The sequence below is a fragment of the Rattus norvegicus genome, chromosome 2, assembly GCF_021556685.1.
Source record: "Rattus norvegicus strain SHRSP/BbbUtx chromosome 2, alternate assembly SHRSP_T2T, whole genome shotgun sequence".
NCBI lineage: Eukaryota > Metazoa > Chordata > Mammalia > Rodentia > Muridae > Rattus > Rattus norvegicus.
In genome coordinates, this window is record NC_141535.1 from 16,289,308 (window position 1) to 16,577,665 (window position 288,358).

Here is a 288,358-nt window from a genome sequence, read left to right on the forward strand (position 1 = left end):
CTTATTTTTGCTTTTTTGATAATGATAGTTATGAAATATGATACTTAGGTATAAATTTTTATTTAGTCTAATGTAAAATACTTTGTTCTATGTTCCTGATGGGCATTTGAAAATCTTCCTTTAAAATTATATAGATAAGGACCAGTCAGAGATGGTGCAGTCAGTAAAATTCATGCCAGTTTGAGCCTGTGGTAGAGTGTGTTATCCCATTCTGGCTAGGATAAGAACAGATAAGAAAAGACAGCACCCTGAACACTGTTTACATTGAGAACCAAATCTTCAATGTATGTGCCTTTGAAGGAAAGGAGATGCATTTCATGCCCAAACCATAATTGTCACTTTTAAACTAATATAAAAATTGTATTTATGAGGTTTTCATTCATTTGAAGAAAAAAATAGAATAGACACAGAAAGAGAAAAATAGGATGATTCCTGTCCTTGCTAGTGCTCATGTCAGTTTGACACAGCTTGAATCATTTGGAAAGAGATGACTACAATTGATTTATTATGGGAATGCCTGTCTTGATCAATGATTGATGTGGGAGTGTAGGGGATAGGTCTGATGCTAAGGTCCTGTTGCACAATTGTTTCTTGTTTATCAGTAAAGATACCAGGGGCCAATTGCTGGTTGGAAGGAAAGAGATGGGACTTCTGAATCCCTGAAGGCAAGCCAGCAGATACAGGGGAGAAAGGAGAATCGTCGCCACACTTTGGAGGGACAGAAGGTGACCAGCCATGTGAGATTTCAGGTGGAATGTTCATAGGCCGCTTCTTCAGGCAAGAGTTCAGAAAGTCGAGCTGGGACTAAAGGTAAGTGAGCAAATGACACTGAGAGCAGTTTGAGAGGGGCTGAGCTAAGAGTATTGGGAAGGGCACACTGGCCAAGGAAGGCTTAGAAGAGCCCAGCAATGAAGACAATAAGGCAGGTAAAATTGAACAATGTGTGTGTGTGTGTGTGTGTGTGTGTGTGTGTGTGTGTGTGTGTGTTTTCCATCTGCAGATCCAGTATTCTCTGGGAGGTGGCTGGTAGCGTGGTCTGCCTGGAGCTTAGTGAGGTCGCAAAAGCTACACGGTACATGGGAGGGTCTAGATCATTGTGAGCAATTTCATCACTGGGCAAGGTGTCCTAAGTATATAAAGAGAACTGAAAATACCATGAGAGCAATCCAGTAACCAGTATTCCTCCATGATTTCTGCTGTAGTTCTTGATACCAGGGTCCTGTCTTGAGATCCTTCCCCGATTTCCTTCAATGATATCATTGCAAGTGTAAGCCAAATAAACCCTTTTCTCTTTAAGCTATGCTTGTGGCCATGTTATTTTATCAGAGCAATGAAGACCCTAAGACAGCAATATAGGCAAATACAATAACATTTAAATGGAAAGTAGGTAAAAGTATGGATGTTTGAACAGATGAATAGACAAGGAACCCTAGAGCCATACAGATGTGAGCAGTTCAGTAGCAATCTGGGAAGAGACATGCTAATAGAAAGGGGCTAATTTTTACACTTTCCTTCCTACCTGGTTCAATGAATCCCATTTCATGATGAGTGTAAGTGTTAACATGGGTAGTTTATAGTTGACAAACACTGGTACAGACACTAAGACGACTCTAAGTTACAGTTATGTGCAAGCTCTGGGCCTGCAGTTTTTGTTTTTTTCTTGAAGTTTCAAATAGGGCCTGAATAATTGTGTAAAGAAGAGAAGAAAAATGAATCAAAGAGATGTGAAACAAGAAATGGGAGATACTGAGGAATTCGAAGCTGTCAAACTTACCCAGCGAAATAAACCAGGGAAGAGTTAGGATGATTTTTTTTCTTTCTTGTCCAAGTTAGTCACAAGCACAGCACCTCTTTCTATTCATCTCCCATCTGTACAAACTTCTCCACATACCATTTTATAGTTATGGAATTCATTTCCTTGCCCACTGGGTCAATCCTTTATCATTTTACCTGTTTCTTTTGTAATCACTTCTTATGCTCCATGCCAGTGTATGTCTATCCTCAGAATAAGAGTGACAAAAGAAAGAGAAAGTGGGCAGGAAGCAGGGACAATACACAACCCAGGCCTGATTGTTTCATTTCCCCAGTGAGTATTATTATGCATTTCCCCTTAAGCAGAGGCCATGTTATTGTCTGTTTAGCTTTCACCCAGTACATAGCTCCCCTCACTGAAAAATGTAGCACTAAATTCTAGCCCTGTTCTTTGCAATCACACAACTGATATTTTGTGCATTTAATTTCAAAAATCCTCTTCAATGTGGTTAGCATAGTTATAGCCTATATAAAATTCTACAGTGGTACTGGCATCTTGATTTTTCTTGGAAACTAATTCAGCACAACTTTAATTGAAAACCTTAAGCTTCACAGGTGAGTAGATGTGGGACATGGTATGAGCACTGTAAGAAAAATCAGCAATTACAAGGTATTTGTGAGATTCCTCAAGGGCTGGGTCTGGATCAGAAACCTGGACTCAGGCTCTGTACCTGACACATGGCCTCTCACACTCAAGTCAGTCAGCACCTTTGATCATTGGCTTTGCTTTGGATGTTGTGGTGAGCTACACTTTTCTATTCAGAGATGCCTTTTTATCAGGGTCTACCACAGCCCCCTCATTGGCTATTAGGAAGAAAAGTCATTTCCCAAGTAAGAAGTTGCCAGAAACTCATAACACTTATATGAATTTGCTACTATATAACACCATAGATAAGGCAAATCTTTAACTATTCAGAAGAGGTAGTAAGCAAGTACAGCAAAGGCTGCTGGTCTTATTCCATAGCTATAAAATATAAGGCTGCAGACAGTAGAAGTTAAACATAGGCACAAGACCAACCTCCTTACTGAGAGCTACTCTCTCCAGTCTCCCAGTCAGCTGCTGAATACAATATTGTCATGTATTGTATTAGAGGTCCCAGAATAAGTAAAACTGGTGAAATTCCTACCTTCTTGGGGAAAAAAATCACATTTGGATACATGTTCTACTTTCAAAACATAAGTAATATGCTCAGTTATTCCTGCAGTAGTTTGAATTATTTTAGATGAAAAATCTATTTTCTTGGCTCTTATAGAAGGCTATCAGTTAGTAAGAGCTTAATTGTATTGTGTATGATAAAAGGGCAGAGCAGAAGACACGGGAAGAATGGCAAAAAAAAAAAATTGAGACAACGGGTGATCTGAAGCTGTAGAATGTGACACCATAGAGGCATCTTATAATTACATTAGGATTATGGATGTCTCCAGACAAGTGGCTAGAAGGGGAGCTGCATCGGTGGCAATGTCTTGGGCTAGGAATTTGTAACCTGAGAAGCCTTATTAGAGAATCTAGATTTTTATTAACTTTAGCAATACCTGTGATGCATCCCGGTGAGCTTTTCTGACTTATAGTATTCCCGGCCCTGGAAAGATACAAAGAGTTTTCTGTGTCTCTATATATAGTCTGTATCAAGAGCCAAATAACTGATATTCTATATAAGTTTAGAAGATTCCTGTTAACATTAATGTAAAAGTACACCAACACTTAGGAAAAGAGTGAGGTGCAAAAAATTCTGTCAGCAAACTGATACCAGTGCTGGCAGAGACAGGACTGTTTGACTCAAGACACTAAATCCGGTTCTTGTTTGATGTTGGTTTGTTAAGTACTGGGGATTGAAGAGAGACACTCATCCACATTAAGCAAGTACTTTACCCCTGCACACCAGATCTTCAAGTCAGCAAGTTAGAAATGGTTTCACAATCTTGGCTGTTTCTTTTTGGAATTTGACAGTTTTTCAACATTATTCAACCACGAATTGTATTGCATGGAAACAATGATTTAGATTACATGTTACTCAAACTAACCTGTGAAAAATAAATATCATGACCACTATGTGGGCCTCAGTCTGTGCCCCTGAGCACTCATTTGCATGTATCTAATGAGTTCACTTAGGAAGGAGGCAAAGTGCAAAGGTTGCAGTTGTCTGAGTGATTGCAGGGTCATGAATTAATCAAATTTAGAGCTTTTTCATTTGTTTGTGGAAGATGCCTTTCATTGTCAAAGTTCCTGAATCTACATGTAACTGTGAGGAGTGCTCATCAGATAGCAAAAGCAGGGGAAATATATGGGGCCAGCATTCCAAATAAAACATAAGTGAATGTACTGTTTACATTTGGGGTAAGATACTATGGGCAATGTCTCCCTGCTAGCCAGTTCCTTTATGAGTCATAAATAGATTGTTGTGATATAAACTCCCTTTCTACAATTAAAGTGGGTCCCAAACAAATTGACTAAGTTTAAGATAAAAGAGACCATTGGATCTGCCTTACCCTACAGTTGTCTAAGATCTTTTATTATAGTAACATTTATTGAATATGAAGTAGACACCATTTAAGGCTCTGAATTTGTAAGAATGAAGACAGACTAGGTCATAGTGGCAGGTAAAATACCAAACCACAAAGATATCAGTAGTGGTTTGAATGAGAAATGTCCCTCATAGTCTTGGGCATTTAAACACTTGCTCCCCAGTTGGTGGCGCTGTTACTCAAACTAACCTGTGAAAAATAGATATCATGACCATTGTGTGGGTCTCCTTCTGTGCCCTTGAGCACTCATTTGCATGTTCAGGTGAGGCAGCTTCGCTGGCAAAATTAAACCACTAGGTGGGTGGGCTTAGACCAAAACCAACCAACCAACCAACAACAAGACTCATTCCATTTCCAGCTCACTCTCTTTGCTTGGAGCTCACGTTGAATGGTGTGATCTCCCAGTATTTTCCTCTGGCTGCCCCCTGCCTAATGCTTGCAGTCACACTTTCCTGTTATGTTGCACCAAAAGGTCTACCTATGACCATAAACCCAAATAAAGTCTTCCATCTGTACGTTGTTTTGGTTATGGTGTTTATCACAGCAAGAGAAAAGTAACTTCTGTAAATCCCAAGCCCTATTAATACAGAATCTAAGAATGGATTACCTTACATGGCAAAGGGAGCTTCGCAGAAGCCAGGGGACAACTCTCAGGTTGAGGAGATTATCCATACCTCGGTAGGCCTAATCTAATTGCAAAGGTCCTTAAAATGTCGAAGTTCTCCAGGATGGTGTAATCATGAGGCAACAGAAGAACAGACTCAAACTGGCAGAGGAATTCTACTACTTAGTGCTAGTTTTTTTTTAAAGATTTATTTATTTTATGTATATGAGTACACTGTAGCTGTCTTCAGACACACCAGAAGAGGGCATCAGATTCCATTACATATGGTTGTGAGCTACCATGTGGTTGCTAGAGTTTGAACTCAGAACCTCTGGAAGAGCAGTCAACGCTCTTAACCACTGAGCCATCTCTCCAGCCCTTATTGCTAGTTTTGAAAAGAGAGAGAAAGAGGCCAAGCATCATTCCTTCCAACTCCTTGATTTTAGTATAGTGAGAAGCGGATCAGATTGCTGACCTATAAGAGAGTTTTGTTCTACATTAAGCTACTTAGTGTGTAGAAATTCACCACAGAAGCAAAAGAAAATAATATTCCTTCGCTTTTTGTACTTTCACTATAAAAAATAATCATTAATATGGAAATATACACATATTTCAGACCATGCACATGTCCAAATAGGGCTATCGAGCAAATTAATAAAGTGTTCATTGGTTTGGGTGTTAGGAAAAGGCTGGCTGTCCTTAGGAGGCATTAGTCTGTCTCCTTTGCTGTAGATGAGGTATTGATTTGGATTCCAGGAGGGAGGGACAAACGCAGCCAAGTTGAAACCAAATGACAGTAGTGCAAAGGGAAGGGAAATGGCTGCTTTTATTCTCCCTTTTTTTCTTCATCTTCCTCTTTTGTTGTTTTTCCTCTCTTCTGTTCTTCAGTAGGAGCATGGCCGACAGGGCACCAAAAAGGACAGATTTATCCTTGGGATCCAGCTTCCTTAGATCAGCTCTGTCAAATAGTTTTGCTTCCTCCTTGAGAATGAGCTTGTTTCTCTAGAAGTCACCCACGCCGTGATGAAATAAGTCTCAGCACTTGAGAAGCAGGCCGGAGGACTGCAAAGTGAAGAGAGCCTCTATACACTGAGGCCCTTCTTTGGTGTCCTCCACCAAAATATACTCCTGCTCTGCTAAACGAAGTCATCTTTTTTCAAAATAAAGATCCACATGGAAACGAATGTAATTTAAGGCAGTGGCTTTGTGCATTGTGTCTAAGGGCTCTCTCAGAGAGCAGTCTTGAGCTAGGTCAGAACAAAAAAAAAAAAAAAGGTCAAGGAGCAGATGGTAGTAACATCACGAAGCTCACAGACTTCAGTACAAAGGCTACTGCACTGAAGAGGGGCACATCCAGGGACAGTGGAAGGAAGACCCTTGCCTTCGTGCAATCTACCTGGCATGTGAGGCATGATGGATCACATAATTTCTGGTACCAGTATGTATTAAAGAAAAGAAAAGAAAAAAGAAATGAAAAGAGAGTTGTAGGTGTCAAGAGCAGCTCCTTCAAAGAAATGATGTCACACTGAGACACTTTAAAGAAAGTCCCTCATGGTCATTATTAGAATGCTTTGCTCAAGGGAGTGAATGTCATCAGAGTTCTTCAAACAACAGCAGGCATTACATAGCCATCATGTTCAAGGCCAGGGATCCTAGAACAATCCAGCTGAAGGTAAAAATGCCCCCAGGGTTACAGGTTGTTAAATGATAGTTTTGATCCTCATTTTTATAATGTCCTCCACCCTAATATTGCCAACATATAAAAAACATTTTACAGAGATAGTTTCTTACATTATGAAGGTTTTTTTCACACTTGCAAATTAGCTTGACCTTTGTCTAGGACAGATGCTCTTTGAAAAGTTCTTAAACTATAATAAAGAAGACAATGGTGGCTGTTTATCACTGGCTCTTCTGGGTGGCTGATACACTGGGCTGTCAAAATGGCATGAAGCCAGGAAGAAGCCTCCACTTCATGCCACTGCCCTCCAGCGTAAGTCACCTGCAGGCAGAGACTGCTGATTTCACATAAACATAGGAGATAAATAATCAACGGAAGGCTATGAACTGCTTTCAGGGTCAATGGAGTTACTGGCAAATAAATACTTTTTATTCTCCAGAGGAAAGACCCACTCTCTAAGACTGTTTAATTGGCTTACAGACTTGAGTTAAAAGTAGTATGGAAAAAAATAGTTCTTCTTTTAGATAAATCTTTACAAAAGATTGGGGAAATAGGGCTTGGGTGCTTATTCTATTGTTGTTAAATTTTTATCATCCAGAGCTATTTTCATGTATTGATGTAGTGCACTTTGAGTACATTTTCCCAGACCCTGTTACCCTTCAAGCCCTTCGCTCTCCATTTATCCCTTGGTGTTTCTTCTACTTTTATGTTATCTATACATATATAATTTTATATCTATCATATAGAGGGAGCACACATGAGGAACAAAGTGTGATATTCGTCTTTCTGAGACTGGATGTCTGACCTTTGAACTTTTTTCAAGCCATGAGAAGACGGAAAGTGTGATGGGCCAGTACTACTGTGACTAAAGGGTGATCAATGGTATCAAAAGTGAAGGGATTTTACAAATATTAAATATTTTTATTGTTATTCTAGATTATTATTAGAGATTAGTCTACTGTAGCTATGACAAAAATACCTGGAATAGACAGCTGAAAGGAAAGATGATTTATTTTTTTTTTACAGTTCCTCAGGGCTTGGCTGTGGTTGCTTGGTTCTACTCATTTACAAAGAACATCATAGAACATCACAGAGTGGCCTGTAAGTCAAAGCAGATACTCTTTGGTTATTCTCATAAGCTTTCTTCTGCTACTGCACTCGCATATCTTGCAGGCAGGACACCATTGTAGATCGAAGAATTTGTAGCTGAGTTTGTGTTTATGTTTCTTTTTGATGGCGTGCAGAGTACATTCCTATGACGAAGACACATGCATGTAAGAGTTAAGACTCTGTGTAAGCACCAGCTCCATTGTTCCATGCACAGTGTAAGGGTTGTTTTCAGTACTGTGAATTTACTATCAGTCTGTGGAGAGCAAGACACTTGTTGGTAACAGCCTAAGTTGTTTGGGAGTTCCCATAAGTTGATCCCTTTGACCAACAAATCAATTGGATGTAACACAACCCCAATAATGGAAGTTTCATTTGGTGACCAGAGCTATTCAGCTGGGGCTCTGTCACTGCAATTATTTGGCTATTTTATTTAAATCCCCTTCATAGTTGTATGTATTTTAGGGCATTCCTACTGTATTAGCTTTCCATACCATCCCTTAAATGGCCCTTAATTTTAGCTGTTTCTCCTCATATTTCCTCCCTCATCCCTCTTCTCTCCCCCTTCCCACTTGATCCTCCAGTTCCAGTGCCCCATCCACCCATAACCATCTACTCTATTTCTCTTTCCTAACTAGCTCTATGTGCATCTCCAGTACCTTACTACAAAACTATCCTCTCGTTCTGCAAATTATAGCTTGATTATTGTTGACTTCACAGCTAATACCCACATATAATCGATGTATAAATATCACCTATTTATAAATCTAGTTGTCTGGTCTCACAATGTTTTTCTCTAGTTCCATCCCTTTACCTGCAAATTTCAAGATGCTGTTTTTAAAATGACTGAGTGATACTTGATTGTATAAATACAGCTCATTTTCTTTATCCACCTTCTATTGAGTGATATCTTAAGTTGTTTCCAATTTCTGGATATTATCAGAAATAAACATGGTTGAACAAGTTTCTTTGAGGCAGGATGGATAATCTTTTACGTATATGCTCAAGAGTCGTGTAGCTGGATCTTTAGATAGATTGATTCCTTGATGATAAAGTGTGTATCTTCAATGTGGCAAAAGAATAGAGCCCGTTTTTGCATCCATCCTGCTATGTGTGTCTTGTTATTGAGGAATTGAAACCATTCATATTTAGAGAAATCAAGGAGCAGTGTTTGTTGATTTCTGGGTTTTTTTTTGTTATATAGTAATAGTATTAGTACTCATAGTAGTAGTAATAATACAAGTAGGCTACTAATTGTAGTAGGTTTTGATGGTGGTAGTAGTAGTAGTTGTGTGTGTGTCTGTATATGCACAGATTTCCCTTTTTATTGGTTTGTGGCCTGGGATCTTTGAGTTCTTCTGGGTTTTGTGTGCGTGTGTGTGTGTGTGTGTGTGTGTGTGTGTGTGTGTGTGTATGACTAACCTGTTTAAGTGGGAGTTTCCCTTGTAGTGCTTTCTATAGGAATGGATTTGTAGATAGATACTGCTTCAATTTGGTTTTATTATGGAATGTCTTATTTTGTCAATCTATTGTAATTCAAAGTTTCTTTGGTATAGTAGTCTTTGCTGCCATTTATGGTCACTTAGAGTCTATAGAACATCTATCCTACAGGCCTTTCTGGTTTTTATGGTTTACATTGAGAAATCAGAGAGGCCAGCCTTTATATTTTACTGTCTTTTTCCTATGTAGCTTTTGACATTCTTTTTCACTCTGTATATTTAATGTTTTCATTATTATGTGCCAAGAAGTCTTTGGTTTTTGGTCTAGTCTATTAAGTGTTCTATAAGCTTCTTTTACCCTTATAGGCATCTCCTTTAAGGTAGGGAAATTTTCTGTGATTTTGTTGAAAATATTTTCTGAGCCTTTGACCTGGATTTCTTTTCCTTCCTTTATTCCTAATAGTCTTAGATTCATTCTTTTCATACAGTGCCCCAGATTTTCCAGATGTTTTGTAACAGGAGGGTTTTTTTTTGATTTATCATTTTCTTTCATTTAAGGTATTTGTGTCTTCCTTCCAGTCTTCAAGAACTTCAGAATCTCTCTCGCATCTCTTGTACTCTGTCAGTGAGCCTTGCCCAGGAACTTCCTAAATTTTTCATTTTCAGATTTCCTTTAGTTTTGGTTTTTTGACCAAATTAATTCCAATTAATTCCATTTTTGACTTTCAGGTTTTGAACAGTTTTATTCTTTCTTTTCTACTGTTTGTCTTGGTGTTTGTAAATTTCTTTAAAGGAGCTACTTATTTCTTCTTTAAGAACCTATATCGTATTCATAATGGTCATTCATCTTCTTTGCTTTGTCCTTCTGCTATGTTGCAATTCTCAGGTCTACTGAGGTAGGGTTGCTGGGCTGTAGTGAAGTCACATTATTCTGCCTGGTATTGATTTGTTTTTATTTTGGCTTCTAGGAATATGGGTTTGCACATATTAAAATTCTAAGCGTTTATATTTGTTTTTGTCTTTGTTGAGTTTGTTTTTTGTTCCTTGGTCTCTGTTGCCTTCTCTGGTCCTTAGGAGAGTGTGGTGGTTGTATGTTGCCTGGTGGGAAATTCTGGCATCTTGATAGGTGTGGCCTCTGAGGGGCAAGGTCTAGAGATAATATTTTTATAGGTATTGGGAGCTGATACTAAGAATGAGGGTGGGCTGTGGAGATTAGAGGTGGTCCACAGGTGGAGGAAAGCAGGCTGGACCAGCAGTGCCTTCTTAGTCACCTGAAAATGGAGCACAGAGTGAAGAGAGTACACAACAGTTAGCCTGATACAGAGTTGGGGTGAGACACAGGCATTTAACATGGAGGGAGGGTGACGATATGAAGTTCACCTACCTGCTTTGCTGGCCTAATTGCTTGTCTGTCACGCTTGGTTGGTAGGTTCCCAAGGAATGTCTTCCCGGGTAAGAGGCCTGGATAACAGAGTAAGTAGTGGATAAGTTTAGAGAAAAAAATCTGTGTGAGCCTCTGAAGATAGTGGCAGAGAAGTGGAGTCTGTAGACGGTAGTTCGTTATAGAGTTACGTGAGACTGAAGGATTGAATTTAGAGAAGAGAGGGAGGGGGAAATCTGTACTTCTCCCATTTGCTTCTCTGGCTCGAGAGGCCTAAGGGCTCCAAGGGAATGCCTGATAGATTTGGGGACTTGGATTAAGCAATAAGTGGGAAGACGAATTTCAGAGGGGAATATCAGTGTGGTCTATTAGAACCCAGAGTAGAGAGAAGGGGAGGTTCCAGCAGGTGGCCTGTTACAGAGCTGGGCATAAGACTGGGGGAATGGATTTGGAGAGAGGAGAAGAAAGTGAATATGCCCTTAGACTACCTGCTTCCTTGGCCAGGGTGCTTCTTTTCACCTTCAGAATCCCCTTTCCAAGTCTCATGACCTATACACACACACACACACACACACAGAAACACACTCACAGACACACACACTCATACACACTCACACATACTCACACACAAAGACTCACACACACTCACAGAAACACATTGACAGACACACACAGTCACACATCCACACACTTTCACATACAAACATTCACACACACTCACACACAAACACACACACTCACAACAAACACACACACAAATACACACACTCATTCACACACACTCACACACACAAATACATACCACAAACACTCACAGACACACACTCAGACACACACATTCATATATCCACACTCTCACACTTACACAGACACACACAGAAACACATTCACAGACACACACTCACAGACACACTCACACATATCCACACACTCACACAGACACACACAAGCATACTCACATATACACTCACACACATATACACAGAGAAAACTATATTTATGAATTTTATATCTAGATTCTAGACATAAAACAAAATATGCAGTATTTAATTTTAACTCCCCCAGTTACCTTTGCATTTCGTTATTTCATTTTTCTCTATGGCTGCATAAATACTCCACTGTTCATCTACACCACATTTTTTATGCCTCTGCTGACTGACATTTAGACTAGTTTCATTTATTAGCTATTTTGAATAGTGCAGCAGCAATAAACACAGGTGTGCAAGTATTTCTGTTATGTTGACTTAAGAACGTGTGTGTGTCTGTGATGTGTGTGTGTGAGTGGGTTTGTGTGTTTGGTGTGTCTTGTGTGTGTGTGGTATGTGTGTGTGGTATGTGTGTGTGTGTGTGTGTGTGGTGTGTGTGGTGGTGGTGGTGTGTATGTTTGGTGAGTGTATGTGTGTGTTATGTGTGGTGTGTGTATGTATGTATGTACAAGTACAATGTATGTATACACCCAAGAGTATATAACCAAGAAAAATACAGCTGGGTCAAATTCTAGTTCTGTTCTGGGTTTGATGAGAAGACTGCCTACTGACCTCCATAGTGTCTAGACACATTCACCTCCCAACAGTGGTGAACAAAGTCTCCTCTTCCCTCCTACTTGTCAACACTTGTCTCCTGTTTCTCCTTTAACAAGTACTGGCGGGGGAACCAGATACACATCTGTCAAGCACTGCAACTAGATTCTTCTCTCATAAAGCAAGTCAACTCAAAATAGATCAAAGACCTTAAAGTAAGACCTAAAACTTGAAAAGTACTAGAGGAAGAAATGTCCAAGTCTAGGCATATGCAATGAATTGCTGAATAATACTCCTCTAGCTAAGGAAACAGCAGTATGAAATGACAAGTGAAATTCCTCAAACACAAATAATTCTGTGTGGAAAGGAAAGCCACAAGGAGAGTTCTGTATAAAGAATTGGAGGAAACATAGGTCAGCTCCTGACCTAAGACTAGACTATTTAGAATACATACCTGGGGTGAGCTGTGTATAAATTCTCAGTTAAGAAAAATAATACATAGAGAACTTGAACAATGAAACACTAACATATAACCCAGTCAGCACATGGGCAACTGACTGAACAGTTCTTAAAGAGGTATAAACATGTTGCATGTAATTTTAAGAAGCACACTTTTCCTTGCCTGGTCTCCTTGCCCAGTGCTGCGTCCCCTCACAACATAGCTCCTAGATCACACCACTGCTGGCTCCATTTAGGGAAGCCACACATGGTCCAGCTAGCCCTTGGGACCAGCAGCCACCATATTGCTGGCCTTTGCTCTCTGACGACCACACTTCTGGCTGGCCCTGCCTGGCTGCTCAGTGATGTCGCTCCTGCAAATGCCCAGAGCCACTGCTCATGCTTCACCAACCAGCCACCCCCGCAGCTACCCTGTTGACCACCAACCACACTCAGGTCCTATGCTAGTTCTCCTGGTCGCAGCTTGCAGCTTGCCTGGTGCCACAATGGCCACCCCATTTCACCCAGTTCCCTTTAGCCCCATGAAAGGAAAACACTAGAGACTTTTATATTTCAAAACTGACCAGAAAATTCAAAGGCTGGACGAAGAATACCCTGCCCCATCCTCCTTGGCCTCCTCAGTGGCTGCAAAGGCCACAAACTATCGGTGCCCCAGGAACCTACAAGTCTGTAGCTCCTTGCTGCCTGCGAATCCTCTCCTTCTTCCTGTTCTGTCCGGAAATCTCGCCTTCTCTTTAGCCCAGAGATTACACCCAATAAAGGCATAAAAAATATTTAGCATTTCAGTCATCAGGAAAATGCATATCAAGCTACATTGATGTAGATTGTGTGCGTCGATGTAAAGTCCAAGGCCTAAGTGTTCAGCACCATAAAAATAAACAAAGCTACATTGAGAGTCCATCTCTGTCTACTCAGAAGATGATCAGCAGAATAAACACACACAAATCATGGTGGAGATGCAGGTTTAGGGAGCCCTACATGCAGTGGAAATATAAGTTAATTCAATAAGTTTAATCACTATGATGATTGCTATAAAGATTCCTCAACAAACTATTGTCTTGCATATACTATTCCTTAGTATCTCAAGGATCAAAGTTACAACACTGTAGAGATGCATGCACGCCCACATTCATAATGGCATTGTTCACAGCAGCAAAGTCTTTAAGTCGACTGTGTTCATTAACATATGAATGGGTAAATTAAAATAACATATATGTGCATAATATATATATGCACACACAATAGAGTATTATTGAACAAAACTGTATCGATCACTGAAAAATAATATGGAGTCTAGACTAAGAAATAGTTGAGAAAAGAAAAGCGACTTGCTTGGGAAGAAGAAAGGGACCAGCAGGAGGGTGAACAGAAGCAGACAATGGGGAATGAACGTGATCATTGTACATTATTCACCCATGAAACTACATACTAAAAGGAAAGAAATGATGAGTGATGAGAAGAATAAAATTATGAGTGACAATTTTCATTAACAAATAAACTCTGTGAAGAACTGTAGATGTTGCTGACTAAATTAACTCATGCATGAGTGTCCAGAAAAAGAATATGCTAAACTAAAATTAGTGATTCTGATTATATTTATGAAGAAAAGAGAAAGAAATCTTCCATGGCTACATGGAACAGCCATGTTTATTCTCTTACCGCCAACATACATGGCACATGGGTAATGTTTCCTGTCATGATTACATACACACTAAACTGGAGTTTAGGTTTAGAGAGAATGAAGGTATAGCAAGATTGCATATGTACCCTAGAGAAGGAAGGAAGTGATCTAGATATTCAACATATCTTTCAAGTCAACACGAGCAATTTCATAATTTATGTGTAAACCATACCTCAGACTGCCACATGAAAGAAGAAAAAGAGCCCATGCAAGGAGATTGACAAGAAACATGAAGGCAAAGTTCAAAGGTTCAGCTAAATGACAGACGTCAATCAGGGGAAAAGACTGAAATAGGGAGAACCATGGAAAGGGGTCTGCCATGTTCTGCAGCATTCTACAAGGTAATTCAGCAATCATGCTTTGTAAACAATGCATATATTACCTTGATGTACAATGCAAAAGTCCCAACTGAGATGATTAAAACAATGACATAGTCTGATATATTTCTCACACTAAGGATGTATTGACTATTTAAATCCTTATATACATTCATTATAATCGTTTTGTTTTTGCGATTTAAGATCAGGTTCATCTGAGGTAAAATATCCAGTAAGCATTTTCTTTCACAGTCTTTTCCTTTAAAAGTGAAGGATGTAGACCAAAGTTGTTGCAACTACCGAAAATACTTTTGGAGCTGTCTTTAGAATTTCAAAGCCTGTGGCAAATTTCTTTAAATAACTTCAAAGGTGTCAATTCATGGATTTAATATTTAAAAGAACCAGAAATTGTTTGGAAACACATCCTATTTGAGCAGTCACAAGCTAGATAAAACTATTTCAGGTGAAAATCAAGGTATGACTAATACAGCTGATTTTTTGGATGGTTTATGAATTAGCTGCTAAGCAGACTTTACAAAGGAACAGGATTCCAAAATCATGTTATCTTTGATGCAAAATTATCACAATATGTGTGTGAAGAGGCCAGTCCCACAGAAACATCAAGGATATTCTATATAAAGCATGCAAACAATACTTATACTAGGTAACTGCAGGAGTGCTGTTAAGGAAAAAACATGCCATAGGAAACAACATAGACTGTGCATGATAATATTGCCTGTGAAGTTCCTCTCTGTTCTAAATCCAAGTAGGATTGACCCTCTAGAGTGGGAACAGATCTTCCCTCAGTGTTAATGACACACCAAGTAAGCTTTGATTTGGACCTGCTTTGATTGGCCCTGCTACTAGTCGAGTGATCTAAAATGGTTGAGGACATCTTTTTTCATCAAAACTCTAACATTCCATGGCTGCAGCGATGGCTCGATGGTTTATAGCCCTTGCTGCTCTTACAAAGCACCAGAGTTAGGTTACTAGCACTCAGTTCAGATGATTCACAATCTACTTGTAACTCAAACTCAAGGGTACAGTAGATGTCCACACTTCACTTCTTAGGAGAGAGAGAGAGAGAGAGAGAGAGAGAGAGAGAGAGAGAGAGAGAGAGAGAGAGAGAGACGACAGATACATTAGACAGTGGACAATGATTGGAAGGAATATGTACATTTCTCTTGTTTGGCAAACATTTCACTAAGCACTTTGCCACTGCAAGCTAAATACAGAGTCTGAAGATCAAGGGTGGAGGAACCAGTAGCTGACTGTCTATAGCACCACTATACACAAAAAAAATGTACTTTACAAACTATTTCAAAACTGCATTTGTTTATGTAGTATAATCTGCAAGAACTAATTCACTGGAGTTTTCAGCTCAAATATATAGCTGATAAATAGAGATACACAGAATTATTGATAGATGATAGAGATAGATGGATGAATGGATAAATAGATGATAAAAGATAGATGATAGATTGACAGATATAGATGGATGATAGAAAGATGATAGGTACTGATTGATTAGATAGATAGATAGATAGATAGATAGATAGATAGATAGACAGACAGACAGACAGACAGGCAGAGATAATAGATACTTTGAATCTTTGACCTTTGCATGAAAACCTCATTTCTTCTCTTCTCAAGCTGACTTCAGTATCTTAGAACTCATGAGGCATATACGACCTGTCTTTACCCTCTTAAAGGCAACTACAGATTTTTACCCAGCAACACTTTCTTTATTCTTTCTATGGAAAGTTGCAGGCCTGACAGATGAGAAAACAAATGAATATTGTGAGTATTTCTCATGATTCAAACATCGAGGCAAGGCTTAGTATTGAGATAAGCATAGAGTTTCATAAAAAAAAAACAAGAAATTAAACTATTATATTATCCATCTATCTCACTACTCTGTATGTATCCAGCAGAAATGATACCAGTGGTTTGAGGTGCTTTTCCCACTCTCATATTTATCACAATATTGTTCATAATCACTAAGGTATGAAATTGACCTTGTCTTTTAAAGATGAGTAGTTACAGAAAATATGCAGTTATATGAATAAATACATTCTTTACATTTATTAATACATAATTAATGTATATTAGAAATTTATATATAAATAAAATATTTTATATCACATATATTGTGACATTTGGTCATTAAAAGGTATGAAATTCTGCCACTAAAAGTAATGAGAATAGAACTGACAGATGTGCTAACTTGGGCATAGGAAGATGAATATTACAGAAGCTACTAAGTTAATCTCAAAGCAATAGAGAATACAGTAGTTGTTTCCAGATGCCTTTGGAAAGAGGATGGTGGGTGGGCATATTGTCCAGATGGATGGGAGGAATTAGCATCTAATATTCTATTCAGTACAATGAGACAACCAGGCTAAACAATAGTTAAATGAGTTAGAAAAAAACAAGCAGAGGAAAGTTTGAAGGTTCCTAGTACAAAGAAACCATAAATGCCTAAGGTGAAAAATATGCCTGCTGCCTTGACCTGGCCACACATAAGATATATACATAAACATGTCTCACTGTACCATATAAATATAAGTGATCACTTTACATTAGTTAAAAGTAAAACTATTGATAAGTAACTCAGAAAATGAGATTTGTCCCTTTTAGTATTTTTCTCCTGTACTTTAATCTAACACGAAAGTGTGTATCCTTGTCAAAATTACATTATCTCCCAGGTACATATTAGGCAGTAGTATATTAGCCTAAAATAATTGATTATGGAGTTTTCAGAAAAATTTCAAAGCATTTTTAAAGTATAACCATTACTAGACTTAAATTAAACTTAGCATTAGGGCCAGAGAGATAGCTCAGCTACTGAAGTGCTTGCCTTACAAGCGTAAGAACTTAACCCTGTGAATAAATGAAAAGGAAGCCTGGTGAGGAGGCACACACTTGTAACCCCAGTGCTGGGGAAGTGAAGTCAGGAGTATGCTTGCATTCACTGGCCAGGCAACCTAGTCGCAGGCTGATGAGAAGCCTAAACTGAAATAAGTTGAGGTCAGCAACTGAATAGAGGTGCTTGCTGCCAAGCATGGGGACCTAAGATCAATACTCAGTAACCACATAGTGGAAGGAAAGAACCAACTCCTATAAATTATCCTCGAACCTCCACATATGCATACCATGCCATGTGCATGTGTGCATGACTGTGCATACAAGAGCATAGAATAAAATTAATTATACTAAAAGCAAGGGTAAACAAACAGGGAGCACATGCCTGTAATCCCAGCTTCTAGGAGGCTGAGGTAGGAGGACTGGGAGTTTGAAGACAGTCTGGACTCCAGACTCTTTCAGAACAAAACCAAAACCAATTAATGTTAAATACTCAGAATTACTTTGGAGCCCATTGCAGATGCACCCCTTGTGGTGCGAGTCTTATGTGGACAAGAACAATGGACTGCGGCACACCCTGGTTCAGGTTCATGGTGTTCTTAGTAGCTTGAAAGAAATCTGTTTTCTGCTACTTTGTTTGTTTTGTTCTTTTAGATCCTGTTTCCTGTTATCAAACATTTGCTAACATACTAGTAGTGGTAAAGGAAAAAATGATCAATGAGTAGAATTTCTATATTTCAGAAATGAAGGAGCCCTTCTTTTTTATTGGTTATTTTATTTATTTACATTTCAAATGTTAGCCCCCCTTCCCAGTTTCCCCTCCAAAAACCTCCCTTCCCCTGCTTCTATGATGGAGCTCCCCTCACCCACCTACCCACTCCCAACTTAGCACCCTGGCATTCCCCTACACTGGAGCATCAAGCCTCCACAGGACCAAGGGGCTCCCCTCCCATTGATGCCAGATAAGGTCATCCTCTGCTACATATGCAGCTGGAACCATAGGTCTCTTCATATGTACTCTTTGAGTAGTGGTTTAGTTCTTGGGAGTTATGGGGGGATCTGGTTGTTGATATTGTTGTTGTTCTTATAGTGTTCCAAATTCCTTCCACTGAAGGAGCCTTTCTTACTTAAGCTATGCAAAACAGGTTGGTGCATTTATTTTAGTTTCTGTTATTGTAACTCTGCCAACTGGTGAATTATTTCAAAATTATTTAGAATTTTTCTAATGAAATGTGAACCATTTAGTGCATTGCTCTTTAAGTAGTAAAAATATAATCCCAAGAAGGTTTGCCTGGAATGTAATTAATATAAAAGAAGTGTAAAGTGCTGATTATTTTTAAGAGAAAGTGTATTAGCAGAGAGGATTAGGTGGAGGTAGCCAAGCAGGAAAGGCTTGGTACTGAGATCTTGAAGTCAGAGATTAGCATACATAGAAGAAAAGGGGCATTAACGACAAACTGCTTTTGCTTTGTAAAACAGCAGAGTTTTGTGAATTAGAGACAGCACAGGAAAGGGAAAGAAGAGAATATGGAGAAGCTGTGAACAGTAGGAACATCAAGATTCAATGAGAGGTAATCAGTGCTACTCAGTCCTCAGGCTTCCTGGCCCAAAGTAACGAGTCATAAATGAGTCCTATTCCTTTAAAAAAATGCATGTTCCACGGCTGGAGAGATGACTTAGTGGTGAAAGAGGATCAACGTTAAGTAAACACATGGCAATTCACAAATGTTTGTAAATGCGGCTCCAAGGAGCTGGCATCCTTATACAGACATACATGTAAAATAAAAATGAATCAATAATTTTTAAAAAGAATCCATGCTTCTTTTATATATGATGTTTTGAATGTGGGCATTATCTTTAAATTTACAAAATAATCCTTTGTATCCAGTTTTCTCACAGGTATCTTGTACCAGGCTAACATATCCATCACAATTAAGAGCAAATGGTGATACAGTATTATTAACCCAACTCTGGGCCCCACTGAGATTTCTTTAGTTACCTAATGTCATCTTCTCTGTTTAGGCTTCAATCCAGGACATTTCTGTTCATTCTGGAGTTTCCTTAGGCCCTAGACTGTGACAGTGTCCAGACTTTCCTCCTTTTCAATAGCATTGGAGCTTTGTGGAGTTACTAGTATTTTGTAGAAGTAGTCCATCCTCTGCTACTATAAAGTTGGGAAAGCAACACAAGCAAAGCGCCATTGCATATCCTTTATAAGACAGAGTGTAGGCCACAGTTAAGAAGAGTGGGACTTGCATCTCTTAGAGGAAAGTATAGGTCAATTAACTTGAATTCTTACATACAGGACATATAGATATGTAGCCATTTTACGTTGTTATAGATTCATGTTTGCCAATTTGGGACACTTTTGATTAACTGCTTTGTCCTTTTGATGTGTCCACAATGGTGTGTTTTGATATGGGTTATTTGAGCATGTCTTACTTTCTGGATGTTCTGGGGGTCACTGTCACCTTGGGATTTTCCTGCCGTAATCCCAGAGTTGGTCATTTCTCTACGTAGTTCTTTCTCCTCTATTTGGAAACTGATATTAAAAGATCTGGACACCAGGAGTGCTAGTCACAGCTGGAGTGTCCGACTTCAGATTTAGTTTTCATTTACTTTTTCTAACATTTCTTCTTAGTCATTTGTGTTTTCTCTTTTTAAAGATTCTCTCTTTAGTTCCATATGTTTCATTTCAGACCCTGGGACAAGGGACTGAGGTGCACATTTTATATATTAAAGCAGGTTCTCCCAGCACCCCTCAGTCCTACTTGGCATACCCTGCCCCCCACATCCCTGAACTTTCCAGCCCATGGACTAGGATTCTCTCTGTGTGTCTGTCTCTGTCTGTCTCTGTCCCTCTATCTCTGTCTCTCTCTGTGTGTCTCTCTCTCCCTTCTCTCTCTCTCTCTCCCCTCTCCCTCCCTCTGTCCTCTCTTTCTCCCCTTCCTCTCTTTCCATGTGTTTCTAGCCAGCCTCTTCCTCTCTCTCTCTCTCTCTCTCTCTCTCTCTCTCTCTCTCTCTCTCTCTCTGTGCCCTTCTCTGACCCTTCTCTTTGATGCTCTCCTTTATTGCAAAAAAAAGTTTCCATGGTGAGGAATACTTATTTATTTATGAGTATAAAGATACATATTTGCAATGTAGTTAGGGATTGTGCTGGTTTAATATAGTGGTGGTTGTCAATTCTTCTCCTATCCATGACTCCTCATCCTTGGAGTTAGCTTGATTTCCAGTTCCAGGCATGAAACTACCTGTTGTTGAAAGATCTTAAACCCACTGGGGTTTTTGTCTTCCATTTTTTTCTTACGTTTGTTCCTGCCTTAGAAATGTTAAATAGATGAAATTATATAATACATATCCCTTTTAGAATGTCTCCTTCCAGTTAATGATATGCACTTACATGCTATCCTTGTATTTTCATGACTTGGTAGCTCATTCATGTCTGCTGGTAATTAGTATTTTGTTTTGCAGATATATAACAGTTTGTTCATTATTTATCAGAGAGACTTTTGATAATACTAGGTATCAAACCGAGGGCAAGCATTCTACCTTTGAGATATATTCACCATCTTCATTTTTAACTTAAAAAACAAAACAAAACAACAACAGCAACAACAAAAATTAGAATAGCTGTAGAGATAGATCAACATTTAAGAGTCTGAAGAACTCGAGTTGGCGCCCACATGTTGGCTCAAAATCAACTGTGACTCTAGCTCCAAGACATCTAATGTCCACTTCTGGCCTCTGACCATACCCACATTCATAAATAAAAATTAAAATAAATAAAAGATGTTCCATCCATTTACATGTAAATGTTATTATTGTACTTTGTTTCCAGCTGAAGAGATTTGCAAGAAAATGGTATCTTGAGTAAGGTAACCTAGACCAAGAAAGACAAACATTGCATATCCTCATTCATATGTAGATCTTAGATTTAAATCTTTAGACTTGTGTGTTTAATTTGGAGTACCTGTAGAATCCAGGAAATAGAAAGGTTCTATTCATAGAGAGAGGGGAAAAAGTCTTAAAGGAAGTAGATAGTAGGTCAGGAGATATATGGTGGGGGAAAAGGAAAGTAATATGAATGAAGACTTAAGTTAGGAGAAGGATAGCAGAGTGGGGCAGAGGAGAGAATTGCAGGAGGAGATTTGAAAAAGCCAGGTGAAAACTTAAGAGTGTGTGTGTGTGTGTATGTGTGTGTGTGTGTGTAATTATATATACATATATGCACATGTAGATATACATTATGAATATATAAATTTAATTGGAGTCATCCTACTCATACGATTTATGTTATCTTCCCTTAACTTGTCTGATGTGTCCCAGATACTCCCAAAACAGTGCAGGCTATTACCATTGTTGTCAGTTGCCCATCAAAATCTAATGGTAAGAATAAATTGTTGAATACACCACAACATTGGTCACAGGACATGGAGATTAAGTATTTACTAAGCTTGCTACATATTGGCAGGTCCTCAAAGTGCTGGAACATTGTATACAAGCTGCTAGAGAGCGACCAGGCATCAAGACTCTCACCAAACTCTGAGACTGTGAACTGCAATAAGAACCAGCATGGCTCGATGTGCCCATAGGTTCAATGGTAGGATGAATGTTAGGGTGGGAACAACCAACTGCTTTGTTATTGGACTTAAGGCTGGCTATACAGGCCTCCTAGTATACAGAGGAAGCTCATGCCTTGTGCTGTAAATCTGGCTGAGAACCTATGAATAGCAGCACACAGACCCCAGGAATGAACCTACTGTATTATTTTATTAAATAATGTCTTAGAGTTTGTAGTGCTGTGATAAAAACACAATAATCAAAATAAATGTAGGGAGGGAAGAGTTTACTTCATCTTACTGCTTGGAGTCTATCGTCCAGAGATGTCAGAACAGGAACTGAAGGCACAAAACTAGAGACAGGAACTCTTGTTGTCTTCAGGCAATCTGCTCTCATTTTCTCACTTGGGGCTCCCCCTTTTCAAACACTTGTATCAAGTTCACATAAAACTTGCTAGCATGTGCTATATTATTATGCTACCCTCAGAATTTGCACTTCCCTACCTGTAGATTCTAACAGCTCACAGACTTAATCAGGTGTTTCCTGTGTAATAGATGACAGTAAAAGCCGAAACTCACAACCAGTAAATAATTCTAGAGTTTAATTATAGTGGCTGCGAAGTTCTCGGCCACAAATGGAACATGTACATCATGCCCCTTCTTCAGTGCTCAGGTCTATTATAAAAGGAAGAGGACTGATTGGAAGAGCCAGAGATTTTGAAGGACTCCAACTGAAAAGTGTCTTCTGGTCTTGACAGGACTGTTACACTAATGAGCTCACTTCAGCTGTGGCTATCTGCACAAAACTCATACAAGATTAAGCCATTCTAACATAGAAATATTAATGAAGCCTGTCTCAGTTTTGGTTACTATTCCTGTGAAGAAACACCATCACCAAAAGCATGATGGGAAGGAAAGGGTTTATTTGGCTTACATATAGCAAAAGTTCATCATCAAAGGTAGTGAGGACAAGAGCAGTGTAGGAACCTGGACGCAGGAACTGGTGTAGAGGTTATGAAGGATAATGCGTGCTCAGCCTGCTTTCTCCTAGAGCCACCATCCCAAGCATTGCACCATTCAGAATGTGCTACACTCCCATCCCCTATAAATCACTAATTAAGAAAATGCCCTAGAGCCACATCTCATGGAGGCATTTTCTCAGTTGGAGTTCCCTCTTTTCAGATAGTTTGTGGGTCAAATTGACAAAGAAGTACCCAGCACAACCCCACCCAACCAGTTGAAGAGCTATAGATATTTGATGGCTTCTGAGGAAGGGAAAGGACATTTTCTTGAAGGGTTGTGACTTCTGGTTGGTTCAGTGGATGTAATTATATAAAGAGTATATGGACAGCGCAATGTGCTAGTAAATGTGTGTGTGTGTGTGTGTGTGTGTGTGTGTGTGTGAGAGAGAGAGAGAGAGAGAGAGAGAGAGGGAGGAGGAGGAAGAAGAAGGAGAAAGTTGAACGTTGGGTGGGGTAGGGAGGTGCAGTAGATATGAAAGAAGGTGAGGGTGGATATGGTCAAAATACATTGTAAAAATTTTTCAATGAATTAAAAAATATTTACTTAGCTTAACAATCAAATAAGGAAAATCATGTGTAATTTTTTCTAAAATTTGGGTGTGTGCTCTTTAAATTTTGTTTTGTCTTTGAGGTTATAATAAAACTGCATCATTTCCTCACTCTTTTGTGCCCTCTAGTCCCTCTTGTATAATCCCATCTTTGCCCTTGTTTTGTGGCCTCTTTTTCTTTAGTTGTTGTTACATATTTAATTGTTGTTGTATACAACATGCATAGTCTATATTATGTTACTCATATTTGTTGATATTGAAAAAACAATTAGTGTTCTCTTCCCTAGGGAAGACTATTTCTTTGTAGTCAGCATTCTTTAGTTGTGTGTAGTTCCTTGGATAAGCCTGAGGTCTTTTAAACTGTGTATATTGGTTCATCCTTGTTTGGAAACAATATTAGTGACACTTCCTGGTTGGACCCTCTCTATCATTTCTGGGAGACCCAAACTGATTGAAAACATCCTGCTCTGGTAGCTTATAAAATCTTTCTACTTTCCTGTTCAACAATGATCTCTGAGCCTTAGATGTAGGAGTTGTGGTATAGATAAATTAGTTGGATAATAGAATTAACCAAATTGTTAATTCTGGTCAATTGTGATATTTTGTATCAGTCTCCATCTGATGCAAAGAGAATTTCCTTTGATGAAAGCTAAGAACTATACTTATCTGTGAGTATAAAGATAACAGCCTAGAATGTAATTAGAGGTTATGCTGGTTTAGTAAAGTGGTTATAGAACAATTCTCCTCCAAGATCTATTACTTCCCTAGCCCTGGGGAGTTGGCTAGGTTTCCAGTACCAGGCATGATCTTCCTCTTGTTCAGTGGAGCAAAGTCCATTTAAAGCTGTTGGTTACCAAAAGTATGAGTGCCACTATTGTACCCTTAGGATTATCAAACCATGCTTGTCATTGTGATTTAATGTTACCAGAGGTAGGTAGGACTGGTGTTTGCTTCCCGCCCTTGGAAGCTTGCATGGTACCTTCTGGTACCATGAAAGCTAGTCTTTAGGAAGAGTCTTCTGTATCAAATACAGGTCGTCTTGGTCCTGTCTCTGAAGTGCAAAGTGGCTTCAGTAGTAGGGGCTTACTTTCAACTTCTGCAGGGCAACCATGGACAGTAGCCTATAATGTTTTGGAAGTCTCTTGTACAATTGTTACCAACAACTCAAAGAAGGACTTCTCGAACTTTGTGTTGGGGTTTGTTTATTTTGTTGTTGTTGTTGTTGTTTGTTTGTTTGTTTGCTTGCTTTTGATAGTCTATGACTTAGGGCAATAGCCACTAGAAAATTTTCACTTAAACTATGTATGTGCATGTATAGCAGATTTACATACATTATATGTATTTTCAAGTACAAAGTTAATAGTGTGATTCTTCTAACTTTTTCAGACATCCTTTCTGTTGTTATCTCACCATCTGAATTTAGCTTCTCCCTTCCTAATTACAGCCCACACCTTTCCATTTATCCTTCAGATCACTGGAACCTCAACATCACACATTCTCTTTCATGTGAGATGCCTATCTCCAAATCTTTAAATGTGAGAGTATAACCTTGAATAAGTGTACATTTCTTTTTAGCACGGTCTTTTCATAGGAAGGGCAAAATGTGTCAGCTGGATTCTTTTTTATCCATTTCTTTCATAGTTATAGTCATATAGCTATGTCCTATTATATATTGTTGGCTATTTTCATAATCCTTCAATACTCTGTCTCATCTTTACACATACTACTATAGACTGCTTCCAAGGGCCTAGTTCCCTTAACTGTACATTTTTATTAATTTAAATATAAGGTAATCTCATTCTTACATTGTTAATGTGAGAAATAAAATAGCAACTTCATTGTTGCTTCATGAGAATCCATACAGAGGTAGAATTTCTTCCTTTTCTTTCTTTAAAAACATTATTCTATTTAACTTTAGCTATACTTCCAATATTTTAGAGCTGCTTGACCTATTTCCTAGTTACCCTGATATTTTCTTTTAAGGTTTTGTTTAGAGAATTGATTCCCAAACTTTGCTGTATATCAGAATCTCAGACAAAGAATATACTGGCCCGGTTTCATTAAATTAGGATAGGACCTGGGTCTTTGTATTTTTATCAAGATCCCCAGTATTTTTGATTGCACTAAAATTTGAGAAACACTGGGTTGGTATTTGGAGAAAAGGTGAGAGTGAGGCAGTCCTCTCCAGCTGAGGGCCACTTTAACCTTGAATAGGGAACACATCAGTCTGTCTAGACACTGACAATAGCTTCAGAGGCCAGGGCTGCTCTTACTAAGTTCCCAACCCAATACTTTCCTGGGGTTTGTGTGTAAGATTTTTGTCTAGAGCTGAAGTTGAACATCAGTAGAATATTTTTACGGCACAAGATACTATTTTTTTAAATGGCTTATTCTACAGAGCTCACCAAATGAACATTTTTAAGCCATCTGAACTCATTGAATCAGGTTAAATTAAAACTGCTAAAAGATGTGCCTCGGAATTTGCATTTTAAAAAGGACACTATAACATATAGAGCAGACAATCCATACATCTTTTCTGATTGCTGGTTCACCACTTTTCTATACAATAAAAATCAAATGGCAGTTATTTATTTATTTGTACAACAAAGCACCAACCTAAGTTGAGAAGAGCGCTTTCCGCGGTACTAATGCTTTCTGTAACAAGAAAGCCAACCCCAAGTGTTCGTATGCTTTGTGTTCTAAACTATGGCCAATATTCAATATAGCTCAAGAAGGCACTGCATCCCTCCAAAGAGAAACTTCTTTACATCAAAACATTATTTGCATATTCATAAGATTCCATCTTCAGGCACAGAGATGAGCTCTTTTTCTTGCAAACTCTTGCATCAATAGAAATCTACAAATATGCATCAAGAAAAATAAGTAAGGATATTAAGTGGAAAAGGGTTCTCTCACTGGTGTACAGTTTTGTATCAGGTAAAGAGTATGCTTGCTTGATTACAAAGTAAAATCTGAAATGGAAATAATTGCATTCATAGTTCATATAAATACTTAATAAATGTTATTACCAATAATTTCTAATAGAAATGAGAGAACTTAGAGTAACTGTTGGAATTTTTGGAAAAATAGGATAGTGTAGCTTTTTAAAAAAATCCTTAAATTTTATCAGAGGGCTTTTTTTTAAATAAAATTATCACATGAAAACACAGTTCAAAGCACTTTACTTTTTCAAATGTCTCTCTAAACTCAATTGTAATCCAGAAATTTTCCAGTGAAAATAAAAATATGAAATGTTTGAGCCTTCTTCACCAGAAACCACTTATGATATTCATTTCACCAGTCACAAATGGGCATTGGAGGAAAGAGTTCCTTAAATTTTTGCTTTGAGGATAACTTTGTATCACCATGAGGCAAATCATTTTTTAAGAAAAATTTAAATTCAACCTCTTAATTTCATTTTCTCCATATTTGGATGTAACTATCTCTTTTTTGCTGGGTCTTTGTATGGTTTAGGTATAAGTGTATTTGTGGCTTCATAGAAGGAATTAGGTAGTGTTCCTTCTGTTTCTATTTTTTGGAATAGTTTGGAGAGTATTGGTATTAAGTTCTATGAAGGTCTGATAGAATTCTGCACTAAACCCATCTTGTCCTGGGCTTTTTTTGGTTGGGAGACTTTTAATGACTGCTCCTATTTCTTCAGGAGTTATGGACCTGTTAAATGGTTTATCTGATCCTGATTTATCTTTGGTACCTGGGATCTATCTAGAAAATTGTCCGTTATATCCAGTCTTTCCAGTTTTGTTGAGTATTGTTGAGATTACTTTTTAAGTTGCAAAATTAAAAAGACATTAAAACTCTATTAATTAAATTCAATAGGATATTACATTAATATGTAATATTATATACTTAGAAAATAGAAGAAAACATGCATTTGAGAGGGGTACCTGGAGGGAAATCAGAGAGAATCTGGAAGGGTCAGTGAAGGATGGATATGGTAATAATACATTGTACCCTTCTATGAAATTCTCAAAGAATAAAAAATACACAAAACCTGCAAAGGCATTTCAATGGGGGAAATGTGTTGCAAACATTTCACAGGGGGCAGTAGGTAAGCCACTCTGAGTTTTTCTCCAGGTTTATAGGCTTTCATAACAAAGGGTATGGAGACTACACTGAGAACTTCATCAGTTAGAGCCCTCTCATGTGTCTGTGCTGGGAAAGGGTAGGTGTCTCACAGAAAATTTTGACATTTCTCATGATGATAACAACTTCCATGGTGAATATTAGCTGAGAGCATACTTCAAAATACTTTGAAACATCATCCTTGGGAGCAATCATGGAGATTTGTTTGTTAAACGAATTTGTGCCCACAAAGTCAGAACCTCAAGGACATGTGGCCATTCAGGACATTTATATACTTTAATACAACCCCTCAATAAAAGTTTTCCTTGTGATTGCTTTAAGCCTGGTGGTATATAATCTTTTCATATGACAGTGCACTTTTCTGAGCTGGAAGTAAACATTGAAAATGTTCTCAGAGTTAATTTGAGTTCTGCCCAAGTTTTCACTCAGAAAGTTCTTGTGAGCATGATCAGGGGTCCATGGGAAGAAAAATGTCATAGTCTACTTTAAGATTGAACAAATCTAAATCTGTAGAACAGTTCATCTTAGAAGACCATGTGCCTTTTAGTCAGAGCTAGGAATTGAAATGCCCTAAAAGATCAGGACAATTTGACTGTTCTCCTTTCTTTTTCTTCTCCCCCTCCCTCCTCCTCTTTTAGATGTGAGACAAAATGGTAAACCTATTGTTGAGAAGAAGCAAAAGAAACTTGTTCTAAGTGGTGTTATTTCATTTTCAGATTCAGTTTAATCACAGGGAGAAACTAAATTCAAGGTTTAGGCTCCAGGGGTGCAGAAGCCTTCCCTATAGCTCAACAGCTTCTGTTCCAAACAGTTTTCTGAGTCCAGACATCTCAACTTCTCCATCTTGCTGGCAGGGTAAACAAGTTCATGTTTCCAGGCCTAGGAACAAACACCTACCCTACTTTTCCAAATGTTTTCTTAATTGTCTATTAACTGAAAAATAATATAGAATTGCTGTTACATAAACAAAGGTGCATAAATTATTAAAAATATATATAACTAATTGTCTGCTATCTCCTAATTAACTATATGCAGTTGACCCACTTCTTTGTCCCCTTATCACTCTAAGCTCCAGACCTAATGTCTAGAAGAATGAATTTAGGAAGCCAGGTTCCCTGGATAGAGCCTAGTCTCTGGTATTCCCTTGCTTAAACCATAATATCAAAATACAATTGGATAACACTGCGTCTCCTCCTAGCTCCCCAATTGCTTTGTGTTCCCGTCCTTTAAAAATATTGTCCAATCTCCCTTTGGGGATGTGAGTAAGATTCTGAACTGGCCACCTTCCTGAATGCTCAGCAAATAAAGCTTGCGTATGTATTTCAGCTTCCATATCCGAAGTGAGTTTTCTTGGCTTCCACCCTGAATCCAACAGTATAGGTAAGTGTCTTCTCAGTTCAAAATAACTTTTTACAAGAGATTAATATGCTTCATGAAATATATGATATACATTTAAAAGTTGTGTGTATGAGTGTTTGGCCTGCATGTATGTTTGTGCACCATGTCTATTCAGTGCTCTTGGAGGCCAGAAATGAGGATTAGGCTCCCTAGAACTGGAGTTACAGTCAGCTGTGAGCTACCACTGCGATGCTAGGAATTCAACCCAGGTCGTGTGGAAGAGCAGCAAGTTCTCTCAGCCACTGTGTCACCTCTCCTGCCTGGCGCATGTCTTCGTCACTCCTTCACGTTGTCTGAATTTTCACACTGGCTGTCCTTGTGACTAATACACATCAACTTTCACCTCTTCACGGCTTGAGAGGTCATTTCTTTATAGCTCTGGATTATTGCCTGTGGTTTATACAGTTTGTACATTCACCTACTGAAGTAAATCCAAATTTTGGCAATTTTTAATAAACCTGCTGTAAACATCCATGCAGAGGTTATGTGTCAACGTAAGTTTCCTTCCTTCTGAGGAAATACCTTAGTCATAAGAGCAGTTTCAGTTATGTGACACTGCTACCTGCTTTGCAGTGTTCAGCATTTCATCTTGTCACCGTAAGGTAGGTGAGTGTGTGTGTGTGTGTGTGTGTGTGTGTGTGTGTGTGTGTGTACAAATATATGCTACTTGTACATACGTGCTAGCAAAGGCGAGAAAAGGGCTTTAGATCACTTGGAGTTATAAACAGTTGTCATACTTGGAAAGAACATGGGTCCACTGGAATTCTAGTGACATCAGAATTCTGGTATTTGGGTGCTCTGATAGATGCCATGCACTTCATTCTGGCTCTACTTTGCATTTTCCTGATGCTGCTCTGCGGTATGGAGTATCTTTTCATTTCCTTATATAGCCCATACATGCATTCCATACATGCATTCTATACATGCATTCTATACATACATTCCACACACACATTCCATATATATCCCTTGTTGGTAAGTTGACTAATAAGATCTTCTATCTGTTTAAAATTAGATTGCTTTTTATTTTCAGAATGTATTAATTGGACCAAGTAATGTATCTCACTGTGGCATTTCCATGCTCGTGCATAGTAATGTACTATAATCATGTCTAGTCCTTACAGTGACCTCTCGTGTTCTTTCTAACACTCTCAGTCCCCTCCATATCCTCAATAGGTCCAGTCTTATTTTCATGTCATTAGGTCATTCTTTTTTCTTTTTAAATTCCATATTAGAGAAAAGACATGCTACTTGTCTGAGTCTGGTTGATTTGGTGAATGTGATGATCTCCAATTCTATGTTTCTGTTAAAAAGATATACATTTATTCTTCATGACTGAGTAAAATTCCATGTGTATATTTGCCGCATTTGTCTTACTCTTTCACATATTGATGAGCACATGGACTGGTTCCAGCACATGGTTCCAGCACATGTGACTTTTGCCGCAGTAACTACAGATATCTAAATCTCTGGAGAAGTTGACTAATGCTTTGGGGGAAAATGACCAGAAGTGGAGCAGCTGGACCACGTGGACATTTTGGTTTTATTTTTTTAAGACAGCTTTCTATATCTGCTGGGCATCACATGAAGGCAAATTTTTCCCCTCCTCCCTAATAAATCACCATCAGAACCTGTTTCTTTTCTTTTCTATCTTTATTTTTCTTTTCTTTCTTTCTTTCTTTCTTTCTTTCTTTCTTTCTTTCTTTCGGGGGAGATAGGGTGGGGTGGGGATTGTTTTGTTTTGTTTCTTGAGACAGTGTTTCTTGGTGTAGCCTTCAGCTGTCCAAGAACTCACTCTGTAGGCCCGGTTGAACTCAAACTCACAGAGATCCACTTGCCTCTGCCTCCATAGTGCTGGGATTGAAGGCATGGATATATTTACTTAATGAGAGCCACCACGAGTAAAGCTAGAATCTCTGTTTAGTTTTGGCTTTTATTTCCCAGATGGCTAAAGCAGTTGAACCTTTTTTTTAATGTAGTTATTTGGCACTTGAACTTCTTTGGGGAAGTTTATTTCTTCACTTAATACTAGGTTATTTGTTATTTTATTAGTTTTTGACCTTTTGCAGTATTCTGAATATTAATATTTGGTCAAAAGTCAGAGGTGGCAAAGACTTTTTCTATTTTGGAGGCTTTTCTGTGAGAAAATTTTCTTAAGTAGATACATCCAATTTACTAATTTAAAAGAGACTATTTTATTTTAATTTATGTGTCTGCTTGTGTTTCTGTGTATGCGTGTGAGTGTCTTTGGAGGACAGTAAAGCAGGCTGGGTCTCTAATGTACCTACAGGTAGTCGTGAGCTGCCTGATATGGATGCTAGGAACCTAAGCTCCAGGACTTTTCAAGAGAAGCGTGCACTGCTGAGCCATTTCTCCAGCCTCCTGTTGATCAGTTCTTGCAGTTGAAGGCCTTTTAAGAAAGTTATTGCATATGCTCAGTATGTAAAATGTTCCCTCTGTCTTTATCCAGCCATTTTCATAGTTTCAGGTTATACTTTAGGGCCTTGGGTCTAATTTGAGCTAATCTCTGTACAAGGTAAGACTCGAGAATCTAGTTTCTGTCTTCTTCAAGATATCCTGCTTCTTTTTCAGAAGCACTTATTAAAGCGTTCCCTCACCATCCACTATGCATTTTTGGGCACTTTATCAAGAATCAGATAGCTCTAGTTGCATGAGTTTGGAGATTATTTTTGTTTTTATATTTTTATTTTTTTTGTAATTTTGGTGTGTATGTGTGTGTGTGTGTGTGTGTGAGAGAGAGAGAGAGAGAGAGAGAGAGAATATATGCTACATGTACATACATGCTAGCAAAGGGCAGAAAAAAACTTTGAATACCTTGGAGTTATAAACAGTTGTCATACTTGGAAAGAATGTGGGTCCACTGGAAAATCAGGAAATACTCTCAGCTGTTTAGCCATCTGTCCAGCTTACATGCTCTCTTTTACTGTCCATATATATATGACCTTGTGGCAATACCAAACCAATTTTGTTACAATGGCTCTATAGTATAGTTGGAGATAGAAATTGTGATACCAGCACTGCTCCTATGATTCAGGACTTCAGGATTTTGCCTGCAGGAAGAACATTTAGTGTTCCATATGAAATTTAGGGTTTTTGTTTGTTTTTTTGCTAAAAATAAAATCCATTGTAATTTTGATGAGTCTGTAAATGGCCTTTGGTTTTCCTTTCTTTTCTTCTTTCATCTATTCCTCCCTCTTTCCTTCCTCTCTCCTCCCTTTCTCCCTTCCTCCCTTCTCCTTCTTTCCTCCCTCTCTCCCTTCCTTCCTTCCTCCCTTCCTTCCTTCCTTCCTTCCTTCCTTTCTTCCTTTCTTTTTTGTTTGCCTGCTTTCTTGACTAGGTTTGTATTCTGGGTTTGGTTTTTAAGCAAGTTTGTTATTTGTATACTGAAAGGCTAAATTGTATGCTGAATTTGTGTACTGCTACTTTATTGGAAGTAGCAGGTTATCAGCTCTAAGAACTATCTGGTGAATTTTAACTGTTGCTTTGTTTTGCTTTTACCCAAGTCTAAGGCCATATCATCTGCAATTAGGGATAATTTCATTTCATTTTCTATTTGAAATCCTTTTATTTCTTTTTCATATCATATTATTCTTGCTCGGCTTCTAAACACTGCATTATATTTGAAGAGAGAAGGTGAATATTCTTATTTCATTTCTAATTTTAGAGGAATTTTCTCAATGGTTTCACATTAAGTATAGAGGCCTTTTAAAATACTAAGTTATGGTCTTTTGTTCCTAGTTTCCTTCCTGTCTACCTTCCTTCTTCCCTCCTTTTCTCCATCTGTCCTTTCCTTCCTCTCTTTCTTTCCTTTTTCTTGTGACTGAATTTCAGATTGAACCTAGAGATGCTGCATGCTCAATGCTCTATCACTGAGCCTCAACCACAGCCTTGTTCTAGTCTCTTCTAGCTTTACCATGAAAAGACGTTGAATATTGTCAAAGGATTTTCTACACCTACTGTCTTGTGAGCTTGATGTTGACTCCATTTATGTACATGCATTGATTTAAGTTGGATATATTACTAAGTTTCATATACTGATTTGTATACATTTATTCTAGAAATTTTAGAATCTTACCTTCATTGTTTTAGTGACCTGCTTATCATGCAAAAACTTATTGTTTAAGCCCCAGGAGCTCTCAAAGTTTCTATACTATATTTTATGGTCTGATAAAATGTAAGATATATATTTAAAATTTTTAAGAACTAAAATTTTGTATATTTTGAAGAAAATTCTATGAGCTTCTGGAAAAAAACCATTTGTTTTATGCAATACAACGTAATCAGTTGTTGAATGTGGCAGTCTTTAGATTTGTTATTTCCTCTATGATGTGTTTTTACTCTGATTGGCCCTGGGTGACTAGAATTGAAGTTGGGGTTTTGAAATCCCACACTATTATTGTGTCCTAATCTATTTATCTTTTTATCTTTTGTCTTTAATGGTAAGTATTCCTATCTCAGGCTGTCCTGGAACTCATTATGTAGCCTGGTCTTGAGTTTACAATCCATCTATCCTGGCCTCCAAAATCTCTGGCTCTCCTGGTTGTCCTTTTATCTTAAGTAATTCTTGTCTTACTAAACTGATGAACTAGTGAGCAATGGATATGTACTTAGAATTGTTTATCGTCAAGATAGATTTCTTCCATTTATTAGTATATTGTGGTCTTCTTAATCTCTTTTTCTTCTTTTGGCTTTGTGGTGTAGGAGGTAATGTTGACATTTAAAATAATTTTTATGAGCAGTGGTGTTAACTTATTATTAAAGAATTGAATTTTTAAAAAGTCAGTTATAGTGATAAATACATGTTATCCCAGCACTTGGAAAAGATAAGCAGGGGGATCATGCATTTGAAGTTAGCCTGAGATGAACAATAAGATCCTGCCTGAAAATAAACCAAATAAAAAGTAACATCAGTACATGTAGTGTGGTCTAAATGCATAGTACTTATAGAGAGTGTACTAGCCTATAGCCATATTCTAGGTTTTCTGTGTTCACGTACTCATCAAAATCAGAAACTTCAATCCTGAAACTTCCATTTATACTACATACCTGATGCAATTGTACTATAATTTATTTTTACACCACAAAAAAAAGTGCTAGCACTTTTGCAGTTGCCTCTGGATATCAGCACATAAGGGTTTCTGGCCTGGAGCAGTAAGCTATTCTGTTCAGCTCCATGTGTGTTCAAAGAACAATTAAATGGTCTAAACCCACGTATCTCCATTATTAAGCAGCACATGATTATAGATGCATGTATTCCTTTGATTAAATTTTGAGTTAATGATAGTATGTTGGAGAAGGTAGTTGTTTTTCTGAACTAAGAGTGTTTTCATGGATTGTGGAGTAAAGCTTGCAAAAGTGTAAGACAAAGCGCCAACAAAGAGCCACGGTGACTCTGTTGACATATGCTTCATAGGAGTGGAACCAGCTGTCTTGTGATAGAGTGGGCTGGAGTCAAAACATTGCCAGAGCCAAGAAGATCTATAGAGAGGAAGTGCAGTGGTACTGAGACACTTGTGAATAGTGTCTTAGAGCTCAGAAAGCACAAGTTTGAATTTTCCACCAAGCCACAAAGCATCAAGGTAGATCCTACATGAAAGGGATTGCATATCAGAAAGTCAAAGATATTTAGGTAAGGATGTTAGTAATTGAAATGGACTGGGGAGGATAGACAAAACTCGAGACAGAACCAGAGTACCCTGAGGATAACAAGTAAACAAAAGTGGACTTGAAGCAGAGATGTTCTGATTCAGGCTGAAAACTCTTCATGAACATAGGAACCAATCTCTTGCATGTATTATCTATATGGACATTTTTTGCTAAGGCTAGGCTGGCTTCTCAACTAGAGTGGGAAAAAGATAGCTGCATTTCTTATGCAGTATAAATCACATTCCGCTGATGTATGTCATAAAGGTTCAGTAAAATGACACAGTTAACATTTTATGTGTTTGATAAATTGAATCTGGTATTCTTTTTCTTTCCAGAAGTGTATAAGCCACTATTTTGAGCCAGAGGCAGAGGGGAACTATTTTTCTGCTGGAATATTTTTCTAGAACTGATGGCTTCTACAGCAATAATCAAGATTGCTTTCCCACATAGTTTTATAAGGTACATAGGAGAGTGAGAGTGCTTACTGGCAGACCTCTGTCTAATCAAAATTGTTCCCTTCTGGTCTCAAATGTCATGTCTATGCAGTAGGACTGAAATATCTTCATGTGACCTCTCCTCTTCACCTCTTCTCCTTTTCATTCTGTCATGGATGTTCCTGGTCATAATTTGTTCCTCAAATTGTAGAACACTTATCTAAAACCTACAGCTCAATTGTAGAACACTTATCTAAAACCTACAGCTCAATTGTAGAACACTTATCTAAAACCTACAGCTCAATTGTAGAACATTTATCTAACTGACCTTCTCAATGAGGTTCTGGATTGGATCCTGGAGCCACTAAAGCATACAAAAGGGGAAAATAGAATTATTCTTAAATAAGTTTATTTTTACACTGCTACTTGAATAATTAAGTAGTAGTGATTTTTTTTCTTTTATTTATTAAACTTTAATTGAACCTATGGATCTCTTAGAAGTCCATTGGCAACCAAAATTATAAGGCAAAGAGAATTTAGAGCCTGCCCTCTGAAACTTCAGTTTGAGTGAAAATTTGAGGCAAGAGCATAGACTTACTCCTCAGTGTGATTAGTCTTCTGACCAGGATAGCCACAGGCATTAGAGTCTCTCTGTAGAGAATCTAGCCCTATTTTAGGTATGTTGGAGGGAATAATGACATTAGGGGAAGCTCTGGTCCCATCATAGGGCTGACAATTGGAAAGCCTGTTGGATAATGATATTGAAAAAGGAAAATAAATCTGTAATTGATCAAAGAGAAATTTTATTCACAAGAGTTTCGTTTGTTTTTGTTTTTTGAAATTTTCGAATGATACTATAGTAAGATGTAAACAACCCAACTATATAAGTTTGGAAATATCCGAAAGGTCATACAGAAAGTAGGAGTGAGGGAGTGACTGGAAGTAGTTGGATTTGGGAGACTGAAATTAGCTCATGCCATGAGTATATGACTAATCTTCTGTTTATCAGGGAAGGATGTGAATTACAGAGCATTGTGAGTTCAACATCCAAAGGTTGGGTAAAATTCAAAGGGCTCCAGGAATTGAGACAAGTGTGGTTAAAATTTGATAGTGTTCTGCAGTTTGCCTATATTGGTCAATAGGCACAAAGATTCAGTTAAATATGTATTATAAAAACAAAACTGTAAATTGCAGCATGCATCTGATCATGTTATAAGGAACTAGAGGAAGTCTCAACGAGTCTTATCTAAGTCCTAAGCAATGGTTCTTGGCAATAAACCTTTTTCAGAAATGCAAAATGATGCTGGGCTAGGTAGGAAATTATTAATTGTAGTTATTTTCCTGGTGCTCAGAGATCGGAGGAAGTTTAATCTTATCAACATCTAAAATGAAGCTATTAAAGAAATAAAGGGGTATTTGAGACAAGAAAACAGCCATAAAGTAGAATAAACATGGCGAATTCAAGAAGCATGAGAAATTGACACAATTGATCCTAGGAGTAGTAAGCTGTCAGAGGCTAATGCAAAAGTTTAGAAAGCAACATTCACTTGGATCAAGATGAAGTTGTCAAATACAAAGGTAAGTGTTGCCTGGTAAGATGTAGCAATATTATTTTAAAGGAAAATCTAGGCAATGTGGAAAATCTATCAATCTACCAAAGAGGGTGACTAGAGGAAAAAAAGGACCTGTGCTGAGGAAACAGTTAAAGCAATGCTCAGGTAAGAGAGGGACACATGGTTTGCCTTGAGAGAAGACATCATCGTATTTATATCCAGAAAGTCAAAGGGCAGAATTACGTAAATGGTTCTAAATCAGAGAGGTTGCTATATGGCCACTTAATACTTGGTCACAATGTTTATAGTCATTCTGACAACCGATTATGCTAAGTATATCTGCTGCTAATCCAGAGTCTTAGTTGATTGCTCATTTTGGAATTAAAAATCACTCCAGCAAGTTCTTCTTAGAGGAAAACCTCTAAATTTTCTCAAACGTATACCTCCATTCTAATCTCTCAACCCAGACTCCACAATGGCCTGCCTGCCTGCTGCCTGCAAGAAGTGACCGTCTCAGCTGGTAATATGGCTCAGTAGTATAGAGCGTGTGGAGAACACACAAGGCCCTGGATTTGGTTCCCAGCATTGAAAAATAAAGCGATTACTAAAAACCAAAACCAATATCACATTTCTTCCAAACAAGCATTAATAATTTGGATTGATAGATGTTTAGCATAATGCTGACAATTATAAATATAAAGCCCGTAGAATCTTTATGTTTGTATTGGTGAAAATAGCTAGGAAATGCCCATATAACTAACAGTCAGATATAATTTGCAGATGGCATAGCAAGGAATGAAAAGATAAAAGAATGGATTATTATATCTCCTTCTAGACTAAGTCTCAAATATTTCACATTAGTATGGGTTATTGTATATTGATAGAAATTTAAGTTTGGTATAACATATTGTTTCAACTCTTGTTTATGACACATGTACATGTACCTTGAATGCAAATCATTTAAATATTTGGTATAAAGTTCTAGTCCTTGAAATCTGTTGATGTAGAATGATTGAAATAATTAAGGAAAGCAAGGTAGTAGCTAGTCATCCATAAATAATCTCACTTGTATTTATGTTAGGTACTAGTTTAGTTAATTACAGGGGGGAAAGCCTTATCTAACATCCTGTAGATGTTTTCACAGTTAAACTAAATAGCTAGAAATGAGCAATGTTTGTCTATTTAGATATAGTTTAGATAGACAGGTGGTCCTCAAACACTTCAGAGATCTGAAGAATATGGCATTTAAGATGTGTTAAAAATAAAAGGCTTTTGTGATAGAGAGACCTATGAATTCCTGGCAGTACCACTAATGTACTTGAAAGAAAGATGATGGGTCCTAAAGAAACTCTGTTTGTTGGAAACTGGGCAAAAAACTGACGTTACCTCATCTGCTGACAGTATGCTGTCCAAATTCTGGACAAGTGGGGCACTTGAAAGTCAGCTGACCAACTTTTCTGAGATAAGAAAGGCCAATCCTTCAAAATTCCTGCTTCACAGAAAGGTCTATCAGATATTTTGGGCCTGTTGGCTAAAGATTGGATGCCCTTCCAACAGAGGAATCTTGGGTAACGGTCCAGGTAGCTAGTAATTTCTGTAATTTCTATAATTTTGGAACTGGTGGCTCTGTACTTCTTGTTTACTCAGGCAATATTTATGACAATTGTCTTTATGACAATTCCTAGAACATTTGTCTGGGTTCAGAAAGATTTGAACAAAAACTTTCTTCACCCACACACATTCTATATCCTAGAATATCCACTTCAGTCTATTATATGTGTCTAGTTAGGATAGCCCTTACCTTATTTTAAGTTAATGTAGTTAGAACTAAGAAACATAAACATATTCATGTCTATTTTACAATTTCATCCTAGTAATCATAGAGCCTTGAATCACTACTTGATAGACAAAGAAGCCGAAGGTTCAGAGAAGATACATTGCTCTGGGCCAGGCAGGACTTCTAACTCCTTCACTGCTCTTCCTCAACACTGTCTCCTACTTTTGTTTTCTGATTCTTCATGGAAATAGACTACACAGTCTATTCTTATGACGCGGTAGCAAAATTTCATTACATTCCATAAATCTGTTAGCTAAAGAATGTAATTCCTGTTTAACTTGAGAGCCTGTATGTCTTAAGGCAGACTTGTGCTACAATAATTCCTCTAATTTGTGAGCACATTTTCACATATATTATGCACTTGAAATAAACTAGACACTAACTCCTACTCTGGCATAAATGGAGAAAAAAAGTATCTCTCTAGAGCATTATTCAACATAAAGCTCATGAAATAATTCGCAGAGGCCCAAGGTTCATCCTGCCTAAGCAAATTAAACAATTTTGTTAGCCCTGATGTCTTTTGTTAGAAGTGAAATGTATAACTGTATCGGCTCTGCACTACACAGCATCCAGAAGCCTTTGTTTGCACTCAGCTAGGGCTATTTATACCGCAGGATATTGATATTCTCCTACTTAATAAAAAATATTACAAGTGAAAATAAACATAAGACCCACGTTCTTTTTGTATGCAAAGCCAAAACAAATACAACAGTGATAGAGAATTGCTTATCAACATTTTGGATGTAGCCCTCATTCTTTTTCCATTCTCCTCATGTCTTTAATTTTTGACCAATTACAGTCAGAACATGTCAGAAGATACATAATTCAACACAACCCTTATTATATTACATGCATTTGTCCAAGTTCATGAAAAGCAAAATTGAATAATATTGACGTGGAAATGAAGAGGTAATAAATATACTTTATCCTGCATGGAAGTGTGGTAGAAGCCTCGTCAATGTGGAATGCCATGGAGTTCATATAACAATACCATAATTGCTGTTAAAGGAAGGATGAAGAAATCACCTAGGAATAAATTTAGAAATTCATGCTTTAGATGATATTATGGAAAACTCATTTCTGGAATGCTACTCTAAAGAAAACCTCAGTTGCCCGAAGATTCTGATTAGACCTAAGACAACAGACTTCATTTATATACATAAAATTAAATACACCTCAAAAGGTGGACTTTCTATTTAAGAGCTATTTAAGGTTTATAGAAACATGCCCATGTTTCTTCCTCCTGCCTGTTTTCCTATGGTTAACATCTTGCATTGGGATGGTAAATACATTATAACTGAAGAAGTGACTTTGATATATCACTGAGAATGTTTTTTTTTGGTTCTTTTTTTCGGAGCTGGGGACCGAACCCAGGGCCTTGCGCTTCCTAGGTAAGCGCTCTACCACTGAGCTAAATCCCCAGCCCCCGAGAATGTTTTTTAAAGAAAAGTTTCAGAGTTGTGTAATTTGAAAGAGAGCTGTCCTGGAACTCACTATGTAGCCCAGGCTGGTCTCAAACCCAGAGATCCACATGCCAGAGGCTGTGCCACCATGGCCTGGTTATAGGGAAAAATATTAACAAATATATTTCCACAGGTTTTAAAGATGACTTCCTAAGACTATCTGTTTTTCTTCTACCTCTTTCCCTCCCTCACTCTCTCCCTCCCTCCCTCTCTCCCCTCCTCCCTCCATCCCTCCCTCTTTCCATCCCTCCCTCCACTTCTTCCTGTCTTCCGTTCCTTTGTTTTCCTAGCCCTCTTCTATCATTCTTTTTTTTTTCTTCTTTTTCTGTCTTGTTTAGCACAGGCTGCTGAGGCCTTGATCTTATCCCCAAACTGGTGGCATTGCATGTGTGTGCCATGATATTTGACTCTAGCTGTCTCTTCTCACTCTCCTTTGGTAGGACCACCGGTGTCATTTAGATGAAGAAGAAGATGATGATGGTGATGATGATGATGATGATGATGTAGACTACAAAGAACAGAGATCAAGAAAATAAAATCAACTTTATTTCAATATCTTCAAGTCAGTGAAGCATTCCATTCCTTGAAGTTTTCCTTATATTAGTTGGAAATCTATTGAACCTGTAAGTCCTCTTTGTTACTTTAGCTGCCTCAGTTGGGGTTCCATTGCTCATAAGATAAGTGTTTTGATACCAGTTTCAAAATCCCTATGACATTTTGTTGTTATGGAAGGACATTAAAGTTAACTGCTACAATAACAATTTTGTAAATCTGGAGTTGGGGAGACAACTCAGCGGTTAAGAGTACTGTCTGCCCATGTCGATTCCTAGCACCCACATGTCAACTCAGTACTAACTACATCTCCACTACTAGTTTATCCTGTGCTTTTTTTCTCACCCCCACCATCACCAGATTGTACAGACAAACATAGAGATGAAATACCATGCACATGAAATTTATTTTTAAAAAAAGATTGGGTAAACCATTGGCATTTTCAACAAATTTCTTATTTACTGTCTTCATTTTTCTCTGGGTGTCATATTGACATTATGTTGCAAGTGGTTGTTGATTTTAGAGTGAAATAACCATTCGTGAAGAAATAGTGTCAGTACAGCTAGAAACTTGCAAATTTTGACTGCATTAGTCATTTCTCAAAAAGGCACAACAAAGGAGAGTATAAGAGTTAGAGAAGATGTATAATACAATACTCTTATATAAAGTTAAAAACATAATTAAAGGATCCTTTCATATTCATAGTTGCATGAGACTATCTTAATAAGAAAGCAAGCAAGTCATGAAAGGTTCATGTGTTTGGAACCTTTAAGTTAGTTATAGATTTACGTAATGATACTAACTTCTGCTTTATCTGGTGCTTTTGGAGAAGCTCATTACATTGTATTAAAGCCAACACCAATACAAAAATATTTTTATACAAAAATGTATGTAAAATACATTAATATTTTAGTTTCCCTTTGGAATTAGACATTAGAAAAAGTAACTTAAGTAGGTCACTTAGTTAACAGAATATCTATCTTCTGATTTCCATCTGCACACTGAGCTGTCCCTGTGCTACAGCTCTCTGTGCCTGGATGCTGTTGGGAAAGAGCTGGTCTCCCAGGAGTGCTGACACACCTGAGAGCACAGATAAAACTACCACTTGTGTTCTGACGGACCCACTTGGAGTCCTCAGGACCCAGGAGCTGAAGAGCAGTCTGGGACTGAATCCTTCCAGTTTCCATCTGCATCTGGAGCTGACCCTGTGCCACAGCTCTTGGTACCCAGATCCCACAGGGAGAGAGATGGTCTTCCAGGAGTGCTGAAACACAGAGAGGAGGGTCAAGCTACTGTCAGAGACAGCAAGACCAACTAACTACAGAGATAACCAGATGGTGAGAGGCAAGTACAAGAACCTAAGCAACAGAAACCAAGCCGACTTGGTACATTTAGAACTCAGTTCTCCCACCACAACAAGTCCTGGATACCCCAACACAATGGAAAAGCATGATTCTGATTTAGATCACATCTCTTAATGATGTTAGAGGACTTTATGTAGGACATAAATAGCTCCCTTAAAAAACACAGGACAACACAGGTAAACAGGTAGAAGCCCTTAAAGTGGAAACAAACAAACAAAAATTCCCTTAAAGAATTATAGAAAAACACAACCGAACAGATGAAGAAATTAAACAAAACCAACCATAATCTAAAAATGGAAATAGAAACAATAAAGAAAGCACAAAGGGAGACAACCCTAGAAATAGAAAGCCAAGGAAATAGATTAGGAGTCATAGTCACAAGCATCAAAAACAGGATACAAGAGATAGAAGGGAAAATCTCAGAGGCAGAAGTTACCACAGAAAACATTGACACAACACTCAAAGAAAACAAAAAAACACAAAAAGATCCTAATGCAAAACACTCATGAAATCCAGGACACAATGAGGAGATCAAACTTAAGGATAATAGGTATAGAAGAGAGCAAAGATTCCTAACTTAAAGGGTCAGTAAATATCTTCAACAAAATTATAGAAGAAAACTACCCTAACCTAAAGAAAGAGATGTCCATAAACATACGAGAAGCCTACAGAACTCCAAACATATTGGACCAGAAAAGAAATTTTTCCATAACATAATAGTCAAAAGACCAAATGTACTAAAAAAAAAAAAAGAAAGAATATTAAAAGCAGTAAGGGGAAAAGGTCAAGTAACATATAAAGGCAGACCCATCAGAATTGCACCAAACTTCTCAACAGTAACTATGAAGCTAGAAAATCCTGGACTAATGTCATACAGGCCCTAAGAGAACAGAAATTGTATATTTATGGGCATCTTTTTCTTTAACTTAGGAAATTTTTCTTCTATAATTTGTGGAAGATATCTACTGGCCTTTTAAGTTGGGAATCTTTGCTCTCTTCTATACCTATTATCCTTAGGTTTGATCTTCTCATTGTGTTCTGGATTTCATGGATGTTTTAGGCATGTAGCTTTTTGCTTTTTGCATTTTCTTTGACTGTTGTGTCAACGTTTTCTATGGTATCTTCTGCACCTGAGATTCCCTCTTCAATCTCTTGTATTCTGTTGGTGATGCTTGCATCTATAATTCCTGACCTCTTTCCTAGGTTTTCTATCTCCAAAATTGTCATCTTTTGTGATTTCTTTATTGTTTCTATTTCAATTTTTAGATCCTGTATGGTTTTGTTCAATTCCTTTACCTGTTTGGTTGCGCTATCCTGCATTTCTTTAAAGGAGTGATTCATGTCCTTCTTAAAGCCTTTATCATCACCATCAGATATGATTTTAACCCCAAATCTTGCTTTTCTGGTATGATGGGGTATCCAGGACTTGCTGTAGTGGGATAACTGGGTTCTGATGCTTCCAAGTAGCCTTGGTTTCTGTTGCTTATGTTCTTGTGCTTGCCTCTTACCATCTGGTTATCTTCACTGCCTACTGCCCTAGCTGTCTCTCTCTGGATCCTGTGATCCTGACCTGTCAGAACTCCTCAGAGTCCAGGTGTTTTTGTAATCCTGGGATCCTGGGATCCTGAGTATGTCAGGGCTGCCTCTGAGATACTGAATTCCTGGTGTGACCAAGCTCCTGAAGTCCTGTTCTGTCAGAGCTCCTAGGAATCAAGCTTTCTCTGGATGTTGCAGGAGTGGGTCGGGGGAAGCCAGAGCCCTAAGCTTGCTCCAAACAGAGATAAAAGCTGGAAGGATCCCTGTACTCAAATCCCTTGAGCATGGGAGCTAAACCTTTGGAGGGGAAGACAAATCTGGGAAGCCAGAAGAGACTACACTCTGCCCACATTTCTGACTCCAGAGGAAAACACCTAATGCCATCTGGGACCTCTGTGCACAGGGACCCAGAAAAAGGCATGACAGGCCTTTCTGGTTGACACCCTCACGGAGAGCTCAAAAGCAGCCCCCCCAGGAGCAACTTCAGCCCCGGGACCACAGGTAAGACCAACTTTTCTGCTCCAAGTGACCTGCCTGGTGGACTCAGGACCCACGACCACAGGAACAGCTGAAGACCAGTAGACAGGAAAGACTACATGCCCAAAAGCAGAACAGTCTGTCCCCGTAACTGGCTAAAAGAAAACAGGAAAAGAGGTCTACAGCACTGACCCACAGGCCTATTGGACAGTCTAGCCACTATCAGAAATAGCAGAACAAGGTAACACGAGAGACAAGCAAGAGGCAAGCACAGGAACCCAAGCAACAGAAACCAAGACTACATGGCATCATCAGAGCCCAGTTCTCCCACCAAAGCAAACACTGAGTATTCAAACACACCAGAAAAGCAAGATCTTGATTTTAAATCACATTTGATCATGATGACGGAGGACTTCAAGAAAGACATAAAAAACTCCCTTAGAGAAATGCAAGAAAACAAATAAACAAGTAGAAGCCTATAGAGAGGAATCACAAAAATCTCTGAAAGAATTCTAGAAAAAAACAAACAGGTGAAGGAATTAAAAATGGAAATAGAAGCAATAAAGAAAGCACAAAGGGAGACAACCATGGATATAGAAAACCAAAGGAAGAGACAAGGAGCCGTAGATGCAAGCGTCACCAACAGAATACAAGAGATAGAAGACAGAATTTCAGGAGCAGAAGATCCCATAGAAATCATCGACACAACTGTCAAAGATAATGTAAAACAGAAAAAACTACTGGTCCAAAACATACAGGAAATCCAGGACTCAATGAGAAGATCAAACCTAAGGATAATAGGTATACAAGAAAGTGAAGACTCCCAGCTCAAAGGACCAGTAAGTATCTTCCACAAAATCACAGAAGAAAACTTCCCTAACCTAAAGAACCCATAAATGTACAAGAAACCTACAGAACTCCAAATGGATTGGACCAGAAAAGAAATTCCTCCTGTCACATAATAGTCAAAACACCAAATGAACAAAACAAAGAAAGAATATTAAAAACAATAAGGGAAAAGGGTCAAGTAACATATAAAGGAAGACCGATCAGAATTACACCAGACTTCTCACCAGAGACAATAAAAGTCAGAAGATCCTGGACAGATGTCATACAGACCCTAAGAGAACACAAATGCCAGCCCAGGTTACTGTATCCAGCAAACCTATCAACATAGATGGAGAAACCAAGATATTTCATGACAAAACCAAATTTACATAGTATCTTCCTACAAAACCAGTCCTACAAAAGATAATAAATGGTAAAGCCCAACATAAGGAGGCAAGCTACACTGTAGAAAAAGCAAGAAACTAATTGTCTTGGCAACAAAACAAAGAGAAGAACACACAAACATAATCTCACATCCAAAGATGAATACAACAGGAAGCAACAATCACTATTCCTTAATATCTCTCAACATCAATGGACTCAATTTCCCATTAAAACTACACAGATTAATAAACTGGATATGCAATGAGGACTCTGCATTGTGCTGCCTACAGGAAACACACCTCAGAAACAAAGACAGACACTATCTCAGAGTGAAAGGCTGGAAAACAAGTTTCCAAGCAAATGGTCTGAAGAAGGAAGCTATAGTAGCCATTCTAATATCGAATAAAATCGATTTTCAACCAAAAGTCATGAAAAAGGATAAGGAAGGACACTTCATATTCATCAAAGGAAAAATCCACCAAGATGAACTCTCAATCCTAAATATATATGCTCTAAATACAAGGGCAACTACATACATAAAAGAAACCTTCCTAAAGCTCAAAGCACACATTGCACTTCACACAATAATAGTAGGAGATTTTAACATCCCACTCTCATCAATAGACAGATCATGAAAAGAGAAATTAAAAAGAGACATAGACAGATTAAGAGAAGTCATGAACCAAATGGACTTAACAGATATTTATAGAACATTCTATCCGAAAACAAAAGAATATACATTCTCCTCACCACCTCATGGTACTTTCTCCAAAATTGACCATATAATTGGTCATAGAACAGGCCTCAATAGATACAGAAAGATTGAAATAATCCCAAGCGTCCTATCACACCACCACGGGCTAAAGCTGATCTTCAATAACAATAAGGGAAGAATACCCACATATACATGGAAGTTGAACAATGTTCTACTCAGTGATAACCTGGTCAAGGAGAATATTAAAGACTTCTTAGAATTTAATGAAAATGAAGGTACAACATACCCAAACTTATGGGACACAATGAATGCTGTGCTAAGAGGAAAACTCATACCTCTGAGTGCCTGCAGAAAGAAACACGAGAGAGCATATATCAGCAACTTCACAGGACACCTAAAACCTCTGGAACAAAAAGAAGCAAATACACCGAGGAGGAGTAGAAGGCAGGAAATAATCAAACTCAGAGCTGAAATCAACCAAGTAGAAACAAAAAGGACCGTAAAAAGAATCAACAGAACCAAAAGTTGGTTCTTTGAGAAAATCAACAAGATAGATAAACCCTTAGCCAGACTAACGAGACGACACAGAGTATGTACAAATTAACAAAATCAGAAATGAAAAGGGAGACATAACTACAAAATCAGAGGAAAATCAAAAAATCATCAGGTACTACTACAAAAGCCTATATTCAACAAAACTTGAAAATCTGGAGGAAATTGACAATTTCCTAGACAGATACCAGGTACCAAAGTTAAATCAGGAACAGATAAAGCATTTAAACAACCCCATAACTCCTAAAGAAATAGAAGCTGTCATTAAAGGTCTTCCAACCAAAAAGACACCAGGTACAGATGGTTTCAGTGCAGAATTCTATCAGACCTTCATAGAAGACCTCATACCAATAATATCCAAAATATTCCACAAAATTGAAATGGATGGAAGGCTACCGAATTCCTTCTATGAAGTCACAATTACTCTTATACCTAAACCACACAAAGACCCAACAAAGAAAGAGAACTTCAGACCAATTTCCCTTATGAATATCGACGCAAAAATACTCAATAAAATTCTGGCAAACCGAATTCAAGAGCACATCAAAACAATCATCCACCATGATCAAGTAGGCTTCATCCTAGGCATGCAGGGATGGTTTAATATACGGAAAACCATCAACGTGATCCATTATATAAACAAAGTGAAAGAACAAAACCACATGATCATTTCATTAGATGCTGAGAAAGCATTTGACAAAATTCAACACCCCTTCATGATAAAAGTCCTGGAAAGAATAGGAATTCAAGGCCCATACCTAAACATAGTAAAAGCCATATACAGCAAACCAGTTGCTAACATTAAACTAAATGGAGAGAAACTTGAAGCAATCCCACTAAAATCACGGAGTAGACAAGGCTGCCCACTCTCTACCTACTTATTCAATATAGTTCTTGAAGTTCTAGCCAGAGCAATAAGACAACAAAAGGAGGGCAAAGGGATACAGATCGGAAAAGAAGAAGTCAAAATATCACGATATGCAGATGATATGATAATATATTTAAGTGATCCCAAAAGTTACACCAGAGAACTACTAACGCTGATAAACAACTTCAGCAAAGTGGCTGGGTATAAAATTAACTCAAATAAATCAGTAGCCTTCCTCTATACAAAAGAGAAACAAACCGAGAAAGAAATTAGGGAAACGACACCCTTCATAATAGACCCAAATAATATAAAGTACCTCGGTGTGACTTTAACCAAGCAAGTAAAAGATCTGTACAATAAGAACTTCAAGACACTGAGGAAAGAAATTGAAGAAGACCTCAGAAGATGGAAAGATCTCCCATGCTCATGGATTGGCAGGATTAATATAGTAAAAATTGCCATTTTACCAAAAGCAATCTACAGATTCAATGCAATCCCCATGAAAATACCAATCCAATTCTTCAGAGAGTTAGACAGAACAATTTGCAAATTCATCTGGAATAACAAAAAACCCAGGATAGCTAAAACTATCCTCAACAATAAAAGGACTTCAGGGGGAATCACTATCCCTGAACTCAAGCAGGATTACAGAGCAAGAGTGATAAAAACTGCGTGGTATTGGTACAGAGACAGACAGATAGACCAATGGAACAGAATTGAAGACCCAGAAATGAACCCACACACCTATGGTCACTTGGTTTTTTTTTGAAGTTCGTCTCTATATCGACTTTGCTTTATTACTGTCCTTGAGAATCGCCCTCCAAGGTAATGTGTTTTCCTGTGGATTAGTATCTTCCTTCCTTTGATTCCTAACATCATTGAAACATTTCTCACACATTTCCCAGGTGTTAAGTTCTTTTTTTTCTTTTAATCAATTTTTATTACATTCATATCTGTACACACTCATATACACATGTATATATATATAATTTATGTTTGTATATAATATACAAATATAACTTGCTCAATCTGTACAATGCTACTCATGTCTATTCAGGAACTTTGGGAAGAATCCTCACATGATTGGATGAACTGCTACTACGAATTTATTCATTTAAAAACGTGCAATTACTGGGGCTGTAAACAATAATTATCAAAAATAATATCCTATATTTGCCAAAACATTAATTCTTTTTTTTTATTAACTTAAGTATTTCTTATATACATTTCGAGTGTTATTCCCTTGCCCGGTTTCCGGGCAAACATCCCCCTCCCCCTCTCCTTCCTTATGGGTGTTCCCCTCCCAACCCTCCCCCCATTGCCGCCCTCCCCCCAACAGTCTAGTTCACTGGGGGTTCAGTCTTAGCAGGACCCAGGGCTTCCCCTTCCACTGGTGCTCTTACTAGGATATTCATTGCTACCTATGAGGTCAGAGTCCAGGGTCAGTCCATGTATAGTCTTTTAGGTAGTGGCTTAGTCCCTGGAAGCTCTGGTTGCTTGGCATTGTTGTACTTTTGGGGTCTCGAGCCCCTTCAAGCTCTTCCAGTTCTTTCTCTGATTCCTTTAACGGGGGTCCTATTCTCAGTTCAGTTGTTTGCTGCTGGCATTCGCCTCTGTATTTGCTGTATTCTGGCTGTGTCTCTCAGGAGCGACCTACATCCGGCTCCTGTTGGTCTGCACTTCTTTGCTTCGTCCATCTTGTCTAATTGGGTGGCTGTATATGGATGGGCCACATGTGGGGCAGGCTCTGAATGGGTGTTCCTTCAGTCTCTGTTTTAATCTTTGCCTCTCTCTTCCCTGCCAAGGGTATTCTTGTTCCCCTTTTAGAGAAGGAGTGAAGCATTCACATTTTGATCATCCGTCTTGAGTTTCATTTGTTCTAGGCATCTAGGGTAATTCAAGCATTTGGGCTAATAGCCACTTATCAATGAGTGCATACCATGTATGTCTTTCTGTGATTGGGTTAGCTCACTCAGGATGATATTTTCCATTTCCAACCATTTGCCTACGAATTTCATAAAGTCGTTGTTTTTGATAGCTGAGTAATATTCCATAGTGTAGATGTACCACATTTTCTGTATCCATTCCTCTGTTGAAGGGCATCTGGGTTCTTTCCAGCTTCTGGCTATTATAAATAAGTCTGGCAGCAGCTCTCTGCTCCCAGACCCGGTGAGAGAGAGACCCAACCGCCTGGTCAGGTGGGCACTCCTGAGGCTGCAGAGCGGAAGAGACCACCAACACTGCTCACCCCTGCCCACATCCCTGGCCCAAGAGGAAACTGAATAAGGCCTCTGGGCTCCCGTGGGGGAGGGCCCAGGAGCGGCAGGACACCTGCCTGAGACACCGCCGGAACCTGAAAGAAACAGACCTGATAAACAGTTCTCTGCACCCAAATCCCGTGGGAGGGAGAGCTAAACCTTCAGAGAGGCAGACAAGCCTGGGAAACCAGAAGAGACTGCTCCCTGCACACACATCTCGGACGCCAGAGGAAAAAGCCAAAGACCATCTGGAACCCTGGTGCACTGAAGCTCCGGGAAGGGGCGGCACAGGTCTTCCTGGTTGCTGCCGCTGCAGAGAGCCCCTGGGCAGCACCCCACGAGCGAACCTGAGCCTCGGGACCACAGGTAAGACCAAATTTTCTGCTGCAAGAAAGCTGCCTGGTGAACTCAAGACACAGGCCCACAGGAACAGCTGAAGACCTGTAGAGAGGAAAAACTACACGCCCGAAAGCAGAACACTCTGTCCCCATAACTGACTGAAAGAGAGGAAAACAGGTCTACAGCACTCCTGACACACAGGCTTATAGGACAGTCTAGCCACTGTCAGAAATAGCAGAACAAAGTAACACTAGAGATAATCTGATGGCGAGAGGCAAGCACAGGAACCCAAGCAACAGAAACCAAGACTACATGCCATCAGCGGAGCCCAATTCTCCCACCAAAACAAACATGGAATATCCAAACACACCAGAAAAGCAAGATCTAGTTTCAAAATCATATTTGATCATGATGCTGGAGGACTTCAAGAAAGACATGAACACACTTAGGGAAGCACAGGAAAACATTAATAAACAAGTAGAAGCCTATAGAGAGGAATCGCAAAAATCCCTGAAAGAATTCCAGGAAAACACAATCAAACAGTTGAAGGAATTAAAAATGGAAATAGAAGCAATCAAGAAAGAACACATGGAAACAACCCTGGATATAGAAAACCAAAAGAAGAGACAAGGAGCTGTAGATACAAGCTTCACCAACAGAATACAAGAGATTGAAGAGAGAATCTCAGGAGCAGAAGATTCCATAGAAATCATTGACTCAACTGTCAAAGATAATGTAAAGCGGAAAAAGCTACTGGTCTAAAACATACAGGAAATCCAGGACTCAATGAGAAGATCAAACCTAAGGATAATAGGTATAGAAGAGAGTGAAGACTCCCAGCTCAAAGGACCAGTAAATATCTTCAACAAAATCATAGAAGAAAACTTCCCTAACCTAAAAAAGAGATACCCATAGACATACAAGAAGCCTACAGAACTCCAAATGGATTGGACCAGAAAAGAAACACCTCCCGTCACATAATTGTCAAAACACGAAACACACAAAATAAAGAAAGAATATTAAAAGCAGTAAGGGAAAAAGGTCAAGTAACATATAAAGGGAGAACTATCAGAATCACACCAACTTCTCGTCAGAAACTATGAAGGCCAGAAGATCCTGGACTGATGTTATACAGACCCTAAGAGAACACAAATGCCAGCCCAGGTTACTGTATCCAGCAAAACTCTCAATTAATATTGATGGAGAAACCAAGATATTCCATGACAAAACCAAATTTGCACAATATCTTTCTACAAATCCAGCACTACAAAGGATAATAAATGGTAAAGCCCAACATAAGGAGGCAAGCTATACCCTAGAAGAAGCAAGAAACTAATCGTCTTGGCAACAAAACAAAGAGAATGAAAGCACACAAACATAACCTCACATCCAAATATGAATATAACGGGAAGCAATAATCACTATTCCTTAATATCTCTCAATATCAATGGCCTCAACTCCCCAATAAAAAGACATAGATTAACAAACTGGATACGCAACGAGGACCCTGCATTCTGCTGCCTACAGGAAACACACCTCAGAGACAAAGACAGACACTACCTCAGAGTGAAAGGCTGGAAAACAACTTTCCAAGCAAATGGTCAGAAGAAGCAAGCTGGAGTAGCCATTCTAATATCAAATAAAATCAATTTCCAACTAAAAGTCATCAAAAAAGATAAGGAAGGACACTTCATATTCATCAAAGGAAAAATCCACCAAGATGAACTCTCAATCCTAAATATCTATGCCCCAAATACAAGGGCACCTACATACGTAAAAGAAACCTTACTAAAGCTCAAAGCACACATTGCACCTCACACAATAATAGTGGGAGATTTCAACACCCCACTCTCATCAATGGACAGATCATGGAAACAGAAATTAAACAGTGATGTCGACAGGCTAAGAGAAGTCATGAGCCAAATGGACTTAACGGATATTTATAGAACATTCTATCCTAAAGCAAAAGGATATACCTTATTCTCAGCTCCTCATGGTACTTTCTCCAAAATTGACCATATAATTGGTCAAAAAACGGGCCTCAACAGGTACAGAAAGATAGAAATAATCCCATGCGTGCTATCGGACCACCACGGCCTAAAACTGGTCTTCAATAACAATAAGGGAAGAATGCCCACATATACGTGGAAATTGAACAATGCTCTACTCAATGATAACCTGGTCAAGGAAGAAATAAAGAAAGAAATTAAAAACTTTTTAGAATTTAATGAAAATGAAGATACAACATACTCAAACTTATGGGACACAATGAAAGCTGTGCTAAGAGGAAAACTCATAGCGCTGAGTGCCTGCAGAAAGAAACAGGAAAGAGCATATGTCAGCAGCTTGACAGCACACCTAAAAGCTCTAGAACAAAAAGAAGCAAATACACCCAGGAGGAGTAGAAGGCAGGAAATAATCAAACTCAGAGCTGAAATCAACCAAGTAGAAACAAAAAGGACCATAGAAAGAATCAACAGAATCAAAAGTTGGTTCTTTGAGAAAATCAACAAGATAGATAAACCCTTAGCCAGACTAATGAGAGGACACAGAGAGTGCGTCCAAATTAACAAAATCAGAAATGAAAAGGGAGACATAACAACAGATTCAGAGGAAATTCAAAAAATCATCAGATCTTACTATAAAAACCTATATTCAACAAAATTTGAAAATCTTCAGGAAATGGACAATTTCCTAGACAGATACCAGGTATCGAAGTTAAATCAGGAACAGATAAACCAGTTAAACAACCCCATAACTCCTAAGGAAATAGAAGCAGTCATTAAAGGTCTCCCAACCAAAAAGAGCCCAGGTCCAGACGGGTTTAGTGCAGAATTCTATCAAACCTTCATAGAAGACCTCATACCAATATTATCCATACTATTCCACAAAATTGAAACAGATGGAGCCTTACCGAATTCCTTCTACGAAGCCACAAGTACTCTTATACCTAAACCACACAAAGACCCAACAAAGAAAGAGAACTTCAGACCAATTTCCCTTATGAATATCGATGCAAAAATACTCAATAAAATTCTGGCAAACCGAATCCAAGAGCACATCAAAACAATCATCCACCATGATCAAGTAGGCTTCATCCCAGGCATGCAGGGATGGTTTAATATACGGAAAACCATCAACGTGATCCATTATATAAACAAACTGAAAGAACAGAACCACATGATCATTTCATTAGATGCTGAGAAAGCATTTGACAAAATTCAACACCCCTTCATGATAAAAGTCCTGGAAAGAATAGGATTTCAAGGCCCATACCTAAACATAGTAAAAGCCATATACAGCAAACCAGTTGCTAACATTAAACTAAATGGAGAGAAACTTGAAGCAATCCCACTAAAATCAGGGACTAGACAAGGCTGCCCACTCTCTCCCTACTTATTCAATATAGTTCTTGAAGTTCTAGCCAGAGCAATCAGACAACAAAAGTAGATCAAAGGGATACAGATCGGAAAAGAAGAGGTCAAAATATCACTATTTGCAGATGACATGATAGTATATTTAAGTGATCCCAAAAGTTCCACCAGAGAACTACTAAAGCTGATAAACAACTTCAGCACAGTGGCTGGGTATAAAATTAACTCAAATAAATCAGTTGCCTTCCTCTATACAAAAGAGAAACAAGCCAAGAAAGAAATTAGGGAAACGACACCCTTCATAATAGACCCAAATAATATAAATAAAGTACCTCGGTGTGACTTTAACCAAGCAAGTAAAAGATCTGTACAATAAGAACTTCAAGACACTGAGGAAAGAAATTGAAGAAGACCTTAGAAGATGGAAAGATCTTCCATGCTCATGGATTGGCAGGATTAATATAGTAAAAATGGCCATTTTACCAAAAGCAATCTACAGATTCAATGCAATCCCCATGAAAATACCAATCCAATTCTTCAAAGAGTTAGACAGAACAATTTGCAAATTCATCTGGAATAACAAAAAACCCAGGATAGCTAAAGCTATCCTCAACAATAAAAGGACTTCAGGGGGAATCACTATCCCTGAACTCAAGCAGTATTACAGAGCAATAGTGATAAAAACTGCATGGTATTGGTACAGAGACAGACAGATAGACCAATGGAATAGAATTGAAGACCCAGAAATGAACCCACACACCTATGGTCACTTGATTTTTGACAAAGGAGCCAAAACCATCCAATGGAAAAAAGATAGCATTTTCAGCAAATGGTGCTGGTTCAACTGGAGGGCAACATGTAGAAGAATGCAGATCGATCCATGCTTATCACCCTGTACAAAGCTTAAGTCCAAGTGGATCAAGGACCTCCACATCAAACCAGACACACTCAAACTAATAGAAGAAAAACTAGGGAAGCATCTGGAACACATGGGCACTGGAAAAAATTTCCTGAACAAAACACCAATGGCTTATGCTCTAAGATCAAGAATCGACAAATGGGATCTCATAAAACTGCAAAGCTTCCGTAAGGCAAAGGACACTGTGGTTAGGACAAAACGGCAACCAACAGATTGGGAAAAGATCTTTACCAATCCTACAACAGATAGAGGCCTTATATCCAAAATATACAAAGAACTCAAGAAGTTATTCCGCAGGGAAACAAATAACCCTATTAAAAAATGGGGTTAAGAGCTAAACAAAGAATTCACAGCTGAGGAATGCCGAATGGCTGAGAAACACCTAAAGAAATGTTCAACATCTTTAGTCATAAGGGAAATGCAAATCAAAACAACCCTGAGATTTCACCTCACACCAGTGCGATTGGCTAAGATCAAAAACTCAGGTGACAGCAGATGCTGGCGAGGATGTGGAGAAAGAGGAACACTCCTCCATTGTTGGTGGGATTGCAGACTGGTAAAACCATTCTGGAAATCAGTCTGGAGTTTCCTCAGAAAATTGGACATTGAACTGCCTGAGGATCCAGCTATACCACTTTTGGGCATATACCCAAAAGATGCCCCAACATATAAAAAAGACACGTGCTCCACTATGTTCATTGCAGCCTTATTTATTTTTTTTTGTTTTTTTTTTCTTTTTTCTTTTTTCTTTTTATTAACTGGAGTATTTCTTATATACATTTCGAGTGTTATTCCCTTTCCCGGTTTCCGGGCAAACATTCCCCCCCTCCCCTTCCTTATGGGTGTTCCCCTCCCAACCCTCCCCGGATTGCCGCCCTCCCCCCATAGACTAGTTCACTGGGGGTTCAGTCTTAGCAGGACCCAGGGCTTCCCCTTCCACTGGTGCTCTTACTAGGATATTCATTTCTACCTATGGGGTCAGAGTCCAGGGTCAGTCCATGTATAGTCTTTAGGTAGTGTCTTAGTCCCTGGAAGCTCTGGTTGCTTGGCATTGTTGTACTTTTGGGGTCTCGAGCCCCTTCAAGCTCTTCCAGTTCTTTCTCTGATTCCTTCAATAGGGGACCTGTTCTCAGTTCAGTGGTTTGCTGCTGGCATTCGCCTCTGTATTTGCTGTATTCTGGCTGTGTCTCTCAGGAGAGATCTACATCCGGCTCCTGTAGGTCTGCACTTCTTTGCTTCATCCATCTTGTCTAATTGGGTGGCTGTATATGTATGGGCCACATGTAGGACAGGCTCTGAATGGGTGTTCCTTCAGTCTCTGTTTTAATCTTTGCCTCTCCCTTCCCTGCCAAGGGTATTCTTTTTCCTCATTTAAAGAAGGAGTGAAGCATTCACATTTTGATCATCCGTCTTGAGTTTCGTTTGTTCTAGGGATCTAGGGTAATTCAAGCATTTGGGCTAATAGCCACTTATCAATGAATGCATACCATGTATGTCTTTCTGTGATTGGGTTAGCTCACTCAGGATGATATTTTCCAGTTCCAACCATTTGCCTACGAATTTCATAAAGTCATTGTTTTTGATAGCTGAGTAATATTCCATTGTGTAGATGTACCGAGGTACTTTATATTATTTGGGTCTATTATGAAGGGTGTCGTTTCCCTAATTTCTTTCTCGGCTTGTTTCTCTTTTGTATAGAGGAAGGCTACTGATTTATTTGAGTTAATTTTATACCCAGCCACTTTGCTGAAGTTGTTTATCAGCTTTAGTAGTTCTCTGGTGGAACTTTTGGGATCACTTAAATATACTATCATGTCATCTGCAAATCGTGATATTTTGACTTCTTCTTTTCCGATCTGTATTCCCTTGACCTCCTTTTGTTGTCTGATTGCTCTGGCTAGAACTTCAAGAACTATATTTAATAAGTAGGGAGAGAGTGGGCAGCCTTGTCTAGTCCCTGATTTTAGTGGGATTGCTTCAAGTTTCTCTCCATTTAGTTTAATGTTAGCAACTGGTTTGCTGTATTTGGCTTTTACTATGTTTAGGTATGGGCCTTGAATTTCTATTCTTTCCAGGACTTTTATCATGAAGGGGTGTTGAATTTTGTCAAATGCTTTCTCAGCATCTAATGAAATGATCATGTTGTTTTGTTCTTTCAATTTATATAATGGATCATGTTAATGGTTTTCTGTATGTTAAACCATCCCTGCATGCCTGGGATGAAGCCTACTTGATCATGGTGGATGATTGTTTTGATGTGCTCTTGGATTCGGTTTGCCAGAATTTTATTGAGTAGTTTTGCGTCGATATTCATAAGGGAAATTGGTCTGAAGAACTCTTTCTTTGTTGGGTCTTTGTGTGGTTTAGGTATAAGAGTAATTGTGGCTTCATAGAAGGAATTCGGTAGTGATCCATCTGTTTCAATTTTGTGGAATAGTTTGGATAATATTGGTATGAGGTCTTCTATGAAGGTCTGATAGAATTCTGCACTAAACCCGTCTGTACCTCGGCTCTTTTTGGTTGGGAGACCTTTAATGACTGCTTCTATTTCCTTAGGAGTTATGGGGTTGTTTAACTGGTTTATCTGTTCCTGATTTAACTTCGGTACCTGGTATCTGTCTAGGAAATTGTCAATTTCCTGCAGATTTTCAAGTTTTGTTGAATATAGGCTTTTATAGTAAGATCTGATGATTTTTTGAGTTTCCTCTGAATCTGTATTTATGTCTCCCTTTTCATTTCTGATTTTATTAATTTGGACACACTCTCTGTGTCCTCTCATTAGTCTGGCTAAGGGTTTATCTATCTTGTTGATTTTCTCAAAGAACCAACTTTTGGTTCTGTTGATTCTTTCTATGGTCCTTTTTGTTTCTACTTGGTTGATTTCAGCTCTGAGTTTGATTATTTCCTGCCTTCTATTCCTCCTGGGTGTATTTGCTTCTTTTTGTTCTAGAGCTTTTAGGTGTGCTCTCAAGCTGCTGACATATGCTCTTTCCTGTTTCTTTCTGCAGGCACTCAGCGCTATGAATTTTCCTCTTAGCACAGCTTTCATTGTGTCCCATAAGTTTGGGTATGTTGTACCTTCATTTTCATTAAATTCTAAAAAGTCTTTAATTTCTTTCTTTATTTCTTCCTTGACCAGGTTATCACTGAGTAGAGCATTGTTCAATTTCCACCTATATGTGGGCATTCTTCCCTTATTGTTACTGAAGACCAGTTTTAGGCCGTGGTGGTCCGATAGCACGCATGGGATTATTTCTATCTTTCTGTACCTGTTGAGGCCCGTTTTTTGACCAATTATATGGTCAATTTTGGAGAAAGTACCATGAAGAGCTGAGAAGAATGTATATCCTTTTGCTTTAGGATAGAATGTTCTATAAATATCCGTTAAGTCCATTTGGCTCATGACTTCTCTTAGTCTGTCTACGTCTCTGTTCAATTTCTGTTTCCATGATCTGTCCATTGATGAGAGTGGGGTGTTGAAATCTCCCACTATTATTGTATGAGGTGCAATGTGTGTTTTGAGCTTTAGTAAGGTTTCTTTTACGTATGTAGGTGCCCTTGTATTTGGGGCATAGATATTTAGGATTGAGAGTTCATCTTGGTGGATTTTTCCTTTGATGAATATGAAGTGTCCTTCCTTATCTTTTTTGATGACTTTTAGTTGAAAATTGATTTTATTTGATATTAGAATGGCAACTCCAGCTTGCTTCTTCAGACCATGTGCTTGGAAATTGTTTTCCAGCCTTTCACTCTGAGGTAGTGTCTGTCTTTGTCTCTGAGGTGTGTTTCCTGTAGGCAGCAAAATGCAGGGTCCTAGTTGCATATCCAGTTTGTTAATCTATGTCTCTTTATTGGGGAGTTGAGGCCATTGTTGTTGAGAGATATTAAGGAATAGTGATTATTGCTTCCTGTTATATTCATATTTGGATGTGAGGTTATGTTTGTGTGCTTTCATTCTCTTTGTTTTGTTGCCAAGATGATTAGTTTCTTGCTTCTTCTAGGGTATAGCTTGCCTCCTTATGTTGGGCTTTACCCTTTATTATCCTTTGTAGTGCTGGATTTGTAGAAAGATATTGTGTAAATTTGGTTTTGTCATGGAATATCTTGGTTTCTCCATCTATGTTAATTGAGAGTTTTGCAGGATACAGTAACCTGGGCTGGCATTTGTGTTCTCTTAAGGTCTGTATGACATCTGTCCAGGATCTTCTGGCCTTCATAGTTTCTGGCAAAAAGTCTGGTGTGATTCTGATAGGTCTGCCTTTATATGTTACTTGACCTTTTTCCCTTACTGCTTTTAAGATTCTTTCTTTATTTTGTGGGTTTAGTGTTTTGACTATTATGTGACGGGAGGTGTTTCTTTTCTGGTCCAATCCATTTGGAGTTCTGTAGGCTTCTTGTATGCCTATGGGTATCTCTTTTTTTATGTTAGGGAAGTTTTCTTCTATGATTTTGTTGAAGATATTTACTGGTCCTTTGAGCTGGGAGTCTTCACTCTCTTCTATACCTATTATCCTTAGGTTTGATCTTCTCATTGAGTCCTGGATTTCCTGTATGTTTTAGACCAGTAGCTTTTTCTGCTTTACATTATCTTTGACAGTTGAGTCAATGATTTCTATGGAATCTTCTGCTCCTGAGATTCTCTCTTCCATCTCTTGTGTTCTGTTGGTGAAGCTCGTATCTACAACTCCTTGTCTCTTCTTTTGGTTTTTCTATATCCAGGGTTATTTCCCTGTGTTCTTTCTTGATTGCTTCTATTTCCATTTTTAATTCCTTCAACTGTTTGATTGTGTTTTCCTGGAATTCTTTCAGGGATTTTTGTGACTCCTCTCTATGGGCTTCTGCTTGTTTATTTATGATTTCCTGGAATTCATTCAGGGATTTTTGTGACTCCTCTCTATGGGCTTCTACTTGTTTAATTATGTTTTCCTGGAATTCTTTCAGGCATTTTTGTGATTCCTCTCTGTAGGCTTCTACTTGTTCTCTAAGGGAGTTCTTCACGTCTTTCTTGAAGTCCTCCAGCATCATGATCAAATATGATTTTGAAACTAGATCTTGCTTTTCTGGTGTGTTTGGATATTCCATGTTTGTTTTGGTGGGAGAATTGGGCTCCGATGGTGCCATGTAGTCTTGGTTTCTGTTGCTTGGGTTCCTGCGCTTGCCTCTCGCCATCAGATTATCTCTAGTGTTACTTTGTTCTGCTATTTCTGACAGTGGGTAGACTGCCCTATAAGCCTGTGTGTCAGGAGTGCTGTAGACCTGTTTTCCTGTTTTCTTTCAGCCTGTTATGGCGACAGAGTGTTCTGCTTTCGGGCGTGTAGTTTTCCCTCTCTACAGGTCTTCAGCTGTTCCTGTGGGCCTGTGTCTTGAGTTCACCAGACAGGTCACTTGCAGCAGAAAAGTTGGTCTTACCTGTGGTCCCAAGGCTCAAGTTTGCTCGCGGGGTGCTGCCCACGAGCTCTCTGTGGCGGCAGCAACCAGGAAGATCTGTGCCGCCATTCCCGGGAGCTTCAGTGCACCAGGGTTCCAGATGGCGTTTGGTGTTTTCCTCTGGCGTCTGAGATGTGTATGCAGAGTGCAGTCTCTTCTGGTTTCCCAGGTGTGTCTGCCTCTCTGAGGGTTTGGTCACTTGATTTTTGACAAAGGAGCCAAAACCATCAAATGGAAAAAAGATAGCATTTTCAGCAAATGGTGCTGGTTCAACTGGAGGTCAACATGTAGAAGAATGCAGATCGATCCATGCTTATCACCCTGTACAAAGCTTAAGTCCAAGTGGATCAAGGACCTCCACATCAAACCAGATACACTCAAATTAATAGAAGAAAAAGTAGGGAAGCATCTCGAACACATGGACACTGGAGAAAATTTCCTGAACAAAACACCAATGGCTTATGCTCTAAGATCAAGAATAGACAAGTGGCATCTCATAAAACTGCAAAGCTTCTGTAAGGCAAAGGACACTGTTGTTATGACAAAACGAAAACCAACAGATTGGGAAAAGATCTTTACCAATCCTGCAACAGATAGAGGGCTTATATCCAAAATATACAAAGAACTCAAGAAGTTAGACTGCAGGGAAACAAATAACCCTATTAAAAATGCTATTCAGAGCTAAACAAAGAGGAATGACAAATGGCTGAGACACACCTAAAAAAATGTTCAACATCTTTAGTCATAAAGGAAATGCAAATCAAAACAACCCTGAGATTTCACCTCACATCAGTAAGAATGGCTGAGATAAAAAACTCAGGTGACAGCAAAAGCTGGGGAGGATGTGGAGAAAGAGAAACACTCCTCCGTTGTTGGTGGGATTGCAGACTGGTACAACCATTCTGGAGATCAGTCTGGACTTTCCTCAGAAAATTGGACATTGACCTGCCTGAGGATTCAGCTACACCTCTCTTGGGCATATACCCAAAAGATGCCCCAACATATAACAAAGACACTATGCTCCACTATGTTCATCGCAGCCTTATTTATAATAGCCAGAAGCTGGAAAGAACCCAGATGCCCTTCAACAGAGGAATGGATACAGAAAAATGTGGTACATCTGCACAATGGAATATTATTCAGCTATCAAAAAGAATGACTTTATGAAATTCGTAGGTAAATGGTTGGACCTGGAAAATATCATCCTGAGTGAGGTAACCCAAACACAGAAAAACACACATGGTATGCACTCATTGATAAGTGGACATTAGCCCAAATGCTCGAATTACCCTAGATGCACAGAACACATGCAACTCAAGAAGGATGACCAAAATGTGAATGTTTCACTCCTTCTTTAAAAGGGGAATAAGAATACCCTTGGGAGAGAATAGGGAGGCAAAGTTTAGAACAGAGGCAGAAGGAACACCCATTCAGAGCCTGCCCCACATGTGGCTCATACATATACAGCCAGCAAACTAGATAAGATCGATGAACCAGTGAAGTGCAGGCTGACAGGAACTAGATGTAGATCTTTCCTGAGAGACACAGCCAGAATATAGCAAATACATAGGCTTATGCCATCATGAAACCACTGAACTGAGAACGGGACCCCCGTTGAAGGAATCTTAGAAAGGACTGAAAGAGCTTGAAGGGGCTTGAGACTCCATATGAACAACAGTGCCAACCAACAAGAGCTTCCAGGGACTAAGCCACTACCCAAAGACTATACATGGACTGACCCTGGACTCCAACCTCATAGGTAGCAATGAATAGCCTAGTAAGAGCACCAATGGAAGGGGAAGCCCTTGGTCCTGCCAAGGCTGAACCCCCAGTGAACATGATTGTTGGGGGGAGGGCGGTAATGGGTGAGGATGGGGAGAGGAACACCCATAGAGAATGGGAGAGGGAGGGGTTAGGGTGATGTTGTCCAGGAAACCAGGAAAGGGAGTAACAATCGAAATGTAAATAAGAAATACCCAAGTTAGTAAAGATGAAAAAAAATAAATAAATAAATTCAGAGGAAAAAAAAGCTGGAAGGAACTCATGCCCCTGAATGAGCAGGGGTGTGTGTTTCCCTGGTTCCTATGTGGGTCCCAGTTATGATGGGTGTTGGGGAAGTTGTGGCCTCAACTGTGACTTTGAGTGTGTCAGAGCTCTAATTCTCCTGGATGTGTTTGATTTCCTGGGAGTCGAGCTTCCTTTGTGACCCCATGTTCCTGTAATCCTGGCCGTGTTAGAGCACCTGGGTGTTGTGGGAATGGGTTCAGGACCAGCACCAAAGGTCTGCTCAGGGCAGAGGTTCAGACTGGAAGGGCTATGTTTTCTGTTGCACAGACTGCTTTGGTCTCACATAGTTGCTTTCTACAGATTTATGAATGCAGAGAATTTTTTCTAGTTCACTCTTCTTATTGTCTGCCAAGTTGATCTTGAATGCATATTCATGCATTCATCCTAAATATCTGTGTCTTTCGATCTTCTCTCTTCATTTTCCCATAGTCAACCTGATAACCACTGCTTTGATCTCACTTGTGTATCTGCATATCTTACACTTTACTACATGTAAAGCAATTCTGTGAATATTTTTAGTCATACTGTCTGGATCCTTAATACCCTCCCAACTCACTCATTTTGTATCAAACAGAAAAAAAATCTAATTGTATGGAATGGCATCACATTTCAAAAGAATTATATTCTATTATTAATGAGATTCAGTTTTCTCTTTAAATTTTTTATTTTTTAAATGAAAATGTTGTCATATTTTGGTCATGTTCCTCCCCCACCCCAGTGTCTCCCAGGTCCTCTCTGTATCTTTACCTTTCAACTTCATGTTATCTTGTTCTCAAACAAAATAAAACACAAACAAATAAATAGCAATGAAAATTAAAACAAAAGGGAAGAGGGATGGCCAAACAAATCAAAACACAATTTAAAAACCTCACCTAAGAAACAAAACATGGAGTTTGTTTTGTATTGACCAACTACACTTGGGCATAGGACCTGCCAAGCCTAGAGTGTGTTTAATACAGCCAGTGACATTCCATTACAGAAAACATTTTTCCCCTGTGCTAGCAGGTATCTGCTGAATACAGCTTCTTGCTTCAGGATGGCGCCCCTCTCTATCTCTCTCAGTGTTGGAACCCTGTGATGACTTTCTTGGTTGTCAACTTGACGACATTTGGAATTAACTAAAAGTGAAAAATGGAGTGGTACATCTGTGAAGGATTTTTGTTTAATTTGAAGTGGGAAGATCAATCTCTAATCTGCAACTTTGAGATAGGAAGTGGTGGGTTGATGGGGGAGCACCTTCCCAGAGGCAGGGGTATGGGATGGGAGGAGGTTGTGGAGAGGAAACCAGGAAGGAGAACAACATTTGAAATGTAAGTAAATAAAATAACCAATAAAAAAAAGGAAAAATACTGACAATTTGGACACACTTTTGTATGGAATACAATGGCTTTTATGCAGAGACAGAGGCAGGAGATTGGACTAGATAGAATCAGTACTACTATCACAACAAAGCTATGCCTGAGAGCACAGCTGAAGAGAGATTGCTCACTACTAAAACATGCTATACCTCTGGGGTTTGTCTTTTGTTTGTTTCAATTACTCTTGTTCACATTAAATTGCCTGATAAACTTTAGTCTACTTTACAGTTAAAGCATCTTCTTTTGTGACCATTACCAAATCTAAATGAAAAGAACTTAGGAGGTGTTTTCAATTAACCTAGCAGATCTGACTTGCATGTGTCATCAAAGCTCTTGTGCCCTAGGACAGCAGTTCCTGAAGACAGCTGCTCCTCTTAGAGACTGATGCCTAAATAAATTCTATTCCTAATTTCAACATGTTTATATTGGTGTTGTCTTTTATTTTCTGCCTTTAGGGATACCTTGGCACCTGGAGGTCTTGCTTATAATGGGGTCAATTGTCTTCCCAGTGTTAGCTAATTCCTACCTAATTGGAAAAAGTAAACATCTCTTCACAATGCCGCTTTCATGTGGAAACCAAATAATTCTGAGTTCAAGCTCTAAGTGCCTACATTACCTAGCTCTGAGTCCGAGCCACTGATTACCTACTGGACACCTTTGATTAGATATAGTAACTTGAATATTCTTGAGTGCACTGAAGTTGTTCAAACTAACAAGTCCTGAGTTATCTTAGCTTGCTCTGCTCCTGTCTCCTGTTTCCATTAGAGCTGGATATAAATATCTTCTCCAAGAAGACTTCCCTATGGTCCTGTAAAGGCTCATTTCCCCAGTGTAGGGCAATTCCAAGGTGTTGAGGTGGGAGTGGGTGGGTGGAAAAGGGAGCATCCTCATGGAAGCAGAGGGGAGGGGAGATGGGAGGCAGGGGAACCTGGAAAGGGAATAACATTTGAAATGTAAATATATAAAATATCCAATTTAAAAAAAAGACTTCTCTAACACAAATACCAGACAACCTTACAACAAATCTTCCTTCTAATTCAAAACTCTGCTAAAGTCAATGTACTATGTCTATGGAAGTACTCATCTGGAAATGGTAACAGAGGAACTTCCCAAGTTGGTCAGGCTTGCCAATTACTGTCAGTCCTGGTTTACGTTTTTCAATTGAAACTTTGGCTTAGCACAACATTAGTAACTACATTCCGTAATAGTAGAAATAAATGCCAGCACTTCTGAAGCAGAAAGAGAGAGTAAGAAATTCAAGGCCATATCCAGCTAAACAGTAAGTTTTGGGCCAGCCAAACTTACAAACAGTACTAGCAAGGACAACAACAATAACAATAACAACAATAACAATAACAACAACAACACCTTCTAACTTGCTCCAAATCTATGGGGTTTTGATAAACTATAACTAAAGGATAGTGATAAAATCAATAGATGACAATGACTACACCATAGTCCTGTAGCAAGAGCATCATGAAGGTTCTGGGTCTGGTAGATGAGAGTTCAACACCCTCTTCTTACCTCAAGAAGTCACTGAGTAGTATAGACATAGTGAAATATAAGAGGACCCTGAGAGGTAGGGAGAAAATGGCAAACTAGACACTTGGGCCTGGGGAATCAGAGTTAACTTCCCTCAAGGTAGAGAGAGTTTGTCTCTTCTACCTTTCTGCCCAACTTGGAGCAAAATAAAAAAATTTGGAAATGCCTGTGTGATTTTTCTAAAATTCTCTCAACAAGTCATATTGTTTCTGATCAAAAGACATGCAGGCAGGACTCTGACGAAACTAAAAATTATGCATAGTAAGTATTCAATTCCTAGCAGAACAGCACACACACACAAACACACACACATACCACAACCACCACCACCACCAACAACAACAACAATAACAACAACAGCAAGAAAAGAAAACTGATGCTATGTGGCCCATACATATACAGCCATCCAATTAGATAAGATGGATGAAGCAAAGAAGTGCAGACCTACAGGAGCCGGATGTAGATCTCTCCTGAGAGACACAGCCAGAATACAGCAAATACAGAGGCGAATGCCAGCAGCAAACCACTGAACTGAGAACGAGACCCCCGTTGAAGGAATCAGAGAAAGAACTGGAAGAGCTTGAAGGGGCTGGAGACCCCATATGAACAACAATGCCAAGCAACCAGAGCTTCCAGGGACTAAGCCACTACCTAAAGACTATACATGGACTGACCCTGGACTCTGACCTCATAGGTAGCAATGAATATCCTAGTAAGAGCACCAGTGGAAGGGGAAGCCCTGGGTCCTGTTAAGACTGAACCCCCAGTGAACGTGATTGTTGGGGGGAGGGCGGCAATGGGGGGAGGATGGGGAGGGGAACACCCATAAAGGAGGGGAGGGAGAGGGATTAGGGGGATGTTTGCCCGGAAACCAGGAAAGGGAATAACACTCGAAATGTAAATAAGAAATACTCAAGTTAATAATAAAAAAAGAAAAAAGAAAACTGATGCTAATGCCCCTCTCTACCATGAAACTCCAAAGAGAGAGCATGGATTTCTAACCTTGTGTGTTATAACAGGGGCCCCTATGCACTCTGTGTGCATGGTACCAGAAAAGGAAGTCAGAGCTAACGTGTCCACACCTTCCCAGCAGCTTTCATGCCACTTGCTGGTAGTCACCATGGCGTCATAAAGTCAGTGGAGGATAGTAAGAGAGTAGGACTTCTATCCCTACCAGCCAGTAGTGAGATATGCCTTCCATTTCATGCTGGAGTTATATCCAAGAGTATATACTAGATAACCACACCTTGACCACCACCTAGGGGTAAGGAAGCCATCAATCAATGAAGGTCACATGGAGACCTAACATGCCCGCTCCTTCCCAGCCACACCCCACCTTTCACTCTCCCATTCTCAAATCCCAATGAATGCAGATCTGAGACCCTGGCTTTTTACCTCAATTTGACAATAATGAGGCAGAGCACTGCCAAGGAAAAACCAAGATAGTTAAAACAGAAAGTTTGGGTCTCGTAACAATATAGTAGTGTCTAATTTTCAATTAAGTATCACTCATACCAAAAACAAAAGAGGCCATAAATTGAATAAAAAAGAATAAACACTAAAAAAACAAGATAACATAAGTGTCAGAATTTTCTGGCAATGATTTTGTAAAAATTAAATAAATGAAGACTTCACATATATGGGATAAAGCTAATGCACTACTGGTGGGAGCAGGGGTATATAGCAGAAGCATATAGCCCAAAAGTGGAAACAAAACAAAACAAAACAACAAAACTGTTAAATCAATCGACAAAGCTCCCACTTCAACAGCCTAGAAAATGAGAGCAAAATCATCTCAGAGGAATCAAAAATAGGAATAAGTCTAAGAAGAGGCATTTAAAAATCAAAGAGAAAAGCAATAGAGAAAAATCAATAAAAACAATGTTTTAGCTCTAAGAAATTGTTTGTAAAGTTGACCAATGTCTGTCATGATGGCCCCTGCAGGCACAGACACAAACTAAAGGATACTATGAACATCTCTCTACTCATAAATATGACAACTCCTCAAAGAACACATACTAGCATAAATCACCCAAAGTTAATCAGGTGATATGCATACAACTCTCTAGAGAATTGAACTGATGAGTAAAGATCTACCCTAAATCATATATGCTGGGATTTCAGGCTTAATAAGGAAAAGAAAGAATGGGACACAAGGCAATAATCCTACCATTTGAAAGGTGGAGGCACAGATGAAAGGCCATCCAGAGGCTGCCCCACCTGGGGATCCAGCCCATACACACACAGCCACCAAACCTAGACAATATTCCTGATGCCAAGAAGTGCATGCTGACAGGAGCCTCATATAGCCACCTCCTGAGAGGTTCTGCCAGAGCATGACAAATACAGAGGCAGATGCTAACAGCAAACCATTGGATTGAAATGGGGTCTCCATTGGAGGAGTTAGAGAAAGCATTCATGGAGCTGAAGGGATTTGCAACCCCATAAGAACAACAACCAACCAGAGCTCTCAGGGACTAAACCACTACCCAAAGAGTACACATGGACAGACCCATGGCTCCAGATGCATATGTAGCAGAAGATGGCCTTGTTGGGCACCAATGAGAGGAGAAACCCTTGGTCCTGCTGAAGCCCGACCCCCCCCCCCAGCGTAAGAGAATATCAGGGTTGGGAGGCGGAAAGGGGTGGGTGTGAAAGATCCCACGCAGAGAGACCCTTACTCAAGTCTTGGGAAATCGCGGACCCCAGACACAGAGAGACCATTTTGGATGTAATAAGCAAAGGCGAGGTTTATTACGGAGACCTATTACAGAGATCTCCGGGCCGACACGTATCCCACGCAGGAGACAGAGGTGTCGGCCCCGAAACTCAAAAGTCAGAGGGTTATATAGAGAAGGCTAGGGGGTTTTGGCGTGGTTACATACAATTGGCTCATTTAAACATAGCAGTGAGAACAAAGCAGAAAGAGTACGTGTTAGAAGTCAGGGGCTTATCAGGGTCTGGAGGATGGCCCTGAGTGAGCTGGGGGGAGATGTCTTCCTGCCAGACGTCCCATGAATCAGTCCCATTAACTCAGGCTGGTTCCTGCATTCCTTTTCTTTATGGCTTGTCAGTCCTGCCTGAACAGTGTTTCCTGTGCTCCTTTATCTTTATGGCCTGCTAGTCTTGGCTGCAGGGCTTAGCCCTGGGTCTGTGGCCTTTTGGGGTTTATTCTTTTAATTTTTATATTTCTAATCCTGGAATTCGTATAATTTTCTTTTCATTCCCGTCTTCTCCTACTAAATAATTCTAATCTTAGAATTTTGATATCAAGTCTTATTTGGTCTCACCAGTTGTCTTAACTGACTGGTACTGTTGTCTCACAACCATCAACCGCACAGCACCCACTCAGTTTTTAACAAAAGCAATTAACCTGTTTGTCACTCAGGAGCCAAAAACTAAAACCAAGAAAATTATTAATAATGGCCCAGCTGTAGCAGAGAGTAGGGTAGTCATCCAGGGAGATCTACTAAACTAGCTCTCAAACCATCTCTTATGTGTTTTTCTGTCTGTCTTTGTCTAACCCTTTTTTAAGTTTATTTATGGAGTCCTTAATTACTCTTGAATAAGCAACATTTTTTCAGTGTAGCACACAGGCTCCTTCTTTAAGGAATATCAGGTCTAATCTTTTCTTATTTTGAAGGACTACCTCTGAGAGGGAGGTTAGGTATTCTTGGAGGTCAGCTAAAAAGTCTTTGGCATCAGGATTCTATCTGGACACTATCTAAACCTATACACCAAGGTCATGACTGTCTTTCAGAACTTCTAAACTTATATAGGTTGTGATCCCTGAGGCACAATCCCAAGAAGTGTTAGGAGTACTAACATATGTAATGTTACATCATTTGTAATAGAAATTAAGCCTATCTCCACACCTATCTCGATGGAACCCAGGACAAACATGACTGAATTTCCCTCTAGGTCCCAGCTCTCAGCCCTAACAGCTAGTATACGGCTGGTGAGGGCTGAGAATTGACGGCTGTCAGGGTGGTCAGCAGCACCAGGTACGGTCTTTTCCAGCGAGGCTCGAGTGTCTGGGCTCAGTGTAGCTGCTTCCGACCTGGAACTGATGGGATGTCTCAGGGGTCTCCGGGGCATAGGCTGTTGTCAGCTGTGAGCAGATTTCTTTCTGTATCACCTGTAGGTCTTTTAGCCTGGCACACAAATCATTATTACTATGGCACTATGACAAGTTGGTTCAGTAACATCATCTAATACAGTCAGGGGAGCTGAGGCCCCATATAAGATCTCAAAGGGGGTAAGGCTGAATCTGGAAGGGGTATTTCTTGCTCTGAAGAGAGCAAGAGGGAAGGAGTGTCACCCAGTCTGTGCCAGTCTCCATGGTCAATTTGTTTAGGGTCTCTTTTAGAGTTCTGTTTATTTACTCTACCTGTCTTGAACTTTGAGGTCTGTAAATATAATGTAATTTTTAATTGACCTCTAAATACTTGGCCACACCCTGGCTTACCTTGGCAACGAAAGTAGGGCCGTTGTCTGACCAGATTACCTTGGGCATTCCAGACCTGGGGAAGATTTCTTTCAGTATCTTCTTGATGATTGCAGAGGCCGTCTCTCGTTTGGTGAGGAAAGCTTCTGTCTATTTCTGAAAAAGTATCTACAAGCACTAGGAGATTATATTTTTTTGGTTTTATCTCAGTGAAGTTTACTTCGACTTTTCACTAAACTCTCTAGGTCTCTTTGTCCTGTTTGTTTGTTAAGCATTTATTTATTGACATATCTTATACTTTTTACTGTCTCTCTTGGCTAAAATCTTAAAGTCTATTATATATATTTTAACTATTTGGACAAACTTCTTATCTCTTAAATGAGTCCATTTCTTAATTTGGCAAAGTGAGTCTTTTGTTTGTTCTTTGGGGAGTATAGCTTCCCCTCAAGTGTGCCATTGTCCTTTATCTTTTAAGCAATTTGGGCCTTTTCTAAGTGAGGCCATCCCTTAGTCTAATCCTAGTTCTCAGTGGCTGTCTCTTGCAGGCCTGTAACCAGGATAGGCTCCTGTATAGCCATTTCCCGAGCCACTTTATCTGTTTTGTCACTGCCCCATGTCACTGAATCTCTTCCCTCCTGTTTTCCTGGGCAATGAATAGTACTCACAGTTGTTGGCTTCATCCGGGCATCCAAGAGATGGCAAAGGCATCTGTGGCGCTGATGTGCTGGGGGGGGTAGAGGTTCAGCCATTCTAGATGACATTGTGTTGTCCACCATGGCAGCACCCACTTGTCTCTGACCTTTATTCATGAAGAGAACTGTTCCCGTCTGTGGACAAGGTCCTCGGCTTTCAGCAGGGGTCAATCAGCCAGTCGCAGAGGTCTTTCCTCCACCCATGTGCTTCTGTCAGTGTTTGACACTCGTGCTGTGGTGGCTCCAGGTCCGGATTGGGCAGCAAGGTGACCAGATTGTCCCCAACCGGTGGAGAATCTAGTCCATGGCAGCTGACCAGTGGTCCCATCTTTGGACACTCTATCAGCCACTCTATCACAGTTTAAGTCCTGGATTGGGTGATAATTGTTAGTGCCCAGCTGGCAGGAGTGATGTGTTTCAGGCCGAAAAGCACTAAGCCACACATCTCCCAGCATCAGGTACTGGTGCACTGAGACAGGTCTTAAGCTCCACATTTATAGTCTGTAGATATGTATACACCTGGCCTCATCTAGCCATTTTAGCCCACGTAAGCCATTTTGGAGAACAGTTTTCTCATGAGCAAGGGATAGGGGCAGTCAGGGATGACCATGAATTAGTGGGTGGGTTACCCGGCCCACGCCAAGGTCCACTGTTCTTCGGGCAGTCTATAAGTATTGTTCGTTGTCAGTAGCTCTTTGTACTCAAGGTCTTTGGATATTGGCCCACTGGGGGGCATAGGAGCACAGAGCATTGGGTCCCTGTATCCACAAAACAACTGGGCGGGCTTCCCTTCTATCTCTGTGTATAGCCAGCACCAAGAGGCTCTCCAGTGTCCCCTCTTGTTCTTTTTGGGGCAGTCCCTGACCCAATGTCCTTTTTCTTCGTATTAGGCACACTGATCTTTAGCCAGGAATTCTCTTCTGTTGTCAGGTACTATCTTCCTAGGTTCTCTAACTACTGTGGCCAGTATGTGTTCTTCTCTTGTCTTTTATCTCTCTTTAGCTCTCTAACTTCTTTTTTTTTTTTTGTCTCTTTTCTTCTCTAGCTTTCTGTTCTTTTTACCTCTTTCTTTTTTAACCTTACTTTTTCTGTAACTTACACTAACTCTCAGCAACTTAACTTAACTCTTCAAATTTTTGTAACTTTTTCTTCATATCTTTTCTTTATCTTAGCCAGATTGGTGGGGCATTTTCTAGCCCCTCAGAGACCCACCCTTGGAGCCTGGCAGCAGACCTGGCACTCCCTACCTTTAGGCGTTTGAAGAGAGCAGGCAGAAGTGAGGGCCTTCCATCGTGTCTGGAACATTTTTTCTGGCCTCTAGTAGGATTTCGTCTTTCCTCGGTGGTAAAGAAGACCTGTAACAGTTACTAACAAGCATCTCAAATGGGATGGTGAGAAAACAAGGGAATCTTGAGAATAGAGGTCCACTGAAGAGGGCAAATAGCATTTAGTCACACAGCTAAGCCAGGAGGCTTTCTTGGGACAAAAAGACCTTGTGTCTGTGAAACAGAAAAGTGAGCAGAGGGGCAGTCTATCTGTTACCGGTTGTCTCTCTGGACTTAGATTTTCCCTTAAGGAGTACCTTCCTTTAGTGCCAGCTCAGTGGCTTTATCACTCAAGAGACCCATCCTCTAAATGGCACTAGGCTTTCAGTAACAACTAATAATAAAAGGATGGAGAGACGATAGAACCTGAGTGTTAGATACTAAGCAGCTGACAAAAGAATTGTAACCAGTTCACCTGGGGCTTCTTGTCTCTTATATCTAATAAAGAGATTGTTAATACTATAGTACCAACCTTTAATAAAAAAAAACTATAGCTCTCTCCATGTCTCTGAATATCAGGACTGTAGTAGTAGTCCTTTACCAAACTGTCTCAGTGGGCTAAGGGCCCATGGAAACGAAAACATTAATCCTGACCTCGGCCACAGCCAAAGCCTGAATTCTAAATTCAAACTGGCAAAACAAAACAAAGTTCTTTACAGTTTGTTGTAGATTCTTTGAAACTATTTTAGGGGCTTCTCTGCCCCCCAACCTGGGACATTTCTACCACAGGGGCAGGAACTGGCTGCTGTGGGGATAGGATCAAAGGCATTCTCCATGCTAATGATGACCAGTGAGAAAAGTAATTTAATGCTGGAGACTGGCTACTCTCTTGGAATAGGGCCAGCAGATAAGGCAGGCTCCTTAAAGAACTTCTCTTAATGAGCACCCTCTTTCTGTGAGCAAAAGAGTTGAAGGTCTGGTCACTAAAAGCAGAAATTCCTTTTTTGTTCTTGTTTTCCTTAGAGTCCTCCCCCACCTCACGCTCAGCCTTTTTAGATTATTCTTTATGTAGCATTTTTAACACAGCCTGTCCCTTTTTTATAGCCTGTTGACAGCATTTCTGATCTTTTAGGCAGCTATGCACTAAGTGTCATACCGGCTGAAACTCCACCTTTAAGATTCTTTGTTTCTAAGCAAAATTTAAATCCTTTTCCAGCTTATCTCAGCTGTCCACCATGAGATTCCCAGAGATGGCGAACCAAGGTGTAGTAATTTACTAAGAAATCTCTCTATAGTGTTTCTTTTTACCTTAAGCCTTTTACTTTTAAACAGCTCCTGAAGAGCCAGAAAAATTGGGTGAGACTTGAGAAGTCCCCATGCTCGCTGTAGCAGCTCCGCAGCTAATTTTACTCCCCCCTACTGTGTGCTGGGAGCACAAGCACAGATAAAACACTATGTTTTAAAAACTTAACGTTGGCTATCAACCAACACACCGCCACTAGAGCGGGGTCCATAAAATTAAGTTTCTTACTCACTATACTTGTTTCATACCGGAGGCCTAATCTGGGGAACTTTTTTATTTACGAGAGGTTTTGTCCTCAAGGTTTTTGTTAATGTCTGTTTACACAACTGTTAACAGCAGCTAGGCTGATCAAGGGGAGTAAAGGGAGGGGCCTCTCTCCTTGGGGAGGAGGCTCAAGAGAGAAAGACAAAACTCCCTGGCAGAAAACAATTTCTCTCAAGCAAATTATTTTTAACTTTTAACTTAAGCACCAAGAGGACCAAGCAAAACTCTTTGACGAACAAAGCAAACAGTTTCATGATTTCAAACACAGTCATCAGTCCAAGATTTTAAACACAGTCGTCAGTCCAAATTCGAACACAGTCGTCAGTCCAAAATTCAAAAACGAAACAAAAGCCAAAAAGACACTCGACAATACCACAGAAAACAAGCCAGACAAACAAGACCAAGACAAAGCATCTTATAACCAACTTTCACAGATGTCTGGTACCTTCAGTACGTGGCCCAAACTGCAGCTTAACCTTAGCTGCTTTTGGGATGAGATGGACCATCTGATTCCACCTCCCAACAGGATTCCAGAGTGTCCTCTTGTCTTAACGACCAAGCACACTTGTCCGTGCCTATATTTAAATAGGCAGCCGAACTCGACCTCTGACGGAGTGGGATTCCTCGTCCACTCCCGCCTAGGTAAAAGGAGCATTCCATCTCCTTTGTTCCAGAAAACCAAAGTCAGGTCCTCCTGACTGTCTATAGCCGGGCTCTCCCGACTGTTCTCCGCCCGTGGAACGTCTTCCAGGGGCTGCAGCCTTGCGGGCCCGGGGCGTCCCCCCTTCCGCAGCCAGGGGGTCCTCACGGACCACAAAGGCAGCTGCACTGAGTGGGGATACACATCCACTCTCCTAGAACAGGGCAGGAACACACATCCACCCTCCTAGCACAGGGCAGGAATACACATCCACCCTCTCAGCACAAGGCAGGAACACACATCTGCCCTCTTACCACAGGGCAGGAATACCCATCTGCCCTCTTACCACAGGGCAGGAATACCCATCTGCCCTCTTAACACTGACCAGTACTAAGACACACATATATACACACACGGCGGAACCAAAACAGAGACAGACACAGACTGACAATTGCGGCGCCGCTCACACAGAAACACTCAGACAAACATCCAACTCACCTCCAAGGGGTCTTCGGAGTCTGGGGTAGTCGCGCAGATCCCGGACGAGCCCCCATAAATATGAAAGATCCCACGCAGAGAGACCCTTACTCAAGTCTTGGGAAATCGCGGACCCCAGACACAGAGAGACCATTTTGGATGTAATAAGCAAAGGCGAGGTTTATTACGGAGACCTATTACAGAGATCTCCGGGCCGACACGTATCCCACGCAGGAGACAGAGGTGTCGGCCCCGAAACTCAAAAGTCAGAGGGTTATATAGAGAAGGCTAGGGGGTTTTGGCGTGGTTACATACAATTGGCTCATTTAAACATAGCAGTGAGAACAAAGCAGAAAGAGTACGTGTTAGAAGTCAGGGGCTTATCAGGGTCTGGAGGATGGCCCTGAGTGAGCTGGGGGGAGATGTCTTCCTGCCAGACGTCCCATGAATCAGTCCCATTAACTCAGGCTGGTTCCTGCATTCCTTTTCTTTATGGCTTGTCAGTCCTGCCTGAACAGTGTTTCCTGTGCTCCTTTATCTTTATGGCCTGCTAGTCTTGGCTGCAGGGCTTAGCCCTGGGTCTGTGGCCTTTTGGGGTTTATTCTTTTAATTTTTATATTTCTAATCCTGGAATTCGTATAATTTTCTTTTCAGGTGGAAGGGTGGAGGAACACCCTCATAGAAAAAGGGGAAGAGAGGATGGGATGGGGGTTTATGGACAAGAACCGGGAAAAGGGATAACATTTGAAATGTAAATTAAAAATATCCAATAAAAAAAGAAAGAAAGAAAGAAAGAAAGAAAGAAAGAAAGAAAGAAAGAGAGAGGGGGGAGGGAGGAAGGAAGGAAGGAAGAAAGAAAGAGAGAAAAGTGGAGGGCAAAGTGTAAAGGATCAACATTTGAGATTATTGTAGCATGTTTAAGGCAAACCTGGGGTAAATCCCATAAAAATGAGGAGAGAAAAAAATAGCACAAGGTCAGCCTTTATCTCTATAAAGATGCGAGGTGATTCGTGAAATTCTTCCTGCTCCTCTTACATAAACATACATGTGTCAATAATAATCATGAAGAGGTCAAGAGTCCGAGAGAAACAGGAGAAAGGACTCAAGGAGGTGGTGAAATAATGTTAATACAGTACTCATCTATGCAATTATCAAAATTTGTATAAAAAGAGTATTTTTGCTGCTTTAGTTACATCTTAGTTGCTGTGTTATTGCTGTAAAGAGACAACATGACTAAGGCAACTTATAAAAGATAGCATTTAACTGGGGCCTTGCTTCCTAGGGTTTCAGAGGGTAAGTCCATGAAGGAGAGTGTGGCAGTGGGCAGGAATGGTGTTGGGGTAGTCGCTGAGAACTCCCACATTACCCACAGGCACTAGCCTAAGGGAGTGAAGAGTGTTTTAAGTGACAAAGCTGGAAACAGTGGAAGTTGCAGAGTAGCAAACATAGAGCTGAGATACCAAACACAGAGCTGAGATACCAAACACAGAGCTGCAGAACTTGGAGTTTGACCTGCTGGATTTTGCTCTTGCTTTGGCCCCGTATTTCCTTTCTATGCCCCATTCCTCCTTTTCAGAATGGTAATGTATCTCTCTGCCATTGTATTTTGGAAGTGTCTGGTTTGATTTTGATTTTGCAGGGTGTGACATTCAGATTGCCTTGAGTCTTACATGGAACCTTTGGGCTTTTCAACAGTGTTGAGACTATGACGACTTTTGAAGTTAGATTAAATGTATTTTGCATTATGATAGGCTACAAGCCTAAGTGTAGCAGAGTGGAATGTAGTGGCTTGAATGACAATGAGCCCCCCATAGGGTCACATAGTTGAAAGCCTGCTCTGCAGTTCTAAGAACTGTCTAGGAAGGGTTAAGAGGTGTGGCCATGTTAGAGGGGGTGTTTTACTAGAGATAGGCTTTGAGATTCAGGCTCTCTCTCTGTGTGTGTCTCTCTCTCTCCCCCTTTCCCTCTTCCTCTCCTTTCCCCAATCCCCATTGTGGATCAGATATGACCTCTCAGCAACTGTTCCAACACCGTTCCTGCCTGCCTGCAGCCATGATTGGTCTCACCCCTGAGACTGTAAGCAAGCCTCTAATTAAATACTTTCATTTATAAATTGCCTTGGTTATCATATCTTTTCACAAAAATCAAACAGTAACTAAAGTAACTTGAACAGCAAAATATTCTCCTTTTATAAATATTTTCAGAATTTCATACATGAATACTGTGTTAACATCATTTTACCACCTCTTCTTCAACTTCTTCCATATCCCTCTCAAATTCATGATCCCTTCATAATTATAATACACACACACACACACACACACACACAGTGTTTTGGGCCCTGTGGTGTTTGAATATGCTTGGCTCACAGAGTGGAATGTTAGGTACTGTGGTTTCCTTGGAGTAAGGATGACCTTGTTAGAGGAAGTGTGTCACTTTGCATGTGGGTTTTGAGACAATTCTCGAAGCTCCCTGGGAGACAGACTTCTCCTATCTGCCCTCTCATAAAGATAGAGAACTCTGTTCCTCCAGTACCATGCCTGCCTTGATGTTACCATGCTTCCTTGATGATAATGAACTGAACTCTGAACCTGTAAGGCAGCCCCAATTAAATGTTTTCCTTAATAAGAGTTGCCATGGTCACTGTGTCTCTTCATAGCAATTGAAACCCTAAGTAAAACAAGTCCATTCATTTATTGCTTTTTTTGGAGGGGGGGTTGGTGTTTGTGTGTGTGCACATGCATGTGTGCTTGGGGCTAATCATTTGAAACTGGATAACCTATCAGGGGCTTATCCCTGGAGAAGACAGATTCTTCCTCTCTCTGAAGCCATTGCTTGCCTGTGTCCCTTGATCTTCACATAGAGTTTTGTGAGCTTCCTTCATTCTGCATCCACATTGACGTATCAACTGATGTTATTACTGTGCAAGTCTTATCTCAGAAACCACATTGTTGATATTTCATGGGCATTGTATCCCTATCAAGTCTGGAATAATATCTCACCACAGATGCTTTGGTCCTCTGGCTCTTAGAATCTTTCCATCTCTCTGTCATGATGTTCTTTGTACCTTATGTATAGAGTTCAACTGTAAGATCATTTATTATTTGCATTTTTGATCAGCTGTGGATTTTTGAAATAGCCACCATCTGCTGAAGAATAAATAGAGAAGGAGGAGGAAGAGGAGAAGTACAAGAAGAAGAAGAGGAAGAAGAAGAACAAGAACAAGGAGGAGGAGGATTCTTTGATGGTGGGTAAGAGCTACAAGAATACATATTTCAAAATAGACATTATATTAATTAGGAAAATGGCAACAGTAAGATTGTACTCTGGGGTATGCGACAGTTCCAGCCATAGTAGTTAGTTGCCTTGGTCTACAGAGTATGAATTCTCTATTGAGTTGGGTTTCAGCACACTTAGACAGCTGTTTGCTATCCCCAGTAATAGAAGTGCCGCTATTGTATCGCTGAGAATGTTTTGCTGCACTGGTCACTGTTGTGGTTTGTGTGCTTACATCTGTGTAGCACTACTGATTGTGTTTCTCCCTTGGAAGCTTGCATAAACTATTGAATACCATGAGAGCTGGTCCTTAGGGAAGAGGCTTTCAGGTCAGTTCCAGCTCCATTCTTTTAAGTCCTGACACCAAAATATTTGATATAATCAAAATAGATTCTTAATTTCAAGTTCAATTGCCTACAAAAGGCAATTGTAATAGCCTATATTATTTTGGAAGTCCTTTTGGTTCCTGTGATCAACACACAAACACACACACACACACACACACACACACACACACACACACACACACCACAAGCACTATGTATTCTTTATTTTTTATACTTCTTTGTTTTGATTAGAAGGATATGTTTAGAAAAATTGCTTTATACATTTTTGTACATGATTGTTAGATATTTTTGTTAACATTACTAAAAACTGTTTTTTTTTATTAACTTGAGTATTTCTTATATACATTTCGAGTGTTATTCCCTTTCCCGGTTTCCCGGCAAACATCCCCCACCCCCCTCCCTTTCCTTATGGGTGTTCCCCTCCCAAACCTCCCCCCATTGCCGCCCTCCCCCCATAGTCTAGTTCACTGGGGGTTCAGTCTTAGCAGGACCCAGGGCTTCCCCTTCCACTGGTGCTCTTACTAGGATATTCATTGCTACCTATAGGGTCAGAGTCCAGGGTCAGTCCATGTATAGTCTTTAGGTAGAGGCTTAGTCCCTGGAAGCTCTGGTTGCTTGACATTGTTGTACTTTTGGGGTCTCGAGCCCCTTCAAGCTCTTCCAGTTCTTTCTCTGATTCCTTCAACGGGGGCCTATTCTCAGTTCAGTGGTTTGCTGCTGGCATTCGCCTCTGTATTTGCTGTATTCTGGCTGTGTCTCACAGGAGCGATCTACATCCGGTTCCTGTAGGCCTGCACTTCTTTGCTTCGTCCATCTTCTCTAATTGGGTGGCTGTATATGTATGGGTCATATGTGGGGCAGGCTCTGAATGGGTGTTCCTTCAGTCTCTGTTTTAATCTTTGCCTCTTCCTTCCCTGCCAAGGGTATTCTTTTTCCTCATTTAAAGAAGGAGTGAAGCATTCACATTTTGATCATCCGTCTTGAGTTTCGTTTGTTCTAGGGATCTAGGGCAATTCAAGCATTTGGGCTAATAGCCACTTATCAATGAGTGCATACCATGTATGTCTTTCTGTGATTGGGTTAGCTCACTCAGGATGATATTTTCCAGTTCCAACCATTTGCCTACGAATCTCATAAACTCGCTGTTTTTGATAGCTGAGTAATATTCCATTGTGTAGATGTACCACATTTTCTGAATCCATTCCTCTGTTGAAGGGCATCTGGGTTCTTTCCAGTTTCTGGCTATTATAAATAAGGCTGCAATGAACATAGTGGAGCACGTGTCTTTTTTGTATGTTGAGGAATTTTTGGGTATATGCCCAAGAGAGGTATAGCTGGATCCTCAGGCAGTTCAATGTCCAATTTTCTGAGGAACCTCCAGACTGATTTCCAGAATGGTTGTACCAGTCTGTAATCCCACCAACAATGGAGGAGTGTTCCTCTTTCTCCACATCCTCGCCAGCATCTGCTGTCACCTGAGTTTTTGATCTTAGCCATCCTCACTGGTGTGAGGTGAAATCTCAGGGTTGTTTTGATTTGCAATTCCCTTATGACTAAACATGTTGAACATTTCTTTAGGTGTTTCTCAGCCATTTGGCATTCCTCAGCTGTGAATTCTTTGTTTAGCTCTTAACCCCATTTTTTAATAGGGTTATTTGTTTCCCTGCGGTCTAACTTCTTGAGTTCTTTGTATATTTTGGATATAAGGCCTCTATCTGTTGTAGGATTGCTAAAGATCTTTTCCCAATCTGTTGGTTGCCGTTTTGTCCTAACCACAGTGTCCTTTGCCTTACAGAAGCTTTGCAGTTTTATAAGATCCCATTTGTCGATTCTTGATCTTAGAGCGTAAGCCATTGGTGTTTTGTTCAGGAAATTTTTTCCAGTGCCCATGTGTTCCAGGTGCTTCCCTAGTTTTTCTTCTATTAGTTTGAGTGTGTCTGGTTTGATGTGGAGGTCCTTGATCCACTTGGACTTAAGCTTTGTACAGGGTGATAAGCATGGATCGATCTGCATTCTTCTACATGTTGCCCTCCAGTTGAACCAGCACCATTTGCTGAAAATGCTGTCTTTTTTCCATTGGATGGTTTTGGCTCCTTTGTCAAAAATCAAGTGACCATAGGTGTGTGCGTTCATTTCTGGGTCTTCAATTCTATTCCATTGGTCTATCTGTCTGTCTCTGTACCAATACCATGCAGTTTTTATCACTACTGCTCTGTAATACTGCTTGAGTTCAGGGAAAGTGATTCCCCCTGACGTCCTTTTATTGTTGAGGATAGCTTTAGCTATCCTGGGTTTTTTGTTATTCCAGATGAATTTGCAAATTGTTCTGTCTAACTCTTTGAAGAATTGGATTGGTATTTTGATGGGGATTGCATTGAATCTGTAGATTGCTTTTGGTAAAATGGCCATTTTTACTATATTAATCCTGCCAATCCATGAGCATGGGAGATCTTTCCATCTTCTGAGGTCTTCTTCAATTTCTTTCCTCAGTGTCTTGAAGTTCTTATTGTACAGATCTTTTACTTGCTTGGTTAAAGTCACACCGAGGTACTTTATATTATTTGGGTCTATTATGAAGGGTGTCGTTTCCCTAATTTCTTTCTCGGCTTGTTTCTCTTTTGTATAGAGGAAAGCAACTGATTTATTTGAGTTAATTTTATACTCAGCCACTTTGCTGAAGTTGTTTATCAGCTTGAGTAGTTCTCTGGTGGAACTTTTGGGATCACTTAAATATACTATCATGTCATCTGCAAATAGTGATATTTTGACCTCTTCTTTTCTGATCTGTATCCCCTTGATCTCCTTTTGTTCTCTGATTGCTCTGGCTAGAACTTCAAGAACTATATTGAATAAGTAGGGAGAGAGTGGGCAGCCTTGTCTAGTCCTGGATTTTAGTGGGATTGCTTCAAGTTTCTCTCCATTTAGTTTAATGTTAGCAACTGGTTTGCTGTATTTGGCTTTTACTATGTTTAGGTATGGGCCTTGAATTCCTATTCTTTCCAGGACTTTTATCATGAAGGGGTGTTAAATTCTGTCAAATGCTTTCTCAGCGTCTAATGAAATGATCATGTGGTTCTGTTCCTTCAGTTTCTTTATATAATGGATCACGTTGATGGTTTTCCGTATATTAAACCATCCCTGCATGCCTGGGATGAAGCCTACTTGATCATGGTGGATGATTGTTTTGATGTGCTCTTGGATTCGGTTTGCCAGAATTTTATTGAGTATTTTTGCGTCGATATTCATAAGGGAAATTGGTCTGAAGTTCTCTTTCTTTGTTGTGTCTTTGTGTGGTTTAGGTATAAGAGTAATTGTGGCTTCGTAGAAGGAATTCGGTAGTGCTCCATCTGTTTCAATTTTGTGGTATAGTTTGGATAATATTGGTATGAGGTCTTCTATGAAGGTTTGATAGAATTCTGCACTAAACCTGTCTGGACCTGGGCTCTTTTTGGTTGGGAGACCTTTAATGACTGCTTCTATTTCCTTAGGAGTTATGGGGTTGTTTAACTGGTTTATCTGTTCCTGATTTAACTTCGGTACCTGGTATCTGTCTAGGAAATTGTCCATTTCCTGAAGATTTTCAAGTTTTGTTGAATATAGGTTTTTATAGTAAGATCTGATGATTTTTTGAATTTCCTCTGAATCTGTTGTTATGTCTCCCTTTTCATTTCTGATTTTGTTAATTTGGACGCACTCTCTGTGTCCTCTCATTAGTCTGGCTAAGGGTTTATCTATCTTGTTGATTTTCTCAAAGAACCAACTTTTGGTTCTGTTGATTCTTTCTATGGTCCTTTTTGTTTCTACTTGGTAGATTTCAGCTCTGAGTTTGATTATTTCCTGCCTTCTACTCCTCCTGGGTGTATTTGCTTCTTTTTGTTCTAGAGCTTTTAGGTGTGCTGTCAAGCTGCTGACATATGCTCTTTCCTGTTTCTTTCTGCAGGCACTCAGCGCTATGAGTTTTCCTCTTAGCACAGCTTTCATTGTGTCCCATAAGTTTGGGTATGTTGTACCTTCATTTTCACTAAATTCTAAAAAGTTTTTAATTTCTTTCTTTATTTCTTCCTTGACCAGGTTATCATTGAGTAGAGCATTGTTCAATTTCCACGTATATGTGGGCATTCTTCCCTTATTGAAGACCAGTTTTAGGCCGTGGTGGTCGGATAGCACGCATGGGATTATTTCTATCTTTCTGTACCTGTTGAGGCCCGTTTTTTGACCAATTATATGGTCAATTTTGGAGAAAGTGCCATGAGGAGCTGAGAATAAGGTATATCCTTTTGCTTTAGGATAGAATGTTCTATAAATATCTGTTAAGTCCATTTGGCTCATGACTTCTCTTAGTCTGTCGACATCACTGTTTAATTTCTGTTTCCATGATCTTCATTGATGAGAGTGGGGTGTTGAAATCTCCCACTATTATTGTGTGAGGTGCAATGTGTGTTTTGAGCTTTAGTAAGGTTTCTTTTACGTATGTAGGTGCCCTTGTATTTGGGGCATAGATATTTAGGATTGAGAGTTCATCTTGGTGGATTTTTCCTTTGATGAATATGAAGTGTCCTTCCTTATCTTTTTTGATGACTTTTAGTTGAAAATTGATTTTATTTGATATTAGAATGGCTACTCCAGCTTGCTTCTTCTGACCATTTGCTTTGAAAATTGTATTCCAGCCTTTCACTCTGAGGTAGTGTCTGTCTTTGTCTCTGAGGTGTGTTTCCTGTAGGCAGCAGAATGCAGGGTCCTCGTTGCGTATCCAGTTTGTTAATCTATGTCTTTTTATTGGGGAGTTGAGGCCATTGATGTTGAGAGATATTAAGGAATAGTGATTATTGCTTCCCGTTATATTCATATTTGGATGTGAGGTTATGTTTGTGTGCTTTCATTCTCTTTGTTTTGTTGCCAAGACGATTAGTTTCTTGCTTCTTCTAGGGTATAGCTTGCCTCCTTATGTTGGGCTTTACCATTTATTATCCTTTGTAGTGCTGGATTTGTAGAAAGATATTGTGTAAATTTGGTTTTGTCATGGAATATCTTGGTTTCTCCATCAATGTTAATTGAGAGTTTTGCAGGATACAGTAACCTGGGCTGGCATTTGTGTTCTCTTAGGGTCTGTATGACATCAGTCCAGGATCTTCTGGCCTTCATACTTTCTGGCGAGAAGTCTGGTGTGATTCTGATAGGTCTGCCTTTATATGTTACTTGACCTTTTTCCCTTACTGCTTTTAATATTTTTTCTTTATTTTGTGCGTTTGGTGTTTTGACAATTATGTGACGGGAGGTGTTTCTTTTCTGGTCCAATCTATTTGGAGTTCTGTAGGCTTCTTGTATGTCTATGGGTATCTCTTTTTTTAGGTTAGGGAAGTTTTCTTCTATGATTTTGTTGAAGATATTTACTGGTCCTTTGAGCTGGGAGTCTTCACTCTCTTCTATACCTATTATCCTTAGGTTTGATCTTCTCATTGAGTCCTGGATTTCCTGTATGTTTTGGACCAGTAGCTTTTTCCGCTTTACATTATCCTTGACAGTTGAGTCAATGATCTCTATGGAATCTTCTGCTCCTGAGATTCTCTCTTCCATCTCTTGTATTCTGTTGGTGAATCTTGTATCTACAGCTCCTTGTCTCTTCTTTTGGTTTTCTATATCCAGGGCTGTGTCCCTGTGTTCTTTCTTGATTGCTTCTATTTCCATCCTCAATTCCTTCAACTGTTTGATTGTGTTTTCCTGGAATTCTTTCAGGGATTTTTGTGTCTCCTCTCTATGGGCTTCTGCTTGTTTATTTATGTTTTCCTTGAATTCTTTCAGGCATTTTTGCGATTCCTCTCTGTAGGCTTCTACTTGTTCTCTAAGGGAGTTCTTCACGTCTTTCTTGAAGTCCTCCAGCATCATGATCAAAAATGATTTTGAAACTAGATCTTGCTTTTCTGGTGTGTTTGGATATTCCATGTTTGTTTTGATGGGAGAATTGGGCTCCGATGGTGCCATGTAGTCTTGGTTTCTGTTGCTTGGGTTCCTGCGCTTGCCTCTCGCCATCAGATTATCTCTAGTGTTACTTTGTTCTGCTATTTCTGACCGTGGCTAGACTGTCCTACAAGCCTGTGTGTCAGGAGTGCTGTAGACCTGTTTTCCTCTCTTTCAGTCAGTTATGGGGACAGAGTGTTCTGCTTTCGGGCGTGTAGTTTTTCCTCTCTACAGGTCTTCAGCTGTTCCTGTGGGCCTGTGTCTTGAGTTTACAAGGCAGCTTTCTTGCTGCAGAAAATTTGGTCTTACCTGTGGTCCTGAGGCTCAAGTTCGCTCGTGGGGTGCTGCCCACGGGCTCTCTGCAGCTGCAGCAACCAGGAAGACCTGTGCCACCCCTTCCGGGAACTTCAGTGCACCAGGGTTCCAGATGGTCTTTGGCTTTTTCCTCTGGCATCCGAGATGTGTGTGCAGGGAGCAGTCTCTTCTGGTTTCCCAGGCTTGTCTGCCTCTCTGAAGGTTTAGCTCTCCCTCCCACGGGATTTGGGTGCAGAGAACTGTTTATCAGGTCTGTTTCCTTCTGGTTCTGGTGGTGTCTCAGGCAGGGGTCCTGCCGCTCCTGGGCCCTCCCCCACGGGAGCCCAGAGGCCTTATACAGTTTCCTCTTGGGCCAGGGATGTGGGCAGGGGTGAGCAGTGTTGGTGGTCTCTTCTGCTCTGCAGCCTCAGGAGTGCCCACCTGACCAGGCGGTTGGGTCTCTCTCTCACCGGGTCTGGGAGCAGAGAGCTGCTGCGGGCCGGGATCCGCGGGTGTCAGCACTATGTATTCTTAAGTTAAAAAAAAAAGACTACATTCCTTTGTGGCTTTTAGAAATATATTCTCAGTTTTATTTATCCCCCTCCTTCCTCTTTGTTTGTATCGACCTCCCTCCTTCTCTGCCATATAAAATAACTGACATTCCTTTGCTTCATAGCACCTTGTCCTCCTATCCTCCTCTCTATAGCTCCTTCTCTCCCCTGCCCAATCCCATGGTCTATTTTCTTCTTTCTCATTTCTTTGGGTCTTCCAGGTTCTGTTATCATATCAAAAGACTCAGTGATGAAATCCACAAATAAATGAGAACATGTTGCAATTTTCCTTCTGGGTCTGGTTTAACTCACCACATTTATGTTCCAGTTCCATTTATTTAACTGCAAAGTTCATGATTCTATTTTTCTTCAGGTATAGTCAAATAGAATTCCCCTGTGTATGTGTACTGCATTTTCATTATCCATTCATCAGTTGAAGGACATTTAGGCTTTTTCTTTTTCCTAAGTATTGTCAGAAGAGCAGCAATGAACATTGCATAGCAAACATCTACAGAGTCAGATATCTAGTCCTTTAGACATTTCCCAAGAAATGACATAACAGGACAAGATAGTAGAAATATTTTAAATTTTGGAGAATTCTTCACATGAATCCTCATAATGGTTGTGCCAGTCTTCTCCTTTCCCCATAACCTTGTTAGCATGGGTTGCCAGTTGTTTTCTTCAAAATTACTACTATGAAGCCATTATTACTCTAATACTCTAACTAAATAAACACATAGCAAAACAGTCACTATTCTTCATGAACCAAGATAAACAATCTTCAATAAAATACTTGCAAACTGAGTAGAGATATATATAAAAAAGACTACATAATTACATCTAGGAGATGAAAACATGGTTCAGCAGGATCCTTACAATGAAAACTTTAGACGTCTAAAGAAAGAGATAAAGACAGTAGAAAATGAAAAGACTTTCCATACTCATTGATTAATAGAATAAATTCTGTAAAAATGACAATTCTATCAAAAGTAATATACACGGTCAAAATTACACAGCAGGAGAACAAAATATTTAAAACCACATATTTAACAAAAGGTGTGTCCAGAACACGTAAAGAATCCTCAAAACTCATACACTGAGAAAAGAAAAGCAAAGAATCCAATTTGAACAGAAGACTGGAAATAATATGAAGAGACCTTTCACTAAAGAATATAGGCAGCAGATTAAAACATAAAAGGTTGGCCACCATCGTTGGCCTTTTGGGAAATGCAAATGAATAGAATAGGTTAAAAGAGCACAGAGACCCTAAGGATGCAATGCTCAGGGTTACAGCACTTGTCTGGTGTGTGAAAAGCCCTGGATTAAATTGTGTGAATTGAGGGGGACAAATCAGAAAAAAGAGGATGGAGAAGACAAATATTGAGAGACTGTCTTGGATCCCACCATAATTTAAATAAGACATGAAAACTTCTTTATAGTAAAAGCTTGGGTCTTTTGCTGGGGCAGTCCCTCAGCTAATTTTTAAGTTATCCCAACCATTTCTGGCATCTGGTTCCCCACCACCACCACCACAACTAGCCAGGTTCCCATCCATGTCCCTTTGAAATCTCTCACTTTTGCTTTCTTTCCCTACATGACTCTCTCTGCCAGAAAAATCCACCCTCTTCTGCTCCAGCTATTGGTCACCAGCAATTTATTACAACCAATCAGGAGGAAGGCACCTTCAGATACATCACCAGATTGCCTTTAGGCAAATGAGGAAGGACAAAGATGATAGGCTATAGAAATGGCAATACTGAAATCTTGCCAGCATTTAGTTCTCTGCACATTCAAAAATTGAAAATACAGAGACACATCTTCACACAATGTGTAGAAGGGTTATCCCAGTAGATTAAATGGAAAAATATAAGGGGAAGGAGAGGGAAGGAGGGAGGGAGGGAGAAGAATAATTTAGATCATTCAAACATTGTTGGTAAAATATAAAATGGTTCAGCCACTTTGAAGAATTGTTTCCTTAAAAACAAAATATGCAAACATTTTCTAGGTCCTAGCTTATGCTCTTGGTTATTTGTTATACAAAAATGTAGACATACACTCACTTAAAATCTTGCTCATGGATATTTATAGTATTTTAATTTATTCTGGTAGTTTTGAGAACACCCGCCCCCAACTCAGGCATGGCCACATGGAGTGGCACTATTGAAAGGATTAGGAATTGTGGCCTTGTTGGAGGAAGTGTGGCACTGGGGGTGAACTTTGAGGCTTCAAAAGCCCATGTCAAGTTTTGAGTCTCTCTCTCACTAACTATGCTTACAGATTAGGATTTCGCTCTCAGCTATTGCTTCAGCATCTGTCTGTGTGCCACCAAACTTTCTGCCATGATGATAATGGACTGAAACCTCTGAACCTGGAGGAAAGCCTTGGTTAAGTGCTTTCTTTTTATGAGTTGCTATGGTTATGATGTCTCTTCACAGCAATAGAACGCCGACAGAAGACATTTGTAATAGTTAAAAATACAAAATAGCCAGATAGCTTCCAAAACATCAATAATAAACCATACTGCTTCATATATATATATATATATATATATATATATATATATATATATATATATATACCAAACGAATCACTGATACATAAAACAACCCTACACCAAATATTATTACTGAGCAAAAGAGGCCAATACCCTGTAATCTAAGTGATGTTAAACAGCTATAACAAAGGATAATTTCATGTAGTTATTCATGTGAGTTAATTTTTTTAAAAATCAGTGGATTTTTCTCAAGGCACTTCTGCGGTCTTTCTATATTTAATATTACCAAATGACAACTCCATCGTTAAGCTGTACACAGTCTAATATGACATTGAAAACTAATCCTTACTGACTGCTCATGACTAGCGAGACCAATACCAGACATTTCTTAAACACCTTACACACAAACTGTGCATTGGTTAACTCAATACATGTCATTTATGTATATTAATATTGGTAACTTAATAAACTAGCATTTATTGGTTTCTTAACTCTATGGCCTTGATTCTATTAAGTTTATCAGCATATTGCAGGTTAGGTACAAAAAGAAATTTTATCTTTCTAACATGACATCTATGTAATTAAATATAAAGCCATAATGCAAGGCTAATGGATTTTAACTGTGGGTCTCATGCTTTTAATTACTGTAGTTTGTTGTTCACAAAACTGTGCAACATAAGAGTTCTCCAAAAACTTTATCTTAAGTATAAAAACTCAATTTCAGCCAGCAGTGCCTGTGGTTTATACAGACAAATGACTGAATTTGGCCTAAGACAATACACATCAACTTCAGGACCTTCATCGTCAACTCTCAAGTGGGAAGAGGGAAGCTCAATTGGGGAATTTCCTCCATCAAACTGTTATGTGGACATTTTTATAGGGGCATTTTCTTGATTGATAATTTATGTTGGAGGGCCCAGCCCACTATGAGTAGTGCCAATTCTAGGCAGAGCGATATGGGCTATAGAAAGAAAGGTAGATGAGTAAGTCATGGCAAGCAAGCCACTGAGCTGTGTTTTGCCACTGTCTGTGCTTCAGTTCCTGTCCCCAGGACTCCTGACTTGAACTCCCTTGATGATGGACTGTATATAAAATGAAAGATGAAATAAAACCTTTCCTCCATAAGTGGGTTTTGTTAATTGCTTTATCACAGAAATGGAAAACAAACTCATACAAAAATTGGTATAAGACAGTGGAACCTGACGCATGCGTGCATGAGTGCGTGCGTGCGTGCGTGTGCGTGTGTGTGTGTGCGTGTGTGTGTGTTAAGAATCATTGTAGTGTTTGGGACTGAAAAAGTCATGAAATATTCAAAGCTTAGTGAGTCATTGATAGAGTTTGGGAGATAAGGTGCTGTAAGAAATGCAGGCAGTAAAGGTCTTGTTAAGTTACAGAGAGAAGTTTGAGAGTCCCTCGAGGACTCTATCAAGACCGTTATGTGATATATTTGGATTAAGAATCTGTGGAACCCCCAGTGAACTAGATTGTTGGGGGGGAGGGCGGCAATGGGGGGAGGATGGGGAGGGGAACACCGATAGGAAAGGGGAGGGAGGAGGGGGATGTTTGCCCGGAAACCGGGAAAGGGAATAACACTCGAAATGTATATAAGAAATACTCAAGTTAATAAAAAAAAAAAAGAATCTGTGGAAGTGATACCTTTGCTTTAATGGGACAACTGATGTTAGTTGACGAGGACTGAAGAATCAGCTGTGATAAGAGACCAGCATCACCGAGATTAGATTTTCTGAGAAGTATTTCTTGGGGCCAGCACACAGAATGTGTAGTTCCCAAGAAGGCTAAGGCTGTATCTGAAGTTAGATATGAGTAAGAATCTTCTCTGTGGCACTGGTCTTGAAGGCATGAAGGGATCATAGAGAGCAACTAAAGACTGGCAATGAGAAAAGCCAAGAGAGGACCCTTTCTGAAAGTGCAGTCGCAATGCAGTAGAGACCCCAGAACTAATAGTATCAAAAAAGGAGCTGGCGTTTTTCACCAGGGGAAGCAAATTGGTGAAGGTATTGGCTCTATTGCATTGAACACTTCAGACTATTTAATACCCTAAAACTGTGGAAGGACTAACAAAGACACTACTATGTATGAAGTGGAGCCAGTGTGAGCCTAGTTGAAAAATTTTGTATGTGAATTGGAGAGCTAGAATAACCAAGGCATTGGATACCAAGAGATAATGAGTGAGTTCAGACGTCAAACATTTTGCTTCTGCTTTACTTGATTGCAACTGTGCTCTCTTTTTCCCCCTTGAAAATAAGAAAATATGTATGTTCTTTTAATAATACCCCACAGTTAAGGGACTTTGAATTTTTAAAGAGATATTGAACTTGTAATGAATTGAGCTTTTTAAAGACTGTGAGACTTGTAAGGTGGAATATATATTATGATCTTAGGGACAAAATAGTTTCTGTTTTGACAGTGGTGTATTTGTTTATCAAGTTGATAAAGGACAGACTGCGAGGAACAACTTCATAAGTCTGGGAAGAAGAAACATTTGAATAATAGCCTCCATTAGACTGGCCTGTGGGCATGTAGTTAGGTCATTTCTCTATGATAATTTCTGTAAGAGGGCTCCGATCACTATTGGTAAGACATCTAGGTAGATGGGGTTGAACAACATTATATATATGTGTGTGTGTGTGTGTGTGTGTGTGTGTGTGTGTGTGTGTGTGTGTGTGTGTGTGTGTATGTATGTATTTAGCTGGCAAACCAGAAAGGACAAGTCATTATTTCTGCCTCTGCTTCTAAGCTCCTACCATAACTTATCTCAACAATCTACTATCTTCCTTATATCCTATTTGAAATTCAATATACTTATTGTGTTTTTATTGTCATTTCTCTGTATCTGTCTTGCAGCACTATCGAAAGTCCTTTGTTTTGGGAGACAGGTTCTAAAGTAATCCAGGTTTACACCAAATCCCTATGTAGCCAAGACTAATGTTGGAATCCTGATCTTCCTGCCTCTACCTTCTTAATGCTGGTTATAAGAGTGTGCCAGCATCCCTGGAATTGAAGTTGTAAGTATTGTGCAGCTACTTGAAGGTTTTGAAGGCTTTTATATCCTCTTTCCTAGGTTTAAAGTCTCTTGAAGGTAAGATCTATGTGTATTGCTACCCATAACCACCTCTCCCTCACAGAGAATAGTCTATATCTAATATGCAAAAGCAATATGCCTTTAAATTTGAATTGAAACACTATTGTATTTTTCCAGGGTTAATAATATCTTGTGACAAAATTATTTCTGTACAAAGCTGACATGAAGACCAATCTTATTTGTAAATTTTCTGAGATCCATGTGTTTCTGTAGTAATCCAATACCCTATTTGGATTATCTCAATAATCACTCAATTCTATGCTGAGCCTTAACTCAGGGTGACATTGAATAAATCATGTGGAATTAACATAATGAATATATTCTCTTTGCCTGTTTCTTCATTAGCAAATTGCATATTCCTATTCTAGTCCACAAGAGAATTATGAGATTAAACAGGGTAGTCAACCACTTATTATACAGGTTATGACCATCCACAATTTCTTTTTTGCCCTCTCTAGATAGGCTGTCTAATTCTGTGTTATTTTTATTCATTAAGTCCCATTTTAAAGAGTGATACAAATGAAGAAAGAGGGCATGGTGCTTAAATTATTTAGCAGGGTGGGGAGAAATGTGTGTCAATAAAATGTTTGGCAGGATAGAAATTAAAGCCATCACTAAAATGAAGATAACCTGTCCTTCATTAACATTAATGATAAAGACTTATCTCAAAGCATTTGAATTCCATAGAGAAAGTCTTGTGGCTGTGTTTGCATATCTGAATGTGTGCTTTTATCATGGAAAGCCTTGAGTTCTTAAAGTGTATTATTTCATTGATTCAGGAACCTCATCATACCTTAAGTGGACACGTAGAATTGAAAACATCAACTTTACAAAAGCACTCACCATGTTTATGTGATCATTTCCTAGGTTGAAAATGAAATGGTGGATTGTGTGCCGTTTCCATTATGCTTGCACACACTTTGAAGTAAAATACTAAATCAATCAATAAAGCAAAAATAAGCGAATAAAAAGACTATGCTATAAAGACTGTGCTAAACTAATCTTTGGCAAAAGCTCAAAGAATATAGAATGGGAACTTGATAACTGCTTCAATAATCACTATTGGAAAAATTAAATATCTACATGGAAGGGGTTGAAGGAAGAGAGACAGAGGAGGGTGGTAATTAAATCCCTGTGTTAACCATACTCAAAATTCAACTCAAATGGATGTTTCCTTTCTTCTTTTTATTATTTTATTTATTAACAATCCAGCCATTTCACCTTCAGTCTCCCTCCCACAGCTCCTCATTTCATTCCTCCTGTCTCCAGGAAGATGTCCTTCCCTTGCTAGGCCTCTCTCCTCCCTGTCCCACTGAGACCAGACCAGGTGGTCCTCTGGTATGTATCTATGAGGGGACTCTGACCAGCTCCTGTATACTGCCTTGTTGGTGGCTCAGTTTCTGAGAGATCTCAGGAGTCTGGGTTAGTTGAGACTGCTGGTCTTCCTTCAGGTTGCCTTACTCTTCAGCTTCTATTGTTTCCATAATTCAACCATAGCGGTCCCGGACTTCAGTCCAACGGTTGGGTCTAAGTATCTGCATCTGTCTCAGTCAGTCTCTTTTCCATTTTTGTTCCTGCAGTTCTTTTGGACACGAACAATTCTGGCTCAGAAATTTTGGCTGTGTGTTGGCAACCACATTCCTCCACTTAAGGTCCTATCTACTGGAAGCTTCTTTGAGCTTCCTTTCCAACTATTGGGCATTTCATCTAAGGTCACGTGCAGTGAGTCCTAAAGTCTTACTCCTCCCAAGTCTCCAGTACTTTCTAGAGGGTCCCTGAACCTCCCACCCTCCGAGGGTGCATATATCCATTCATTCTGCTGGCCCTCTGTTGTAAGTCTTACAGAAGCTTTCCAGTTTCATGAGGTCCTATTTATCAATTGTTGATCTCAGACCACGAGTCATTGGTGTTCTATTTAAGAAATTCCCTCAGTGGCAATGAGTTCAAGACTCTTTCCCACTATCTCTTCTATTAGATTCAGTGTATCTGGTTGACTGTGGAGATTCTTGATCCACTTGGACTTGAGCTTTGTGTAAGGTGATAAATATGGATCTATTTTCATTTTTCTACATACAGACTACCACTTAGACCAGCACTGTATATTGCTGGTCTTTTCCCACTGTATATTTTTGACTTCTTTGTCAAAAATCAAGTGAACATAGGTGTGTGGGTTTATTTGTGGGTCTTCAGTTCTATTCCATTGATCATCCTGTCTGTCTCTGCACCAACACCATTGGTTTTTATCGCTATTGCTCTGTAGTACATTGTGAGGTCAGGGAAGTTGACTCAGAAGTTCTTTTATTGTTGGGAGTTATTTATGCCATCCTGAGTTTTTTGTTTTACTATATGGAATTAAGAAATACTTTATCTCTATAAAGAATTGCGTTGGAACTTTGATGGGGATTGCACTGAATCTCTAGACTGTTTTTGGTATAATGGCCAGCTTTACCATGTAATCCTACCAATCCATGAGCATGCGAGATCTTTCCATCTTTTTGAAGACTTCTTCAGTTTCTTTCTTAAAAGACTTGAAGTTTTTGTTATACAGATCTTTCACTTGTTTTGTTAGAGTAATACCTAAATATTTTATATTATTTGTGAGTGTTGTGAAGGGTGTTGTTTCCCTAATTTCTTTCTAAGCTTGTTTATCCTTTGTATAATGGAAGGCTACTGATTGATTTGAATTAATTTTATATCCATCTACTTTGCTGAAGTTGTTTATCACCTGTAGAAGTTCTCTGGTGGATTTTTTGGGGTCCTGTATGTATACTGTCATATCATCTGCAAACAGAGATAACATGATTTCTTTTTTCCCAATTTGTACCCCCTTGATCTACTTTTGTTGTCTTATTGCTCTAGCTAGAACTTCAAGTACTACACTGAAGAGATAGGGAGAGTGGGCAACCTTGTCTTGTCCCTGATTTTAGTGGGATTGCAGTATCTCTCCATTTAATTTGATATTGGCTGTTGGTTTGCTGTAGATTGCTTTGATTGTGTTTAGGTATAGGCCTTGAATTCCTGATATCTCAAATACTTTTAACATGAAGGGGTGTTATATTTTCTCAAATCCTTTTTTAAGCATCTAATAAGATGATCATGTGAGTTTTTCTTTGAGTTTGTTTATATAGTGGATTATGTTAATGGATTTTTGTATATTGAACCATCCCTGCATCCCTGGAATGAAGCCTACTTGATCATGGTGAATGATGGTTTTGGTAAATTCTTGTATTCGGTTTCCAAGAATTTTATTGAGTATTTTTGCATCAATATTAATAAGTGAAATTGGTTTGAAGTTCTCTTTCCTTGTTGAGTCTTTGTGTGTTTTAGGTATTAGAGTAACTGTATATTCATTGCATGAATTAGGTAACGTTGCTTCTGTTTCTATTGTATGAATAGTGTTGGTATTAGCTCTTCTTTGAAGCTCTTATAGAATTCTGCACTAAAGCCATCTGGTTCTGGGCTTTTTTTTTTCCAGGTTGGGAGGTTTTTAATGACTTCTGTTTGCCTAGGAGATACAGGGATGTCTAGTTTATCTGTTCTTGATTTAACTGTGGTACATGGTATCTGTTCAGAAAGTCTTCCATTTCATCTAGATTTTCCAGTTTTGTTGATAAAGGTTTTTGTAGTAAGGGCTGATGTTTGTTTGTTTGTTTGTTTGTTTTAATTTCCTCAGTTTCTGTTGTTATGCTGTCCTTTTCATTTCTGATTGTGTTACTTTGGACACTGTCTCTCTGTCCTTTAGTTAGTCTGGCTAAGTGTTTATCTATCTTGTTGATTTGCTCAAAGAACCAGCTCTTGATTTTGTTGATTCTTTGTATTCTTTGTTTCTAACTGGTTGATTTCAGCCCTGAGTTTACTGTTGCCTGCCTTCTGCTCCTGTGACTGTGTTTACTTCTTTCTGTTCTAGGCTTCAGGTTTGCTGCTAAGTTGCTTATATAAGATCTCTCCAATTTCTTTATGAAGGCACTTAGTGCTATAACTGTTCTTTTGAACACTGTTTTCATTGTGTACCATAAATTTGTGGTATGATGTGCCTTCATTTTCATTGAATTCTAGAAAGTCTTTGGTTTCTTTCTTTATTTCTTCCTTGACTAAGTTATCATTGAGTTGCTCAGTTTCCATGGGTGTGTGGGCTTTCTGTTGTTTTTGTTACTGATGTCTAGCCTTAGACCATAGTGATCTGATAGGGTGCATGGAATTATTTCCATCTTCTTGTACCTATTCAGGCACTTTTTGCAACTGATTATGTAGTCAGTTTTAGAGAAGGTACCATGAAGTGCTGGGAAGAAAGCATGTGTGTGTGTGTGTGTGTGTGTGTGTGTGTATGTGTGTGTATATATATGTATATATATATTTGTTTCGGGATGAAATGTTCTGTATATATTAAATGTATATGTTCTGTATATGTTAAATCTATTTGGTTCATAACATCTATTAACTTCACTTCATTTTTGTTAGTTTCTGTTTCCACAATCTGTCCACTGATACAAGTGGTGTTTTGAAGTCTCCCTTATTATTGTGTGAGGTTCAATGTGTGTTTTGAGCTTTAGAAACATTTCTGTGACAAATGTGGGTGCTCTTCTCTTGCATTTTGCTTATAGATGGTCAGAATTGAGACTTGGTATTAGTCAGGGTTCTCTAGAGTTACAGAAAATGGACTTATAGAATGTCTTTATATATTAAGGGAATGTATTGTGATGACTTACAGTCTCTAGTCCAACTCTGATGGTTTATATATGCTTGGCTCAGGAAGTGGCACTATTAGAAGGTATGGCCCTATTGGTGTAGGTGTGTCACTGTGGGTGTGGCTTATAAAACTCTCATCCTAACTGCTTGCAAGCACTGCTCTCATAGTGTCCCGTAAGTCTGTATATGCCGTACCCTTATTTTCATTGAATTCTAGAAAGTCTTTACTTTTTTCTTTATTTCTTCCCTGACCCAGTGATCATTGAATAGAGAGTTGTTCACTTTCCATACTCAGTACATAGGCTTTCTGTTGTTTCTGAAGTCCAACTTTACCCATGGTGATCTGATAAGATGTGTGGGGTTATTTCAGTCTTGTATCTGTTGAGGTTTGCTTTGTGATGATTATATGGTCAATTTTGGAGAAGGTTCTGTGATGTGTTGAGAGAAGGGTATTTTTTTATGTTTAGGTGATTTCTATATATCTCTATAGATAGATGTTTGTCCAGAGAGAGAGAGAGAGAGAGAGAGAGAGAGAGAGAGAGAGAAGAGAGAGATAACTGTTTGGATACATCTGTAGATATATATTGTTTCCATTTGATTCATAACCTGTTAGTTTCTATATTTCTCTGTTTAGTTTCTGTTTCAATGAACTATCCATTGGTGAGAGTGAGATGCCGAGGTCTCCTAGTGTTAATGTGTGGGGAATCTATGTGTGATTTAAACTTCAGTAGTGTTTCTTTTATGAATTGGTTGCCCTCATATTTGGGGCATAGATATTCAGAATTGAGATGTTCTCTTGGTGGATTTTTCCTTTAATAAGTGTGAAGTGTCCTTCTCTGTCTCTTTTGATTACCTTTGGTTGAAAATCAACTTTATTAGATATTAGAATGGCTACTCCAGCTTGTTTCTTGTCCATTTGCTTGGAAAACTTTTTTCTAGTACTTTATACTAAAATAACGACTATCTTTGTTTCTGAGATGTATTACTTGTGTACAGCAGAATGATGGATTCTATTTACATATCCATTGTTAATCTGTGTCTTTCTATTGGGGAATTGAGTCCATTGATGTTGAAAAACATTAATGACCAATCTATTACTTCCTGTTATTTCGATGGTGGTGGTTGATTGTGTGTGTGTGTGTGTGTGTGTGTGTGTGTGTGTGTGTGTGTGTGCACTTCTCTTCTATTGGCTTTAATAGTATGAAATTATTTCTTGTGTTTTCTTAAATATAGTTAGCCTTATTGGGTTGGAATTTTTTTTCTAGTCTCCTCTGTAGAGCTAGGTAAGTGGAGAGATTTTGCTTGAATTTCGTTTTGTCTTGGAATATTTTTGTTTCTCCATCTATGGTAATTGAAAGTTTTCCTGAGTATAGTATTCTAGACTGACATCTGTGGTCTCTTAGGGTCTACAAGACCTCTACCCAGGCTCGTCTAGCTTTTAGAGTCTTAGATGATATATAAGTCTGAGAGGGAATTCTGATAAGTCTGCCTTTATATGTTACTTGGCCTTTTTCCCTTGCTGCTTTTAAAATTCTTTCTTTGTTCTGTATATTTAGTGTTTTGATTATTATGTGGAAAAGGGGTTTTCTTTTCTCATTTAATTTGTTTTGTGTTCTGTTAGCTTCTCGTACCTTAATAGGAATATCTTTCTCTAGGTTAGGGAAAATTTCTTTTATAATTTTGTTGAAGATATTTTCTGGGCCTTTGTGCTGAGAAACTTTTCCTATTCCTATTATTCTTAGGTGTGGTCTTTTCATAGGGTCGCAAATTTCCTGGATGTTTTGTGTCATGAACTTTTTAGTTCTTCCATTTTCTTTGACTGATTTATTGATTTCATCTATTGTAACTTCTACACCTGACATTCTCTCTTCCATGTCTTGTATTCTGTTGGCGATGCTTTTGTAGTTCCTGTTATCTTTCTTGGGGTTTCCATCTCCATCATTGCCTCAGTTTGTGAGTTTCTTTATTTCAGATCTTAGACAGTTTTGCTCATAGCCTTCACTTGTTTAATTGTATTTTTCTATATTTCTCTATACCTATTTACTTGCTTTTTTAAGGCATTAACCTGTATGGACTTTTTTTTCCTGTATTTCTTTTTTTTTTTTTTTGGTTCTTTTTTTTTTCTTCCCCCCCCCCCCCCCGGAGCTGGGGACCGAACCCAGGGCCTTGCGCTTCCTAGGCAAGCGCTCTACAACTGAGCTTCATCCCCAACCACTTTCCTGTATTTCTTAAGGAATGTATTCATGTCCTCATTAAAGCTCTCTATTATCTTTATAAGATTGAGGTTCCTCTTCTTGTACTTCTGTTTCATTAGACTGTCCAGCGTTTATTGTAGCAAGATAGCTGGGCTCTGGTGGTTCCATATTACCCTGGGTCTTATTGATTTTGTTCTTAGACTATCCTAAAGGCATCTGTTTTTCGCTGGTGTTGACTAAATGGTCCTGAAGTCAGCAAGACTACTCAGGAAGGCAGGAGGAGCAGTGGGTCATACAAAGGACATCAGGTTACCCTACACTGTTTGCTGTGCCTCAGACAAGACAGCTTGAAAATATTTAAAACATACAAACAATATATTTAATGTTAAATGTCTGATATGACAATGTAGTTAATACTTGTTTAATAAAGCTATCAGTTTTTTTACTCTCTGTAAGCACAAAGAAAATAAAAATACAACTACTTCAAATATGTCATTTAGTTATCACTAATCCAGTAAACACAGGAATTCAACACTGAGCTCTATCACTTATTTGTGTTGTTTTGGTTTAGTTTAGAAGAGACTCTGCGAGAGAGCCCGTGGGCAGCACCCCACGAGCGAACTTGAGCCTCAGGACCACAGGTAAGACCAAATTTTCTGCTGCAAGAAAGCTGCCTGGTGAACTCAAGACACAGGCCCACAGGAACAGCTGAAGACCTGTAGAGAGGAAAAACTACACGCCCGAAAGCAGAACACTCTGTCCCCATAACTGACTGAAAGAGAGGAAAACAGGTCTACAGCACTCCTGACACACAGGATTATAGGACAGTCTAGCCACTGTCAGAAATAGCAGAACAAAGAAACACTAGAGATAATCTGATGGCGAGAGGCAAGCGCAGGAACCCAAGTAACAGAAACCAAGATTACATGGCATCATCGGAGCCCAATTCTCCCACCAAAACAAACATGGAATATCCAAATACACCAGAAAAGCAAGATCTAGTTTCAAAATCATATTTGATCATGATGCTGGAGGACTTCAAGAAAGACATGAAGAACTCCCTTAGGGAAACACAGGAAAACATTAATAAACAAGTAGAAGCCTACAGAGAGGAATCGCAAAAATCCCTGAAAGAATCGCAAAAATCCCTGAAAGAATTCCAGGAAAACACAATCAAACAGTTGAAGGAATTAAAAATGGAAATAGAAGCAATCAAGAAAGAACACATGGAAACAACCCTGGATATAGAAAACCAAAGGAAGAGACAAGGAGCTGTAGATACAAGCTTCACCAACAGAATACAAGAGATAGAAGAGAGAATCTCAGGAGCAGAAGATTCCATAGAAATCATTGACTCAACTGTCAAAGATAATGTAAAGCGGAAAAAGCTACTGGTCCAAAACATACAGGAAATCCAGCATTCAATGAGAAGATCAAACCTAAGGATAATAGGTATAGAAGAGAGTGAAGACTCCCAGCTCAAAGGACCAGTAAATATCTTCAACAAAATCATAGAAGAAAACTTCCCTAACCTAAAAAAAGAGATACTCATAGGCATACAAGAAGCCTACAGAACTCCAAATAGATTGGACCAGAAAAGAAACACCTCCCGTCACATAATAGTCAAAACACCAAACGCACAAAATAAAGAAAGAATCCTAAAAGCAGTAAGGGAAAAAGGTCAAGTAACATATAAAGGCAGACCTATCAGAATCACACCAGACTTCTCGCCAGAAAGTATGAAGGCCAGAAGATCCTGGACTGATGTCATACAGACCCTAAGAGAACACAAATGCCAGCCCAGGTTACTGTATCCTGCAAAACTCTCAATTAACATTGATGGAGAAACCAAGATATTCCATGACAAAACCAAATTTACACAATATCTTTCCACAAATCCAGCACTACAAAGGATAATAAATGGTAAAGCCCAACATAAGGAGGCAAGCTATACCCTAGAAGAAGCAAGAAACTAATCGTCTTGGCAACAAAACAAAGAGAATGAAAGCACACAAACATAACCTGACATCCAAATATGAATATAACGGGAAGCAATAATCACTATTCCTTAATATCTCTCAACATCAATGGCCTCAACTCCCCAATAAAAAGACATAGATTAACAAACTGGATACGCAACGAGGACCCTGCATTCTGCTGCCTACAGGAAACACACCTCAGAGACAAAGACAGACATTACCTCAGAGTGAAAGGCTGGAATACAATTTTCAAAGCAAATGGTCAGAAGAAGCAAGCTGGAGTAGCCATTCTAATATCAAATAAAATCAATTTTCAATTAAAAGTCATCAAAAAAGATAAGGAAGGACACTTCATATTCATCAAAGGAAAAATCCACCAAGATGAACTCTCAATCCTAAATATCTATGCCCCAAATACAAGGGCACCTACATATGAAAAAGAAACCTTACTGAAGCTCAAAACACACATTGCACCTCACACAATAATAGTGGGAGATTTCAACACCCCACTCTCATCAATGGACAGATCATGGAAACAGAAATTAAACAGAGATGTAGACAGACTAAGAGAAGTCATGAACCAAATGGACTTAACGGATATTTATAGAACATTCTATCCTAAAGCAAAAGGATATACCTTCTTCTCAGCTCCTCATGGTACTTTCTCCAAAATTGACCATATAATTGGTCAAAAAACGGGCCTCAAAAGGTACAGAAAGATAGAAATAATCCCATGCGTGCTATCAGACCACCACGGCCTAAAACTGGTCTTCAATAACAATAAGGGAAGAATGCCCACATATACTTGGAAATTGAACAATGCTCTACTCAATGATAACCTGGTCAAGGAAGAAATAAAGAAAGAAATTAAAAACTTTTTAGAATTTAATGAAAATGAAGGTACAACATACCCAAACTTATGGGACACAATGAAAGCTGTGCTAAGAGGAAAACTCATAGCGCTGAGTGCCTGCAGAAAGAAACAGGAAAGAGCACATGTCAGCAGCTTGACAGCACACCTAAAAGCTCTAGAACAAAAAGAAGCAAATACACCCAGGAGGAGTAGAAGGCAGGAAATAATCAAACTCAGAGCTGAAATCAACCAAGTAGAAACAAAAAGGACCATAGAAAGAATCAACAGAACCAAAAGTTGGTTCTTTGAGAAAATCAACAAGATAGATAAACCCTTAGCCAGACTAACGAGAGGACACAGAGAATGCGTCCAAATTAACAAAATCAGAAAAGAAAAGGGAGACATAACAACAGATTCAGAGGAAATTCAAAAAATCATCAGATCTTACTATAAAAACCTATATTCAACAAAACTTGAAAATCTTCAGGAAATGGACAATTTCCTAGACAGATACCAGGTACCGAAGTTAAATCAGGAACAGATAAAGCAGTTAAACAACCCCATAACTCCTAAGGAAATAGAAGCAGTCATTAAAGGTCTCCCAACCAAAAAGAGCCCAGGTCCAGACGGGTTTAGTGCAGAATTCTATCAAACCTTCATAGAAGACCTCATACCAATATTATCCAAACTATTCCACAAAATTGAAACAGATGGATCACTACCAAATACCTTCTACGAAGCCACAATTACTCTTATACCTAAACCACACAAAGACACAACAAAGAAAGAGAACTTCAGACCAATTTCCCTTATGAATATCGACGCAAAAATACTCAACAAAATTCTGGCAAACCGAATCCCAGAGCACATCAAAACAATCATCCACCATGACCAAGTAGGCTTCATCCCAGGCATGCAGGGATGGTTTAATATACGGAAAACCATCAACGTCATCCATTATATAAACAAACTGAAAGAACAAAACAACATGATCATTTCATTAGACGCTGAGAAAGCATTTGACAAAATTCAACACCCCTTCATGATAAAAGTCCTGGAAAGAATAGGAATTCAAGGCCCATACCTGAACATAGTAAAAGCCATATTGCTAACCAGTTGCTAACATTAAACTAAATGGAGAGAAACTTGAAGCAATCCCACTAAAATCAGGGACTAGACAAGGCTGCCCACTCTCTCCCTACTTATTCAATATAGTTCTTGAAGTTCTAGCCAGAGCAATCAGACAACAAAAGGAGGTCAAGGGGATACAGATCGGAAAAGAAGAAGTCAAAATATCACTATTTGCAGATGATATGATAGTATATTTAAGTGATCCCAAAAGTTCCACCAGAGAACTACTCAAGCTGATAAACAACTTCAGCAAAGTGGCTGGGTATAAAATTAACTCAAATAAATCAGTTGCCTTCCTCTATACAAAAGAGAAACAAGCCGAGAAAGAAATTAGGGAAACGACACCCTTCATAATAGACCCAAATAATATAAAGTACCTCGGTGTGACTTTAACAAAGCAAGTAAAAGATCTGTACAATAAGAACTTCAAGACACTGAAGAAGGAAATTGAAGAAGACCTCAGAAGATGGAAAGATCTCCCATGCTCATGGATTGGCAGGATTAATATAGTAAAAATGGCCATTTTACCAAAAGCAATCTACAGATTCAATGCAATCCCCATCAAAATACCAATCCAATTCTTCAAAGAGTTAGACAGAACAATTTGCAAATTCATCTGGAATAACAAAAAACCCAGGATAGCTAAAGCTATCCTCAACAATAAAAGGACTTCAGGGGGAATCACTATCCCTGAACTCAAGCAGTATTACAGAGCAATAGTGATAAAAACTGCATGGTATTGGTACAGAGACAGATAGATAGACCAATGGAATAGAATTGAAGACCCAGAAATGAACCCACACACCTATGGTCACTTGATTTTTGACAAAGGAGCCAAAACCATCCAATGGAAAAAAGATAGCATTTTCAGCAAATGGTGCTGGTTCAACTGGAGGGCAACATGTAGAAGAATGCAGATCGATCCATCCTTATCACCCTGTACAAAGCTTAAGTCCAAGTGGATCAAGGACCTCCACATCAAACCAGACACACTCAAACTAATAGAAGAAAAACTAGGGAAGCACCTGGAACACATGGGCACTGGAAAAAATTTCCTAAACAAAACACCAATGGCTTATGCTCCAAGATCAAGAATCGACAAATGGGATCTCATAAAACCACAAAGCTTCTGTAAGGCAAAGGACACTGTGGTTAGGATAACACGGCAACCAACAGATTGGGAAAAGATCTTTAGCAATCCTACAACAGATAGAGGCCTTATATCCAAAATATACAAAGAACTCAAGAAGTTAGACCGCAGGGAAACAAATATCCCTATTAAAAAATGGGGTTCAGAGCTAAACAAAGAATTCACAGCTGAGGAATGCCGAATGGCTGAGAAACACCTAAAGAAATGTTCAACATCTTTAGTCATAAGGGAAATGCAAATCAAAACAACCCTGAGATTTCACCTCACACCAGTGAGAATGGCTAAGATCAAAAACTCAGGGGACAACAGATGCTGGCGAGGATGTGGAGAAAGAGGAACACTCCTCCATTGTTGGTGGGATTGCAAACTGGTACAACCATTCTGGAAATCAGTCTGGAGGTTCCTCAGAAAATTGGACATTGAACTCCCTGAGGATCCAGCTATACCTCTTTTGGGCATATACCCAAAAGATGCCCCAACATATAAAAAAGACACGTGCTCCACTATGTTCATTGCAGCCTTATTTATAATAGCCAGAAGCTGGAAAGAACCCAGATGCCCTTCAACAGAGGAATGGATACAGAAAATGTGGTACATCTACACAATGGAATATTACTCAGCTATCAAAAACAACGACTTTATGAAATTCGTAGGCAAATGGTTGGAACTGGAAAACATCATCCTGAGTGAGCTAACCCAATCACAGAAAGACATACATGGTATGCACTCATTGATAAGTGGCTATTAGCCCAAATGCTTGAATTACCCTAGATCCCTAGAACAAATGAAACTCAAGACGGATGATCAAAATGTGAATGCTTCACTCCTTCTTTAAAAGGGGAACAAGAATACCCTTGGCAGGGAATAGAGAGGCAAAGATTAAAACAGAGACTGAAGGAACACCCATTCAGAGCCTGCCCCACATGTGGCCCATCCATATACAGCCACCCAATTAGACAAGATGGACGAAGCAAAGAAGTGCAGACCGACAGGAGCCGGATGTAGATCGCTCCTGAGAGACACAGCCAGAATACAGCAAATACAGAGGCGAATGCCAGCAGCAAACCACTGAACTGAGAATAGGACCCCCGTTGAAGGAATCAGAGAAAGAACTGGAAGAGCTTGAAGGGGCTCGAGACCCCATATGTACAACAATGCCAAGCAACCAGAGCTTCCAGGGACTAAGCCACTACCTAAAGACTATACATGGACTGACCCTGGACTCTGACCCCATAGGTAGCAATGAATATCCTTGTAAGAGCATCAATGGAAGGGGAAGCCCTGGGTCCTGCTAAGACTGAACCCCCAGTGAACTAGACTGGTGGGGGGAGGGCGGCAATGGGGGGAGGGTTGGGAGGGGAACACCCATAAAAAAGGGGAGGGGGGAGGGGGATGTTTGCCCGGAAACCGGGAAAGGGAATAACACTCAAAATGTATATAAGAAATACTCAAGTTAATAAAAAAAAAAAAAGAAGAGACTCTGCTTAAAATGAAAAAATTCTGTTTAATATTTGAAATCTTAATCCATGTAGTCAATTATACTTTAATGAAAACCTGATAGTTATTAATTAGGCTTCGTTGTTTTCCATTTACTTCCATTCTTGAAATACTCCTAATATAGCCTTATGCTCAGTTTTCTATAGATAGTGTACAACTTATAGCTTGCACTCAACTCAATTCAGCAATTGTTAAAGTATTTAGTACACTAAACAGAAATATGATACATGATGGCTTTTAAAGGGTATCATGCAATTTGCCTTCTACTTCCTGATGACTTCTATGACTTTATTTATGTATATTATAGGTGTATATGTTTTATATAAATACATTTGCACTGTAAAATAGTTCATGATTCTAATTCAACCACTTGAGAGGTAGGAAAGAAAGAATCAGGGCCTCTGGGTCATTCTCTGCACATAGTAAGCTCAAGGCCAGCCTAAGCTACAGGAGACTGTCACAAGATACCAAAAACAAGCTGGCATGGTGGCACATACCGTTAACATCAATACTTAGGAGGCAGAGGTAGGCTGAAACTTCATGGTGAGAACGTGTCTCAAAAAAAAAAGGGTGGGGGAGAAAACTCCTTTTAAAATGTAAAACATTAGTCACTTAGTAACTAAATAGATATGCATTCTATTATAGAAATGCTATGACAGACTGAGTAATTGTTATGCCTCTGATTATACCATGCTTCATTTACATGGCTCTCTCATTTTTTATATGAATCGTGTCTTACTAATCAGGGTTCACCCTAACTAAGAAGGGTTGGGAGTGAGGTTCTGAAACCAAAGGAATGGTAAAGAAGCCCAGTGACTGGCTCTGAAAGCAGGATTAATGTAACCGAACCCATTTCTCCTTGGCTTTATGGCTGCAATCATTTGAGATCATGTAAATATTCACATGTGCTAATGTGGTACCTTTTCCCTCATATGTCATGACTTCATAATTAGGTGTTCTCATAAAAGGAAACTGTTGCTGCTTTGTTCTCTGGAGTGTGTGAAAGAGTTGCCCTAATGAGAAGAAGCTGATTGCAAATCAATTCCTACTTGTAAGCCCTGGCCTTTGAAAATCCAGTGCACGTCTGGTTTGTTTAGTCTTGTTTTTCAGTTCATCTTGTTGCCTGCAGCACACCTCTCCTGGAGTACCTATGGGCAAAGAGCATGCAGTCTTCCCATTACTGCATTTTTTACTCTTTGGTTTCAATAAGAACATGGTACATGTAACCTTAGATGTGGTTGAAATTAGTTCTGAGCTTTTTATACAATCATAGATGGAATATGACTTATAAGTACTATAAACTTTCCACAACAGTGATACTGTGATAGAAGAAAATAAAATAAATAAATTTCATTCAACATAAATAAACATAAATCCTCTGCTATTAATTGAAAAGTAGAAATATAACTTATGTTACATTATTTTATTCAGTTTACATAATTTATTCCTCAGTGACTCTATAAAGAAGGCATTTTTTTTTTCCGGAGCTGGGGACCGAACCCAGGGCCTTGCGCTTCCTAGGCAAGCGCTCTACCACTGAGCTAAATCCCCAACCCCTAAGAAGGCATTTTTTTAATCTTTATTAACTTGAGTATTTCTTATTTACATTTCGATTGTTATTCCCCTTCCCAGTTTCTGGGCCAACATCCCCCAACCTCTCCCCCTCCCCTTCTATATGGGTGTTCCCCTCCCCATCCTCCCCCCATTACCGCCCTCCTCCCAACAATCACATTCACTGGGGGTTCAGTCTTGGCAGGACCAAGGGCTTCCCCTTCCACTGGTGCTTAAAGAAGGCATTCTTATTGTCTATATTTGTATAGGAATAGTGGAAACAGAAACTTGTAGAAGATAACAGTTTGCTCAGGGCCCCAAAATGAGCAATGATAGGAACTGGGTCTTTTACCAGCTTCTGGAATTTATCAGATTTTAGAGATTAGAAATCCAAGCATTGTATACCTGTCTACCCTGGATGTAGTGCAAAGCTAATTAGGGATGAAATCAAATCAAAACAAACCAAATCAAAGAACCCAAAGGAGATCAGCAGCCCTGTAATCCCAGCACTTTGGAGGCAGAGTCAAGGGGATCTCTGTAAATTCAAGCCCGGATCGAACTACATAGCAAGTTCCAGGCCAGCTAGGGCTACATAGTAAGAACTTTCCTTAAACAAAAGGTCCTTTCTTAAACAAGATGTTAAAGTCTTTAGCCCTTCCTACCTTTTTACATTTTTCTACTTCTCCTTTCTTTTTATTGCAAACCAACCATTGATAAACTCTCCAATTGATCTGTGATTTTGCTCTCAAGAGAAAGTTATCTGGACTGAATCTCACACATTAGTGTCTTATAGCTGTTGCTTTCTGACATCAGCTGGCAGCTGCCACAAGTTTCCAGGATTCCATTCAGTTAGATCCTGGAGTTCACTTGAATGCCTTTCCTGGACCATGTTGCAGGTTGCAATCTGAGCTCCTAGGACTTGTCCTACTCTCTGTCATCCATCTTTCCTTCCGTTCATCAGCTTCCTGCACACTCCTGAATTGTTTGCTCAAGTCGCATCTTAAGTCAATACAAAATCATGCTCTGTTTTATTCTGCTCACAATCTGGCAGGCTCTTGCATTTATTTGTAACTACACCACAGCTCACTAAACTAAAAATAGTCTTCAGAGAGAACGGATTCTTCTCTTTTTATTGTCTGTATCAGTTCAGTTTTATATAGGTTTTATCACTAGAGGAAAGAAAATAGAAATATTTTGAACTAAAAGTCTCATTTACAAAAGATATTCTAAAAAATAACTTCTGGTGTAGGCAAATTTATTTCAAATCAAATTTATTTAAAGACTAGACCATGTTATTTCTAAACTTTCACATGTATGAAACTTACTAATTGCTACTTTTCATCCATTCCAGCATTATAGTGGAATGAGTTATTTGTACATAGACAATTTGAGTTGTGACACGGTTACTAGTTTTTTTAAATATTTTAATTGATAAAACTTCAGGAAAAATAGTAGAAGGTGTTTATTAGTATCAGTATTTTCTATTTTAAATATCTATCTGCTTTAAAGAACTATCTGTGATTAAAGTCATCATACACAATCACTAAAAGTGTAGTAGTACTTCCTTCTAAAATGACAAAAAGGGGGCTTTTGGTCCACCCAGAGAAAGCTGACTTGGAAAAAAATGGTAGTTTGACACTGCAGAAGAAATAAAATTGTCATGAACAAAGGTGAGGAGGGATTGTATTTGTCAAGAGGAAACTCCTTCAGGATGAACTGTCTGGGCTGTGGCATGTCACATCTCGTCACAGAGAGTTAATGACTAGTAATGTTGGAGGAATAGGCCTTTTATCAGATCATTATACCTGTCCCAGTTACAACTGCCTCATGATGTAACGACTGGTTCAGATAAGGGCCAAAACATTTCAGGTGAAACGCGGCTCAAATCAGTCACATTTTCCCTGATGAGGAGAGGGAACAAAGTTGGTTTTACCTGGAAGGCACTGAAGGTGAAGCCCTAGGGCAAGAACATGGAGCTGCCTTTGCTACCCAGCGAACGAGAACTGAGGATTTGTGTGGCCTCTGATTCTGTGCAACTATTTAGCTAGGCTTTGTCTTGCTTTACTCCCCACTGAACAAAGTTAATTCTGAAATTTATTCTTCTTAAGTACCCTGGAAGAGGAGAGAGAGAGAGAGAGAGAGAGAGAGAGAGAGAGAGAGAGAGAGAGAGAGAGAGAAAATTGAGCTAGAAAATTAAATGGGGCTGAATGAGTGATATCACTGTTCCCAAGTTCAATGAAATCTTACCTTGCTCCTCAGAAAAAAGAATTGGATCTTTAAGTTCCTCCATAAAGCCAAAAGGGGGAAGGAAAGGTAAGCACTTACAAGAGTCTCAGAGGTCAGAGGTCAACATGTCTCACAGCACTGGGTGAACATTGAGATTCTTATTACTACATCCTTATTTTTGAAATAATAAGAAAAATTTTAGTGGGAAAAGAATGTCAGTCTTCTCCGTGGATAAACCCCTCTCAGGTCATCCAATCCCAAATGATCAACTCTCCGTACGAGTTTATACCAATAATGCTGGACGAACTCAGTAGGTTGTGGGCCTGTCTGCCTGTGTGCGTGTGTGTAATCATAACAATTGCAGAAGAAGAGAATTAGGTCTGAGGGAGAGTAAGTTCCATGGGAAGAGCTGCAGGAAGAGAGGGAGGTGTAGAACGGACGTAAATACAGTACTTGTATGTGAAATACTCAAAAAGAAAGAAAGAAAGAAGGAAAGGAAGAAAAGAAAAGAAAAAAAGAAAGCTAAAGAAAAATAAAATGCTTACTTCGAAAAGCCACTAATGAGAGTAATTAAAACAGAAAATTTTTTTCTGAAGGAATATATCAGTAATTTTTTAAAATAGTTTTTCTTCACTAAAGTACTTACATAAGTTTAAAATATTAATGCCTAGTTTTCTATTCAGCCCATGCTAAGTTTTTAGTATATTTATCTTACTTATTTTTCTTGTTGCTGTGATAAATACCCTGACAAAAGCCAGGTAGGGGAGAAAAGGCTTATTTTGACTCATAGTCTGAGGTAACTGAATGTCACGGAAAGTAAATCACAGCAGAATGCAGGAAGGTGGTCACACTGCATCCACCATGCAAAGCAGAGCCAGGATTGCTTGTTCTCAGCACACTTTCTCTTCCTTACTCAGTGCAGAACCCAGCACAAAGAACAGTGCCTTGCACAGCGGGTTGTTCCCTGCACCTCCATTAACAAGCAAGATTGTTTTCTGCAGCCCTGCTCAGAGGCCCCTCCTTTACTCTAGCTCCCTCTAAGCTAGCAGTTGAGATTAACCATCACAGGCCTTAACACGTTTCTACTCTCATTCAAAACCTTGCAGTTCTGTTTCCTATCGTGGAATACTAAAAGGGTGTTCTCTAAAAAATCTAACTTCACTGAACCCCAAATGATGTTAAAAAGCCCAAGCTAATCATATGGAGAAGCCACAAAGAGAATGGCACTCCTTACAAGTACCCTGATGTTCCATTAGAGGCCCTAGTCATGGCAGTGAGCAGTCCTTAGCTGGCCAGCTGGCATTTAATTGTAAGTCTATGAGAGCCCACAAGAGAGACCAATTTACAGGACCATGAAAATTAGTAATGACTTGTTTTCAAGCTGCATTTAGAGCAAGAAAAATAGATAACTAGAACCGAGTATAAATGACAATTTTAATAAGACATGGCTAGTTCTCTTATCAAACAAAATGAAGGGCAATGGGTTAAAGGGGAAGGAGATTTCTTCTAATCTAAGCAAAGAGTGGAGAGAGAGAGAAAAAGGCAGAGAAATCTCTCTAAAGGAAATGTCTGAGCTAAGTCTTAAAGTGTGATGAAAGAATAAGTCAAATAGGGGTATTGAAAAAATGAATTATAGGAAGAAAGAAAACCATAACCAGGGGCCAGAAGTGTGAAATACAAGGTGTTACAGATAAACTGATATACTGATGCATGTAATTCAGAATAACTGGCACATGAGGCCCAGATACATGAAACCAGTTTGGAGAAGTAATGTGGAATTGCCATTTGGATGTTTTGAATGTCAGGACAAGGAAATTGAACACTAATTCGTAGTCTCAATTTCATACTTTTCAATTTGAAGAGAGAATGGACCAATAGAACAAACACCACATATACTCTGAAGCAAGTCATTTATTGTAGCACTGTTTTTATATTTAAGCAAGCAAACACATCGAGGTGTAGAATGCGATGGTCTCTGAATTTTAAAGATAATTTACAAGATCCCAAAGTAGAAAGCAACACGCCTTATGGTAGCTCTGTTGTTGGAAAATCATACCTGCTTTCTTGTCTCTAGAGGGGTTTGACAAAGTAATGAGGAACTGCAAAAAACACACTAACATATTCCTGACTTTTGAATTCTGTCTTTGTGATGGGATCTTGCTATTGTAGCCTAGGTTGGCCTCAAATGCTTGATAAATCTTCTTCCTCTGATGCCCCAAATGTTGTAATTACAGGCATGCATCCCCAGACCTAATCTGGTTTTTGTTTTGTTTTGTTTTGTTTTTGTTGCATACTTGTCAGCCCCTGACTCAGAGCCTAAACCTGTGTCTTAGATTACTAATTCCTTTTCTTTATAAACTTTTTATTGATACTTTGTGTATTTCACATCATGCACCCCAAACCCATTTATCCCCAGGTTTCTTCATGTCTGTCTTCTGCCCTTACCACCTTCCCAATAAAAAGAAAGCAAAAAATTAAAATATAAAAAATAAAACAACAACAACAACAGAATAAAATAAAACAATCAAAAATGTCTTGACTGGGAAGCTGAGGTGAGTCATGGTGTCATATATTATTGTTGCCCCGTGTCATGAAGATCCTGTAGCTTTAGATCTACAGGGCTGGTCCCTTCATATACTTCAGCAATTAATTCATAGATGTAGTAGATGTTGGGGTGAGCCAAATGAGAGCCCTGGATGTGGGCCTGAATGGTAACTGAGTTGTTAAGCCCACCAGCTCTCCTATGCCCTTGCCACAGGGCCAGGTCTCCTGCTTTGCCCAGGAGAGGGGAGGGGCCAGTTCTCCAGTTCTCATGTCCTCTGGGCCAACTCTCAGGTGGCAGCGCAGTATACTCAGAACAGTATGTCCCCTGCAGTCAGGAAGCAGCCCACTGACATCCAGATGGACTTTATTGCCAATACAGGCCACAGGCATTAGCACAGTCCTGACTGCAGTGGAGTCACAGACTCAGACATAGCCCTTGGCAGCAGCCAAGGACCAGACACCACTATGATGTTAAGTGGCTGAACAGCCTCCTCATATCTGCCTGTGCCTCAATGCTATCTGGTCTCCAGTTCCATCTCTTGTCATAGTGCACTAATTGTTTGACTTCACTGTCTCCCCCATTTCTCCATCACACACTGAATCTTTCCCATCTCTCCATCACACATTTGCTCATCTTAGAGGCGCCCACAACAGTGCCTGGGGCTGGCACTTGGTTGTCTCTCTTCTCCAGTCTCCTCAGGGCTGTGAAGCCCAGAACAGGTGCTTGGGTCAGATTACTAATTTTTTGTCATGTGTTCATATTTACTTTATAACCCACTCTTTTACCCCAAGTAACAAAATTCTGCCTTCAGACTTACTGAAAACTGATCACACTACGGACTTCCATAACTAGAATTTTCATACATGATTGAAGTTTCTGGAGTCATGATAGCTACTTGGGATTTCTTAGTCCTATGTTTTAATATTTTTGCTGCACTCATTTGTTGTGGCTATATTCACAACAGCCAAGTTATGTAACAAACCTCTATGTCCATCAACGGATAAGGGATAAAGAAAATGTAGTATGTATAAGAAATAGAACTTCTTTGTTTTGTTTTGGGGGGCGTGTATGGCATGCATGTCTTTATAGGTTCACACAAGTGGGCAAATATATGAGGAGTCTAGAAGAGAACGTTGGGTGTCTTACTCCATCATTCTCTGTCTTATTCCCTTGAGACAGGGTCTCTCTGAACCTAGAGCCTCTGCTTCTGTTAGATTGACTGGACAGTAAACTCCCAGGATTCTTCTGGGATCCTCAGCCCTGGGGTTATAGAAGCAATACTCAGCTTTTATATGGACACAAGAGACCTAAACTCATATCTTCATGCTTGAGATGCAAAATCTGACCCACTAAGCCATGTCCCTAGGCCTCATAATAGAATTCTATTCAGGCATAAAGAAGAATGAAGTTGTTTTCAGGAAAATGGACATAGTCATGTAAAAAAAATAATCCAGATTCAGAAAGATATTTATATACAGAATCTCTTATATACAGAATCTATATTTTGAAAATCAAACATAGTGAGATAGCTATACATATCTATTTGTAGCTCTCTATATGTGAGCTACTTTGCAGAGACCCAAAAGGGAGAAATGGTGGGTAAGTAGGAGCCATGTACATGAAATACTAGTATGAAGATAATATAATTAAACCCATTATTTTCTATGCTAATTTAAAAGTAATTTTCAATATTTGTTTCTGTTCTTTTTGGGGCTAATCCTTATAGATGAAATGACTTCCCAGGCTCCATCTCCGATTTCCAAGCTTCCTCCCTAACAACTATTGAGTTTCTTGTATACCTTGTAAACCGGTTTCAGACTGCAAACCAGTTTCCTGTTGCAAAAACTTTTAATTTACAAATGCATCTGTAAATTTTAATTTACAGATAGAGTAAAATATAAACTGCCTCTTGTAGTTTCGTTTTAAAAACTGCTACATCATGAAGAAATTCAAGTAGAAAATATCTGAGATTCAAAGTTATTATGTTAAAAAATGATTCTGATTAATGATTTAAACATACCAGCAAGGTGAGGTCAAGATGATGAAGTGGTTTCATAAAATTATTTGTCTGGTAAAAACCTTATGCGTGTGGAAGGGACCTGAAGAGAAAAATATCTCGTGACTTTAAAAGAATAGCTCTTATATGCAAACCAAACTTTCTAAGCACTACTAGACAGTTAACTACGTGAGGTTGTATCTCCTTTGTCCCGTGTCTGCTTCCTATCCACCCTGCCTGCTTTCACCTTTGCAGAGGTCCCTAGTAACCCTAGCAGGAGATGGCATTCTAGAGCGACTAGCGTCTTAGAGGGACCGGCCCACAATTGAAGTTACCAATTATGCCCATTTCTCAGTTTGGAAGCTCTCTGGAGCAAATTTGAAATTCTGCTCAAGTAATTAGGCCACCTACCATGGGGCTAGGAGGGTTTAAGTCCCCACTGAACCATTTAAGATAGAAGTGAGGAGAAGTGATAGAAGACAGGAGAAGTGAGGAGATTTCTGTTGTGATTCACGTAACCATGGACATGTTAAGTCTCCATTACATTGGTACACATTTGTGGAGGCCTAGGCTTTGGTAAATAGAGGATAGTTTCTAAGACAGAAATGGGTAAAATCCAATCCTGTCTGGTAGTGTTCATGAAAATAAGGAACCTCTGACAACTTTAGTTTTCTTTTTCTTTTTTATGACACTAGCCATGTGTTAAAATTGTTATCTTCATGGCCTTTTGTAATTGTTTGTGTGTATGTAGATGTGTATGTGACTTTTGAACTATTCTGAGCAATTGGTCCTGGGCCTCTTTTAATTTAGCTAGCTAAAATACAAAGATTCAGATGTGATCTTAATTTGAATCAAGAAGGTATTGGTTTTGCTGGATTTTACTTCAGGAAGACTTGTCTAAAACATCAAATGAAATGTTGATTTAAGCTTTCTTCTTAATCATTTGGGTATGGTGCTTTCAAATATTAGTTTTAGAAACTGAGTTGAAGGAAAAAATTGATTACAGACTTTAGGACAGGTAACTTAAATACAGTTTAAAGTATTTTGTTAAATGCCATTTTAGACACTACATTCTTCTATTGCTGTGAAGAGACATGATGACCACAGCCGCACTTACAAAACTAAAACTAACTGGGGCTGGCTTACAGTCTCACAAACTAAAACACATTGAGCATTGAATCACACAGAAATACATGGCGCTGGCGAAATACCTAAGAGTTCTACATTCAGGTCCACAGGCAGAAGTAAGGGAAAGTCACGAGGCCTGACTTGGGCTTTTGAAACCTCAAAGCCTGCCCCACAATGATACACTTCCTCCAACAAGGCTACACACTTCCTAATCCATCTCAAATAGTGCTAGTTTCTGATGATTAAGCATTCAAATATATGAGCTTATAGGGGACATTCTTATTAGTCATATCACCAATAACGCTCAGAAATTTTTAGAATTTCTTTTGCTAAGCAAACCTGAAGTATAAAGCAAAAATACTAATTTTAGGATTGACCTGTATGTTGCAGTATTTTTGTCTTGGCCCACATGAAATGAACATACATTTTTGTCAGTGTTGAGATGGACTAATTTTTCTGCTTTGGAATAATTGCTAAGAGATAATACACGGTCTTATAAATATTTCATAAAATAATGTATTTTAATATATAAATATGTTGCTGGAAAATTAGGGTTCTCTTTTATGGGTTCATAGTCTTGATATGAGAATTTGGACACAGGACTCAAAAGACAGTTTTAGGAAAGAGTAAAGTAGGCAAACTTAGGAAGGGAGGTTTCCATGAAGCTATATTGAAGAATCAGGGGTCTGCAAAGATTGAATAAAAGTGTCCAGCATGAGGATTGGCTTGCTTGAAGTTTGGTAAATATAATGCACAATGGGAAAAGGAAAAGTTATGTGTGTAGGAAAAATATATAACAAAAGTAGCCAGCCTGTCAAGTGCCAATATTCCATCCCCTGGCTAAATGTTCTGTTACACAAAATCCTACCTGCATTTCAGAACTTGCCCTCCTGGAATGCCAGGCCTCTTTTCTTCATTTCCTTTGTACCAATTATTTGGAAACTGGTAAACGAAGAAAGACTGAAGCCAGACTCCAGCCAATGAGGAGTGTTAGAAGACCCCACCCAGAGTACTTGATAGCATTCTCGAAGTTCTGGCACACTCTTTTTGCGAACAGTAATTGCCTTGCTGAGCTAATTTCCCTCTTTGTGTTCCTTTGTGCCACACTATGATTTTTTTGTATTCTTTATTTATTTTAAGTATATATTTTATTGGATATATTTTTATTTATTTACATTTCAAATATTATCCCCTTTCCTGGTTTCCTGTCCATAAACCCTCTATTCCATCCACCTTCCCCCTTCTTCTATGAGGGTTTTCCCTCACATATCCAACCACCCTTTCCCTCCTGCCTACCCTGACATTCCCCTATACTGTGAAGGGTGGAGCCTTGGCAGGACCAAGAGCTTCTCGACCCATTGGTGTCTAACAAGGCCATCATCTGCTACATATGCAGCTGGACCCATGGGTGTGTCCATGTGTACTCTTTGCATGGTGGTTTAGTCCCTGGAAGCTCTGCTTGGTTGGTCTTATAGTTCTTATGGGGTTGTGAACCCCTTCAGTTCCTTCAATCCTTTCTAAAACCTCCAATGGGCACCCTGTTCTCAGGTCAATGGTTGGCTACGAGCATCCACCTCTGTATTTTTCAGGCTCTAGTAGAGCCTCTCAGGAAACAGCTATATCAAGCTCTTGTCAGTATATACTCCTGGGCATCAGCAATATTGTCTGGGTTTGGTGGCTGTATGTATATAGGCTGGATCCCCAGGTGATGCAGTCTCTGAATGGCCTTTCCTTCAGTCTCTGCTCCAAACTTTGTCTCCGTATCTCTTCATATGAATATTTTTGTTTCCCCTTCTAAGAAGGACTGAAGCATCCACACTTTGGTCATCCTTCTTGAGTTTCATGTGGTCTACCCATTGTATCTTGGGAAATTCGAGCTTTTGGTCTAATACCCACTTATCAGTGAATGCATACCATGTGTGTATTTTGTGATTGTGTTAACTTGCTAGGGATGATATTTTCTAGTTCCATCAATTTGCCTAAGAATTTCATGAAGTCATTGTTTTTAATAGCTGAGTAGTACTCTATTGTTTAAATGTACCACATTTTCTGTATCCATTCCTCTGTTGAAGGGCACCTGGGTTATTTCCAGCTTCTGGCTACTATAAATAGCTATGAACATAGTGGAGCATGTGTCCTTGTAATATGTTGGAGCATCTTTTGGGTATATGCCCAGGAATGATTTAGCTTCGTCCTCAGGTAGTACTATATCCAATTTTCTGAGGAAACTCCAGATGGAATTCCAGAGTGGTTGTACCAGCTTGCAATTCCACCAACAATGGAGGAGTGTTCCTTTCTCTCCTCATCCTCTCCAGCATCTGTTGTCACCTGAGGTTTTTGTCTTAGCTATTCTGACTAGTGTGAGGTAGAATATCAGGGTTGTTTTGATTTGCATTTCTCAGATGACTAATGATGTTGAACATTATTCTCAGCCATTCGATATTCCTCAGTTGAGAATTCTTTGTTTAGTTCTGTACTCCATTTTTAATAGGGTTTTTTGATTCTTTGGAGTCTTGCTTCTTGAGTTCCTTGTATATATTGGATATTTGCCCTCTATCAGACGTAGGATATAAAGATCTTTTCCCAATCCGTTGTTTACCATTTTGTCCTAAAGATAGTGTCCTTTGCCTTACAGAAGCTTTGCTATTTTATGAAGACCCATTTGTCAATTCTTGATCGTAGACCATAAGCCATTGGTGTTCTGTTCAGGAAAGTTTTCCCAGTGTCCATGTAGTTGAGACTCTGCCCCACATTTTCTTCTAATACTTTGAGTGTATCTGGTTTTATGTGGAGGTCCTTGATCCACATGTTGATTCAGGTGAACCAGCACCATTTGTTGAAAATGCTATCCTTTTTCCACTGGATGGTTTTAGCTCTTTTGTCAAAGATCAAGTGGCTATAGGTGTGTGGGTTCATTTTTGGATCTTCAATTCTATTCCATTGATCTATGAACCAATACCATACAGTTTTGATCACTATAGCTCTGTAATTTTGCTTGAGGTCAGGGATGGTAATTTCCCCCTTAGTTTTTATTGTTGAGGATAGTTTTCACTATCCAGGGTTTTTTATTATTCCAATTGCCGCGCCCAACCTCAACCAGCAAAGAAGACACGACCACAGGAGATCTTCTTCAAGCAGTTTTACTAAGGAACCTTGATACAACCTTCTGACTCTCTCTCTCTCTCTCTGGCTCTCTCTCTCTCCGGGGAACGCCCTGCACCATACTTAAATAGCTAGCACTGGCCAGTCCTAGCAAGCCACGTGGGTCATGTAGATAGGCTGTCACTATGCGGAAGCTAGCGGGCCAGGCAGACATAGCCAAATAAGGACTTGTTTACTGCAAGGAGCGCTCACTGTTGGGAGGGTGGAAGGCGGAAACCAGCGCCATCTTTGAGGTGCGGCACGTCGCAGCTCTCTACACCAAATGAATTTTCAAATTGCTCTTTCTTATTCTATGAAGAATTGAGTTGGAATTTTGATGGGGATTGCACTGAATCTGTAGATTGTAATTTTTACAATATTCCTGCCAATATGAGGATGGGAGATCCTTCCATCTTCTGAGATCTACTTCCATTTTTTTCTTCAGAGACTTGAAGTTCTTGTCACACAGACCTTTCAGTTGCTTGGTTAGAGTCACACCAAGGTATTTTATATTATTTGTGACTATTGTGAAGGGTGTCATTTCTCTAGTTTCTCCTCAGACTGTTTATTCTTTGAGTAGATGAAGGCTACTGATTTGTTTGAGTTCATTTTATATCCAGTTTCTTTGCTGAAGTTGTTTATCAGGTTTAGGAGTTCTCTGTTGGAATTTTTGGGGTCACTTAAGTATACTATGATATCATATGCAAATAGTAGTATTTTGACTTCTTCTTTTCCAATTCGTATTCCTTTGACCTCCTTTTGTTGTGTGATTGCTCTGGCTAGAGACTTCGAAATACTATATTGTATAGGTAAGGAGAGAGTGGACAGCTTGTCTAGTCCCTGGTTTTAGTGGATTGCTTCAAGTTTCTCTCCATTTAGCTTGATGTTGGCTAGTGATTTGCTGTATATTTCTTTTACTATGTTTAGGCATAGGCCTTTGAATTTCTGATATTTCCAAGACTTTTAACATGAAAGTGTGTTGAATTTTGTCAAATGCTTTCTCAGCATCTAATGAGATGATAATGTACTTTTTTTCTCCTTTGAGTTTGATTACATACTGGATTGTCAGACCCTCCTGGATTCCCTCAGTGTTTGCCTCCTTTGAGCCTTGCTGACACATGTGGAAACTTTTGTTTTTAAGAAAAGGCTGATGGGCGGTAACACCGTTGAGTCAGTTTCTGTTTTTAATCCTGAGAACCTAAACTTGTTTTTCCACCGTGCTTCCGGGGTTTTTCCACCCTGTGGATTTGGTGTATATATTCTGTGAACCTCAATAAAGCTTTGGCATTCTCATAGCACGAATGACCCAAGTCTCTGTCTTTTGTTAAGTCCCCCAGACCTATGCCTATTTCTTTGTCCCATGGTGGCATGGGTGCTGTCAAGTGGAGGTTCCACTGAGAAAAGGAAAGTGAGGAGCCTCTGACAGGATTGTTCTAGGAAGCTGGCCGGCAAAGTAAAAGGAATGTATTGGGTGAGTGGCACTGCAACGAATGGAAGGTACGTTTAGTTCGCAGTAAGTAAAAGCATCACGCCATGGGAACCTTGAGTTCCACATCACAGCTAACAGACCAGATAGTAGCTCTGCTCAAACAGCAGGGAACAGGGATAAAGTTAAAAACAGCTAAAGAATTTATTAAAACTTTAGAAAAGAGTAGTCCCTGGTTTGGTCATTCAGGAGGACTTAATATTCCTGATTGGGAACATGTTAAGACAGATTTGCAAAAAACGCAGCAGAGAGATGGCCCTGAGAGCATTCCTGTTGCCATGTTCTCTTTGTGGAGATTGACCAAGGATGCTCTCTTATGTACTAATGCTAAAATAAAAGAACAAATATCAGAGATAGAAAGCTTTAAAGAAGAGGGAGCTACTGCTCCTCCTGCTTATGAACCTTATCTTTCCTTGGAGTGGTGCTATGGAGAGAAAGCTCTAAGGATAGGGGTAATTTTTCCTGAGCCTTCCCCCCGACCCCCACAGACAGGGAGCAGTGTATCCTGTTTTGAGGTCTCGAACCCCAACAATGCAGGTCAATTTATTAGACAACATGTTCCTCTGAGTTTTAGGAGTTGCTCTGCTTATGGTCCCCTCGCTCCCTTTACTTACAATTATGTAGGACAGTGCTGTCTGGGAGAGATTGTCTCATATGCAGAGGAGAATGTTGGGAGCAGTATGCTCAGACAGCTTGGAGAAATGCTGCTGCAGGATCGGGGAGGGACATCTTACATGATATGGGAGCAGTGGTTACCACCCAACCCCAACTAGTGCAGAGGATGCTGCATGAACAGGGATTTGCCCTGGTAAGGGTTTGGGGAGGTAAGACAGGGAGACCCTCAACCTGTGTCTAATGGGGACCTGGCTGTTCGAGCCCATGCAGATGGGATGGGATTGGAAGGTTTGTCATGGGGGCCACTGCTAAGTTGCTTCCTGTGTGATCCTGTGTAAGTGGAGCAATGGCCACTTTTCTCTGGAGAATTGGAGACAGCGCATGGACTTGTGTGGGAGCGGTTGCAGGGGGACACATTGTTCTCTCCACTTCCCCCTGGAATGTTTCTTTGTGGTCCTTTTACATGCCTGGATGCTGCTCCTCTGATGTTAAGACAGGAGGAAGCTTTTAATTCTACTGCCTTTTGGAATATGTCTATCGCCTTTGAAGCTTCCCTTATATTTGAAAATAGTAGATTTAGTAAAAATTTTAATATCTCTTCCTTCACCTGTGTAATTCCTCCATTTTTCTTTGTGGTTTAGAATGATACTAATGCTAAATATAGTCATGACTATTCTTCGCAGGGATGCCATCTATGTGAAGATGCTGGGGACCAGAGAACTCTGTCCTGGTTGTGCGAATTGCAGGCATGGTTCCATTTCTTGTCAATCATTTGGGAGGGGGTCAGCTGATCCTGAACCATCATGGGAAAGACCTTGGCATCATTGCTGCTATTATAACAGCCATTGCCACTGCAGCCACTGTGGCTGCAGTGTCTGAGATTACCCTATCCCAATCTGTTGTTAAGGCAAGCACAATGGATAAACTTAAAGGAGAAGTTGCTGACAATTGGGAATTCTAAATTTAAATCAACAGACAACACTTTTATAGGAACAGCTTGATCTCATATGGCTTTCTGTTCTCCTATTTTCATGCATGTTTGTGTGACTCTAGCTAGAGTTCAAAACCTTAGAGTAACCCTCAGTGTTATGGCCCTTGGTGCCACAGTAGTTGGCTGTTTACTTCTTTGTCACATGCGTAGACAGCATTCCCAGTTCCAGGCAGTGACTAAGCAAGTGTTGCTCTCCTTGGCAGGAGACAATCCCTCTGCCCAAATCTGACTCAGCCTTTAGGAGAAATAGTGAGCCTATGACTGGCAACCCTTTGGGATCACCACCCACCTAAGACAGGGACTCTGAGACTGGCAGACATTCCCAATGACAGATAAGGGTGTTGGTTTTCTGAGAGTGACCTAAGACAGTGTTTGCCCAGTGTTGAGCCTTGCTGACACATGTGGAGATTTTGTTTTTAAGAAAAGAATATCTTGGCCTTTGCTGTTTAGTCAATGGGCGGTAACATCATTGAGTCAGTTCCTGTTTTTATCCTGAGAATGTAAACTTGTTTTTGACTGTGCTTCCAGGATTTTTCCACCCTGTGGACTTGGTGTATATATTCTGTGAACCTCAGTAAAGCTTTGGAATTCTCGTAGCATGAATGACCCAAGTATCTGTCTTTTGTTAAATCCCCCAGACCTATACCCGGTTCTCGGTACCAGGGTGGTGCAGGTGTTGTTAGTGAATTATTTTGATGGATTTCCATATATTGAACTATCCCTGCATCTCTGGGATGAAGCCTATTTGATTATTATGGATGATCATTTTGATGTGTTCTTAGATTCAGTTTGTGAAAATTCCATTGAGTATTTTTGCATCAATATTAATAAGGGAAATTGATCCGAGGCGCTCTTTCTTTGTTGGGTCTTTGTGTGGTTTAGGTATAAGCATAATTGTGGCATCATAGAAGGAATTGGGTAGTGTTCATTCTTTTCTATTTTGTGGAATAATTTGAACAGTATTGAGTATTAGGTAGTCCTTTAATAACAACAAAAATGACAGAAAGCCCACATATACATGGAAGTTCACAATGTTCCACTGATGATAACTTGGTCAATGAAGAAATAAAAAAGAATTAAAGACTTTTTAGAATTTAATGAAATGAAGGTACAACATACCCAAACTTATGGGACAGAATGAAAACAGTGCTAAGAGGAAACTCATAGCTCTGAGTGCCTCCAAGAAGTAATGTGAGAGAGCATACCCTAGCAGTTTGGCAGTATACCTAAAAGCACTAGAATAAAGAGAATATACCGAAGAGGAGTAGGAGGCAGGAAATCAAAGTCAGGGCTAAAAGCAACCAAATAGAAACAAAAAAAATCTATACAAAGAATCAACAGCAGAGAGAGAGAGAGAGAGAGAGAGAGAGAGAGAGAGAGACAGAGACAGAGACAGAGACAGAGAGACAGAGACAGAGAGAGACAGAGAGAGAGAGACAGAGAGAGAGAGAGAGAGGGAGAGAGAGAGAGAGAGAGAGAGAGAGAGAGAGAGAGAGAGAGAGAGAGAGATTGATTTTCTCCCTTTTAAAATTATTTGACTTGTTGGTATCAGGGTAGTAAATGGCTTGAGTTCCTGTCAGATTCATTCTCATGTCCTTCTTGCTGCCTTAAGGGATGGAGCTGCCAGTTAAGCAGTCCTTTAGCAACCAATGGTTTTGCCTCTTAAACAGTATAACTATATCAAAAGGCAAAAAAAAAAATCTATATGGTCTGAATGGAAACCACTGTTTTTTTTTCAATGCAAAATCTACAAAATTTTAATGCCTTACATTTATTTGTATTTTAACAAACAATGTTAATTACACATAACAGCAACTAGTATAACTAGGTACCATAAACATCGCTGGGTTCTGCATTTAGGGTTCAAACAATCAAGAATTAAAATGAGTTGAGAAGTAAAGAATTACTTCCATAAAGAACACATACAAACTTTGACCTTCTCTTAACACTAAGATATTCTGCATAGCAATCACTTACATGGGATTTAAGTTGTGTGAAGTATTGTGGGAAATAAACATGGAAACCACTGTTTTAAATCCTTCACTAATACTACAGCTTCTAGAACTACTCCCCTGAAGCTACAACTCCCAACCCAAAGGCCTTTTGTCTCTAGATAATCTATATGGTACTTATAAGAAAACCTCCCAAGATGAGTTATAGTCAATGTTTCTATTGCTGTGGTGAAACATCAGATCAAAGCAATTTGGAGAGAAAAGGGCTTATTTGACTTATGTTTCCAAATCATTGTTCACCACTGAAGGAAGTTAAGACAGGACCTCAAACAGGGCAGGAACAACATAGAGGCCGCAGCTAATACAGAGGCCATGGAGAGATGATGCCTACTGACTTTTTCCTTATGGCCTACTTCCTTTTTCTTTTTTCTTTCTTTCCTTTTTTGAAACAGCACTGTGCAGTTTATTAACAATTCAAGTACAGTAGCATCTGGTGAGATTAGAACAGAATTGGGATCTCAAAGTGAACAGATATTCAGCATCAAATGGGTTGGAAGAAGCCACTACATACTTTTCACAAATGTCTTCTACAGTCAATACAGTACTAGCCATTAACCCATCAAGTGTGCCCGAGTGGAAAAGATGCAAGGAGAAAAAAAAAGCTACATTAGAAAGACCGACACTTCAAAAAAGAGCAAAACACTTTCAGTTTCTCCCCTTGAGCCCCTAAAACATCTCACGGTCTGGATCTACCTATGCAGTCCTACATCAGCTTCTAGAATTTTTGTCAGGAGGCAAAATGTAAATGACACTGGTCAGTACAGTATGGTCTTTGGATATTTATGAAGGGGTCGGGGAGAAAGTCAGTTCTTGGAACAACTTAGTCAGCCTCGGTCTCATCCTCAGGGTCTGTGGATTCTTTGTTCTTCCACACCTCTACAATGTGCTTGACTGTCTCTCACAAGTGTTCCAGCTTGACAGCTATTTGCGCCCCCCAGTTCTCTTTGCTAGCCTCCATTTTGTGGGTCAGTTTCTCCTCTGCCACTTTGCTGAAGTTGTTTTTCTTCTCATTGGCTTTCTGGAGCACTTCTTTTCCATGCTCCTGCTTCTCAGAAAGCTTGTATCTTACTTCTGCAGTTTCTTATTCCTTCTGAATTTCCTCCAGGGAAAAATTCTTCTTCTCTGGGGGGAAAGGGGGGACTCAGAGACAGATTCTTTAGACTGAATCAGCTCAAAAGCCTGACCAGTGCACGTTTCTCCAGCTCTTTCACCTGAATATCAGAAAACGCCATGTTGAACAGAAGACAAGAGAATAGCTGTATACGCTACACAGTCTACTGGCAAAAAAAGCCCTGCTTGGTCTGAGCTGCCTGGTCATACTCTGATGGCCTACTTAGAACCCAGGACCACCATACCAAGAGTATCACCATACACAATGGACTGTGTCCTCCCCCCATGGATCACTAATTAATAAAATGCCCTAAAGCCAGATTTATGTAGGCATCTTTTTACAAGTGGGGAGGGTCCCTTCTTTCAGATGACTCTGGATTGTACCAAATTGACATAAAACTAGCCAGCACACTAGACTCTGTCTTGTTTTTCAAGACAGTTGGGAGACATTCTCAGGATGAGAATGTGGTAAAAATAGCGCTTCTCAAAAATCATTTTCTCTCATCAAATTGTGACCTTGATCAGGGGTAGAGTGGGCTAAGCTGGTAAGGTGACATGGGGATGATGGTAGTAGTGGCAGTAGCAGCTGCTGTATGGCTGCAGTTATAACAGTAAAAAAGGGGGCATCTGTGGTAGAAGCAGCAGTAGCAAGGGGGCACCTGTAGAGTCCCAAAAAACAAGTGGGCCTACAGACAATGGGATGCAGAGGTGTTAGAGATGACAAAGGATGGAGGAATACAGAAGAAATGAAAGAAGGCAGAAAACTGAGAAGCAGAAGGAAGAAGGTTGTAAAGATATGAGGACAGTGAGCCCTGGTCTGTAGAGTAGTTCCAAAGATCTCTGAAGGGTTTAGGATGCTGATATGAGGCCAAAGAGAAGTGTGAGGAACCACTCAAAGAGTTGAAGTCCTACAGATTAGAGGTGTGCAGAGCTAGATGAATTCAACTGTCACACTAGCTGCTATTATGAGGGTTCTGACACCCAACACCCAAGACCTGTATTGCTAGCTATAAATGGCCTCTGTTACTGCTAGTTGCTATTAATGGAGGGCAACATTAGCTGCTGAGTGCCAGGCCACTGATACTAAGTCTCCACAGCAATAAGCATCTAACCTGAGGGTCTACTGTCATAAACCTCTAGTTTTTCAGACTTAGAGATATATCCCTCCAAGTGTATCAGCCCAGTTCACAAGCCTTTGGTACTCAAAGTTACAAAACTAGAACATTTGAAAAGCTTCTCCTTGCCAAATTGGACTTCTGAGTAATGTGGACAGATCCAGTCCTGTGCTTGATGACATCATCTAAAAAAAAAAAAAAGCTAATAACTCAGATAGTTAGGAAAGTGAAGTTTCTCTAAAAGCCTAGTCTTGACCAAGAAACGAAGGTGAGATTTTATCCAAGTGTCCCTTTCAGTATCTGTGCTGCTGAAGCAAGCACAGTGCGTGGCTCTCTTATTCTATGTTATTGCATTCTTTCGTTTATTATATATCTCAAGTAAGAAAATTTAAAATCCATTTCCTTTCCCTTTTTCTCCTCAGAGTCATTGCACATAACAAACATGTCTGTATGGCCAGAGATCCTCTCATAAGACGTAGTCTGTTCTTCAGACCTTTCCTTGCCAGACCATGTCTAATCTCAGATCACAACTTTTAGAAGCTAAAGTTAACTCTTGGTCTCAGATTTTCCAAAATTCACTTTCAAGAAGTTGATTTGATTGAGAACTTACAATTTAAATAGGAATTATTTGCTATCATCTTTTGAATTGCATTTTTAAGTGAATTTCTAATTGAATTTTAAAGTGGAACAAACTGGTAGAATGGTCCTTGGATTTTTAGTTTAGTTTCTTTTCCCTGTAACCTTTACTCTTCCTCATGACACATGAATCTTTTCCAGGAAAGATAATTCTGTTTTCAGTGACTACAAAGTATAGCTATCTGATCTGCCCTTAGTCCCAAGTAACTTTGATGTCTTTTTTTCCCAGAGACTTCTCCTCCTCAAAAAGCCAAGATCTGGCAAAAAGTTTTAAAAGCTTTTTTCTCTTTCACCCAAACTGAAAAGACGTAAGTGTCAAGGGCTGGATAATCTCTGTGTCTTTTGAAAGTACAAGGTTATTTTTCTTGATTGAGAGGGGAAAAAAGAGGAGGAGGAGATTGTAGCAGCAGCAGAAGAACCAATACTTTAACAGTCTACTACCTATTTCTTAAATCAGCAGCAGTGTGCTGTGGACAGGTCTGTAGAAAGGATAAGAATATAACGGACGGAATGCCAGCACTTAACACTCTTTAACAAGGATTAGATTCCTTACCAATGAATGAAACAATTCTACTGTTTAGTACAAAGCAAACTCCAGCTTCCTTCCATTTTAATGTTAGTATCTGAGTGTAGAAATTCGATAGTCCAAAGAGTCCAATAGCATTTTATATGATTTTAATAGGTTGCCATTATTGAGGCTTAGATCAAGATTAATGAGGGAGGCTTGAATTAAGTAACCTATCTGCAAAACTGCATAGAAAGTGAACTCAACTATTGCTTGTGACTATTAGTTTTAAAAAAGAATGTATAGAATTTTTTTTCACAATCTGATCAACAAGGGACCCCTAAAACAAATCTATGAAGCTACGATGTTCTGATATTCCTGAACTCCTGCTCCCTTAGATGTTTTACATAAGTAGAAAAATACCACACAAACATCAATGACATGATATGAACAGCAATATTCTTATATCTGAATCAACACTGAATATCTCAGAAAAGATATACTAGCCACTTCTATGTCTATTTGTTTTTTGACACACTTTCTTGTTTATATAAATACTTAAAATTCCATATTTATAAAAAAACAATAAAGTTATTCAAGGAATTTGTGATTATGACCTAAGGAATTATATGTCAAAATGACTGAGTGTATTATTAGTACTAATGAGTGTAATATTAATCATTACACTAATGAGTATAATATTTATACTAATGCAGCAACCATACACAGCATCTATTTTGTTAGAAATTATTTGAAGACTTCAATGTATATTACCTCATTGAAGAATTTTAAAATTCAACAAGGTAATTATTTTGAGTTCACAGAGAAAAACTTTATGGAACAATTCATTAAATCATCTTTAATATTACAGAGTTAAGAAGTGACAGAATTTGAACTTTGGTAGTCTGGCTCTGAAGAAACATTCTTTGTCACATGAGCTCATTAAATTAGACAATCAGGTTTTTTTTTTTCATGAAATATACATCATTTCCCCAGGACTGTGGTAGGCTCCAGGGAATATATAAGTGAATGACAGTAAATATGGTTTCTGTTCTCATAGTAGATAAGGGAACTATAGTATTAGTCAAATAATGTCACAAACAAATATAAAATTTCAATGTAACTGGTGTAGAAAGGAGAAATTGTAGATGTTATGTAAATCAAAAAGTGTTAGGCAAAATGGTAAGAATGTGATATATCCATTAAGTATGAAGAATGTTGATGCTAGCATAGAGGAAGAGGAAAAGGAAGGGATTTCAAAGCAGAGGAAGCAGCATATACCATAATTTTCGGTTGGCTTAGTATAGTGGCATGTGCCTGTAATTCCAACTACTCCAGAGGCTGCTGTAGGAATAGTGGCCGAGTATAGGATTTTTGAGTAGCCTAAGAAATATTGAGAGGCCATATCTCAAAAGGAAACAAATCCTCCTTGATGGTTAGAGAAAACAAGAATACTAATCATTGAAGGACGGTTAGTATGGGGCAGAATCACAAGAGCAAGATAAAGCTGAGTGGAGGACAATGCTAGAAGGGCTGGTAGGCTTGGGCCCAGCAGAGGTTATGTAGGACATGGTTTGTCTTTATAAATGTAGCTTAATGAGCTCTTCCAAGCATTTAAAGATTTTAAATGGGAGAAGGGCTGTGGTGGAATAATAGGTATGTGTTTTTAAAGGATCACTATAACTTTAATGGTTATGATGAGATGGGAAAGAGCTAATAGATATAAATTAATTAGAGTTTATTGTAATGGTCCAAATGAAAGATGATTATATTAGAGTGATGATGGTAATAAAGAAAAGTGGGTAGAATCAAAGTATTACAAGTAAAAAACCAGTATGAAACTCAAATGATAGGAAGACTATTTCATCTGATACAAGTATTTTGCTTTTTTAGATAAATAAAAGTAGTTTCCATCTAAGTGACAGGGATAGCTATAATGTTGCAAGCAAAACAAACTCTGTACAGACTGACATTGGTGGTGTTTCATTTTTACATTTGAGAATTTCCTACATGGGTACACTCTATTTCATCATTTCTATCCTTCCCTCTCCCTTCTCCAAATCCTCCCATGCTCACTTTCAAATTCAAGACTTTTATAATATATACCTATGCATTCTATTATTTCTGGTTAGTGTTGCTCATACATACATGATTTTGAGTTAATTATTTATTCTGGGGTAATATATCAGAGGGCTTTTGCCTGAAGAAAGAAGTGTCCTTCCTTTTGCAACCATCAACTACATATAGTTCTTTGACTAGGGGTGGACTTTGTGAACTTGCCACTATCCATGTTGGCCTATCAACTGTTGTGGTCGTGTGCAGGCAACAATACATTTGGGAGCTCCTGGATGAAACAGTCCTATAGTAAGCAGATGATAGCTTCTCACAATAGTCCTCCTAGTCCTCTGGCCCATATAATCTTTCCACCCCTTGTTCACAATGTTGCCTGAGCCTTAGTTGTAGTGGTTATGCTGTAGATTTAGTCCCCTCTCAGCTGTTAAAAAAATCCTGCTTGACAAAGGAAAACATTGTACTTAGATATGGATACAAGGGTAAATATATATATCTGGCAGTTGGAAACTATAGGTTCTACAACAGCTTGGTGCATAGGTTCTTGGTAGCATTTAAGCATTTTCTCCTATTTAGTGAACCTTAAGTCCAAACAAATAGGTGTTGGCTCCAGAAAACCATGGAATAGCTGTTACACTCATGAGGTCAGTGTAGCTGTAGGTATCTGTAATAAACCCTGCACATGTTCTGCCCCATTTCATGAAGGATGAGGGACAGGACCCTGAAGATCTATCCCTTCCTGAGGGACTACTGGGGAAAGGAAACATAGCCACTGATAGATATAAGGCCAATAAATAACTTCCCAAACATGCTAGGACAAGAAACTAATGAAACTTAGTGGGTCACACACATACAAAAGGAAGAAATGGAAGTCAAAGGGACAGTTGCTGGGAAGAAAGGATCAATGCTTAAGTATATTGATTATGGTGCTTGCTAGATTTTTATACTTTGCAAAAGTGGAATGTGGAAATAAATTGGTTATTCAATAACATTAAATTTACCAACAAAACCTTTTTCCTGACGTTCACTATGTTAAATGTTATGTTAAATGGAAATTTCTTAATTTAACATAATTAAATACCATAGCTTTCTCTGGCATATTTCTGTATTCGTTAGGGTTTCTTTTTTTTCTTTTCTTTTCTTTTTTTTTTTTTTTTGCTATGATGAAACTCCATGACCAAACTCAACTCTTACATTATTTTGACACATTTTGTATGTTTATTATATGCAGCTGTTTATGGATGAAAATAATTAGGATATAGAACTATTATATCATCCCACTCAAGAAAGTTCCTTATTTTTTGTTACATCTTCTTTCAGAATCTAATTTTGGGGACCACCGACTGGTCTGTCCCTTGTCACTATAATTTTGCTATTTCAAGAACGTTATGTATGTAAGTATATCTATATAGTCATACAAGGTATAAATGGGAGATTGCCTGTTTTTAGTCTGTGCAATGTCCTCAAACTGGGATAGGAATTAACTGTTTCTTTTTATTACTATCATCCTATGATGTGGACATACCCGTTTATTCATTCTGTCAATTGAGGACATTTGAGTTCTTTTCAGTTCTAGGACATTGAAAATAAAACTGCTATGTCAAGGCTTTTGTGTAAGCATAATTTGTTTGTATACCTAGTAGTTGGATTACTAGGTTATGTGAAAAATATATATTTATCTATATTGAATACCATCAAGGTGCTTTTCAGGACCATTGTAGCCTTTTATATTTCCAGTGGACTCTTGTCAGCACCTGGCTTCAGAAATTTTCATTTTATGCCTTTTAATGGGTATATAGTAATAACTTACTAAAGTATTGCTTTGTATTGTCTTAATGATCAATGAGGTTCAAGTAAAATGACATTTTACATTTAGATTATGTTTTGCACATTTAAAATATATTTGACACATTTATATTCATGCACACAAGTACAGTGGAATGTACATCAAGGGAAGAAGAGCTGATGTGACAGATTGGACTTGTAAGAGGTAGCCATAGACGTGTTCAGTTTCACCCAGAGAGGTGTAAAACAATGTAAACTGCATAGGAGACATGAAGCAAAATTTCAATGTTCCATGGTTTTCACAACTAAAACATGGTTTCATTTGTCATTTGTTCTAGAAACTAGAACAATTTTTTCCAGAAGTTTGTAAACACTCAAGATATTTGAATCTCTGTAGGATTTACCATCTTCTGGATAACTGAGTTTAAATCTTTAAATTGGCTGAGAATTGACTCATTTTTTTTTACTCTTTGCTTTTAGAAAATATTTCTTGAAAGTGAATGAAATAGACTATAAACAAGTGAATGGTGTTCAATGTTTTGACATTGGGTTTGCTATAGAGATCTTATCAATGAGTTAGTTGTGAACATCTGGTAGAAATGATCTCCTTTCTCATGGTAGGGACTCAGATATTTGAAAACAGTCACTCTGATTTCTCAAATATATTTTAAGCTAAACATTCCCATTTTTCCTTCAACCATTCCTAAAGAAGCTTCTTCACCACACTGTTTATTCTCATGCAAATCAGACCCTATGTTTATTATTAGACAAAATTATAAACAACATTTCTAGTAATATTATATATACACCTGCTGCAGAGTACAGTGAAATGTGTTTGCTTTTCATTGAGAATGTATTTCATGTCAATAAAATATTTGAAAGAGTCTAAAATCTTAAGCTGAAAATCTTATTCATAAACTTATTTTTCATGAGATGAATGTGCTGAATAGTTTGCAACATTAAAGATGATATATAATAAAACGCCATGAGCCCCTCTCCTCTAGTTGGACATTCTGTGACGTATTCTGTTTCTTTTTAAAAGAACATCGTTTTCTCACATGGGTCTACCATCACATTTTTGAAAATTCATATTAAATTACGTTGTGGTGGTTTTCATACACTTCTAACGTATTGCCTTATTTGTATATTTTAGATTAATTTTAGATTCACAGAAGAATACTGGTGCACCAGATAGTATTGTTTTGTATATAAGAGCTTTCAACAAAGCGACCACCTTTGTGGTTGTAAGTACTTCTGTGGTAAATGCTTCCAGCCTAGGAGATTCATAATGGTGTTCAATATGTAATGCTCGTCCACCCCAAATAATTGAATGTAGCTTTTTAAAAAGTTTACTAGGGGTTGGGGATTTAGCTCAGCGGTAGAGCACTTGCCTAGCAAACGCAAGGTCCTGGGTTCGGTCCCCAGCTCAAAAAAAAAAAAAAGTTTACTAAACATAATACCTTAGAATGTTATACTCTCCTTCTTTACAAGTCTATTTCCATTATAAGATCTAAATACAACTTTATTGTTCTAAAACCCAACATAGATATACATATGGAATATTCTATAAATTTATAGCATTTAAAGGAGTGACTAAGTGTGAAAATCCCTGCTGTTTTGTTGAATCGTTTATAATATTAAATGTTAGCTCTGACAGTTTTGGCAACTCTAATAAGGACCATTTAAAAATATATCCTCCCTGCCTTTGAATCAGGTATAATTTGGGTAAATGTGGGTTCTATGTCATCAATGAAATCCAAGGCTGCCCACGGGGAAAACGTAAGCCTATACTAATGCCCTCTGGGGAGAATAGCTGCTGCTCAAGACTTGCTGTCCTCTCTGCTGTCATTTTCTGACAGTACTATCATTTAGAATTTCCTCCCACCCTATGCCCCAGCTTACAAGTACACGATGAAGAATGCCAGAATTCTATTGATCCCAGGTAAATAAGTACTTTCTATTTCACTGTATTTTCTTTTTTTAAAAAGTTTTATTTATTTATTATATATAAGTACACTGTAGCTGTCTTCAGACACACCAGAAGAGGGCATCAGATCTCATTACAGATGGTTGTGAGCCACCATGTGGTTGCTGGGAATCGAACTCAGGACCTCTGGAAGAGCAGTCAGTGCTCTTAACCACTGAGCCATCTCTCCAGCCCTTCACTGTATTTTCTATTAGCCTTGTAACCTGTCATGAAGAAAATTGTGCTACAACCAATTACTACAGGTAATAATTGTATTAAATTGATTACTGTGTTCTATTATTATGCTGGCTGGTTAATGTCAACTTTGACACAGGCTGGAGTCATCAGAGAGGAGGTAATCTCAATTGAAAAAAATACCTTCATAAAATTGTCTGCTGTGGGCAAGTCTGTCGGGCATTTTCTTAATTGCCAACTGATGGAGGAGGGCCCCACAATTTGCAAGTGGTGACATCCCTGGGCTGGTGGTCCAGAATTCTATAAGAAAGTAGTCTGAGATCTCTCAGACACTGAGCCACCAACCAGTTAGTATACACTAGCTGGTTGGTCCAAGGCCCTCCCCTAACCCCACCCCAAACACACATACAGCAGAGGATTGCCTGGTCTGGCTTCAGTGAGAGAAGACAGTCTAACCTGTAGAGACCTGAGGTCCCAGGGAGTGGGGAGGCCTGGTGGGGGTAAGGCATGAGAAGAGGGTATGAGGGACATCCTCTTGGAAACAGGGGGAGGAGGAATGGGATGAGGAACTGTGGGAGGGCAGACTGGGGAGTGGGTGACTGTTCTGTTAAAAAACTAAGTAATTATTTTAAAAAGTAGTCTGAGCAAACTATGATGAGCAAGCTAGCGAACAGCAGCTACTTCATGGCGTCTGCATCAGCTCTCAAGGTGTCAACCCTGCTTGAGTTCCAGTTCCAACTTCCTTCAGTAATGAACCACAGTGTAGAAGTATTGACCATGTTGTTTCATCAGAGCAATAGCAAGTCTAAATAGGACAATTATACACATAAAAATTCTTGCAAAGGATCAACATTTGTAGTAAGTATTAGCTGAATGAATTAATTCTCAGTCAAAAATTAGAGGGCAGTTTCTATGTGATGTACTTTCCATTTTGTATTACTTTAAACACTTTGTTTAGAACTGTATATTTGAAGGTCGAAAATATTTTTAAGAGCACTTTACGTATAATTACTTTGAATATGATTGATTTAAATATATGCCTAACCACAGATTTACTCCCTCTACAGATCAAAGGAATAGTTGGAAACATTTGTTAATCAAACAGACTTTCTCTGATTACCTGACTCTGGGGAGTACTGTGTTTTGCTTTGCTAAACATCTTTCTGCTGCTGGCAATACGAATCCTATAGGTATCCTTAGAAACTTGGTAATCACCGCAGAGACTGAGTGAGCTGTAATTTAGTAACTACATTTTGGTCGCAATAATCACCTTGAGATATTTCTCAGACTTCTTCACCCCTTCCAAGCATTTCACTGTCTCTCATTCTGTCTAAACCAAATGGTGATAGCTAATTTTATGTTATCCAGATTGCACTAAAGAATACACAGATAGCTGATGAAATATTGGCGTGTTCATATTTCTGTAAGAAATTAGCCTTTATATCACTGAACTAAGGTTTTTCCTTCACCAATGCCAGCAGGTATCATGGCCCTGTCTAAACAGATTTCTAAACAAGGCTTTCTTTTGGGGTTACAACATACAATGTTCATTAGCCCGTTAGACACCAGGGCTGGTTCTGACCTCTGGGCTTAAGCCAGCACTCATAGCGTCATTCTTGTTCCTCGAAAGGGAGTGACATCACTCACTCTACTGGTTTTCAGGCATTCAGTCTTCAGCTGAATCATATCACTTGCTTTATTGGTTCTTCAGCTTGCTGACAAGAGATCTTGATCTGTAACCATAAGAGGTAACTACCATTATACCTGCCTATTACCTATCTTAAAAACATTAGCTAAAGCACAAATATGTGTGTGTGTGTGTGTGTGTGTGTGTGTGTGTGTGTGTAAACAGTTTATTTAGGCAGACATGGCTGTACATGACTTGAATCTCAGTACTCTAGAGGCAGAGGCAGGTGGATCTCTGTAAATTCAAGGCTAGCCAGGGCTACACCTTAAGATCCCGTCTCAAAAGCAAAAACCAAAGCAAAGAAAAATAGGTTTATTTGAACAAACCTTCCACTGGGGGACCAGAGGGGAAGCTTGTATAGGAGAAACACAGGTGTAGAGCAAAGCAAATAATTTAAAAGTTATGATTGCTTCATTTGGTTCACAACATTGGAAAACCTTGTTTTGTTTGCTGGCTACTTCTGGCTAAGCTTAAGGTCATTTTTGTCTGTAATTATATGCATTTATAAGAATTAGTTTTTTATTTTGCTTGTTTACAAATTAAGCAAGATTAATTCATGAAGCATGACTGGTTTTGTTTGCTCAGGTTCTCAAGCATAATTTCTATTTTAACTCATTTTCTCTCCCCTCCTTCTTTCTTCCACCTTTCCATTTCTTTCCTTCCTTCCTCCCCTCTTCACTTAACATTGCCTCCCCTGGACTTCTAAGCCAACACTCCAAAATGTTGGCCTTAGCAGGCTTTGACTTTCCTCTTGAGATGCTAGGGGAGAACATGTTCTTGGTTTTCTCCAGTTTCTGGCAATCATCATCATTCTTTGATCTGTGGCCACAGTATGCCACTCTGTTTCTTTGGTTACACTGCCCCTTTTCTTCTATTAGTCATATAAAAATATGCTATTGGATTTATAGCTCATCAAATAATCCAGGATAATCTCATCTCAAAATTCCTAGTAACATATCTTCCCAATAAAATAGCGCTCACAGGTCATAAGATTAGGGCATGGGTTTCTTTTGACGTGTCACAAACAACCACGACTTCCTGCCCAAGGACACAGCTTTTCTCCTTTACAACTACTTCTGAATGCTTTGACGAAATTTAAAAAGCTTACTCTTTCCATATCACTTTAGTTTCTAAGTTTCCACTTAAGCATTTCTTCAGTAACTTTATTTTTTGCTTCTTTTGTTTATTTGGAAATCTCTTTGCCTTGAGTAAATGAATATGATAACATTGGCGAGGGAAGTCACTACTATAAGGCCTACGATGTATAGGCATACATCACTTAAAGAAAATGGTAATGCATTCTGAGAAATGAAATGTCTTTATGCATGTCCATCATAGGTTGGACTGGTACAATGCCCAAATATGTAAGCCAGTCACTCAACTCGTCATCTTGAATGAATCAAGAGATGTGGTAAACACACCGCAAAGACACTTCTGGCTTAACAAGGTACAGTGTTTTTAGAGTACATTTTGGAAATTATATTAATTTGTGTATATTTGTATGGGGTTGTGATGAATGCCACAGCATGTGTATGGTCAGAGGATAACTTGTAGGAGTTAGCACTTCCTCCCATCTGTTGGTCCTAGAGACTGAACTCAGATCATCAAACTTAGCAGTAAGCACCTTTACCCATTGAGTAATCTTGCTGGCCCAGTAAATTAAAAAAAATATGTAGTACTGCACTCAAAAATGATAAAAGCACATTGTAATGGTTGGTATTGTTAACTTGACAAGCTCTAGCGTCACCTGAGTCAAGTCTCTGACCATGTCTGAGGAATTTTCTAGTTTAGGTTAACTGAAATGGGAAGACACACCTTAACAGTGGGCAAAACCATTCCCATGTCTAGGATCCTGAATAAAAAGGAGAAACTAAACTGAGCATAAGCTTTCATCACTCTTTGCTTCCTGACTCTGGAGGAAAGGTGATTGACCAGCTGCTTCTTGGTCCTGTCCACACACCCTCCCTTCCATGGGAAAGTCTAACCTCCAGAATTACAAATAGAAATAAATTCTTCCTTAAGCAGCATTTGTTGGTTTTTTTGTCAAAAGTATTTGAAACATGTAGTAACATAGATGTTATCAAGTGTGGATTATAGTTTCATATGACCAACAGTTATATATGTTATAACACTAGAACTACCATAAACCATAATGTGTTGAGCTACAATTTTAAGATGGCTAATATCACAGGGCCAAAAATAATCTGATGGGATCATTATCATATGTATGGCCTCTTGACAGCCAAAATATTATCTGAAACATGATTTTAATTCAGTTGGACTGTAGAGATGGGTCTGTGGTGAAGAACATAAATTGCTCTTGCAGAGGACCTGAGTTTGATTCTCAGCATCCACATCAGGAAGCTCATAACGGCCTATGACCTAGCTCCTGAGAATCTACCACTCAGGCACACACACACACACACACACACACACACACACACACACACACACACACACACATTTTTGTGAAAGTTCCATTTCTTTTCTTAATTTTTTATTAAATTATTTTATTTACATTCCAAAAGTTATACCCTTCTTGATCCCGCCTCCCCTTCCCATCTCAGAGGGGTGCTTCCTTCCCTCACCCCAATTCCCACCTCACCCCACCAGCATCCCTCTTCCCTAGGGCATCAATTTCCAGAGAATTAAATACAATGCCAGACAAGGCCATTCTCTTCTACCTCTGTGCAGGGGAGAGGGGTATGTTAGGGGGATTAGGGGGGTACAAACCAGCCTGGGTATGCTCCTTGGTTTTTGGCTTATTCTTTGGAAGTTCTGAGAAAGTAAACTAAACTGGGTTAAGTATCTGGGAAAGTAAAAGTGAACTAAATGGACTGGTTGACATTGTTGTTCTTCCTACGGGGTTGCTATCCTCTTCAGCACCTTACTCTCACTCTTCTATATTGGTCCCCAACCTCAATCCATGGTTAGCTGAAAGCTTCTGCATTTGTCTCAATCAGTTGCTAGTAGAACCTTTCAGAGGACAGCCATACTATGCTCCTCTTTGCACACACAATATGGCCCAAGTAACAGTGTCAGGATTTGGTGTTCATGCATAGGATCAATTCCAAGTTGGGCTGGTCACTGGATGGCCTTTCAGTCTCTGCTCCATTTTTGTCCCTGGATTTCCTTTAGACAGGAACAATTCTGGGTCATAAATCTTGAGATGGGTAGGTAGCCCACTGCCTCAAGTGAAGGCCAGGTCAATCTACGGAAGATGGTCTCTTTAGATTCACTTCCCCACTATTAGGTATTTTGGCTAAGGTCATCTTCATTGAGTCCTGGTAGTCTCTCACAGGTAGTCTCAGGGACCATCTAGAGGTTCCTCCTATCCTCTAACCCCTATGACTGCATACTTCAATTCATTCTCCTGACCCTCTGGGTATCTCTCTTGTCTTTTCCCATACTTGATCTTGCCCTTTCCCCCTTCCCCTTCCCCTTCCCCTTCCCCTCTCCCACCCAGTTTCCTCCTTCCCTCTGCCTTCCATGATTATTTCCTTCCCCTTCAAAGAGGGTTTCAGATATTCACACTTAAGCTTTCCTTCCTGTTAAGCTTCCTACTGTCTATGAGTTGTATCATGGGTATTCTGAACTTTTGGCCTAATATCTACTTATCAGTGAGTACATACCATGTATGTCCTTTTGGGTCTGTGTTACCTCCCTCAGGATGATATTTTCAAGTTCCATCCATTTGTTTGCAAAATACATGGTCTTCTCATTTTTAACGGTTGAATAATATTCCATTGTGTAAATGAATTACATTTTCTGTTTCCATCCTTTGGTTGAGGGACATCTGGATTGTTTCCAGATTTGGCCTATTAAAATAAGGCTGTTATGAACATAGTGTAGCAGATGTCCTTGTGGTATGGTGGAGCATCTTTTGGGTATATTTCCAACAGTAGTAGAGCTTGGTCTTCAGGTAGAGCTATTTCCCATTTTCTGAGGAATGTCCAGATTGATTTCCAGAGTGACTGTACCAGTTTGCATTCCCTCCAGCAATGGAGGAGTGTTCTTTCTCCATATCCTTGTCAGCATGTACTATTGATTAAGTTTCTGATATTAGCCATTCTGATTGGTGTAAGGTAGAATCTCAGTGTCATTTTGATTTTCATTTCTGTGACGATTAATGATGTTGAACACTACTTCTTAAAATTTATTTATTCCATATATTTGAGTATACTGTCACTGTCTTCAGACACACCAGAAGAGGGCATCAGATTCTCATTACAGATGGTTTGAGCCACCACATGGTTGCCAGGAATTGGACTCAGGAACCGCTGAGTCATCTCTCCAGCTTCTGAACATTTCTTTAAATGCTTCTCAGTCATTTGAGATTCCTCTGTTAAGAATTTTCTGTTTAAGCCAGGGAAAGATCAGGAATTCAAGGCCCATATCTAAACATAGTAAAAGCAATATACAGCAAGCCAGTAGCTAACATCAAAATAAATGGAGAGAAACTTGAAGCAATCCCACTAAAATCAGGGACTAGAGAAGGATGCCCATTCTCTCCCTACTTATTCAATATAGTACTCGAAGTTCTAGTCAGAGCAATCAGACAACAAAAGGAGGTCAAGGGGATACAGATCGGAAAAGAAGAAGTCAAAATATCACTATTTGCAGATGATATGATAGTGACCCCAAAAGTTCCACCAGAGAACTATTTAACCTGATAAACAACTTCAGCAAAGTGTCGAGGTATAAAATTAACTCAAACAAATTAGTAGCCTTCCTCTACTCAAAGGATAAACAGGCTGAGAATGAAATTAAGGAAATGACACCCTTCATAATAGTCCCAAATAATATAAAATATCTTGGTGTGACTTTAACCAAGCAAGTGAAAGACCTGTATGACAAGAACTTCAAGGCTCTGAAGAATGAAATAGAGGAAGATCTCAGGAGATGGAAAGATCTTCCATGCTCATGGATTGGCAGGATTAATATAGTAAAGATGGCCATTTTGCCAAAAGCAATCTACAGATTCAGTGCAATCCCCATCAAAATTCCTACTCAATTTTTTTACAGAGATAGAAAGAGCAATTTGGAAATTCATTTGGAATAACAAAAAAACCAGGATAGCAAAGACTATACTAAACAATAAAAGAACTTCTGGGGGAATCACGATCCCTGACTTCAAGTAGTATTACAGAGAAATAGTCATAAAAACTGTATGGTATCGGTACAGAGACAGGCAGATAGATCAGTGGAACAGAATTGAAGACCCCGAAATAAACCCACACACCTATGGTCACTTGATCTTTGACAAAGGAACTAAAGCTATCCAATGGAAGAAAGATAGCATTTTCAGCAAATGGTGCTGGTTCAACTGGAGGTCAGCATGTAGAAAAAAGCAAATTGATCCATTCTTATCACCCTGTACAGGGCTTAAGTCCATGTGGATCAAGGACCTCCACATCAAACCAGATACACTCAAACTAATAGAAGAAAAAGTGGGGAAGAGTCTTGAACACATGGGCACTGGGGGAAATTTCCTGAGCAAAAAATACCAATGGCTTAGGCTCTAAGATCAAGAGTCAACAAATGGGACGTCTAAAAACTGCAAAGCTTCTGGCAAAGGCACTGTCATTAGGACAAAATGGCAACCAACAGATTGAGAAAAGATCTTTACCAATCCTACATCTAATAGAGGGTTAATATCCAAAATATACAAAGAACTCAAGAAGTTAGACTCCAGAGAGACAATAACCCTATTAAAATGGGGTACACAGCTAAACAAAACATTCACAGCTGAGTATTATTGAATGGCCAAAACGCACCTAAAGAAATGTTCAACATACTTAGTCATCAGGGAAATGCAAATCAAAACAATCCTGAGATTCTACCCCACACCAGTCAGAATGGCTAAGATACAAAAACTCAGATGACAGCAATGCTGGCGAGGATGTGGAGAAAGAGGAACACTCCTCCATTGTTGGTGGGATTGCAAACTGGTACAACCACTCTGGAAATCAGTCTGGAGGTTCCTCAGAAAATTGGACATTCTACTACCTGAGGACCCAGCTATACCTCTCCTGGGCATATAACCAAAAGATGCTCCAACATATAACAAAGACACATGCTCCACTATGTTCATAGTAGCCTTATTTATAATAGCCAGAAGCTGGAAAGAACACAGATTACCTTCAACAGAGGAACTGATTCAAAAAATGTGGTACATCTGCACAATGGTGTACTAATCAGCTATCAAAAACAATGACTTCAGGAAATTCATAGGCAAATGGAATGAACTAGAAAAAAATCATCCTGAGGGAGGTAACTCAAATCTCAGAAAAACACACTTGGTACACACTCATTGATAAGTGGATATTAGCCAAAAAGCTCAAATTACCCAAGATGCAATCCACAGACCACAGGAAGCTCAAGAAGGATGACCAAAATGCAAATGTTCCCACTCCTTCTTAAAAGGGAAAAAAATATCCATAGGAGGGGATATGGAAGCAAAGTTTAGAGCAAAGACTTAAGGAATGACGATTCAGAGCCTTACCCACATGTGGCCCATATATATACAGCCACCAAAACTAGGTAAGATTGATGAAGCTAAAAAATGCATGCAGAAAGGGACTGGATATAGATTTCTCCTGAGAGACACATCCAGAGTATGTCCAATACAGAGGTAAATGCTAGCAGCAAACCACCAAACTGAGAACAGGACCCCCTTGGGGGGAATTAGAGGAAGTATTAAAAGAGTTGAAGGAGCTTGCAACCCCATATGAAAAGCAATGCCAACCAACCAGAGTTTGCAAGGACTAAACCACTACCGAAAGACTATACATAAACTGACCCAGGGCTCCAACTGCATATGTAGCAGAAAATAGCCTAGTTGGAGCACCAGTGGAATGGGAAACCCTTGGCCCTGCCAAGGTTGGACCCCCAGTGCAGGGTAATATGGGTTGGGGGGAGGAAGGGGAATATATAGGGGCAATACCCGTATGGGGGAGTAGAAGGGGAGGGAATGGGGGCTTTTGGACAGGAAACCAGGAAGGGGAATAACATTTGAAATGTAAGTAAAGAAATATATCTAATAAAAAATTAAAAAAAAAGAATTCTCTGTTTAGATCTGTATCCCATTTTTAATAGTGCTATTTGATTTTTCTGGAGTTTAACTTCTTGGGTTCTTTGTATATTTTGGATATTAGACCTCTATTTAATCTACAGTTACTGAAGATCTTTTCCCAACTGTAGGATGCCATTTTGTCTTATAGACAGTGCCCTTTGCCTTAAAGAAGCTTTCCAGTTTCATGAGAACCCATTTGTCAACTGTTGATCTTAGAGCCTCAGCCATTGGTATAGTATTCCGAAAATTTTTTCCTGTGCCAAAGTTTTTAAGGCTCTTCCCCACTTTCTCTTTTATTAAACTCAGTATATCTGATTTAGTCTGGAGGTCCTTGATCCACTTGGACTTGAGCTTTGAACAAGGAGTAAATATGGATTAATTTGCATTCTTCTCCATGCAGGTCACCAGTTAGACCAGCACCATTTATTGAAGATGCTATCCTTTTTCCATTGTATATATATTTTTTGCTTCTTTGTCAAAGATCAAATGTCCATAGGTATGTGGGTTGATTTCTGGGTCTTCAATTCCCTTCCGCTGATTGACCTGTCTGACTGTGTACCAATATCATGCAGTCTTTATTTTTTAATCACTATTACTGTGTAATATAGCTTGAGGTCAGGAATGGTGATTCCCACGAGATGTTCTTTTATTGTTGGGAATTGTTTTCGATATCCTGAGTTTTTTGTTTTTCCATATGAAATTGAGACTTCTTTCCATGTCTGTGAAGATTTTTGTTGGCTTTTGATGGTGATTGCATTGCATTGAATCTGTAGAATCCTTTTGATATGATGACCATTTTTCCTATGTTAATCCTACAAATCCGTGAGCATGGGAGATTTTTCCATCTTCTGAGGTTTTCTTTTATTTCTTTCTTCAGAGACTTGAAGTTCTTGCCATACAGATCTTTCACTTGCTTGGTTAGAGTAACATCAAGATATTATATAATATTTGTGACTATTGTGAAAGGTATTGTTTTCCTATTTTCATTCTCAGCCCATTTATCATTTGTATAGAGGAAGGCTACTGATTTGTTTGAGTTAATTTTATATCCAGCCATTTTGCTGAAGCTGTTTTTCCTCTGTAGAATTTTTGTGGCCACTTAAATATACTATGATACCATCCACAATTAGTGATTCCTTGACTTCTTCCTTTCTAATTTGCATCCCCCTGATTTCCTTTCTGTTGTCTTACTGCTCTAGCTAGAAGTTCACTATATTGATTAGAGGGAGAGTGGGCAGTCTTTTCTTGTCCCTGATTTTAGAGGGATTACTTTAAGTTTTTCTCCATTTAATTTGATTTTGGCTGTTGGCTTGCTGTACATTGCTTTTATTATTTTTAGGTATGGTTTTGAATTCCTAATATTTCCAACATTCTTCAAGAGTTCCATTTCTTGCCCTAAAAGGTACACATTTGCTCAAGTTTAGTTTACTTTGCTCTGTTTCCTGAAATTCCTCAAATAATGTGTATGACTGTTTTCAGATCTTATTAATTTTCTGTCAGAAGCCTTGAATGCAAATAATTCATAGCAGGTGCAATAATCTAAACTTAAATTGTTAGGAACTATCAGAATTTCTTCACCTATATGGGAATAGCATTCTTTTCACTACTATTTAAATTTTACTTTTAAGAAGAATTAGCAAGTTGGAGTTAGTATTTTCAGGTATTATTTGTGAGCCTGATTTGGTGTGTTAAAAATGTTATTTCCATTATTCAGAAAATTCCTATGAGAAATATTGTTTCAATCTTATAGATGGGAGAAACCCCTATCCAGCATAATAAATTTAAGTGTTGCCAAATGTCAAAATCACGATACATTTATCTTAAAATACAGACTGGCTTTTATAGATGAATCTAAAGTTGAGTAGTGTTTCATTCTCTAATACAGGTGATCCAATGAGTTGGGATGATGCAATGGGCTTCATAAGCAGAACAGGCTAGAGAGCACAAACCAGGAATACAAAGCCAACTGGTCACTTCAGAGCTACTCTCCTAGCAGGCTTACAACAGAGCATATTCCTTATTCTGTGGCTAAAACTAGCTAATTGGGGGTTGGATGCTTTCAGTTTGGTGGTGTCCAGCTTTAGCAGGGAGCCTCCATTTTTGTCTCGTTTGTAGCAGAAGCTCAGTTCAATACCATGCATGCCCTCGATACATTTTAATATTGTGAACAGAAATCAAACCCAGGCGCTTGACACTACAAACACGGCTCATTCACTGTCCTAGCACATGCTTCCTTTGTTACAAATGGAGCAAGACATAGAGTTGTGCTTTCTCTGTTAGCACCGAGCCAGTGTGAGAAGCTGCACCTGACTTTCCCCTGATTATCTCCTGGTTCTGAGCGGAATTTTAAAAGGTCCATTATTTGTCCTCTTGTAGATTGTTTTTGCAAGTCTAACCTCATTTGGGAGCTTTAGGATCTTAACAGTATTCTTTAGTGTTCATGTTACTTTTTATAATTATCCTTGGTGTGCTATTGCTTTCTCCCAAGGTTTCTGTCACTTTCAATTAGCCAAGCAATTCCTCCTTGTTGGTCAGAGTCAAGTTCCCCAGGTGCTGTGCCAGTATGCTAAAATCATAAGAAAAGCAAGTATAAAACTTCACTTAAAAAAATTAGCCCAAGGAAACTTTTAAAGGAGTCCAGTTATTTGAATGTTCTTCTCTGAATATGGATGGCATGGCTATAGATATTGAAAGTTCACATATGCTGTATGGTACTTAATCAATAATAAATTATTTTATGAATAGCATATGGCAGTAAATGTCGGCAACCAATTTCAAAGCTCGTGCATAGAATCTTGTGTATGCGCCTTGAGCTGTCTTTTGTCTGTACAGGATGTTGGTTACTCTAACATTTCTCAACCCACAAGCTCACCAGAGGAAGTATTTTTTTCTAATAAACTGAATGCATTTGCATATCACTTTTTGATTATAATCTTAAGACAGAAAGTAGGTTTTTCGAGGATGATCTTTTTAAGTAAAACATATGTCAGAAAGTCTACAAGTTGAGATAATAAAGCAGGCTTTAATCAAGATGAGAAAAATGTTACCATCTCACTTTCTGCAGTTTTATTTGCATGAGGGATGAAACTCAGCATCTGACACACTAACCAAGTCATTCTTTCTAATGCACACCTACAGTCCCATGTCTGCCATGTATCTATGTTGGGGATCAAACACAGGGTCTCAAGACTGCTTTTACTGACACACACCTGCAGTCTCATGTCTGCTAAGGTTTTTAAATTATGTTGAGTTCACACCAGGATCTCATCCATGCTAACCAATGCTCTTCCAATGACCCAGATCTGGACTCCTATGTCTGCTGACTTCTAAGTCTAATCTAATTTCAATTAGTGGACACAGACAATAGATCAATGTTGCGAGTGTAATGGTGACATTTTTGCTTATAAAAGATAGATATTTTTCTGTCACATAATCATAGTTATGTGTCTCAAGATATAACTGGAAGTTATTCCAAAACATTACAATTAGACCCTCCATTAATGCAGTCATTTAAAAGTATATGTGTACATTTAATGTTTATATTGCTGTATCACAAACAGTTGATACGATTTATTATGTTTTATGTACTTAAAAGCATCATTCTAAAGAGAGCTCTATAGTTCACCCAAATCATGTGGGGGAGAGAGCTGAACTCCCAGAAGTGTGGACAATCCTGAGACCTCAGGGAAGATCACCACTTCTGTCCACTTCTGCTCACATTTCTGGCCCAAGAAGAAACTGCATAGTGTCTCTAGATACAGGAATATAGGAGCAGTCGGCAGCAGGAACCTGCTGATTTCTGGCTGCGCCTGGAACTGAATTGAACTGGTCCACAGGTCCCTGCTCCCAAATTCCTTGGGGGAGAGAGCTGGAGACCCAGAAGTGCAGACGTTCTTGAGAATTCAGAGGAGAGAACTACTTTCTGCCCACATTCTTGACCCAAGAGGAAATCACCTAGTGCCATCTGTGTCTGGGCACAGAGACCTAGGAACAGTCAGAGGTAAGACCCTTAGGTTTTGCCTGCACCAAGAATTGAAAGCCAGTTACCAGGAGCACCTACACACCTGAAAGAAGAGGTAAGATCAACTCTTCTGCACCAAGCAACTCACCTGGAAGCTTTAGGTCACATAAACCCAGGGGCAGCTCTCTGTTCCCAGATCCAGCTGAAAGAAAACAGGTCTAGAGGAGTGCTGACACACAGGCCTACAGGAGGGTCAAGTCACTGTCAGAGACAGCAATATAAGTTAACACCAGAGAAAACCTGATGGTGAGAGGCAAGCTCAGGAACCTAAGCAACAGAAACCAAGTCTACTTGGCATCAGCAGAGCCCAGTTCTCCCACCAAAGCAAATATTGGATATCCAAACACATCGGAAAAGCAAGATTTGGATATAAAACAATATTTTATAATGATGGTAGAGGACTTTAAGAAGGACATAAATAAATCCCTTAAAGAAAAACAGGGCAACACAAGGAAACAAGTAGAAAACCCTTAAAGAGGAGATACAAACATCCCTTAAAGAATTACAATAAAACACAACCAAACAGGTAAGGAATTGAACAAAATCATCCAGGATTTTAAAATGGAAATAAAAACAGTAAAGGAAGAAGAAAGGGAGACAACCCTGGAGATAGAAAGCCTAGAGAAGAGATCAGGAGTCATAGACACAAGCATCACCAACAGAATACCAATCCTACAAAAGATTTTGTAGAAATCCAATCCTACAAAAGATAATAGACAGAAAACTACACCACAAGGAGGGAAACTACACTCTAGAAAAAAAGAAGAAACAAATCTCCCTGAAATGAAACCGAAAGAAGAGAGACACACAAATGTAATTCCACCTCTAACAACAAAAATAACAGGAAGCAACAATCACTATTCCTTAACATCTCCTAACATGAATGGATTCAATTCCCCAATATAAACATATAGACTAACAGACTGAATACATTAAAAGGACCCAGCATTTTGTTGCATACAGGAAACACACCTCAGACGCAAAGACAGACACTACCTCAGAGTAAAAGGCTGGAAATCAACTTTCCAAGCAAATGATCCCAAGAAACAAGCTGCAGTAGCCATTCTAATATCAAATAAAATCGACTTTCAACCAAAAGTTATCAAAACAGATAAGGAAGGACACTTCATATTCATCAAAGGAAAAATCCACCAAGATGGACTCTCAATCCTTAATGTCTATGCCCTAAATGCAAGGGCACCAACATTCATAAACGAAACCTTCCAAAACCTCAAAACACACATTGCACCTCACATGATGATAACAGGAGATTTCATCACCCCACTCTCATCAATGGTCAGATCATCAAAATGGAAATTGAACAGAGACATAGAGAAACTAACAAGTTATGAACCAAATGTATTTAACACACATTTATAGAACATTGCATCCTAAAACAAAAGAATACACCTTCTTCCCAGCACCTCCTGATACCTTCTCCAAAATTGACCATATAATCTGTCACAAAACAGGCCTCAAGAGATACAAGAAGATAAAAATAATCCCATGCATCCTATCAGACCAGCATGGATAAGACTAGTCTTCAGTAACAACAGTAACAACAGAAAGCCAACCAATACATGGAAGTTGAACAATGCCCTACTCAATGATAATTTGGTTAGGGAAGAAATAAAGAAATTAAAGACTTCTTAGACTTGAATGAAAATGAAGATACAACATACCTTAACTTATGGGATGGAATGAAAGCTGTGCTAAGAGGAAAACTCATAGCTCTGAGTGCCTGTAAAAAGAACAGGAGAGAGCATATGTCAGCAGCTTGACAGCACACCTAAATGCTCTAGAACAAAAATAAATAATCACAAGAGGGGTAGAAGGCAGGAAAAAATCAAACTCAGGGCCAAAATCAACTGAGTGGAAATGAAAAGGACCATACAAAGAATCAACAAAACCAGGAGCTGGTTCTTTGAGATAATCAACAAGATAGATAAACCCTTAGCCAGACTAACCAGAGGGCACAGAGACAGTATCCACATTAACAAAATCAGAAATGAAAAGGGAGACCTAACAACAGAATCTGACGACATTCAAAAAACCATTAGATCATACTACAGAAGCCTATATTCAACAAAACTGGAAAATCTGGTGAAATGATCAATTTTCTAGACAAATACCAGGTACCAAAGTTAAATCAGGATCAGATACACCATCTAAACAACTACATACCTCCTAAAGAAATAGAAGCAGTTATTAGAAAACTCGCAATGGAAAAAGAGCCCAGCACCAGATGGGTTTAGTACAGAATTCTATCACCTTCAGAGAAGACCTCATATCAATACTGTCCAAACTATTCCACAAAATAGAAACAAAAGGAACATTACCCAATTCCTTCTATGAAGTCACAATTATGCTTATACCTAAACCACACAAAGACCCAACAAAGAAAGAGAACTTCAGAACAATTTTGCTTATGAATAATGATGTAAAACTACTCAATAAAATTCTTGCAAACTGAATCCAAGAACACATCAAAACGATCATCCATCATCATGAAGTAGGCTTCATCCCAGAGATGCACAGGTGGTTCAATATATGAAAATCCATCAATGTAATCCACTATATAAACAAACTTAAAGAAAAAAGCCACATGATCATTTCATTAGATGCGGAGAAAGCATTTGGCAAAATTCAACACCCCTTCAAGTTAAAAGTCTTGGAAAGATCAAGAATTCAAGGTCCATATCTAAATATAGTAAAAGCCATATACAGCAAACCAGTAGCTAACATTAAACTAAATGGAGAAAAACTTGAAGCAATCCCACTAAAATCAGGGACTAGACAAGGCTTCCCACTCTCTCCCTACTTATTCAATATAGTACTAGAAGTCCTAGCCAGAGCAATCAGACAATGAAAGGAGCTCAAAGGGATAAAATTGGAAAGGAAGAAGCCAAAATATCACTATTTGCAGATGATATGATAGTATATTTAAGCGATCGCAAAAGTTCCACCAGAGAACACTATTAAGCCAGATAAACAACTTCAGCAAAGTGGCTGGGTATAAAAGTAACTCAAACAAATCAGTAGCCTTCCTCTACTCAAGGATAAACAGGCTGAGAAAGAAATTAGGGAAATGACACCCTTCCCAATAGTCACAAAAAGACATAAAATATCTTGGTATGATTCTACCCAAGCAAGTGAAAGATTTGTATGACAAGAACTTCAACTCTTGTCAAGAAAGAAATTGAAGAAGAGCTCAGAAGTTGGAAAAGTCTCCCATGCTCATGGATTGGCAGGATTAATATAGTAAAAATAGCTATTTACCAAAAGCAGTCTACAGATTCAATGCAATCCCTATCAAAATTCCAACTCAATTCTTCATAGAGTTAGAAAGAGCACTTTGAAAATTCATTTGGAATAACAAAAAACATAAGATAGTGAAAACTATCCTCAACAATAAAAGGACTTCTGGGGGAAATCACCATTCCTGACCTCAAGCGGAATTACAGAGCAGTAGTCATAAAAACTGAATGGTATTTGTACAGAGACAGGCAGGTAGATCTGTGGAATAGAATTGAAGACCCAGAAATGAACCCACACACCTATGGTCACTTGATCCTTGACAAAGGAGCTAAAACCACCCAATGGAAAAAAGATAGTATTTTCAACAAATGTTGCTGGAGGTTCAACTGGAAGTCAGCATGTAGAAGAATGCAAATCTATCCATTCTTATTGCCCTGTACAGGGCTTAAGTCCATGTGGATCAAGGACCTCCACATCAAACTAGATATACTCAAACTAATAGAAAACAGAGTGGGGAAGAGTCCAGAACACATGGGCACTGGGGAAAATTTCCTGAACACAATACCAATGGCTTATGCTCTCAAGTCAAGAATTGGCAAATGGGACCCCATAAAACTGCAAAGCTTCTGTAAGGCATTAGGACAAAAGGGCAATCAACAGATTGTAAAAAGATTTTTACCAATCCTACATCTAATAGAGGGTTAATATCCAAAATATACAAGAACTCAGAAGTTAAACTCCAGAAAGCCAAAAAACCCTATTAAAATGGGAAACAGATCTAAACAAAGAATATTCAGTTGATGAATACTGAATGGCTGAGAATTATCTAAAGAAATATTCAACATCCTTAGTCATTGAGGACATGCAAATCAAAACAACCCTGAGATTCTACCTCATACCAGTGAGAATGGCTAAGATCAAAAACTCAGGTGACAGCATGTGCTGGTGAGGATGTGGAGAAAGAGGAACACTCCTCCATTGTTGATGGGATTGCAAACTCATACAACCCACTCTGGAAATCAGTCTGGAGGTTCCTCAGAAAATTGGACATTGCACTACCTGAGGATCCAGCTATACCTCTCTTGGGCATATACCCAAAAGATGCTCCAACATAAAACCAAGACACGTGCTCCACTATGTTCATAGCAGCCTTATTTCTAATAGCCAGAAGCTGGAATAAACCCAGATGCCCTTCAACAGAGGAATGGATATAGAAAATGTGGTACATCTACACAATGGAGTACTACTCAGCTATCAAAAACAATGACTTTATGAAATTCATAGGCAAATGGTTGGAACTAGAAAATATCATTGATAAGTGGATATTAGCTCAAAACTCAAATTACCCAAAATCCAATTCACAGACCACATGAAGCTCAAGAAGAGCGATTACCAAAGTGCAGGTGTTTCATTCCTTGTTGAAAGGGGAAACAAAAATATTCATAGGAGGGGATATGGAGGCAAAGTTTGGATCAGGAACTGAAGGACCTGCCATTCAGAGCCCACCCCACATGGTAAATATATATATAATAGATTATATTTTATTTTATTTATATTTATATTATATTATATTTATAATATATAATATAATATAAATATAAATAAAAATAAATAAAATATTATATATATATATATATATATTGCCACCCAAACTGGATAAGAGTCATGAAGCTAAGAAGTGCAGGCTGACAGGAGCTAGATACAGATGTATCCTGAGAGGCACAGCCAGATACTGAACTGAGAATGGCATCCACTTTGGAGGAATTAGAGAACAGACTGAAAGAGCTGAAGGGGCTTGCAATCCCATAATAACAACAATACCAACCAACCAGAGCTCCCAGGGACTAAACCATTACCCAAAGACTATGCATGAACTGACACATGGCTCCAGCTTCATATGTAGTAGAGGATGGCCATGTTGGGCACCGATGGAAGGAGAAGCCCTTGGTCCTGCCAAGGCTGGACCCCCCCAGTGTAGGGTAATGTTGGGGGGCAGATAGGAAGGGGGATGGATTGTGAGGGGAACACCCTTATAGAAGTAGGGGAGGGGGATGGGAGAGAGGGCTTATATCCAGGAAACTGGGAAAGGGAATAACATTTGAAATGTAAATAAAGAAAATCCAATAAAAGAAAAAAAAAGAGAGAGCTATATAGATTTTATCAGACTATCAGTGATATATATGGCAATGGATACTATACTTCCTACTACTATGGTTGAGAATATATAGTCTGGTATCACACTCACTTAAACTCTGATTTGCTAAATATGCTACATTTTTGGAAAAATTATGTAGATTTTTGGGAGACTTATTCTTCAGAGGTAAAATATATATACTAACTATTTAAAGATATTTCCATAAAGGTAATGTCATTTTTATAAAACATGTAACACAAATGTCAGGTACATATTATCCATAATGTCTATATTGATAATGGTTTTAATTAGATCCTATTTACATTTATTATATACACAAATATTTTAAAACTGTATTATCATTGGCTATCATCTACAATCATTTCATTGACTACTTTCAAATGAGTATTTACCAAAAAAAATATAAGAGACACAGATGAACCATTCAATGAACAGTCTAATTTTAGTAGATACAATGTTACTTTAAGAATAACTAGGGACAGGGAAGATGGCTCAGTGGGCAAGCAAGTGGATTATTTAAACAAAAGGATTAATATATGAACAGCCAAGCTTCGCAGCTTGAACCTGTAACCTCATCTTCGAGGGTTGATGATGGAAGAGAAGACAAGCAAATCCTGGCAATTCGATGTCCAGCTAGCCTAGTCTGTCTAACAGAGAGCTTGGGTTCAATGAGAGAACTTGTCTTAAGGTGCAGAGCCTTCTCAGCTACATCAACATGTATATGCAAGGCACACATGAAGAAAAAAAGAGTAAATCCTTAATGTATTATCCATTTTATACTTAGATTTTTTTCCTGTTAAATTTTACTTTATGTATATTCTTAACATAATTTCCTATTTTCCTATCAAGCTACAATGTATTATTACTAAAATTCTGCTAGTTTATATGCCATTGTTGCAAATGTTCTTGTCTATGTTTTAGTACGTTTTCTTGGATCAGAGATACTGCTTATTTTGAATTTTATTAGAAAGTCAAATTGTTTTCTGAATTGGTATCAGTGCCAACTATTACAAATATATAAATGTTCATATATAAATGTTCCAGGGACACTGCCAGTTTAAAGTTGTTACCACGAGGGTATGAAATCTTATCTCTATGGTTGAGTGACTCTTTGGTTTTGCTTAGTTATAGTGTTGTAGAGAGAATTGTTTGAAATATATTCAGCTGGATTACAGTTTTGGGTTTGTGTTTCCCAAAATTTTGCAAAACTAGGATTTTTTTTGTCATTGACATGGCTTAAATAGCACCTTTTTAGTAGTAATTAACCCTTATATTTTGTTTACTCACTTACGAGCCATTTCTGGTAAAAGTACTTCTTTTACTAGTAAAGTAACTTTTAGTAGTAAAAAAAAAAATCTTCAGATCATAGGAAATACACTTCTCCCATTTTCTTTAGTGTATAATAATAATTGGTAGAAAGATGAAAAGAAATATTTAATGATAGAATAAAGCTAGCTTATATTTTAGAGGTACTTTTATAAGGTTTTATTTAAAGCTGTCTGTGATGGGTGTGTGTGTTTGTGTGTATGTATGTGTGTTCTGTTGTATTTTACTGAGGATTAAATCTAGGTAGAGTGTTTGAAGAAGACATTTCTACAGCTAGGAAAATAATTTAGTGTCCCAGCTGCAGTCGTCAAGTGAACCTGAGTTAAGTAATTGGCTTCATCACTGGTCTGTGGAATGTATTCTTAAATAACAGTTGATGTGGAGCTGGGGTTAGACCATTGTAGACTGTGCAACCTGGGATATATAAGAAAAAAATGATGAATATTTTCATCCCTTTTGTTTCATCTTTTAAGAACTCTTAGTTCTACATTAGATTGTTTTCTTGATGTTCAGTTACTTTTCTTTAACGTTCTACATAGGAAGGCTCTGTCAAATGTACAATTGGTAAATCTTTTTTCTTATTCTATAGGCTGCCACTTTGATGGTGTCCTTTGATACACAGAAACTTTTTAGTTTTATGAGGCCCTCTGGTGTTTTCCTGTTAATAGTTTGATAGCTTTCTTTGGTTGTTTGTGTTTTTTGGCTTTGGTTTGTTTGTTTGTTTGTTTTTTTGTTTTCTTAGAGTTTTTGTTTAGGTTGAAAGGAAGAGAGAAAGAAGAAGAAGATGAGTGTGAGGGAATATGGGGAGGATCTGAGATGACTTGAAGGAGGGGAAATGAAAAAGTTTCAAATGACATCCAGATCCCAATAAAACAATATAAATCACAGAATAAAACATACAATATTTAGTAAATGAAAGAGAAAAGGGTTTGAATTTTTTAGAAGTAAAACTAATCAACACATTTTGTTAAAGACAGGATTTAGACTATTAAAGTGATAGATATTAATAATTGGAAGAGTTTTGGGTGGAAGTGCGCATAGAAATAACTTTCTGTTGATATTTAAACATATCTGAGATCAGTTCTCAGAGAGAACATTTTAAGATATCACAAACCCCAAATGGTAAGCAACCAAGACTTTTGTCAAAGACAAAACTAATACTAATTTGCCAAAATAATAACTAATTTGCCAAAAATACCTTATAATCTTTACCATCACATCTCCTCTCTCTCTCCCTTTCTCAATTCTTTCTTTGAATCTTCATCAAAGACTTCTATCCATTTAAGAAGTAGAAGGGGGTAAATAAAAAAAAACAGGTAATCAATAGAATATATTGGTTTTTTTTTGTTTTTTTTTTGTTTGTTTGTTTTTTTCCGGAGCTGGGGACCGAACCCAGGGCCTTGCGCTTCCTAGGCAAGCGCTCTACCACTGAGCTAAATCCCCAACCCGAATATATTGTTTTTTAAGATGAAAAGATTTGAAATAGCTGTATATGTAAACATATTCACATACAAATCATTAACAATACTACTTGTGTAATGGATTTTGAAAATAGTTTTATCAAAGATAATCATGTGAAATTAAAGGATTTTAACCAAGGATTGCTAATTAATGTGCCACGTACAAAATAAAAAATATAGAATGACAGTGTATTAAAAGTGATAAGATAGCAAAAACTGAGTTCTTTTCTTGTTTTTTTCCTCTAGCAGGAATGGATTCTATCCTGCTAATCACTCCAAACTTACTATCATATGGGAGACATTTTCTGATCATCAATGAGGCTGCCAGTTTTAGGACAGATGGAAGACCCACTGTGTCACAAAAGAAAGATAAGACTTCACAGAATGTGATGTCACTGACAGGCTGATAGCCGCTCTTCTTCTCCACCTTTTCTTCTTCAAGAATAGCAATTGCTTCTCCCAGATACAGCAGCAATAAACCCCAGTCCCCCTTTACCACACTGCAGTTGCCCTGGGGCCTTGTCTCTACAAAGCAGAACCCTTGGGGGAAGTTCAGGGTTGATCAGCAACAAACTGTCTCACAAGCTATTCCTCAAGGCTGTTGGACTTGGAGGAGCTTCTCCCATTTCTCATAATTTCCTATCACCTATCATCCTATCCCACCATTAAAAATCAGCATAAGGTATAAAATTTGTATTCTTTTCAAATAGCCCAATTTAACTTCTTTAGGTGGCTCAGAATTGATTCCCAGGGTCCTTGTGCCATTTGGATGTTGAACATCATTACTTTCAGGTATTCTGTCAGGATTCTAAAACTCCGTATTCATAGTCATTTCAGTTTTGCATCATTGACTGCTAAAGATTAATTCCCTCCCCAGTTCTGACTTCACGACCAAATCACATTATAATAAAAGGTATCTCATGGAGAAGGGTAAGAAAAGCAAGTTTCTGTAAGGATTGTTAAGCTGTGTGATTTCTGGGAAGAGATGCTCTGTGAACTTATTTCAAACTTAACTCTCGGCTGACTCTCATCACAATAAAAAGGTAAGTTCACCGGTATAGATTTGGAAGGAGGAGGTGTCACAAAACGTGTGTGTGTGTGTGTGTGTGTGTGTGTGTGTGTGTGTGTATGAAGTGTTATAGTACCCTTTTTGTTCACATTGGTATTAAGTAGGTAAAGTGTCCATACTGAATTTTCTTCTTAGTTCCTCTGCTCTTGGTAGATATCGTCTGGCTTCAGCTGGCATCTGTGAAGAGCGAATAACTTCTAAAGGTCACAATCCATTGACCTAAGAGAGGAAGGTGCTTGGACAGCATGAGTTTTTACTGAGATTCCAAGGTACTGCATAAGGAAAGCAGCCAGAAAGGAGGCTGGCTGAGCTAGACAATTTCTGAGTGATCTTAGTATGAATACAACCTAGAATGTTCTTTACCCTCACTAAACCGATAGAGTACCAGGTCTACACCCACTCAGCTGATCCTGCTCCTACACAGACCGGTGAAAGGGTCCAGAGAAAGATACCACACCTACCTAGGAATCCTGCAGGCACAGCGTCCCGCCCGGCCCCGCCCCTCCCACCTACCTGCACGCCTGCGCCCCTGCGCTCTCAAGGTCAGCCCCGCCTCCCGCCCTAGCCTCACACCCACGGAAGTAGCTTTAAAGGACGCCTTGCGTCTCCTCCTCTCTGCGTGGCGTGGGGTCGCTGGCGGTCAGGAGAGGGAGGAACTTCCTGTCCCGTGCGGGCAGGACTTCCGGCCGAGGCGGAAGACCTTTTCCCTCGCGTTTTCTGGAGATCCGTTTTGCAGAACCTGGAGGGGCGAGTCGGGACCGTACTGTGGACTCTAGAGTGTCTATAGGCGTTATGGTGAGTCTTGTGAGCGTCAGAGTGACAACCTTCAGGAGGAAAGGGCGGGGAGGTCAGTCTGTGAAAGGAGCCGGTTGGTGCCCCTGCTAGAATGGAGCCTGCTGGAGCGTTGGGATGAACCGCTGGCAGGATCCCCACCTGCCCAGAGTGCGCGCGGCCTCCGCAGGGGTTCCATTCAGCCCGGGGACCTGTGGGGTCGCGGGAGGGGCGGGTCTGTCTGAGTACCCAGACTAAGTAGCCTGCTGTGGCGTGTGGCCTGTGGCATCAGGTGGCCCACAGATGACCTTGCTCAACTCACCACCGTGTCCCTGCCACCTTTTCCCGCCGCAGACTTTGACCGAGAATTTAAGAACATAGGAGTACCTTTTGAGCAGTTGCCTGTCTCCTTGGACACAACCAAGGCACTTAACACAAAATCGGCTTGTCTTAACACTCAACTATTACAGAACTGAAAAACCAATGTCACTTTTAAAGAAAATGTTCAAGTTGAGTCCCAACACATTTAACCTGAAAGGAAAATTTGTAATTTCCTATTGTAAAGTTTTATGGAGTAGGAAGAATAGTCGTATTATTTGCAAGTGTTTTAAAGGTAAGGTGAAAAGGATTTCATAGAAATAAGTAAATGTAAAAAGAACTTGGTGTGAGAAGGTTGCAGGGAAAGGAGTAACAAAGGATATTTTACTGTGAGGCAAGTCATTCTGAGAGTTCCGTGCTGTTTTAGGCTAAAAGAAGTTTAGGGACTTGTACAAAGAACATCTTAATCACATTTAGATAAGAAGCAATGGGTGCTGACTGATGACACAGTTCAGAAGTTAATTTATGAAATGAACAATGAGATTTTGAAACATCTAGGTTTGGCTTTATTGTAGGAATATGGGAGGAGGGCAAGTGAAGGTGACTGCAGTCAACTCTTCTGGAACATAAAAGGATTTTAAAAAGATACTTGATGTTTCAAGAAAAGTTGAACAGGCCATCAGCCACATGAAAGATTTCAATGATCTGCAGGGACTTCTGTCTTGGGTTCAAGCTTCAGTTGACCATACTGCTGCCCCTTTTTGTAGACTAGACTGCCATTTGGTTCAGAGATCCGTCTGCCTCTGCTTCCCAAGTGCTGGGATCAAAGGCATGTGCCACTACTCCCAGTTTGACTACGCCCCTATTTTCAGGGTCAGATACTGCCAGTTTTAGCTGTTATGTATGATGATTTTAGCAGGACTTTGTGGAGCACACTACCAGGTGACTTATGATTCTTTTAGTGACTTATTGTTATTATTATTGTCATTATTATTTGAACCTCTGAATAGTATGACTTACATTCCATAAGAGAATTCTGTTTTCATTTGGGATAATGAAATTAGAGAGGCAACATTATCACTAGAAGGAATTAAAATCTATCAACCTCCCATCCCTTTAAATTTTACAGAAGGAAGAATGTGGAGTCTAGAAAGAGGCAATGACATACCTGGAGTGATGTCTAATAAACTTGGTCTTACCTAGAAAGCTGACAATAGTGTTTAAATAAAATGATTAAATACATGACAGTCACAGAGAAGCTGAATGAGAATGTGTTCTCTCTATTCTGAGATCCACAGAATCATTCTGGCAGCTCTAAAGAAGAAGCTAGTCTCATGGTGATGGTTCACAATGTGGGGCCTGTCTCCATTGTGACATTGATCTGTCTTGGTTTTGAGTTAGTTACTTGACTGAAGTTGTTCACCGCTATGAAATTGATCGTGTTTGTATATGTAATTGCAGCCAATGCTTGGAATCCTTAAACAAAATAAAGTGAGGATGGTCTGAATTTAGGTGAGGTTGGTTGAATTAACAGTTCACTTCTAAACTGTGAGCCGTAAGATGAGAAGAGCACTCACTGGACGTGAACTCTCAAGACACAGGCCCCGCCCATTACTTTACCTACATGAATTTGCTAAGAGTCTGAACTCTCTGAAGTTCTAAATAACTGACAAAAGTAGAATTGGCTTTTAGTCATCTGATTCTTTACATTCAGAGACTTAGAACCTTGTTTCATGATGAATACATGTTTCTGAATAAGATTTAATCTCTGGTACGAAGACTTGATGTGCCTAGGTTGGGGGATACCCAGGGGACCCCCACCTGCTGCTCAGAGGAGAAGGAAGGGGCAGGAGAAGGATTGTGGGAGGAGGGCAGTGATCAAGACGTAAAGTAAATGAGTTAAAAAAAGAGAGCAAAAAAAAAGCCCTTTCAAAATCATTATATATATATGTGTGTGTGTGTATGTATGTATATATATATATATATATATATATATATACATCACTTCTTTTACATCACTTGGGTAGTCTGAAAATCCTTGTCTTTATAGTAGACCAAGTATTTCACTACTGTGTTATAAATGCTACCCCACAATAGATATTTTGGACTTACTGATGTTTAATTGGTTATACGTTTATTCTTCCCTCTCATGCTCTGATCTGGTATGTAGTCCCAAACTTCAGAGATGGGCCTTGTATATCAGGTTCCTGTATTGTGAGCAGTGACAATAGGCTTGTGATACAACCAAAATTACTGAGCTCTCTAAATTATTTGCTTTCAGTTTGTGAAAATATTTGGTAGAAAATGTACTGCAGGTATACTAATTGTTCCACTTAATCTTGTGATGGAAATCTTGCATTCATGTTGATTTATGAGAGAACAGTAGCACAATTAGAGCAGCATTTTTGAGCTACAGGTCCCTGGTGGCTTGTTTAGTCAATGTAGCAGTTTAATAATTTGCTGCTGTAAATTGTGGGGAGACGGAAAGCGTTGCTATAGTCAGAGTTGGTGAGAAGTAGAGCAGGGAAGAGTAATGTGGTATGTGTATGAGAGAAACACAGTACATTTAGAGTACAGAGCAATGAATTGATGGTAAAGTGGGGAGTCATTGAGTAGCTGACTACTACTAATTTTCATTCAAATGCAAAAAAACTAGTGGAGAGTCATTGAGTAGTGAATGTGGGATCCTTGACTTTAAGAATGGCTGGGTATGGTGGTACATGCCTTAAATTCCAGCATGGGATCTGTGAGCCCAAGGCCAGCCCGGTATATAGTGAATTCTGTGTTATTCAGAAAAAAAATTACCTATGATTTTTGGTTAAATTTTAAAAAATGTATATTTGGATCCCATTATTGAGTAATAAAATTTCAGAATCTTTGCTTGTTTGTTTGTTTTGCAAAACAGGTTCTTAACATAGTAGCTCAGTCTATCTTTGAACTCCCTCCTTTCCTGCTTCAGCCTCCGAACTGCTAGGATATTGTATGAACTGTCACTCCCAAGTCAGAATTTAATTCTTAATAAATTCTGTAGTTAAGTCTGAAATAAGTGGTCTTCCTAGAGGAAAATGGAAGGCTAAGAACCTTGGGTGTATTTATTAGAAGTTCTTTTGCATTTGAATGAAAATCAGTCATTTTGAAGATTTTAAGGAGGTTTTAACATTGAATGTGTAGTAGCAGAGATCTGAGTTTCTTCTGAAGTTGTCTGATGTCCCTTTCCTGAGATTCTTTGCTCTTTTTGAAGAGGCCTAGTCAATCTATGTTAACTTGGTGTTTCTCCAGTTAGTATTTCGTTAGTTCAGCGTGTCTCTGACCACCTTTGCAGAAACAGACGTTTGTAAACTGCCTTCTACTTTTTTGCTTGTTTGATTCTATTTTCATTGTTAATGACATGGTATGGATTTGCTCAGAGTCCTGGTCCAAGGTAGAAGGACTCATCTGGCGATGGCTTTGCTGACAGTGGACCATTTTAACAAATCACAAGAGGTGGGGTGTATGTGTGTGAATGCATGAGTCCTTCCTTTTTGTGATTTAACTATAGGAACTTTACTATGATCATCTTGTGGAATTTTATCACATCCCAGTGGCACTACCCTGAAAAATGAGTTAGGTGAAGTTTCTATTTTCCTGATTTAATGGAAGTTCAACCCTAGTGTGAATTTCAGAGAGGACAAACCATAGTTTGCCATCTTAACTGCTCTGGAATTATATGAAACAAACAAACAAAGCAACTTTCAAGTCCTTGTGAAGTGAATATTCTGGTGGTTTGGCTGAAATGGCCATACCCTTTGCTTTACCAGACAACTGTTTTCCAAAAGCCCTCTTATCTCAGGATACTTGTTCAGTCACTCATTCACTGTTTGTCAACGTTGGCAGGCCAAGGATATAACTACTTACAAAACAGACACCTATGCTTCGTGGAGCTTTTCTTTTCATTAGGAGAGGCTGACTAGTGGGACAGTCTTCTAGCCATGGTAAGTGACACAAGGCAGAGGGTAGAAAATGATGGTGGTGTTGTAAGGTGTAGTGAGGGAGGGGGACATGTAAATAATCTCACTGATAAATATGTATGCAAATTCAGCAACTGCATTTAAGCAGTTGTAAGACACCAAGAAACAGTCACAAATTTACTTTTTAGTTAGCTGTATAAGACTTCCAGTAAAATTGCTATAGGTTTTCAGTGAACAGGATGATGATAGCTATTTTTAAGCATGTAGGTAATGGTATTTATTTCATAGATGTAGTTTTACATCATGTCCTGAAAAAAGTGAAGGCTGTGTGTGTATATGTACATGTGTATGCATGTATGAATACACATGTATCATTTGTAGGTTTGGTACTGAGTCCAGACAGGGTGTTGATCCCCTGGAACTGCAGTAACAGACAGTGAGTCCATATGCAAGTGCTCTGAACCCGTCTTGGAACTAGGAGAGCAGCAAGTGCTTTAACTACTGAACCATCGCTAGCGAGTCCTTAACCAATTACTTTTGACTTAACTAAGTTTTACGTATATTGTTCTTTTGCCTGCATGTATGTGTATGCAGTGCCTGAAGAGGACATAGAAGGGGATCAGATTTCCTGGAATAGGAGTTACAGGTGGTTATTAGTACTCATGTCAGTACTGGGAACTGAACCAAGTTCCTTTGGAAAATAGCCGCTGCTTATAACTACTGAGCCATCTCCTCAGCCCCCACAGGCATTTTTTTAAAGAGAGCTTTAGCTTAGCTTTAGATTGTGTGCACAGATTCTATTGTTCTCTATGTCTTCTCCACTCTATGTCTCTATGTCTCCGTTTTTACCAGAGTGATATGTCTCTTCATTGTTTTAAATAATATAGTTTCATTCGTTGAGAATTTTATAATGTATTTTGATCATACTTTTTATGGATTTGGATGAATAGATTTTTTTTATGTATACTCATCGTTATGGTATAAGAGTATTTTAACTCCCCTGAAATCATACTTCCTCTGACAACAATTGATTTTTTTTTCTTTTTCTTTTTTTCGGAGCTGGGGACAACAATTGATCTTTTTCTATAATCAAGGCTTTTCAGAATTCTATATAAATGGAACCATGCAATATTATAACCCTGAGCATTGGCTTCTACTTTTTAATATTTAGGTCCCACCCCCTACAGGTCTTTGATAGTTTTCTTCTTCCTTTCCTACTATGTTTCTTACCTTTATTTTAAGACAGAGCCAGGTCCTATACTTGCCAGTCAGTGGTACTTGGATTGCAGGGGGTGTGCTGTGGGACAAAACTTGTCCTGGGGAGATGCAACACACATCCTAGGGAGCCCATGACAGACCTAAGTGCAGATACCACCAAAGTCCAATTTGATGTGTGTTGTAGGGTAACTTAAAAGAATATGGGTGAGGAGAGGCTACTTACAGTAGCAGAAATGACTCGGACATCTATATCACTGGGCCCTCCCCTTACCCCACCCCACCCAACACACACCTAGCACAGGCGACAGCTCACAAAGCTGGGAACCATGAGGGCACTGCATACCCTGCAGGTAGCTCAGTAGGCTGCAGAGTGCTCTTTCCAGGTGCCTCCGCTGGGCTAAGCCTCTTCAGGTTTGGCTTGCTTCCTGCTTCTTCCAGTCAGCTTTTGTAATCACAAGTCTTTGCAGCTTGGCTGTCTGAGTCTTCTTCACAGCCTGACATCCTTCTGTCTCAGGGTCACTCTCAGATTTTATTGCTTACTCTGGCCGGGAAGGCACTAGGGAATCTGTCTGATTAGTTTCAGGGTCTTACTGAATTACTTTGCGTTTTTTACCTTCCTATTTAAAAAAGCTTCCCTTTGGATGGAATGTTTTAATCTCTAAGGGAACTGTTAACCAACCTGGTGAACCTCTATGGGGCTTGAAAGCTATGCATCAGGGAGCTAGTCTGGAACGAGAAGAGTACATGTCCAAATCCTGAAAGTCTCATCTTGAGACTAGCAGGACTGTTTCCTCCTTGTTCTGGGCTCTCTGTCCCAGCACATGAGCCTTAAGACCCCTGCCTCTGCTGTCCTTGAGGTGGTCACATAGCATTGTGGCCATGTTTTTGGTTAAACTTCTCTCTCCTTATAAGGACATGTCCAGCAAGCACCTGGAATTCCTCTTCATCCAAATGAGGTATTCCCAGCATCTTGGGCCCCAGCCAATAATAATATGTGCTCACTCTCCAAACCCCTACCCACTCCCCAAGGTTATAAAGCCCTTTTCCTCCCAGCCCCCAATAAAGCCCCCAATAAACTCAAAACCATCTCCAGAAAAGGCTGTTTTTCCTGTGCACACACCAACTGAGATCCTGTCTTACCGCCCTGCCTGGCTAAGCTAGACTCTTTCCAGTCCAGCCTGGTACTCAGTGTACCTGGATACCCTGAAGGGAAAAGCAGACCTGGGCCAGCAGACCACCGTGCTCAGATTGACCTCATTAAAAACAAAACAAACAAACAAAAACAACAAAACCCACTGTTTTGTTCTTACATTTATGTTTATGGGTGGTTTGTCTGTATGAATGTCTGTGTAACACTTACATGCGTGGTGCTTATGAAGTTCAGAAGAGGACCTCTGATTCCTAGGACTGGAATTAAAGACAGTTGTAAACTTCTGTGGGTGGGTGCTGGGAGTCAAACCTTGGTCCTCTGGAGGAGCAGCCAGTGCTGTTAAGTACTGAGCCATCTTTCCAGTCCCCTCAACTAATTTTCTAATGAAGGGACTTTGCCTTATTGATAGAGGTCTAGAAAGCCAGCGCCATACCTAAGATCAACCAAGTTGCCTCCTAGTTATCTTATAGGGACTCTTTTAAGTTTTGTGTTTTACATTTAAAGCTGTGATTGATTTTAAATAAAATTTTGTAATGGTGTTCATTTGTGAATATTGAGTTGTTCCAACATCATTTTTTCCCTAAGACTGACTTTTGTTTTTGATACTATTGTTTGTCAAAGCTGAATTAACTCTATTTCTGTGAACCTGTATCTGGCTTCTCTATTCTGTTGTAGTGATTGGTTTGTTTGTCCTTTTGGGATACTACGCTATTGATTACTATAGCTTTATAAGTCTTCGTCTTTCCATGTCAGTCTTCCAATTTTGTGTACCTTCAAGATTTTGTTTTCTATCTTAGCTCTTTTAACCTGTCTTTATAAATTTTGGGATCATTCTTTAAATGTATAGAATAATTTTATATGATTTTAGAGATTTGTTATTTATAACTATGTGTGTCTATGATTATGTGCACTTGAGTGCTCTGGTGCCCAAGGAAAGTGGCATTATATTGCCTCGTAGCTAAAGTTGTACGCAGTTGTAATTTGTGTGAAGTGGATGCTGGGAACCAGATTTTGATAAGAACAGTATATAGGGTTAATCAGAAGTCACCAATCTAGTCTTTATTCCCATAATTTTGATTAGTGTTAAATTGGTATACATCATGCTAAAAAGGACCCACATCGTGACAATATTGAGTTTGCTTATCTGTGAACAGGAACATGATGTATATCCCATTCATTTTGGCCTCTGCATTTGATATTAGAGTCTTTCAGTTTTCCTCATCAGATCTTGCTTATATATTTTCTTTTTCTATTTTTAAGACTGGGAGGGTCTCACACTGTAGTCCTGGCTGGCTTGGCACTTTGTATACAGACCAAGTTGATGTCCAGCTTGCCGCTAACTTGCTTTCTAATTGTGGTCAACTTGCTTTCTAATCTCATAGAGTAGTCAATCTCTTTCTTAGTCATCGACAGAGAGGGTGTCCCTACCTCAATTAAAATTAATTTTCCTCTGTGTGTGTGATTTTATATATTACATATATATTATATATTAAATATTTTTGTATGTTTGTGTGGTTTTTTAGTTTTTAAGAAAAGAGAACATGAAGTTAAAAGGTTTGGGTGAACTAGAAGATAGGCTGAGGAGTCAGGTAAATATGATCAAAATACTTTGTATGCATTTATGAAATTTTCAGAAATTTAATTAAAATAATGTATTTTTAAGTTAAAATTTTTCCTTTCTTGCCTTAATCTTTTATTTTATTCTCCTACCAAGTGCTGAGATTGGTGTGTGTGACCATGCCTAGCTATAACTTCCTACATGTTTAATTAATTATTTTACTTTATTTTGGTACTGATATAAAAATGCTGGTTTGTTTGAATCTGAAGAATAAGGCAAACACTTTTCATGCCAGGCAAGTGCTCTACAACTATGACAAATCTTCAGCTAAAATGGTAATTTTTTTATTGGACATTTTTGTTTATATTACAAATGTTACTTTCTTTCCCGGTTTCCCATTCATAAGCCTGCTATCCCATCCTCCTCCCCCTACTTCTATAAGGGTGTTCCCCCTCCCTAACTACCCCCCTTCCCACCTCCCCACCTCCCCGCCTTGACATTCCCCTATACTGGGGGGTCCACTCTTGGCAGAACCAAAGGCTTCTCCCATTGGTGCCCAACAAGGCCATCCTCTGCTATATATGCAGCTGGAGCCATGGGTCTGTCCATGTGTACTCTTTGGGTAGTGGTTTAGTCCCTGGGAGCTTGAGTTGATTGGCATTGTCCTTATGGGATTGCCAGCCCCATCATCTCCTTCAGTCCTTTCTCTAACTCCTCGAATGGGGACCCATTTCTCAGTTCAATGGTTTGCTGCTAGCATTTGCCTCTGTATTTGTCCTGCTCTGACTGAGCCTCTAAGGAGACAGCTATATCCCGTTCCTGTCAGCATGCAGTTCTTGGCTTCATCAATATTGTCTACGTTTGGTGGCTGTATATTTATAAGCTGGGTCCCCAGGTGGGGCAGGCTCTGAATGGCCATTCCTTAAGTCTCTACTCTAAACTTTGTCCCCATATCTCTTCCTATGAATATTTTTGTTTTCTCTTTTAAGAAGGACTGAAGTATCCACACTTTGGTCGTCCTTGAGCTTTATGTGATCTGTGGATTGTATCTTGGTTAATTCGAGCTTTTCGGCAATATCCCCTCATCAGTGAGTGCATACCATGTGTGTTTTTTTGTGATTGGGTTATCTCACTCAGGATGATATTTTCTTTCTTTCTTTTTTTTTTAATGAGGTCTCGAGCCCCTTCAAGCTCTTTCAGTCATTTCTCTGATTCCTTCAATGTGGGTCCCGTTCTCAGTTCAGTGGTTTGCTGCTGGCATTCGCCTATATATTTGCTGTATTCTGGCTGTGTCTCTCAGGAGAGATCTATATCCGGTTCCTGTCGGCCTGCACTTCTTTGCTTCATCCATCTTATCTAATTGGGTGGTTGTATATGTATGGGCCATATATGGGGCAGGCTCTGAATGGGTGTTCCTTCTGCCTCTATTTTAAACTTTGCCTTCCTATTCCCTGCCAAGGGTATTCATGTTCCCCTTTTAAAGAAGGAGTGAAGCATTCACATTTTGGTCATCCCTCTTGAGTTTCATGTGTTCTGTGCATCTAGGGTAATTCAAGCATTTGAGCTAATAGCCACTTATCAATGAGTGCATACCATGTGTGTTTTTCTGTGATTGGGTTACCTCACTCAGGATGATATTTTCCATCCATTTGCCTATGAACTTCATAAAGTCACTGTTTTTGATAGCTGAGTAATATTCCATTGTGTAGATGTACCACATTTTCTATATCCTTTCCTCTGTTGAAGGGCATCTGGGTTCTTTCCAGCTTCTGGCTATTAAAAATAAGGCTTCGTTGAACATTGTGGAGCATGTTTCTTTGTTGTGTGTTGGGGCATCTTTTGGGTATATGCCTAGGAGTGGTATAGCTGGGTCCTCAAGTAGTACAATGTCCAATTTTCTGAGGAACCTCCAGTCTGATTTCCAGAGTGGTTGTACCAGTTTGCAATTCCACCAACAATGGAAGAGTGTTCCTCTTTCTTCACATCCTCACCAGCTTCTGTTGTCACCTGATTTATGATCTTAGCCATTCTGACTAGTGTGAGGTGGAATCTCTGGGTTGTTTTGATTTGCATTTCCTTGATGACTAAGGATGTTGAACATTTCTTTAAGTCCTTCTCAGCCACTCGATATTCCTCAGCTGAGAATTCTTTGTTTAGCTCTGTACCCCATTTTTAATAGGGTTATTTGGCTCTCTGGAGTCTAACTTCTTGAGTTCTTTGTATATACTGGATATTAGCCCTTGGATGAACGAACGATTGGTAAAGATCTTTTCCCAATCTGTTGGTTGCTGTTTTGTCCTAATGACAGTGTTGTTTGCCTTACAGAAGCTTTGCAATTTTATGAGGTCCCACTTGTTGATTCTTGATCTAGGAGCATAAGTCATTGGTGTTTTGTTCAGGAAATTTCCCTCCATTGCCCATGTGTTTAAGACTCTTCCCTACTTTTTCTTCTATTCGTTTTAATGTTTTTCTGGTTTTATGCAGAGGACCTTGGTCCACTTGGACTCAAGTATTGTACAGGGCAACAAGAATGGGTCGATTTGCATTCTTCTACATGCTGACCTCCAGTTGAACCAGCACCATTTGTTGAAAATGCTATTGAAATAGAAATGTTTTGACTATTATGTGATGGGAGGAATTTCTTTTCTGATCCAATCTATTTGGAGTTCTGTAGGCTTCTTACATGTTTATGGGCATCTCTTTCTTTAGATTAGGGATGTTTTCTTCTATAATTTTATTTACTGGCCCTTTAAGTTGGGAGTCTTCACTCTTTTATACCTATTATCCTTAGGTTTGATCTTCTCATTGTGTCGTGGATTTCCTAGATGTTTTGGGCTAGGAGCTTTTTGTGTTTTACATTATCTTTGACAGTTGCGTCATTGTTTTGTATGCTATTTTCTGCCCCTGAGATTTTCTCTTCTATCTCTAGTATTCTGTTGGTTGCTTGCGTTTATGATTCCTGATCCCTTTCCTAGTTTTCTATCTCCAGGAGTTTTCTCCCTTTGTGATTTCTTTATTGTTTCTATTTTCATTTTTAAATCCTGGATGGGTTTGTTCGATTCCTTCATCTTTTGGTTGTGTTTTCCTGTAATTCTTTAAGGGACTTTTGTGTTTCCTCTTTAAGGGCTTCTTGTTTACCTGTGTTGACCTGCACTTCTTTAAGGGTGTTATGTCCTTCTTATAGTCCTCTATCATCATCATGAGACGTGATTTTAAATCTAAACCTTGCTTTTCTGGCGTGTTTGGACGTGCAGTATTTGCTTTGGTGGGAGAACTGGGCTCTGATGATGTCTTGGTTTTTGTTGCTTAGATTCCTGAGCTTGCCCTTTGACATCAGGTTGTCTCTGGTGTTAGCTTGTCTTGCTGTCTCTGCATGCCTATGTGTCAGCACTCCTGTAGACCTGTTTTCTTTCTGCTGGATCTGGGTACAGAGCTGTGGGACCGGGTCAGCTCTGAGTGCAGGCAGAAACTGGAAGGGTCCTGTCCCAGACGGCTCCTGCATTTGTGTGTCCTGAGACCACTAGGCGGGTTGCTTAGAGCAGAAGAGTTGGTCTTACCTCTGCTCTCAGATGTGTCAGTGCTCCTGGCCACTAGCTTTTAGCTCTGGGCAGAGGTAGGAACGGTAAAATGCTAATTTTTAAAGGCAGGGTCTTGTTCTATTAATGGAATGAGTACATTTATTTTGAATATTAGATTATATTCTGCAGCCTTGCTATATATTCATTTTTGTGTCCACAGTGTGCCTGCTACAGTAGTGCTCTACCTCATAGAGTTCTGAGAAGATATACCCTGGCCACCCAAAATCCCAGTTTTACTTTCTTAACATTAAATATGACATAATACTTTTAATATTAAATTATACTTAATATATTTTGTAATTTTGGCATAAATTGTAAGATTTAAAGCTAAAAGGAAAAATTTTAATGTTTCCTAAGGAAATTGATTGCGGTAGGAAGGCCCATCCTCTCTGTAAGTAAATTGCTCTATAGGAAGGAGATCGTCCTGTTAAGGTGAGGAAGCATGCTGGTCCCTGGTATGAGTGTATTAGTTCACTGCTTACTGGGCTTTACTGTGGATGTAGTGTGACCTGACTGTAGGACTGTAAGCCAGGTAAGCTTCTTGGCTTTTCTCAGGGTTATCACAGCAGGAAACGTAAGATTTTTAAAAGTTAAAGACATAAGTGCTACAGATGAATAAAAATTGAATTTTACTTTTCATCAGTAACTATAATAACCTAAGTGTATTTTTAGAAGTTTAAATATTTAGGAAGTAGTTGAGTTCTGTGGTTTTGTTTTGTTTTGACTTCCACTTGTACAGAGGGAGGCACCACGAAATTGGAGTAACTTGTGCAGTCACACACTTGAAACAATGCTGATGAATGAGGAGGAATTGCAGAAGAGAAGCTGCGAAGGGGAATTAGTTGTTGTAAGGGTTCAATACCCTACTTGTTCCAAGCATGTGTCATACTTACCCATTGCTTTTCCCAGGACTCCAACAGTTGGCTCTCTCCTCCTCTTTGCACTTGTGAGGATTTGCTTACATCTGAATCTTTGCTTCTGAATGAGTTCAAACAAAGCTATAATCTCTTAGGAAATTTCCCTTCCCTTCCATATGGTCAGCAGACACAAAACTATCTCTCCATGTTACTTCTGTATGAGCACTGTTTCATTAGCATGGATTTTTTTAAGAGGAAAAATGGGATATTTTGATAAAGTATATGCCATCTCAAGGTCATGCTCAACAACAGTTGAGTTACAAGAGAAATCATATTAAAAACAATTTTAGAAAATTTATAGTTTTATGTTGGGTTGCATTCATAGTTGTCCTGCAGTGCGTATCACTGGTTGATAGTATTTTTGCAGCAAAATCTTGGGAATAGAGAAGTTTGGATTATGAGGAAATATGGTTAGTCTGAGTGGACATTGAAAAGAGAAAAAGAAACTTGTTCAGTGTAACTGGCATATCTACAGGACTCTTGAGCATGTTCTGTTGTGTTTTATGCATATTTTATTGTAGGTCGCCAATGGTTGATGTCTACCATGAATACTTAGCACAATCAGGTTTTCTTTTTACTTGACTTTGGCAATGGTGAGGAAAGTTTTTGACACTGAATTAGAACCCTGAGTTCACTTTTTAAAGTAAACTTCACATATTTATCTTTGCGGTAAATAGAAACATTTAAAAATAATAATCTCACTTATCTGAAGTATCTGCTTGTCCTTCACACCATGCTGTGCTCCACTGGTGTTATGCTATCTTTGCTGATTGCTACTGTTTGCTCTACCACTATCATCTACTGGGAAACGAATGTCACCTTCTGCTTCCTTTCCCTGAAGGGAAGTCATACTTGAAGATGGTTTTCCACCAAAGCCAAAACTTCATTAGCTCATTATTTTTAAACGTTTTATCATCCCAGAAGATTTCAACAATATTTATGATGATTATAAGTGATTAATTATAAACGGTTCATATTCTTGAGGCTTGTGGTGTTGTCTGTGTAAATGGATTTGTTCTGTCACTGATACCATTCCTTTCTGTTTAGCCTTATTCAAATGGGAAAGCATGATTTCTTATCTCATATATGTTGCTTTTTGATACTTGCCATAGTTGCTAATGAGTCCAGGTTAGCATGGAACTCAGCTCTGTCTTTCCTGCTGTGTCAAACTCTTGCTCCCTCTGCCACAGATTCCCAACAGGTGTAGGCTACCATGCCTAGCTACGGTTTGCATTATAGTCCTTAAAAATTGTCTTATGTTCTTTAAGACAAAAAAAAAAAAAAAAAAAAAAAAAAAGTCGAAGACTTGGCAATTGTATTTTGGAAGTAATTGCCAACATTTTTCTAACCATTAGAAACACATAGAAAAAAATCTGAAACATTCAATATACTGTAGATTATGACATTGAAACACTTTATTTTTTAAGATTGAAATTCTTTTCTAGTATAATTTAACCAGTGCTTACTATTGAGTGCTTGCATTTTATTTTTATAACTTATCCATTAGTCATTTTTACTAGAGCTATTGTGGTCCTCAGGTCTCATGTCATCTTTCCTTCTTCCTCCATGCGGACCTCTGGGTGCCCTGGAATGTAATGCTGTAGGTCAGGCTGATCTTGATCCCATTGTCCTGATAAGATCCTGTCAGGTGCTGAGTGTGACTAATACCCTCAGAGAATTTTGTTTAATTACTTTCCTAGTGCTAAGTGATATCCTCAACTCCTTTCTCTGACTAGAAAACAATACTGTATCATTTAAAAATAAAATTCTCCAAGTCATTTAAAGAGAGAATTTACTAAGTTTCTGATATAGAGTTCAAAAACCAACCAAATAAATAAATAAAAACAAGACTGTAGGCTTCAGTGGGTCCTAAGTCTCTGGAGCTGAGTAGCATGTTTGAGAAGTTGAGTGTCTGTGGGTGTGCAGCAGGTGCACCCGCGGTGATGTGGAGCGTGCATGAAGCTCTGAAGATTACTGGGGCTTAAGAGTTTCTACCCGGTGGGTCCCAGGGATCCAACTCAGGTCCTCACGCCTGGCAGTAAAGGCCTTAACCCTCCAAGCAGATCAGTGACCCTGGAGATCCTGTCTGTCTGTCTGTCTGTCTGTCTGTCTGTCTGTCTGTCTGCCTGTCTGTCTGTTTTAAAGCACTAGTTGCAGTTGAGTAGTGGGCTAAGTCTACTACTTTACATTAATTTGCAAATCTTAGTTTCCTTTCAAACTTCTTATAAATTGTAGCTCCTTTTATTCTTTCTGTTATTTATTACCGCTGACTGAAAACCTGTATCAGAGACTTTGCTGGTGGTGTAGAAGTGTTAACTTTTTCAAATGCTATTTGTATATTTGGTAAATTGGGATTCAAGATATCATTTGGCATTTATTTTAGAGATAGCAAATAAGTCCAGGAGAGAGATTTTCTAATTGTGTTGTTAGTAACAAAACTCTAGTACTCTAGTGTGTTTAATTATTCAGTGCATTAAAATATTCACCATGAATGCATTTAACGAATTGTTAACTGTACAGATATATTCTTGGCTTTTGTACTTATAACTTTGAATTTGTAACTGAATTTTTGTTTTTAATTTGCTTATGAACCATTCCTAGTGTGTTTAACATGGTTGTGATAATGAAAGTGTAAATGAAAGTGTTTGTAACACAAATAGCCCTTACTGTAAATGGAGACGATTATTGCTCGCACGTCTTATCTTTGGAGGCATAGAGAGCATGATTGATATATCGGACTTTTTCATAAAGAAAAGAGTACTTTTTCTTTATTTTAAAGTTCAGTGCTTCTTCATACAGTGCCTGTAATTAAGCAGTAGGGCAAGTTTATCCTTTATCCTTTATATCATCAAGAAGTAAATATTAACTTTGTGGTATTAAAACTACCGTGATAACTTTCTGGGAGTGGAGGTTGGAGTGAAGTGGAGGAAATGAGTACAATTTTAGTGGGGAGATCCTCCCTTCAGTCACTGGTCAGAGCTGAGCTCACAGTGGGTAGTTTGGAGTGTCCTTACCAGTTGTAGGTAGAAACCTGTCAAAGGTTTCAGAAAGTGAATGTTAACTGAGTTGAAATTGTTTTGAACAAGATGATTTGTAAAAATCAAATGTCCATTGCTTTCAGCAAATAGCTCCATTGAATATAGACCTATAGGATTGTTTTGTGCAATGTCAGAAAACATTCTTATAGTTAAGAGTGGGGAATATAGGATGGCTTTTCGCACTGAACCGTCTCTGTAACTTTTCAGAACAAGAACCTTAGCTAGAGATGAAGTGACGAACGTCTACGATGCTTGCTTCATTGGCAGTGTTTTTATGACTACAGTATTGCTTTATATGAGGCATTGCACAATTTATTTAACCGCTATAACTGGAAAATTATCTTTTAAGATAGACAACTATTAATTTCAACACCAGTATGCTAGTTTATAAATTGTATATAATTTGCATGCGTCTTTATCTTTGCTCTATTTTTTAGTCTCTTGTTTGCTTTATCAGCTTGTTTTGAAGAAAAATTCTTCTGTTATTTCTTAATTTAATCAGTTCTCCTAGATGTCTACCAAAAACTGTAGAGCTGCTGCTGTTGAATACAGGCTGTCAATTGCATGTATTCTGTTGTATCATAGGTTTAATTCTTAGGAAAGTTACTTGGCATTTTCTTGGGAATTTGTGCTTTTAAACATCACTTTTAACAATTTTCTAAAATTGTTTTGTTACTGGGGGCTGGAAAGATGGCTCAGTGGTTGAGAGCACTGACTGCTCTTCCAAAGGATGTGGTTTTGGTTCCCAGCACCCACTTGGCAGCTCATACCTGTTTGTAACTCCAGTTCCAGGGAATCTGACACCCTCACAGACATAAACACAGACAAAACACTAGCGCATATAAAATAAATAAATCTTTAAAAAGCAGTATTTTGTTACTATTTAAAAATTATCTATGCGTTTGTGGCGGGTGGGTATGTTCCCAAGAGTTCAGGCTCCTAAAGAAGCCAGAAATGCTGGATGCATTTGGAGAAGGACTACTGGCCAGTTGTGGGCTTCCTGAAAAAGATCTCGGAACAGAACTAAGGTCCTTCACAAGAGCACTCTGGTGGTTTTGTTTGTTGGTTTGTTTTTGGGGTATTTTTTTTTGTGTGTGTGTGTGTTTTTTTGTTTTGTTTTTTTTTTTTTGTTTGTTTGTTTTTCATTTCTTACATGGGGTCTCTGTAGCCCTGGCTGTTCTGGAATATACTATGTAAACCAAACTTGCCTCAAACTCAGGAGCTCCAAATGCCCCTGGCTCCTGAGAGGTAGGATTAAAGGTGGGGACTGCTAGTATGTACTCTTAATTATTGAGCTATCTCTTCAAGCCAGCACTTCAGTTTTAAAGTGCATTAACTTTTTTTCTGAGTTAGAAAAAGAACAGTAAACTTTTCTTTTACTTTAAAGAAATTAAAAAGCATTTTTGCTAATGAAACATTGATACTAGCACACTAAAGAGTTCTGTCAACAATTCAGCTTAAAGTTTTTCAGTGGTTAAGAGCACTGAATGCTTTCTCTTCCATAGGACCTGGGTTAATTCCCAGCACCCACATGGCAGCTTACAACTGTCTCTACCTCTAAGATCTGATACCCTCACCTAGACATTCATGCAGGCAAAATACCAATACACATAAAAATAAAAATTTTAAAAATTTATCCTTTGAGCTCAACTTATAGTTGATATAATGGTTTTATTTGCAGGAATAAAGTGAACATTATAATAGTTATTTTATAGCAGAAGATGGTTAGCTATCTGCTATTTGATATGAATTCATAAATCAATGAATTGTATCGATTGCTGCACTTATGTTTTAGCTGCTTTCCTTTTTATCATTACAGAAAAAGCATTTATTTGGGGGAGACACATGTGTTGCTGAGGTCAGAGGATAGTGTAGTCTCTCCTTCAGGGATTGAATTTAGGTGATAAGGCTTGGCTACAAGCACCTTTACTCACCGAGCCGTTTTGCCAGCCCTCTTGGGCTACTTTACTACAAAATTCTTCTATTATTCTCGTTCACTATAAAGTGAATGCCTTGTTTTGAAAAGTCCAGTTTACTGTGAGACTAATGGCTGACTGTAGGCAGGGGTAGCTCATGTACTCAATTCTGTGGTACTGGAGATGGCTCATGAGAATGACTTCTTGACGCTCATGACTGTTTTATGTTGCTTTTACCAGGTGTGGAGTATGTAGAGGATTTCTCTTTTGGATTAAGTCTAAACTGTTCTTAATCCCTTGACCTATTAAAGCAACCATTCTAATGCTTTGACTTCTTAAAGCACCTGTCTTCAAAGCTTCAGTTTAGGACTGCTAGTCATTTACCTATGTGATTTTTATCAGAGTTTTCCCTTTAGTTTTCTAACCCTTCTTTGAATGACGTTGATTTTAATGTTATCCCTAGTATTTATTTTATGACTTCTTTCCCACCTTCAGTGGTCCTGTTGGTTGTATGGCTGTTCTTCAAGGACATCTCAAATGTCGCCTGGTGCTTTATTTGGCTATTGATAAGCTATTTCATCTTGTGATTATTAATTCTCGTAACATTTAAAGGTTCTAATCCTGATAACTCATTTTTCTGATACTGTACCTAAACTTGCAGTCACTTGGGCAGACTAGCAGTTGCTTGGGTAATCATCCGTGCAAGGCCTCCGTGCTGCTTAACCAAAACTCTCATAACTTGGAGGGCCTCCATCCTTTTATAGCTTATATCCTCTGCCCATTCTCATTCTCAGGAGCTAATTTGAAAACTCAGGAAAAAAAAAATCCAAGGGGTTTTTCAACATAACTGTATGGTAGTAGCAAAGTTTTCTAGAATCTTGACACCATTTATCTGCTTTATCCTGAGCTGGTTCGTTAATATCTTTGATGACCACAGTTTTCACATTTGATGTAGTCTACATTTATACTCCCACTCAATAGGACAGGGGCCTAAAGATAGACTTTGTTCTTAAGACTTGGGTCTAATCTGACCCATAAATGATAACATTGAATCTTCCTCTTTTGCTATACACATGTACTGTACGTGTGTTTGTGTGTGTGTCTGTCTGTGTCTGGTTGTTTGTGTTTTTTGTTTGTTTTTGGTCTGAACTATTTTTGATTGTTTATTGAAAATAGATTGTTCTCATATAGTATCTTGATTATAGTTTTCCCATCCTTTATTCTTCAAAGCACCCTCCCTTCCTCCCCTCCAGATCCACTTCCTTTTCTGTCTCTTATTAGAAAAGAACAGACTTTTAGGAGATATCAACAAAACATGATACAATGGGAAAGCCTCAAGAACAGACACAAGAATCAGAGACCAACTCCTTCACACACATAAAGCTGTGTGATGTGAGGAACAGGTGTAGGCCTTGTGCCTGCTGCTTCATTCTCTGTGAGATCATGAGCCTTGCTCGGTTGATTCAGAGTGCCCTGTTCTCCTGGTGTCTTCCGTATCTTCCCTCTCCCCTAAATTCACTCTACACTTCTTCTGTAGAGTTTCCCGAGGCAGGTTTTAAAGTCTCCCTCTCTCTGTAATGCCTGCCTATGGTCTCTGTGTTTATTTGTTTGATCTGCTGCAGGAGGGAGCCTCTCTGATGCATAAGGCTATGTGTATAGCAGAGTATCATTAGTAGTCATTTTACTGCTACTGTTTTTCTTTAGAACAGTAGTGTTGGTTTTCTATATCTCTGAACTATCTAGTCTCAGGTTCATGGTCATACAAAGAGTGCTGGATGTGAATTCCATTGTGTGGATATGGCCTTAGTCAAATCAGACATTGGTTGGCTACTCCTATAAATTCTTTGCCACCATTGCCCTAGCATATCTTGCAGGCATTATATAGGTCACAGGTTTTGTAGCTGGGTTAGTGTTTCCATTTCTCATTTGGGAGCCTGCAGATGACCTTCCCACAGGAAAGATACTAAAATATGTGGGTGAAGTGCTCATCGGTTCCACCTTGACTTCTCCATGTTCATTGAGTTGTGTGGAAGTTGTCCTGGCAGTGGAGCCCTGCAGAGTTTGCAAAGAGGAAGCCATTGTCTTAGCAACCCCTGGATTATTTGGGGTTGTCTCTGGTACCCTGCTGGCCAACCGTTCATTTGAATGACACCTAGTCCCAGTCCTGAAGAGTCCTTTAGTGATGAGATGGCCAGTTTGCACTCATTCCGTTCCATTATTAGGAGGCCTCGGTAGGATCACCATCACATGTCAGGGAGCTTCCCCTGCAGGAGGTTTCCATACTATACTTCAAATGCGCCTCGGATTCTACCTGTCTCTGCGTTCCCATCCTCAACCCTGTCTCCCTTCCCCCTCTTCCTGACCCTGCCATTTGTATCCGGCCCCACCTCAGTCCACCCAGAACATCTCTTTCTTCTCCCAGGAGATGCATAGTCCCCTCTATGCTTAGCCTCTCTGGATACGGATGGAGGTGTATCATCAGTCTTGGGTGTTTACTCACTGGCTAATAACCACTATAAGTAAATATATACCACATTTACATTTCTGCATCTAGGTTGCCTTACTCAGGATGATTTTTTCTACTTCCATCCATTTGCTTATAAATTTCATGATTTCAATTTCTTTTTATTTTTTTAATTTAATTTTTTTTTAGCAGCTAAGTATATTCCATTCTTATTCTAGGGAACACCTAGGTTGTTTCCAATTTCTATTTATTATTAACAGAACAGTAATGAACATGGTTTAGCAAGGGTCCTTGTGGTAGGATGAAGCTTCCTTTGGGCATATGCCCTACAGTAGTATAGCTGAGTCTTGAGGTAGATTGATTCCCAACTTTCTTAGGAAACACCATATTGATTTCCATAGTGGCTGTACACGTTTGCATTCTCATCAGCAATGGATGTGTGTTAGCCTTGTTCTACATCCTTGCCAGCATGAGATGTTGCTTGTGTTATTAATCTTGGCCATCCTGACAGGTATAAGATAGAATCTCAAAATAGTATTGATTTGCATTTCCCTGATGGCTAAGGATTTTGAACATTCCTTTAAGTGCTTCTCAGCCATTTGATTTCCCACTTTTGACAATTCTCTGTTTAGGTCTGGACCCCAGTTTTAAATTGTGTTATTTGATTTCTTGATACCTAGTTTGAATTCTTCATATGATTTGGATATTATTCTTCTATCAGATGCGGAATTAGTAAAAATATTTTCTTTGATTCTGTGGGTTGCTGCTTCATTTAATTGACTGTCCTTTGCCTTTTCATGCAGGTTTCTATTACCATAGTTGTGTAGTACAACTTGAAGTCAGGAATGGTGAAAGTGTTGCTTCCCTGATGTCTTTCTCAGCCCCTTTGTCATTGGTACATAGGAGGACCACTGATTTTTAGTTACTCTTGTATCCTGCTGCTTTGCTGAAGGTAGATATCAGAGCTCCCTGGTGGAGTCTTAGGGTCACTTGTGTGCATTGTCATATCATCTCCAAATAAAATCATCTCCTTTGACTTCTTTCTTTGGAACCTGGATCCCCTCCATCTTCACAGCTGTCTTCTGCTCTAGCTAAGGCTTGACGTTCTGTATTGAATGATTATGGAGAGAGTGGGCAGCCCTGTCTTGTTCCTTATTTTAGTGGAGTTGTTTTGCATTTCTAATTTGATATTGGTTATGGGCTTGCTGTAAATTCCCTTTTATATTTAGGTATGTCCTTTATATCCCTAGTCTCAGGACATTTATCATGATGTATTTTGTACTAATTAGATGGTGGGTATTTTTTTGTTGTTGTTTTTGTTTTTTTTTTGTTTGTTTGTTTGTTCTTTCGATTTGTTCATGTTGTGGATTATATTTATTGATTTTCATACATTGAACCATTCCTGAATCTCTCGGATAAAGGCTTCATGGTAATGGTAGATGGTTATTTTGATGTGTCTTTGAATTCAGTTTGCAAGGTTATTTTTTATTTTTTAATTTCTACAACTATGTTCATAAGGGAATATAATTCTCTTCCTTTGTCTTTATGCAGTTTTCATGACTTCGGTCTCCTAAAGTGAATGGGCAGTGTATTTTTTGTCTATTTTGTGGAGTAATTTGAGGAATATTGGTGTTAACTCTTTTATTTTTTTTTTTAAAGGCTGGTAGAGTTCTGTGCTAAACCGTCTGGCCCTCTGCTGTTTGTTTGTTTGTTTGTTGCTTGGGAGACTTTTAATGACTGCTTCTATTTTAATAGGGGTTATAGATCTTTTCAATTGCTTATCTAGTCTTGATTTAACTTTGGTAAGTGGTTATCGAGAAAATTATCCATTTCCTTTTGGATTTTCTAATTTGGTGGAGTGCAGGTTATTTAGGGATGTCCTACGATTGCCTGGCTTTCCTTGGTGTCTTGCTATTCCCCCTTTCATTTCTGACTTTGTTAATTTGGATAGTCTCTCTCTGCCTTTTAGTTAATTTGGATAAAGCCTTGTTGATTTTATTTTTTCTCAAAGAATAAACTGTTTCATTGATTTATTATTATTATTATTATTATTATTATTATTATTATTATTATTGTTTCTGTTTTATTGATTGCAACCCCGAGTTCATTCCTTGCCATCTACCACTTTTGGGTGTGATTTCTTTGTTTTAGAGCTTTCAGGTGTGCTATTAAATTGCTTGTATGAGATTTCTTTAGGTTATTTGTTTTTGTTTTGTTTTTTACAATTTTTTTTAATTTTTGGGTTTTTTTATTTTGTTTGTTTCTTTGTTTTTAAATGTAGGTGCTTATTGCTTTATTCCTACCTCTTAGAACTGCATTCATTATGTCCTGTAAGTCCAGATGTGCTCTGTATTTACGTTCATTGAATTCTGGAGCTAATTTTCACTCAGTAGAGTTGTTCCGTTTCTGTGAGTTTGTAAGCTTAGTGTTGCTTCTTGTTGATACCCAGCTTTAATGTGTGGTGCTCTGATAGCATTCAGAGAGTTAGTTCACTTTCCTTGAGTCTGTTGAGACCTGTTTTATGTCTAGAAATGTAGTCGACTTTGGAGGAAGTTCCAGAAGGTACTGAGAAGAAGGTATATGCTTTTATGTTTGGGTGAAATGTTCTGAAGATATTTATTAGGTCATTCAGTTGGTAATGTCTCTTAGCTCCATTATTTCTGCTTAGTCTTTGTCTGGATGACATATCCATTAGTGAGACTGGGGTACTGAAGTTTCTCACTATCAGTGTGTAAGGTTAATATGTGATTTAAACTGTGCTGGTGTTTCTTTTACAAACTTGAGTACCCTTGTGTTTGGGGCGTAGATGCTGAGAATTTAAATGTCTCTTTGGTAGGTTTTTCTTTTAATGAGTATGTAGTGTCCTTTTCTATATCTTCTGATTTGATTTGTTTTGGTTTGTTTTGATAGATATTCAAACAGCTATTTTACCTTGCTTCTGGGGTCCATTTGCCTAGAATAGTTTTTCCATCCCTTTACCCTGAGGTAGTAACTGTCATTGATGTTGAGTGTGTTTCTTGGATATAGCAGGATGGATCCTGTTTTCACTTCCCTTTTGTTAGTCTGTGTCTTTTTGCTGGGGGATTGAGGACCATTGATGTTGATAGATATCAATGTTTGGTTCTTGATTCCTTTTATTGGTGATGGTGGTGGTAGTGGTGTGTGTGTGTGTGTGTGTGTGTGTGTGTGTGTGTGTGTGCGCACGCACGCATGAGACTGCGCTTCCATTTTTGTGCATGCTTGTGCTTCCGTGTGTGCATGCTTCTCTTCTGAGTTTGCTGGTGTTTATTACCTGTGTTTTCATGGGTATAGTTTACCTTAATTTGGAGTTTACCTTCTAGCACTCTCTGTAGGAGTAGATTTGTAGGTAGATAGTATTTTAATTTGGCTTTATCATGGAATATTCTATTTTTCCTTCCACGGTGATTGAAAATTTTGCTGGGTATAGTAGTTTGGGTGGGCATCTGTGATCACTACAGCATATATGTCTAGGACTTTCTGGCTTTTAGAGTCTCTTTTCTAATTGGTCTTCCTTTATATGTTACTTGCTCTTTTTCCCCTTGCAGTTTTTAATATTCTTGTGGTATTATGTGGCGAGGAGACTACCCCCTACACCCGAGACACAGTTTCTCTGTGTAACAGTCCTGGTATTTGTTTTGTAGATCAGGCTGACCTTGAAATCTCAGAGGTCTGCCTTCCTTTACCTCAGTCCTGATAGGAAAGGCATGTGTTACATGCCCTGCCTCAAGGTGACTTTCTTATCTGGTTCAATCTATTTGGTAGTCTATGCTTCTTGTATCTCTACTAGACATCTGCTTTAGGTTAGGAGAATTTTGTGATAAACATTTTCTGGACCTTTCTTCTCCTTTCTCTATTCCTATTATTCTTAGGTTTGATCTTTTCATAGTGTTGCAGATTTCCTTTATGTTTTGTTTTGGGACTTTTTTGGAATTGAGATTTTCTTTGACCAATGTATCTATTTCTTCTATCATAGCTACAACATCTGAGATTCTCTCTTCTGTCTCTGATAGTCTGTTCATGAAGCTTGCGTCTGTAGTTCCTGTTGGAATTACTACATTTTTCATATCTTGCCTTCCTTCCTTTTGTAGGTTTTTTTTAATTCTATTTCTATATTCTTAAACAGTTTTCTTCATATCATCACACTGCTTAAGTTTTCCTCATTTCTGTATGGGATTTAGTCGTTACCTCTTTAGACCTCTGTCATCTTCGTATGGTTGGTTTTAAGTTCTTTTTGTTGTGCTTTAGCTATGTTGGGATATTGGGTCATGCTGTGGTATAGGATAACGAGGTTCTAGTGGAGATGTGTTATCCTGGTTGTTACTGTGTTTTTCTGCTGGTGTCTAGGCATCTGGAATTGGTTTGATTTTAGGCCTAGGTGCTGATTTCTGGATTTGTCTTTTTGAGTGTGATGCCTGGGTGTTGCCTGGGTATTGGGGGCTGACACATAGGAATAGGGTAGGCTAAGGGTGTAAAGAGATCCACAGGAGGGAGGAGAGCACAGTGTTCAAAGATACTGCTTATTTCGTCTACTTGGAATACCACTTCATCCCAGTCAGAATGACTAAGATCAAAAACTCAGGTGACAGCAGATGCTGGAGAGGATGTGGAGAAAGAGGAACACTCCTCCACTCTTGGTCGGATTGCAAGCTGGTACAACTACTCTGGAAGTCAGTTAGGAGGTTTTTCAGAAAATTGGACATAGTACTACCTGAGGACCCAGCTAGACTACTCCTGGGCATATATCCAAAAAATGTTCCAAACATACAACAAAGACACATGCACCTATGTTCATAGCAGCTTTACTTATAATAGACAGAACCTGTAAACAACCAGATGTCCTTCAACAGAGGAATGGATACAGAAAATGTGATACATCTACACAATGGAATACTACTCAGCTACTAAAAGCAATGATTTCATGAAATTCTTAGGCAAATGGATGGAAGTAGAAAATATCAGCCTGAGATAACCTAGTCACAAAAGAACACATATGGTATGCACTCACGGATAAGTGGCTATTAGCCCAAAAGCTCAGAATATGCAAGATAACAATCCACAGACTACATGAAGCTCAAGAAGAAGGAAGACTAAAGTGTGGGTGCTTCAGTCCTTAGAAGGGGGAACAAAATACTCAAGGGAGGAAATACAGAGACAAAGTATGGAGCAGAGACTGAAGGAAAGGCCATCCAGAGACTATCCCACCTGGGGATCCATCCCATAGACAGACACCAAACCCAGACACTATTATAGATGCCAAGAACTGCTTGCTGTCAGGAACCTGATATAGCTGTCTCCTGAAAGGTTCTCCTAGAACCTGACAAATAGCAGAGATGGATGCTCAAAGCCAACCACTGGGCACAGGGTCCCCAGTGGTGGAGTTAAAGGACTGAAGGAGCTGAAGGGCTTTGCAACACCATAGGAAGAACAATAATATCAACCAACCAGAGCCCCCAGAGCTCCCAGGGACTAAACCACCAACCAAAGAGAACACATGGAGGGACCCGTGGCTCCAGCTGCATATGTAGTAGAAGATAGCCTTGTAGGACATCAGTGGGAGGAGAGGCCCTTGATCCTGTGAAGGCTCGATGCCCCAGTGTAGGGGAAGGCCAGGGTAGGGAGGACCAGAGTTGGTGGGTAGCACCCTTATAGAAGCAGGGGAAGAGGGGATGGGATAGAGGTTTCTGGAGTAGAAACTGGGAAAGGGGATAACATTTGAAATGTAAATAAATAAAATATCCAATTAAAGAAAAGAAAAAAGTGGGAATGGGGGTGGGGGACAGGCAGTGAAGAGAGGTCACCCCACAGGGCATGATGTAGTACTGGGAATGAGACTAGGTATGGGTTAGAGAAGGGAGGTCCCTGCTTGGAATTGAGGGATAGGATAAAGCAGCAAATGGGGAGAGGGAAGGTAGAAGGGGAAGGTCTGTGAACTCCACAAGGGATGCAGGCAGAGGAGGAAAGAAAGCAAGCTTCAGCAGGCATTCCTTTGCAGAGCTCGAAATGAGGCTGGGCTATTGGATCTGTGGAACAGATGGAGAAGAGTGGACCTGCAGGTATCCTGTGTGCTTTTCTCGATTGTGGTGGGTTAGCAGTTGGGCAGGAAGTTAGAAGGGGAAGATCTGTTAGAATCCATAGGATTGGAAGTAGGAAGAGCTGCCGTGAATGTTGTGCTACAGAGTTGAGCATGAGATTCCAGGTTTGGGTTTGGAGGGGAAGGAGGGAGTGATGAAGGTTGGCTTACCTGTGTCCTTGCCCTTCTGTTCTCAGCTCTGTCTCCTGTTCCCAGTGAATTCCTTATTGGTGTTGGAGGCTAGGAGAGTGGGATGATAGAGAGAAGGAAGGTTTGGTGAAAAGATCTTTGTGATTCAGAGTCAGAGAGAAGAGGGAGACCTCAGCAGGTTTCCTGCTACAGAGCTGAGGATGAGACCAGGAATCTGGAGGAAGGAGGAAAGGTATGGGTCCACTGTTAGCCTACTTGACTGGAATGGCCCTTGAGTGAATCAAATGTCATTCCTTGAACCAGGCTTTCTGAGACCACCTTTGTAGACTTAATTGTTCCCTAAACTTGGAGGGTTACTTAACACTGCACAGTGATGTTTATTTTAAGATTTACCACCTTTTATTTGTAGATGGTCTTGAAGGATTAACATTTAACATTTCAGAGTTGCATGAAATCAACATACAATGTTAAGAAATAATATATCCTTTTACATTGAACTTAGATACGGTTTTATTCTTTGGTCTATGTAGTCTAGAGTATATCCATATCAGTTGTATTTACATGTCAAAAGAAGTAATGTTTCATGAGATTTTTTTTATATGAAGAGAAGACAAGTTTGTGTTATCAGTTTAAGTCTAAAGAAAATATTTTAAGTAGTCAAGTAAAACATATTCATAACTATTTGTGGTTTAATGTATTTTATATACTACAAAGGTCTACTGCGTGTGAATTTTCATCAGTCTTAAGCATTGCCTAAGTGAAATGTCCTTTAGTGATACTTGTTGTTTTCTGTGCTAAACTTACCAACCAGCCTGTTTGATTACATGTGTGACTTATACATTAAGGCAGTAATTGGATGGGTCCTTAGTAAACTCAATGCTTTATCTTCTTGCTAGCTTCTATTTTCCTGTAAGGTAAGTTATACCATTCACTCTTACAAACCTGAGTTTTGTTACTCTGTCACAAGCAGATTGGTTACTCTTACCACATCAGTAAACAGGTATTTTCTGAAAAGCTGAGTCTGCACTGAAGTGTTCTTGGGAAGCGTCTCTGAGGCTTGTCAGCTGCTTCTTGGGATTCTTTCTGTTTTCCACCCCAAAAGGAACTTCTCAACATAGCATGAGCCCTCCTCAGCTGTACTCTCCTGTTGTTACCCTTTACACTCAGACATACTCAGTTTGATTTTTCTGAAATGCTCTCTCTCTGTGTCCATGCCTCCTGGATTTAAGTGCTTTTTAAAGTGTACTAGAACTTTTCCTTGATTAAGCAGATACCAATGTGTCTAATTCTGTGTACGCTTTGCCCTATTTCTGACTACTTAGACTTCTAGAATGATATTTTTAATCAAACAGAATATGAGTTAAATACGTCCCACATTAGAAGCTTTGTTGCCATGACAAAATACCTGACATGATTAAATACAAAAGCATTAAGCTTTATCAGCCCATGACAACTGCTCCCTTGTTTCTGACAGTTTGCAGAGGCAGGAGAGCACTTGTCATTTCGAAAAGAAGACAGAAAGGCACATGGGCAAGGGATTGGAACAAATTGTACCTTTTAAAGATACTCCCGAGGGACTTCATTTCTCTCATCAGTGCCCACTCACCTTTTAGTCCTACCACGTCCCAGTAATGCCATCAGATTATGACCCCATCCGTGGATTGTCCACTCAGTAAGTTTGAGCTTTCGTTATTTTGGGTCAATTATATTATCTCTCACTTAGCAGCCTGGAGATGAGTTCTTTTGAGGGTATGTTTCAGTTTCAACCTAGTACTCCTGTGTTTCATGGATTCTTGGTAATCTAAAATTTGGGAACTCTCGCACTCGCTTCCGCTCGCTCGCGTGCGCGCTCTCTCTCTCTCGCTCTCTCGCTCTCTCGCTCTCTCTCTCTCTCATTTATGTTTGTCATTTAGACTGGAATTTCTTTTGTGAAATTTCAATTTCCATCTTAGGTTTCCTCATTTCTATGAAACTTATATATCCAGTTTTTCAATTTCTATAGCACTTCCTTATACTGTGCAAGTTTATGCCCAAATGCTATCTTATTTGATATGTTAATCTTGGATTATAAATTTTGATAACACTGATTCTTTATGATTTCATTCATTCGGTTGTCACATTCTAAACTATTCTAAATGATATTGCTCTGAGTGCTGGAGGTGTAACTGTCAGTAAAAACACGCTTTTATGCTAAGTCCCTGATCACTGCTAGCCAGATATCAGCTGTATATTAGAGGTTTTGGAGTTTTGTTTGCTTTGAAATATGTTACCTGTGTAGCCCAGGCAGAATACAAACTTTTCCTAGCCAAGTCTACCCTCAAACTTGTAATCTTCCTGCTTCAGTTTCCTGACATTACAGACATGTGTCACCGTAACCAGCAGGACAGCACAGTTTTGCTTTGTAGATTTATTTCTGTTATGATATAATTGATTTATAGTGCTTTGTTATTGTGTGAAATTATTAAACTATAACTGTGTGACAAACACAGACATAAATAAATAGTTCCTGTCACTGAGGTAAGAGACACTGCCGCCCTGTTTTCTAATTGAAATTCAGGTCCTCTCCTCAAATTTGAGCCACTGGGTTAGTGCTGCTTTGCTCTTCTGCAGTCATTCTTGTCTCCAGAAGAATTTTTCTTAACTACTCACCATATCCTACCGTGTTTCATTGATATTATAGCCTTACGTTTAAATATTAAATCTGATAGTTTCACCTCTTGATATCTGGTTTGGGCCTCCCATCTTTCCTATACAGCAGCTAGCACGTTTGATTGACCAAACTGTGGCCTCTTGAATTGACCTTCCAAAGTGACCTGTCATAGTTCTGTTCTCAACTTCTCTCCCCTTTTGTTGTATTGTCGTAGAATGCCCATCTTCTCATAACTTGAATAGCCACAAGGTCAAGACCATAGACATTTCCTTGCTGCTTTTCTAAAGCACCAAGCAATGGCTTATTCCTGAGTACATGTTAATTAGTGAACTCAATAGAGTTTAGTAGAAGAATCATTAAATTTGAAATTAGGTACTTGGGTTCTATTTTTAAGTTTATAACCAAGTAGCTGTATGATTTAGGTCGTTTAAGATGTTTCCTTTTATTATTGCCTAGAAAAGGTTTGTTTAAGTACCTGAAGTATGAATTCTGAAGTTTTGTATTATTCTAGGTTGAAATGGTGTGTTTTCTGTTCTTTTGGAGTAAAACGATTTTCACATGTTTAAGAAATCTTCCTCAACATATTTTGCTATTAGCCACTGAACATTTTAAACTGTTGAGAAACAGGGGAAAAAAAGGTGAAGGTCAATGGGTAATAAATAGTCTTTCTCCTTTTTGTTACCTAACTTACTCAGGAGAAGATAATTGAAACTATTTAGGGGGATGTGAGCCCCAAGTTTGCATGCAAATATGCCTTCTAATAGTAAATAGTGTGTGTTTCCTTTCAATTTGTTTGCCAGCAGGAGACCTACTTTAATGAAACAACAATGTCAACTTCACTGAAGGTGACATAAGTTTCAAAGTTTGAAATTTAAAATTGCAGTTTGTTTGTATTTCTCTATTGAAGTTTTGTTTCTAGCAAAAGTTTTGTCAAGCAAAAGAAAGTATGGGTATTTGGCATTTTTGATTTCTTGGAGAGCTACCTAATTTTCATTGGTTAGATTTTTTTTTAACCTGCTCAGAAATTATTACTGACAAAAGTTGAAATAGTCATTCTAAACCATTCCTCGCTCTTCATGGCCTTAGATTTCACGAGCTTCTTGTGTCCTAACTGCTTCATAAGTTAACTTTCCTGGTTTCAGTTGTCAAGGGGGTTTGAACAGCGGCAGTGAGTGAATCCAAATAGAAACTGTGTGGCCGAGTTATTACTTTAAGGCCCCAATAAAACCATCAAGATTACATGGTGGCATGCTTGAGATTCAGCCAAGACGGTCTTTGAAGCTTCAGTGCATCTGTTCAAAAGTTTTGTGTTGTGAAATTTGCTTAACTCCGTAGTTACATTTCTTTTTTTTTTTCACAATTAAAAAACTGCATTTCTAATAGTTACATTTCTTCAAAAGTATCTTGTTAAAGAAATTTTAAAAAATTCAGAACATTTAAGAGACTTGAAAACGTTCAAATCTGATAATACTACAGTTGCTTATGCTGTAGAACTTGGTCTAAGTTAGTACTAGTAAAATAGTAAATTAATGAGACAATTCTCCAAAAATTACAATTTGACAGTGTCCTTCTATATGTGTGTGGAAAGAAGAAACTATAGTGAAGTTGTTTTCACTAGTTTTAAAAGAACCTCTTTCCCTAGATCCATGCTGTCTGGTAGAAGTAATGTTTGCTTTTAGCATCATGTATGTAGTCCTCTCACAGGGACACCTTCCAGGGAAGATTTGATTTCCTTTAGGAAATTCCTGTTCCTGTTATATAACACGTGCTTAGCACAACATGTGGATGAGGCTTTCAAAAGCTTTTTTCAGCTTCACTTCAGAAGGGGAAAGTGACATAGTAAGTTGTACAGATGCGAGTTTGACTTTTGATTTGTACATGAGGTAAAATACTGAGAATATAACAGCTTTGTCTTTCTCAATGTGAGTTTAAGTTTGTCTTTGGCTTCATATTTGATCAGTCTTTCAATTTTTTCAACATTATCTCTAGAATGTTTTTTCTCCTTTAGGTACCAAAGGTAGAATGTCATTATTTTGGAACCTGGATCATTAAATCTGTTTTTCTGATTTTTGATGGATTATTTGTACATTACATGGTTTGCATCTTTTTAATGGTAGAGTTGTTAACAGCAGTATCTCAGTATAGTTTGTGATTTGAAAGAAGAGAAGTGGTAGCCTTCTCCAGTTTATCATATATAACTTTTAGATCAATTTTCCTGCAATAGCATTTTATAGCAGTAGTTTTATTAAATGTGACTAAAATATGGTTTTACTATTAAGGATAGAAATGACTGTGCTGTTACATTGACAGCGGGTCTGTGAGTGGCTGTATTGCTGACCTTGGGATTCTGGGCTGCTAGAACCATTTTCAAGCCAGGTTGGGTGAGGCTCACTTTGTCTACAACACCCAACTACTACAACTAGTAATTCAAAACTTCTTTGCCATTTACTCTGTAATTGTAAAGAAGCCAAGGCTGTTGAAGAGTCTTTTGTGATTACATTCAGGGTATAGACAGTACAGAACTTCAGTTACAAACTACAGGTCAGACAGTGGAGAATGTAAAGTACAGTAATATAACCATGAATGCAAAACCAAATGAAAGATGCCTATTTGTATCCAGTTGCCCGAGTTTAAGGCAGTAAAACATGTGCCAAAAAAGTAGACTTGAGCCAGATTTGATAGACCTTTTAAAAGCAGTCCTATTTAAGAAGCACCTCTCAACTTCCTTATTTGAGAAATTCTCTATCTTCTAATGACAATAATCACTTCGTTCTTACTCTTACCCAGTTCAGTGAGGTAGATTGGATTGTTGTCTCCATGGAAACAAAGGTCCACTGTTTGGATGGTATGCGGGAGCCACTCAGCTAAGTAGATCAGGAGTTGATGAGGAATCCTGTTCTGCCTGCACACTTCTTCAGTCAATGGTCTTTACTCTCTCACTTTGTGCAGTCAGTCAGGGACTAAAGAGCTGGCTTGAGTTGCTTTTTGTTAGTGTTGTTTTGTTTTTTGTCTGTTTCTTTAGAGATGTGCCTTGGCTTCTGACTCTGAATCAGTCTTCCTGCCTCAGTTTCCTTTACCGTTCACTACAGGCCTGGCTTTGCGTCTACTGTTCTTTGTGTGTATTCTGAGACAGGGTCTTACTATGCGGCCTCTTGCCTCTGGCTGGCATTGAAGGTATATGCCACTATGCCCAGCCTGATAGTTTTAAAGTTTACTGGTTTTGTTCTTAAATGAATTAGACAATGATGAAGAAATTAGTACTTTCACCATATTTCATACTCTTAATTTATTGTTGTTGTTTTTTTTTTTTCTTGGAAATAGATTTTCCCCCTCATGGGAGGTATCCTGATTATAGTTTTCCTTCCATCTACTCCTCACATTTTCTCCCCACCTCCCCTCCAGTCCAGATCTACTCCCTTTCTATCATTTATTGGAAAATAAGTAGGCTTCTAAGTAAATAGTAAAATAAAATATAATAAAAGAAAAGAAAAACTAACACATTGGATTAGGACAACTTTCCAGGGAAAGTTACAAGAAACAGATGTAGATGTGGAGACCCACTTGTTACCTAGGACTCACATTTTAAAAAGTTAATAAACTGGAAGCCATAAATACATATATGAAGAATCTTGTGTGTGTGTGTGTGTGTGTGTGTGTGTGTGTGTGTGTGTGTGTGTTAAAATGCAATAATCTCAGGCTAGCAAATAGAGGGACACACAGACAAGAATCAGCAAACAATGCTCATTGATATCTCTCAACATTAGTGGTTTCAATTCCCCACCAAAAAGGCATAGATTAAGAGAATGAACAGGAAAGAACCATCTTTCTGCCTCATCCAAGAAACACACCTTATCAAGAATAGACACTGTCTTAGGTTGTTAAAGGGATAGAAAAGATCTTCCAAGCAAATTGCTAAGAAGCAAGCTGGTATAGTTTATTTAATATCTGACAAATAAATAAACTTCAAAATCAGTCAATATAGGGAAGGACACTACATACATATCAAAGGAAAAATCCACCAAGAACGCATTTAACTTTGTATTATCTATGCACCAAACACAAGGATGTGCAAGTTCATAAAAGAAAAACTACGAAGCTTGAATCACATATTGACCCTCACCTGCTGATAGTGGGAAATTTTACTGTCTCACTCCTGCCTGTAGTCAGGCCATTCAGACAAGCACTAGATAGAAACACTAGAGCTAAGTGATGTTAAAAACTAGATGAGCCTAACAGATATTTATAGAACATTTCACCCAAACGAAATCAACAGTCTACTTAGCACCTCATAGAACTTTTTCCAAAATTGACCAGATATCCTTAATTTATATGGAGTATTCTTGGGAATAAATTTTGAATGTTTGGTCTATTTTACATGTATTCACATGCATGTGATACTTTGGTAATTTGAAGAGAATTATGGAAGTGACACCCCATACTGTAGTTTAAACTAAGTATTTGTTCTTAATACCTAAATGCTACAGGAACAAGATATTTTAATATTAAAACCAGTTTTCTTAAAACTAATTTTCAAAATGTATAGAGAGTTTTCCAACAGGGTCCCCAAACATTAATAATTTATTGTTAAATTTATTTGTTTCTTTTTTCATACAGGGTGTGATAGGTATACAGCTGGTTGTTACCATGGTGATGGCCAGTGTCATGCAGAAGATTATACCTCACTATTCTCTTGCTCGATGGCTACTCTGTAATGGCAGGTAAGGAAGGGATAGGCTGATTGAAATGGGCACATTTTTTGTTTGGTTTGAGACAAGCTTTTCTATAGCCCAGGCTGGCCTAGAATTCACTATGTAGTTAAGGTTCCTTCAGTTCCCTGTCTTTATCTTTCTGCCTTAAAAGTACTAGGATTGTGAGCATACACCAGCTCTCCTGGACAAGCCTGGAGGCTCCCGCATAGAAGGCTGAGGAACTTCCTCCATGTACTAATTTCAGTCTGATTGTAAAATAACAGCGTGAATGTTAGGAGAAAATCTTGCTCTCTCTTGACATGGTGGTTTAACTGTGTAGCACAAAGGCTTAGGACAACAGATAAAATTCAGTTCCGAGTTCCATTCTTTCTTTTCCTTCTGTCTACTCTGACCACTGAAAATAGGAAATACCTTTCTAGTTACCTTGAAAATCTGGTCAGCAAGAGGGCGAAAAGTTTGAAGCAAGTGCTTAAATGTTGGAAATAAATTAGAATAAATGCCATGCTTTTAATGATTTAACTTAAAAATTAGTATAAGAACCAGATACTCTTTGTTTTATTGCAGATAATTTTAATCTCAATTCAGTGAGGAAGGAGGGGAATTATATTGTATTATTTAATGTATTGTACTGTAAGCATAATACTATTTATCTCCTTTGCTTCTAAAAAAGACTTAGGTTGACATGCTAGGATTCTCATAATATAATAAAATGAGAAAAAAAGAAGTTAGATGATAAAGTTATAGAGAAGTCTGTATACAAAAATACAAGCTGTGAGCAATCCTGTGCAGTTAGGAAATGTCAGTGATAAATAGCTACTTGAGTAGCTGATCAAATGCTGGCTACTGTTTTTGTTTAGATCTTTGAAGTTTCAACACCATGAGTGGCTCTCTTACTAATAATTTTTTTGTACAGCAAGACAAGTAAGCCTTTACTTTAAGCTATTATCTTTACAGAATTTAAGTTTCCTTCACCTTTATTTGCTGTTTTATTCGTGTTTGTTATGTTTTATACTTTTTTCTTTGTGATAGTCAAATATAGGAAAATATTCAAACTTTAAAGTTTTTAATACTGCATATTTGCATGTGTACTTATTATGTACTGAAATAAACTGTCCAAGTTTATTTTAAGTGAATAAAGAGTGATGGACATTTTTGATAAAATTGTCTTGTGACTGGAATTTTATGTAGGTTTAATCTACCTTCCATAATCTTGTAACTTAATTTCTATTCAATAGATTATGAAAGAATAAAATATCAGCTGGGCCAGTTATCATTAGGCTTAAGTAAATGACTTAGAAATAAACATATAAAATCTTAAATTATAAAATAAACTTGTTAATCTCAAAGTAATATGTTATAAGCTTTTCAGTTGAGCCCATGGTTTGTAATGTATATGTTCAGAGGTAAGAGTTCTTACTGAGCTACATTCTATGGAAGTTTGATCTCTTTTTTTTTTTTTCTTTTTTTTTTCTTTCTTTTTTTTTTTCCTTTCTTTTTTTTTTTTTTCTTTTCTTTTTTTCGGAGCTGGGGACCGAACCCAGGAAGTTTGATCTCTTATAAGATGTGTCATAAGACTATTTAAATAATTTAAATGATACTCAGTCTTTAAAATGAAACATGAAGTTGATTTTCTTGTGTTTGTAACTTGTTCTTGTAAACAATTTATATTGATTAAGGCTTCCTTTAATGGTAAATGAAGTTCTATTAAAAAGCCATATATTAGAGAAAGGTTACTTTTCTATTCTTATTTCCTGTTCTTACTGTTTTGTCTTGTGTTTTAAAATTACCAACCTTTTTAAAGTTTTATGCTGACATCATTTGAAGTCAACATAAGCCAATTCTCAGGACTGTGAACTAACTCAATAGAATAAGGTCATTGATTTATAGCATTTAGGATTAATTACTCTACTGTCGACCTTCAGTGATATGAAATCATACTGTTTTTAAAATTGATACCATCCTAGTGGCTTATGTACGATTGGTCATAAATGATAGTTTTTATTTGAAGCCATTTGAGCAATTGAAAACTATTATGTGATGGCTTGGGAATTCTATGTTAATAGAACGGTTTAGTAAGACCATTCACGTGAGTAGATACTACCGTTTTTGAAAGTAGTGGGTTTTTTTTTTATTGTTGTTGTTATTTAAAAAGGAAAAAAAAAAACCCTGTAAAGTCTTCGTATTCATATAAAGTATACTGACAAATTTTTAAAAACCCAGTACACCATTTGGATATTCTGAGTGAAGCAGGAAAGAGATATATTGGGACATGTTGTAACCTCCGGAGTTCCAGTGCCTGGTTAATATGGCTTCACTTGTGTCAGACAGGAATGGGGTCAACTGAGGCAGCAGTGTGTTTGGACAGCTGCTCAGGTGGACTCCTCACAAAATGGTGATGAAGGAATTTAGTTATCTTTTAAGTGGTGAAAGAGATTCTACTCGTTCTGCATTTCATGGGCTTTTCTCTCTATGACCTCGGAGTTGACTGTTAAAATGCTATGCTGGTTAGCAAGTGAGGAGTGGACGATGAATCAAAAGATTCTGGGGTATCAAGCCTAGAAGTCAGACTCCCACATTCATAAGCTGGGCCTTTTGGCGAGTAGCAGCTGATGTCAAGGGAAGCTGAGGTGATTGTATTGTACTTGGAAATACCAAGATTAGTGCGTAGTTGTGTTTCTGTTGGAATAGGTAGTGTCAGTTCCACTTTACACGAGGGACAAGTTGTGAGTAATGTACTCAGGCCATATGATGAGAAGTAACCACTTCCAGACCTTCCTTTCGAAGCCCAAGTCATGGTCTAGTGCAGTAGTTCCCCTAAAGCTGTGATGGTGCTTTGCACTGCATTCCATCACAGTCTGAAAACGCTGAATGGAAAAGCTTCAGAAATAAACAGCTTGTTAAGTGGCACACCATTCTGAGTAACGTAAGGAAACTGCACTCTGTTCCTAATTGCTCACACTGCACGTGACCTGCCTGTCTGTCAGTTAATCCCAGGTAGGGACGAGGTTTACTTTTGTGATACCACGGTGCTTTATTCAAGTTATATTTACATCATAGATCAGGTTGCTTACATCATATACCCCTCCTATTATCTGATCACCCAGGCATTGTATTACCTCACTCTGTCGCAAAACAGGTCAGTAGTACCGTGAGATTGTGAGAGGAAACATTAACGACTTTTATTATAGTGTCTTGCTATCGTCTTTCTACTTGTTTCTCATTGCTACTTTCTTATTGTACCTAATTTATAAATTAAACTTTATCAAGAAGTATATATGCATAAAAGCAGCATATATAGGGTTTGATGTGTCTGCAATTTCAAATACTAAGGTTATATGGTACATACCACTGAATAGGGTGAACTCCAGTTTGCTACATTGATGGCTTCTCATGCACTCTACATCTTGTCCTGGAACTGTCCTGTGTGAACAGGATTGTAAATGTGATCTCTAGCCATGGGTAGAACTGAGATTCCTGTTGGCACTTGAGTAAATAGTAGGGTTGTCTTTTTCTCCTCTGTCCGTGAAGTGCTTTGTCTCTCAGAGTGTCATGGATGTGTCCTGTGTCCTTATATAAACACATCACACACTCACACGCAGATGGTTGCAGCTAGTATATGATCGTACTTACTGTGTTCTTAGTGGTGTTCCAGAATCTAAATCCTAAAACTCATCTGGTCCTAAGCATTTGGTTACAGGTTTACTTGGCCTCACTTACATGAAATGTTAGTGTTTTTGTTTTGTAAGATTGCTAGACTACGGTGAAGGAATTTCTCCTTTAATACGAAGCTGTATAGTGTGTAGCATTTCTAGGCCAGTAACCTATGAGCTCTATTGCTGACCTTGAAAACAACTCTAGAATCTGAGACTTTAAGATGCCCAGTTTCTCACTATAAGGACAGTTCTGAGAAGTTGCTTTCTTTACGTAGAGTGAGCAGCTTTCTCTACGTAAAACTGTTGAAATTAAAGTGACTTGTTTTGAAGCTTGCTTGGCCCCTCTTTTGCAGAGGTAAGTGTTAGGTGACAGTCTTTCTACCTCTGAGTGGTGGGTTTCATGAACAGCGTGCTTCTGACGCCCATGCTTCTTTCCCTTACCTTGCTTTTCAGATTTCCCATTGCTCAGCCTGAGTCTCATGCATGCAGTCCTTCTCTTTACACGTTCTTTTTCTAATCTCTCACTTGGCTCTGCCTCCTTCAATCGTACATCTCTTAGCAGAAATGTATTTAGGGGTTTGTGAGATGGCTCAGGGGGGGAAAGTGCTTGCCACACAGGCGTGAAGGCCTGAGTTCAGTTACTCAAATTCATGGTAGAGGAAAAAGCTAATTTGCTACATTTGTGCCCTGGCACGCATGCTCTTGTACTATCATATTCATTCTCTCTCTTTCTCTCTCTCTCTCTCTCTCTCTCTCTCTCTCTCTCTCTCTCTCTCTCTCTGTGTGTCTGTCTGTCTCTGTCTGTCTGTCTGTCTCTCTGTCTCTCTCTGCCTATCTGTCTATCTGTCTGTTTCTCTCTCTGTCTCTGTCTCTCTCTCTCTCTCTGTCTCTCTTTCTGTCTCTCCTCCCCCATCTCTTTCCCTCCCTCCCTCCTTTCCTCCCTCCCTCCCCCATCTCTTTCTCTCTCCCTTTCCCTCCCTCCCTCCCTCCTGTCCTCCCTTCCTCCCTCTCTTTCTCTCTAATAGTTCGGTCAGATATACTGCCATATTGTTTCCTTCCATATTGTGTGGGCAGGGTGATGTAACATCTCAGTATTCAGTTGTTCGCATCGTTTTTGCTTCTTGTTGGTTGCATGTTGTCTGAATGAACAATCTGTAGGCTCCCTTTTATGGGAGAAACCTATTCAAATGCACAGTAGGTAGGACCTCAGCCCTAATGGAAAGAGCTAAATCTCACCTTCTGCCTTTATGGAAGTTAGAGTCCTTGCTCTCTTTGCCTTAGCTAACTTCCAGGTCCAGAATGTTCCTTGAAATTTCTCAACAAATAGCAGAGGATTATTTCTCCCCACCTGTAGACATTTAGAGTGAAAACTAAGCTTGTGATCAGTTTCTGCCTTTGTCAGTGTGAGCTGCTATAACGAAGTACCATAGACTGGGGGCTGGTAAAATCAAAAACCTGTGTCACAGTTCTACAGCTCAGACAGAGATCAGGATGGGCTGATCCTAGTTTCCTAGTTTGCTCGCTGACTCTTTGTATCCTCAACATGGCAGAAAGTGTAAGTAAAGCTCTGTTCTGAAAGAGCATGGAGCCTATTCACTGAGACTCCATGGTTATGACCTCATTTCTTTCCCAGAGCCCAGAGCCAGATATTCTCACAATGGCTACTAGATTTTAACAGAAGAGTTTGGGAGGCACAAACATTCTGTTTCTAGCAATGTCCTGTGTTATATACAGTGCAGTAAACTTTTTCATAATTACATGGTCAAAGTTTTATACCTTGTTCTTTTAATACTGCTTTTGTATACTTGTCAATATTCAGATTTCCATTTAAACTTTCTAAAGAGGATTGGTGTAAATGGCACTGCTCTTAACTGCATGTGAAGTCCAGACTGGTAATTTTGTTGTTTCCTCTACTCCCTCTTCAGTGTTGCTGAATTGTTACCGTGCTCACATATTTTATGGAAGTGGCTTATATGAGAATGACTGCTGTAAACCTGACTCAGGAATTTAGTAAAGTACAACAGCAGCTTAACTTTATTATTTGGAAGATTACTACTAATATAAATTCAACATAAGTTTAAAAAAACAAAACAAAACAAAAACACAGAGTAAGTAGCAAACCAAGTTACCTGCTGGCAAATATATTGAAATTAATACATTTAAATGTAAGAGTTTCAATCATAGTGAGAGCCTTTTATAGTATGAAAAATAAAGATGACAAACTGATATATATATATATATATATATATATATATATATATATGGTATCAGATTAATTAAATGCTGATGACCTACAGGTAATCAGTGTCAATTTTACTGTATTTCTTCCTAATCTTTTCTACTTGGTTTTGTCCATTAGTTATGCCATAGTGTGTGTAGAGATTTCCATTATGCTTTTTACTTAGCATGCTGAACGATCTTCCTTTAAGTACTTTCTTAGAGCCATGCTAGAAAAGCACACTGCAACATGCAGTTATTTTCTTGAGACAAAGTAGAGAAAATGGGAACCATGTGTTGTTGAATGGAACTGTGTACAGAGTCCTGACTGTTAGTAAAGGAATCAGGCAAGGACCCTTCTGAGTCTAGCCTGTTGGTTTACAATCCAGAATAATCTGCCTGCCAGTTCTTCTGGCCTTCCACAGGTTTACAGAGCATCAAACAAGTCTCAAAGTGTAAGTGCAGTGCCTCTCTCCCAAGTTAATATAAGATCCACCCTCCGTTCTCTCACCTGTAGACTCCCGCATGCTCTGATCCTTTCTTAGCTTCTGAGTTTACCCCCTGCATTTTCTGCTGACCTTATTTGCCCATTGGCTTTTTAGTTACGTATTTTTTAGGCTTTTGTGCTCTCAGACATGCTGTTTCAATGTTCTTCTCTCAGTTTCTTACTCATTAGGATGCTGTTAAAATCCTGTTCCAGGGAAGTTTTCTTGTTTTCTTCGTTTTTTACTATATCTAATAAGTGAAGACTCATATTTTTCACATTCATTTGTTTTTTTTTTAATGTGGTATCACAACTTCCAATTTATTTTTCATTAGAAAAATAATTCTACCCTGACTGGAATAGAATCATCAAAGTGGGCAGACTTTTGGCTTTTATTGGATTTGATTTTGAATCACGTGTATAACCATGTCAGAGTATTTGGATCTTATTGGACTCTCCATAGATCATCACCATAGCTGATGAATAACTGGGAGGTAGACCAGAAATGCATCTTCTTCATTGGCTCCCACATCATTGTAGTTTAGATGTAAAAATATTACTAAAGAAAATAATTTTAAATTATCTAATAAGAACTATACTATGTATTTCATTTAGAAAAATGGACTTACAAAAATAAGTTAGGGATCAGAGAGAGGGCTCAGTGACTGAGAAATACTTGCAGTGCGGCTGTGAGGACCTGAATTGGATCCTGAGCACCCACAGAACGAACCAAATGTGCTCAAATAATGCTCCTGTCACTGCGGTTGACAGAGATAGGAGGATCTGTGAAGCTTGTTGTCCTGACTGACAGAAAACAAACAACAAACAAATGCACACATGTACGAGCCCCTGCTAGTTCCAGGAGAGACGCCTGCCTCCAAGGAGTAGGGCAGAAGAGTGAGGTGTGAGAGGGGGCACCAGGGCCCTGTCCGCCTCTACTCCGTGTATGTGTAAGTGTATAATACACTTGCATACACCATTTCCCACACTACCACCTTGAAGCAATTTTAAAAGGCAAAGTTCTTTGAAGATAACAGGTTCTTAAGATACTTCATCAGTTCTGTGATTTTCATTCATATATTATTTTTCAAAGCCAAAAAACTAAATTTAGTCTTTTAAAGGAATTATTACTTAGGTGTTCTTCTGAATACCATACATTCCCCATGATTTGTGGATTCTACATTTGAGATTTTCTCACACACTAAAGTTTGTAACAGCAGAGTCGCTATGTAGGTAGATCCTTACTAGTCATCCATGGACTTCCACAAATAGTGAAAAGTTTATGTGGACCTTCAGGAATGTTCCCAGTTAGGGGCTAACAAGGACATGCTTGCTTATTTTAATTCTCCAATTGAGGTCACTTTTATTTTACTTTGACTTTTAGTTGATAGTTTCAGGCACGGCATGCACACCTTTAATCCAAGCTTTCAGGAAGCAGAGGCAGGTTCTGTATCTATATAGTAAGTTCCAGGACAGCCAGGACTACTACATGGAGAGATCTGTCACAAAAACCAAATAAAGTATAAAATAAAATAGCCTCCAAACATAAGGCAGAGTCATTGCCTGATACTCTTATGGATACAAAAGCTGTGATGTATCTCATAGGAATTTTGCTGGACTGAGCAGAACACGGGAAAATGCTATATTCATGATTGCAGACATTAGAAGGGCTGTATTCAGGCATGAGACGGTGCTGCTTGCTGTGAAGCCAGTGTTAATGAATCAGCAGTCTTATATAAAGCATGTCAAAACAGAAACACATATAGCAGGGTTACGTCTCGATCAGTTAATGAAAGTTGTTGTGACCAGAGGCTCGCAGGAACCTAACCCTGTATTTCCCCTAGGAGCAATGATTCAGTGTTTCGCGGCGACTTTATAGAACATAACTACCGCGAATAACAGGAGTCAACTGTAAGTCAAAGTTCTGGACTTGAATAGAAATTGCAGGAAGTTCCTCCTCACCTATTAATTGTAATTAGAGACTTGGTGTGTGTGTGTGTGTGTGTGTGTGTGTGTGTGTGTGTGTGTGTGTGTGTGTGTGTGTGTATTAATTGTAATTAGAGACTTTTTGGTTGTGTGTGTGTGTGTTGTGATGTGTGTATATTTTAATTTTAATTAGAGACTTTTTGGTTGTGTGTGTGTGTGTTGTGATGTGTGTATATTAATTGTAATTAGAGACTTTTTGGTGTGTGTGTGTGTTTTGTGGTGTGTGTGTTGTGGTGTGTGTATGTGTGTAGAAACAAATATGTATATTTATATTCAGTAAACTAGGAGGGAAATTGAACTATTTTGGTTCAGTGTTCCTTTTTGAGCACTTACTATATGCCAGCAACTATACTAGCTTTGCATTATACAAAAAATAGAAAAATAGTAAGTCAGCTTCAGGAAAATTAGAGGATTACTGTTTCCATCTAGCTGACTTGTAGATGGCATGTAGAGGGATTCATAGAGTTCTGGAAACTTCTTTCCTTATAATATTGTCAAAGATGCAAATATGATAAGATCTGGGCAAAGGCAGGCACATTGTTTTCTGTGTCCTTTGTATGTGGGATCAGAATATTATCAAAAACTTTGAGAAGGACCACTAGAGTCCTCACATGCAGATCCCCCTCTTGGGTCTTTATTCTCATTAATAAAAGAGTTTAAGAAGAGACTCAGAAGAAAATTTTGTATCAACTTTTAAGTTTTTCTTAAAAGAAAAACTACAGGGCAGGCAAACAGGAGATCTCGGCAGTTGCCTGGAATACCAGACTGGAGAGGAGAAAGTGCCTCTTAAAGTTAGGCATGGAGGCTCAGAAGCAGGAAGCCATTGCTAAGAACTGGGGATGGGAATTGTTAGACAAAGAGCCAGGGACCCAAAGCATCAGGTGCAGCATGTTATAAAGAGATTGAAAGAAGACAAGGGAAAAATTACAATTTTCTCAGCATTTTAGAAGATAGCAGCTGCTCTGTGAGAAACTGTACAGAGGATGGGGATTCTGGGAAGGAAGGTCTGTTACTCATTAAAGGAGTAAAATATTGCTCCCCTCTTCTTACCAGTTTGTCTTTGCGCAGACAGATTTCATTTCTGTGGCTAGAAGGTAAAGGCCTTTTCCTGATATCTCAACATTTTCCTTTTAGAGGTAACCCTATAAGCATTTAGGAGATGGGTTGAAATTGCGGGAAATATATAACACACTTCTATGATAAAAGTTTGGATGCTCAGTTCAAAAGCTGCCCGCCAGAAGGGATTAATGCAGTTTGGTTCCCTTCTTTGGGTAAAGGCAGGGTTTAGGGTTTGTAGGAGGCAGGAAAGCAGAACTCTGTCTGGGTTCCTGGACAGAGCTCAACTGTGAGATCTAAGTTTCATGCCAGGAAAAAGGTGGGCCATGGAAGGCCTGGAGTTTAGGAGATGGGAAGAGTCACAGGCAGATGAGAAACTGTAGGCAAAGGCCTCAGGGTACTCATCAGAGGGCTTAGTCACCTCTGCAGGCTGGTGCACAGGCCTGTAGACAGACACAGGGACACCGGCCTCTGTCTTAAGACTGTTTATGTAAAACCCATGAGAAAGCTGCATTTTTGCCAACAGAGTCATCCGTAGATGCTATCACTGCTCACTGGAGATTTCCCCAGTCTACAGTGTGCTTCCTGTCTGGCCCTCTGGATGTGTCTAGGATTAGAATGCATGCTGAGTGTCCAGAGTGTCCACAGCAATGCTGTGTTACTAAATAGACTTTGTCCTTTGTGGCCATCCCACTGCTGCCAACATTAAGAACACCATGAAGGGCTCCCTTCTGTGCTCATCCCGGTGTTAACCAACTGGAAGGTTACAACAAGCTTTGACACCCACAGTCTTTAAGGGAGTTTCATTGAAAGGTAGGATTTATGCAATAGATTTTATATCATTGATTTAAACTGATTGAACTCGCACTCTAGTCTCTCCCGTGACTGGAGGTTAAGTGACTGAAACTTTCAGCGCTTCAATCATGTGTATGGGGTTTCCATGGCCAGAGTCTGCTAGTGTTACTTCATTAGCATAACAAGTGACTGTCAGGATGGACTTTGAAGCATTGTCCAGAATGAGTAGTGAACAGATGGTACATTCTATATTATATCACTGGAATCCTGCCCTGTGAAACAGGAAATAAATTGTAATACAGATATTTATAGACAGAGAAGAATATATGCAAAAGCATCAAAAACTGAAAGAATTTCTTAGAAATAAACTCTCATTTACTCAAGGTGGTGTGCTCTTTTGAAATAGGGAATGACTAAAAAGGTATCTGGAGAGGTGAGCTCTGGGCTCATCCTGCAAGCCTTGGAAGCAGGAAGTCACAAATCCTGTGCACATTTCAGGCCTTGTACCATGTCTTGTGGAGATTCTCAGAGTGACAGACTACTATGAATCCCTGTGCACGCATTACAGTAGCTAGACTTGTTCTTCCTGTACTTGGCCCCATCTACACTCACCTCAACATGTTTTGGTGCAAATTTCAAACATTGTATTATTTTAGCCATAAATGTCTCAGTTATCCTTCTAAATTATGTAAGCTTAAAAATTAACAGGATCCCAATGCCATCTTAGAGTGTTAACCTTTTTTTATATCAGATATTGAGTCATGACTCAGATTGTCAATTCTGTAGCATTTTTTGAAACAGCAAGTTAGTTGTTGATATTTAAGTTTAGCTATCTCATTATAATCTAGAGTTCGTGATTTAAAAAGTAGTATAGCAACACAAGATTTGTATTCCTTCTTTGCAGCGATATAGGGGTGAGGACCTTGATGAAAGCCTCTGTGCAGTCTACGCATTGTACTGCCTGAGCACCCTTGAGAAGGGTTTAAATTGGCTGATGTACTTTGATAGAGTATCTATTACGGAAAAGCACTAAGAATGGGCTCAGGGTGGGAGGACGAGGAGGATGTCCAAGGGGAAGCAGGAAGATCAGGTAAGAGAGTGTTGTGATAGTCATGGCTACAGAAGACCAGGTACAGCACAGGTCTGGAGTAGTGTTTGCTGTAGAGTGGGGAGAGTTTACAGCATTGCACAAAAATGATAGTAGAATATGGATATACTAAGGGTATGATATAACTATTATATTTAAGTGACTGGTAAATAGTGAGACCTCAGTAAAGCAGGAAAGTCATAGTGAAGTGGTTGGTGCTTGGGAAGATTAAATGACATGGATATTTTGTGTAATAGAAAGGAAGAAAAGGAAAGATTTGTAAATGTGAGAGCATGCTGTCAGCTCTCTTAAAGATAACTGTCTCTTGGTTTGAATGGACGATAGGTGGAAAATTGCTTGTAGAGTTGGTGTCATTTTTGCCTATGAAATGGCAGCTGTTAGAAATACAGGGTAGCAGGGCCTGGCATCTAGTAAGTGCTTACTAATGCTGGCAGGGTGAGCATCTCAGCCCACGGCTTAGCAGCAGTGTCTGTTTGCACCATACTTGTCACCTATTTCCACACAGTGTCCTCCAGTTGGAAACTCAGTAAAGACTTGGAGAGTAAACAGATGACCTGGTCATTTAAGTGACTTACTTCACAGGCTTCTTTTTTTCTCCCTTAGCTTGAGATGGTATCAACACCCTTCCGAAGAAGAATTAAGAATCCTTGCAGGGAAGCAGCAGAAAGGAAAAAGTAAAAAAGACAGGTAAATTATGTTGATGAGCTTCTAACTTATTAAACATTAATTAATTGATTGATTAATTATTATTATTCTCATTAAGTTATGAGAACTATTTTATTGATATTTACGTGCCATTTTGGAGTCTTTGCCTGGGGTGGGAGCATGGGGGTTCTTTTTAGAAAAAGTATGTTGATGAGAAAGTCCATATCAGCTTTAATGTTCTCAACTGGGCATTCATCAACTGAGGATATCTTTTATATTAATCTTGAATTTCAGTGGATTATTAATCATGAGCCCTTCCCCTTTTTAAATTTCAGTACTTTAATAAAGTATTCTTAACCAATGTTTTTGTTCACAAAATAATTTTATGTGCAGCTGCAACTTACTATAGACAGCCACCCTACATAATTTAATTTACATTTACTAAAATTCTGTTGATTCGAAGGCTAGAATGATGGCTCGGTGGTTAAGAGTACCAGCTGTTCTATAGGTCCTGATTCTGTCTCTGGCACCCAGATGACAGCTCACCATCTGTCTAATTCCAGTTCTGTTGACTACAATGCCCTCTTCTGGTCTTCAAAGAGCACTGCATGCATGTGCTGCACAGATTCTGGCACAAAAACTCATACATACAAAAATAATAAAAAATAATTTTTAAAAATGTCAAATGGATTTCTCAAGTTTATGTGTTTAAGAAGCAGTTTTTTGATACAGGTTGGTTTTTATTTTCTTTATTTTTTGTTCTTTGTTTCATCCACTAAAACTTTGCTGTTGGCCATTGTTACCATGTTACCATGGATTTAATTATGTAGTTTATTATTCATTTCAAAAATATTCAGATTCTTTTTGGATTCCTCATAGTCTGTTAATTTGCTCTTTTTTTAGAATGGGTTATCGTGTGCCACAGGCTGGTACAGAGGATGACCTTCTCAATAGCAGCCATGTATATAACCATTCCTTGTTTATGCCATTCTAGAGCAAACCAAGGGATTTATGCAAGCCAGGCTGGCAGTGTCTGCTGAGCTGAGTGCCCAGCTCTTCCCGGATAGCTCAGTGTGGGACACCCTGGTGATGTTCTCTCTTCTCACTAATAACAGCAATCAGGTCTTGTTCATTTGGGTGAGATACTGTCACCAAGAGCCCTCCATGCTTGCTTACTTATGAGGAAATACAGAGTTGAAAGTAATGTTATTAAAACTTTGTATATCCATTTGATTGTCCTTAAAGCTTAAGTTTGGGAGTGGCAGACTACACTTAAAGAGCTTCGTTAGTTTCCTCCATCTGTACATCTTCGGAGGCACCTGCACGGTTGCCTTTGCATGTTTCTGAATTTCCTACGAACATTAACTTTGATAACTTACTCATCTCTGACCTACATTACAGCTGTTTTTGTGTATGTGTGTGTACATGTACATTCAAAGAGAATTTCATCTTCTCCTCCTTTCCTTTAATCTTGTACCTACCAAAGGGATACTAGGGGTGTTTTTTAATTTGCAAAAGAGAGTAGGAAAAATGGGTGTGAAACATGATGCTAGCAAGCAAGCAAGATTGTGATGCTCTTGCAGTTTAGGTAATTCTCCCTCTGGTCACTGACAGTCACATAATTTACCTCAGCATCTTGTAGTCTGCTTTGGAAAACTGCTTTTGAGTATCTGACCTCTAGAGTAAGGTTAGAATGAAACTAAAATCTTGCATTTAGGATAATGTAAGTGCTTGGATAACTAAGTATTTTGTTTTTGTGTTACTTATCTAATTTTTGCAGAAAATACAATGGCCATATTGAAAATAAGCCACTAACCATTCCAAAAGATATTGACCTTCATCTAGAAACCAAGTCCGTTACAGAAGTGGATACTTTAGGTAAGGGGAATCTTGTAAAGTGTTCTGCATACACCAGTGTACGGCAGTGAAAATATTGTATCTGTTGTAGCTATGTTTTGTTTGCATGGAATCTAACAACTGACTTTCTCCAGTTCCAAAGACTTTACTTTATTCAAATAAAATTTCTCTTTTCCGTTTATATGGTATTCTCCCCAGTCTGGAGAGCGGCACGTTTACTCAGCCTTGCTACAGCTTCTCGTTATTGGGCTGAAACCAGTCTTGTGATTATAAATTTCAATCTTATCTCCTTTAATAATCTATTACTGTCATAATGAACTTTAAACTACATTTGCAAATTTAGTTATCTAAACTTTAGTAATTCAACTATTCTAATGGTATTAGGGATTAAGAAGTTGAGAAGATTTTATTCACAATTCACCTTTATCAATTGAGTGTATCAAAATAAATAATGAACTTTTCCCCCTTGTTTCTGTAATAATATGACTATAATGATTTTAGGTTTAAAATGAATTTTATATAAAGCTAATTGAATGTTAGAGGGGAAGGTGTCTGAAGTGTTGTTCCTAACTGGTTTTCAAGCCTTATACATTATATTATTGAAGAGATCTTTAGAAATAATTTAGAAGAAATTCATTGATTCAGGGCTGGAGAGGTAGCTCAGTGGTTAAGAATACTGTCTGCTCTTTCAGAGGTCCTGAGTTCAATTCCCAGCAATCACATGGTGGCTCACACCCACCTGTAATGGAATCCAATGCCCTCTTCTGGTGTTTCTGAAGACAGCTACAGTGTACTCTCATACATTAAATAAATCTTGAAAAAATTCATTGGTTCTGGGATTTTGGCTTCATATCTGATTTGATTCTAAATCAGATATGAGAACCCCACTGGGATACATGAAAAATGGAGAACTACCACATTAATCAATTTTTTATTTAAAAAATTAGACTTTATATTCTGGTCAAGATTTCCTCTCCCCTAACTCCTCTAGATCCTCCCACTTCTTTACTCTATCAGCTCCAAGCCCCTCCCCCCTTGTTTAGAAAATAAAACAAAACAAAAAAACCCCAGTCAAGCCAGAATTTTAAAAAGTCACAAAACCACACAAACCACCACCACCGCCACTGCCAACAAAATCCCACTAAAATCTATTACAAACACAGAACTGCATACCATAATAAAAAAGCAAAAGATCAGTAAGACAAAAATACCCTAAACACTATGAGACAGAAAATTAACAAAAATACCAGGGAATTTGTTTTGTGCTGGCTATCTGTTGCTGGACACGGGGCACACTTAAATGTGACTAAAAATACCCACTAAGCCACGACTGGAGAAAATGATTTGCCTTTGCAAGCCAGTGTCCGTTTGTCTGGCGTGAATCCCATATCCACTGTTCTTGCATTGGGAGCCCATCTGACTTCACCTTTAGCAGGTCCTTGCGTGCTGCGCTGCCAGTCTCTGTGAGGTCATGTCTGTCAGTTCTGTTGTCTGCAAGACACTGTCACCTCTGGCTCTTACAGTCTTTCCTCCTCCTCTACAGTGTGGCTTCCTGAACCCTGTGAGGAGGGTTTGACTCGATAAAGACATCCTAGTCAGGACTGACGCTTCTGAAGCACATTGTTCAGTTAGATGTCTGCGTCAGATCCTGTCTCCTGCAGTAGGAAGCTACCTGATGATGGCTAAGCAAGACAATGATGTCTAGCAAAGTGTCCTTAAGAATCATTATGCTCCTTTATTTAGCAGAACAATACCATTTGCTCTTCTCCTAGGCCTGTGGCCTATCCAGTCTCTGATGGCCACCTGAGCAGTGCAGGTATGGCTTCCATGTCCTGGAGTGGGATTTCAATCCAGCCAAAGAGTCACTCGCACAACATGTGTGAGTATTGCACCAGCATATCCTGCAGGCAGGTTATCATTACAGATCACAGGCTTCGTAGTTGAGTTAATGTTTACCTTTTCCTCTTGTACGTGCAGCGTTTCTTCCAGTGCCATGAACCTAGGCAGTAGCCAGAAAGGCTCTGGTTAGCTATCAGCTTGCCCTCTTTGTGTTCAATGAAATTATATGTGCTCTCTTCAGCAATAGGGCCTTACCATAATTTATAGAGAGCATCTAATGGCCTGAGATGTTTGGGCTTTCCCTGGCACCTCTTTGCCTACGCAAACTAGATGTTACCTATTCCTAGCACTGAAGTTTTCGCTTGGTGGTGAAAGCTGTCTAGTTGGGGCATTATTACTCCAATTACATTTTGTTCATGCATGTATAATAGGAAGCTTCTGTAGGCTTTCATATGACCCCCTCAACTGGTCCTTAGTATTAGCTGTCCCTCCTGATATCTCATTCTTTACCCTCTATTCCATCTTCTTCCCATTTAATCCTCCCACTCCAGTTTCCCTCTTGTCTCTCTATAACTGTATACTTCATTTCTGCTTGTTTGGGAGGTCCCCAATCCTGCTAGCCTGCTATTCAGTACCAAGTATCCATGGCTGTCTAGTTATATTTGGAGCATGCCAAGTGAAGGCTTGAAAGCTGACATCTACATATTAGCATATTTGTCTTTCTGGGTCTGGGTTACTTCACTCCAGATGATTTTTTCCTAACACCATCCAATTACCTGCAAGTTTCATAATTTCAGGGTCTTTTTCTTTAACAGCTGCATAACATTTCATTTTGAAGTGTACCACATTTTCATTTTTCATTCTTCAGTTGGTGGGCATCTACATGGTTTCTCATTTCTGACTCTGAAGAGTAACCATGAACATGGCTGGGCAAGTATCTCCAGTAGGCTGTAGAACCCTTCGGGTATGTGCCCTTGAGTGGTTTCGCTAGATCTTGAAGTAGATGGACTCTCAGCTTCCTGAGGAACTGCCACATTGAATTCAGTGGTGACTATACAAGTTTGTGTTCCCATCAGCTATAGATAAATGTTCCTTACTCCACATCTGGGCCACCACGAGCTATCATTGTTGTAATGATCTTGGCCATTCTTGCAGGAATGATATGAATCTCCAAGTAATTGTGATTTGGGTTTCCCTGATGACTAAAGATGTTGAACATTTCTTTAAGTGATTTTTAGCTGTTCATGATTTCTCTTGAGAATTCTTTGTTCAGACCTGTACCAAATTTTTAAATTGGGTTACATTTCTTGATGTCTAGTATTTTTCTTTACATATTCTGAATATTAGCCCTTACCGGATGTGTAATTAGTAAAAATCTTTCCCCGTTCTCTATGTAGTCTATCACTTGTCAAAATGATGGCATTCTGTACCATACAGAAGCTTTACAGTTTGTTTCATGAAAATCCATTTTTTAATTGTTCTTTATGTCTGTAATCAGTTCAGAAAATCTTTTCCTTTGCCAAGGAGTTCAAGACTATTCCTCACTTTTTCCTCTGTCAGATTCAGTATGGCTGGCCTTATGTTAAGGGCCCTTATCCATTTAAAGTTATGTATTGTATATAGTGATAGATACAGATATTACTCATTCATCTATAGGCAACCATCCAGTAGGACCAGCATCATTTGTTAATGTTTTTCCCAGTGTGAATTTCTGGCTTTGTCAGAAATCAGGTGTCCATATGTGTGGGTCGTTAGCTTGATTCCACTGATCTGTGTACCTACTTTTAAAACAATACCATGCTGCTTTTATTACCATAGTTCTGTAGTATACCTTGACGTGGGGTATGGTGATATTTCCTGCAGTTCCTTTATTCCATCATGGGTTAGCTATTCTCAGTTTCTTGTGTTTTCATATGAAGCTGAAAATTGTCCTTTTAGTTTCTGTGAAGAATTGTGTTGTGATTTTGATGGGGATTTCATTGAATCTGTAGATTAATTTTAGTGAGATTGCAGTTTTCAGTATAAACACTACCTATTGATGAGCATGGGGCATCTTTCCATCTTCTGATGTCTTCAATTTCTTTTTTCAGTGTCTTAAAATTTTTATTATACACTGATTTCACTTACTGTGTTAGAGGAGTCCCATGTGATTTTGTTGCTTTTGAGGCTATTATGAAAGGTTTTGCTTCCCTGTTTTATTTCTCACTAGTTTGTCATTTGTATACTGATTTTTGTTTGTTTCAAATTTTGCTACTTTGCTTGAAGTGTTTATCAGCTGTCGAAGTTTCCTGGTGGACATTTTAAGGTTACTTATATATCCTGTCATATCATTTACTAATTGTATATCATTGATCTTCAGTTATCTGATTGTTCTAGTTAAGACTTCAAGTACTATATAGTAAATAGATGGAGAGAGAGAGTGGACACCTTTGTCTTTTTCTTGGTTTTACTGGAAATTCTTTGAGTTTCTCTCAGTTTAGGGCTATGTGGGCTATAGGTTTCCTACAACTTGCATTTATTATGTTTAAGTGTGTCCTTTGTATCCCTAGTCTTTCTAGGATTTTTATCATGAAGTGTTGTGGGATTTTTGTCATAGGCCTTTTCTGCATCTAATGAGATGATCATGTTGTGTTTGTACTTTATGTTTATTTGGTGAATTGTGTCTATTATTTATGTTGAACCACTCCTACCTTTTTACTACGAAGTCTACTTGATGATGGATGATCATGTTCTTGGATTTGGTTTGCAAGTATTTTATTAAGATTTAATACACTTATGTTATTAAGAGATATTAGATCGTAATTCTCTTCTTTGTTGGGTCTGTAGGTGGTTTAGGTATTAAGGTAATTGAGGCCTCATAAAAAGAATTAGACAGTCTTCCTTCAGTTTGTATTTTGCAAAATAATTTGAGGAGTACTTGTATGAGTTCTTTTCTGAAGGTGTGTTAGTATTCTCTGTTGAATTAACCTTGCCCTGCGCTTTTATTGGTTGGTAGACTTTTAATGACTGCTCCCATTTCACTAGGTGTTGTAGGTACTTAAATTGTTTATCTGGTCTTGATTTAACTTTGTTAAGTTGTATATATCGAGAAGTTTCTCCATTTCTTTTAGATTTTTTCAGTTTAGTAAAGTACATTTGTTTTTAAAATTTGTCCTTATGATTCTATGCATTTCTAGGTGTCTGTTGTAATGTTCCCTTTTTATCTCTATCTCTTATTAATTTGGATATTTTTCTCTTCACCATTTAGTTAATTTGACTAAGAGCTTATCAATGCTGATATCCACAAAGAACCAACTTTTCATTTTATTCATTCTTTGCACACTTTTTTCTTATTTATTGATTTCAGCCCTGAGTTTGATTATTTCTTTCTGTCTACTCTTTTTGGGTATTATTTCTTTATTTGTTCTGGAATTCTGATGTGTACTATTAAGTTGCTTATACGAGATCTCTCTAGTTTTGTTTTCTTTGTTTTATGTAAACACTTAATTCTCTGAACTTGCATAAATTTAGAACCACTTTCATTGTGTCCCATAAGTTTGGATATGCTGTGTATTCATTTTCACTGAATTCTAGGAGGCTTTTACTTTCTTTAATTTGATCTTGACCCAGTTTTCATTCAGTAGAGTTGTTCAGTTCCCATCAGTTTGCAAGCTTCCTGTTGCTTCTGTTGTTGAGATTCACCTTCAGTCCATGATGATAGATAGAGTGCAGGAAGTTATTTAAATTTGGTTGTGTCTGTTGAGACTTGCTTTGAGTCCAAATAAGTGATCAATTTTTGAGAAAGTTTCATGAGGTACAGAGAAAAAAGTAAATAGTTTTGTGTTTGGTGAAATGTTGTGTTATCTGTTAGGTGCACTTGGTTTCTAAGGTCTGTTAGGGCCTTCATTTCTCTGTCTGAGTGGGGTATTAAAGTCTCCCACTATCACTGTTCGAGGGTCAGAATGTAAGTTTATTTGTCGTAGTGTTTCTTTTATGAACTTGGGTGCCCTTATATATATACACACGTCTTCAGAATTTCAGTGTCTTTCATGGAGTTTACTTGGATGAGTTGGTAGTGGCATTCCCTACCCTCATTACTTTTCCTTGGAGGTCTATTTTGCCATGTAGTAAGATGGCTACACCAGCCTTAACAATAGTTTGGATAATGCGTAAAGTATCGCTCTGCTGTGGCTGCACCTTCCCAGCAGCTGCTGGAGGAAGCCTCCCTGGTGGCGATTAGAATGGACACCATCTATGAGAGCAGCAGATACCATTAGGTGTCAAACTTTTTTCTAATTTATAAAAAAGTAAATAATTGGGCACAGTTATAATCTGGATGTCAAAGAACAACCCAGTGAGAACTTGGCTATTTTTTAACAATTACTTCAGTAATGTGGCTTTAGCATGTAGTTTCTTGAACATACGGTTTTATGTAGACAGTTTTGAGAACTACTTGCAAATGGAGTTTAATAACTGGTTATTTAATATCAGGACCATTCTTTTTTTTAATTGGATATTTTATGTACTTATATTTCAAATTTATATTTTCTGGTTAACCCCTGTCCCATTCCCTATTCCCCCTCCTTCTGTAAAGATGCTCTTCCACCTCACCACCCTGGCATCCCCTACACTGGGGAAACGAGCCTTCACAGGACCAAGAACTACACCTCCTATTGATGCCAGACAGTGCCATCCTCTGCTACATATGCAGCTGAAGCCATGCATGGGGAGCCCAATGGAGGAGTTAGAGAAAGGACTGAAGGAGCTGAAGGGGTTTGCAGCCCCATAGGAAGAACAACAGTTTTGGTCAGGAGCATTCTTGTTAAGCAGAGTAGCAGTGGCATGTCCCTTGACGATGTGCTTCCATTAGTGCATGCCATGTCTGTATGGCTCTGCGGAGGGGTCACTTCACAGCTGAGCTTTCTGCCCTTGGGAACTTCTTTTGACTCCTGCTATTTTATTGAAGAGAAATATATGAATATGAATTCAGTATTTTTATTGAATAGAAATAAAAAAATGTGATCAGATAGGTTAATATAGCCAAGGATATCAGTTTTACTTGGGTTGCCTGTGTACATAATTGGTAATTATCATACTTTGGAGGAAATAAATCACACACTATACTTTGAAAAAAGTTTAAATCAAATATGTAATTAGTTGTACTTGTCAGAAAATTGTATTTTGAATAAGCGCTGAATTATGGAGTCATTTTTTTGAAGGGCTGTGGCTGTATGTAAAAATCAGCATTATATCAGTTTTTCTTTTATTAATTAATTAATTAATTTTATACTCCAGTTTTTATTCCCCTCCCAGTCCACCACCTAAAGGTTCCACATCCCATGACCCCACCCCTTGTATCCCTTCCCCAGTCTCCACAAAGATGTCCCTACCCTACCCACCCCATCAGACCTCTAAACTTCCTGGGGCCTCCAATCCCTTGAGGGTTAGGTGCACCTTCTCTGACTGAACCCAGACCGTGGAGTCCTCTGCTGTATATGTGTTGGAGGCCTCGTCTCAGCTGGTGTAAGCTGCCTGGTTGGAGATCTCAGGGGTCCAGATTAATTGAGACTGCTGGTCCTCCTACAGGGTTGCTCTCCTCCTTAGCTTCCTCCAGCTTTTCCCTAATTCATCCAGAGGGGCCAGCAGCTTCTGTTAGTTGGTTGGGTGCCCATATCTGCATCTGATTCAGCTGCTCATTGGGTCTTTTGGAGAGCAGTCATGGTAGGTTTTTGTTTTTTTGTTTTTTGGGGTTTTGTTGTTGTTGTTGTTGTTGTTGTTGTTTTTTGTTTTGTTTTGTTTTTTTTTTTGTGAACAGCCCATAGCTTCAGTAATGGTGTCAGGTCTTGGGGCCTCCCCTTGAGCTGAAACCCACTTTGGGCCTGTTGCTGGACCTTCTTTTCCTCAGGCTCTTCTCCATTTTCATCCCTGCATTTCTTTCAGACAGGAGGAATTATGGGTCAGAGCTTTGGCTGTAGAATAGCAACCCCATCCCTCACTTGATGCTCTTTCTGCTGGAGGTGGGTTCTAGAAGTTGCCTCTCCCCACTATAGGGCCTTTCATCTAGGGGCCTCCCTTTTGAGTCCTGAGGGTCTCTCTCCTCCCAGGTCTCTGGTACATTCTGGAGAGTCCTCCCAGCCTCCTTCTTCCTGAGGTCGCCTGTTTCCATTCTTTCTGCTGGCCCTTGGGGCTTCAGTCTTTTCCCCCCACCCAATACCACCAGATCATGTTCCCCTCTTATTTCTAAGAGAGAATAAAAAGTGCGCTTGTTCACTTACTGTTTGTGCAGTAACTCAAGAGTTATTCCTCTTCTATCAGTGGTTAAGAACAAATGTTAACTTCTGTAGTTTAAACCAAATTGCATTCATTGAAGTCAATATATTAACTAAATATAACCAAAAGAAAATTTTTCATGTAATTTTTGTAGAAATAAGCTAGTGGGTTAAGAAAACAAATAATATATTTGCATTCATGTTTTAACAGCAATATAAATAATTTGTAATGATCAGTTCAGAATTATTTTCATTACTTAATTTATAAACTATCAAAATTTGGTTTTAAAATTTGATGCATTTTTTTGTTTTTATTAATCACTCCATTTGTTTACATCTCAGATGATATCCTACTTCCTGGTTACCCCTCCACAAGCTCCCCATCCCACAACCTCCCTCTCCTCCCCTTTGCCTCTGTGAGGGTCTTCCCCGTCTACCCACCCTCTCCTGCCCCACCACACCTCCTTCTCCTGTCACACCCCTCCAGGACCAAGGGCCTCCCCTCCCATTGATGTCAGACAAGACCATTTTCTCTACCTATGTCTCTGGAGCCATGGAAGCCTCTGTGTACACTCCTTGGTTAGTGGTCTAGTCCCTGGGAGCACTGGGCCGTCTGGCCAGCTGCTGTTGTTCTTCCTGTGGGGTTGCAGTCCGGGTTAACTTCTCCAGTCCTTCTACCTGCTCCCCTACCAGAGTCCCTAAGCTCAGTCTGATGGCTCCAAGCATCCACATCTGCATTGGTCAGTTGCTGGCAGAACAGCCACTCCAGGTTCTTGTCAGCAGGTGCCTCTTGGCAGTGGCAACAGTGTTGGGTTTGGTATCTGCAGACAGGATGTATCCCCAGGTGGGGCAGTCCTAGATGGTCCTTCCTTCAGCTTATGCTCCATTTTTTATCCCTGTTCTTCCTTTGGACAGAAACATTTCTGGGTTCAAAACTTTAAGATGGGTGTGTGGCCCCATCCCTCCCCCAGGGATTGTGTCTTATCTACTGGATTTCTCCGCTTCTCTGCTAAAATCATCCTGGTTGGCTTCTGGGAACCTCGTTTCCCTAGTGTCTGGAACCCTCTGGTGGCTATCCCCAGTTCCTCAACACCCCCCTTCATATTTAATAGTTGTAAAATTTACAGTTCAAGTGTGCAGATAGGATGGAGACTAACATTCTTAATGGTATATGGATTTATCCTTGTAAGCTTAAAATTTAACTGCAACTTGTCTTGACCTTTTCTTTTTCAGCACTGCATTACTTTCCAGAATACCAGTGGCTGGTGGACTTCACGGTGGCTGCTACTGTTGTGTATTTAGTAACTGAAGTCTATTACAGCTTTATGAAGCCCACACAGGAAATGAATATCAGCTTAGTCTGGTGCCTCCTGGTTTTGTCTTTTGCAATGTATCCTTCAAACCATCATTAACACTGTGAACTTACTTGTTTTTTTTTTTTTTAACTTATACCATTAGACCTTGTGTTTAATTTTGAAAAAATTCGTCGATTGTTAGAGAATTTTCCTTTTTGAGTTCTTTACAGAATTTTTAGGATATATGAACTTTCTTCTTTGACAGTTTCTTATATGTGTACAGTGTAACTTGATCGTGTTCAACAAACATTCTTTTTATAACTTCTTAAAAATTTCAAAATAGGTAAATGTAGAAAAAGGTGTAATTTCATTCCATTTCTTTCTTATCCATGTAGAATATCAGAAAGGCGAGCAGACATTTTCCCCTCTGTAACAAAGGGAGGATTTCCTTCCAGGTGCTTATTCCTCTGTGTTCCTGAGACATAGATGTTCTGTTATGATGTTCTGTTCTCCTCCTCCACTCCCTCCAATGCAGACAGCATTTTATTAAGTTTCCTAGAGAATATTGTTTGTATAAAGCATATTTTACTGCCATCCTTCAATAATTTATTTTCATTTCATGGGAAGTAAGCTTTTCCGGAGCAGTGATGCATCAGTGGGTCAGTGTGTCAGGTCCGTCTTGTTTGCCATAGAACTCTCCTTCTGAAACCCTCATTTCTTTATAAACTTTAGACAGTTGTGTTTAGTGTGTTACTCTGTGTGTGCACGTGTTGGTAGAGCAGAGGACAGACAGCTGGCTGGAGTCTGCATTCTCTACCGTGCTGGTTTAAGAGCTCAGGTCACCAGGCTGCCCTGCACTGTCACGCCCTCTCCACTTCCGGCTTCACCAGCCTTGGTTTGCAGAGGTCTTGTCCTGGAACACTGTTCCCTTCTGTCCTCCTAAAGTCCCTGTGAACCTTTGAGGTGTCCCGTGGCTCACTGTCTGTGTGAAAGCATGAACTCTTGTGTGATATTCTTTAGAAAGAAGCTTTTGAAGTGTTGTGTATGTCAAGCTGTCTTAATTGTTTGATATTTTGGCTCAGCAGAAAATTCAAAACCAAGGTTTTCTTTAGAGCTTTAAAGTGTTGAAGAACTGGATGCCCTGTTAACTCTCATGTTGTACCTCCCCTACCTAAGTACGACCTCTCTGGAACTTCTTTTCCTTTTTTTCCTATTTTCTGTTTGTTTGTTTGTTTTCTTAATTACTATTTGTATTCTGAAAATTTTCTGTTAAGTCCTATTTTACCCTTTAGATTAAAAAAACAAAAGTTAGATTCTGTGTCTTAGGGAGGATTTGCTCTTGTTCTTGTAAAAATCACTTGTTTTGAAAATTCATGTTCATGAATTCGAGGAAGCTTTTCTGTAATTAGCTATCTGCTGAGTTCCTCGTCATTTCAACATTTGGGGTACTCATTGCTGAGACAGTAAGTAGACTCACCTACATTAGCATTATTAGAATCGTCTGTATTCATATGTATGGTTTTTAGGAAATTTTCTTAACTTTCTCAACTCTTTTCTTATGGTTCTTGCTTAGACTTTTACTATAGTTTAAAATGTTCATGAGGTCTTTAATTTTTAACTCCTATGAAAACCTGTCTCATGATTACATTTTGTATATCTTTATTAATGATAAATATTCCATATCGAATGCTTTTTTCCCCACTTCAGTTACAGTCTATACCTATGTGAGAATGTATATGCTTCCTATGCAGATTATGTTCTGGGGCAGAGCCATTGGTATATTTCTAAAGAAACAAACACACACTTGGAACTAGCTACTCACATATTTTCTGTCATTTTTCGTTTTATTTCACATTGCTTCATGTGATGGTAGCAATCTTACTAGTTTTACTCCATTTAAGTGGTGTTGTCATAAAGGCTTCTGAACAATCTCCCCCACAGAAGTATTGGGCTTCGCTGTGTGCTTTTAGTAGCGACTACAGAAAATGGTAGTTTACTTACAAGCCAGGCAGGCCATTTTCTTTAAGCTTTAGCTCTCTGTGAAGATGTTAGAGAAAGAAGGAAGTAGAACAGTATAACTAACTTGAGTGTGCGAGCTTTATTTAACACTGAGTGTGAGATGATAACCTACTGCAGTTACATCCATTCAAGAGGCCAGAATTAGGTGCCAGATGCCTACATTGACACCAGAGAAAAATGTGGTGACAGCCTACGCTCGTCCTAGTTATACCTGCTCTCATCTCTAACTCGGTGAGCCAAATTTCCTAGACTACTAGACTGCTGTCTGGGATTTTTCCATCTCCTTACTTACTGTATGTCCCTACTTAGGAATCAAATGAAGGTCTGCAGAATTCCAAACACATATATATTAATTGACTCAGAAGTTCTCTTCAGTTCTTACTAATGAAATATCCTTGGTCAGAGTAGTTCTCAAATTAGATACATTTAACTTAATCATTTCAGTGATTAAGTTACATAAGCCAGTTGTTTTATTTCCATAATCATTTGTTTCTTTTCTTGGTTTATTTATATTGATGTACTTACATCCGACAGCAGAAATGTTTTCTGTAGTCTTGAGAGTCCTAGAAGGAGACTGGCATTTTGAATGCATGACACTAAATTTAAGTGTTGGAGCCTGGAAGTGGCCACCTCTGTCATCAGTGCACTCTAAACTCCACTGACTGAGCTTTCCCCTTGCTGGTTCGCATGTCTGCAGGTCATCAGTGACTAGTCTACATGCTTCAGTCCCACTTACGCCATGAGCTGCAGTGTCCAATGACAGCAAAGACCTCACAGCACAGGGAAGCACCTGGACTGGTGATCCTTGCTTCATTTGACATTGTAGAGTTATCAAAAAATGTCTATGATCTTAGGATTATGAAGCGTTTTAATCTCATTAGGAATAAATGAAAAGTAAAAAGGTAAAATCTTAGCAAAAGCCAATGATCCTGTGATAGAAGTAAAAATGTTAAGTAGTTTACAACATACAAGCAGGTTTTTTAAAATAAACTTTCTTCAGAATAAACTGTAGCACAGAGTAGTGTCAGGTCAGTTCCATGAATTTCAAGGAGAAAGCTGGGCTGCAAAGAATTCTAAGGCTTCTCAGACCAATTGTGCTTGGCTAAAGACTAACTCATTAGTCACATTCCCACACTGTATTTTACAGTGTCAAATGTGTAAGATTCAGAAGGCATTGTGCGTGTCTTTATACCTACTGACTTTAATTTGCTATGATTATGGACATGCAAACATTTATAAAGCCAAGTTGTAAATAGTTTAAATGAAAATAAGCCCCTACGGCTTTCCAGTTGAGGCCATTTTATTTGTAGACATGCAAGGTAAAGAAGTTAAATGCTCCCTTATTTGCTGTGGGAAACAGCCATAGCAAAGTTGGGTGAGTCAGTTGGTAACCACTTCTAAATCCCTTAAAAGATTACAAATGACTACAGTCTTCATTTGTACAAATGTGTTGCTTCAAATTAGTATGGAAGTTGGACCTCTGAAGTAGTTTGCTTTAGATGTCAAGTCTAATCCAAAAGGAACAGTTACCGACTTTTGGCCGGGGTACCAACTTGAACTTGAAAACTTGATATAACAAGCATGTCTAAGCTTGTCTTGTGTGTGTGTGTGTACACACGTACAGACTTGTAACTGGCCACTCTGCCAACCCAGGCTTGTTTCTAACTTTATGAGGCTTTTTGTGATATCAGTACTTCAGACTACTAAGATTTCTAGTCAGAACCGCAGAATGAGAGACAGCTGCTAAAAAGTAGTCCCTTGTCTGTCTCCTGATCTATAATTAGTTTGATATGCTCCTTCTAGCTAGGAAGTGACTTTTTTTCTGAAGCTAAAAATTCAAGGGTGGCGTTTTATTTTATTAGAATCTAGAACCTTGGTCATTTCTGTCTTTTGAAATAATGCCCATCTTTATGCTTTGATACATCTATGATTGGTATTTTTCTCTGTTATCTGGTTGGATTGTCCCTGGCTCACTGTAAGGTTATTTTTTGATGTACTTGAAAATATGTGTGATACTTTTTTCTAGTGTCTGGAAGAATTTTATGTTTCTTTTTTTTTTTTTCCTAAGTAATAATTAAGCCTACACATTTAGTAAAATATGAATAAAACTTTAAGGCAATGTTACAAACATTTTGTACTGTTGAATTGGAATGGTTATCTTGAAAGATTTTGCTAAATAGGTCATAGGAGTGAATGTATGTGCTTATTATAAATTAGCTTTAAATGAAAATTTGTAATAGAGATTTAATATTTTTAGGATTTTGTTTGTCTCGTTTTATAATATAAAATGAAAAATGTAATTGTTTTTTAGTTGCTTTTCCACCAAGAAAAATAGAAGTGGGAAACAATCGTTTGAATAAGGGAAAAATCAGACTAGCATTTTTAATAATAGTCACAAAAATAAGTATATCATCTCTCAGTGGTTGAAAACATTTCAGTTTCCATGAAGTTCAGTTGAGGTAGGAAATGTTCTCTGTATAGCACTGTGAAGGTTAGTTATCAGGAAGTCCCCTGTTTGCTGTGACATTCATTTCTTCACGTCCAGTAGCCCAAGTGTGTGGTGTCATGAGCAATAGGATTTTACCATGTAGCTAGGATGCATGGCCAAGTGCAGTGGCATTGATCTGTGATAGATTTTAATGTCTCTTGGCCTTCCCTAGCTAATAATTCATAGGGAAGCATTTCATGCCGCGCACTGTGATTTTGATTTAATACCCGTGTCTTCTGGGAATGGCATTGTCCATCTGTATAGGGTCCCTTTGCTCAAACTACTGTTTTGAAATTAGCATGCTAAGCAAGTCGGTTTCCGTAATGCTTTTTCATACATCCGTAGTTTTGATTAACCTTCTTGCTATTTTCTTTCTGCTTGCCCATTCTCCCACCCACACCTCCACATAATTCGTTAAGCTCACCCCAGTCTCCTTCCTTTTATATCCCGTGGATCCTCTTAGGCCTCCATTGGTTTCCACACACCCTTTCTTACATGCTGCTTCCTGCATAAGCCTCTCCACCCCCAATTTTTCTGCTACGTTCTTTTTGCCTATTATCTATTTTCCCCTCCCTTATAAGGTACCTTCCCATAACCCCCATTCCTGGCTTCAACTTGTTTTCCAAGTTAAATACACAAAACAAAACTTTGTAACTAGGATACAAATATAAGAGGAAATGTGGGCCTGAAATGCCAGTTTTTCAGTCTATCCATTTATTTTGTTGTTCTTTGTGCCTGAACAGCGCTGTATTGTATGCCCACTTTTCTTACATATTCGTCTGTTGGAATATCCCGGCTGTGTATTTTCTTGCTCTTGGGAATAGAGGAGCCATGAACATGGATGCTGAGTGTCTCTGAGGTAGAGTATGGAGTCCTTTGAATGTGGCCAGGAGGAGTATAGCTGGATCTTAAGCAGTTTTCTTCAGAACTGATTTCCACTAGTTTATCCTCCACCAATAACAGTACATAAGGATTTCCCTTTTTGCTGTTGTTCGTGTTACTGGAGATGGCTGTTTGGATTGGGGTGACATGGAATCTATAGAGTTGTGATCGCATTTCCCTGACAGGCAGCGGTGCCGGTGAGCACTTTTTAAGGTGTCTCCTGGCTCTTTGTGTGAGAATTTTCTCTTCCCGTTCCATAGCCCATATTTTAGTTGGATTCTTGATTTTCTTAATGTTTTGTGTTTGAGTTCTTTATATATTTTGTACATGAACCCCCAATAAGTGAATAGCTGGTAAACGTGGGCCTTTTACTTGTTTCACAGTTCACGTTGCTGTACAGAAGCTTCTGAGTTTTGTGAGATACCATTTGTCAGTTGTTTTTATTCCCTTGGGTACTGGCGTGTTATTCACCAACGTTTTGCCTGTTCTTGTAAGGGGAAGCTTTTCCTCTCCTATTTTATAGTGTCAGAATTATTTGAAGTGGCCCTTGATCCTTTTGTAGTTGTTTTGTGCAACTAGTTTTATTTGCATGTTGATATCTAGGCCTCAGCATCCTGTGATGAAATACACTTTTTCTTCAATATATATTTGACATCTTTGCCAAAAGTTATATAATTGTAGTTACATGAACTTATATTTGGGTTCTCAGTTCTCTCCCATCGATCTCTGTTTTTGTGCCAGTACTATGCTGTGTTTATTATTGTAGTATACTGTGGTATAATTTGAAATCAAGTATGATGGAACTCCCTCAACATCTTTTAGATCAGCATCTCCATAGCTATCCTACTTCCTTTTGGCCCGGAAATGCTTGGGATTGGTTTTTGGTTTTCTGTGTCTGTGAAGAGGCCATGGAATTTTGATTCGAATTACATTAACTCTAAGTTGCTGTTGGCAGAATGGCCATATTCACAAGATTAGTTGTGCCTATCCATAAGCATGGCCACTCTTCAATCTTCTAGTATCTTCCTTAATTTCTTTGTTCTCTGTTGTAAGGTTTTCATTGTAGAGTTCTTTTATATCTTGGTTTGGTTTATTGCTAGCCACTTTTATTTTAATTTACTATGGCTATTGTAAATGAGATTTCTTTTTTGCTACATTTGTCATTGGTATAGAAAACAGCTCTTGGTTTTCCTGTGTTCTGTATCGTCTCACTTTGCAGAAAGTATTTATCATCTATAAAAATTTTTGGTGGAGTTGTCAGGAACTCTTACATAATCACATCTTCTGCAAAAAGGGATACTTTGTTTGTTTGTTTGTTTTTCCCCTATTCGTATCCTATTTATTTCCTTCTCCTGTCCTATTGGTCTAGCTAAGACTTCAAACTATTGTATAACAATGGAAAGAATGAACATCCTTCATTTTATTCCAGATCTTAGTGTGATTTTTTGATGTTTTCTGCATTTAATATGATGTAGCTAATGGAGTGTTATATATATCTTTTAATATGTTGATGTTCACTTCACCCATTACTAGCCTTTCCATGACTTCTATCATGAAGGGATGCTGAATTTTATCAAGGGTTTGCTATTAAAGTGGTGTTGTTTCTGTGTTTTGATCTTAACTACATTTTGTATATATGTCTAACTGCATAACTTCCAGGTTTTTGCTTAGCCTCTGGCACAGATCTCTTTAGCTGTGGTTTGTTTTGTACATTGCTTATGTCTAGATTTGTTTACTGGCCACATTATGTTGTGTATTTATCCTTTCAAGGAGCATGAGGGCCAAGTGGTAGGTTTGTGTTACATTTGATTTGATCCTAATTAAAGGAGTGAATGTGCGTTATGTGGGGTTCAGGTAACATGTTCTTTTGTTTATTTTCAAGGTAAGCAGGTTGAGACTTTGATCAGTTTGGAATATTCTGGAATTGTCTTTGTTTAACCCTCATATAAATGATGGTTCTAAATAGTTTTCTTATATCAGCTTACCAGCAGCTATAAGTAATTTTCAAATTTTATAGTTTAATGACTCCTGTGGTATTTCAATATGTACTGTATAAGTCAAAGTAATAAATATAAATGTTTGATAAGTGTGCCCTATAAGAGTAGCAGCCTAAAACCTCTACCCTCCTTTCCAAGCTGCTGCTGTCCTGAACCTGTTGTTTTCAGATTCTGTTGTTACCACCTTAAATTCGAATCATATACATAAGAAATACATTATATAATTACAATTTAATTTTGTCATACTTTTCCTTAATTTAAAATATAACTCATATTAGATTTTCTCTTTGTGTTCTATTTCTATTAAGATTTTCATTAGTTGTCACTTCCCAAGGACCTCTGACAGAGACGGATAGAATCAGAGCGAGTACTGTGTATTCTTTTGGCATTTGCATCATGTAAAGGTGGCTGTGCATAGCTCCCACAAGTTATTTGTGGTTTTTCCTGAACTTTTCCTTTTGCAGCAAAGTTCTATTTTCATTAACTACACACTATTTTAAAGTAGAAGATGGAGGTGAGAGGTCAGTTTGTGTCACCTTTGGATTTTTTTTCTTCGTTAAAGCAATGGCAGTTTTGATCGTAACAGAGAACTACCTGGAGTTTGGACTTGAAACAGGTAAAAGTTTTATACAACTACTTTAAAAGTGAATTTTAGTTTTATAATTTTTATTTCGGTATTTAAGTTTTAGTCTGATAAATATTTAAAATTGAAGTTGGTTTCTGTTCTACTTAACCTTTACTAATCTTCAGTGAGATCTGTATTGTTATTGTTTTATTAACCTTATCCCCAAAATAGTGCACCCTTAGTTTTTTTCTTAAGGTTTAATCAATTTCTGTAATGCTAAAGATAATTAATTTAAATTTTATGAACTCATGGAGTGTACAAGTATCAAAGGGATATTTTAGAGACTGTTCTTGCTAATAACTGACTTTTATTGCATCATAGTTTACTTATTAAACACAGACGGAAGCCAGTCATTAGAATATAAGATGCTCTCTGTTTTCGAAGAGTATATTCACGCTATGATGACAGTAATCTCTTTTTCCCTACAGGGTTTACAAATTTTTCAGACACTGCGATGCAGTTTCTTGAAAAGCAAGGTTTAGAATCTCAGTAAGTTATTTACAAGTTGAACATTATTTAAATTTAACATTTTTCATTCTTAAAGCAGTTCATGCTATAAATAGTTGAATTTATTCAGTAAAAATAATTCCCTGTAATAGATAGGAGTCTCACTTCTTTCCCTCCCACATTTCAATATTGGGATCAAGCCTGGGGCCAGCGCATGCAGACAAGTAGGGCCTTACCCCCAAACTTCATTGTGAGAGAGATTTACCCCTGAACTCTGTTGCCAGCCCTGGGTCATCACCTCCAGGAATGCTTTCCTCATACTTTGTACAGTCATTGAAGTTAGACTCTTCTTAGCTGTGTTTGCTCTTACAATCCCACTGTCTCCAAAGATGACACTGACTTGTATATAAGCCATATGTCATTATTGTGTACCTTGGATTGTTGGCTGTTATTTAAGAAATACCTGGTTTAGTTTATAGTTCATGATGTGATATAAATAAGATTGATATGGATCTATGTAGTACATACTTTGATGTACTGACATTATTACGATTTCTAAATTACCTAGATGGAAAAAATGTTTCTTAGTAAGTTATCAAAAAACTTAATAGTTTTTTTTTTAAACTTTATTTTTAGGGGTCCTGTTTCAAAACTTACTTTCAAATTTTTCCTGGCTGTTTTCTGTTCACTCATTGGGGCTTTTTTGACATTTCCTGGATTACGGCTGGCTCAAATGCATCTGGATGCCCTGAATTTGACAACAGAAAAAATTACACAGTAAGCGGAAAATGTACATAAGCACATGCAGATAAATATATGTTTTCCATCTTAATTAAGGTATATTATTGCGATAAAGTGAATTCTATTAAAATTAATATTAATAAATATTGATGTCACACCACTTCCTATTACCTATGAGTAGTTTCTGTTTGAAATTTCAAGCCTGTTTTAAAAATACATTAGTTGTTAAACTCATTTTTACCTGTTTAAGTGAAAATATCAAGCCTTATGTTAATTCTTTTTAATTCAGAGATTTATAATATTTCAGTCTCTACATTCACACTGAAAATCTAATGAAATTTCCTTTTTAAAGGTTTATTTTTTAAGGTACTTAAAGTTTATTCTAATATTTTAATATTTTTATTTACAATAATTATATATTTTTAAGCCTGAGTTATATTTTTAAGAATGTTTTAAATTGTTGATCTGCACGCTAGACTTAAAGTAATTGACTATTTTAGTTCGAGATTTTAAGAACTGTGCAGCATCCTATAGCGAGTTAGTTTAATCCCCAAATCTTGTTTTGATTCTCAAGGGGAGAAAACGTTAAACCTCTGCCTGCAGTTCTGAGCCGATGCTGTTGTCTGTAGTTATTTGGGGGTCTTTGTTTATTTGGTTGGTTGGGTTTTGTTTGTTTATGGGTAGAGACATCTTATCAGAAAGGTGAGCTTGTGTATACTTTGGTCTATATCCAGGTCCTTGTCTTACCTGCAGTACAAGCCATACTTGAGAATACTCTGTTTTATATACATATGTATAGTCATTGAGCTCCTGTAGGAGGATTCTGAACTCACTGTCCTTTAAGACACTATTAAATGATGCTAATTCTTCTCTTCGCATTCTTCTCTCTTACCTATGTTCTTTAATTTTCACTTTTCCTCCTTGATTCCATTTTCTCCATGGTTAGGTGTGTTTACTTGTTCCTACTGCCCCGCCCCTGTTACACACTACTTCATCTACCCACCTTTTTTCTTTTACTCAGCATGCTCTTCACTCTGTCCTGCCTTTCCCACCACACAGCTCTCTAAAGGCTTCTTTTAAGACAAAACCTGGTTCCCCCTCCTCTCTACACACACACTGCAGTCCACTAACCCCAGTGTTAGGATTTAAATAAGCTGAAAAGGGTGGGTGGAGGGGAGCCCTTCACAAGCTACTGAAACCGCTGTGGGCTTCTCCTTGATACTGGAGTGTTCCCTAGCAACACTGCATACCTAATACTGCTCTTTCTTCCCTGCCCTGGATGGTTTACCAAGACTCTGGGATGAAAGAATCCCATTATAAAACATGAAGCATTTAGTGATGGCTGGAGAGAGGGGTGACGGACACATCTATCTTCAGTAAAATGTGGCTTTGTTTTAAGGGTTTTCCTTTAGGGAATTTGGGATTTGTGTTATTTCCAGTTTATTACAGCCTTGTGTTGTAGCATAGCACTCTGCCATGTTGTAACGGTATGGGCAAGCTAGTTCTGCCGTGGGTAACCTGAGTGGCAAAGGCGGGGCGTTGACTGCACCCCTGTGGCAAGGCACTGCAGCTTGTTCTGTCCTTGGGTTGTAACCACCTTTCCTTGTGAGGACTTACTGTTCTTGACTCAGCCCTGTGTCCTTCAGACCTGTCTGTAGTAATAGTAAAGAATCTGTGTGTCTTAAAACCTGTAGTTAAGCCTTCTCTGGTTGATAAGGAAAGAAGTATGTTGTAATAAAGTAGTGTGACAAGTTTGTCTTTTGTTCCAAAAAGAAAAATTTTGGCAAGCCATGTGTATGTGTAGGATAGAGAGTGAGATGCTGGTTAACAGAGGGTACAGCTCCGTCCTGAAAGCCTCTCCTGCATTAGGAATGTAGCCTTATGACAGCACACTCACAAGCCACACCCCTTATGACAGCACACTCATAAGCCACACCCCTTATGACAGCACACTCACAAGCCACACCCCTTATGACAGCACACTCATAAGCCACACCCCTTATGACAGCACACTCACAAGCCACACCCCTTATGACAGCACACTCACAAGCCACACCCCTTATGACAGCACACTCACAAGCCACACCCCTTATGACAGCACACTCACAAGCCACACCCCTTATGACAGCACACTCACAAGCCACACCGGCTTGGTGCCTCAGGACTGTACTTCCATCTCTGGTGACGCTGACAGTCACATGAAGGCCAGGCTAGGCTGGGTAACAAGGTCTGGTCCATAGAACTGAACAAAAAATAAATGATCTTATTTGCATATGGTAAAGAAGTTAATTTCATCTGTGTTTATAACAGTCCAAGAAGAAATACAAATTTTGAGTCCTGTGTGATTTTTGGTAATAAAATTTTAACATTATAAATGATCATTGCATATTGCAAGGTCGCTCAGTTGTAAGTTGTGTTTCATTTGCCATATGCCTTCTAATAGTATGACTTTTCTAATCACTGTCATTTTTTTTTTAACGGTGAACCAAATGTTTGACTTAGCTGAGTTGAAAATGTTCAGATGACTCGTATGTACATCCCATTGGGATCACTGAAATTAGATAATCATTAAAACACCCATCTATTGAGCCCTGGATTGAGCTTTCTAGGTCTGCGTGTTGTTCTCACCCGAAACACTAAGATAATAACTCAGCTCTTAAGGGCTTTGGCTAACAGTAAATGATTAGAAATGTCATGCCTGAGCTACACTTGCGCATTTTGTTTCTAGATCTTTATGTGTATTTCTTGTATACTTTCAGAACATTACTTCATATCAACTTCTTGGCACCTTTATTTATGGTTCTGCTCTGGGTGAAACCAATCACCAAAGACTACATCATGAACCCACCATTGGGTAAAGAGAGTGTCCCTTTGTAAGTATGGGTACTTGAGTACTGTGCTTTGTTTCATTATACAGCAAAGTTACTTTTCTTAATGGTAGGTAGCTTTGCTCACTTTTTTCAGACAGTATGTAGCCCCAACTATCCTGCAACTCACTGTGTGAGTCAGTCTGGTCTTGAACTCAGAGATCTGCCTGCCTCTGCCTCCTGAATACTAAAAGACATGTCATACTTCTAAAGTTTTTGTTTGTCTGTTTTTATGATAAGTTGAGGTGCTTTGTTCTTTAATATTAGTGGAAGTTCTGAAGATAAGTTTTGAAGTTGAAGCTTCAGGCCATCATATAATCTACTTTTGACCTTTTTTAAAAAATGAACGTTAATGATTATTACTGTACACTAATATTAACTATATATACCTTGGAATTCATCTCCTGATGTCCAATTGCCACCTGCCATTTTGCCTATTTGGATCCTTCTACAGTGCTTCAATTATTGTTCTGTTGTGAATCTTACACAGGAAAAGTAATGCTAATGGAAACTGAAGTGGAATTTATTTCCTTACCCATGGAAATTTTTAACATTTCCTTTTGGTTCATTCATGGGTTTTAGATAAAATGTTTTTCAAATAAATTAGAGACATATTTTTATACAATAAGTGCTGCAATTGCCATCTCTAACAAATGAGAGATTTTTTCTACAACATACTTAGGAAAATTAAAAGTAATGTCTTAAAATTATTATTATTGTTCATATTTTCCCAGTTAGACAACTATGTTTTAGTAGAATAAGATGTCAAGGAAATACCGAAGCAGTTTATTGACAGGCATTAATAACTGCTCTGTGTGCTAGTTCCGTGTTGTGGATTGTTACAGTTCTAGAAAGGTAGACGGCTGCTTCGCACTCTAACCTTGCACCTCACTGAAACCGTCCCTTGAGGCAGGTATTGAAGTGCACTAGGTCTCTGTTTCCCCATCTAGAAAAGCAAGTGATACCTACCTCACAGGGGTCTTGCTAGAATGAAGTGAAAGATCACATGTAATGCAGCCCTTTGGAAAGGGCTATTGTGTCATCAGAATTAAAGTCAAGAAGTCTGACATTCGCTTGCTGCACATGCTCTCTGTGTAGTGTGCAGCATATACTCGATTGCCTTGGAGAACAGAACCTGTGATGACAATGACATTTTTATTTCTACTTAATCTTCTTGAAGTAGGGAAGTGTCCACTGAAGAAGTAATGTCTGTTCTTCATATACCCAAACCTTAATAATGGCTTTAACTTGACAGATTGCAGCTAAAATTAGGAAAAACAAGGGAACAAGCATTTGTCAGAAACCAGTTGTGTGTCGGTGATTCTCAGCACGTTCTGTTGTTCTTTCGTGTGGTGATTGTTCATAGTTACTGCTCCCACTGACTAGATGAGATGGCCACCTCTAAAGATAAGTAGTTGACTAGTGGTGTTATTCAACAATTTTGGGGGAGACAAACATGGGGATGCACATCTAATAATCCCAGTCATGGAGATTAAGGTCAGGCTGGGCAGCATAGTAAAATTCTCATTTCTACCTGCTCCCACCCTCCTCCCAATGTAGCAGTACCAAAATTCATTATCCAATTTGTTTATATACAACATCCTAGGTAATAGTCTTGAAACATTTTTCTCCTTTTTCTTATGTTTGCTTTTTCTCTATTTCATAAACAATCAAAATTATAGCCTAAATATACTCTATCTTATTCTGTTTTAGTTGTAAGTTAATAATTCAGTGTTTTTACTTTTTTTTATCGGATATTCTATTTATTTACATCTCAAATGTTATCCCCTCTCCCATTTTCCCCTCTGCAAACCGCCATCCCATCGTCCCTTTTCCTGCTTCTATGGGGGTGCTCCCCTACTCACCTACCCACTCCCACCTCCTCACCCTGGCATTCCCCTTCACTGGGGCATCGAGCCTTCATAGGACAAAGAGCCTTTCCTCACATTGATACCCAACAAGGCATCCTCTGCTACATATGCAGCTGGAGCCATGTGTACTCTTTGGTTGGTGGTTTAATCCCTGAGAGCTCTGGTGGGTCTGGTAGGTTGATATTGTTGGTCTTCCTATGGTGTTACAAACCTCTTCAGCGCCTTCATTCCTTTCTCTAACTCCTCCATTGGGACCCTGTGTTCTGTCCAATGGTTGGCTGTGAGCATCCGCTTCTGTATTTATCAGGCTCTGCCAGAGCCTCTCAAGAGACAGCTCTTATCAGGCTCCTGTCAGCATGCACTTCTTGGCATCGTCAATAGTGTCTGGGTTTGGTGTCTGTATATAGGATGGATCCCCAGGTAGGGCAGTCTCTGGATGGCCTTTCCTTCAGTCTCTGCTCCATACTTTGTCCCTGTATTTGCTCCCTTGAGCATTATGTTCACCCTTCTAAGAAGGAGTGAAGTATCCTCACTTTGGTCATCCTTCTTTTTGAGCTTCATGTGGTCAATGAATTGTATCTCGGGTATTCTGAACTTTTGGGCTAATATCTACTTATCAGTGAGTGCATACCATGTGTGTTCTTTTGTGATTGGGTTACCTCACTCAGGATGATATTTCCTAGCTCCATCCATTTGCCTACGAATTTTCATGAAGTCATTGTTTTCGATAGCTGAGTAGTACTCCATTGTGTAGATGTACTACATTTTCTGTATCCATTCCTCTATTGAAAGGCATCTGGACTCTTTCCAGCTTCTGGCTATTATAAATAAGGCTGCTATGAACATAGTGAAGCATGTGTCTTTGTTATATGTTAGAGCATCTTTTGGGTATATGCCCAGGAGTGGTATAGCTGGGTCCTCAGGTAGTACCATGTCCAGTTTCCTGAGAAACCTCCAGGCTGATTTCCCCAGTGGTCTATCCTGGCCACTGGTAGAACCCACCTTTAATCTCAGCACATTGAAAGCAGAGGCAGGTGAATGTCTTGATCAAGGCCAGCCTGATCCATGATACAAATTCCAGGACAGCCAGAATGCAAAGAGAAATACTGTCTCAAAATAAAATGTGTTTAAAGTTAAGCTTTCATGTGGTAGATGGTGAAACAATGACTGTTGGTCGAAAAGAAAGTGATGGTTCCTTTTCTGTCACATAAAGTACCAAGTATATAGCATTGTGCTTGTAGTCAGAAGCAGAGTGGACATGCTGCTATTCTGTTTGGAAATGTTCTTAAGTCTGTGTTTATATTCTGGTACAGTATTGAAAAAGTAAAATGTGGCTGCATTCAGTCTTCGTGTGTTTATAGCCAGAAAGGAAAACCAGACGGTATCCTAAAGACTGTTATCACCTGGGAATATGGGAAGAATCCTTGCTCCCATTGTCTCTGATTGGTTGGTTGGTTGGTTGGTTGATGTCTTACTGCAGCCCCAGCTGACTTTGAACTCACAGTGGTCATCTGCCTCTGCCTCCCCATACCGTCTGTCATATGCGAGCTTCTGTTTCACTTTCTGATACAGCTCACCTGGAACTGCTGCACTTGACTTCTGCCTGTTTGTTAGCTACACGCTTAACCCATCTCAGATTCCTGCTTGAGACTTTCCATTAGATCACATTATCAGAAACTTGTCTTTCCTTAGTATGTGTTAGAAGATACTTACTTAGTCGCTGATTCCAGATCCTGAACGTGGAAAGTGAGCCCGTCATTTTCTAGTTTATTCTAGTACTTTTATGTTGTTCTCCTGCATCGGTGTGAAGTAGCCATCTTCGTTGTGCCCAGTCAGTTTGTACTCCACACTCCAGGGAATAGATTTCTAGACTGGTCACTTGGAATGACAGCTTCAAGGCTGCACAGCCCTTACATCTGTATACTGTTAGTATGTTTGACTGGCCTGTTTGTCTCACTTATTCTAGTGGAAATGTTTTATGTGTTTATGTTTTCTTGCCAACAGTGCCTTTGCATTGGAGTTTTCTATTCGTGTGCACTCATAACTTTATAAAGGGAACAAAACACTGTGGATTATCAAGTTCTTTGGCTCATTCCCATTGTGACCTTCTGCTCAGAAAACACTCAAACAAAATCACGTTGTCAGTATTCTCTGCCTTTCCTCTGACTTTCTTAGTCTACAGCATGGTGTGCCAGCACCGACATGGGACCTGGAGCTCACTTCCCAGACACTTGGTGTTGGACAGGGATGATGGAGTGATAGAGCATGTATAGGGAAGACCTACTGTGAGTCATTCTAGGCTTTTTCATTGTTTCAGACTGGGAGATGGTTCATTTAGTAAAGTTGACAACTGGACAAGCACAAAGACCTAAGTTCAGGTCCCCAGAACCCACATTAGAAGCCAGACATGACAACACAAACTCTTATGACATCTTTTCAAAAGCTAGACTGCTCAGAAAAGCTTAAAGTAGTTTCATAATGAAGATGAACTTTGTGATTCTCTTTAAGGCTTAAAGATTTTATTGTTCTTTTATAAGAACTGGTTTCTGTTTGAATAAAGGCTACCTTGTGAGTGATTTAACTCGTTGATGCTTGGTGTTAATTGCACACACTGATTTCCCAAATAAGAGCTGATGTTAAGATGCTCCCTGCAATCAGTGGTAGAATGAACAGAAACACGCAAAGGAGAAAATTGTGTGTGGAGGCTAGCTCGGTTTCATTGCTGTGAAGGGACACCACGACCAAGGCAACTCTTATAAAGGACATTTAATTGGGGCTGGCGTACAATTTCAGAGGTTTAGTCCATTATCATCTGCAGGTAGCAGACAGAATGCATGCCATACTGGGTGTTGCACGAGCATAGGAGACCTCAAAGCCTGTCCCATTTTGTTTTAAAAAAAAAAAAAAAAAGGCCACAGTTCTGATAAAGCCACTCCCTATGTGCCAAGCATTCAAACATGAGCCTGTGGAAGAGACACCTATTCAAACTACCACAATGGAGGAGGGTATGCGCATGTATATATGGTAGTGATGCTGTGTGTGTGTGTGTGTGTGTGTGTGTGTGTGTGTGTGTGTGTGTGTGTGTGTGTTACGGGTTGGAAGGCAATGTCAATATCACGTGTCTTTCCTCGATCACATTCTACTAATATTTTTCTGGGACAGAGTGTTTTGAGGCTTATTGATTCAGCTGGACTGTCTGCCCAGTGAGCATCACTTCTCTTCTGTTCCCCCCAGTCACCTCAGTCTTGAACTACAATATGTGCTAATAAAATCTTAAACTTACCGCTGAGGCACCACTTAGAACATAACAGATTAAGAGAAATTTGAGTTTTCTAAACTGTGAGAATATTTTTTATTTAGTTTTCCAGTGGTCCTAATTAAAAACAGCAGACTGAAATCTCTCCAACCAAATAAGTATATAAACATGTAAAACTATAGCGAGTTGTGAGTGAGTCATTGACTTGATTAGTTGACCTGTGCTCACCTATAATATCTTTGGGCACAGTCATCTGTGAGCATTCAGGCTATAGCTCACACTTTTTTTTCCATAGACATAGGTAGTAAGGAGGCTCTATTGTGACTTATATTTTAATTATGCATTTATATGCTTAGTTATTTTGTACAAATGAAGCCATTAGATATATTCTTGGCAGAGTGGAGTTCTTTTGTCCTGGGTCTCCCAGTTCAGTCTAGGAAAGTATAGATTTCCTGTGTTCTACTCGGTGAATGGTAAGTAATTTGACGACTATGCTAATATATTGTGATCCCTCAGAGCACCATATCAACTTTCTGATCTCTAGAATGACAGAAGCCACATTCGATACTCTTCGACTCTGGTTAATAGTTCTGCTATGTGTTTTGCGGTTGGCCATGATGCGAAGTCACTTGCAAGCGTATTTAAACTTGGCCCAGAAATGTGTGGATCAAATGAAGAAAGAAGCAGGCCGAATAAGTACAGTGGAGCTACAGAAAATGGCAAGTTTTATAACAGTCAAAACAGAAAAAGTAATGGCAGTAATATCTTTCCTGTAAACGAGTGGAATCGTCATAAGCTGGCATTTGTCAGAGACCTTTATCCAATTCTGCTGCTGAAAGGGGCTTATCCTCCTGCCTTTGGCTCTTTAAGTGTCAATACTGTTGGGTGCTACAAAGCTGTGACGTGGGGAAAGCTGTGACATGGGGAAAGCTGAGTGGGGAGCCATCTTGTGACTAGAAGACTGGGCATGCAGTGCCTGCATCCCTTCTGAGTATTCTCTCTAACTCCTCCATGTGCATCCATGTGACTTCTAAGTCCTTAGCACAGACGTTAGATGTGGGTGATGGGTCACCATTACACTGGGCCTAGAGGCTAGGGTCTGATCCTTTTTTTAGATTATCTAGAATGTTGACCCCTGCTTTTCATCTTTTATTTTATATATTTTTGTGTTATTTAAAGGTTGACCTCAAATATGTTCATATGAAATGAAGATATAGTGTTTTATTTATAAAGAACTCGTGTCCATAACATCCTGCAGTAGTTGTTTACTATGATGTTTAAGTAGCTCTCCATGGGGATTTTAGTAATTTCTTTTACTTTTGAGATTTTTTTTCAATTTTGTAATATTTTCAAATTCTAAAATCTTTCTTTAGGTTGAGCCTTTTTGACGTTAGGGTACTTAATGAAATGTAAACTTAATAATAGTTCACTTCTTATGAAAGAATTAGTTATAAGCATTGCAGCGTGATGGCTTTCATTCACTCATAACTTGTCGGCTGTCATTGGTTACAGGTAGCGCGAGTCTTTTATTACCTGTGTGTCATTGCCCTGCAATATGTGGCACCTCTGGTGATGCTGCTTCACATGACTCTGCTTCTGAAAACACTAGGTAGGCATGCGTGCATGCCCTGGCACCCAGGGGACACCCTTTGCTTTCTGTAACCAGCGTGGACATGAACCTAATGACATTGCTGCTGCTTGTTGTAGCTTTAGGAGGAAGCCGGGAAAATCTTCTGGAGAAGTTGATTGGTCTTGAGTTTAGAAGCTAGGGTGTGTGCACTTTTATTATATGATTAAAGGGTTTTCACTTAAGGTTAATTCCAGAGTTCTCAAATTATGTGGCTAAGCACTGTTGTTTAGACTTGAGCGTTCTAAACAGATGAATTAAATTGTTAGGGTCAAACATTTCAGTTATTACAAACTCTTTGTAAACTTGGCTAGGTTGCAGATTAAATAGATAGTTTGTCTTCAGGTAACTTAGGTTTGAAGGGGGAAGGTTTTCAGGGTGAAAGTGGAGTCTGGACTGTCAAGGCTCCTTGTGTGGTAGTACTCAGGAACTACCCATGGTTACCTACCCTTCTCTTAGATCGTGCAGCCTGCCGCAGTGGGGCTTTAGAAGCTCCAAGAAATTCTTAAGTGTGATCTGAACAGACTCACTCACATTTGAGAACAGATCCTAAGTTTGAGTGTGTCTTCAAACCTGTGCACCATAAGAGACGGGTAGCTGTTGCAATGTGTGATTCACATCCCGTGCAAGGTAAAAAAGCTTAGGGTGAAAACAGTTCTGAAAGCCAGTAGCAGTTTCTCACATTGACGTCATATAGAGTTTCTCAGAAAGATATTTGGTATGATACTGTAGAGATAGAAAGGATTTCTAGGAAGTTAATGAGTCTGCTCTATCAGTGAAGGCGGTTGATTCATAGCTTATGTATTGCCAGAATTCACTGCACTGAATTAACAGTCTGTCAGACTTGGTTTTTTTAATATACTTTTACTTAAAACCATTCTATAATATGGTTTAATTAATTGTATTACTTTAACAGATAGCAAAATTATTACTTTATTTTTCAACATAACATGATTTACTGTTTCACCAAACTTTTTAATGTGTGATATGGGTGGGGATTTAAGGTTTTCTTTTCTTCTGTTTTTTTGTTTTGTTTGAGCCTTAGAATCATTTTACTTATCAAGTTTTGTGTCTTGAATATTCTAGGTAATCATTCCTGGGGGATTTATCCAGAAGCTGTTTCTCCCTTGCCAGTGGATAATAATCTCCCATCCAACTTGGTTTACCCTGAACTACCATCACCTGATGGGAAGATGAAGGTAACTGTTATGCAAATCACAGTGGCGTTGAGCAGCTTAAAAAACATCTTCACGCCTCTCCTTTTTCGAGGACTTCTGTCATTTTTGACATGGTGGATTGCTGCTTGCCTCTTTTCTACAAGCCTTTTTGGGCTTTTCTATCATCAGTATCTGACAGTGGCATGAATTTCAGTCAAAAATGGATATCCAAGTCACACTTTAAATTCAAATATCTGTGCCCTTGAAGGTTGACAAAAGAAGAATGCAAATACAACGGAGAAAAACGTATCGGAGTGTCTTGTTTTGAATGCTTCCTCTGTGCTCTCAGGGTGAATTCATGTTGTAATATTTAAAAATCACAAGATAGGTTGTTACACTGTTACACTGTGGCATTGGAATTGTAACTCATCGGGATAACCAATGTGAGAGGGCTATCTGCAGAGGCAATCCTGCAGATTACCTTGGTTTACAGTTGCAAACCTACAACAGTCTTTTAGGCTTCTCCTAGGACTCCAGTAACTGACTGCTTTCCGTGGTGTTGTGGTACTGTTATTACTCGTATTTGCTGCCTGTAGAACAATCTTCAAACTGAGCCATGCTCGAGGGAAGGGAAAGGAACTACAATTACTTCTGTTGGTAATGTATTAGTCTTCAAAAAAAATCCAACAGAAAGGAAGAGAAAGCTACTGTATATTACAGTAAGAAAAGTTGCATAGTCATTTTAAATTGAATGGAGATATAAATCGCCTAATGTCTACAAGCACTGTTACTTGAGAGTAGCAGGAATATTGTTTTAAAGTGTGTGCCACCCAGCTTGAAAGTTCTTTTGAAATGATTGGCCAAACGAACATTAGCAGTCTCACTGTTAGTTTTGGGCCTCCTGTATTTTACTTTTTCTTTGATTCTAAATAGTTATGTTTAATCTAAAAATATTTATCAATACTGATCAAATTTGAGAATTACTTTGTAATCCTGCTAAGTGTATGTATTGTATATATATTATATATTAAATATATAATATATTGAGGTTATAAAAGATGAAAATATTGAATCCTTATAATATTTTAAGTTACAGAATGTCCGTTAAACAATGATTGAATGAGATGTATTTGTATCTAGAAATTTCTGTTTGGAATGAGATTAAAATACATTTTTAAAAGCTCAACAGAATAATTTATTTGTTGTACATATATAATAATAGTTTGTAAAATGTCATGGGTGATTAGGTGATTTCTCACAAATTTCATTTTTTTTTGTTTTTGCCTTTTATTAAACAAATTCTTTCCTCATACAACGTATCTAAATACAGTTCCCTCTCCCTCTACTTTGCTCACCTCCTCTCACATTCAGATCCACTCCCTTTCTGTCTCATTAAAATGAACAAGTTTCCAAGAGATAACAACAAAACATAACAAGATAAAATATAATAAGATAAAACAAAAACCATCATAGCATAGCCAAGCTAACAGAAAAATAAGAGTGCCAATAATAGGCATGAGAATTAAAGACCACTTTGCATTTATTCAGCAGTCCATCCCTATGAAATGCTAAACTGATACCATAGGATATAGACAGGGACCTGGTACAGACCCTGTGCTTGCTGCTTTAGTCTCTGAGTTCATATGAGCTTCGCTCAAATGTTTTAGAGGGCCTTCTTCTGCTCTCTGTTGTCCCCTTTGTCTCGCAGACACCTTCTGCCTCTTCTGTAGTTTCCTGAGCCCTGAGGAGAGGGATTTAATGGAGACAAATTTGTTAGACCTTGTATTCCAGGATGTATCAGTCTGTCTGTCTTTCCCTTTCTTCCCCACCTCATAATGTCCAATAGTGGGTCTCTTTTTGTTCCCATCTGCTATAAGAGGAAGTGCCTTTGATGTCGGCTGAATGAGGCACTGATCCGTGACTATACAAGAATCATTGGGAGTCATTTTATTGTCCTTTGACTGCTCTAGCTTTCCTTCTGGCCCTCAAATGCCCTTCAGTTCTAGCTGTCTCCCCTCATTCCCTCTCAACTCTGTCTCCTTTCAGCCTTCCCACCCCATACCAGCTTCATTACAGTCAGAAAGTGTACTTTATATCCCCCTCCAGGAAAATCCATGTGTCACCTCACTGGTCCCTGTATACTAAAACCTCTCAAAGTCTACTTGTAGCTTATTCTTATTTAACAGCTAACAGCTACATATCATATTTATTTTTGTGGGTCTCGTTTACTCAGCATGAGTTTTTTTTTTCTACTTCCCTCCGTTTGCCTACAAATTACATAATTTCATTTTTAATAGCTGAATAATAACCCATTGTGTAAATGTACCACATTTTCTGTATCTACTCTATCTAATGATGAGGGACATCTAGGTTGCTTTCTAATTTCTGGCTGTTAGGAATACAGTGGCAGTGAACAAGATTGAGCAGGTAAACTTGTGGTATGATAAAGCATTGACCAAGAATACCATAGGCTGGATCTTGAGGGAGAGAACTTTCTGAGGAATTACCATACTGATTTCCATAGTGGCTATACAAGTTTGCACTCCCACCAGCAATAAAGAAGTGTTCCCTTTGCTCCACATCCTCACCAGCATGTGCTGCTACTTGTGCCATTGTGACAGGTGAAAGATGTAATCTCATAGTAGTTTTGCTTTGCGTTTTCTGATGGCTAAGGATATTGGACATTTCTTTAAGTGCTTCTCAGCCATGTGAGATTCCTCTATTGAGAAATCTCATATCTTTTTAAATTAGATTATTTAGTTTGTTGAGGTATAATTTCTTGAGGTCATTATAGACTTTGGATATTAGTCCTCTAATAGATTTAAAGTTGGTAAAATCTCTAAATCTTTTCCCATTTGGTGGGCTGCAATTTTGTCCTATTGATGCTGTCCAGAAGCATTTCAGTTTGAGGAGGTCTAATTTACTAATTGTTACTCTGTGTTAGCACCTGTACTGTCCGTGTTCTGTTTAGGAAATCGTCTCCTGTACCAATGTGTTCAACACTGTTCGCCACTTTCTCTCCCGTCAGGTTCAGGGTACCCAGCTTTAAGTTGAGGTCTTGGATCCATTTTGAGTTGAGCGTTGTGCAGAGTTGGAGATGATAACTAGCCATCTCCATGCTTTTTTTCTACTCACAGATGTCCAGTTTAAACAGCACCGTTTGTTAGGGATGCTGTCGCTTTTTTACCAGTGTGTATTTCTGCCATCTTTACCGAAAACTGATGTTCGTAGAATTTGTGTTCCAGTATTCAGTTGACCAATGTGTCTACTTTTGTGCCATTGCCATGATATTTTTGTTACTTTGTAATATGACTTGAGGTCAAGTGTTTTTATTTTGTTTTACTTTAAATGCTTCTATATGGAATTGAGAATTGTCCTTCCAAGATCTCTGAAGAATTGTGTTGAAATTTTGGTGAAGATTACATTTAATCTGTAGATGCTTTTGATGATAGAATGACCATTTTTACAGTGTTAATCCTACTGATTCATTAGCATGTATGATCTTTCCATCTTCTGATATCTTTTTCAACTTCTGTCTTCAAAAACTTGAAGTTTTTAATCATACGATTTTCCCCCACTGGTTTAGTTAGTGTTACCTCAAGTTATTTTATATTATTTGGGGCTACTGTGAAAGGTATTGTTTTCAATTTCTTTCACAGCCCCTTTGTCATTTATGTAGAGGAAGGTGTCTTAGTTTGGGTTTCATTGCCGTGAAGGGATTCCATGACCAAGGCAACTCTTAAAAGAGAAAACATTTAGCTGGGGTATTATGGTGGGAATTTTGGCAGCATGAAGACAGACTTGGTGTTAGAGGACCCAAGAGTTCTACTTGATCCACAGGCAGCAGAATGGACTGTGTCACACTGGCTAGACTGCATCTCTCTCTCTCTCTCTCTCTCTCTCTCTCTCTCTCTCTCTCTCTCTCTCCCTCTCTCTCTCTCTCTCTCACACACACACACACACACACACACACGAGAGAGAGAGAGAGAGAGAGAGAGAGAGAGAGAGAGAGAGCACTCAGAACACTGCCTTCACAGTGACACACCACTTCTAACAAGGCCACACCTCCTAGTAGTGCCACTTCACATAGGACAAGCATATTCAAACTACCTCATTCCACTCCCTTGCCTACATAGACTTGCTCAAACACTTGAGTGTATGGGGCCACACCTAGCCATAATGCAAAATCCACATTTAGTGCAACTTGAAAAATCCCCATAGGCTATCATAATCTCAATAATGACAATAAGTCCAAAGTTCAAAGTCTTTGCTGAGATTTGTGTAATCTCTTAATTGTAATCCCCTTTAAAATCAAAAAAGGAGATCACGTATTTCCAACACTAGCATGTCATAGGGTATTACCATTCCAGAACAGGGTAGGGAGCACAATGAGTTAATACTGTACCAATACAAGACCAAAAACAACTGGGCAAATTCCAAATTCTGCATCTGTATATCAGATTTCAAAGCTTTTCAAATCTCCAACTCCTTCAGCTCTGTTGACTACAACACAACTGTTTCTCCTATGCCGACTGTTCTAGTAAACAGCTTTTCTCAGCTGGTATTCCATGGCGTTGGCATCTCTAACATCTTGGGGTCTCCAAGTCAACTTCAACTTCATGGCTTCTTGTTCCAGTGACTGGGATCCACACATGGTCGTCTGAGCATCTCCAAATGCCTTGGGTCACATCTCCAGCTCTGCTCTTTGTAGCACTTTGCATGCTCTGGCTGACTCCACTCTACTACTGCTGTTTGTGCTGGTTATCACCACAATACTGACATCTCCAGTATGCCAGGGTCTTCTGCTGCAACTAGACTGCACTTTCGCCAGTAGCCTCTCTTAGCTTCTTCATGCTGCCAAGCCTCAACTTTTTTGCATGAAACCTTCGATCTTTAGCCTTCAGCTTCTCTCTATGAGCCCTTTGTGTCTTCAAAACTAGTACCACCTGGGTAATTCTTACACATTACCAAGTCTAGCTGACAGCGTGATGTCTATCTCTAGAACAGCTTCTTTGCTTTCAGAGAACATTTCCCAGAAGATTTCACCTCAGTGATGTTGGTTTCTTCTTAATCACCACCAATTTCTTAGCTAACAAGCATCACTTGTCCCAGTAATCCCTTCTATATTTGACTCTAAAGCTAGGGCCACGTGGCAGAAGCAACCATGTTTGGCTGCTTCCTGAAGCTGGAACATGATCCCCTAGTTCTATTACATATTACTCAGATATCTGCAAGGCTCTGTCTCCTGAGTGCTGTGATTAAAGGTGTGTACCACCACACTTGGACCTAAGCTTTTCTTTGCCTGGAACTTGCACTATACCAAGCTAGCCTTGAATTCAGAGATTTGATTGCCTCTCTACCTTGGGGATTAAAAGTGTGTACTGCTGTAACTTTTCTTTAATTATTTTTCAAAGATCTTGGTAAACTATGCCTCAAGATCTGGATCACAGATGTGTCCTCCATTTCTGGATTGTAGCTCATTCCAGATAGAGTCAAGTTGTCAACCAAGAATAGCCATCAACAATCATCCCTTGTCAATTTGACACAGGATAATATCTCCTATGTCCAAATGAAAAGTATAACGAGGGCATAACCTAATAAGATATAACTATTCCTTGTTCACCTGCAAACACAGAAACAATAAGCATAACTGGGTTCGATCTTGCCCCAAGGTCACCACTCAAAACCTTAATCTGTTTTATCTTCTTGAACACAGAATTTAGCTGCATCTACTTCCTGTTGCTCTTTTAATACTTGAACCATACATTTTTGTTTGTTTAATTATTTACATTCCAAATATTGAGCCTCCCTTCTGGTCCCCCCTCCCAGAGTTCTTCACCCCATGTTCCCCCATTGCCTCTGAGAGGGTACCTCCCTTCACCTCCTGGGCATCCCCCTTCCCTTGGAAATCAAGTCTGTACAAGATTAGGCACATCCTCTTCCACTGAGCCCAGATAAGACAGACAGTCCTCTGCTACAATATGTGCTGAGGGCCGTCGACCATCCCTTGTATGCTCTTTAATTGGTGCTTAATCTCTGGGAGCTCCCAGGCGTCCAAATTGACACTGTTGTACTTCCTATGGGGTTGCCATCCCCTTCAGATCTTCAATCCTTCTAACTTTTCCATAAGGGTCCTTGACCTCAGTCTAATGGTTGGCTGTATGTATTTGCATCTGTCTGAATCAGCTGCTAATAGGGCCTCTCAGGACAGCCATGCTAGGCTCTGTCTGCAAATACAACATAACATCAGTAATAGTGTCAGGGTTTGGTTCCTACTCATGGGATGGATGCAAAGTTGGGCCAGTCACTGGGTGGCCTTTCCTTCAGTCTCTGCTCCATTTTTGTACCTACAGGTACAAAAATTTCTTTTAAACAGGAACAATTCTGGGTCAAAATTTTGAAGGTGGGTTGGTGACCCCATTCCTTCACTGAAGGCCCTGTCTTATCTAGTGGAAGTGGTTTCCTCAGATTGTATCTCCCCACTCTTGGGCATATAGGCTAAGGTTATCTCCATTGAATCCTGGGAGCCTCTCATGTCCCAGGTCTCTGGAACTTTGTAGAGGTTTTCCCTACCCTAGACAGCTGCATATTTTCATTCATTCTTCTGGGCTTCTCTCCTGTTTTCTTCCCATACCAGATCCTGCCCCCTTACCCCCAATTCATCCTCTCTTCCTCCCATGGTTATTTTGTTTCCCCTTCTAAGTGGGATTGAAGCATTCTCAATTTGGCCTTTCTTGTTAAACTTATTACAGTCTGTGGGTTATATCATGGGTATTCTGTACTTTTTGGTTAATATCCACTTATCAGTAAGTACATAAAGACCTTTTCAGTCTGAGTTACATCACTCAGGATATTTTCTAGTTCTGTCCATTTGTTTACAAAATTCATGATGTCCTTATTTTAAGTAATTAAATAGTATTCCATTGTGTAAATGGGCTATATATTCTGTATTCATTCTTCAGTTGAGGGACGTCTGGGTTTCCAGCTTCTAGCTATTACAGATAAAGCTGCTGTGAACATAGTGGAACACGTGTCCTTGTGATATAAACCATACATGTACTTTTTCTGTCTAAACTTGGTATTCTTGATCAAAACATTTTTCATAAGAGTGAACCACAGGACAAAGTCTATGGTAAGCTGTTTTGACATTTCTTTTCTCAAGGCAATTAACCTAAATCACTTTAGCGTCAGGCAGACTCGACGAGGTCAAAAAGCAACCACATTCTTCACCAAACTATCACAAGAACAATCTCTAGGCAACGTTGACATTCTTCTCTGAAATCTCTTTTGAGCTAGGTCCCCAGAGTTGATATTTTTACTAGTATGGCCTATTATGGTCCACGTAAAGCATTCCAGTGCTCCCCAAATGTAGATTGATGTCATTATGCAGGTGAAGGCAGACAAGATAAAATGAGGCCTGTCATTGGACGAGAAAGAAGGAAGGCCAGGACAGAGGTTTTAGAAGGGAGGGAGGAGCAGGAGAGAAGGAGCCTGAGCAAGAAAGAGAAGCTGGGAGAACATGGCGACAGAATTTAAGATTCTTCTATATGCACAGATACAAGTTGTTATGACTATTTTTAAGGGATGGGTGTGTATAGGATTTTGTGTTGTCTTGATGGACAAATTATATCATCAATTGGATCAGAGGTTATTGTGTGGTGTGTTCTTTCATGTGGCTATTTAATTGAGTTCAAAAGAGTGTGAGGTGGTGGGCTGCACTGGGCCTTGCCACAGAATTGGGATGTGTATGTCTGGCATGGTGGCAACCTGCCAAGGGAACTGGGTGAGCGCAGGATGTGGCAGGGTGCCACGCTAAAGCAGCTGGCCAACTGCCCAAGTCAAAGGGAGCCTGGGACAGAAAGAAAGGAGCAGTGCGCACGGAACTGGTCTCCACAGGTTTTTTGTATTATTTACTGCTACACCCAAAAGTCCACTTCCCTCCAGACAAAAGGAAAAAAGGCCTGTCACAACAATGCCCCAGTCTCTGCCAACTTCTCTCTTGGTTTGGGTTTTATTACTGTGAAGAGGCACCATGACGAAGGCAACTCTGATAAAAGAAAATAGTTGGTGGGAGCTAGCTTACAGTTTCAGAGACTATCATGATGGTGGGAAACGTGGGAGTGTGAAGGCAAACTCGAGCAGTGTAGACCTGACCAGATATGAGAAAGATAGACATACATGACTTCAAAGCGCTGCCTCTGCAGTGACGCATTTCTTCTAACAAGACTGCACCTCCCGTGACAAGGCCACTCCTCCTAATCGTGCCACTTCCCATGGACTAGGCATATTCAAACCACCACAGAGGGCTGATTAGTGTGAGTTAATTTTGTACCCAGCTATTTTTCTGTGTCTATCAGCTAAAAGTGTCTCAGGCTTCAGGTATTATTGTGACTAGTTATCGAGTGGACAGCCTTCTTATCTTTCTTTCAGTGCAGTTGCTTTGAGTTTCTCTCCATTTATTTTGATGTTGGCAATGGGCCTATTGTAAATTGCCTTTGCCTTTGTTATGTTTATATATTTCCATTGTTTCCTTACTCTCTCCAGGACTTTGATCATGAAAGGTATTGGACTTTGTCAAAGGCCCTTTATGCTTCTAATGAGATAATGATGTGTTTTCATTTTCCTGCACTTTGTATGGTAGAATACTTTCATTAATTTTTTTTTGAAGCACCCTCCATCTCTGAGAAGGACCCTACTTGATCTTGGCAGATGATCTTTTGTGGGTTGTTTGTTTGTATTTTTGCATCTATGTTCATAAGGGAATTTGATCTATAATTTTCTTTGTTTGGTCTTTGTTTGCTTAGGTTATCAAGGTAAATGTGGCCCTAAAGAAAGAATTGGGCACTGTTCCTTCTGTACCAATTTTGTGGAATAATTTGGGGAGTATTGGCTTTAATTCTTTGAAAGTCTTGTAGAATTCTGAGCTAAAACCATCTGGTTCTCTCTAAAGTCATCTGGCCCTGGGCTTTTTTGATTGGGAGACATTTGATAACTACTTCTACTTCTCTAGGGATTATAGGTCTTTTAAATTGTTTATCTGATCTTGGTTTAACTTTGGTACAAGGTATATATCAAAATTATCCATTTCTATTTAGATTTTGTTCAATTTCGTAGAGTACATATTTTTAAAGTATGTCTTTATGATTACCTGGCTTTGCTTGGTGTCTATTGCTGTGTACTCCTCTGCCTTTTAGTTAATTTGGATAAAGGTTTGTTGATCTTATTTTTTTTTTCAATAAACTCTTTGTTTCATTTATTTTTTTTTTTACCTTTCCTATTATTCTCTTTCTACTTTATTAATTTCAACCCTGAGTTCATTTCTTGCCATCTACTACTTTTGGGTATGATTTCTTCTTTTTCTTCTAGCGTTTTCTGATGGAGTATTAAAATTGCTATTATGAAACCGCTTCTAGAATATCTATGCTTGAAATGCAAGGGCACCTACATTCATAAAAGAAACCTTACTAAAGGTCAAAGCACACATTGCACCTCACACAATAATAGTGGGAGACTTCAACACCCCACTGTAATCAGTGGACAGATTAGTGAAAGAGAGACTAAACAGAGACATAGAGAAACTAACAGAAGTTATGGATCAAATGGATTTAACAGATATCTATAGAACATTTCATCCTAAAACAAAAGGATATACCTTCTTTTCAGTGCCTCATGGCACCTTTTCCAAAATTGACAATATAACCGGTCACAAAACAGGCCTCAACAGATAGAAGAAAATTGAAATAATCCCATGCATCCTACCAGATCAACACAGACTAAGGCTAGTCTTCAATAACAACAAAAGCAACAAAAAGCCCATATACACATGAAGCTGAACAACAATCTACTCAATAATAACTTGGTCAAGGAAGAAATAAATTAGACTTTTTAAAATTTAATGAAAATAAAGGTAAAAAATACCAAAACTTTTGGGACACAATGAAAGCAGTGCTAAGAGGAAAATTCATAGCTCTTGAGTGCTTCCAAAAAGAAATAAGAGAGCATACATTAGCAGCTTGACAGCACACCTAAAAGCTCTAGAACAAAAGAAGCAAATACACCCAAGAGGAGTAGAAGGCAGGAAATAAACTCAAGGCTAAAATCAACAAAGTAGAAACAAAAGATCTATACAAAGAATCAACAAAACCAGGATCTGGTTCATTGAGAAAATCAACAAGATAGATAAACCTTTAGCCAGAGTAAACCAGAGGTCACAGAGAGTGTGTCCAAGTTAACAAAATCAGAAATGAAAAGGGAGACAACAGAATCTGAGGAAATTCAAAAAAATCAGATCCTATTGCAAAAGCCTAGGCTCAACAAAGGTAGAAAATCTGGATGAAATGGGCAATTTTCTAGACAGATACTAGGTACCAAAGTTAAATTAGATAAACCATCTAAACAGTCCCCTAACTCCTAAAGAAATAGAAGCAGTTATTAAAAGTCTCCCAACCATAAAGAGCCCAGGACCAGATGGGTTTAGTGGAGTATTCTAGCAGACCTTCATAGAAGACCCAATAGCAATACTGTTGAAACTATTCCACAAAAGAGAAACAGAAGGAACACTATGCAGTTCCTTCTATGAAGCCACAATTACACTTATACTTAAACCAGACAAAGACCCAACAAAAAAAGAGAACTTCAGACCAATTTTCCTTATGAATATAGATGCAAAAATAATAAAGTCCTCAAAAACAGAATCCAAGAACACATCAAAATAATCATCCACCATGATCAAGTAGGCTTAATCCCAGGGATGCAGGGATGGTTCAGTATATCGAAATTCATCAACTTAATGCACTATATAAACAAACTGAAAGAGAACACATCAGAAAACATTTGACAAAATCTAACACCCCTTCTTGTTAAAAGTCTTGGAAATACCAGGAATTCAAGGCCCAACCTAAACATAGTAAAATCAATATCCACCAAACCCGTAGCCAACATCAAACTAAATGGAGAGAAACTTGCACCAATCCCACTAAAATCAAGGACTACCTAAGGCTGTCCACTCTCTCTCTACTTATTCAATATAGTACTCGAAGTCCTAGCCAGAACAATTAGACAACAGTAGGAGGTCACAGGGATACAAATTGGAAAAGAAGAAGTCAAAATACCACTATTTGCAGATGATAGGATAGTATACTTAAGTGACCCCAAAAATTCCACCAGAAAACTACTAAGCCTGATAAACAACTTCAGCAAAATGGTTGGGTATAAAATTAACTCAAACAAATCAGTAACCTTGCTGTACTCAAAGGTCAAATGGACTGAGAAAGAAATTAGTGAAATGACACCATTCACAATAGTCCCAAATAATATAAAATACCTTGGTGAGACTTTAACCAAGCAAGGGAAAGATCTGTATGACAAGAACTTCAAGTCTCTGAAGAAAGAAATTGAAGATCTCAGAAGATGGCAAAATCTCCCATGCTCATGAATTGTCAGGATTAATATAGTAAAAATGGCCATTTTGGCAAAAGCAATCTACAAATTCAATGCAAAATCTACCACAAATTCCAACTCAATTCTTCATAGAGTTAGAACAAGTAATGTACAAATTTATTTGGAATAACAAAAATCCCAGAATAGCAAAAACTATTTTCAACAATAAAAGAACTTCTGTGGGAATCACCATTCTTGACATCCAGTTGTATTACAGAGCAATAGTGATAAAAAACAAAACAAACAAACGAAAGAACAACAACAACAACAACAAAAACCCACCTTGTATGGTATTATTACAGTGACAGGCAAGTTGATTAATGAAATAGAATTGAAGACCCAGAAATGAACCGACACATGTATGGTCACTTGATCTTTGACAAAGGAGCTAAAACCGTCCAGTGGAAAAAGTATAGCCTTTTCAACAAATGGTGCTGGTTCAAGTGGAGGTCAGCATGTAGAAGAATGCAAATCAATCCATTCTTATCCCCCTATACAAAGCTCAAATCCACGTGGATTAAGGACATCCACATACAACCAGAAACACTCAAGCTAATAGAAGAAAAAGTGAGAAAGAGACTTGAACACATGGGCACTGGGGAAAATTTCCTGAACAGATTACCAATGGCTTATGCTCTAAGATCAAGAATCGACAAATGGTATTTCATAAAATTGCAAAGCTTCTGTAATGCAAAGGACACCGTCATTAGGACCAAAATGGCAACGGGAAAAGATCTTTACCAATCCTATATCTGATAGAGGAATAATATCCAATATATAAAAAGAACTCAAGAAGTTAGACTACATAGAATCAAATAGCCCAATTAAAAAGTGGGATGCAGAGCTAACAAAGAATTCTCAGCTGAGGAATATTGAATGGCTGAGAAATACCTATAGAAATGTTCAACATCCTTAGTTATCAGGGAAATGCAAATCAAAACAACCCTGAGATTCTGCCTCACACCAGTCAGAATGGCTAAGATGAAAAACTCAGGTGACAGCATGTTCTGGCGAGGATGTGAAGAAAGAGGAACACTGTTGATGGTATTGCAGACTGGTACAACCTCTCTGGAAATCAGTCTGGAGGTTTCTCAGAAAATTGGACATAGTCCTACCCGAGGACCCAACTATACTACTCCTGGTCATATACACAAAAGTTGCTCCAACATATAACAAGGACACATGCTCCACTATGTTCACAGCAGCCTTATTTATAATAGCCAGAAGCTAGAAAGAACCCAGATGTCCTTCAACAGAGGAATGGATACAGAAAATGTGGTGCAGCTACACAATGGAGTACTACTCAGCTATCAAAAACCATGACTTCATGTAATTCATAGGCAAATGGATGGAACTAGAAATATTATCCTGATTGAAGTAACCCACTCACAAAAAAAAAATCACACATGGTATGCACTCCCTGATAAGTTGATATTAGCACAAAATCTCGAATTACCCAAGATACAATCCCCAAACCACATGAAGTTCAAGAAGCACCACCAAAGTACAAATGCTTCAGTACTTAAAAGCGGGAACAAAAATGTTCATAGGAGGAGATATGCAGACAAAATTTGGAGCAGAGACTGAAGGAATTGCCATTCAGAGCCTCCCCACCTGGGGATCTAACCCATTCACATACAGCCACTAAACACAGACAATATTGCTGATGCCAAGAAGTGAATGCTGGCAGGAACCTGATATAGGTGTCTCCTGAGTGCTCGCTTCGGCAGCACATATACTAAAATAGGTGTCTCCTGAGAGGCTCTGCCAGAATATGACAAATACAGAGTTGAAGGCTAGCAGGTAACCATTGAATTGAGATCAGGGTACCCATTGCATGCATTAGAGAAAGGATTGCAGGAGCTGAAGCGGTTTACAACCCCATAAGAACAATAATACCAACCAACCAGAGCTCCCAGGCATTTCCTCAAGAGAGGCTTCTTTCTCTGAAAAACTCCAGCTTGTGTCAAGTTAACACATAAAACCAGTCAGTACAATACCTTATAACAATACTGTATTGGGTGAGTTTGAGCTTATGTTGGGTATGTAGGTTCTGAGATGCTAATCTTGGTGAGAATTGCACCCCATGTTTATAATTGTTCCTACTAAAGGTCGGCAATTGTAAAGGTTTCTGTTTTATGTTTCACATATTGCATATGGCATGTCAGATGAAAGACACATGCTTCAGTGCTGTAAGGAACAGTATATACTTAATGTTTTGTGGGCTCATTTATTTATAGAACTCTCCCTAAGTAGTCTGTAGACTTAGGCAAAAGACACATTTTTTAAATAAGTTATTTTATTCTTATTTGAACTAGTATATTTAACTACCTTTCTGCCCAAAATTATGTTCTTTAATTGAATCATATTTTATAATTTATATAAACCAAATAATATTTTCACATTTTTCTTTTTTTAATTATTATTCTTTTCTCTGTTGTTGTTTTGTTTTGCAAGACAGGGTTTCTCTGTGTAGGTCTGGGTGTCTTGAAACTGGAACTCTGTGTAGACCAGGCTGGCCTTAAATTCTAAAATGCTGGAATGAAGGCTTGCACCACCACACCTATCTGCTAAGTAATATTCATATCCTTCACTTCGACCAGTATAGTTCTTTGTGCTTTTTGTATTAGACTCATTGTTATTTGCTCCGAAGTCCATTCTTTAAAATCTATGTTTGAAACGTTAAGTAGGAACTCTTACAACACTGCATTTCACAATTTGTAGAATTTTATTTGACAATTTTTGGCCCTTTCCCAACTAATGCTATAAAATTCATGACAGCTTTTTTCCCACATTTCTAAAACGAAAGCCTGTCATTTTTTTCTCTGTATTTACATGGGTATTTATTATCTTTCCTTCAAATTCCAGTTGTGCTAGGTGTTATTGTTTTTTAAATAAATGCCATTGGAAAAAAATACGGCCGTGTCTTCTAGAGTCATGATTCAGAACAGATAATCATGTATTGATGGAACTATTAGGTCCAGGAAGCAGTGAGTCAAATTCATTATAAAATATATAATTGGAATATCACTAAAGTTCTTTTCAATGCAAACTTTAAATTCTCAGTATTGTGAAGCATAAGATTTCAACATTCTCTGAATTCATACACGTTTTCTGAGCCATCACATAATTGAAAATACTCCTATAGTACATGGCTTTATGCAGAAAAATAAAACTAAGTGATTTTTTTGATGTGGTTCATTCTTCATATTCACAGAACTTCAAGTAGCTTGAAGATTCAGATTTAAGGACATGTGGTCTCTTAGCCCCTACTCTTGTCATTATGCATTATGCTGTTTACAAGCTGCATAGGCCCTGACACTTGCTTAGAAAGCTGAGGTCAACATTTCCCTTCATTAGACTAGTGAATATTCTCACTCATTTGCGTTTTCTTCCTATAGAAGAAAAATAAGGTACAGGCTTATAGTCTGTGATCTTCCATTCTTTTTTATCCATTTTGCATTTCTTCCATATAAGCCTTTCTATTTGGCAAAAGACAGTTTATGTTCTTGAATGAACTAACATGATTTTGCAGAAATACTAACTTAATAATAAAAAATTAGCTCATTCAATTTCAGTCTGCAATTTGCTGCTTGGTTTTATTTTTTGGTTTTTTGTTTGTTTGTTTGTTTGTTTGGGTTTTTTGTTTTTATTTTTATTTTATTTTTTGCACTGGGCCCTCAATTCCTACTAATTAAATGCAGCTAAACTGCCTTGGACGGAATTTAGTGAGGGATGCTTAAAATAAACAAATGGATGTCTCTCTCATAGGATGTGTTAATAGGCATGAGATCTGGCAAGTTCAAGGTAGGAGATTAAGTCCTCAAAGGGGAACATGGACTTGGAGATAACGTTTAAATTTTAAGTAGGCTGAGTTCAGAAAGTATCACTGAGATTGGCTTCTCAGAACATGAAGGACAGGTGTGCACAGAGGAACACAGCTTGATAATATCATTATTACTGTAGTGCACTCACTAGAAGACAAACAGCCTGACTATTGGACTTTCCTTGCTATGAGACCACCGTGGAAATAAATGTGTATATACCTTACCATTTTAATTCATACTGATATTAATATATAATAAATACAATGTATTAAATACCATAATATGGTATAGGTGGTAGATACCTCTGATTGAAAGCATGTGCAATTTGGATTCCAGCATGGCTTTTATTTATTTATTTTTTAAGAAAAAGATGATATTGTGTTGTTTTTAACGTTGTCTACCAAAATTAGCTTCATAGATTTTAATCCAGCAATATGGCTGTACTTGCAAGGAGTCACATTCAAAGACCTGGTCTGTACAATCCAGCTGGAATGACATACCCTCTAATCCTCTGGCTGGAATACAGAAACACCCTTACAATACACCTTTAACCACAAACAATGAAAGTAAAATTGGTTTGTAGAAGGAAGCATGTATGTTTGAAAACAACATCTAATTGAGAGGCAGACAAATTGACAAATTAGAGAAAGATATGACAGAATGAGTCAGAGATGGGATATGCCCAACTCTCAGGAAAGCACACAGAAAAGAGTAGCTTCCTGAGAGCAGCTCAGAGTGAATCAGGTGTGGAGAGCAATTCAATTGAGTCCAGGCACTGTAGTGAGTTTGTGTAGTTCTTTTCAGCTCTGTTCAGCTCTGGTGGTCAATGAAGTCAATGCAGTTCAGTGCATAGAGTTCAGAGTTCAGAGGCAGTTTTTCCAAGCAGGAGCAATTTACTGAGAAGCCAAGAGAAGCCAGATTGAATCTGTCAGCTCGGAGAGGAGTTTTGAGCTGGAATCACTGAGTTGAACCAGCCAGCTAGAGTTCATAAAGAACTAGAAAGGGTGAACTTACTCAGCAGTAAGCCTCCAAGACAACAATTACATCTGGCAGATAAAAGTTACTTTTACATGGCTTTAGCACCTATTTGTATTTGTAATCGATTTTTCATTCTGTAATAGTAAAATGAGGTAATTCATACTTTTGATAAAAAAAATCCCAAGATTAGAAGTAAGAAAGTACAAATCAGCAATGAAAGGGTACAGAAATTATTGCAATTGTTGTTTTGTGGATATGTTTATGCTTGCTCTTCCCTTACTGCTTTTAATAGTTAACTCGAGCATGAAATAAAGTTCTACCAAATGTTCAAATTTATATTGTTATGATAAGGAAGTTTTTTAAAAACCTATTTTGAATAAGTAGATTATAGTTTAAAAGTGTTCTGTTATGGCTAGAAATCAGAGTGCTAGGTTATAAAAAGAATAAAGTTTTCTTAAATTTTTAATTATTAGTTTTAAAAGCTCAGTCAAAAAATTGAAGAATAGTAGCAATGTGAAGGAAAAAGGGAAAAGTAATGTGAACAGTTAAACTTACATTCATATTCTTGAATTACTTAAATTCCCAAGGTTAGGATTCTGTCAGCTGCTAAATAATACATGCATGCATACAGACAGACAGATAGACAGACAGAGCACTGGGGAGGTAGGATCCAGAGTTCAAGGTCATCCTCAGCTATAAACTGAATTCAAGACTTTCCTGGGCTACATGAAAACCCTGTTTCATAAGAAACAGGGAGGGTGAGAGGCTGCACTAGGGAGGGAATGTGTGAGTGTGCATAAACCCAACCTCCACAGAGCTTACATGGATTGACAGACATGTTCAGTGGTATAGAATTAGAATTCATGTCTGCATCACAAGTTTCCCTTCAGGAGTCCTTCATTTAAGAAACTGACTGAGGGCTGTGCCTCTGTTTCAAAGTAAATAAATAGGAGAGCTGTACTTCTGAAATTTTACTTACAGAATTCTTGAGGCAACATTTTAACTTTAAATTAATTTTCACAAGATGAGTGGAATTTCTAGATAAGACTGGAGGCCTAAATAGGACTGCATGATTAAAGGTCATTTAATTAGCAGTTATATGCTAGTGTGCCAAATGATATCACATGTTCTAGAAGCATGCAGCTGGTGTAACCCCTCTTTACTATATCAATGCTGTCAGCTCTGGAATCTCTTAGTTCTTTGAGAATTTTACACAATGTATCCCGATCACATTTATCTCTATTTCTCAGAACCCCCTTCATCCAAGTGCAACTTTGTGTCCTCTTTTTTGTCAAATCCATCAAATCCAATTACTGCTCCCCATATACTCTTGGATGTGTGCCTCCCACTAGACTATGGTTTTACCTTTCAGGGACTATATGTTTAAAAACAACTGAATTACCCCTCGCCTAGTAGCATGTTGACTATAGGTGGGACTTAATGTCCATCTTCCTTTTCCATACTGGAATTGTATCCTGCTTGAACAGGCCCTTTACTTGCTGCCCCCGAGCTATTAGTTCATATGTAGAGCTGCTCTGCGGTGGTTGGGAAACATCATTTTTTTTAAAGTCATCCATCACCTCAATGGTCCCTGAACTATGTTAAAAGAGTTTCAGTGTAGACTAGAAATGATTGGTACTTTCTGTACATTTACAAGATTACTAGTTCTCACAATGGTGCTTAATATGGCATCTTAATCTTGCAAAGTTTTAATGGACAAAGCATATAAAGAAAGTATTAGTATCAAGTTCGGAGGATATTTTCGAGTAGAAAATTATTATGTTATCTATAAATCTGAAGGTGGTAGCATTTTGTATTTTATGTCACTTGACAGAGCAAAAGTTTGGGACATTCAGTTTTCAGCCCTTTGTCCTCCAGGGGTGCTGAGCTCGCACCACAAGGCATGTTCAGCCAGTGCTGTCCTTGGCAAATAAAGCTACAGTCCTGTTTCCCAGCTACACTTTGAAGATTACATGAAAAAGATTCTGTGTTGTATTCTCAGAATATAGAGTTTATTCTAATATCAAATAAAACTGACTTTCAACCAAGAGTCATTAAAAAAGATAAGGAAGGACACTTCATACTCATCAAAGGAAAAGTCCACCAAGATGAACTCTCAATCCTAAATATCTATGCTCCAAATGCAAGGGCACCTACACTCATAAAGGAAACCTTACTAAAGCTCAAAGCACACATTGCACCTCACACGGTAATAGTAGGAGATTTCAACACACCCCCCCCCTTGATCACTGGACAGATCATGGAAACAGAAATGAAACAGAGACATAGAGAAACTAACAGAAGTTATGAACCAATAGGATTTAACAAATATTTATAGAACATTGCATCGTAAAACAAAAGGATATACCTTCTTCTAATCACCTCATGGAACCTTCTCAAAATTGACCACATAATCGGTCACAAAACAGACCTCAACAGGAAGATAGAAATAATCCCATGCATCCTATCAGATCACCACACACTAAGACTGGTCTTCAATAACAACAAAAATTACAAAAAGCCCACATACACATGGAAGTTGAACAAGGCTCTACTCAATAGCAACTTTGTCAAGGAAGAAAGAAAGAAATTAAAGACTTCTTAGAATTTAATGAAAATGAAGGTACACCATGCCCAAACTTATGGGACACAATGAAAGCAGTACTAAGAGGAAAACACATAGCTCTGAGTGCCTGCAAAAAGAAACAGCAGAGAGCATATGTCAGCAGCTTGACAGCATATCCTAAAGCACTAGAACAAAAAGAAATAAATAAACCCAAGAGGAGTACAAGGCAGGAAATAATCAAAATCAGAGCTGAAATCAACCAAGTAGAAACGAAAAGGACTATACATAGAATCAACAAAAGCAGGAGCTGGTTCTTTGAGAAAATCAACAAGATAGATAAACCTTTAGCCAGACTAACCAGAGGTCACAGAGAGTGTGTCCAAGTTAACAAAATCAGAAATGAAAAGGGAGACATAACAGAATCTGAAGAAATTAAAAAAAATCATCAGATCCTACTACAAAAGCCTATATTCAACAAAACTGGAAAAGCTGGATGAAATGGACAATTTTCTAGACAGATACCAGGTACCAAAGTTAAATCAGGAACAGATAAACCAGTTAAACAACCCCATAACTCCTAAAGAAATAGAAGCAGTTATTAAAAGTCTCCCAACCAAAAAGAGCCCAGGACCAGATGGGTTCAGTGCAGAATTCTATCAGACCTTCATAGAAAACTTCATACCAATTCTGTCTAAACTATTCCACAAAATTAAAACAGATGGAGCACTACCAAATTCCTTCTATGAAGCCATGTGTGGTTTAGGTATAAGTGGAGGTCAGCATGTAGAACAATGCAAATCTATCCATTCTTATCACCATGTACAAAGCTTAAGTCCAAGTGGATCAAGAACCTCCACATCAAACCAAATACACTCAAACTAATAGAAGAAAAAGGGGGGAAGAGTCTCAAACACATGGACACTGGGGAAAATTTCCTGAACAAAACACCAATGGCTTATGCTCTAAGATCAAGAATTGACAAATGGTACCTCATAAAACTGCAAAGCTTTTGTAAAGCAAAAGACACTGTCATTAGGACAAAATGGCAACCAACAGATTGGGAAAATATCTTTACCAATCCTACATCTGATAGAGGGCTAATATCCAAAATATACAAAGAACTCAAGAAGTTAGACTCCAGAGAGCCAAATCACCCTATTAAAAAATGGAGTATAGGGGCTGGGGATTTAGCTCAGTGGTAGAGCGCTTACCTAGGAAGCGCAAGGCCCTGGGTTCGGTCCCCAGCTCCGGAAAAAAAAAAAATGGAGTATAGAGCTAAACAAAGCATTCTCAGCTGAGGATTATCCAATGGCCAAAAAGCACCTAAAGAAATGTTCAATATCCTTAGTCATCAGGGCAATGCAAATCAAAACAACCCTGAGATTTCACCTCACACCAGTCAGAATCGGTAAGATAAAAAAATCAGGTGACAGCAGATGCTGGCAAGAGGAACACTCCTCCATTGTTGGTGGGATTGCAAACTGGTACAACCACTCTGGAAATCAGTCTGGAGGTTCCTCAGAAAATTGGGCATTACACTACCTGACTAACCCAAAAGAAGATAGCCACACAAACATAACTCCACCTACAACATCAAAAACAACAGGAAACAACAATCATTGGTCCCTAATATCTCTCAAGATCAATGGACTCATTTCCCCAATAAAAAAAGACCTAGACTGGATATGTAAGGAGAACCCAGCATTTTGCTGCATACAGGAAACACACCTCAGTGACAGCTACCTCAGAGTAAAAGCCTAGAAAACAATTTTCCAAGCAAATGCTCCCAAGAAACAAGATGGAGCAGCCATTTTACTATAGAAAACACTGACTTTCAACCAAAAGTTATCTTAAAAGGAAAGGAAGGACACTTCATACTCACCAAAGGAAAAAATCCACCAAGATGAACTCTCAATCCTGAATATCTACGCTCCAAATGCAAGGGCCACAATATTTATAAAAGAGACCTTACTAAAGTTCAAAGCACACATTACACCTCACACAATAACAGTGGGAGACTTTACCATCCCACTCTCATCAATGGACAGATCATCAAAACAAAGACTAAACAGGAACACGGAGAAACTAACAGAAGTTACGGACCAAATGGATTTAACAGATATCTATAGAACATTTCATCCTAAAACAAAAGGATATACCTTCTTCTCAGTGCCTCATGGCACCTTTTCCAAAATTGACAATATAACCAGTCACAAAACAGGCCTCAACAGATAGAAGAAAATTGAAATAATCCCATGCATCCTACCAGATCAACACAGACTAAGGCTAGTCTTCAATAACAACAAAAGCAACAAAAAGCCCATATACACATGAAGCTGAACAACAATCTACTCAATAATAACTTGGTCAAGGAAGAAATAAAAAAATTAAAGACTTTTTAAAATTTAATGAAAATGAAGGCAAAACATACCCAAGCTTATGGAACACAGTGAAAGCAGCCCTAAGAGGAAAACTCATAGCTCTGAGTGCCTCAAAAAAAAAAAAAAAAAAAAAAAAAAAAAAAAAAAAAAAAAAAAAAAAACCTGGAGAGAGTATACACTAGCAGCTTGACAGCAAGCCTAAAAGCTCTAGAACAAAAAGAAGCAAATACACACAAGGAGTGGACTTCAGGAAATAATAAAACTCAGGGTTGAAAATAACCAAGTAGAAACAAAAAGAAGTATACAAAGAATCAACAAAACCATGAGCTGGTTCTTTGAGAAAATTAACAAGATAAATAAACCCTTAGCCAGACTAACCAGAGGGCACAGAAAGTGGATCCAAATTAACAAAATCAGAAATGAAAAGGGAGACATAACAGAATCTGAAGAAATTCAAAAAATCATCAGATCCTACTACAAAAGCCTAGACTCAACAAAAATGGAAAATCCGGATGAAATGGACAATTTTCTAGACAGATACCAGGTTCCAAAGTAAAATTAGGATCAGATAACCATCTAAACAACCCATAACTCCTGAAGAAATAGAAGCAGTTATTAAAAGTCTCCCAACCAATAAAAGCCCAGAACCAGATGGGTTTAGTGCAGAATTCTATCAGACCTTCATAGAAGACCTCATACTAATACTGTCCAAACTATTCCAAAAAATAGAAACAGAAGGAAACCACCCAATTCGTTCTATGAAGGCAAAATTACACTTAAATGTAAGCCACACAGAGAACCAACAAAGAAAGAGAACTTCAGACCAATTTTTCTTATGAATATCAATGCAAAAATAAAATTCTCACAAAGGGAATCCTTGGATCAAAACAATCATCCACCGTGATCAAGTAGGCTTCATCCCAGGAATGCAGGGGACGGTTCAATATATGGGAATTCATCAACGTAATCCACTATATAAACAAACTCAAACAAACAAAAAACCACACGATCATTTCATTAGATGCTGAGAAAGCATTTGACAAAATTCAACACCCCTTCATGATAAAAGTCCTGGAAAGAATAGGAATTCAAGGCCCATACCTAAACATAGTAAAAGCCATATACAGCAAACCAGTAGCCAACATCAAACAAAATGGAGAGAAACTTGAAGCAATCCCACTAAAATCATGGACTAGACGAGGTTGCCTACTCTCTCCCTACTTATTCAATATAGTACAGGAAGTTCTAGCCAGAACAATCAGACAACATAAGGAGGTCAAAGGGATACAAATTGGAAGAGAAGTCAAAATATCACTATTTGCAGATAATATGATAGTATAAATAAGTGACCCCAAAAATTCTACCAGAGAACTCCTACAGCTCATAAACAACTTCAGCAAAGTGGATGGATATAAAATTAATTCAAACCAGTGGTCTTCCTCTACTCAAAGGGCAAACAGGCTGAGAAAGAAATTAGGGAAATGACACCCTTCACAATAGTCACAATGAATATAAAATACCTCGGTGTGACTCTAACCAAGCAGGTGAAAGATCTGTATGACAAGAACTTCAAGCCTCTGAATAAAGAAATTGAAGAAGATCTCAGAAGATGGAAGGATCTCCCATGCTCATGGATTGTCAAGATTAACATAGTAAAAATAGACATTTTGGCAAAGCAATCTACAGATTCAATGAAATCACCATCAAAATTCCAACTCGATTATTCATAGAGTGAGAAATAGCAATCTGCAAATTCATTTGGAATAACAAAAAACCCAGGATAGCCAAAATTATCCTCAACAACAAAAGAACTTCTGGGGGAATCACCATCCCTGACCTCAAGCAGTATCACAGAGCAATAGTGATAAAAACTATATGGTATTGGTACAGAGGCAGGATATAGATCAGTGGAATAGAATTGAAGACCCAGAAATGAATCCACATACCTATGGTCACTTGATCTTTGGCAAATGAGCTAAAACTTTCCAGTCGAAAAAAGATGGCATTTTGAACAAATGGGGGCTCATTCAACTGGAGGTCAGCATGTAGAAGAATGCAGATCGATCCATTCTTACTGCCCTGTACAAAGCTCATGTCCAAGTGGATCAAGGATCTACACATAAAACCAGGTACACTGAAATTAATAGAAGAAAAAGTGGGGAAGAGTCTTGAACACATGGGCACTGGGGAAAACTTCCTGAGCAGAACACCAATGACTTATGCTCTAAGATCAAGAATTGACAAATGAGACTTCATAAAACTGCAAAGCTTCTGTAAAGCAAAGGACACTGTCATTAGGATAAAACAGCAACCAACAGATTGGGATAAGATATTTACCAATCCTACATCTGATAGAGGCCTAATATCAAATATATGCAAAGAATTCAAGAAGTTAGACTCCAGAGAACCAAATAACTGTACTAAAAATTAAACAAAGAATTCTCAATTAAGGAATATCGAATGGCTGAGAAGCACCTAAAGAAATAATCAATATCCTAAATCATCAGGAAAATGCAAATCAAAACAACCCTGTGATTCCACCTCACACCAGTCAGAATGGCTAAGATCAAAATCTCAGGTGACAACAGATGCTGGAGAGGATGTGGAGAAAGAGGCACACTCCTCCACTGTTGGTGGGATTGCAAGCTGGTACAACCACTCTGGAAATCAGTCTCAAGGTTCCTCAGAAACGTAGACATAATACCACCTGAGGACCTAGCTATACCACTCTTGGGCATATACTCAAAAAATGCTCCAATGTATAATAAAGACACATGCTCCACTATGTTCATAGCAGCCTTATTTATAATAACCAGAAGCTGGAAAGAACCCAAATGTCCTTCAGCAGAGGAACAGATACAGAAAATATGGTACATTTACTCAATGGAGTACTACTCAGCTATTAAAAACATTGATTTCATGAAATTCATAAGCAAATGGATGGAACTAGAACATATCCTGGGTGAGGTCACCCAATCACAAAAAGCACACATGACATGCACTCACTGATAAGTGGATATGAGCCCAAAAGCTTGGATTACCCAAGATAAAATCCACAGACCACATAAAACTCAAGAAGGAGGATGACCAAATTGTAGATGCTTCAGTCTTCTTAGAAGGGTGAACAATAATATCCATAGAAAGAAATACAGAGACAAAGTTTGGAGCAGAGACTGAAGGAATTTTGGCTATGCAGAGACTGCCCCACCTGGGGATCCAGCCCATATACATACAGCCCCCAAACCCAGACAATCACGATGATTCCAAAAAGTGCTTGGTGATAGGAGCCTGATATAGCTGTCTCCTGAGAGGCTCTGCCAGAGCATGGACAATACAGAGATGGGATCTGCTGGCAGCCAACTGTTGGACTGAGAATGGGGTCCCCTTTGGAGGAGTTAGAGAAAGGAAGAAGGAGCTGAAGGAGTTTGCAACCCCATAAGAAGAACAATACCAACCAACCATAGTTCCCAGGGACTAAACCACCACCCAAAGAGTACACATAGACAGACCCATAGCTTCAGCTGCATATGTATTAAAGGATTGCCTTCTTGGGCACCTATGGGAGGATAAGCCCCTGATCCTGCCAAAGTCAACTCCCCAGTGGAAGGGAATGGCAGGGCGGAAAGGTGGGAAGGGGTTCGTTGCTCGGTGGAAGAACACCGTCCTAGAAGAAGAGGAAGGGGGGATAGGATAGGGGGTTTATGGATGGGAAACTGGGAAAGGGGATAACATTTGAAATGCAAATTTAAAAAATCCAATTAAAAATGAGTTTAATTCTTACATTTCTTCTGTCTTGAATTATTGTTCTTGATTTTAACTGTTTTTGAAGACTATGTAGTGATTGTGCAATGATCTTTAGATTAGATGTCCTGGATGTTTCCACATGTGTCTGTTCAAGTTGCTCACTGGGAAGGGTTATGACATGAATAGCCCTGTGCTGCTGCTGCTCTCATTGTGTCCTGTTAGGCTGGTACACAACTGCTGGTGAGAATCATTTTAATCTCTTGATTAAGATACTGTTTACCTCTTTAAAGGCATTCTATTCTGTAATGTTTCAGTATATTATGGAGAGGTATGTAGAAATAATAGAAATAATTTGGCTATTTTTATAAAGGAATCAACTTGTTTACAACATTGATTGTATGAGTCATTATCTATTAGCACTTTTATTTCATGTGCATTAATACCAGACTTATCTACCTTCTGCAAGGTGTCTCTTAAGACCTTAGACATGCTCAGTGTACTGCTTTACAACATGAGGCATATCTTTGTCCATTTATGTTGCTACTAAAACCACTATATGTGGGGGTGTGTGGGAGGTAGGGTGCTAGAGAAATGGCTCAGAGGTTAAAAGCATTGGCTCCTTTTCCAGAAGACTTCTGTTCACTTCCCAGCACCTACATGACAGCTCACACTTGTCTGTAACTCTACTTCCAGGGAACCTGGCAAAACACCAATGCATATACATTTTTTTAAAAACAATTTAAAAACAATGAAAAACATTGTTGCTTGGAAAATGTATAAATAACACAAATTTATGTACTCGTTGTCTGGACACTGGAACGTCATGGTTAGTGATTTGGTGTCTGAGTGAGCCCTAGGTATCCGTTTCAGAAATGATGACCATACTACTACATCTTCTAGGTGGAACACGTGTTGTCCCCTTACATTTTGTCCCTGAAATAAAAAAATATTTGTCAAAATATAAAAACAAAGGCAACCATAAAGCATTCAAAAGCAGAAGGGAAAAATAGTCTATTTCATTTAATTAAGACCTTATATGTGAGACTGGAACTCTCAGGACTTAATCGTCTTCTAAAGGCCCCACCTCTTAATTCTGGAACATTCCCAGGGTCCTAGGTTCCATCCTATGAACTTGAGTTTAATCATCTCTTCAGACTATAGCAGGAGCTTTCTCCTGCAACATAGACACTTACCTTGCTCAGCCCATCCCACGTCTTTAAGACTACATTTTCACAAAAAGGAAGGAGCAAAAGAGTACTCCTTAAATATCTAAATAAAAATTAAAACAAAATATTGTTGTCTTTGTTCCATAATCTTTAATCTCTAGGTGTGTCTCATTTCTTTCCGAAGAATCTACACTTGCCTGAGTATTTGATGGGAAGAGTTGTTCTTTTGAAGAGTAATATAACAAAACATTGGTGCTTTCTCATTTTATTCTTAAGCATATCTGTGTTTATACATTTGAGTATTTCTCAAAGAAACACTTTTAGTAGTCTCAAGTTTCTATGATAGGACTGCGCTAACATTGAAAGATATTTTGCAACCCAAATTCCCCTTCACTGTTGTCACTAGGGAGCTGCCCCATTCTATCTACCCAGCACCCCGAAATAAAAAATATTTGTCAAAATATAAAAACAAAGGCAACCATAAAGTATTCAAGTAGCTCCTAGTATGATAATCCCCCAAAATTGATAATCCTCGGAACTCTACAACTCATACAATAGGGACTTCTAGTACATTCCTAGGCTCAGATTGACTCACAGGGAGACCTACATTGGTGTTTTCTTCTACAAAAGTATTCTAATTTTGTAGCATTAAGATACCTTAAAAAAAAAAAAGAAATATCACACTGTGATTGCCCTGGTAAGTGTTCCCTATTGATCTTATTTGGGATTCAGAGGTCCCAAAGCAGATGCTACTTTTAAATGGAGTTTCACTGTTACTGAAATGTTCCTTGAATGAACATAAAACTTCCAGAGGTACCTGATCATCTGAAGCAATTGTAAGTAAAGTCTTTAACGGGAGGTGTAAGTGCCATGTGTGAAATATGAGTTCTATTGACTTCTTATCTATTTTCATACAAATTTAAGATTATCTCTTTTTTAGACAAACCAAAATCTTGTTTCAAATGTCTGGGCTAAAATAACAAGAGAGACAAAGCCTAGACATTTCCTGTCACCACATGAAACTTCCAATGCTGAGAATGGGTTATATTTTGAGCTGTTGGCCAAAAAGACCCTATGGAAACTCCCAAACCACTAAGGCTGCTGCCAAAGCTATTGTTAGCTCTTCGAAAATTGATGCCGAGACCGCATTGCTGAAGACAACACTTACGTATCTCATCAAACATGAAGAAGTCGAGTTGATTCCTAACTAGAGCTTTCACTTCTACTAGATATTCATTGCACTGGAAAGTACGCTGTATGCTCCCAGAGGAGAAATGTACACTAATGCAGCTACAAACACTGAAATCTACAGTGGTAACATGTTTGCATGATATATAGGTGTAATGGTGGCATAAATGTAGGGATAACCAACCACTCTCTGATTGGATTTAAGGCCCACCTCATGAAATGGAAGCTGTGTATATTAGCTGGGTTAGTGTTTATACAAGCAACCCCCTTGGGTGGGGAGGTCTTGGCTAAAGTTACAGGCTCTGTGCAGGAGACAATCGTTGAATGAGTATATGAAGACTGTGTAGGAAAAGAAGAACACCATAGAGTTGTATTCAGCCATGAGAAAGCTCATCTCTCAAGAACACCCATCATATATTTTTCTCTCATATTTGGAAATCTGAGTGGGGCAGGATGGAAATAAGAGGAACATTGTTAATGTGGAGGAAAAATAATTTGTAAAGGTTTTGGAGAGGAAAGAAGTAGAGAGTGGATCTTGAAGGCATTAGGGGAATATGAATATGAACAAACTGCATTGTACATATGCAGGAAATTCTCAATTAATAAAAGTGCTATATAAAAAACGAAACCTGGAGAAAAGTGAGGTAAAAAGGGCAATGGTGATTATGGTCATGGTATATTATTTGTATGTGTACAAATGTCATAATGAAATCTCACACTTTCTATAGTCAATATTTTCTTTTAGGAAACAAGCCTGGACAGCACTCAGTGTCTCCTGCCATGCCTTCTGAAATTCTAAAGACACCTTCTATCTTGTTGTGTACATGGGGAACAATGTGACAGGTTGTGCCATCCAATGGGAGCTAGAGGGGAACAGAAATAATGGGTGTTCCTACAGCCTTACCTTCTGAAGACTGTTTTTACTTTTATACGTATTTTTAACTGTGTTTAAATGTTATAATACTTTATGTGTATGAGTGTTTCATCTGCATATACGTGTGTGCCTGGTACCCATGGAGAACAGAAAAAGACATAAAAATGGAGTCAGAGACAGTTGTGAGCCACCACATGGAATCTGGAAAACAAATTTGTGTCCTCTGCATGAGCAACTAGTGCCCTTAACCGCTGAGGCATTTCTACATTCCTATAAAGTATATTTAAATTGTGCTCCAAATGGATATAGGATGCTTGTACTAAACTATCCTGGATATGGAAGACAGTTATTCAACACGTTGCCTGAGACACTTTCCTTGAAAAACCAGTACTTAGTTTTATGTGTTTATTTTTTATTGTGAACAAGAGTTGAAATGATGCATTAGCTGAGAGTGTCTAACCCGAGTAGAATCTACTCAGTAATTTAAATACAGAGGAAAACCAGGGAGCACTGAGGTGGGCAGTGCTGCTGTTCTGAGCAGGTCAAAGGAAATGACTCCTACAGCGTGCTCCACTTCCAGCTGCAGCACCACTCCCCTTGACCACATGGTACGTACTTCAAGAATATTCTTAAAGACTTACACTAGTGGTCCTTGTACCTTTAGATGGCTTCTTTCCAATTATGTAGGATCCTGGACAGATGCACATTCACAGAGAGGGAGAGGGAGAGGGAGAGGGAGAGAGAGAGAGCAGAGAAGCAGAGACAGCTTTCTTTGAGAGATCCAAAAGAAATATGTTTGTTTATCTAAGAACCTTCTGGAATTGGCTTACTTGATTCTGCTGAGAAAGGGAGGTTCTCCATGTTGTCCTTAAGACTTGTTGTTGCTTGTTTTCACTTGGTAAGCAAAAGACGGGGGAAGGAGGGAGAGAGAGGGGATAGAGAGGGAGAAAAGGAGGGAGAAGAAGTGAGAGGGGGAGAGAGAGAGAGAGAGACAGAGAGACAGAGACAGAGGAGAGAGGTAGAAAAAATTTCATACCTAAAATTGAAGAAGTTGATTACTGTCATTTTGATGATGTGCCTTTCGTTCATTTGCAGTGGTTAAGAAAGACTTCATGAGCAGGTTAAAATGATTCAAAGTTATCGAAGAGCCACAAATTTTATAAAGTGCTTCAATTTGGGACAGACTAGAACAAGAGCAGACAGACTCAACAGAGCTTTGGGGTCTGTGTCCAGCCTGCAGCCACAGTCTTCCCAGGCATCCCTCCCTTTACACATGGGGACTTGGAACCGACGTGCACAGAGATGCTCAGCAGCAGCAGCAGCTGAGTGCCTGTCCTCAGAGCTGGGATACAGCAAAACGCCTGCTCACACACAGATCCCATTTAGGGTAATGATGTAGACTCTAAGGTAACCCTCTATTTTTTTTCAAAAGAAGAAATAATTGCTCTAATGAGAACAGAATTCAATTGTAGGGCTTTCCGTTTGGTGCCTGAAAGAGGCTAGGCAGGTATGCAGTACATTAGAGACTAACATTGTAAAATCTGATACTTTTGAGAAGCTTTGTAAAAAGTAGGCTTTGAAAATTTCTTTCTGTCCCACCGTTAGTTACCATTACTTTGATTTAAATATTTAAACAACGAACAGCTCCATTTTTATAAAACTGGAAAATGAGACATGATCTTTGGTGTTTAAAATGAACAGCCAATTCAAGATTTAACTTGTAATGTTAAAGGTCGACTTCAGCACACTGCTAACTTTGCTTCTCCAGTTGGTTTCATGAAGCTGAGACACAGTCTGAGTGAAATGTAGACTCCTTGGTGTCATAACTGTTAACAGTACATTGTCCTCTGTAGAATGACAATTGTGGGGCTCAACTAGTTAAGGAAAAGAGACATCTTCAACTAGACAAAAGCTGAAGATGTAGAAGGTCAAAGAAATAGCCTATTTGGAGGGGTTTGTGAGATCCCTAGGTTCTAGCAAGGTCACAAGTGTCTGGGTAACTTTGCTGTGTGTGGTTTTTTCGTATCGATGATGTTTCCCAGTGGGAGCTGGAGTGCACATGTTCTAACACTTGGCTGTGTGCGATTTATTACCATGTTACCCATTCTTCTCATTAAAGTTCACAATGTACCACTGTAAAATAAGACCTATGTTGTAACAACAGTTATAGTTTATTAAAATAAATATGTCACTCTAGACTTTAGTCATGATAGAGGAAACTTTTTTTCCCGTTTTTTCTTTTCTTTTCTTTTTCTTTTTTTTTTTTATTAACTTGAGTATTTCTTATATACATTTTGAGTGTTATTCCCTTTCCCGGTTTCCGGGCAAACATCCCCCAAATCCCTCCCCCTCCCCTTCTTTATGAGTGTTCCCCTCCCCATCCTCCCCCCATTGCCACCCTCCCCCAACAATCTAGTTCACTGGGGGCTCAGTGTTAGCAGGACCCAGGGCTTCCCCTTCCACTGGTGCTCTTACTAGGATATTCATTGCTACCTATGAGGTCAGAGTCCACGGTCAGTCCATGTATAGTCTTTAGGTAGTGCCTTAGTCCCTGGAAGCTCTGGTTGCTTGGCATTGTTGTACATATGGGGTCTCGAGCCCCTTCAAGCTCTTCCAGTTCTTTCTCTGATTCCTTCAACGGGGGTCCTATTCTCAGTTCAGTGGTTTGCTGCTGGCATTCGCCTCTGTATTTGCTGTATTCTGGCTGTGTCTCTCAGGAGCGATCTACATCCGGCTCCTGTCAGCCTGCACTTCTTTGCTTCATCCATCTTGTCTAATTGGATGGCTGTATATGTGTGGGCCACATGTGGGGCAGACTCTGAATGGGTGTTCCTTCTGTGTCTGTTTTAATCTTTGCCTCTCTATTCCCTGCCACGGGTATTCTTATTCCCCTTTTAAAGAAGGAGTGAAGCATTCACATTTTGATCATCCGTCTTGAGTTTCATTTGTTCTAGGCATCTAGGGTAATTCAAGCATTTGGGCTAATAGCCATTTATCAATGAGTGCATACCACGAGTGTTTTTCTGTGATTGGGTTACCTCACTTAGGATGATATTTTCCAGTTCCAACCATTTGCCTATGAATTTCATAAAGTCATTGTTTTTGATAGCTGAGTAATATTCCATTGTGTAGATGTACCACATTTTCTGTATCCATTCCTCTGTTGAAGGGCATCTGGGTTCTTTCCAGCTTCTGGCTATTATACATAAGGCTGCTATGAACATAGTGGAGCACGTGTCTTTTTTATATGTTGGGGCATCTTTTGGGTATATGCCCAAGAGAGGTATAGCTGGATCCTCAGGCAGTTCAATGTCCAATTTTCTGAGGAACCTCCAGACTGATTTCCAGAATGGTTGTACCAGTCTGCAATCCCACCAACAATGGAGGAGTGTTCCTCTTTCTCCGCATCCTCGCCAGCATCTGCTGTCATCTGAGTTTTTGATCTTAGCCATTCTCACTGCTGTGAGGTGAAATCTCAGGGTTGTTTTGATTTGCATTTCCCTTATGACTAAAGATATTGAACATTTCTTTAGGTGTTTCTCAGCCATTCGGCATTCCTCAGCTGTGAATTCTTTGTTTAGCTCTGAACCCCATTTTTTAATAGGGTTATTTGTTTCCCTGCGGTCTAACTTCTTGAGTTCTTTGTATATTTTGGATATAAGGCCTCTACCTGTTGTAGGATTGGTAAAGATCTTTTCCCAATCTGTTGGTTGCCGTTTTGTCCTAACCACAGTGTCCTTTGCCTTACAGAAGCTTTGCAGTTTTATGAGATCCCATTTGTCGATTCTTGATCTTAGAGCATAAGCCATTGGTGTTTTGTTCAGGAAATTTTTTCCAGTGCCCATGTGTTCGAGATGCTGCCCTAGTTTTTCTTCTATTAGTTTGAGTGTATCTGGTTTGATGTGGAGGTCCTTGATCCACTTGGACTTAAGCTTTGTACAGGGGGATAAGCATGGATCGATCTGCATTCTTCTACATGTTGACCTCCAGTTGAACCAGCACCATTTGCTGAAAATGCTGTCTTTTTTCCATTTGATGGTTTTGGCTCCTTTGTCAAAAATCAAGTGCCCATAGGTGTGTGGGTTCATTTCTGGGTCTTCAATTCTGTTCTATTGGTCTATCTGTCTGTCTCTGTACCAATACCACGCAGTTTTTATCACTATTGTTCTGTAATAATGCTTGAGTTCAGGGATAGTGATTCCCCCTGAAGTCCTTTTATTGTTGAGGATAGTTTTAGCTATCCTGGGTTTTTTGTTATTCCAGATGAATTTGCAAATTGTTCTGTCTAACTCTTTGAAGAATTGGATTGGTATTTTGATGGGGATTGCATTGAACCTGTAGATCACTTTTGGTAAAATGGCCATTTTTACTATATTAATCCTGCCAATCCATGAGCATGGGAGATCTTTCCATCTTCTGAGGTCTTCTTCAATTTCTTTCTTCAGAGTCTTGAAGTTCTTATTGTACAAATCTTTTACTTGCTTGGTTAAAGTCACACCGAGGTACTTTATATTATTTGGGTCTATTATGAAGGGTGTCGTTTCCCTAATTTCTTTCTCAGCTTGTTTCTCTTTTGTGTAGAGGAAGGCAACTGATTTATTTGAGTTAATTTTATACCCAGCCACTTTGCTGAAGTTGTTTCTCAGCTTTAGTAGTTCTCTGGTGGAACTTTTGGGATCACTTAAATATACTATTATATCATCTGCAAATAGTGATATTTTGACTTCTTCTTTTCAGATCTGTATCCCCTTGACCTCCTTTTGTTGTCTGATTGCTCTGGCTAGAACTTCAAGAACTATATTGAATAAGTAGGGAGAGAGTGGGCAGCCTTGTCTAGTCCCTGATTTTAGTGGGATTGCTTCAAGTTTCTCTCCATTTAGTTTAATGTTAGCAACTGGTTTGCTGTATTTGGCTTTTACTATGTTCAGGTATGGGCCTTGAATTCCTATTCTTTCCAGGACTTTTATCATGAAGGGGTGTTGAGATAGAGGAAACTTTTGCATTAAGATTGTTAATATAATTAACCCAAGTGCCTACTTTTAAAGCTCCTAACTATTTCATCTATTTAGCAGTCTTGGTTGCATTTCTAAAGCATACCTCTGTCTGCTTTCTCTATCCTGTATTGAGAAGTAGGTTGGTTGCTGTCTCACAAGACTTAAGAGCCACAATAGATAAGGCAGAGAAACAGCTCCTCCTCCTTCCTCAGAGAAGGCAAAAGGAAGGTCATATGTGGTTGTAAGGAAACTCAACACTTTAAGAAAATGAATTTACCACCTCCAACCCTACACACACTGTTTCTTTCTGACTTTTTTTTTTTTTTTGGCTCCTTAGATGAACTAATGCGAATGAGGAACCAAGGGCAATTGACCTTTTTACCATCATTACTTTCTCCCCTTGTTTGCCTGCTATATTTCTTCAGTCCTGGATGTCTCTGCTCTGGTAGAAATGCTGTTTTCCCATGTCAGAGAAACTAGAATTGATGGTGACTTCCATCTCTGTTCGGAGGGCGGTCCCATTGCAAATATGTACCCCAGAGCCGTGATCTGCTCATGTCAGTTCAGAATTTTGCTAAATTCACCTTCCAGTTCATTTGACTATGGTACACACATCTGAATGTTTAGAGAAATGCCTAGGCATTTTGTTTTCAGTAAAGGAGATCTAGAGTCATGAGGTGAAACTGAGAATCTGCACAAACTAGGAGAAAATTGTATTTTCCCTTCTTTTCTGAGCAGCCAACCACAAGTAAGGAATTGCCCCAAATTAAGCAGATGTAGTATGAAACTCCTCCCCTGTATAAAAACATGGTTTTATATGACATGATGAATACAACTTCATGAGTATTTAAACCTATCATTTAATAAATAGATCTAGGGAAAAAGAAAGCCTCTATTGTCAGTGATTCATAAGGGAACTGTTTCTTTAAAGCTTGTTACTCTTGTTAAATACGCAAGCTGGCTCATATTTGACTTAAGATCTTGGCACAAGTTGAAGCTCTTCCCTGCTCCTTCCTACTTATCCAGGTTCTTTTTCTTTTATTCTTTTAAAAATTATTTTTATTGGTGTTTTGTCTGTATGTCTGTGTGAGGGAGTTACAGGCAGTTCTGAGCTGCCATGTAGGCACTGGGGTTTGAACCTGGGTCCTCTGGAAGAGCACTTGGTGCCATCTCTTCAGGCCCCTGTATTCTATCCCTTACTTTTCTTCTGGGTACTTGGTCATTTCTGTTTAATCGTTCATTCAGCTTTCGAATGCTTATTATTGCATTCTCCTTAGGTGACCCATATGACATGTACGTGCTGCAAACTCTTATTCTTGGTGTAAAGATGATGCATCTCATCTCTCATTCTCACATGACAGTTTCAGAACATTGTCAGGATGTGTGTCCCTCTAACTTAGGAATGTTCCCTATAGATCATGATGTGCACTTTTCCTAGGCTCTGGAGGTATAATGGTGAAATGCAGAGGTACGACCTATGGTGAATGCAAGAGTTAGTCTAAGGATCTATGCCATTCAAAATATTATATGTGACACACTAGACACTGTGTGGCAGTGATGATAATTTTGAGGAGGAATCAAAGATCCCATTTTTGTACTAAGCAAACTTAGAGCCACTGTTCGATTGCCAGTTCTTGGTCTGAATATTTGTGGTTCAAGGAGGATTTCCTATTTCTTTAAGTCGCTTTTGAAAAGATGAAGGGTGTGAACAAATTAAAATAAACGTGAAAGGTTTTTTTTTTCTTCAGGTTTTTGATACTAAATGTAGGACTATAGCAAATGAAATGTTTCCCATTTATTTCATGGTATAAAGCAAAAGTTTGAAAATTTGTGTGAGATCACTAAAATAATCAGAGGTCACCTTAGAACAAAATGAGCATTCCAAATTGCACAGTAAATTAATCTCAGACTGATGACTGGTTACCATTTTCAACAGAAGTCAATGGAAGGTGTTGTATTAAATAAGAGAAAACTATACTTAACATTTTTTAAAACTTTAAAACAAATTTCTTCTTCAATATAGATCAATGTGACCTTCCTACAACATAAATAAATTATCAGAAACCATATAAAATTTCAGAAAGCACTCAACACTGAAAAATGATAAAAGCAAGAGAGAGAGAGAGAGAGAGAGAGAGAGAGAGAGAGAGAGAGAGAGAGAGTTGGAAAGTTCTCAAAATTAAAAATCAGGGATGAGGCCTTGAGACTGAGCTTATCAGTTAAGTGCTGCACTTGCAGACAGAGGAATGGAGTTCAGTTCCCAGCATCTGCTGCAGACCTTGACAAACATATGGAAGGTCAGCTCCTTGGGTTTGACAACTGTTCCTGGCTTCCAGTGGCACTTTCACCAACAGTGCTCCTCCACATACACAACAAAACTAAACAAAGAAATAAAAATAAATCATCTTTTGAAATGGATTTAAATGGCACATGATGGACTAGGGCTGAAGCAACCGCTCTGCAGAACGCACCCAGAAATGACTACAGTGGAGGGAGCTACCAGCTCTGTATAACACTGGAAGGCTCACAGCCCAGGCTATCAGAGATGGGCAAGAGTTGTGGGGAAAGTCAGTCTTTTAAACTGACTTTAGGTGAAGTATCAATGGTCCCTACTGTGTACGATATGGACAACCATACAAATTCCCAGGCAAATAGGAAGATCATCTATAATTTAGCAAAGTCCGGGGAAGCTGACACAGGCATGTAAGCTTTCCAAACTTGTGGAATGTATGGGTGTTTCATATACAGCCAATTTTCACTACGTGAACTACCAGTGAACTTCCACTCGTATCGGGGAGCTACCAGTCAATTTATAACATTACTGTATTATTTATTACTATGATTTATTTTTATTATTTTTTATTGTTTTACTATAACAGTATCTCCTTGTGTAGTCTGGCTGGCCTCACGGAAATCCTCCTGACTCTGCCTTGCCAGTACTAAGATTAAAGGTGCACACTACCACACTTAAACTCTTTTCATTATTCTTTAATTATAAAAAGAAACAAAGTATTTCTAGTCATTTGAGGAAAATCTGCACTGTGAATGAAAAAGGCTATGGGAAAAAATTCATAAGAAATAAGAACAGAGGAGAAAATCCAAAAGCCAAAGGTGGGTAAAAGAGGAGAGAGATTAAAGGTTTTCATTATAAGTTATTCTACAATATTTTAAAATTTTGTATATGCTTTATCTTAATACAATTAAAAATGTTAAACATGCAAAGCATTATGAACAGGGAAATCTCCTCCTACAGGAAAATAGATGACTTGATTAGAAAGTCTGTCAAACCACAAGAAAACCCACAGAATCAACTAACCTGGGCTCACAGAGACTTACAGAGACTGAACTGACAATCAGGGATCCTGCGTGGGTCTGATCTAGGCCTTCTGTGTATATATGTTATGGTTGTGTAGCTTGGTCTCATGGGGCTCCATCCAGTGGGATTGGGGCTGTCTCTGACTCTTTTGTGTGCTTTTGGGCCCCTTTCCTTCCTACTGAGAAGAGATGCCTAGTCTTACTCGATATATCTTATTTGGTTGTTATCCCTGGGAGGCCTGCTATTTTCTAAAGAGAAACAAAATGGATTGAGGGAGAAGGAAAGAGGTGTGGAGGAACTAGAAGGAGAGGAAGGAGGGGAAACTGCAGTCAGGATGTAATAATATATGAGAGAATACATTTTAAAAATTTATGTAACGAAAGTCTAAGTCTGATCTCAAATTAGTCTTCTTTCACAGACCTCCTTCAGTTGGGCTTCTGTATCACCAAAGGCAGCCCTTTCTGTGGAGCAAAATGAATGTAAGTTTACCTCTGAAATTCAAAAGACTCTAGCTGCTTGGTTTCATATTGAATGCAACAGATAATTATCTCAAAATAACAGATTAGGAAAGCAGAGTCAGGATGTTGGACAAGCAGCATGGGCAAACCAACCTAACTAAATGCTGGCCTTTTAATTGTCAAATAAATCTTAATCAAATAGCAATTGGGATACCACTTAATACTGTATCCTATTAGAACACGTTTTAAGTATATATGTATGTATAATAGTTATAAGACCATAGAGTTAGCATTGTATTTATTTATTCATTTGGAGGTACAGTGAACTTTATTGATGGTATTCAAGAGAATAGGGCTCCATAGGCCCCTCCCATTATTGTGAGGGAGATACTCAGTATAGGGAGCTGAGTTGGGCCAGGGATTCCTCAGCAGCTGAGGGCCTCTCTCTTGCTTTCATCTCTTTGCTTGGGTGGGTGATCCAGGGCTTCATACTCCTTGGAGTCCATGTAGGCTATGAGGTTCACCACTCTGTTGCTGTAGCCATATTTATCTTCATATCAGGAAATGAATTTTACAAGGTTGTCATTAAGAACAATGCCAGACCCAGCATCAAAGGTGGAAGAATGAAAATCATTGTTAAAGTCACAGGAAACAAACTGGTCCTCAGTGTAGCCCAGGATGCTCTTTGGTGGTTCCTCAGATACCCAACTCACCACCACCTTAATGTCATCATACTTGGCAGCTTTCTTTAAGCAGCATGTCAGATTCATGACAGACATATTGGGGGTAGGAACATGGAAGTCCATGCCATTGAACTTCCCATTCAACTCTCAGATGACCTTGCCCATAGCCTTGGCAGCCTAAGTGAATGCAGGGAGGAGGTTCTGGGCTGCCCCACAGCCATCCTACCACAGCATCCACAGTCTTCTGGGTGGTAGTGATGGCATGGACCATGATCATGAGTTCTTTCATAAGGCCAAAGTTGTCATGGATGACTTGGCCAGGTGGCTAATCCATTGTTAATATAGAAAGTGTTTCTTACAATCTTGAGTGAATTGTCATGGTTTGCACCCATCAGAAACATGGGCGGCAGCAGAAAGGGCAGAGATGATGACCCTTTGGCCCCACCACTCAAGTGGGTGGGTCCCAGCTTTTTCCATAGTGATGAAGACACCAACAGACTCCACAACACACCCAACACCAACATCATCCTATTTGCTGTTGGCAGGATCACTCTCCTGGAAGAAGGTGACAGCCCTCCCATTAATGACAAGCTTCCTCTTCTCAGCCCTGACTGTGCAGTTGAGCTTTATATGGAAGGGTCATAAGGAACATGCAGATAATGTGGTTGAGGTCAAGGAAGGGGTCATTGGTGACAACAGCATGTACATTTTCAGCCATGAAAGAAGCCCTGGTAACCAGGCACCCAACTCAGCCAAATCTGTTCACTTCAACCTCCAGCATCACATCTCAGGGATAAGGCTGGCACTGTGCAAGAAGATTCAGCTGTTTCTGAAACAGGGAGGAACAGAGAGGTGAGTTAGCATTCTTACTGCCCGTGAATGGCCAAAGAGCTGGGGTTTAGAAAGAGCCAGACTTTTCAAAGGCCTCACTGTTAGTACATGGGGAGTGAACCCCTCTTAGTAAACTCTGTGGCCCATGCCACCATGCCATGCCTTATTGCTCTCTCTCTCCTCCCTCACCATGTCCCCCCTCCCCAGTCTCCCTACTAGCAGTATGGCTATTGTCTTTGGATTATTAGAAGCCTTAGCTGATCTCTGAATCTCACACTTCTTTCAGCAGATTGTGTTGTCATCAGTTTAACACTGAGCCTCAACTCTGGAGTCAGGAACCTTCCCTTGAGTCTAGTCACCATTATATTCAAGCCATCAGGATCACAGAATATATGGAGTTAACTCTCTTGACATTGGCTTCTTCCCTGTAAACTGGTCCCAGTCCATGCCTCGGAAGGATCCCAGACCAAACATGGAAACATGCTGCAGCTTGCTTCACTTCACTAGTTAGTTTTCACTTCTCCCACTTTGGTGAGCTGAAAGAATTATGGGAATTTTATGATAATGAACTGCTTAACAGTCTAAGTGCAGATTTGTTAACTGTATTGAATTTAATTTCTATTTTCAAATGCTAGTAATCATGAAAAGGCTGTTGATCTTCACCTCTTCCCAGTCCCAATAGCCAAGCAGACACACAGATGTTTGGTGCCATGTATATTTTCATTCATTTGCTAGTTCAGTCCTTTCCTCAGTCATGTGTCCAGCAGGCTGAGACGAGTAATACATTGCTAAGCTGTTGTTCTAATTGTATCAGGTCCAAGGCAGGCAACGCAAGGTGCTCAAATTGCTGTTGGAGCATCTATCTTGTGTAAATGTTAAGTGAGGTAAGACCCAGATTGGTGCCTGGAATTCTCTCCATACGACCTAAATCACTTGTCAGGTGTTAACATTTAACAATTAAGGTTATGTATTTGTATAGCAGAATAAGCCAAAAATCTTCTCAATGAATGGGAGAGTATCTTTAGCAGTTGACTGAAGGAAAATAAACAGTGTGTGTGTGTGTGTGTGTGTGTGTGTGTTTGTGCACGTGCACATGTGCGGAGGTATCAAAGCACTGTTCAGCATTTATTCTGGGATGGGATAGGAAGAATCAGTATGTTATTAGCATACATGATATTTGGTAGCATTCCATGTTTCCCTTGGAGAGTTTCAGGGCCAAAGATCAACTGTCCTTGTGCTTTTTAGTACAAAAAAGGGTGGTATGGGGGGGTGTTTGATGAGAGTGCTATGTCTACGGTCCAGGCTTGGTCACTTAATACCTTGTTGCGACTGAAGCTATAACCCAGTCTTGTTTTCCCGATGGAGCACCTACCTGCCCTCGATCTGTCCTGTGGCTTGTGCAGTCACTGATATTTCCAAAGAAAGCCTTTTGGTTATCAAAATGGAAATTAATTTCATAGACTGAGGACTGAATTGAGGCAAAGAGGTCACTGTAATCTGCTGCCATGGATTCCAGAATGTGTTACTTCAGGTAAATAAGCTGGACCTTAGTCGGGGGCTGGCCCTGGGAAGCAGAGGGAACAGAGGTGGCTAGAGACAGGAAACTGAGACACGATTCTGTTACTGTAGAAAAAGACAACCTCAAGGACATTATCAGACAGCACATTTTCAATATAATTCTTGATTCTTATAATTGTCGAGGTGAACCAGCTGTCTCCTAAAGAAAGTTATAAAATTACCAAAGGGACTGATTCACCAACTTCAACAGCTAAAGGGAAAATTCAAGCTCTTTTTAGACACATGACATTCTTATAGATAACACCATTCCTGAGAACTTCATTTCCTCCAACTGAAAGTAGCAGTATTGGAGAAGTTCACATAGCATTTGGTGCCCTTAAGCTGCTTTAAGAGTCAACCTTTTTATCTGTGCAAAGGGAAATCTACAGTGAGGAGCCCATCTCAATGATGAGAAGCCTGAAGCATGGACCTCTTTCCTAAATTAGGAGCTAACGCTGTTTGCTCTGAAAACAGCTGAATAGCTGTAGACCTACTGACTCTTCACAGAACGTGAAACCTATGCACTGTTTGAACTGGATGGCATGTGGAGCTTGTCTGATCTGGTTTCTAATTTGTTCACAGATGAAATAGTGCTCATGGGGATTAGGTGCCTCCTAGGGTCACTAGGTATTTAGAAGAGAGCTTGGGATTCCAGATTCAAATTCCCTAATGCTCAATTTAGTGACCTTGTGCTTTCCAAGGTGTTTAGGAACGTGATTATACTTGTATCTTGTATCTGGGAGATCTAAAGAGTAAATATAAAGTGCTGTGGCCCTTGTTGTACATTGGTTCTGCAAATGTCCAGAGTACTGTAGAATGCTTCTTAGACACTCCCGTTACATATAAGTAGATGTACATAAAGATACTGACGTCTTCCTTGTCTGTGCTCTGTGTTCATAGACTCAGAGTGATGGAGTGATGCATTAGGAAGTCCTTGTGGAGAGTTAACACATAGAGAACTATTGGTGCTAATCACAGAAAAACATAAGAAACTGGTAATTTTTTTTTAGTACTAGTAACTTGTTATTTTATGTAATTGCAAAATTCACTGAAATAAACTTTTTAAAACTTCGTAACTTTCAAAGTGTGGATTTTATTTAGTTCGAGCCCTTAAATTAACAAACCGAGGGCCTCTGGAAGAAAAAACAATGTGTAACTCATCAGTAATATGTATTCTATTTTGCACACCAACAGAGTGGGTGTTACAAAGAAAAGGGAATTAAATTATATTTAGAACTGCTTATCTCTACCGAATCAGAACACTTCATTACCATAAATATTATATATGCATATATTTAAATATCCTTTCTAATTCAATTTTGTAAAAAATGCAGTCTATTTACTTTTTAAAAGAATTTTTCAAGAATTTTTTAATTATTTTTGGGGAAATTATTTGACAATGAAAATATTTCTGAATTGATAAATTTGTTAATAATAAAATGGTTTCGATTCATGTGTCAGACACAAACAAGCAGAACAAATGGCTAATAAATTAGGTGCTGTTAGAAAGGGTTTTTAAGATTGCCATCTGAGACACTTTTGCAAAAAGCCACCTGGGGTGAGGCTGTGGCATCTGCCTGTGCTTGGGGGCAGTTCATCCTCAAGCATGTCCTGCGGAGGCATGGCCATCTCCTCAGGAGACTCTTTTGTTTTGAAACAACAGAGGCATGCACAAGTCATCCGCAAGAACTGTCTCCACTTCTGCGCTCCTCCCTGCCTCCACAGAAGGGAATAGCTGTGGGTTTGACTTTAAATTCTGTCTGTGTGGCTGGCTTCTGGAAGGGGGTTATTGTAGAATTTCTGTTCTGGAAGATGTCCGTCCTGCTTGACAGGACTTCCCGTGTCTGCCTGCCTGCCTGTCTGGGTGTGCTCTGACTGTCTCTGTAAACTTCTTTCCAGTCCACCAATCTCATCCAGGAGCCTCAAGGTTCAGCTTTTGGGAGGTTAACTTCGAGTGATACTCACTTCTCGGAATCTGGATCCTCAGGCCAAAAGGATTAAAAGGCTGTGGCTCCTTCCCCCATCCAAAGAACACCCCCCCCACACACACACACACAGGGGGCTGAGCCTTCTCTGAACCACTTCCGAGAAGTTCTGCCAACTTCACTCTGGTCTTATTTTGTACCAGTTCTCTTATGATTGCTGGGATGGAAACACAAACATCGCCTGGGTGCTGGGCACGCAGGCTTGGTTAGAAGAGTGTGCCTAAATCCATCCTTGGGCCTCAGTTCCTCCTTTCCCGCTCTCATCCCCTAATAGCACATTCTGACTGTAAGACCTCAGAAAAAATGGATGCCAAGTGAAATCTCTAAGTTGCACGTTCTCTTGTCCTCTGGAGGCTATCACTTGGATTCATTTCCTTTTCATCTTTTAGTTTTGCTTTCTCCCTTCTGTGTGGACACGTGCAGTGCACCTCCGTGTGTTGCCCCCTTTCTCTCAATGTCTTCATCTTTTTTCTGCACTTCCAAGCCTCAGAAGGTGCTGATTGCTTTCTCGACTTTGCCCCAATGGTTTGAGCACACCTCCCCAGTTTGCCTTCCCTAACCAGCTAGGGGCCTGTGGCTCTAAACTCCAGTCCTGAAAAGGAGTCCCTAAGGCTCCCCGCACTTTCCTGCCAGGGCAGATGGAGCCAGGATACCAAGGTCCCGGACATGATGACAGAGAGAAACCAGGAAAAAACTGTCCCAAGCCCTATCCAGATCCTTTTGGTCTTTTAGAAACCTCAGATCCTTTTTTTCCTGAGCTTTACACTTCCCTTCTATTATGAATACCTAAAAACCAGGCAGGCAAGGAAAGAGGTACCCCGAGGGAAAAAGGAACAAGAGACTCCCAGATTATGTATTTATTTTATGTAAAGAAACGTTACATATGTAATTTTAGATTTTCCTCCAAATTAGAGTTCTGAGGCTTTAGAAAACCTATTTTTAACACGTTCTTCTCTCCTACGGTCTTGATTGCCTAAATTGCTTCTAATTGGGTGGCACACATTACTGAAAACGAAGGACGCATGACAAGCAGCCTTCATTCTTACGCAGATTTAGATAATGTGTCCAAATGAATATCTTTTCTGATAAGAAACTAGAACAACAGTAACTGCCGCAGTTTTCTTATGGGTTTGAGAGTAGGTGGACAATCACACAGTCCTGCCAACCCACACATTTTAGAGGGAGTGCCTAAGGTACGCAGTACCAGTGTCCCTCCACCTCGGAGGTGGCACACAAAGAGAGCATTACTTGTGTGCTGGTTGGTTTTGAAACAGTTTTTCATCCTCTTCAGCAAGCGTAAATGTTTTTATTTTTGTTGTTTTTTAGATTCTTTTTATTTGTAAACCACTTGAAAATATGTCTGCTATCCCTTTGCTCAAGGCTTCTGTGTCTCTGAGAGCTGTTGATGCCTGGTGCTAGCTCCGACGACAGCAGCGAGCAAAGTTCATTGCCTTACAGAAGGGAGCTTTTTAGTAAGTCAGGCCAGCTGCTGGGGGTTTCTGGGGGCGCTAGTTTCTTGGAGCACTCACAGGTGTGATCTCAACTTAAGCTTGCTGAGGGCAAGTGTCGAGGATGAGGGCTCTTTGTAAGATGCTTATGGGGGCTGCCAGCTGGATTACCTTGCAGGCTGAGGGATCCCGAAGTATGTTGGTATGCGTCAACCATTGAACAAAGGGCAATGAAAACTCATCTTACTCTCTGGCCAAACTGCCCCCTCATTGTTTCACCATCTCTGAAAGAAAGTTGGCAACAGATTATAAATAAAGCTATTGTTTTTTAGGCCAGAGGAAGTTCGCTGAGAGTCAACTCCTTTCCTGAATCAACTTTACAGGCACCGTTATTTTATTTTATTTTCCCTGACATTCTTTGAGACTCCCTCTCCCTCAGTGGCATAGAGAAGCACCTTCAGGCTACTTTAAAGGGTGTCACAGGAGAAAGTCTAGGTGATGCAAGAGCACCTTGGGGAATGGATCTGTGAACCTGCCCATCAAAGGGAATCCTCGGCTCGGCAGCCGCCTGCAGAGTTGTGCTGGGCAGCAGCTTGGGAGATGAAGGATCAGTTCCATAGACCGCTGTGCCCACGTTCTACCCATCAATACAAGGAAACCTCAATGTTTTCCAAAGCGTATGCACCTGCTGTAATAAAGGCCCACCACCAGATACCTTCGTTTTTTGCTTTACCCCTTAGAATGTGTTATTTGACCCATAAAAGAAGGTTTAGGCAGAAATTCTCTGTGATGGTCCCAGTCAGTCCCAGTCGGTCCCAGCAATAGATGTGCACCTCGCCCCTGGCCTTGGTAGGTCACCACACACTGACAAAATTTTCAGGTTGTCTTTGGAAGGTCTCTTCCAATGTATTTGTCCCCCTACTCATTCCTTGACAGGAAAGAAGTGGACCAAAGAAGCGCTTATCGCTCATCACGGATGAAGAGTGTGGGGATGGAGAGGGTGGGGAATCTGAAGATTTCTAGAGTGTCAGTAAGCTCCTTCGGATTTAGGTGAAGCATTCCGAGGAGCTGTTAAAAGCTGGCAGAGGGGGCGGGGTGGGGGCAGCCCCAATGCTTCTACTTAAGACACGTAACTGGTGATTCAAACTCGGTCTTTGGGACCGCAAAAAGCAAACAAACAAAAAAGCTCCCACAATTGTTAGGGTATGAAATCGAGAGTAAAACAGTGTCAGGTGGAGACTGTGACATTAACGCCAAGAACTCCAGAAAGGGGGCTTTCTATGCCTTTCCTTTTTAGAAAGAGAAAGAGAAAAAGAAAGGACTGGAGAGAAGACAGACAGGGGGGAGAGAGAGAGCACAAGGGAGAAAAGAAGAAGAGGGGGGTATTTAGCAAGTTAAGAGGTTAAATATTTGAACAGATTCGTAAATATATAGACAGCCCTTGCAATTTGGGGTGTGTAATAATGCCTTTTGTGGTGCTGTCTGGCTGGGAGGGTAAGCAGAGGACCTTCCCTGCCACCTTTTTTTACTGGGAAAACAACTGGGAAGCTCCTGGGTTCACAAAACTAGATCAGTTCCCGTCTTTTGGAGAAAGAGAAAAATGCTGTCTCTACCGTGCTTTCAAAAAAAATAATAAAAGACAAACCAACGGAAAGCATAGCAAATGAATGTCTAATTTCTTAGAGATTTTTAAAGAAGCGTTTCAGAAAGCTATATTCAGGCTGAAGTCATTTCGAAGTATTGTTTGAGCGAATAGGTTCCAGCACTCAATTATCTAAGATGCATTAATTATTTCTTTGAATCCAACTCACTTTGGTAACAAGAATGTATTGGTGTGGGTCTTAGAAACCCTTGGCTCTCTGACATGTTTCATAGCTGAATAGGGTGGGTTTCTTTTTCCGACAATTGTACTGAGCGCTGCTGCTGATCTGTCCTCTGCCTGTGCCCATGGGCGGAGGACACAGGCTGTGGGTGTGTCCCGCCCACAGACGCGCGTGCGTGTGTATTGTATACATGTATTCTCTAGTGTGTGCCTCAAATGGAGCCATTTTCCCCCTTTTAGCGCCCTGCGTGTATTAGTAATATGCAAATAGAATCATTCTGCTTGAGTATATTTTGGAGGGGGAGGGGATGAACCATTTTAATTCTGCTCTAGTATTTCTTCGGCAATATTTTCTCTGCGTGTGAATTTGCATGAATGCATTTTCTGAGGTGTGGATTCTGTACGTGTGCGTGTGTGTGCTTGTGTGTGCTTGTGTGTTCAGAAAGACCATTGGCTCGTCAGCGGGTGTGTGCTTCAGCGTGTGAGAAGCATGTAGACTCTGAGGACCTTGGGAGCAGCCCATGTTCTCTCCGGGTGATCTGTCTGTATCTGCCCTTGTGTTTTGTGTTCTTGATGTGATTGTGTGCGTTATTTACATGCGTGTTTCTATTCTTTTGCCTTCGTGTAGTGCTTTTCTCTACAGTCCACACATCTCACATATATTCTTTTATCTTTTGGCAACATGCCTTTTTTGTTCCTCGAAGGATATTTATTGATGTGATAATCTGAAATGAAAAGTGGTCTCCCATGAAGGAGATGGAAGAGAAAGGAGCGTTCATCTTTCTTAATAGACGGGGCAGTGCCAGTTGACTGGATCACAGGGTTTCTCTGCACTTTCTGCGTGAGCCTGCGTGTGGGGGTGGGGGCGGGGACGGCTGAGGGAGGACGGAAAAGGACCCTTTAAGCAGAACAAAGATAGGACATCGCGCCTCCTGGCGTCCAGATCGCATACTGCATCTACCCCGCTGCTGCGACTTTCAGAAATCAGAATTCAGAGATTTTTCTCCTTAAACCATTCAGGGGCCGCCTCTCAGACCCAGCCCCCGGACCTCAGCCAATCACCGGACGCCATGCAAATCACCTCTTTCGCCCTCCAAACCAGCGTCCAGTTTAGCGGCAGTTTCTGCAGCCCCGCCCATCTTGGTCCTTCCCTTCCCTTCCCCCTCCCTCCTCTGCCTCCGACAGAGCAGCAGCTGCTTGGGAAGAGGGCAGTGCTGGGTGCTTCATGCATATGCAGACAGATCCATCCTCCCCCTCCACCCCTCCTCTCACTCCCTCCTCTCTCCCTCTCCTCCCGCCCAGCTTTTCCTCGCTCCCCAGCCCCCACCACGCCGCCCATTAGTATCTCCCAGCCTCCTCGACGTGTAGTTCCCAGCTCTGGTCCAGGCAGCTGCTATCCACAAGGATGCCCAGGCGCGCCATAGGAGTCAGAGAAGGAGAGGGAGGAAACCTCTGCCTTTGAAATCCGCTCGAAGGTCAAGTTTGTGGCTTGCGGTGCGGGGAGCCAGAGACGTTGAAAATGCTCTGTTGAGTCTGCAGGAAGATGGTGCATGCTTCCCTTGGCTTTCTCTCACTAAAGAGCAGATTAATTTCTCTAAAATACACAAAGTACCGGTCACGTCCAGAGGCAGGGTGATGATAGATGGCTCCGCGTGCCCACAGTTACAGTCTGTATTTATCTTGCACATCAAGGTTCCTTAAGCCACAAAGCACTGGAGAGGAGATCAAAGGGCGTTATATCTTCTTAGGTGCAGGAAGGGTGGGGAGCGCGGCTAGCCCGGAGAGCGTTGGCGCGGGACCTGCTTGAGGTGGGCAGTTAAACGATAACTCCGGAAACATGACCTGGGGCCCACGGAAAGGAAAAAATAATAATTCTGTGAGAAGGCCAATATGCTATTATGCATATGCAGACTGCGACCAAAGCCCTTTCGAGACGCCCTAAACGTTTTCAAGTTTTGAATACCTCGCTGAACTGACTTAAAAGTAGGGGGAAATGTCACCGTGAAAACAGCGCTTGTAGAGTGCTTGGAGATCCACTAAGGAGAAAGCCGAACTGTGGAATGACCTTGTTTTATAGATCTACTTCAGCCCCGAAATACCTTGAGGACTTTCTAAAGGGAATTGCAGCAGTTTCCCCTCAAATCTTACTCGGTGGAGAAGGGAGGGCATAGCAAATTTAAAACTGCACTTTGTTAAGATAATTTACCGACCCCCCCACCCGCTTTTTAAAATCCAGGGCGTATTGTGTGCTGAGCATCTTCCAAGCGAAGCGCTTCATGTATCTCCCAGTTCTCAGGTGCCACGGAAATTAGGGAGAAAAAAAAACCAAAGAACCAAAAACAACAACAACAAAAAACCCCAGCAGCTCAGAGCGGTCTCTGCCCTTGAGCTGCTCCGGCGCTAGCAGGAGGAAAATCTGTAGGTGGTGCTTCACAGCCCAACCGGAAACAGCCCCGAGAGCCCTCAGACTGCAGTGAAACAGCGACTTGGTACATTCCTATAGTGGAATACAGGGCGGCAGCAATTAAAAGTGAATGGACGATCTTGAAGGCAGTGTTGGATGAAAAAGCAAATCGCAAGAGAATGTGATATTAATACAATGTTACTGTCTATTAACATAATACTGTAACAGACCACAAAAACACAGAAAATGCATGATAGGAAGCATAACATCGTGTCGGGGAATGGGGTGTGGAAACTGGAGGAAGGAGAGGACATGTTTTAGTCACAACGATTCGAGCTCTATGAGTAATGCTTATTCCTTTTAAAGAACTAGAATATGAGGAAACATACTCACGGGAAGGCTTTATGGAAAAGCTGGCGCTGATGCTAAATTTAAAATCTTGAATATGATAAGCAGAAGGAATCGGAATACTCGGAAGACAATTTTCCTGAATGGGGGAAAGAAAAGTGTAGCCCACAAGAAGCTTTTACAGTCTTGAATTAAGATTTCAATCTACAGTGAGAGCCACTCTTTTGGGGTGCTCGATTCTGTAAGCTTTATGAATTCACAGGCAGGGAATAGTTGCAGAAGCAGGAACAACAGCTCCCCAATTCCTTTGCTGTCTTTATGGCAGCTTCTTCTCCTACCCTTGAGACCCCAGATCTTTGACCTTGACTCCATCCCTATACTTCGCCCTTTCCCGAAAGTCATAGAAATGGAATCCTGCATAGTGTTGCTTTTCTCATTGGGTGCCTTTCATGTAACATAATGAGTTTCGTCTTCATCTGTGTGGTTGGTTGTAGCAGCAGCTTCTCCTTCTGTTTCAGTAGTTTTTTCCACTGCTTAGTTAAAAGCTTCTTGAGTTCTAAATGCAGTTTCTTTTTAAATTTTATTATTATTGTCATTATTGTTGTTGCGTTCATATGAACCCACGAGCGTGAGCATTGGGGGTGCATATACCAGAGAGCTAGCTCACCAGAAGTCTTATATCAACTTTGTCCATCAGAACCTTTATGTGGGTTCTGTCAATTAAATTCAACCTTCCAGGTTTGTGTACTTTCTTAATTTTAGGGACTGGTTTCTCCCTCCCCATATGTTGTAGATTCCCTGTAAATAATTACAATGTTATATGTGATAAATATATTCAGATATTTCTGCCCAGATGCTCAGTTGATAAGCTAGTATTAAAGACAGTGCAATGCTGAAACCTACAGGTAGAAGAAACCACACAGGTTCCCAAGCTTTTGTACAGAGGTGAGCAGAAAGATTAACCAGAAATACTGGTTGGAGAACAGCATGGTTCCCCTGTCTTGGACTATGCCTTGTTTCAAAAACGTTTATTGAAACATCGACCTTTGTCCTCACAGGTTCAAACTGAACTCTACTGATGGTTTCCATAGGTTCCGTATAGGACAAATGCGTCACCAACAACAGCATTCTGAACTCTTGGATGGATTCATAGTCATGACTTCTATACCTGGTCTACTTTTAGAGTTTGGCTTCCTTTTGCTTATTTCTCCATGGTTTCCCGAGAAACTGACAGCTGGGCTGTATAGATTGGATGCTGAATTTGCCCATGGTTATTTAAATGTCTGCCTCAGAGTTCCAGAGTCAGATAGGGATGGATTCCTGCCTGCTAAGAGCTTCATGTGGATTTATTTTAAAGAGCTCTCATCTTTTCTTGGCTGCTTATAAGCTCGTTTGTCTTGGCAACAGTGTATCAGATGGCATGGAAATGGAGAAGAAATGCTGACGAACTGCTCTCCTTCTGGGTGTGCTTAGCATGGGCTGGAGGACAAACTGGGCTGTGAAATGTGGTTAACACCAAACGGGTCCTGCTCTGGTGTAATACAGTTTATCAGTCAAACAGGCCTCAATTTTATTTAGAATTGTATCCATTTGTTGTCCATGGGCCTTGGAATGTTATTCCCTGTCTTAGTTTTTAATAGCATCTGTGTCTTCTAACTGTACAAGTATAGACATACTTAGAAAAGAAACACTGGGAGTTGACTTTGCATAAATTCTTAAGTAAAGGCTACAAAGTCTATAAATCAAGAGAGGTAAATGTCACATTTTGGCTTTAAGGTTCTAGGCTACCTTGAATAAAAAGTCCACCTGTAGCATAATGCCATCCCTTATCAAAGATCAGAAGAATACACACACTGCTATTTGTGGTTTTAAGATTCCTCCATTAAAAAAGCACTTTTTTTGCTGTCACAAATTCTACTCATTAATCATGTCAAACGTATTGGTCACAGCATCTACCAACTTCCAGACTAAGTTAACTATAACATATCCAAACCAGTGTTTCCTAACCAAGCTAGTGATGGTTTTGAGAAAGGGCTGATATCCCCACACTGGTTCATGTACAGCCCTTCATTTAAATCAGTAATTTAGAATGACCTCCTATTGTCCTTAATGCCGCAATTGTCTTTATAAGCACAGTCAAGCTACATAACCCACCCAGAGACTTCGTGGTAGCTCTCCCATTAAGAGATCTGCTTTGCTATAAGTGAAATAGTAAGTCTTAGTGCCAACACTTGATCCCTAATGAAAAATAAAAAGATTAAAAAAAAGAGCAGAAACATTTTTTCGGGACCTACCAATTTGTGATCGAGGATTAAACATTTTCTCTTCTAGGCAGTCTTTTAAAATGAGATTCTGTTCAAGGGTGTTACAGTAGCCTGATATAAATTGGTGGCTCTGGCTTTTTAAACTCTGGTTCTCTCTCCTGTAAAGCGGTATAAATGAGTGCTTTATCATCACACTGGAATAATGACATCTCAGAGGCAGTGCTGCATTCACAAGTGAGGAGAGTTCCAGAATGGACTTGACTCAGCACTACCTGACCAGGCTGCTTAATGCTCAGATGAATGCCACTGCCCCTAGGAATTACAAGTAGAGGTGCCCAGAGCTTGTGTAAAGTTCTGTGTGCCATTTGAAAACGGTACTTGGAGAAAAGAGAGGCTGCTTTTTAATTTTAATGTTTTACTCATTGGTTTAAGTACATTTATGGTTTGCTTTGCAAAATGTCAACAGACATCCCAAGTGGATAACATTTAAAAGAGATTGAATTCCCTGTATTGACTCTAATATCATGTAAAAAATGTGGTCATCAAGGCCTACAGGTTCATTGGCTAAGGTAGCTCAGTCAAATGATTATTCAAAGCAATGAGCTGCCTCTTCTGTTTCACTCTTTCTCTCACATTTTCACTGACTAGGATTCCAGCAAGTTATAGCTGACAGTTTTATGCCGTTAAGATGGGTTCCAAATGGTGCTTCGAGGTACAAGATGTTTAAAGGCTGCACTGAGGAATTATCTGCCACCTGCTGACTTAGAGAGTTCATTATAAAAAGTTTTAAATAAAACCGGGCAGTTGGGTATTATACACTCAGTAATCAAAGCCCTTTCACACACATATTCCACTTCTTGTAAATCCTCACCACAAACTTATTAGTCAGGTCAATGTAACAATTATTTTCTTTATTTTATACTGAAGTATAGTGAAAATTAGACACATTTTAGGTGGGGATTAGATGAAATAAAACACTAGAGCAAACACTATTTAGCATAAAGGGAGCACTTCACGTGCTTTAATTCATTTAATCTATACCGCATCTATAGGAGCCGGATATTGTCATCCTTAGCAGGTGAAACTACAGAGCAATAAGCTAATCTGCATGAATCAGATAAGAATTCATCCTTCCACAAGCCCTTGCCTACCCTCCACACCTTTCTGCTGATCAAGAACAGAACATGGGTTTCCTAGCACCTCGTCTAGCTCTCCTACTTTGCACACTGTCATATTGTCTTTCGTCTGTTTCGTTTTATTTCATATAATATTTTACAGTGTTTTACATACCTTCTCTATTATGTAATTTGGATTTTTTTAGTGCTTGAGCGGACAATTCCTTCTATGACTGCATTGTATCCTATGTCTTGAATTTGTCAAACATAAGGGGAACTAGTATTGAGTTGAATAAAAATTGTAAACTCTAGGAACAATATAAGCCTAAAAATGTATACTTGTAATTTTATCAATTAAGAATTAGTATCAGAAGGAGGAGACTATATGCTTAGACTTTTTTTTTCAAAACTTACTTTATTTAGGGTTCTTAAACTCTTCCACCCCTCTTCTAATCCACCAACCAGAGGTAGGAGAGAAAATAGGTTAATAGGAAAAGGGTGTCGTGGATGTGTTTAGAAGTAGTTCCTTGGGGGCAATTTCATTCTTTGTTGTCAAGATACCAGCAGTCCAGTTCAATAGCAAACAACAAACACACATCAGTAGTGGCACACATTCCAGCAGAAACACCAAAGCTCTGCCAATCCAAACTAGTAAGCAGAAGCAGCCAGAATCAGCAGGAATATCACAAATTCTCTGGAGAGTTTCTCTCTACAAAGCGAAAACCAGTGAAGCACATTACACAGGGTAGCAATGCAAGAACAACTTCTCACTGTTTGTGGGATTCCATTTATATTATTTTTTAACATCACATGCTCTCTCAAGTGTCTGTTCCAGGAAAACATTACATGTCCTCTCAAAAATCAGCTTCCAGAAAAACATCACGTGACACAAACTGAGTTGTTAAGGAAATGAGAAATTTCTTCTTCAGTCAGGGGACTGGTTAAAGCAAACGGAGAGAGAGAGAGGGATTGGTTACTCTTGTGGAGAAAAGCAAGAAGGCAAAATCATCAATGCTTCCTAGAGTTCTTTCTAGTGCCTGATACTATTCATGGATCAACCCATTTTTTTCCCTCACAGCATGCCGGAATTGTCTTCATTTATGAGTGGGAGGCAGAGCCCAGAGTTTATATCACCAACTCAACAATAAATATAAAAGGAGAAGAACACATAGCAACGTGCACTGCCTAGGAGCTTCATTCTGGCCTAGAGACCGAGACTTTTCTACTCTAAGTTTTGATTCTGTTCAGACTTTGTTTGTTGTTCTTGTTCTTCATGCCCTGTATTATCTATGTGTCTCTTCCTAGGTGGAGTTTGCATGCTACCATGAACATCTTTCTCAGCCTGTTATTCTACCATGGCTTGGGTGTTTTGAGTCTTCCCTAAATATTCGCATGTTGAATATTCATGTCCATTTAACATGCTGAGAAGGAGGAAACACAATTTGACTATGATGATTGGAGACGTATTCTTTGGAAGGTGATTAGAATTAGATAAATTCATCAGGATGGTATTACAATAGTTTTAATATATAAATCCAGACAGGGTGGATTCACATTACCTGCCCCAATGTTCTGGGTTCCAGAATGAAAGACACACTCATCCTTTATATACTGATATGTCTTAATGAACTCAATGGCTAGGCCACTTCCTAACCTCCATGTGGTTAATCTACCTCCTGCCGATAACTCTGAGTTATTTCATACTAAATTCTGTATTCTACCCCTTGGCTGCCCTGGACCCAGAGGGTTGCCCAACTCCTCTCCTGGTTCCTTAATGTGGGTGATGCTGCCGTGTTCTCTACTTCTCTCAGGCATGGCATCTCTCCTCTCCTCTCTCTCCTGGCAGAGTAGATCTCCTCCTTCCTCTTTCCTCTCTTCCCCAAGCCCAGGAATCCTAAATGTCCTGACTGTCTACCCTGCCCAGTCATCTTTATTTACCAATCAGAATCAACTGGGAGCAGGGTCCCTCAGTTTTGGGGAAACATAATTAGCATTCCTAATACAAGCAGCTACAGGATGGAATCTCCATAATTGTTGGGACTTTGGAAGGAAAGAGACCAGAAATATGCCCCCAATCTCTTGACTTGTAATCTGCATCTTTTCAGGATTCCTCCAGCAAGAAAATATTACCAAATGCAGCCGGCCCCTTAACCTTACACCTTCAGGACTCTAAGCCACAATAAATTTATTTCTTCATGGAGTAGCTTGAAAAAAAAAAGTGTTTCTTGATAGTACCAAATAAAAACAGATATCCTTCTTACTCTAGCATTCAAATGTTGCTTATTGTTTATAGGTTATGAGACCTATGCGTCTATGCTATAGCCCATGTTACATTTTTATCACCATTTCAGCCTCCTTTCTAATACCTTAGTGTCTTTGTGGCTTTACTCATGTTGTTCACTGCTTGGAATGCTGTTCCTCTCCTTTCTACCTGGGGAATCACATTCATCCTACATAATAAAATTCAAATGCATTTCAGCTTGAAACTTTCTATAACCATACAGATAGAATTAATCACCTCATGAATATATACTTTATTTTTACCAGCAGCAACAACTAACATCTAGTGAATGTTTATATACTACAATTCAAGTATCACTGAAGAAGAAACTGAGAGTCAAAAGCTTTCTAAGACTCTCCCAAGAATACTTGATCATATAATTCTAGACGAACTTGATTCTCAAACTCATAAACTCTGCTTTAACTTCCTCTACTGACCTACAGAATTTGCACATTTTTATCTTATATCAATACTATTAAGCTGATCACTAGCGATAAAGTGTGTTTTGCACTCATAATATGTAGCTTAATATGTGAAATGCAAAAACAAGCAAGTGAACAAAACAAAACACACCAAAAAAAAAAAAAAACCCACCTATGTGAACTCAGCAAAATGACTGAATGGGTACCCAACACTGCCTATTTTTTGGGATGTGCACCCCTCACCCAGATTGTTGTATTCTATACCACAGGTCAATGATATACTACTTTACTGTAGTCTCACACTTTATTGACTTCTACAGTGGTTACTCATAAGACTGATCACCTTGACAACTGTTTTCTGTAGGAGTCTTTGCTTGGCAGACATGACTGGAAAATGTCAGTCATGATGTATTCTCCCAACTGTAGGAATGAAAACACTGTCATCTGTTTCCAGTTTCTGAGAGGTATCAGAATTGGCTGAAATTTGATTTTTTTCAGTGGGAGCGAACTTCACTTCTCACTCTCAGCATGCTTCTTTCTCTCTTCAGGAGAACTCTAAGGCTTCACAGAAGTCCTTTCTAGGAGTCCTTTCCTTCTTTTGGAGGAAGTTTCCTTCTTTACAGGACCAGTGCCTCACGTCCTTTGGGCATGTTCTGCTGCACAGACCTATGGTGTGACATGATCCTTTGAGTAAGAGTGATTTTATCCCCATAACGCCTACCCTGGTGTCATCCTACATTTCACACAGCATCATCTCCTTTGGATGTTGTGCTGGAGAACATCCTTTCTCAGAATCCACTGTCCTGAATTTGACCTCTGGGAATTACCCACAGGAGCCAGGCGTCTTTCCTTTTTCTGGTCCCAAACAAAGGATCTATTCTCTTTTCTACTCTGATAACAGAGCTCGTTATTGGAGCACCAGGACTATAAAAAAGTGACGTCTGCTTCCTTTCAGGATGTGGCAAGAGAAGCACACCCCCTGGGCCCCTGTTCTTCATGAAGATCCCTTCTCCAAAAGACCGAATAGGACACTTTATGACATCTTCATGATAAAGTGGCAGTAACAAAGCACCACTAAGTCTTCAGCAAGTGTTTCTGCCGGGTACTTCTTCACTGAGACATCCTGTTTAAAAACAAAACAACCCAAAACATCCAGGCATAACTTAATTGTGTATATAAGCGAGTTTTTCTCCTCATACTATCATCATGCTGCCATCGCTCAAGTGGTTTTGAATTCTTCTTCTGTTTTTCAGAGCCACCAGCCCAATCTTTTAACTACTCCCAAAGAGAGCAAATATTTATATTTGAAAATAGATTTGAGTTTGGAAAGAGCCCAGTGTTACTTGGCTTAGTGTTCTGAGTAAAATCAGTGTGGAAAGCTGAATTTGTTCCAAAAGAGGTAAAGCTGTCAAGTAATGACATTGATTTTGTGAGTTGTGTTGAGTCTAAAAAGGGATTTCCAAATACAGCATCATTGAGTTAGTCTTAGGTAGCATGTCTCTCCCAAGTGTAGAAAGACTAGGAACAACAGAAAATGAAGCCCAAATATTGCAGCATATCTGTGACCAGCCAGTCTTGCTCCTGTTCTGTGTAGGCAAAACTAGCAGGATATGTTCAAAAATCTTGAAGAAAGTATTTAGTGGCAAACTAATGATTCTCAAATGTGTTATAGCATAACCCTCAAGAGCTGTCAGTAAAACTGGATTTGAGAACACTGATGTGGTTCCTGAGAACCAGCATTTCACACCTGCTCTAAGGTGTTGAACCAGAGACCCCTCTGAGGCCCTGGACTCTGTGAATAGCCTCACTAAGCGTGTTACAGTTTGCTTTGCACAATAGGCGATGTGTGCATTTGCTTGTTCCTTGTTTACTTGTGCTCATGTGCATGTGAACTTATCTTTATAAGAAGGATGTATATGGGTGAATAAGGAGTAAAACTCTACACTGTTTTCCTTACACTGGAATTACTAACTGAAATTACTAAGGAGAAAATGATAAATGTTTAACATAACTAATTATTATATGGTAGATGTCACAGGAGAAAGGATAAAGGACATTTTGAGGTATTTGAATTTATTTCTGATGTGACAGTTTCTGAAATTGATATAACAGAAGCTCCCTTGTTAGCTAGCTAAATACAAAATCCCATTTCACAGCTAAAATGTAAACATCTCAGATGGAATCCGAGGACTGGATTTCTCAGCTACAAAAACAGCTGTGGAACAGAACTTCGTTGTGTAATAAAGCCAAATAGCTTTGCATGCGAACGGTGGATATTCCAAATAAAGGGAAGAAAGGCTTTGTCTTAATACCATCATTAAGGTTACCTTTTAACTGAGATTTTTTTCTACCTATTTGCCACACATGCGTTTATCGAATGACTACTATGATTAGCTCAATAGAAAATGCTGATGCAGAGACAATTGTGTTGTTAAATTAATCTGAGGAGGTAATACAAAGTCACACAAGTTAGGTAAACTTTAAAAAATGGATTATATTCTAATTAATTAATTAATTAAGAGTGTGCATGTGTGTGTTTTGGTACGAAGTGGGAGGTGAGAAGACAACGTCCAAGACTCAGTGTTCTCCTTCCAGCATCCTGTATTTCAGTCTGGTGATCCAGCTAAGTCTAGCAGCAAGAGCCTTTACCTGCTGAACCATCTTACTGGATCCTTGGGATTATTTTTATTTTATGAGTTAATTCTTTTAAGATTAGATAATTAGTACACGCAGATTGGAAAACTGCCGGAAAATTAAAAACTCAAAAATGTCATTGCTGATAATGTTTTTAGTTGTATGTTTAATTTCCACGGCATTCATTCTGACTGATACTACTTTTGGATTTCTGGTGTGAAAATTTTCAAACTATAGGAATAACTTCTGATCACCAACACATGCTTAGTTGATTGTGGCAGAGGAAAGTTGAGACAGAGCCTCAGCATGCAGCTGACCTTGAACTCAGTTATGTAGTCCTAGCTCAGATTATATTCACAGGGATTTTCTTCTCTCAGTCTCCTGAAAGGCTAGGATACAGGTGTGGGCTACGACTCACAGCTTATAGTTTTTTTTAATTAATTAATTAATTAATTTATTTATTTTTTGGTTCTTTTTTTCGGAGCTGGGGACTGAACCCAGGGCCTTGCGCTTCCTAGGTAAGCGCTCTACCACTGAGCTAAATCCCCAGCCCCTTAATTTATTTTTTATTGGATACTTTTTATTTACATTTCAAATGTTATTCCCTTTCCCAGTTTCCCATCCAGAACCCCTTATTCGACGCCCTTCCCCCTTCTTCTATATTCGTGTTCCTCCTTCTTCTATAAGGATGTTCTCCCTTCGCAACCATTCTCCCTTCCCACGCCCCGCCCTGACATTCCCCTAAATTGGTGGGTCCAGCCTTGGCAGGACCAAGGGCTTCTCTTCCCATTGGTGCACAACAAAGTCATCCTCTGCTACATATGCAGCTGGAGCCATGGGTCTGTCCATGTGTACTTTTCGGGTAGAGGTTTAGTCTCTAGGAGCTCAGGTTGGTTGGTATTGTTCTTGTGGGGTTGCAAGCCCCTTCAGCTCCTTCGATCCTTTCTCTAACTGCTCCAATGGGGACCCCGTTCTCAGTTCAATGGTTTGCTGTTGGAATTTGCTCTGTATTTGTCATGCTCTCGCTGAACCTCTCAGAAGCCTTGTCTAGGTTTGCTGGCGGGATCCCTTGGTGGGGTAGGTTCTGAATGGTCATTTCTTCAATCTCTGCTCCAAATTTTGCTTCCATATCCCCTCCTATGAATATTTTTGTCCCCCCCTTTAGGAAGAACTGAAGTATCCTCACTTTGGTCATCCTTCTTTTTGAGATTCACAGGGTCTGTAGATTGTATCTTGGATAAATCGAGTTTTTGGGATAATACCACTTATCATTGAGTGCATACCATGTGATTATTTTTTTTTTGTGATTGGGTTACGTCACTCAGGATGATATTTTCTAGTTCCATCCATTTGCCTATGCATTTCATGAAGTCATTGTTTTTGATAGCTGAGTAGTACTCCATTGTGTAGATGTACCACATTTTCTGTATCCATGCTTCTGTTGAAGGACATCTGGGTTCTTTCCAGCTTTTGGCTATTATAAATAATGCTACTATGAACGTAGTGGAGCATGTGTCTTTGTTATATGTTGGAACATCATTCGGGTATATGCCTAGGGGTGGTATAGTTGGATCCTCAAGTAGTACAATGTCCAATTCTCTGAGGAAACTGTAGAATGATTTCCAGAGTGGTTGTACCGGCTTGCAATACCACCAACAATGGGGGAATGCTCCTCTTTCTGCACATCCTTGCCAGCATCTGTTGTCACCTGTGTTTTTGATTTTAGCCATTCTGACTGGTGTGA

The 288,358-nt window shown here is 39.1% G+C and overlaps 1 protein-coding gene, 2 long non-coding RNA genes and 1 pseudogene across 38 annotated transcripts; 1 reads left to right on the forward strand and 3 right to left on the reverse strand.

Moving 5' to 3' along the window:
- Positions 1–7,610: 7,610 nt before the first annotated feature.
- Positions 7,611–152,817, reverse strand: LOC147995966 (uncharacterized). 14 transcript variants are annotated; one of them, XR_015673746.1, is made up of 6 exons: positions 152,768–152,817; positions 144,669–144,727; positions 41,604–41,787; positions 40,357–40,479; positions 10,548–10,624; positions 7,611–10,434 (listed from the first exon to the last, which is right to left on the reverse strand). It is a non-coding gene; the product is annotated as an uncharacterized LOC147995966 (long non-coding RNA). The 14 variants fall into 14 exon arrangements; XR_015673747.1 differs by lacking the exon at positions 152,768–152,817 and adding an exon at positions 152,716–152,752; XR_015673716.1 differs by lacking the exons at positions 7,611–10,434; positions 10,548–10,624; positions 152,768–152,817 and adding exons at positions 35,907–39,830; positions 152,716–152,752 and having other exon boundaries at positions 39,933–40,479.
- Positions 121,561–122,128, reverse strand: LOC147995967 (stathmin pseudogene; annotated as a pseudogene).
- Tmem161b (transmembrane protein 161B) lies at positions 151,341–231,080 on the forward strand. Of its 23 annotated transcripts, none has more exons than XM_087621607.1 (13): positions 151,611–151,977; positions 152,063–152,228; positions 186,635–186,738; positions 198,632–198,715; positions 200,454–200,551; positions 209,851–210,007; positions 217,763–217,914; positions 218,352–218,412; positions 219,007–219,147; positions 221,871–221,984; positions 227,650–227,824; positions 228,618–228,714; positions 229,819–231,075. In XM_087621607.1, the coding sequence occupies exons 3-13, from the start codon at positions 186,665–186,667 to the stop codon at positions 230,094–230,096; spliced, it is 1,431 nt and encodes a 476-aa protein (XP_087477733.1). In that variant the 5' UTR covers positions 151,611–151,977; positions 152,063–152,228; positions 186,635–186,664; the 3' UTR covers positions 230,097–231,075.
- A 36,023-nt stretch (positions 231,081–267,103) lies between these two features.
- Positions 267,104–276,923, reverse strand: LOC102554306 (uncharacterized). The gene is made up of 5 exons (XR_015670238.1): positions 276,759–276,923; positions 273,496–273,608; positions 269,707–269,898; positions 268,610–268,870; positions 267,104–268,332 (listed from the first exon to the last, which is right to left on the reverse strand). It is a non-coding gene; the product is annotated as an uncharacterized LOC102554306 (long non-coding RNA).
- Positions 276,924–288,358: the final 11,435 nt, after the last annotated feature.

What these genes read in the sequence shown, in the direction of transcription:
- Tmem161b (XM_087621604.1), top strand. An exon ending in GGAAAAAGTAAAAAAGACAG is followed by an intron (nt 198,716 to 200,453) that starts GTAAATTATGTT and finishes TAATTTTTGCAG; the next exon opens with AAAATACAATGGCCATATTG. An exon ending in TCTGCTTCTGAAAACACTAG is followed by an intron (nt 228,715 to 229,818) that starts GTAGGCATGCGT and finishes TGAATATTCTAG; the next exon opens with GTAATCATTCCTGGGGGATT.